The sequence below is a fragment of the Coloeus monedula genome (assembly GCF_965178545.1).
Source record: "Coloeus monedula genome assembly, chromosome: 14".
In the NCBI taxonomy this organism is placed as follows: domain Eukaryota; kingdom Metazoa; phylum Chordata; class Aves; order Passeriformes; family Corvidae; genus Coloeus; species Coloeus monedula.
In genome coordinates, this window is record NC_138794.1 from 13,922,709 (window position 1) to 14,189,065 (window position 266,357).

At 39.1% G+C, this 266,357-nt stretch overlaps 3 protein-coding genes across 8 annotated transcripts; 2 read left to right on the top strand and 1 right to left on the bottom strand.

Moving 5' to 3' along the window:
• The first annotated feature begins 830 nt into the window (after positions 1-830).
• Positions 831-56,206, top strand: CGNL1 (cingulin like 1). Of its 5 annotated transcripts, XM_082290408.1 has the most exons (20): positions 831-1,042; positions 15,366-16,046; positions 16,218-16,965; positions 17,490-17,584; positions 18,513-18,606; positions 19,512-19,613; positions 19,991-20,139; positions 20,633-20,768; positions 22,571-22,783; positions 37,438-37,644; positions 37,964-38,068; positions 41,288-41,440; positions 42,071-42,241; positions 44,003-44,164; positions 44,975-45,064; positions 50,686-50,769; positions 51,915-52,039; positions 52,586-52,694; positions 53,580-53,743; positions 54,087-56,206. In XM_082290408.1, the coding sequence occupies exons 2-20, from the start codon at positions 15,385-15,387 to the stop codon at positions 54,229-54,231; spliced, it is 3,714 nt and encodes a 1,237-aa protein (XP_082146534.1). In that variant the 5' UTR covers positions 831-1,042; positions 15,366-15,384; the 3' UTR covers positions 54,232-56,206. The 5 variants fall into 5 exon arrangements, 4 of the variants coding, with proteins under 4 accessions (XP_082146534.1, XP_082146531.1, XP_082146533.1 ...); XM_082290405.1 differs by having other exon boundaries at positions 15,366-16,965; XM_082290407.1 differs by having other exon boundaries at positions 15,366-16,965; positions 54,090-56,206.
• Positions 56,207-70,999: 14,793 nt separating this feature from the next.
• LOC309578215 (uncharacterized protein) lies at positions 71,000-124,018 on the top strand. The gene is made up of 18 exons (XM_082290638.1): positions 71,000-71,094; positions 76,863-76,952; positions 86,112-86,270; positions 88,601-88,693; positions 91,061-91,174; positions 92,020-92,172; positions 94,986-95,111; positions 95,969-96,097; positions 97,869-97,954; positions 100,088-100,193; positions 110,664-110,747; positions 111,169-111,269; positions 112,423-112,486; positions 116,499-116,720; positions 117,440-117,657; positions 118,468-119,157; positions 119,821-120,043; positions 120,769-124,018. Exons 1-18 carry the CDS (start codon positions 71,011-71,013, stop codon positions 120,904-120,906), a joined length of 2,880 nt encoding a protein of 959 aa, XP_082146764.1. The 5' UTR covers positions 71,000-71,010; the 3' UTR covers positions 120,907-124,018.
• An 84,165-nt stretch (positions 124,019-208,183) lies between these two features.
• On the bottom strand, positions 208,184-259,550 carry ALDH1A2 (aldehyde dehydrogenase 1 family member A2; the record flags this gene model as incomplete). 2 transcript variants are annotated; one of them, XM_082290835.1, is made up of 13 exons in its annotated part: positions 208,184-208,396; positions 212,214-212,288; positions 213,085-213,242; positions 213,663-213,827; positions 214,540-214,724; positions 217,183-217,285; positions 226,224-226,337; positions 226,468-226,596; positions 229,298-229,359; positions 234,382-234,511; positions 236,108-236,248; positions 236,481-236,585; positions 259,417-259,550. In XM_082290835.1, the coding sequence occupies 13 exons, from the start codon at positions 259,531-259,533 to the stop codon at positions 208,324-208,326; spliced, it is 1,557 nt and encodes a 518-aa protein (XP_082146961.1). In that variant the 3' UTR covers positions 208,184-208,323. The 2 variants fall into 2 exon arrangements, with proteins under 2 accessions (XP_082146961.1, XP_082146962.1); XM_082290836.1 differs by lacking the exon at positions 226,224-226,337 and having other exon boundaries at positions 259,417-259,533.
• Positions 259,551-266,357: the final 6,807 nt, after the last annotated feature.

The window sequence follows — 266,357 nt, forward strand, 5'->3', positions numbered from 1 at the left end:
GCCCAGCATTTTTCTATTGTAGACAAGGATGTATCACATTTTGCTGTGTTTTTTTCCCCCTGTAGATTCACTATAACCTTTCTTCTGACAATGATCCTTGGTTTATGTTGTTCAAACCTTGAGAAACTTGTAAGCATGGAAAAAACTGTCTGAGGCCCATTTCTTGTGACATGGTTGTAGACATTGGTTTTTGGGTTTTTTGGACGACACCTGTAAACTCCCAGTCTGTACCACCTACCTTTCCTTCACTGATGGATCAGGGAGAGAGACACGCCGCAGTATGGCTGGCAGCAGTTCAGTTCCCACTCTACGTGTAGAATATTCTGGAATCACCGTGTTGTGATATTTCTAGTCTAGCTGAAGACAGTGTGGAAATCACCCAAAGTGCCCGAGGCACCAAGGTGTGCCCAGAGGTGCTTGTGACGCTGCTCTGGGAGCAGCACGGACACGCTGCCTCGTTTGAGCGTTGCAGCCCCGCTCTCCGCGCTTCCCTCACCTCCTCCTCACGCCCAAGGGCGCGCCCGCCCTGCCCCATCCTTGTGCCGCCTCAGCCCTTCCCGCCGGGCGGGCGGCTCGCCAGCCGCCTCCACACGGCGAGGGAAAACAAACCCGACTGTCAGGCGGTCTCGAGCCGACAGCACCCGGGCCCAGGGCTGGGTTTCTTCTTCAGAGGGTTGTTGTGGCCACCCCGTTCCGTCCCGGCGCGGTTGGCCGCAGCCCGAGCTGAGGAGGAGCAGGGCGCCTTCCCCTCCGTTTGCGGCTGTAGGTGTCTGTCGGGGGGCTCCGGGCGCGCCGCGCGCTCCCTCAGGGAGACCAAAGGTCGCGGGCGCGCGGGCGGGAAAGCCGCGGAAAGTCTCGGGCTCACCTGCGGGAGCGCCCCCCGCCTGGCTCCTCCCCGGCCCGGCCGCGGCGCCCCCTCCCCCGCTGGAGGGGGCGGGCAGTGCGCGCTCGGCTCCGGCGGCGAGCTCGGCTGGTAGGGCGGCGGAGAGAGTGGCGCGGAGTTGGCGGGGATCCCCTGCGAGAGAGAAACGGCTCGGGACGGGTGAGGAGAGCGAAAACGGGCGGTCTGGGAGCTGAGGGGGGCACCGCGTTACCCGTTTTTCACTGCCGCGTTGGCTGGGGCCGGGTGGGCACAGGACTGTGGCGCGACCGGACAGAGCGCGCGGGCTCGGGGGACGTCGCCGTGCGCTGGAGCTCGCGGCTGTGGCGGTGGCTCCCGGCGCCGAGGCGCCCTGGGTCGCTGCTTTCCTCGGCTCCGTTAAACACGCGCCTTTCCAAAGGCCGAGGGCGCCGGGGCCTCCCGGGCGTGAGGAGAGACCACGGCGGCTCTCCCCGCACGACCGGCGGGTGACGCGCGGGGAACTGGCGGAGCGCCGACCGTGCCGGGGCAGCCCTTCCCCCGGGCGCTTCTCGGGGCTGCGCTGGCGAGCGGAGCGGGGCCGCCCCGGGGCGGGCGAACTCAGCGGCCGAGGGGAGAGGGAGCTGCCGGGAGAACAGACAGCGATAAGATCGGATTCCGTCTTCGGAGTCCTTCTTCGTAGTCTCTGGGGCTGTCAGGAGTGGGGGTTTTCCCCCCGAGCGGGGCCGGCCGTGGCTGCCCCGGAGCTGCGGCTGCGGTGCCGCAGCTGGAGGTGCTGCTGCCGGCCTTGGGTTCCAGGTGGGCGGGCGGGGCCTGGAGCCCCCGCGGGGCGCCGAGACCGCCTGCTCGCACGCATTCCTCCGGGGATTCCTGGCATTCCTGGGCAGAGGGCACTCTTGACTTCTTCATCTCCCTTTTATTCCGGGAATTAGCGTATTTTTTGCGAAAGGGTGTGTCCGCATTGTGTGTGTTCTTTTTCATGGGAAAAGTTTAGAATGGCAGTTCTGCCATTTGTTCTTCTTCCAATTAACTTTGCATCTGATATAATTTATATCCTTCCAATTTGATGACAGCTTTATGGGGAGATCAGTGCTGCGATAAAACTTCTGTGGTGAGTTTGCATTAGGTTTGCAGTTAACCGTTGTTGCAGCTTTTATCTTTCCCTTTTTTTTAGCATGCATACATTTTTAAAAAACTATTGCAGTGCAAGTCAAATGATTATCAAAATAGAAATAGTGGAGAACTCTTGTTCTATTTTTCTGAACATCTGCACTGTGTTTATCTTGTGTGGACTCCTAGAAGTGAGTTCTGTAGGTGAATTAGAAATCCCCATAGTGTATCCTGACTTGTATCCTTGACCATGGGAACACCCATGGGAACTTGATAGATTCAGTGTCTGACGCCTCTGCTGACAACTGTCATATGTCTCGTAGTTATGAATCTCTTTATAGAGCTGGTTTTAACACAACTTTAAGATTTCTATAAAAATATAATTAAAATGGCAAAACCAATCTACTGTTTGCTTTTTAAGGGTGGTTTGTAAGAACTTGTTTGACTAGCAATTATAATTTCTACAAGTGTCATAGTCATTGAATTGTCTTGGGGTTTTTTCTCATGTTAGACCCAGGAGAAATTTGCTTATGCTCACAGTGTGTTCTAAGCCAGATGTGGTTACTGATGATTAATATAAAAGTGTAACAAGTTGCTATGATTTTTTTTTTAAATAATTGGGAGTGTTAGTTTGAACTTCAGTCTTTGGAAAAAGATAATAAATTGAAATGAAAACTTTCATACATTATTGAAGCCTACGATTAACTGTGTAGTAAGCATTATGTTTTAGAAGTTTGTTATGTTGTGGAAGGCAATTATACTGAGACAGCTGCACTTTTAAAATGGAAAACTGTAAAATAGGAAAGCAATGCTTCTAATTTTTGTTAAAATTCTCTTAGGGTATTAAGATAATCTTTCACATAAGAGAAGATGATGGTTTTTAGCAGACAGTTTGTTGTTTAATATTAATGAGGTTTTTTAAAATTAATCTGAGATAAACAAAAATGCAGTGCTTCAAATGAAGTATCTTTTAAAGGGACTAATATTTTTACGTGTGTGTTTACAAGTTAGAGGTGTTTCTGAAATATGTCAATCATAGGAAAAGTATTCGTAGTTGGTTTACATATACCTTGAATTGCCACTAACATTAACTGTTTCTAAATGCCATCTAAATGCAAATACACACTACAAAGGTAACTAATGTTGTGACAGTACTAAAAAGGCCTTATATTGCTAACCCCTTGATTTCTGAATTTGTGGTGATATTTGGAAGAGCCTTCTACTCCAAGAGTGTATCATACAACTGTTTGGTGTTTTTTTGTTTTATTCTCATTATATGACTTAGTTGCATTTTACTTTTAAATCTAATGAATCTAGACTGCTTAGGCTGCCTGAATTGCCTCCAAGCAAGCCACCTTATTTTAATTTCTGTTAATTGCATTATTAGATCTCACTGTCATTACTAAAATGTCTGAGAATGCACTTAGGTTCCCCTGGCAGGGTTTCTATGGGAGATGTGGAATTTAATTCACTGTAGAAATAGTCTGTGGCATGTCATGTATAAGGAATTTTACCTCAATAAAAGGATGACAAAGTTGAAGAAAAGAATTGGTGACAGTTCCTTCTTCTGGTCTACATTGTGTAATAGGAAGTTGATCTTTCTAGGGGTATTGGTGAAACTGGTTTGTCTGGGTTCTGCAGTGTCATCTGAAATGTGCCGGTGAAATGACATGACCCCAAACGTGAGTTTTTAAATCTTTTGTCATGGAGCAATGCAAGATGAACATATGTGCTATGAGTTTATTCAGCCTGGATCATAGTGGGCAGGTTGTTATTTAAAAATAGCTACTGAAGTATTTTGAAGCCAAATAATTCTGCAGGTGTAAAAATTTAAAACAAAAGTAGACCATCACAGATTCATTCTGTAGTCTGCTGTTTTACTATTTCTGCTTTTTGAAGTCATAGTGATGATGATGATGATTATTATTATAGCCTTTTTACTATGGAGGTAACCTGAAATCTGTACATTAATATCGAGCACATAAACACAGAACAATGTTCAGCCTATGGTAGTATCTACATATGTTGATGGAAAGGAACTGGCAAGAATCTGGTCGACGTCACTGGTACTAATAGATTTCTGAGAAATGGCAACAAAAGCTAAAATAATGGGGCATTTCTTTCACTTCTGCACCCTCTCTATGCAACTCTGAATGGCAGCAGAAATGTTGTAGCTACCTACTGACCATGTGTTCAGATAAAACAGGCTTAAGAAATTTGTGTTTCTTTTATCTGTCCCACTTCTCCATCTTTTCTTAGGGGTAGGAGGAGGTTATCTTCTACCTGATCAGTTCAGTGATACCATTCAGAGGCAGGCTCTGCAAAGGATTAGATCCTTGCAATGTTGAGATTAACAAATGTTTTGAATGGCCAGGATGAGAAGAAGGTGTTAGAATTTCTCTGGTTTTGTTGCTAGGTCTCAACAAACTGTGTACAGAGGAAGGTGGTACAGACTTGATGCATCCTGAACTTAGGTTTGGTAATTCTGTTTTTAATGCATCTTGACTGTTGCGTTGGAAGGATATGCAAAAACACAAAAAATAGGTTGGTTTTGCTATTTCTGTTCTTAATTGGCAGAAGAATGGGGAATCCACTCACCGAGAATGCTACTTTACCAGATTATTGTATGAGGGAAAGTGTTTCACGTGCTTATGGAGTGTTTATGCCAGGCATGTTTATCTGGAAACATGAACACATTTCAGAAACTGCTTTGACCTTGACTCTGAATGGTGTTAAATCAAAATGGTAGTATTTTTCAGTATAGCCAAGTATGAAAATTTAATCTTAAACCCACAAAAATTGACATGTTAAGAATGCATGTGCTAAAGATTTAGTGGAGTGGTAGTCATGGAGTTGCTGTTGTTTGGGATTAGAGCTCACTGTATTTGTTCTGATCTTGTACCATCTCTGCCAACAGACCTGGCAGCCTCATTGGAGGATTTTATTCAAAGGTAGGTTTATAACCTTTCATTTTATGTGAAATAAAATGGATGACAAAATCCATAACCAGACATTTTAAGTATATAGTTTCATTTTTCCAAGAATGCCTCTAAATTTTTAGCCAAATGAAATGTTTTGATTTCTCTTGGTCCATCTTTTGTATTTATGAGTTTCATTAGTCAGGCTAACAGTATGAGATTTAAAATTAAGATTCTGTATTAGCTTTTCACATTCTTCTTGATTTTGGTAAAAATAGAGAGCGATGAAGAATAAATGTAATTGGAGAAATGTCTCAGAAAGCACTTAGACTGCAAAAAACCACCAGGGAGATTGGTAAAACTGGAAGATGCTTCAGTGATTACCACAGTGTCCTCTTTCTATGAGGGTCCCCAGGCAAGCCAGGAGTCATTACCACTCAGTAATGACTCTCAGTAGTCTGAGCATGACCATATTTTGACTCCAGGCATTTGCAGCAGTTTGTAATACTTTAGTTGCATGTGCATTGCACACACCTTTTAAAAGTAGCTAAAATGTGGATCTGGACGCTAAATACAGTGTGTAAAGGAGATACATTGTCCAGGCTGCCCCTGCTTATTTATTCATACCAGCATGTTTTTATGTGTTTGTGTGTGTGTATACATAAACTCTCCTACACACTTGCAGAAGCCTGAGAAGTAATTACCAGCCATTAGGAATGTTTTAACCCTATTTTAAATTCTATTGAAAGATACCTCTAAGACCTGTTGGAGTTTATTAGAATGGAAGATATATTTAATGTACATAAAGATACACAAAAGGGGGTAGTTATTTGCATTCTATTTCAACATAAGCATAATGCAGAAGTAGAGTAAAATTTAAACTTTTATATAGAGATGGGGGAGTGTTTTCACTGATGTAAATAAAGCTCAGAATATTTTGTAGGCCTTGTTGAAATTAGTTGGGGTATGCCTTCACACGTTTATTTGCACACTATTAGCTGTTATATGCAGGGAGCAATGTTCAGCAGTAGCAGCCTTTATTTACAAGAACAATTGGCATCTAATGTTGCATTATAATTCCACAAACACTTCGAGCTTCATAAGGAAGCAGCCCTGCCTCTCTCATTTCCCCCAGTAATTATGCTATCCCAGTGTGAAGGTGAGAAGTGTGGCAGCGTATGGGAGCTGGTTAAACCTGTGCTCGCAGAGCCCACACCAGGTCACTTTGGCTGCATAGGCCTTATAAGCCCTTTTAAGTGATTCAGTCCCGCGCACTATGAAGCTTCTTTCCTCTGTGGGGTTTTCTAACCTCTCTCTCCTGTACTCAGCTTATGTCTCTCAGACAGAGTGTGATGATATCATCTTGTTCTCTGGTGGGGCCTGGGCTCAGGGCCTGCAGTTCTGACTGCATATTTAAATTTGAAAACGCATGGCTGAGTTAGTTGAAAGAAACTAGATGGGTATGAAGCCAAGTATTTAAAGAACACAATGTAATTAAGACAAAGTTTAACAGTTGAAAAATGAGAGGCATAACTAGCTTGAATACACATGAAGCTGTGGCCTTACATTGGCTGTATAAATATGACTCCTACAGCCTATTTTACATGTAGCTTTTGTACTTAAATACTTGCATCTCCATAGAGATTAACTCTGCTCTGTGTCTATATAGGTGAGACATTGGTCTTCGCAAGCAGCTGTACTCATAGCTCATCATTAATTTTGTTCAGGAATAAGTTGTGCACATATAATCAAGGTTATGCAAGTTGCATCTGTCAGGTTGCTGTAAATGTAACTCTACATTGTAGACAAGATTATAGTTTTTTGGTGGGAATAATGAGAAGAAGGCCCAGTGAAATGTCACATTTAAAGTGAAGGAAAAATGTTTGGAGTATAGGAATCTTTTATTATTTAATTATGCTAGATAATTTTATAAATAAATGTGTTCCTGAAGCACTTGTAAAACTTTTTAACAAAGGTTGCCCTAGCTATGTCCCTTCCTTTGAGAAGGGCTTTCTAACAGACTTTTAACAAACCTGACATTTTTTGCTCAAGCCTCTAAAAATATGAACAGGATGCTCTCTTCTATTTAAACAATAATGATATCATTGGGATGTACTAAGATAATTTCCTTTGGAACAAAATACAGTTTCTAACACTGACAATTGGAGGAAAATGTAGTGAAACAACACATAATCTCTTGTGGAGTGAGTGTAATTATGTCAGATGTTTGGATGCAAACCAACGATTGTATTTGAAATCACAAACCTCTTTTAGAATCTGTAAGGATCCTTGTGTCCTCAGCCATCATTTCTCTCAACGCTTAACGCATATGAACATTAAGAATTTGATGAAGTAGAAGAGAGTATATATAATAACATTTCCTCTTGATGACACTATTTTTTTTTCCTTGTTTTTAACCTTCTTTGCAAGTTGGTAAGAAAAATGAGGGAAAATCGAGTGTGGTTGTATCATATGTATATAGTCAACTCTGAAGTAAGTATTTATAAGGTTCTGTTGTTTGCTTGCATTTTGTATTTAAAGTTTATAAATATTAATTGTAGTGCAGTAATGTCAGGATACTCACAAGATAACCCCAGTAATTGGATCCTGTTAGTGGCAAGACCCAACTTGTACAGGAGCTTGTATCTGAACCCGTATGATGAGATGAGACAGTAGCATGGCACAAATATACTTGGGCAGGTGTTTGTGTCCATATAGAGCTTGTACCACAGTAACCATGAATAAACAAGTGCAGCTCTCCATCTCCCTCCAGTGATTTAACTATCACATTCTGCAGGACCTGCGACTACTCACTGCAGATCACATGAATTAGTTTCTTGGAACTGTGTTTCAGATACAGGTAGATTTCTGCTTTAGTATACTTTTATTATGTTTGGTTTTGTTTCTGATTCCCTTTTATTTATGATTTGGGAAAATCAAAAACATTCCTTCAGTAAAGAAAAAGAGAAATTTTAAATAATGATGCGAAGTATATAATGCAGTGGTAATAGTTTAGAACATTACATGAGAAATTTGGGAGTTTCTTAGCATTTTCATCATAAACAAAATTAAGCCTTTACTTTGCACTCAGTAAGCGAAGTTATTAGGTCATGTGTTACTTCCTCTGGGGATAAATCCTGTAAAATTATGACCACATGAATTCATGCATAGCAGATAAAGAAAATTGGATATATATATATATTATGTCCTTGTTTTTAATAAAACTCTGAAAATTTATGAGACCTGACGATCTGCCAAAATGTGGTGGTGTTGTCTTACAGCCATTGAAGCAGATTTTCATTTGGAAAAAAAATAAAAAACAGCCAACAAATCAGCCAACAAAACCTGCTAGTTGTCACACAGCTCAAGCATTTGGCTGATATGTCACATACTTTCATAGGACTAACAAGATGTTCTACATTTCAAACATGGAGACTTCCTCACACACAACGTTTTTCAGCCAGAGGGAGTATGAACCAAGTTGTAAGCAAGTGAACAGTATCTTTTACTCTAATTGCTTTTAGTTGTTTCTTCTACTGACAGTCTTTATTAAATACAGCCTCTTCCTGTCCTTGGAAAGGTGACTACTAATATTCTGTTTTATTGGCTGGCTATCTGAGTAGGGTTGTGTAATACTTGAGGGGAACTGAAACTGAAATTCTCCTTTCTAAGGCAGCAAAACCAAAGATCATCCACTTTGCTCCGCTGCATTTTGGGAGAAATTGATAAAATAGTATCTGTAGTGCATACTAACCAAAGCATGGCTGTTGGCTTTCACTAACAGCTATGGAAGAAAAGAATTACTTGGAATTTTCATCCTGCAGAAGGAAGTTCTAACTTGTCATCTATAGGCTGCCATCTGAAATCAGAATAGAGAGTGGTATTTTTCACAGAATAAAAATGAAAGCAATTAATTCAGAAATGTTGACATACTTCCTATAAAAAAGTATTTCTCTGGGTCAGTGTTCCTGGCTGGACTTCATTTTTCATTATGCACCCAAAGCTATATGACTACCATATTTAATCACAGCTTGGTCAAAGATAAAAAAAACAACTCACGTTGCATTTATGAAAGGCACAGACCTACATGGCTTCTGGTGTGGAGGCTGGAATTACTGCTTTTGGAGGGAGGCTTGCATGGCCCACTTGCATTGTGGGTGTGTGGTCCTCCAGTATTTACTTTTCTCTGTGGGCACTGTGCACAGCTTGGACTGGCAGTGGGTGTGAATCTCACTGCAGGGAGCACTGCAGTGTTGGATGTACAGCTCTGGAACCACAGGGGATGAAGCAGGTCACACCTGGTCCTTTCCTCTTTACACTGCACCAGTTGCTAATACAGGTGCGTGGGGGGACTGGAGCTAAGGTGGTGCATGGCATCTAGTACTAAGTGCATTTAGATGGAGTGTTTTCTGAAGAATATAATTTGCTAGCTTTTTATGAAATATGTAAGGCTAACTCTGCCTATAGCGATAGGTCAGCCCTGTCTTGGATGCTGAAGATGCCTTGATTTGGTCTTGTGTCTGTGTGATACCAAGCATAAGTCCTTGCAGTCTAACACTGGTATATGGAATTTTGAAAAATACGTGCCATGTGGCTTAGGTTCACTGGAACTCCTGATTGTTTTCAAATATAGAACTTGTCACAGTATCTTTCCTTCCAACAAGTAGGAAGAAGAGGTGGGACATTAAGCTTTTTGGGCTGGTTTAAACGGGAATGAATATTTGAAAACTCAGTGGTTTGTTTTCCAGTTCTTCATTTATTGAAATTTTAGGTAGGTCTTTGATGCTAACATCAGAAAAGCTGACCAATAATAAAATAATCTCTGAGTAGTTTTTTTTTCCTCACTGATGCCTGCAGATATAGTATGACATGATATATTGTAAAAAGTCGTTTGTTATAGGCCTTTTGAAAGTTTTGAATTTTGACCACTAGACAGAGAGTGGCAGTTTACAGACAGTGCTGGGGAAAAACAAATGGTGGCAGTTTCATTGTATACTGTAACTATCATCATTTTCTTTCTAATAATTGGGGGGAATAACTGCCAGATGTGCTATAAATACAATTTTATATAGACAAAAAAACCTCAAGTAGGAAAAAATCTTAAATGGGGATAAGGAATCTGTTGGAAAGATAGCAAACTTGTTTCAGATGTCTTTCTGTCGCTGGATATTGTCAGTTTGCTCTTAAATGAGTTTTATTGTCTTTTTTTACAGTCCCATATATAGAATTTTAAAATTGCACTTTTCTCCCTTCTGCTCTCTGTAAGCAGTAGATGAAATAAACTTATCCTACCCCAGGGCTATCTTCCAGATGGACTTAAAAGGCGCAGCAGCCTAGGCCCATTTTTCTTTTGCAGAAGCAAATTGTAGATAGGGTTGACAATGATGAAGTTTCCCCTCGTACTTGCAATGTATGTTTGTGACAATGTTTTCCATCAAGTGTAAAAACATTACAGTTTTGCTCTTACCATGAATTATCCTGTCTGCTTCCTTTTCTTTACCCTCACAGAATGTAAGTTTTCCTTCCTCTTCTCTCCTAAAGTTATTTCCTGTCCTTTTTCCATAACGCTGTCATTTGTTATTGACCTAACACCCACTTTGTGTGATATTGCTGATACTTTCTGAATAGTCAGCTGCACAGAGAATCCATTATTTAGCTTGGAGAGCAAGCTCAATGTTATGTAAGGCTGGAGAACAAACTTTATAGTTCCTTCCTGGAATTTTGCTGTGCATGTGAAATATCTGGAGTAAACATCCATAAACTGTTACATCCTGCTTTTTCAAAAAAGACACTGATTAAACTATATGGGCCATGAGGAGTTTTTTTTTCTTACGGTAATAAAATCTGGAAATAAATTACGTGGAACCAAATGTCATTTGGTAATTTAGCCTCAAATAGCTAAACATTTTCAGAATTCCAAAATATTCAGAAGATAATGAGGTATGCCCTCATCTTCCTTTAATGAAAAATCTTCAGGTGATCCAGTCTGAGGAGACTCAGGATTGGGATATTGGATGTGGGGGAGTTTCTGTTTTTTTGACATTAAGGGAGCTAGGGAGGAGTCCTAGTGCCATAAGAACAATGAGATCTCTTTCATTCTTCCATATTCCCTCACTAGATGTATGCAAAAGGAGCATATGTGTAATGTGAAGCAGTACCTTTGAAGCATGTGTGGCTCTTTCAGGAGGCCAGGGAACATATCCATTGGTGGGATAGTGTGTCCCGCCACGCTGGTCACCATCTCTGCCTGGACTGTGTGTCCCGGCAGCCCTGTCTGTCTGTCCGTTCAAGGCATGTGGTTGGCTCAAAGGCTGGAGCACAAAGCCGGAGGTGCTTTGTAATGAGGGTGTGTGGGCAGGATACAGGAGAGCAAGATTCTCATGCAGAGTTTGGCATTTAACAGGATTGGGAAAGCAATTTTTGTGAATAAATCTGTCATGTAGATTTGGCTAAAGAAGAGCTGAAATGGGTAGTGGAGACAATTCCATGCCTTTGTAATGCTGTAATGTTAAGAAGGGAAGAGACCTGTCTGGCACAGGGGTATATTTCTCAAAGGCACTCTTTTCTGCTAATGTTGTCAGGGACAGCAGCCAGGGTTCCAAATGACAGAGGTTTTCTTTTTTGTCAGGCAGGTCTCACATAGCTCCTGTTAGCTAGCTAGAAAATAGCTGTGAAAGGAAATGTTTTTAAGGAATTTAAACAAAAAGTTTTTGACCTGTTAAACCTTCAGTGTTCATCTCCTGTGGTTCTTTGTAGAGTGTCATATCACCACCGAACAACAAACTGCTACAGAAGAGCATGCAGAGTATCGGATTTTCAGATATGAAAGCCTCTGCTGACAAGTTCTCTTTATAAACAAAAATGTCATAGTTTCTATTTTTGGCAAAAAGAAGTTGTTCCAAAGAATGAAACCATTTTTGAGTAATGATAAAATAATGGGACTTGCATACCCACTGAAGTCAGTAGTTAAAATGAGTGTTTAAACACCTTTATGATGTCTAATTTTAGAAAGAAGTCTCAAAAGTGAATGGCTTGAGCAGCTTTGAGTGCCCGTTTTGTTTGTTTGTTCATAGAAGTTTTTAAAGGTTGCTATCCCTGACAATGAATTTAAAACACAAATTCAGTTTGAAAGTTTCTGCTCACCTCAGGCAGTCCAAGGCCATGTTGCTGACAAAATAGGTGATCCCATCATTCCATGGTGCTTTACTGCTGACCTGATTGCAAGATGCTGATGGTTGTGTGTCATTGACTGTATTATCTGTTTTAGCAAGTAGAATATTTTCAAAATAAACTAATTTCTTGAAGCAGTCTTTTCTTATGTTCTGATTAATTTGTATATGATGTTGTAATGATACTTGTTTCACAGATATGAGATAGGAATTGATTTTATAATGTAATGATAGTCTTTCACCTAATTAAAACTTTAACAGTCATTGCTTCTGTTTTCTGAAAATTGTATTTTTAAACTCTGAGACAGCAATTAAAATTACTAGCAATTCCATATTGTTTAAAATTTAACGTAGTAGCTTGGTAGAAGACCTGGAATTTGGATTTATATCCCTCTCTATTTAAAAAAAAAAGCTTCTTTATTTTTTTAAGTAACTACAAGTATGTAACAAGGAGCTACACAAACAGGGAAATTGCCTTCCCAGCTGTCATTTAAATATCTAACCTCTTTTCATAAGCTGAAGAGTAAACAGACTGTTTTGTCATAGCATTTGAGGGCTTCAGCAGACTTACAGAAGATTAAAACTGGGCAGTTGTAGCTGTCAGGGCCCCCAGCTGTCAGCTCCTGCGCTGTATCAGATGTCAGGATTTCAGTCGGTCACAGCATGGAGCACAAGGCTGATTTCATTTACCTGAGTATGCCAATCTGCAGTTTTTCATGACTGAGGTATGTACTCAGCCATCAGAGTTTTCAGATGTTTTCATTTTTGACATGGTGACATCTGTCAGAGGAATAGGGCAAACAGATGGGAGAGGAACAGCTTCAGTCCTCTTATCCTCCTCTGTTGCTGTAACCCTGCCAGAGCCTGAGATGTGACTGTATGATGTGTGTGCAGGAGAATGACTGCAACTGTAATTAATCAATTAACATAGTTTCAGGATTTCCTCAGAAAGGCTGTGTGTGATGAAAGCCAGTAATGCTTTTTCTTTAATTTAAAAATGCTTACAAAATTGCAAACCCACTTTTTTTGTGTATTGTAAAACAGCTGTTTGATGTAATGTAGTTCATGTGAGTATTACCCAATGCAGCTTGACATCCTACAAAATAGAAATTCTAAGTAAAACCTTCAAATATTTGAATAGTAGAGTCATCTGTCTTTTTTCTTGTTGATGTCATGGGAATTTATATGTGTAATCTTTTTTTTTTCCACAGTTCCAGAAATATAAAATGTGTTATTTAAAAACCAGTTGGTTTAGCTCTTTTATTTCTACAAAGTTTTATCCTTTTGTACAATAAAATGTAGAGTTTTATTAGTACAATGCATGTGAAGAAGACAAATACACATACTTCTTTATGGTTTTAAAGACAAATTAAACATATTAATTTAAGGTAGATTATTCACCTAAATATTGCTTCCTCATATAGAGGAGAGTTGGTGTTTTGTGGTTATTTTTGAGGGGGTGGGGGTTGTTTGGTTGTATTTTTCTGGTTATTTAATATTTTTAGCAAGTTTGTAACAAGTTTGAAAGCACTGCTTTTGCCGTCACCCCTAATAGACATATTGTAATGTATTGCTTATCTGTTCCTTATACTGATTGATGTAATTTATGGTTTTTTAGCTTTTAGGTTATTTTTATTGACTCCTTTTTATATTTTTTAGTTGATACCATTATTGATAAATTCAGATAAACTTTACTCTCTTTATAGGTCTGCTAATACAGCTTGAAGGTGTAGTGTAAAGTTTCATATGCTAAGCAGTTTGTCTTAGTGACATCCATAATCTGGCTGGAATTGCCAGGTGTGGAGAGCCTTTTGTAACGATGTTCACATATTCATCCACTACAGATGAGTGCTACCAACTATGTGTAAGTCATGGGTTTCTCTCACTTGCACGGTCACATGCAAATGTGCCATGTGTGACTTTAACTTACAAGCCTGCTGTTGAGGAGGAGCTGGAGTTAGTTGGTTTTTAGAGAGAGAAAGTGGTTTTTGAGGGGAGCTATCCTGGTAGAACGAAGAATTGGATGGAAATTAGTATACTGTGAATATTGAGCCAAACTTTTTCATTCACTGTCAGGAAAAATGAGAACTCTGCTCTTGACTAGAATATCTGAGGGAGGTGGTTCCTGCTGAGATAGACAGGAGAGTGAAACTGGCTGCAGAGGTTTGTTTTTCCATGAGATACCCTGTTGTTTTGGTTTCCTCCTGCTGATTACCATCATTTAGTGATCTTGGGTTTGTCAGGCCTCAGTGATGACTCGACTCCCCAGCTCAGTTCAAAAGTTTATTCCCTCCAGGTTTTGTATCAGTCTCACAGTCTTGTGTTCCATTCTTTTGTAGACACAGCTCCTACTGTCCCTGCACTGCCTCTGCCTTTAGACAGTTGGCTCATAATCTGCCACAGACAGTAAAGTAAAACTGCCTGCAAACCCAGCTGTTAGAGAAAGAAAGAATGGCATTTAACATTAAAAACACAGGTAGGGTTGAATTTATTGTTTTCTAGATTGAAACAGTTTTGGCACGTATAGGCTGGAGTTAGCATTCCCATTGCTTCTGAAAAAGGCACTGTCAACCTTGGAAATACTAGCAGTGTTTTTCTATTTTTGTTGCTCAGTAAAGTATCTTGTTTTAAAATAGCAACTAGAGTTTTTTGGAACAAGTTTACATTTGGGAGATTGTTAAATTAATCTGTAGGAAAGTTTATTCTTAGGGGTGACAAGGAGATAATAAATGAATAAGTTTATTTTCAGATGTCATTAGAAACAAATGTTGAAACCCAAGTACCTAAAAACCACAACTCAGAGGAATGAGGATATTGAGCTTCCTTGCAGTGCTTTAGTTACCTGAAACTCATAAAACCTAAAACTGCTTGGTTGTGTTTTGCTCTCCTGGGCTTATATTTAAATGTTAATATGGCTGGTCCTAAATGCTGGCTTAAAAATGATCATTGGTTTGTGAAGGGTACAGTCTTTCAGTAAATATAGTGGAAATACCCAAAAGTCATGCTTCAATTCAAAAAATTATACCAGATTTGCTTATATTTGAAGTCATTTGATTCCAAAGCAATGAGCACCAACTGTGTGAAGGTAACATTCATAGAATAACATTACATTGATCCAGAATGTGTCAGTCTGGCATTTGTCTTTGTATCACAGCGTATTTGCTTGGGGCTTGGTAGAGCTTGGATATTGATTTCCCTGCATATTGCCATTAGTCTTCATAGTTACATTGAATGGTGGAATAAAGTAATTAATGAAATAATCTAACTTATTTAAAACAATGACAATTTTGTAATTTTTCTCCTTTTCAGGAATAATCCTCTGATAGACATGGAGCCGTATTTTGCTGGTTTTAAGCACATGCACCAGGACTATGAAGTCACTCTTGAACTGGCAAGTGAAGAGACTCAAAAAACTAAAAATGCGCAAAATTCTAGGGCGGGGTCTTATGGTGTCAGCATTAGAGTCCAAGGAATCGATGGACATCCTTACATAGTACTGAACAATACAGAAGGATGTTTGTCAGAAAATCCTCCTCCTCCTGGAAAAGAACAGCAGGTCATTCCTCAGACTGTAAACAAGCCAGCCACAGACTCCAGTACTGCTTTTAAGTTGGAGGACAAAATCAGTGAACATACAAAATTTGCTGGAACACAGCACATGCAACCGTCTATGCATAAAAAACTGAAGATAACCAATGTGGCTGAAAAGGAAAGTGGAATGCCAGATTTTAGAGATGAAATTATGAAATCTTCATATTTGTTGAATTTTCAAAGACATCCTGAACTTCTGCAGCCTTATGATCCTGAAAAAAATAACTTGAACTTGGATAATTACCAGTCTTCTGTGTGCAGTAAATCTAAGTCTTTTGCAGATGAAAAAACTGAAGCAAAGCCTTGGATTTCCTCATCTAAAGTAGCATCCCTACAGAAAACAAATAAGTACCTTGCAGAGCCAACCAAAGCAAATTCAAAAAAAATACATCTGAACAGGTCAGTAGAAGATTCAAATAAGCAGCTGCTGGATTGTCCCAGTAGCGCTATCAGCCCCAGTGACATGTGTGTTTCAGAGTCATTTTCACCTGCAGGAGGATCCCCGTGTGTTAGCCCCACTGCTTATCCTGAGACAAAAAAACCTAGACCAGATGTTCTTCCCTTCCGCAGGCAAGACTCAGCTGGGCCGGTATTGAATGACTCACGGAGATCATCGTCCTCATCCGCTACTCCCACTTCTGCAAATTCCTTATACAGGTTTTTACTGGATGACCAAGAGTATGCCATCTACGCAGACAATGTTAACCGGCATGAAAACAGGAGATACATTCCATTCTTGCCAGGAACTGGTCGTGATATTGACACTGGTTCGCTTCCAGGAGTAGATCAGCTAATTGAAAAGTTTGATAAGAAAGTTGATGCTCACAGAAGAGGCAGGTCAGGAAAAAGGAATAGAATTCATCCAGATGATCGTAAAAGATCAAGAAGTGTTGATAGTGCCTTGTCATTAGGACTCGATGTAAATTCTGATTCTGTAGGTGAATTCAGTAAAAGCTTGGGTAAGTCAACTGAGCACTTGCTGAGACCATCTAAAGTTTGCCTTCACAAGCAGTTATCCAGAGATCAAAAGTCACCTTCCAAAGAGATGAAGATTTCTGCTCGAAGTATTGGAAAATTGCAAATGCCCAATAAAGACACTCAGAGTGGCAGTTTCAGCTCTTTGCAACACCATAAACGTACTGGAGCTGATACCGAGAGCTTGACGGGTAGGTCAGCTACACTCCCAGGACAGAGTAAGAGAGAGGAAGTTAAAACAGTAACTTCCACTTTGTTGTTGCCAAACCCAATCACAAGTACACCTGAATCAGGAGCCAAGAAGATCTCTGTAAAAACATTTCCATCCGTCCCTAATATACAGGTAATTTTGAATTTGTTCTTTAAGCGGTCCTTTGCACTCTAGCATACGAAAGCTGCCATATTGTTAATTGTGTATTTTTCTGGTCTTCATTAGAACAAACTCCCATCATACTATACTTCCAAGTGGGACTGTTCTGGAGAAATGTAAATAAAAATTTTTTGTTGTTGTTGTAAGTATAGAAAACCTGATTTGTAACAAAACTGATTTTTGTATGGGTAAAGGAAGGTGGTGAGGCCAGACAGATTCTCGTAAATGATGTTATGATGATTCTTAAACATAGATGCACAAAAGTAGAATGTGAAAAGATATGTATGCGAAATCAAGTTGTTTTCTTTTTTCTTCTGGTGTGAAGTGTAGTTTCTTATTGCAGTAAGCCAAAATTCCAGTGGCTCTTTCAGAACTTGAGGTCCATAGTACATAAAAGTTTTCATTAATAGGATAGAATGGAGAAGTCCAGTCATACTGTTTGTATTTATAACTCTCACAGGATTGTTGTCTTTTGACATTTTACTTTTATCTTTTAGGCAACTCCTGATCTCTTAAAAGGCCAGCAAGATCTTGCACAGCAAACGAATGAAGAGACTGCTAAGCAGATACTTTACAATTACCTTAAGGAAGGGTCAGTAAACATATTTAACTTTTGGATAGGAGACTGTATTTTCTCGGTATTTATCTTCTATTACACTTAAAATGTGAAACAGTGAAGTGAAAGCTATAATTAAATTAAACATCTTTTTCACAATTCTGTATCTCAGCTGTGTCCTCTAAGGACTAATTATAGGATCCCCAAGTACCCAGGCTATCAAGACTTACATAAGGTATTGTACAGGATATGATTAAATGCCCTTGAAACTTGTGAATCAGATTATGGTTTGTCTTTTAAATACATCTGGAATTAAAGTTTGTATAATACAGAGGTTATTGGAGAATCCAGATCGTACCTTATGGAAGTCTAAGCGTTTGGGTTTTTTAAAAACAGCAACAACAACAAAGTGTTATTTCCTAAGGTTTGACAGAAACCCTCTTGTTGCTGTGCCTTTAATCCTTTGTGCACCTGTAACTCTTGGTATTTTCTACTGATAACTTACTGAAATATAAAGGAAGGTTTAATTAAAAATAGATGATACATTTAAATTTCTTTTCATTCCTGATATAGCAGGTTCTGGGGCCTGTTTAAGTGTTATTTTATGGTACAGTAGTCAGGGCTTGTAAAGCCTAGTACAACTACTTATTTTGGTCTGTTCGAATAATATACACGCTGAATATGTCTTTCCACAGCCACAGTCTTACAGAAGAGATTTACACTTCAAGAGTTCAGTGATCTTTTTTGTTTGGTTGCCTTTCTAGAAAACAGTTGGAATACAAATTTTTAACTCCTCCCTTTAAAGATTTTAATAAATCATAGTTAAGATAATTTCTGATTTGTTTGTATTATTTTGGGTGTTTTTGTGGAGATTGTAATTAGTTTGGACACTCCGAATTTGGTTTCATGTTAACAAAATAGTAACTTTGATCATATAATTGCTTATTTGTACTGTCTGTTTTAGAAGTCCTGATAATGATGATGCAACAAAGAGGAAAGTGAATTTGGTTTTTGAGAAAATTCAGACTTTAAAGTCAAGAGCTGCTGGAAAGACGCAGGTAAAGAATTCTTAATTTGCTTTGATGTGTTTCAATTGGTGCAGTATTCAGAGAGGGCTTGGAGAATCTGAATCCCCTTACTGACTTTAACTAAGCTATTAATGTAGTTCCTCAGGAGTATACCTTAATTTTGATGGCATGAGAAGGATTAAATGCTTATTGTTTATTATTTTATCCTCTATGAGAATTAAAAATGAAAATTTTTTTCCTCATATTCTTCTTAATCTAGATATACCTGTGCTTTTTCAGAAGATTTTAAATGTAGTTGCTGACAGCACAGTTAACCTTTTTAAGAAATCTCTACGTATTTGAGAAGGAGTTGGAGCAGTGAAGAAAAATGTTAGGCACATTCACATAAAATTTCTTGGGTAAAGATAAAATTTCTTAGCAGAGATAAATGTTAGTCTTTTGACTGCAGTGAGACAGACATGGAATGAGAGACTCATGTAGCTTTTGTTATTAATGACAGCATTATTTATTTGCAAAACACACCCTAGGAAATTACCTAAAAAAGGTATTTGAAAAATCTGTCTTAAGATAAGGACATGCTTTCCTTTGATGTCCATTTTGCATAATTAGTGATATCTCAGTACAATTGGCCCCAAATACACATGATTTGATTCATATGTTGCTTAATTTGAATTTTTCTTTATATTTGTATATTTTCTGTTCTACTGTCAACCTGCCTTGAGCAATTACCAAGAAGTTTTATGAAAATGAAATAATGGTTTCTTTGAAAATCTTAGCTTGGCCTGACCCAAATGAAAAATCCCTGGTGAGCTCAGGCAGTTGTTGGTACACTTTGTTAGTCTTGCTTGTAACTTCGCTTTAGATTAAAAAAAAAAGGAACTATTCTCAAGGAACATCTTGGCTTTGTGGGAATAAATGTCTATATTTAATTGTAGGTTTCGGATTCTTCGGCTGAAGTAAAAGCATTGGTGGAACAAAAAGCAGAACTTGAAAGGAAAGTGGAAGAGTTAGAGAAAAAACTGGATCTGGAAATTAGGGTACAGCACTTTGTTGTTATAAAGCTTCTGACTATTTCAAATACACTTTTAAAAATAAGTGACAACTGATCCTCCAGCTGAACCCCTTTTGCTTCATATTCTTCTTAATCCAGTTATACCTGTGCTTTTTCAGAAGGCTTTTTATTTAAAGTGTGGTTGGTCATAGCATTGTTACCCTTTGTAAAAAATCTCTTCTCAGTGTTTGAGAAGGAGTTAGGAGCAGTGACTAAAGCACATGCACAAAGAATTTCTTAGGTGTCTGCAGAGGTAAATGTTAATCTGTTGGTTGCAGCCAGACAGGCATGGACTGAGAGACAAACTATTACTCATGTAGCTGCTGTCTACTATTTTGCTTAACTTTTGGTTACAAAATTCAGAATCAGCAAAATTCCAAAGAAGAGAGAGAGGCTACACGAGCAAGCCTGAAAGATCTTCAGTTGCAGCTTGATCAAAGTATATGTGAAAAGGAAGCCTTAAAAAAGCAGCTGGAAGAAAACGAGAAGGAACTCAGGCAAAACCTGGAGGAGTGAGTTAATTCTAGAAAAGTTATCATTGAAATTTGTACCTTTTCTTAAACCTTTTAAATTAAAAGTACCTGTGTCTCCAGAATATGTTGATGGAACCAGATGAGTGACATCTGTTACTGTAGGAAGTGTGTCTACATTTAAAAGAGTTACGTCTTTAGAATATCTAGAAGGAAGAGAAAGATTGCTGAATTTATAGTCTTCTTCTTAGTGCAAATTGCTTTAATATTTCACAGTCAAAATATATAGTTCAAGTCTTTGAAATGTGGAAACATTTGAATGGCTTGAGTACCAGGTCTGAAATAAAATACAACTCCCCACTTAAATACCTACTTAGAAGATTTGTCATTTTTACCCCTCTGACATTTAATTTTTCTGCCTCATTATATCCCATTCTCTTGTGGGCAACATGGGAATGTGTGTCTTTTTAGTACTTGAATGAACAAATTAGTATTTCTACAAATTAAAAAATCCTGTCTGATTTTTACTGATGAGGCTTTTTCAAGTGAAGATGGAACAGGAGAAACACCAGACTGAGATCAGAGATCTTCAAGACCAGCTCTCTGAGATGCATGATGAACTGGATAATGCAAAACATACCGATGAAGGGGAGAAAGAGATTCTGATTGAGGTTAGTTACAAAGTACCAGAAGGAGGATCAGAAAATCAGAAAAATTGCATGAGAAGAGGGGATTAAGATACTGGTGGAAGAAATACATGCCTTTGCTTTTCCTATTCTATTAATCCAAACCAATGTACCATTATTAGGTGACCTAAGAAAGCATGTTACGATAGCTGCATTAACCCTAAAAGGAATACAAAGTGTAAGTACCATTGTTTTATGGAACAGGAGAACAGATATCTTAATGGTTGACACACAGGTGAGTTATCCACTATTATCAGATAATAATCTCAGTCAGTTTTAGCAATTAGGATTTGTGTCAGAACAGGGAAGATCAGTTCAAAGAAGATGTATATATTATCAAGGCCAGATGAGATTCAACTAAGAAAATTAAAAGAACTCAACAGAACAGTCTCTAGATTGTAGGCTTTCTATTAGTGGGACCAGGGAGAAAAGAGAAGGGGTAAGAGTCTGGAGAGGAGCAAAAGAGTTACAGGGTTTCTGTCGCCTTGGGATGAAAGAGGAATTGTCTGTAGCCGTGGTTATACTAATAAACTGATGATGAAATAGAAACACAGCGTATTAAATTTGTTGATAAGGATGTGTAAGAGTATCAGTGCAAGAATATTAAGGATGTTTGCACGCAAGATCTGCTGAGTAGAATTAACTACCTTGTTTTGTATGGGTGAGATTTGATTACTCTTAAATTACTCTCTTAAATCTCAGGCACTGTAATTGAAAGTTGGACAGAAGTAGGGGAATATCACAAATGATGGTGCTAGTACTGAAAAACATTACCTATGAAGAAAGACTTCAATCTGAATGGAGAAGTGAGGGAAGAGTCAAAAACACATCTTACAGAATGAAAGGTGATAGTGATCAATTTTTCTATGTTGTGTGGAGATAGAGTGAGAAATGAGAGACTTAGCTGCAGAGATTTAAAGAAAGTGTTAGAAAAAGTTTCTGATACTGATATTTAAACAGATACTGGTAATTAAACAGAGGAAGATACTCTCAGGGATGGTGGTAGGATTGCTTCCATTCTAGGCTTTTAACGGCAGAGTAGGTGATTCTGTCAGGAATGGTTTAGATGTACTGATCCTCCTTCAGTGCAGGGGAAGCCTACATTCTCTTTTGAAAGTACAGTTATTCACAGCTTGAGAAATACCGAATTAGACAATTCTTGAAGGGGTACATTTTTGACTGTTTCTGTTATTCTGTATTTTGTATGCATGCATGTCTTTAGTCTTCAGATTCACTATCCACTCCCTTCCCAGCAATTTGGAGAGGGGAAATGACCTCTAGGCTTTACCCTGGTGGGAGAAGGAAGGGTGTGAAGACATGGACTTGGTTGGGAAGCACTTGTTTTGTCTTCAGCACTTGAAGAAGCAACTTTATTTATTCTTTCCAGCAGAAAAGAAAGCAAAGAATTATTGCTGAGTTTGTTCATCTTGCAACTGGGGGGAAAATGCTTTGTCTTTGTTCTTATCTACCTTATTGCTACTGAAAGTAGGATGTAGGAGTGACTCCTGTATTATTTGCAGATGGCATAACATACACCATTAAAATCTCTTGATAATTTTGCAGCATCAGACATGTTGACCTATTGTATAAAACATCAGCTATATGTTATACTTCTAGTAATATTAGGGTTCAGTAAATTTTTAGCTTTCTATAAAAGCTGTAAAAAATGTCGGTCAGATGAAACGAAGTTGTCCTTGGGGAGCTTATGTGCTTTCTTTCTGTGAAACATAAACAGAACATTCACATGGGCTATTTGACACACAGCTGTGTTTAATTTTGGGCTTTAGGAGCTGATGCAAATGAAGCAGGATCTGCAAGAAGTATTAATAGCGAAAGATCAGCAAGAAGAGATTTTGAGAAAGAGAGAGAGAGAGCTCACAGCTTTGAAAGGAGCACTTAAAGAAGAGGTATCCAGCCATGACACAGAGATGGATAAACTTAAAGAGCAACACAATAAAGACTTGCTGGATCTACGACAGAGCCTGGAGAAAGCAACAGAGGTACGTAAGTGATAACAATTACCTCAACAGGGAAAGGTCGTACGTTTCTCAGATGCTGTATACCAGATGCTTTCAGGTACTACTATTTTCTTAGCAAAATAGGCGAAGATTTAGGCTAGGAGATTCTTGGCTGCTGAGAATAAGTTTTATTTCATACACACCTAATGTTTTGATTGTTTGTCACAGCTGAAGTTGTGGTCCTTTCTTCAAGCAGTTATTCGCTGCATTTGCTTAATTGCAAACTTTGAGGGAGAATATATGGGAGTATAGTGCAGAGGACCATTTGCGTGTCTTGGGTTAAACAGAATCACCAAAACCTTGAAGATGCCCTTAAAGAGCACCAGTGTGCTTTGCCAGTCATAGTGTTCATATAACTTCTACCAGTTCTCTGCAGTTCTTTGCGGCCCATTGTTCCTACATTCAGCTTCTTGTGTCACATCCTGTTCCCTGGTTGCATTGTCCCACCTTGTCCATTCAACTTCTTTTTGTGTTTTATTTTGTGTCCTTTTCATTTATTGAACATAGCTTGTTTACTGAATGGTCAAAGGAGTCCGAGCACAAGGAAACAGCAGGGTTTTGGGTGTTTTGAATCAGACAGGAAGAAGACAGAACTGAAGGAATTGCCTCTTCCAGCATCAGTAGGAAGTCTTTGTGAGAGGGAGAATAGGAACAAGTTTCAGATGTGCATATTTGTTACTGTTTTCCAAAAGATGTCCTTTGTGAAATTTTCTTTGTAGAGGCAGCAGGTAGGAATATATTGACAGATTTTTTTGAGATGGGGACAGTTCTCTTAAAGTTTTGAACATTGTTTTTACAGTGACAGCTTTTTGTGTCTTTTCTGTATTCCCTTGTTTTATTTCTCAAATGTTTGAGAAAATTTCTGAGGGCAAACCGTGCTTGACCAATGTCAGAGCTGTAGGCCCAGTTCTATGCTTAAAAATACCCATGCTAATATATGGGTTTTTTACCTACACTGGTCTTAGGTGAGTTGTAGTTACCCTGCTGGTTGTGACCTAAAACATAATAAAGAGCTGAGGGAAAATTAGGCTTGAAGCTCGAAAGAAGTTTCCAAAGCTTTATATGCTGTGAGCAAAGTAGGAGCTCGTGGAAGATGCTGGATAGATATTGTATGATTGAATTGTGACAAAAGATTATCCTTTTAAAGGATTGTTTTTAAATGTGCAATTTTCTTCAGAGGTTAGAAAATTTTATAAATGCTGGTTTGTTTATACAGCCTAGGACTTGTACTTGAGATTGTTGGGCTTTGCTTAAATGTGTTGTTTCTCTTTGTTTTACATCATCATGAAGATATTTGACTTGTCTGAGCTGCATGAACTGAATAAACTTTTTTCTTTGAGAGAAAAGCAGAACATTTAAATTATCATTTTTTATTACACAGTAATTGTAGTGACAGCTCAACCTCAATGAACCATCTTTCAAAGTTAGTGCATGGTAATTTACTGTATTTCAATTATGGAACTGTAATTACAACTGACAAGAAATGAAAGAGTAGTCTGTTTGGCATAACAATAACACAGTCTGGGAAATGGCTCTATGACTGGGTTGCTGTGGCTTAGAGATAGTTACAAATAGCATTTATTTACTTGCATGACATAGTCTATATAATGGTAAATTTAATAAGATGTTCAAAAGTGAAATTTATTTGGCGTTGGTCTACGTACCAGTTCTCTTCCCATTTGAGTTGAAATTTTTATTTGAAGTAAAACTTCTAATGTTTAATGGGAAGGTGGTGTTTTGTTTCGCTTCTGGTTTTTTTTTTTTTAATCTTGCTAGTATTTGTACTCAGTGATTTCTTGAAGCACAACATTATTTTTTTGCCTGCTGGCTGAGATTATTTGTTGAGTTTGATATATCATTTATCAGAAAAGTATAACCATTCTCTGCAGGAAGTTAGCTGACTGATCTGGTGTGGTCTTATATATATTGTTAATTCTTTGGATTATAATTAATCTGAAATACGCAGGAGACATATACAATTGAAGCTACTTGGCCTGCTAATTTTTTTTTTTTTTTTATATTATTGCAAGGTGGAAAGATTAATACCGGATGGCAGGACACAAGAAATCTACATCAAAGATTAGTGGAAAGGGTCATTCTGTTGTACTTGATGAGGAAAACAGGAGTGTAAATGCTGTAATAGTGGTTTGTCATACAGAAAATGTGGATACTGATGTTCGATAGATGAGGTTGTATCAGGATCTCTATGTACAAGAGTATTTGTACTTAAGTTGCTTCTAAATCATCCAGATTTGTACAATGAATAAAGGTGTTTCGTGATATATAGGCTGTTAAGGAAGTTTTTGCTGGGAGAAAGGAAGTAGTTTTTATGCCAGTGTTAAATCAACAGAATTTTTGTCTGCTGGAGGCCTCAGTTAGATTGGCAAGTAATGTACAGTGTATTTAGTCTGTGTGATTAGAATGCCACATAGATCTGTTTGGAAATAATGTTAGAAACATACTCAAGGTTATCTGGTAGAAGAACAGAGCAGGGTTGTTTGTCATTAGGATTCTGTTCTCATGTTCACTAATGTGGTGCTAGTTTGGGGGGTTTTTGTTGGGTTTTTATTGTTGTCATTATTTGGTTTCTGGTTTTTTTAATAGAGATTTTTATGTAAAGCCACAAATATCTTAATAGATATTATTTTTCTTTGCTACAGTTTACCTTTTTAACTTACTTTTGTGTTTTGTCTTTTGCTTGTGGTGGTCTTGAGATGGCTGTGACTATTCTTGATTTCATAGCTTGTTTATTGAAACTGAGAGCAGGCTATTTTCATTTAACAAGAGGAAGAGTTCTACTCTTCCATAACATACCTCTGTGGGATAATAACTGCCTTTAATTTAATAATAAATTTTAAAATTAATGTCTTTCTGTTTAAGAATAGATTCCTCCATAATTGCAAGATTAATATGAATTCCATTCCAGTTTTTCATGCCATAGAAGCATTTCTGTTATTTAATCTGACTCTACAACACAACAGTCCAGAATTGTACTACTTTAACCATGAGTGCTCTGTCACTGTACATGAAGTGCCACTGTTTGAGTAAAATTTGGGAATAGCTTTTGGAATGTAATACTGCAGGTAAAAGGTTGTAGCAGATTGCAGCTAGTACTGTTCAAATTCCACTGAAATTGTATCAGCTCAGGAGTGCAGTTGCAAACTGTTCAGCACTTCACATTTATGTCTGTATTTAGAGAAGCAGTCTGAACAAATGGTGTTGTTCAGAAAAAGCTGTAATCATCACGTTAGGAAGAGGCTTATCTAAACCTGACCTTGACCGATTTATTTGGCATGTCGTATGTCTGACCTTGTTCTCAGAATGTTAAAACAGACACTCAGAGTTTAGAGTTGATTAATTTATCAACACATTTAAGAATGCAGTGAAGCTGGTGATCATGTTACCATTAACTGACATGTATGTGTTACATATGATTATGTTATGATTAAAGAGAAGAAGGAATTTTACCAGAACAAATGTAGGAACAGTAAAAGACAGTGGTTGCTTTCTGCACATGTTACCGACTACAAGGGTACCCCTTCAAGATAAGAAAATTATATAAAGCTTTGGATATTATACATGAGAAGAAGCTTTGGTTTTAGCTTTTCTCCATCTTGTTAATTTAGGTGAATCTAGCACAAACTGTAAAGACCTTTGAAATGAAAAGTAACTGTTGAATCTTTTTCTACTTAACCTGATGATATGATGTTTCTTCCTCAAAGCTAATAAAAATCTCCCCCATAGAGCAGAAACTTAACAAAAACTAGCTTAAGCATTCCAAATGATACTGAGATATACTCTGTATGCCTTTCTTGTAGAAATGGCTTGGAATTCATAGTTGAAATGTAAAATGAAGCAAAACTAAATTTAGAATATTCTGAGAACCTATTTTGGAAAGTACTGTACAGTGAACAGTGGTTACCTAAGCTACTTGGGGAAAAGTGAAGGTATAAGTGTGGAACATTGCAGAGCCACTTTGGTACTTTTAAGTGATAGATTTAATGTATGTAACTGTAAAATTATGTTTGTATATATATATATGAAAAATCCCAGTAGGATCCTGCTACCTTGTTCCACTCTAAGGGAAATCTTGGGGTTGTAATTAATAATGCTAAAACCCATGGTCTTGATAGCAGCAAAAGAAGCAAATGATATAATGAGAATTACTCGGGCATGGAAACATCGTTATGCCCTCTTATGCATATCTGAATCTGGATCCTGAATGCTGTGTCTGAGGCTGGTTTGTTCACCTCAAGCAAGATACACAACAATTGGAAAAGATTTTAGAGAGGTGATCTAGGATTTGAAATGCCATGGATGGGTATTTTCTTTCCTCTGCCTGCCTGAGGCAGCTTTTGCCACGTTGAAATAACACTTCTTTGTTTCAATTACAGAAGCTGGTTGGTAACCGATCTAAACTGTGTACAGAGTCAAATAGTGGAGTGACTGGTCCAAGTCACTGTTTCATCTTTCATGACCTAGCCCCTCTCTCCCTTTCATTTTTTGCCCTCTTTCACCAGCCTTCTAAGCCTGGTAAGATTCTGATTGATTTTCAGTGCGATACAAACACAGATGGAGAGAGGGTACACAGACAGAAGTGTAATGGTGGAAGGAAAGCTGCAGGCACTCCTTTAATAGGCATCATTATTGGAAACATGTATTTTAGAACTGCATATGAAACATTTGGGAGACAGATTTGCTTTGTTTTGCCCAATGTGCCTGTTCTGTGTGTGGAAAGGAAGTTGGTATTTGCATCATGCATGTTTTTAGGACCCATTAAATGAAGTACCAAACAAAAAAATTATGGAATATTAGTGTTGTCAACAAGAAAATAAAATGTGCCTCTAAAGCACTCTGAATATGTAGCTTGGTGGCTGTGTCTTGAAGTTCCACCTCCTCTAGTCTTTCATTTCTGTGCAATTTACTCCTCCATTTATTTGGTGGGTACGTATGTGTGTTTGGGTGCAGGCAGTACCATGAAACTACAGCTTGAGTGGGTTTTATACTGTATGTAGAGTCAAGAATACCTCTGAGCAAAACTGTCCTGCAAAGTTCTGTTTGAGTTGAATTGGACCACATCTATAGGATAATAAAAATTAATTCTGTTTATCTGTAATAGTCACTTAACTATTGTGAACCTTCCTCTGCTAGGACTATTCCAGTAAGTCTGTGTTGGGAAGGGAGGTCGTTAGTGTGAATTTTTGTTTTTTCTGTTTCTGAACCTCGGCAAGAGCCAGGTACTTCTTTAATGCCATCAGGAGGATCTCTAATCCTTACTAGCAGAAGCCAGTTTATGTATTCAGGTGATTTGTCTCTGAAAGTATATGGTTGTGTGTGTATGTATGGGAAGTGTTTGACTCTGTCAAACAGGAGGGAACAATGTGAACACAGATAGTTAATATTTTACTCCAGTCTATCCAACAACTTCTGACCTTCAAAGGACTGTTAGTATAAGCCAGTCTGAGTATGTCATGATACATAGCCAGGGGGATAATATGACATTGATACAGGTACTGGTTAAGAGGTTAATACTTTCCTGGCCCTGCATTTTATAACTTATATAAATGTTAGGTCATGCCTAAATTGGAAAATTTTGTTTAATATGCTCTGTGTAAAAGAGGGCTGCATTCTCAGTCTTAAAATGTAGGTATTTTAATATTTCCTTACATCTAATAAATGGAAACCTGAATAGTTTTGGAAGTAATATTAAGGACATGGTACCATTTCAGTCAGTGAAAATGACCTTGTAAGAAAACAAATCTTTTCTCTAAACTGTCACCAGTGAATTTTTAATGAGTTAGTAGAATGGCTCTAGCTGAAATGAAATGAGAGACCAGTCTGGCTTGCTTGTAAATTTGTGCACTTGCTTACTGAATAATCTCTTGAAGTACAGCAGAGAATTTAAGCTGGTTGCAGTGTACCTCGCTAAGAGAGGGAAAAAACACTCACCCTTTTAATAGGTAACTAATAATAGTTAATTTCCAAAGGCATAGCCATGTGTTAAAGTTGGCTAGGCCTCATTTTGAGATGATGGGAAGAATTAATATAACCAGTGTCAGGTACAAAAACACCAAGTGCAGCCATTTAGGCTTTTTTCCAGAAGCTTTGTTGCTTTTGTTGTAACCTTTTTTTGGGGCATACGGAGGATGGGGTGGGTGGGTTGGTAGCCTAACATTCCATTTTTAAGGAGTTTTCGTACTCCTTTTGTAGACATATGAGATTTTATTATCCATGCTATCCGATGTTACTCTGTTATTCATCCTAAGGCTTCCAACTGCTTTAAAAAATAGTGTCTGGGGTTAGAACAATTGCCTAAAGGTACACGGTGGGTAAAAATGCCAGAATTACAAGCAGAGGTACAAACAGAAATAAAGACCTGTTATTTGCATACCTGAACTTTGAAAATTAGATGACTGTAGCTGAATAATACTGATTTCAAAGCTCTCTTTACAAAAGAGCTAATAGTAATGGCATTTAAAGCATTGTCACTGTGTGGAGACTCACTACGTTTGTCTTTTTTTCCCTCAGATTCAGTCTTTGGGTCTAGAATGGTTTGGGATTTTTTTTCTTTCGTTGGAAATCACCTTCATGTTACCTAAGGAAATCAGTGTCTAGTTGCTTTATTTAAACTATTTTGTTTATATAAAAAAGAAGAGGAAAAGACAATAGAAAGATATTTGATATCTCTATCACTGCTACCCCCTCTGGATCATCTGAGGGAGGTGGGTAGATATGAATCCCTGAAGCCACATGAAACTTCTTACATGTAGTTCAAGGAGTTAAACTAGTCGAGCATCAACCTAAAAAGGTGGCCCATGAGTCTTCAGAGCTGATGTCAGCAGCCAGTATGTTAATACCTGAAGTGTTCTACACCAGTGTTAGAATGAAGTGAGCAGCACCACCATTTCCTTTTTTCAGAAGATTTTGGAAGATTATTGTGTCATTTACTTAGATTCCACAATTATGAATATAAAAAAAAAATTGAAAATCTGTTACTTCCATTAAAAAGCTCCACTTTTTGCCCCAGCTCATTTTGAATGGAGATTTACTCTCCAAGTATGGCTGTTAAAGAACAAACAGTTAATTGGTTGAAATAGTTTTCACAGAATAACAGAATCAATTAGGTTGGAAGAGGCCTCTGAGATTACTGAGTCCAGTCTATGACTGAACACCACAATGTCAGCTAGACCATGGCACCAAGTGCCACCTCCAGTCTTTCCTTAAAAACCTTCAGGGACGGTGACTTCACCACCTCCCTGGGCAGTCTGTTCCAGTGTCTAATCACAGTTTCTGTGAAAAAATTCTTCTTAATGTCAAACCTAAACCTCCCCTACTGCAGCTTGAGGCCACGTCCTCTCGTCCTGGCGCTGTTCCCTGGGAGAAGAGACGGACCCCCACCTGGCTACACCCTCCTGTCAGAGAGTTGTGGAGAGTGATAAGGTCACCCCTGAGCCTCTTCTCCAGGCTGAGCCCTCCCAGCTCCCTCAGCTGCTTCTCACCAGACTTGTGCTCCAGACCTTTCCCCAGCTCCGCTGCTCTTCTCTGGACCTGCTCCAGCACCTCAATGTCCTTCCTGGATTGGGGAGCCCAGAACTGGACATGCAATTCCTGATACTCAGTTGAACTGGATTCTGAAAAGAAATGTAAAGGTTTTTAGAAAAATTTGCTGACTTTTGCCTGATAATCATTGGATTTAGCCAAAATTTAATGATTCTAATACGCGGTGAATGAGATACTAAACTTCCACACACTTCAGATCTTCCTTTATTTTGTAAAAGTACTCTAAGGATCCTGTAGTGTGTAGTCACTGCCAAAGGGGAGTTTCACCAGCCAAAACACTGAAGTCAGCCAAAACTATTTTTTAATGATCAGTTACACAACGTCTCTCATCTCTTTGCCAGTGTGCAGGGTGTGGTAAAAAAAAAGGTGTGGAGCCACAGAATATTTTCTGCATTCCTGTCCAAAAGTATTTTTTTCTGTATTCAGGTTGAAACTGAACATTTCATTTGCATCTCAAGGACCTTGTTTTTGTGTTCTGTCCAGTTTCTTTGGGTTTACACAATAATGAATGGTGGGAAAGATTTCGATGCCTTTTATACTACCTGTTCACTGCTTGCAACAAAGTTCAGAGTAGAATGCTACATAAATGTATTTGCTTTACTGAGATTTCTGCAACAAAGGTGGTGTAACAGTATTTATTATTTTGACTGGGTCTTGACCAAATTTAATATGTTTTAAAATACTTCGGACACATATATTATATAACTATATACAAGGACACAAAGCTGAGCTTTATTAGGTTAATTTATTGTTAGGCAGAACACCTGAGAAAGGAGCAGGATGGAAGATCAGGGAAATGTATTTTACTGCTGATTTTGCCTTATGTTCCATAGGCCTAAAGCTGAAAACCGAATGCCACATCCATATAAAGTCCAGCAGCTGTGACTATGTGGGCTCAGATAAGTAGACCTATGCTAGTTAAAACTTTATAGATCAGGTGTACATATCAAAACAAACAATACACATGTACATACATATATGTGTGTGTGTGAGTGTATGTGTGTATGTGTGCATGCATTCATTCGCTTCCTTCTCCACTGTTACGAGTTAAATGGAGCTTGTACACTATTAAAAACCTGTTCTAGAGAAAGAATTATAGAGATTTTTTCACAAACTTTTAATTCCTTTTCTCAACATAGCTGTCATCTTCTAAGTAATGTTATGCCCTGTAATAAGTATAGGAAAGGAAGAGGTAGAGAGATCAGTGTTGAGAGGAGCCTTTATTTGTGCATGTCCAAATTCAAGTGCCTCGGTTAACATTGTTAGCCATTACATAGTCCTTGATATAATCAGGGTACAATTTTTCCTGACTTCAGTCACAGCTGTGTACTCAAATCTATGGAAACCAAACCGAGTGTCTCAAACACCAAGGAAGTTAAGGAGCATGTAGTTAGTGATCCTCTGGAAATATTGGGCTGAGTGACTTGCCTCAGGAGGTCTTTGCCATAGACAAGAATAGACTCTGGATTCTCTAGGGCTGGTTTTGGGTAACCTAGCTGTGAAACTGTCATCTTTTTATTGCCTCACTCGTTTCTGCAGTAAACTCTTAACTTCTCAAGCTAATTGACTTTAAGCTTTAGTATTAAAATGTATGAGAACTATTAAAAAAAATCAGTAGTTAGAACACGGATTATTTTCTGCCACATATAATCTATTTTTGTGGTCAGAAATGTATTTTTTTCAATATATCTTTTTTTTAGGATTTGATAACTTGTTTTATTTGGTTCGAGTCCACTGCTGGGCTAATAAGTAAAGTTACTGTGTGTGTACTGTGGCACAATGACAACATCAGAATGCAGAAAGCTTATCTTCAGTCAGTCACAGAGGACTTTGTATTGTGGGATCTTCTCCATAGAGCTGCATTTTCTTTCTTCTAGGCAAGCTTCTTTTTCTTTATTCTCAGCTTTTTTCAGAAATTCACAACCCATTTCCAGCTCCTTTTACCTAATCTCTGTAGCTTAATTTTGCTGATAAGGCTTAAATCAGGAGTTTAAACATGATAAAATTTGAGAAAGTATAATAAAATATTTTGTGGATTCAAAGGTAATAAATAAGAAGGTGATATGAGTGTGGTTAAGAAGTCTTCAAATGATGTGGTTATTAAGAGAAAGGTATTGTTCCTTCAGAGATGGAGGAGATGAATATCTGAATGTAAAACAGGCTAAATGTAGGGACTAAGAAGGCACTGAGTGCCCTGGAAGACAGAGCAAGAACAGGCAAACTGAAAGGAAAGACAAAACAAATGCAAGCAAATAAGCACAATAAGCAAAATGCTATAGGGTATTTACTTACATAAAAATAATTCTGTAATACAATGCAGTAAATAGTAACAGTAAGAAGTTGGTTTACTGAAACATGCTGCCACAACTAGTAAATGGGACTAAAAAGAAAAAAGTGTGTTTTTTATATCATAGGGACGAAACTGCAAAATTGGAATTCAGATATGTTACTTTTAAGATCCAAAGATCCCACTTCAATGTTTGATAAAATTGCCCCCCTCTTCTGTTTTTCAAGGGGCTTGGATTTTTGCAGAGGTGTTTTGGTTTTTGTTTTTTCTTTTTCCTTTTGTATGGCAAATGCGTCTGAATATACAGGATTTCATTCCAGGTTGTGTTGTCAAGAATCTTGTTTAACCAGTTTTGTCTGTTTTGTGCTCTGTATGTTTATGTACATAAACTCCTTTAAACTTTCTGAAGAGACTGATCTACAATTCTGTGAACTAAAGTTCTTATATTAACAATGTTTGTTAATGTTTCGTATTCAACTTAAATCATTACTTTGTGACCTTCACCCAGTTCTGTTACTGTGGGTTAAATTATAGAAACTTAGTTAAAATAATTGCCAGAACTTTTCCAAAATCCCCAAATAAATAAATGTAAAGAATTTATGAATGGGCACCAACAGGAGTCATTAATTGGTGTCATGTCATTAAGCCTTAAGGACCGTTAGTTAACTCACACTGTAGTTAACTCACAGTGTTTATGTGCAGCACCATTACAAACAAGTCATGTCTGGACTGAGGGAAATGGATCCACAGCACAATCTCTTCCTGTCTGTCTTTTTCCTCATTTGTACTTACTAGCTCTTCAATGTTCAGTTTTCCTTCTTCTTTCATCCTCATCACTCTAACCCACTAACTGAATGCTTTTGCAAACAGCCTTCAACTCCTGTTTTTGAGTGTGTGAGCCAGTCCCTGAATTTTCAGTGAAAACATGGGACCCTGCTCATGCAGGCAGGACCGCAGAGATTGTCCCTGGCTGTTAGCAAATACTGTTGGACAGTTTAAGGTGTCCTTGTTGTTGCCACTTTCAGTTTTAGCCTATGAAGCACAGCAATTGCCATTCAGACTTTATCAACATACATGGTAATTTCACTGTCATTTCAATGCAGTGGTTTTCATATCTTCTACTGCCATGTTTTGTTAGGGAAATTCTATGCAGAATATAGTGAACCATCTCTAACGACAGTATTAATTGTACATGTGGTCTGTACATGAGTAATACTGCCTGCTGGCTGTGTGGGACTGCTGGAGCACACTGCCTGTGTGCGAGGGTTCCATAGGCAAAGGACACAACAATCCTTTGTGCGTCAGCAGTGGCCGTGTATGGTTTGATAGCTGCTGGCCTGAACCTTATGTAAGTGTTCAATATATGGACAGGGATCTTTCTCCCCTAATGGTGTTGCTACAAGGTCTGTCAGAACTGCTTGTATGCTTTGTGTATGCTCTCCAGTGATACCTAGGTTTTTTGCTGTCATGTTCACCTGCCTGTCCAAGAGCAGGCCTGGAGGGGAGGTAGAAGGTAATGTGGGGTGCCAGATAAGACTAACAGTGGAGAACACAAGAAGGCAAGAGCTATGGAGACTTTTGATACCCTAACTTTCTGTGGTAATGTGTTACAGGATATGGCATGTGTTGCCAAAAGCTCTTATAATCCAGAAACTTAATTTGTGCCAGTAAAGAGCTCTGCATGAAATTCTCAGTACTCTGGGGAAAAATGAATATAAGCTTTTTTCTGTCTAAACCCAGCTGTGTAATTTGACTGTTTTGGAGAGGTGATGCTGTGTGTGCTTTCTCTTACACAAAGAACATCTAAACTGTATTTGTATGGTTTGACTGTATTTAAACTTCACTATCAAATTGAAGATACTTTTGGGTTGTTTTGTCTAGTATCCTCCTGAATATCCTCAGGGTGATCTTCCATGCCTTATATGTGTAGTACAGTTGTGTAAGGTAAACTGGTAAGATAGATACTCCTGTGTTTCTTTCTGGTCTTGTCTGAAACAAGAAAAGATGAAAAAGATGTTGAAACAATAGTGTACAGTGAAACCGCATTGTGAAGAAAATTCCTGGTACTCTCCTCAGAATATAAGTAAGAAAAATGTTCAATCTCCAACTACAATACAGTGCAGCTCCCTATATATACGAAGAGAGTTTTCTACCATTTTGGAAAAGTATATGCATGTGAAAGAATTTTGTACTTAACATGTTAGAGAATTTCGTTGGGCAGGTGTAACCCTTGTAATGATGCCAAGGTCATTAGACCTGTGAAGATCTGCTGGCTAAGTGCTGGTCACTCAATCAGCTGGAACTTTAGGAAGGTTTTGTTTATATACCTAATTTATTTCCAAGATTTTAAATTAGGTTAATAAAGATAATACTCACAACCTACCCTTTATGCTTCTCTACATTTTACATATACTCACCTATCTTCTTGCTAACTTACTGAAATACATCGTGAAAATGAGAGCAAATAATAGTTTAGTTTAATTTTGAGTCTGTATCCTACGGTATGTACAACAAAAAGCAGGCTGGAGCAGATCTCTAGATAATGACTGCATCTATATAATCTGAACTTAATTTTGACCCTCTTAGGTTAAATCATATATATAGATAGATGTTACTTTTGTGTTTATTTATGTATGTAGATCTCTGGGGTGGGGTTGTTGCGTTGTTTGCTTTTGTGTATGTGTGCATCCACTTTTAAGTAAATACTGCTTCCTGTGTTGGGAAAGTAGAGCAAACCATGGTAGATGTGGTGGAATCTCCAGGTCTCATGTGGGTCTACTGCAGTCCTGTCTTACTGTGCAGCCCCGGGTAGGCAGTTGGATGAAAAAGAACAGACAAATCAGCATTCCTTTCCCTGAACTCCCCAGCATGCCTCAGCTGCTTTCACTCAGCTCCAGAAAGGAGAAATGAGACTAAAAGGAGCCACTGGTGGAGTGCTTGCTAATTAGTAAAACTTCGCTGCATGCAGAAAGCAAAAATTAAAGGAATATATACATGCTATTGAAATTTCAGTATGCAAAAGCCTAAAGAGTCAACAGAGATTTATTTCAGAGTGTTTAACTAGTAATGTACTTAGAAGAACAAGTTTTTTCAGTATTTTCAAAAGACCAGAACTTGTCAGCCTGCTTATGCTGCCAGTTTTTGTATAATAAGTTCATTGACCCTGTAGACAGTCTGAGTGTTTTCTGAGTTACCGCTTTATCTAATTTGCATGATTTTGAAGCTGTTGCTTGCTAGAAAACAGTCTAGTGAGGGCACTCTTTATAAACACCCTTTTATATAACTTTGCTTATTGCTTTTGGGTAAGAGGAGGGGAAGATCAAGAGCAACAATCAAAAATAGCATAAATGAAAAGTTATTTTCATGCTTTCATAAAATACTTCACAAAATATTTTCTGAGTAGTTTGATAGGATTTCTTTTGTTTTCACCTAGATAAATACAATTTCACATGCAAAAATGTTGTGTTTGGTAATTAATGTGTAATTACTTGTTGTTATCAGATAATGTAGAGGCCAAAAGGTATAAATGGATTTGAGAAGGATTAGAGAAATTAATGGCTGATACATTCATGGAAGAAAACCAGTGAGAGCTGAGAGTGTTATAATAAGGAAAGGCTTGCCCCATGATTGTTCTTCCTCTTTTTGCCTGTAAGCATCAGCCTTGGCTGTGAGAGAGAATCCTGGTCTAGATTGATTGCTATGTCTGTTCTGGTGTTCTTGCTATTGTTTAAGGTCTTGGTGTAGAAGGCAGTGGGGCTGCACTTGAGAACCAGATCTTTGTACAGAGTTCTGTTTTGTATCAGCCCCTGAATGCCCAGGGGCAAGAACCACCCATTATGTCTTGGGTTCTTTTATGTTCTTTAGAGGGGATTCTGAATGAGAAGTCAGTGAAGAGCAAAGATTAAATCCTTCCAGCTCTTTACAGAATTAAATGTTTATGAGTAGATACCTGGTCTGTGTTACAACAGTACAGATAGTATAACAATATAGACAGATACTTCCACTCATGGTTTTCACAGTAAATGGTAGGGTGTTTTAGAGGGTAAGTGGTAAGGTGATGATTAGCTCTGAAACATTATGTGCTGCAGCCAGTTGCCCTGCAAAAAAAATTCAGAAATCCACTGCCACAAGTTGTTATGCATAGTTCATTATAATTTGTGTGAGTGCTTTGTATTGATTTGAGTTTCTGAAAAAAAACCAAAACGGTATCTTTTTGAATACAAGATGAGCTCAGTATTTAATACAAGTTGAACCCCCACTGTTTTTTTAGTGTCAAGGTCTCTTTATATTATCTGTCATTTACTCTGCAGCCCCACAAATAGTTGCGTGGATGTAGTGTGTTGTATGTTAGTGCTTGGAATCATCAGTGGGGTGAGGCTGCCTAAATTTTGTGTTGCTGTGGAAGACACTCTTCATAAATATGTTCTTCCTTAAAGGTCCATATGGCTTTTCCTATGTGTTATATGCTTTAGTTTACTTGGAATTACCAATGGAACGGAATTAGCAATTACCATTAACAATGGGATTTGGTAACAAAATATTTTAGGGCAATAAGGAGGATGATGTTAAGGTGAAAATATGAGATGACAAGCATGAGACTGTTCAGCTATCATGTATTACTTTATCTGTAGATATGCCCAAGGAGAAAAAATGCTAAATGTTAGTATCTCTGTTGATATTTTAATGTTATATCCTAGCTGTATTTGCTGTGACACCTTATGAAACTCCTGTTGGAAAACAGCATCAATTCTTTTTTTTTTTTAAACATGACATAATTTGTTTCCACTAGAGTGCTGCTGTCCTTGCAAGTGAAAAAAATGCTGCACAGGAGGAGCGAAACAGTATAGAAAATCAAGTCAAAGAGCTGATTGAGGAAAATGAACAATTGAAGAGAAAAGTTACTGAGCTAGAGAGGAAAATTGAGGAGTTGCACAAACAAATTGATAATATGAAAGGAGAAGAAAATTCAGTAAAGGAAAAATTAAAGACATATGAGGTAAGTTAAGAAAACAAGCCCCTTAAGTAGTCTTCCTGTTTTCAATAGATTCATTGTAGAATAAAAACTGACTAAGAGGAGGATGGACAATGCCATAGGAAAGGGTAAGGAAAACTAGCAAGTTGCCAAGAAGCAGTATGCAGTTAACTGACATGTATAGGAAGGATTTTGCCATTGAAAACCAGAGTAAAACCAAATCACGCCTTGGGATTGAGGAAATCAGTGATAGGCCAGAGTGAACAGACTTTATAGCTCAGTTTACTTGTCAGATTAAAGGCCTGGCCACTGTTTCTGAATGTATCAAATTGCATCATTGCAGGAAGAGAAGCAACAATTTGAAGAAGCTTTGAAACATGCTGAAAAGGAGGGAAAAGAATTGTTAGTGTTAAAAGCAGCTTTGGAAAGCCAGCTAGAAGATATGCAGGTAAGAACAAGAAGAGTTTGGATAATTTAAATTTTAAATTTTCTGTTTACTTGAGTCACTATTGCTTTCTGTAGAGCTAGGTCTCATTCTTTTTGAGGTACACTTTGTTTTAAAGTTTAGACCTCACTTCTATGTTCAAATGTGTACTGAAACCATAGCATCATCAAATTAAAGTAGTTTTCTTTCTGAAGTTGTTTTTTTTTCTTTTTCCATGGATCTAGAAAAATTTCGGGGAAATTAATTGCCAAACAAGCTGCCTAAGGTTTCATATATCTGTTTTATTATTTTCAATGTTCATGCAATTCATGCAGGTATTTACATGTAAAGGAATGAAAAGCTGTACTAGGATATAAACAAAAATATTAATGGATAAATATCAGGATGTTTGCTTCTCTATTTTTATGAACCTGTCTTATTTGCAAATGTTGCATGGAACTGGAATATTTAATCACAAAACCAGAGATGTTTAACACATATCACTAGGATTTGCAGCCTCTTAAATTCTGAATGAAGTCCTCTTTCCACCTTGCTCCTTAGTCCACCCAGTGTTCAGGAAAGGATATGCTTTCTTTCAGATTAGCCCAGAAATTAAACCTGTTGAGAATGCATCTACTTCAGAGCAGTGGAGAGGGATGTTGGCAATGTTGTGTATGAGTCAAGATTGGGTGATTCAGATGGCATGAAAGTTCAGATCTATTTAGTAACAAGGGGAATGTCTGTAAATCTTGAAACTGTTCTCACTGACCTCATATTTTGTGTCTGCAAAAGCTACAAACCTAATTTTTCTTCTCTGATTCACCTTTTACATAAACCAAGGAAGCATTGATTTCAACAGTATCAGTTTAGAATTATCTTAGTTTTGCTTTTAGAAGCTGAGGTTTCAAGTGATTCTATCAAACAAGTCAGACTCAAAAGTGAGGACATGTAAATTGCTAGTGCCACTTCTTTGATTGAATAGATGTTTTCCCCTGTTGTCTTTAACATAAATTTTACTTTACTGTTCTGAAAATCTGAAAATGTAACTTGTCTCTAAGTGGATTAAAAAGCAAGGAAAGACTGTGTTAACTAGCATGTTTTCATGGTTCAGTTAATTATGGTAAAAAGAAAAAATAACAACAGCAAGAAAATAGTTCTATGTCTTTAAAATTGAATGTGCTTCAAGAATATAAGGTTTTAACAATATGGGTAAGTGAGTTTTGTTTCCACAAAATGATGTTTTTAAGCTGATGTTCCTTGTAACTACATGAATAAGTGTTCTGAAGCTTTTGGTCAGGCTTGGTTTTTGGTTGTCTTCTTTTATTCTTTTTTCCCATTTTAAATCTGTTTATCTGCTCTACCTCACTGATTCTCCTCGTTTGCTTGTCTATATCACTGATAGTCTACACAATCACTGCATTGCTCATCACTGCCTTGCATTTAGTACACTCCCCTAAGAACTCCCTTCTGTCACAGTCTGACTTGACCTTCCTGTGTAACATGGATCAATGCACCATACACATCTCCTGCATCTTGATTAGCTTTGGGTCAAGATGCTTGAAAAGTGTGGGGTTTTTTTTCTGTTTATGCATCCTTCAGGTCATCGTGCCAAATAAGGCTCCCTCCAAGCAGGGTCTCCAAATCAAAGCATTCTAGGGAAGGTGACAGGAGAGTCTGTCTTGACATTTTATTCACAACTTATGTCTAAATTCTGGCATGCTAAAATTAATCCTTTTTCTGATTCTACAATCTCATCCACTGGATATGAGCACTTACAGACCTCAGGATGTAATCAGTGGCCCTTTTGCTTAGAACAATTCAGCCTTTCTGTCTTTAGAGTAGTTCTAATGAATAATCTTGTGCAGTAGGTTGATTTGGCCTTGTGTTACCATTGACAATTTAGATGACAAACTCTGGCACTGTAATAATGTGTATTCCAGTGGAAATGTAATTCCTGACTGTCCTATCTTGCTTTTTTACATAACACAAATTACTTCTAATGGTGGACTAGCATAAGAAAGACAATGACAATACAAAGAGAACTGTAACAGTTACTGTAAACAGCCAAGTCTATTCCTCCTCCATTGGATTTCTAGTCAGAAAAGTTAAAGCTGGTATGCACTTAATTGTAATAGACAGTTTGCATTAGTGCATTCATCTAAAATCACCCTCAATATATATTGAAATTTTGTTTATGGATGGTCAAGTGAGGAGTACTTTTGTAGCATTTTGTGTTGTGTTCTAACCTCTGTTTTAGGGTAGCCACCTCAGGGAATGAAATACATCTCAACACTTTTGCACCATTGAGAAGGGAAATGACTTAATTATTATGCCCCTTAACTATAGCATATATGGTACTGTAATATCTTACAAAACAACAACTACACCAGCATTATGGATGGCAGCATCAAGTAATCCGTGCTTTTTAAATTAAACAATTAGAGCATGGGATCCTTTCATTGGGTGGAAAAATAGGAAGTTTATCTTTTCATTGTGGTAGATAATGGTAGGCACCTAGAATTAGCATTGCAGAGCATTGTAAGTTGAAATACATTCTTAATTTTCAGTTATCAGTTGAGATAAATGACTAATTTTGTATAGAGAACATTAACTGCTATTATTTGAAAAAATAGAGAAATATCAGAGTAATCTTTTAGGTTAGTGTGAAAACAAATGACTCCTTTTCATTTCCCCCATTTCATTCTCTTTTTATATAATAACACTTCAGCTTTACAAAGTAATTAATTGCCACTAACAATTGCCTTTAAATTGGCAACTGACAGGCTGTTTGCCTGACTTCTAGTTACACTGTGACAGGCCAGCCAATTCCACTGAGAAGTGCTCAAGGATTTTTGTACCTGAAGGGCACTCAAATTAGAGATTATATGTAAGTTGACCATTGAAGCTGTCCTATAGGGCATTCAAATTTCAAATACTGAAATTCACTATAGTGTACTGAAAGAGTAGACGCTGAGGAAACTGCAGTATTTGGGTAGTTGGTAACAACACTCCCATTGCATCATGGTTTTAATACCTGAGTTAAGAAAAGAGGTATAAATGGACATTCAGTTGTTTCTAGCATGACGTACCAGTGTTTGTCCTATTCTAGCTAGAGAACTGTAAGACCTGAAATTTTTCTTAATTTTACAGCAGCTTCTGATATTATTGTGTTAAGTAACATTCCTTTAAGGCATTAGAAAAGATGGTCTACATTTCATTATATGTATTTTTAATCTACTGCAGGAGAACACCCGTTGCATTTCACAGGAACGGCAGCAGTTAAGTCAGCAGTTAAAAGATGAAACTCAGCAGAAGGAGCAGTTAAAGCAGATAAAGAATGAAATGGAGAATGAACGATTGCAGCTGAGCAAGACTGTTGAGAAGTTACAGGAGGAGGTATGAATTCACCCCCAAGAGGCTGCAGGGATCTGAATATCTACCAGACAGAATTAAATGAACTGGCACATTGTAAAGAATTATATATTTTGAAATGTGTAAAAGAAAGTAAAATTCAAAGTTTAGTATTGATTTCTTTAACCTAGAGGCTCTTATTAAAAGCTTTCAGGGCTGGAACAGTGATTGGAACACCACTATCTCAAAATGGCATTGTAAACCAGTTCTGTATAAACCAGATCCCAGATCTGAGTTCAGCTCTCATGTACAGTACAGTGATATTTCAGAGTTTTATAGCTGATTCTCAAAATGCTTCTGCATCAGAGTTATTGTGCCATCTGTGTTTAAACTATACAGATAATGCTGACATACTGAAGTGTGACTGTGCTGTTCATTGTGTCACTCAGCTGGAAGAACTGCTGACAGACCAAAAGAGAAAAGTCTTGCCACACATACTATTAGAAATTACCCTTACTGTTTTGTGTTTTCCTACTTCTGCATAGAAATGAATTTATTTGGGAACATTGGATAAATCTTCTGTCTGAAAATACTGAGCTGAATACTGAACCTGGAGAAAAAACCTTTGTTTCATTAAGCACAATAGAACCTTTTGTATATGTACTTTTTGCCCAGATGTCTGAAATGGTAGAGATCTCAAGAACATCAACTCTGGAGCTTCAGAGCCAGTTTGATGAATACAAGGAGAAAAATCGCAGGGAATTTTCAGATCTGCAGAGGCAATTAAAGGAGAAAAGCATTGAAGTAGAAAAATCACGCCTGATGAACATAAGAATGCAAGATGAGGTAATGACTCATAAGTTCAGTGACAAATTCTCACCTTTGACCTAGAATTCAGTGGAGATAGTTTTCAAGATAGTGAATGTTTGCTATTACGCTTTTGTGTACTCTCATGTGCATCATGAGAGGCTGATCTCAGCATGCTTTTGAATTTTGTTATTCATGGTAGTGATCAGCCTGTTATTTCTGCTGGGGAAATAGGGTTTCCTATTTAGGACAGATAAATGCAGTGTTTGACAAATGAATGCACCTTAAGTGATATGACAAGGATTCCATTGATGATCTGCTGCTCTTTAATGCCTGCTACTGAAGGAATTGAAAATTTAGAAATATTTTTGATCAGGAAAAATCCTCCACCAGTTGTTTAGGAAAAACAAGCAAACAAACATATAGACATACATTCTCCTCTCCTTTTGTATGAGCCAAGTTGCAGATTTAAATGACAAACATGTCTGTGCAAGCAAGAATCAACCAGTCTTGAAGTGTCTGCCTCGCAGTATGTAAATTTTGCCATAAAGACAATCCAGTTTTTTAAAAATCTGCACATATTTGCTCTGCAGTTGGAAGAACTATGAGAATACATTGGTCACAGATATTTTCTCTATATGGAATATTTTAATAGTAGGATTTTTCCAGTTTAGAACTTCTCTTATATCACCCTCTTCCCTTAGAAAGTGTGTTTTAAATTCAATGAAAAACAGCAATAGAAGAAAGAGTACTTTCTGTATATTGTTATGTCTTTTTTCTGTATTTATTCCATTCAGGAGTGGAGAGCCTTTGTAAACAGTCTTGTGAGGCAATATAGGAGCTCTTCACTGCTGCATCTCTTCCAGGTTCTCTGTGGATACACAGAAGACACCCATCTTGAAAGCTGACAATTCAATGTCATTCTGAAACATTAAATGGATATGAAAGGCTATTAATGTACAGATCCCTGCACTTAACTAGCTGTTCACCAAGTCATGCAGCTGTCAGGACTTAGCAGTAGATAGCAAACTCTCTGAATATTTACTAATACATTATTTTAGCTTCATTACTAAAATGAGCACTTGAAACAGAGGAAGAATGTGGGAAAACTATTAAAGAAAAAACCCTCTCATCCTGTATTATATATGTGTTACAAGTTAATTTACAAGTGCAAGGAATGGTCATGATTTCACCTAAAACCCATCTCACTTATATATATTTTTAAAGTACCATGAAGGTTTTGGATAATATTATTGAGGACATGCAGTTGTTGAATAGGGAACATTTGTCCTCAGCAGACAGCCACACTGTACCTACTAATTATACACACACACACATATATGCAATTATGTAATGGGTAAAATGCTGTCATCAAAGTGCATCAGACATATAAACTATATAGTTATTTAAAAGCTAAAGTATTGGGAGTCTGACAAGGAAAGGAGTAATATTGTAAAAGTTCCAAACATTTTGAAACATTTAACCATTTTGAAAATTATCAAAATTTTGGCTTACTGTAACTTGGTAAAAAGAAGTAAATTTTAAGAACCTCACCGTGGATAATTGTCAGTGTAAAACATGTAGTATATATGAAGCATCTCATTATAGGTCACAATCAAAGTTTATTTTCTTGGTGCCATCTTGTGGATAAAACAAAAATTACTGTGAAAAGCCAGTAATTCAGTGGAATTCTTGTCATGCTTCCAGTTCTGTTGTGTTTGCAGTGAGTCCCCTTTACTGCTATTCCTTGTTTATAGGAAGTACAGCATGAAGTGTATTACCATGATCTTATTGCTTCAGATGCGTCTGATGGAAGAAAACCTGAGGGACCACCAGAGAGCTCAGGATGAGGCAATAACAAAAACTCAGTTACTGGAACAGACTGTGAAAAGCTTGGAGTATGAACTGGAAGCCAAAAACCACTTAAAAGATGATCGGGCAAGACAAATCAAACTAATGGAGGTAAAAGACATTCTTAAGGGTTTGTTACTTCTTTGAAGAGATGAAAATAATTTTGGTATTTCACATGGATTCTGCTTGGAAGGAATCAAAAAAGCTTCATGTTGTTGAAAATCCATGTAGTACTACTACAGGAATTATTCTGATATATGCTAAAGGTGATTTGTTAGCATATCTATTGTAACATGATTTGTTCTAAATTACAGTTTTCTCTCATCATTTTAGTTAACTTCTTTTTAATGAATTTTATCTAGAGCTTATAATGCAAATTTGCATTATTTTCATTTCTAGGCCCATCATTCAGAACTTCAAAAGTATTTAGAAATGTAAGTTCTGTTTAGCCTTTGATACCAGTTCATTTCAGGAGTCTGAATAACATTGTGACTCTAACTAACTTGTTGCAGGGCTTCATAACTGTTCAGTTCAACTAGGCTGTCATCTGACTTTCATAAATAAACATCTTTTATGTCATACTCAGATGAAAAGAAATTTGTCTTCCAAACGTATAATGTAATGCAGACATTCAAAAACAGTCTCTAGAAACATTATAGAATGTCTATTATTTTCTTGAAATAGTTGGCAGTGATTAAAAAAAGGAAACAAAATGTTTATTTTACTTCTATCAAATAAATTCACTCTAAAGGCTTATCTACCTGCCTTCTCTTTTGCTGGGTGTTTTAAGAGGCATTACAATTTTCAAGCTTAGTCTTTCAGACACCTTGAGTCCTTGAAGTTTAAGGAAGAATGCCCTGGTAGCAATCTGAAGAGGATTGAAAGTAGTATGTTGAGGTTGCTTTTCTTTGTTCCACTTAGGACAAGTTATCTCACCTGGAACTTGAGCTTGATGAAGAAAAGAATAACTCGGATTTGTTGTCTGAGAGGATCAGCAGGTGCAGAGAGCAGGTACTTGAACAAGTTTTCCAGCTTTTGCTTCATGATTCCATGAAAAAGTTTTATTAGGATCACAATCCATATTGATCAACTAAATAGTGATTAGCAATAGGATTTATATGCTATACTTAGGCAGAGCATGTAAATCCAAAAAACCCAAGGTTCACCAACATGCTTAAATATGCTCCCTCCACATCACCACAGACCAATTTTTTCCTGTTGTTCTAACTGGAAAACAGACACAGGATATAAAGACTGAAGACCAGTAAGCTTGTTGTGAAGAGTCTCTTATATTGAAAGATCACAATTTTAATCTTACTCATAATAGACAGCATAATAGACTCTTAATTTCAAAGAATGAGGAGGAGGAGCTTTAGGAAATCGTGGATTTAATTAAGGAAGTCAGCTGAACCAAGGATGCTAGCCAGTTTCAACAAAGAGGAAGCTTTATTTTCATTACAAGTGTAAAAACTGATTAAGATGCATCAAAGACAAGACAATTGGAAAGCATTTTCCACATAAAAACATCAGTCTTTTGTTCCAGAAGTGTAATATAAGTTGATAGCCCAGAAAGAGGGGAAGAAGGATTTATTAATGAGGTTGTGTCTCATGCGGCAGAAAATGTAAAGATAAAATGATACTTGCTGAGCTAAGTGAGACCTATCACAGTAACTCAAACAAGTAACAAAAAGGTTTTTGACTATATAAGTAGAGGAAAGAAGTTGTGGAGACTGTATAATGAGGCCTCAGTCAAGATAAAAAGTAATCCAGGTATGCCCTCTCAAATAAAGGAATACTTTACCTCTCTCTTCAATAAGGCTAGTGAAGGTACAGGTGGGGGGAAGTGGAGTGAATGTATTGGAAATGAGACCATTGAGTTGGAAATGACCAAGTCTTAAGAGAATTAGGAGTTCATTGGTTTGAAGACAGAGGCCTTTATAATATTATTCAAGTTTTCTGAAAGAACTGACGTAAGAAATTATAGGTCCTGTAACAAAGATTTATAATAAATCAGTAAAGTACAGTATAGGGCCTGATTACTGCAAAAGCAGCCAGACATCCATGGCTGAGTAGTCAGGTCATGCAAATATTGTATTAGTTCATGGAAAGAAATACAGTGATGTGGCTGTCTTGGAATATCATGGCTTAGATAATGTTCTTTGCCTTCTTTTTGCTTTCTGAAAGATGTGAAACTGATGCATAATTATGTGCTGTATCATTACAGCACATCTGCTACTGTAACGCCACATGAAGTACTACAGCTCATAGTAATTTCCTAGAAGTTCAGGGGACAATTAGCATTGAGGTACCCACAATAATCTGTTCTGTTCTCATTTTTCTTTCTTCAGAAAAAAAAAACCCACCTGCTGACATTCTTTTGAATAGCTGTAGCTTCAGAGGGAGAACAGAAAGTAAAATCTTAGTTTCTGTGTCTTTTCAATGAAATTGTGTATTCCACTGAGACAGCTGGAGAGTTTAGAGTGAGGTAGAGCTCAGCTTTCTCTCACGCATCCTTGAAGCACCAAGGCACCATTGCTACTTTGTTTGAACTCAGGTTACGGAGATTCTATTTGATTGTAATAAAGACTTTCTGCTGTTGTTCACTGATATTGTACAGACTCCGAGTCAGTGGGTGACATAGAATGTAAGGGACCCATAATAATGTGGGGTCATGCTATTGTTAAATCAGGAAGCCTTTAATACTGGAGTCTGTGCCTGTATTGTAAACCTGGGATAAAAGTACTATAGTCATAGCTGCACTAGCGGGTACTATAGTAAGTTAATTTGCTAACTGAATGGAAACCTGAAATACCATTTGGTGACTAAAATGTTATATAATGGGTAAAAGACGTGTTTATTTTGAGGTCTGGAATTTCTCATTTCACACATGAGTTATAAAGGTTGCTTTGTTTTGATTTTATGCCAGAATGACTAAGTAGTCAAATTACTAAAGAGTATTTCAGGGTCTGCTAAGCATTTATAATGACAAGTGAAATAATGGATTTGTTTTGGTAATATCTGTATTCTTCTACATTTTTAAAACTATTACTATAAATATGTTATTTTAACATACTGATAATGAATTATAATACTGAAATTTCCAGTAAAAACAAATTTAAACAACTGGTTCTATTTTACATAAAGCTGAATGTTTGAATAAACATTGGCAAGACTAATAGTTCACATTTCACTTGCCATGAAATGTTATTCTTTTTTAATTTAAACACGCTTTTGAATCTGAATGGCTGCATGACACACTGTTCTCTTCTCCTCTTGCCTTGTTCTCAAGAAGTACCACAGCAGAGTGGGAGCAGAAAAAAATTTTGGGGAAAAGTGGGTCATATCCTATTAGTTTTTAAATTATAAGGTTTTACTAACTCTAGAAAGACCAAAATGCTCAAACCACACCCACACCCACACACGGAAAGCTAGAGCATTCAGCTGCTCTTGGAGTCTAAAGTGAGCAGGGACAGGACATCTTTTAATATGTGATAGTTTTTTTCCTATGAACAAGTGAAATGAAGTATCTCTTGCCATATTGACTTTGTAAACATAATTGAAAAATCCTTAAGATACCCTCATCAATTCTTGTGTTCTGTGAAAATGTGAGCAGGAGTCTATTGACTTCAGAGTCGTTTCCAATAAGTGTGAAAAATGGACTTACTAGTTTTCATTATAATTTTAGAATAAATAGAGAAGGATAAAATTGCACTGTCTGCATCATTTGCTTCCTTTTGGTAAATGTTCCCAGTGGAGATCTGTATACCTGCTCTCTAGCTGTCACTGGCTGTGGAAAGCGAAGAAATAAAAATCTGGATATGAAAGTTGCTTTTCAATTTTGAAGTACCAGAGGGATTTGTTTAGCTTTAGTTTTCTTCTTTATTAATCAATGGGTTTTTTGGTCACTTGGAAATTGTCTAAGGCACACACGCACACACCCCCATTAGGAATTAACAAGAAACATAGGCTGCAAACCTGTAAGATGGTAAACAATACTGATGGCATCTAAGTTATTAGAAATCAAATTGCTTTCACTAGTATTGAACACAACAGCTGCTTTTAATCGTAAAGCTGGCACAAAATGATAAAGCTTTGTAAAATCTGATACAGTTGCTTTTCTCAATTCTTTGTTGTTAGCATTCTTCAAATCCAGCTGTGGTAAGTGTTGCCTTAAGCTGCAGAAATAGTTTATTCTTTTAACACAATTATAATATATTAGATGTAGGAAAGGTAGAACGTGGAACATGAAGTTCCATGTGGTACACACAGAGAGTATGGAGCATGAAACTGCTACATCTTACTGCTGTGAAATAAGTGGAACTTTGAGCACATTTTGGCAGACAACTGCTTTTCTCCTTTGTGCATGTTAATTATGTGTTTACTGTTGAAAATCACAAGATGATAAAACAGTTTATATCTCCTCCAGCAAGAAGTGTATCTGCTGCCCTTTTCTTTTTACAAGCTCTTGTATATATTTGCACATAGCTTTCTGATCCTAATCAGATACAGCACTTTTGCTCTACTCCTACTACTTTTCTGTGAGGTTGCTTTTATCAAGAGGTGTCCAACAACAGTAGCAGTCATCTTGGAAATATAATTAATCCTAATTAATTATATTAGTCCTCTAAATAATTCCTTAATTTGAGTCTTGGGAAGGCTGCAAAAATTTGTTACAGCCTCTGAGCACAGTAAGAGCACAGTGGAACCTCAGAGTGGTCCATTAAGCAAGTTTTTACATAAAACAAAACCCCATTCTTCAGTTAACAGCTACATTTTTAATTAGTCATTCATTTTACCACAAATTTAGCTTTATTTTTTCCTGTGTCTGTCTTGGTGCAGCAATTACAGCAGAATAAATTCTATGTAATCCCTCATATTATAAATTTTTTCATACATTTCATTACTAAATACAGCTATTGTACACATGTGATTCTAATTTGTGTCTATAAAATAATACTTTACTATATAATATTTTACTATATAACGTATAAAACATTGTTATTATTGGGCTTCCATGTGACAGTGAGAGCTTTTAAGAAGTTACCCAGCTGTTGAGAACACAGCCACGTGCTACCATTGGTATTCTAGTAGCTGTTATGACCTTAGTTTTCAGGAATGCCTTCTACTCTTCTGAAACCATACTGTGACATAACATATGCAACTGCATGCATTGCTGCCATTATTTGTATTCATATATCAATTTCCAAGCTCCAGAAACAGTGCAAATTACTTCCTTTAAACATGATTAACTAAAAATGTATCTTTTAATATTACGATGTGGTTAAAAAATAAGGCCAAGGGTAAATTTTCATCTGCTGTACTTGTTTAACCTTCACATTCTTAGCATTGCTTTTGGATTTTTTTATGCAAGAATTCCCAATGATTTTTGAAAGACCTTTACTGGGATAAATCTGTAACTGAGAGTTGCGTAACTGGGATGGTGTGTTTATGCAAGTTCATTTGTAACTGATGTAAAGCTGGGAGGAATGCTGTGGCCACTGAGATCTTTATCAGTCTTTTTTTTGCAGGTATAGTAATTGATATAGATATTCACTGTGTTCCCCAGATGATATCTATCATAGTAAGCCCTGTGCAGTGTAAACCACAAATGCTGTGGTAACATTTGCTGTGCCTGTAAAGGCATTGTTAAAGATTTGCAGGGAATCTCAGCAAGATTGGAAGCAAGAAAAGTATTTCAGTAGACTTAAAAACTTTGTCCTTTAGCACCAAAGTTTCAGTAGCAGTTGTTAGGCAGTTCAGAGTTTCTCTTTGAGCTGAGTTTTTTTTTCCAATCAAGTCCAATAGTGAGGTAAAACAAACTGATTCTGCATTCTTGTCTTGAGTTTGTATTGATCAGGTAGCCTTTTAACATCTTTATACATGGAGAATATAATCTTCCTTGTGGTTGTTGAATATGGAGTGGAAATATTAAGAGATACTGTAGAAAAAGACAAGCAAACACCACCCCCCCCCTCCAAATCTAGAAGTTGGTGCCCCTCCAGTACAACCAACAAATTGACTGGAGGAGGAGAGCTGTGTTTGTATCCATCATGAAGCAGTGTCTGTTGAAAAACAGCTTTTACCACTACTATACATAGAGAAAACCGCAATTGTCTGTGAAATGTTTCACTGAGCTCTAGGCATTTCTTGGTACCAGTCTGTGTTTAATAAAGTGAAACTTTACTTAGACTAGTCAGCAGCTTAAAGGTAAGGTGCTGTTTCAGAGGTTCAGACTTAAGTATGAAGGAAACAACTGGAAAAGATATTTGAAGATGGATGTGATGTTCCAGAACTCATGTCTTGCCACATGATATGTCTCTCATACAACAGCTTAGAGTTCAGTTCCTTGCTACAGAATGTATATGGTGAACATCAACAATATCCAGTGTGGGTGTGAAATGCCTAGAATGAGTACTGGGAATAACATGGACTTCCTGAAGCAGAAAATTTTGTCCAGGATTGTAGCTGTAAAGCTCATCTGAAATCATGTGTATGTCTTGAGTTCTAAGAAAGAACATAGTGCTTATTGCATAGGTATATGTAGTTTATATATATATATACACACATACATATCATATAGATAAATGTAAATTAAGACTCTTATTAAAATTTCTGTTATCTTTCTCTACTAGATTGAACAAATGAGGACAGAGCTACTTCAGGAAAGAGCTATCAAGCAAGACTTGGAGTGTGACAAAATTTCATTGGAAAGACAGGTAATTATGTCTGGTAGTAAATGCTTTGACTGCTTGGGAGGAGCTGTTCTGCCAAGGCTTAACAGTACTTCAGGAATGCTGTTGAAAATATAATTTCAAGTAATTGTGATTTTAGCTGAGAGTTTTCTTCTGTAGTAGTAAACAATTCTTCTGCAGTTCAGTGGTCTTTGAAAACAAGATTACTTATCATAGCCCTTAGCTGAGATCCAGAGGAAAGCTATCTTAACAAGTCATAGTATTATTTACAAACTCAAGAACATAAACCAGATTGTAATGGGAATTTAGAGAACATGTTTGTACAACACACCTAATTTGGTGCCTTAAGTTAGGTGACATTGATCTCAATTGTTTGAGAAAAAAGAATGCCACCTATTGGTATATACTGTGCACGTTCTTATACTTTAGTTCTCATTTTCCTGTCATAGTCCTTTTTTCTGTGTTTGAGACCTGAGATCATGCTTTGAATTTCTGTAATACAGACCTTTATTTTTCTGTTCCTCATGTAACTTGATTTGTTGGGGTTTTTTTTTCTGTCAACTCTTTCACTAGGTCCTCATTGAAAACCTAAATTACATAGCCTCAGAAAAATGAAACTGCAAATCTGAGCAAAAGTCTGCTTTTACAAATCTTTTTCAAACTATTTTTATAGCAGGAGTAGCATTGGATAGTTAAGAAAGGATGGGGGGGAAACCCCAGTAATACCTTTAATAAAGTGGCATTGGATGTAAATAATTTCTTTGTCTACTTGTTCTAGCCATACACCAGTGATTTCCAGGGGAAGAACAGAGAAGTTTACAAAAGAATTTTGTGGAGCATAAGACAGATCTGACAGAGTATTTGAACAAAAAAATTGGCATATTAAAAAGTACTGTGAGAAGGTGCTTGCACTATCTGAAGTTTAAGGGTCTATTTAATCCTAAAACTTTTAACTGAAGCTGAACAGTAAATTCTTTTCAATAAGGCACAGTAATAGAAAATTTGTTTGTAGTAAACTGTAAAATCTCAATGACTTTCCATGTTTACTAAATAATATACTGATCACTGTACACACTGGTATGTGTTTTCCTGGAGACACGAATTTGGTATTAAGGTGATATTTGTCAATCTGAATAAATGTGTATTAACCAAGTGTGTTCCAACTATAGAACAAGGACTTGAAGAGCCGAATCCTTCACCTGGAGAGTTCTTACCGATCCAATAAAGAGGGACTTGTTGCTCAGATGGAGGCACGGATCACAGAGCTGGAAGAACGACTTGAAAATGAGGAGAGGTAAAAGCAATTATTTTAAGATCAAAACATGCATGTTTATGTTTGTTATTATGGCCTCTTGCTAATATTAGGACTCTATTGCAATTAACTTTTCATCAAATTAAAATGGTTACTGTTTCATGAAAGTATTGCAGATTTTCTTTTTGACTGCGAGCACAATAGAAGTTTGTCTTAAAATTTAAAACTGGGCACAGTGCTAACATGGTTCCATAGCTCCTTATTTTATAAATACCTAATATCAGTAACAGGATTAGAAATATTAACTGTACTGTGAGACATCCAGTTTCATGTTCATTTTTTGTTTAATCTTGGAGGAGTATATTTTTGTTCCTAAATGTTGCTGTGGTGACAGAAGAAATTCTCCTCAGTCATTGCTGTTTTTGAACAAATTTCTCAATATGTTGCATGGAATCAGTAGTTCCAAGCATCAACCTTTAGTATTATTTAATTCTTAGAACATTGCTAAGGAACTGTATTATCAGGATTGGGAGTATTTCAGTTCCTCTTTTACAAACCTGTCTTTTGTTTGTTTTGGTTTTTTCCTAGGGATAGAGCTAATTTCCAACTAAGTAACCGCAGACTTGAGAGAAAAGTGAAGGAGTTAATGTTGCAAGTAGATGATGAACATCTGTCATTGACTGATCAGAAGGACCAGGTAGAGGGAAAGACTAATATGCAAATATCTGATATTAATCCTACTCGCATAAACCATCATGTATAAAAGATACGAGAAGAATGTAGGTAGATTCTGTTTACTCTGTAGTTTATGAACTCCCATTTAGTGGTATTTGCAGCTGCCATTGCATCATGTGCTTTTGTCTAGTACTAAATTGTTACTAATTTTGGAAATTATGAGAAGAAAGCAGTTCCAGAAGCAATGCTAATTCAAGAAATAAAGCAAATAACAGACAGTAATTCATCACACCAACAAGTAATATATTCTGTTTTGCCACCATAAAATTCTGTTTAAAAAAAGAAGCTGTTTACTGTTAAATATAGGCTGTAAGTATTAAGCATACACTGATGTTCTAATAGCAATGTGCTCTACCATTTACTGTGGTCTCTGTTGCTTCCTTGCTTAAAACATGGTTTCTTTCAGCATGTGAGCCAACAGCTAATATTCTGCCTGGAGAATGAACAGCATGTTTCAAATTGCAGACATCCATTACGGGAATGATCTTAAAAGATCCTCTGGGTTTTTGAAATGTATTTTATAGTATCTGTCTGTTAAAGTTGCTTAACTTAGACACATGTACAACTCTAGTCTGTCCTAATTGATAACCAGCTCTTGCTATCACATAATACTGCCTTACTGTACCAAAGCTCTCTTTGCTTGTTGCTGGTTTTTCTTTGTGAAAAAATCATACCACATTATTTTTCTTAAAGTCTAATGCTGACTTTCAAATATTTCTGAAGCAGAGGATTACAGTGTCACTACACTGGCAAAGTTTTGTTTTTATTCTCCCTCTCATAGATGCTGGAAGAATAAAATTCCTTTATTAAAATAGTCCTCTAATCAGATGACATGTAAATATTGCAGTTGAGTTTGCGTTTGAAAGCAATGAAACGTCAAGTTGAAGAAGCTGAAGAAGAAATAGACAGACTGGAAAATGCTAAAAAGAAACTTCAGAGAGAACTTGAAGAGCAACTAGACATCAATGAACAATTGCAAGGACAGCTTAACACTGCAAAAAAAGAGTTAAGGTAGGATGAGTTGTCAGACCTTTCGGTTCTGTATCACACCACTACTCACACGTTTGACCGCTTGCTCCTGTTTAGCCATCTGTGAACATTCCAGTGTGCAAACTTTACATTTTCCCCTCTCTGCCACTTTAGCTAGATGTGTTGGAAAATGTCATTGCTTGATCTTGTGCATGTTTCTTTCATGTAAGATGTAGTCTGTGATAAACTACCCCTGCTGGAGCACTTTGATGTCCTTCAAAAGTGTAAATCCTGCCTGTCAATGTTTTAAGCTTTGTATAAGTGTTCTGTGTGTATGAACACAGATGTGCTGTTTTAATAGCAAATATGTGCACTTTTGTTTTAGTAGACTGAAGAAGTCACCAAGTAAAGTGTTGGCTGATTCTGATGATGAGGACGACGACGATGATGATTTCAGCACGGATGGTGATAGTCTCTGTGAAGTACCTTTAGGAAATAACTTTTCAAAAGATGATGACACAAAAATCTAAATAAGTATGGATGCAATTCCTTGAAAGTACTGGAAGAATAACATAAATTATCAAGAAACTGGATATTCTAGAAGCCAAATGACATAAAGGGATTTAAGAGTTGGGAATATATTGTTTCCATCCGTACTGTGCCATTTGCTTATTTAGATCTCCACTGTTTATTATAGAAAACAGGATTTCATTATAAAACAGCTGTAAAACAAGATACATATATATATATAACTGCTATTGAAAACATGAGGATAATGTTTCACATTGGAGATGCCATTTTGCTAAAATTCTGTTCAAGTAAAAAGCCATCTAATAGTAATTCAAAATTAGTTTTTAGTTATTAAAAGCTTTTCCCTAAAATTAAAGAAACTATGGAAGATTATTTAATAATTGTAAGTAAGGGGAAATTATGTATAAAATGTAAATATTTTAAATTTGATCTTTTTATTGACTAGTACTATTTTGTAAAGTTTTGAATATTACATAAATCAGTTTGATATGTAAAATCTTTAAATTTATATCGAATGCTATGTTTGGGTTTTCACTAAGAGGAAAACAAATGAAAATTAATACATTTCATGCATTACAGAGCAGATTCATAGTTCCTGGGCCAGGAAGTACATTTTAAAACCAGTGTAAGTTTTATTGTATGTGTTCTGTATATTAGAGGTCAAATGTTAATCCTGCCTGTTGACTTTAAAAGGACTAGCACATCTGAATGATGAGAGGCTTGCCTTCCACTTCCTTGTAAACTTCATTTGGGAAGCTTTCTGTTTTTAGTAGGGAAGGGCGAGAGTGATGTCAGTTATTACCTGGTATCTTTCATTTCCTGAAAGGAATTCAGTTCTGCCAGAGGCAGAATGTTATAGGCCTGCTGATTTGAGGACATTGGGACAGTCTTATCTTGCAAGTTTCTAAAGAGTCCCACTCGTTCCAGTAAAATTACCTGTGGTCTTTGAATTAAGTACGTGCTTAAATCTGTTAATTGATACGAAAATTTTATGCTGCTGGCAAGCAATTGCACCAAGGAATCAGAAAGCATGTATCTCATTTTTCTTTCTAAGTTCTTCTTGACCGTCTTATGGTGATATATTGCAGTGTATGGTCATATGTGCATATATATATATATATATATATATATATATCAGTATTTCAGTTGACAGAAGTATCTGTATTTCGGGTTATCCATCTATTCAACAAACTTTGTGGGAAATTTAAAACAAAGAGCATTGAAGATTTTATTTAAAAAAAAATTTCTATTTTGTTGCTAAAAATATTTTTTGCCATTTATATTACACCAGACTGGTTTTACTCCTTTGCAAATCTAGAATTCTAAAGAAAGGGCATTACTACAAAATTTTGTTAATAAACCATACTTAGGTCCTGTCTGTTTATCAGTATTTGTCCTCAGTTACAGGTTAGCGAGCACTCCATCATTCCATTTGATCAAGTAATCATGAAATTGTAAAAAATATTGTGAACTGAAGTTGCTGGGAGCTTCCATTATTCCCACAAAGGAATCTGCTGAGGAGAACAAATTTAACAGCTCTGAAAGTGAGGCTGACAGATGTGGTTAAGGCAAAAGTCCTGACAACGGCAGTATCCATTTTCATACAGTTACATGAAATGAAACTCCTGCCTCTGCAAGGTCAGAAATATATTCATGCATAGCAGATCACAGACTCTTTGCTATGTAATTCCCTTCAACTTGCTTTTGATCATTTGAGTTATATGGGAAATAATAGGAACGGCATAGTTGTAATACTTTGTATCTGAATCTTGTATCTTTTCCAGTAGCATACACATGGAATTTTTTGCAGTATCAGCATTACTATTTTGACATCACAGAAACAGCCTTTCATCCAAGAAGACCTGTGCTACACTGTACTGACAATCATCATAGAAAGTGCTGTGATTTATTTGTTGTTTCATTTGCATGTTTATGTAGACAACTTCAAGCAACTGATTCCAGTCCCCAGTACTCTATCCTGTAATGTTCCTAGATGATTTATTTCAAACCACTGGAAAAAAATTACTCAATACTGCATCTACCTCCAGTTACACTAAACTGTAAAAGAAAAATTCACTTAAAATAAACAGCGCTCTCAGTTCTACTTTGTGCATATAGCTTGATATGAAAATTGCATGTTTAGAACATAAGAAGAAAATAATTATCTGGGAAATGCTGATGTTGAAAACAAATTTCTGCATTTTCTTCTCTTTGGATAGCTACTCTGTAACTTGTAAAGCAGGTGGCAGGTGTAGCATCTAGAAGATTCCTCATTTGATCTTGGAAGGAGGAAGACAATATTGTTGCAGACTCCTACTGGCAGTGGTTCTTCTTAGTAAACTTCCCTCCCCATCTGTGTTTTCAGAAAAAGCACTTGCCTTTAGTGCGTTCATTTGGACTTGCCAATGGCATTTCCTCTTTAGAGTTCTCAAATAATCTGACTAAAAGTCTTAAGACACGAAAAAGGATATTTCAATTAATTCACCAAGCAGTTGGTAGCTCTGTTTCTCGATACATGCTAGCTATGGTGATGGTAAAATAATCTTGATTGCCACAAACAAACTTTATAATAGTTTACGGTCATCCTATTTGTTCACTTCATCTCCTGTTTGCTTTGATCAAAGCTCATCTTAAGTCAAAGTTCAGTTTAGAAAAATTTTCCTGTTTTTTTTCATGTAATCTATTTTAAAATGAATTTCAGAACAAGCTCTTGACCCATAAAAGGAAGCAAGAGGGGGTTATATCTGAAGAAATGTGGTTACAAGACATTCAGTCCCTAGAAATTTGTATAAACATCAGAGTTTCTGGTGTATTATAGAGACATGGCTTGAATTCTGGGCTGTAGAGACCTTCAGTTTTCTTCCATGGTACTATAATATCTCTTAAACAAACAAACCCCAGCTAAATCATGTTTTCTATAAGCTTAACCTGACTTTTGTAGTGGATGCTTGTCTCTCAGTATAAGTACTCTATGGTGAACAGTGAACTTTTTGTCCTTTCTGAGATTATAATGGCCTTGGTTTTCTGAGTCTGTTTTTGTAGAGAGAAGACAAACTAACTTCTACAAGAGTTTTTTTATGTTTTAAATCACCAACATTTGGCAAGTGCTCCAAGATCTTTGCATGGCAGCTTCTATACAGTGCAAAATATGTAAATGTTAAACAAGTGAAGAAAATCCTCCTGTCCTCCATAGACTCCTCACTCACTAAGTAATGAAATTAAAGATACTCATCACAGTAATGCATTTTAATGCCCTTGAGTTTGGAAGGCATCCCTTTTCATAACAGCATTAAGATCTTTCAGGCATCGTATCTCTTGTTAGTGCCTGAAGAAATAAAAAGGAAAAGTTGTCATCTTCTTGCTGTCCCCTGTACCTGTTTTCCCTGCACTGCACTTTATTTAAGGAATCCTGTACTATGCAAATGCTTTGATTCATCACTGTGCTTTTTACTGTTCAATCACCAGGCACGTTTTCCCCCCACAACTCTTGGTGATGAGACTATAACTTGTTGATTAATCTGTGTATTCCTCTGATTTATCCTCTTTCTTCTCAACTTAATTATTCCCTTTTCCTGATTAAATAATCTCTTCTGATTTATAAATGATTTTCTAAACTATTCCAGAAGCCATGTGTTTTCCTCATTTTTTACAGACCAGCTGTGTGCTTTGCTGAGTGAGCTACACAGTGCAATAGCTTCGGCTTTTAAGCCTTTTCTGGATCACACAGCATATTTTAGTAATTAAATGTTGATTCTTTTAGCTTACTGGAGCTTCCTATCCTGTGAGTAGAGCTACACATTTCAGCTGCTTAATTTCTACGAACTGCAGTTATCAAGTAACATTGCAAAATGTTCAAAGACTTTGCTGAAAGAGCAACATTCGTTAGAAATTGCCAGGGTTTCTAACATATTTAATTTCTTCTTTTATTGCATAAGGTTCTGACTAGGTCACATGTTTAACCCCCTGACCCTACTATGTTATACTGAGGAAAATTTTGTTGTCATCTCAGGCTTTACTCATGAGTACTGGGCTATTGAGAAAAAGGTACAGAAATTAATAGAAAGGGTTTTTTCTATTACAGGTTTTTCTTTTAACATGTAAGAAAAGAAAGACTTAAGAAGAATGGGGATGAAGTTCAACAGACAAGGTCAAGTGCAGTAGTCAGTTTGCCTCAGTAGCAGCATGACAGCCCTTTAATGGTTGGTACCAGTGAACCTTATATGAGGTCAGCAGAGACTGTTTTATGTAAGCTGGAACATTTGACTTTTCTCCACTTCTAATAACAATTTACTGCTTTATTTAGATCCTGAAGCTTCATGCCATTAGCAGAAGTACAGGCAATAAAAAAAATTTACTTAAATTCAGAGCACAGGTGGATGATGAAAGTTTAAGCTCTTCAAGTTGTCAGTAAGAAAACCATAGGAACACTTCTATGTGAGTGCAGAGGAGGAGCTCATTACAGGTAACCTGAGTTTTGCTTTGCCTTCTGCTTCCTCAGCAGAATGGGCTTTCTGAACAATGCTTCATGTGTAAGGTTACAAAGCTGTTTTCACTAGTTTGGAGTACTCCTTTCATCTTGGTTGCATGCAAGCTGGCTAGGATGGACCCTACCAAAAGGCATAATGGGCAGTAAGGAAGAAAGACAGCAGAAAAGATTCAACTCAGGATCCATTTCTGATTAATTTGATTTTGATCTTCCCTTCAGTCTTGAGGTTCCTGGCACACATCTGACATTGAGGGTCTTGTGCTGGCTCTGCAGTAGCCAGCAGGCTCTGTGGAGTGTCTTTTCTGCAGAACAACTGCCTTAAGCATAGATTTCCTTGCTTTATGGGGGAGTTTCAAATCTGGTTTTCTTCAAAGAAATGGTTTATTGTGTAACAGGTAGAATGGCTATGAAAAGTGGAAAGAAAGAAGAATGAAGTCCAATAAAACTATGTAAAAGCTGTAAATCAGCCAACCAAAGAAAGGAAGCTTCCTGAATTAGGCTATGTGTACTTTAAATACAGCCCACTGTGCTTTGCTATTTCACTACATACTGTGTATGGTGTCCAGCTATTTTAGAGATAAGATCAAATTTGTAATTTAGCTCAGAATGTCCCTCCCAGCTGTGAACTTCTTAAGCATTACTGAGTCACAATGGAAAACTATGGTCTGTGTGGATATAACAAACCAACTCAAAAATGCTCACAAACTTGGAAATTTGGTTTTTTAAATTAAACAGGTTCTATTTAGAGACCCTGCTGGGCCAGCTGCTTACAACACAGCAGCCCTATAAAGGTGCAGGTAAGTGTCTCGGGACTACCAGTCTGTGCTGTGGCGTGGTGTGCTTTCTAACACAGTACCTGTCTGATGGTCTCTCTTGCCCTTCCCAGTAGTGGTTCTTTCTTCATAAGTGACAAGTGCAGACTCTGTTGGAAGACCCAATGTGTGGCTCAGATGCATCAGGCCAGAAAGGAAGTGAAGAGACCTGACCACCAGATGTCTGGGAAGCAGAGTTAACATTAGCTTATTCACAGCAAGTACAGGTTCCCAGGTGCTGACAGAAAGGTGTGGCTGTTTGAAAGGTGGCTGTTGGGATATTCTGCTTTTTTTGGCAAGTTTGGAGTTTTGGGGTATTTTGGTCAGAGGATAGGAAAGAAAAGAACCAACTAAAAAAACCAACCCTCTCCTGGTTGTACTCTCCAGGTGTCTGCTGGGTCTTCTCTTTCTTGTGGGTGAAATCTGTACTATATGCCTGGAATTTTATTTTACTTCACTTTTTGCTGACCATGTGTCCACAAGTACAGCGAGAGGCAGGCAGTGTCTGCGGTGTGCTGTGGTGACATTGCCCGCGTGGTAGCACAGGAAATGTCATGATGCACTGTGGCCATTGAACATTGAACACCTGTCTTTCAGCTTAATTTGAGCAAAATAAGGAGCTTTTTGTACTTGTACAATATCTGCTTACCTCATCTCTTGGTGAATGTTTGTATTCACCTGGTGGCTGTTACTGTAAAGCCTCACAATGCTTTTCTAGGGAATGCAGGTGCTTATGACTCAAAGCCAGATTAGCCAAGCCTCAGGAGGCTGTGTCTAAACTGCCGCATCCATCAGTGTCAATGTGCCATTAAATGACATGAGCAGCTGCAGCTGAAGGGCACTGCACGTGCAGAGAACTGGACACTGGGAAGCTCAGTGGGTGGTGCAGTTGGCTCAGGTCTGTTCTGTGGGGTGTCAAGCTTAGCACCAGTGCACAGGGTAACTCCTGCATTGAGTAGGTGTCCACACTGAGTAATTAAATAGTCCACACTGAGTAATTAAATAGTAATTAAAAACTCAGTCCACACCGAGTAATTAAATACCTCCTATGCCTGCCAAGCCTAGAGCACTAGATATCAGGTTAACTGAGTTTTGATTCCACAAACTTTTGTAAAGTCTTGTCATTTTAGCTTTTCTTTTCAAGTATATAAAAAACCAACCAGGGACAGAGGAACTGTGCCTTTTACCACAGTTGTGAGTGTGTCCAGCTGCCAGCTGTCAGCCCTGGAAGGATGCTCTGAGGATGAACTGAGTGCAGAGAGTCAGATACAAGCAACACGTTTTAACTTTGATTGGTACTTTATCTCGTCAGTGCAGTTTTTCTTATCACCACTATCATTTTTACGAATTAGAAGTAATATAGAGGGAAGATGGGATGTTAACACCCAATTAAATTTGCTGCTGCTCTGAAACTGTCCTGTGCTTAGCAGAGCTTGGCAGTTCTGTCTCTTGAGAAAAATGTCTCTTGAGAAAAATTACTGGTTTTCGCCGGAAAACGTTTGGAAATCTTAAACGTGGAAACTGCAGCAGAGACCAAGATGCCTCGGAGAAGTCGCGGGGGAGCGCGGCCCGCAGGAGGCAGCAGAGGGGCGGCTCTGGCCGCTTGGGCGGGAGTGGTTTGGTGCGTCCTCCATGGATATCAATTCTTCATTGAAATGCAAGACAGAACAGACGGGTTTCCCTTCAAGAAGTGGTCTGTTCAGAAAGTAACATGATGCTCCACAAAAATCCTTTTCAGTGTAGAACCACAAAGTAGCATTCAAGTTGCCAAGGTGCACAAGGTGACTGATGTGAAGAGGATGGTGCTTCCTGTAAAAATGCTGCTGCTGTAAGTACTCAGATACTATGGCATGACTCAGTAAGAGGACAGAAAATTGAGTGGTTCTGAGTCTGAAGAAATTAATTTATGAAGGACAGAAAAAGCTCAGAGTATCTAGTCTTGACTGTTCAGTGACACTGTAACAAGGTGACAGTCTCCAGAATAGAGCAGGGATAATAAAAATTGGTCCTTTTTTTATATGGCATGATTAGACACACTGGTATTGATGGTGATAAATTACCAAAAACTAGAAGTTCACAGCTGGTAAGAAACCCATTATTCATGAAAATTTGTTGGCTGGAGTTATGCCAGACAAAGACACGTACCATCTGTACGTGTGCTTGCGTGCCTTTCCTGCACTGCAAACATCCAGCCTAGAGATGTGGAAGTTTATGTCAGGTTCCCATCAGAGTCAGAACTTCTGCCAAATATGTTTCAAGTAATTGTTTTTCTAGATGCTTCTCTCCTCTCTGTTGTCAGAAAATCACCTTTAAACTGAAATGATTCCAAATGACAATTAGATCCTGCTTATGGTTATAGCAGATTTATGCAGAAAAGGCATCCTATTAAACAGGAAGACTTGTCTGTCTGGGTAGGATGCAGAAAGTGTTCTAGTTACACTCATCTGCCTTAGCAATTTACGCCCACGTTGGGCACTGTCCTTTGTATAAGCCAAGGAGAGGAAAACAATATTCTGTTGGGAAATCAACATTGTTTCCCTAAGGAGAGGAATAGAAGTGTTCAGCAGGAATACAATTATGGAGGGCACTTCAACATTTTTTGTCCAGTGTTAAATTCTATAGGAGTTTTTTGTCTAAGTATGTTCTCTTCTCTTGTTAATCCATCAAAATACTAAATGTGTGTATTAACAGAGAAGAACCCCAAAATTCATAGAGACTCTGTAAATCCAGTCATATGAGAACTGGGAAATGTACCAAAATGCCTCATTAAGAGCTTGCTAGCCTGTCTGCTGTCAGAATATTTTGGTGTACTTTTCATTCTAATCCTTTAGCAAAGTACACTGCATGTCATAGGACAGTGGATTACGATTTTGAAAGTGGTTTTTTTCCTCCAGATGGTTTACTAAAAACAAGCTAGAAAATGAACAACCAACAGGTGTTTTCAGTGTGTCCAGTGCACGCTATTAATATATTATAGCCTTTGTTCCACAGATGTAGAAATTACTGGGAATTTGGCTATTGATTTTAGAGGGAGGATGATTGGATCTTGTGTTACTATATTAACCATTGGGGAAATGTTTCTCTAAAAGGTAGGAATACAGAAATTTCCAGGGGCAGAGTGATGATCTAACATCCTGTTTTCACAGTGGCCAATTCCCAGGGCCCCATAGGAAGGCAAATGCTCTCCTTTCTTTCCTTCCATGTCAGTTGTGTCAGAGACTACTATCAGTCTCTCTCAGTTTGTCATTAGCCATGAGGTAAATGGCTGATAACTCAGGCTGATTTCATGCCAGGCAGCTCACCATTCTGCCTGACCCAAACCTGAGCCTGTAAAGCCACCCACAATCACGTGTGTATCAACCTCTTCCTTCAGTGCTTCTTCACTCCATGACCTGCGGCAGCAATGGATCTCCAGGTTACTTATAAAAACCTTTGTGCCACTTTAATTCTATTAACCCACATTAATATCCAGAGCGTCTCCGTTTACTTCTCAGTTATTATCAGACAGATGCTAGTAAAAAATGAGAGCACAAGTAGGGCAATTGTCTTTTCATGATTTTTGGTGTCTTTCTGTTCTTCTGCACCAGGGAGAATTGGTATTTCAGACAGGTCTTTTCTAAGCATTCATTGCTATCCATACCCCTCTTGTATGTTTTTTCTGCTTACATCTGAAGAACTGTCATGCATGTGACTGTGTATTTGTGAATTTAAAAAAGCTTTGTGAGTTCTTCTTAGACAAAGGTAATGGGAAAAGAATACCCCTTGCAGAAGCTGCATTTTGAAATAAATACAGCAGACCTATACTGTTTGCTTTCCATGCAAGGCTGCAACAGAGAAGAGTTCAAACACACCTCTTGATATGCCATTTCTGCATTACCCCCGCAAGGTGACAGAATTCTGCCCCAGCAAGAAATATACGAAAATGTGCCCTATTAGGCCAACTCAAGGAGGCTTAATAGAATTCCATGGGTTAGTCAGTCCAGCCACTCCGGTAGCTTTTCAGTCCTTCAGTAACTCCTCTCAAAGATTTCCTGAGGTGGGAATGGTGCCCTATTATCCTATAATAAAATTCTCAAAGAAGTAACTTGGGTAGGCCAGAAGTGCAGCAAAATGCCTAAGCATGGTAAGGTTATGAAAAAAGAATAGCAGCTAGTTGTTCAGGGAAATGGAATTTTCAAGTTAATGCTAATGACAGAAGTCTTTATCTCCTTCTGGGCTGTAGTGTCCTGAAGGATGACACACGGGAAATCTGGGGAGTGGCCATCCAGATTCACAGATACACTGTGTGACCAAATATACAAGTGGTTAGGTGTGTAAATCCATTTCCTTCCTTGGACCAACGTTAGAGGGGCAGTCCCCTAAGTAATATTTAGTCATTGTGGCTCAGCTGTTATTAAGTACCTTAACTATTTAGTTCTTCCTACATTCCTTCCTAATAACTTTACTCCAGTTAGACCCAACATTATCTTCTGTATTGATTATGACTTTCTTCTATTATTATGACTTAGGCACAGAGGAAATGAGACGGTTCTTGGTGACAGGATAAGAAAATTCCACTATACTGTAGATACAGATATATCTGCTAGAATGTTTTTGGAGCTGGAGGAACCAAAATCAGGTCCCCTGATTTCACGAGTCAGTATGACCTGATATTTTATGGCTAAAATACCTCCCCTTCCTCCTCTTCCACAATATGTTCTTTTTATTTGACTTCTAAGAAACATGTCTTTCAGTATGTAGAAAGGAAGTAAGTAATAGAACAAATAGAAGATCTTTCATTTACACTAAACAACTTTTATGGGCAGCTCCCTGTCCCAGCTGTGTCTGTGAACAGGCAGTGGGCTGTGAGAGTCCATTAAGAACTGCTAAATTCCCATGTACATCGTTCTGAGATGGGAGAACATGGAGGTCTTAAACCAAATCTGAAACAAGGGACAAGCCAAATAGCTGAGAACTTCTGTAGCACCTGTGCAGATGTTCTAGACAAATGCCTGGCTTCTTTGTTGTTTTGAAAAACTTTCCATCATCCTCTGCCCTGAAACAAGGCTCAAGTCAACCACTTGCTATTCTGGTCTTCTATCATAAAGTAAAGCTGAAGCAGAGTATTGTTTTTGCCCTTCTTACTCTTCTATGGTTCCTTTCCTGTGGAGAAACAAAGATAAAATGTCTCATCTTCCCTTTTGTAAACTAAAAGAAGTCAGTCAAATACATGTAGTGATTCCCTGTCCTTAATGCTCCCACTCCCTGAAATATGTACATTCCTCTCACTTATGGAAGAACTTGTACTCCACAATTTATTTCTGCCTCTAAAATTTCCTTATTTTCTGCCACAATGACAACGCTGGAACCAGAAGACATCTATAATTTGCTATTATCTCCAGGGAGTGGAATACGATTCTAAACACAGCTACCTGACAATATAACAGTGGTGCTAATGGTGGGGCGTGCCTGTTTTCTACTCTCCTACCTACCTTAACCAGTTCCATTGCGTGACCTGGCCAAGCCACACCCCTGTGTGAACAATGCTGCTGCTCCTGTGCTGCATTATTTTTATGTGACATCTATGCTGAACTGTCCTGCTTGCATGGACTGACTGAACCAAACCTACTGCTGGAGGATGAGTGACAGGCTTCCAGCATTTCACGTGCATCTTGAGCTACATTGCCGTGGGCTGTGACCCAGTTGTGAACGGAATGGGAGACCTACATGAAAAAGGAAGCAGTGAAGATGAATCAGGGGGTGGTAGTTTTTCTGCTGAATCAGAACTGTATTGATGCCATATATGCTTCAGCAACATCTGAAGTGATGCTATCTAAATCCCTAAGAATTTGTGACTGAAAAACTAGAGTGCTGTCTTTTCATTCAGATACAGACACATATGATAAATTAAACTGTCCTGTATTTGTCTCAGTGCATTTCATATTTCTCAGTTGATTTTAAATTCCAGGTTCTTTTTGTTTAACAAAATAAAAGCCATGGCTGTAGAAGTATAAAATTACGATTTATAGACATGCTTATTGAAAAGCCCTACCAAATAAAGGTAAAAATACCATTTATTGAAAAACATGCCCTTCTAGGGTTTTGCAGCCTTCTTTAAAATCTTAGCAGTAGTAATTTTTTTCTCTATTAACTGCTTTTAACAGTCTGGCTCTACAGATCACATCTGTCAGGTGTAATTCTCATTTTTCCCACTGCTCAGGATACAAACTGTGTGAAATGTAGTGACATGGATGCATAAAGGCACATGGCAGAATCCTGTTACTGTTGTCATTACCTGATTGGCTTCAATGGACTTGCTCTGTGTTCATGCCCAGATACAGCTTTTCCTGACTAACCCATTCCCTTTTGTCCTTTCTGTCTGTTCCAGGGGAAATTACTGTGCACGTGCCATTGTATTATTTCTTGAGCTATCTAGCATTTTTTTACTTTGTTGCTATATAGTTAAAAAGGACTTTGAGAACTCAACAGGAACATGGACTTTAAGTAGAAAGTAGGACAACAATTAAAAGCAGAAGGTACTAAAAGAAACATTTTCTGCAATTATAGTCTGTGACTACATTTTCAGTAAAGGTGGAAGCAAGGTCTTATTGCAGGTAACTCCAGGAATTTCATTTTTATTCAATTCAACCATAACTGAAATAATGACATAAAATACATACAGAGGGCTTTGCACAAATAAAATGTGTATTCTGCATTTCTAACTCCTTGTGTGGGAATGCCTAGTTATAGATCTGTGTGTGTGTGATTAACAGGAAGGGCTCTGAGTTTTTGTAGTAATCTTGTATTAGCCATGTACCGAGAGTGTTAAGTGAGAGCAAACAGTTGTATCAACAGGTCTGAGAAGTGATATGATGCTTGTAGCTAAACCGAGCTGGACATTCAGGTAGCCTTATGTGTTATGTCAATTCAGAAGGGTAACAGTAGCTGCAAATGCACCAAAGATGCATTTGCCAGTGAAAGACAAAATACTATTCAAGAGAAAAACTGCACAACATTATATATGGGTTTGTATGCGGCATATAAGAACACCTATGGCAACTGACTTTGGGGGCTCAGTTTCTGATATGCGTCAGGCTGTTTTATGACCACTAGCAGACTTAAAATTTTCACATGAGCTGTAATACCCAAAAAAGAGAGTCTGATGGTGCTGAGCTAAGTGTGTTTGTAGACTACAACAGTGAGAGCTGGCAGAAAAAAGAAACAGCTTTGAGAAAACATAGTTGATCAAGGCTCCAGTTCTTACTGTCTGGTACTGAAATATTCTACATTTTACATCTGTCCATTTGATAATCTCTGCTATAAATGGATTTCATTCCTTAGGGATGATGAAGGCAGAATAGATCTTAATCCCCCTGGAAAGTGAAGGCTATTAGAAGTTAATTATAACCCATTTTTGTAGCAATACAAATGGGACTTTATAACCTTAATGACCACAGGTGTGAGTTCTTGTACAATTTGTAACTGCAATTATTCCCAAATCTCATAGGATTAATATTCCAGTTGATCATATGTTACCAGAACTTTTCTTTTTCCTCTGGACTGTGTCAGCAGTTAGCCTGAAGATGGACAGGAGATTATAGTAAAACCAGGCTACCTGCTCCTGCTCTTCTAGGAGGGCAGACCTTCCTCCTCCATGTATTGCATGCTCTGTGTCCAAATTGTGATCAGAGGCTTTTCATAGAAAGGCCTGTTGATTCTGTCACATCCTGTTTCATTTTTTCCCACAGCATAATGGTCTTTGGGCCTCCAGGGAAATAAATATTTCAGTAATGCTGCTGATGGGAAACAGGGTAGTTACAAAAAAACCAAAGAAGGTGCCTACACTTTAAATTTCTTGCTGTTTCTATGTAATTATATTAACTATTTCACAATAACGATTGCTTTAGATATCCATGCTGTAGTGTCATCTTGTAGTTAACCTGCTGTGCGTTTGGACCATTGTAGTCACAGAGTGCTGGCAGGTTTTGAACTCAAAGCACAGCATGCTGGTCAGATTATGTTCTGCCACCATGTTGTGTATTGTCTATGAGCAGTCTCTATGATTATGTATACCTTTTGGGCAGTCTGTCCAGCTGTAAAAATCTGTAGAGTACTGTTATTTTGTCAAACTAGTTCCTAAGTAGTGATTTACTTTCTATTCCCCCATCTTTTTCAGTAAACTAGTGCCACGTCCCAAGCACAGTATGAAATGCTCACAACAGTGTACAATGACTCTTGCAGGAAAAAAAGATCTGTAAACTGTGGCAAATCTACTTCAGATATCAGAACCAAGGAGGTAAGGTCATGGGGCCTGGCAAACAGGGACATCCTGAAAGCGAGCAGATGCTTCTCCCTGAGGTCCCCGGGATCGAAAGAGGGACACTGTGGAGAAAGAGGGGAGTGACTGTGTTAAACCTCCACGGGGGATGAGAGAGAACGGCAAATGTGCAATAATGAGCTGCAGCCATGAATACATCCGGAGTGTGCCCAAGGCAAGCAACAGCTGAGCACGGGAGCACCTTTTCAAAGCAGAGGAGACAGGTTGCTTGCTAGAAGCCTGTCACATCTAATACTGTTGGTGGGGAATCAATCATGCCCAGGAGGACAAGGGAGTGGTCAGAGGTCCTTTGTCTGGGGAGCTATCAACAAAGCAAACCCACACTTCGGGGATCTCCTGAGTCAGTAGTTGTAGACATATCTTCATGTTTCATAGCCCTTGTAACTTGTTTGCCATGAGGTTACTCAGCTACTTTTTGGGAGCATTTATACTCTTCATGATCAGTGATTCTTCTGACATAATTTCACACGGAAATATGGTGCCTGGTTTTCTTCAAATCCACTGTTCTCAAGGGTAGGAAAAAATGAACAGCTATTCCCTGTTCAGTTCTGCATACCAGTCATGATCTTCTGTGCTTCTGTTGCCCACTCCCTGCCACTGTCTTTTGTCCAAGCCAAAGGTCACAAATCTGTTTATCCTTTCTTAATCCAAAAATAATTCTAGAGCTTTTTTTCAGCTCTGCTGTGTACATCTCATATTCCTTCAACAGCTTTTCTTGAGCTTTCTTTTTGCCACTTGGGGAGTACCAGGTATTCACTCCATACAAGTGGTTGGCTTCATAATCCCTGTAGTGTAGGCAGAGCTTTGGGGATGAAGAAAAAGTTGTTCCAAATGTTGCTTTCATGCAAAGAGGGGTCACACAGGCTACACAAGGGCTGAAGAGATTGCAAATGGTTGCACGGTCAGCTAGCAAGGCAGCAAAGAAATCACACTCATTACTATACCTGTGTATCTTGCTGCTGGGGGAAAGGAAGAAGATTCAGAGAGTATCCAAAAAAAAGGGGACTACTAACCTTGCATATAGGTTACTCCTTGGATGATATTAATTTGAGGATTAAATAGAAGATGCTCCTTTTCAAACAAATATTGGTAAATCAGGTAAATGTGTTCTGCTGCTATTTTCCAAGAAATGGGGAGAGCTGCTACTAAGATAGACATAACTGAGAAAACCATATTTTTATTGACTGTGTATTATCCATGGACAAGTCTTTTCCTCATCTGCATTTAGAAGATTTCCATCGAAATTAATAATATTCTCAAAGTTGATGCAGAACTTGCAAATATTCTCAGAGATCTGATTATCGTGCGATTATCGTGCCATACTCTTATCATATAGGAAGGGAGGTCCTTTTCCATAGTGTAGTACTCTGTGCCTGTTCTTAGAAAAGCAGTTGTGTTTGTGCATTGCAGTGACTCGGCAGACCCACGTACATGCCTTTTTCCAGAGGGAAATAAAGCCCAGAAGGCACAACTTGTAACTAACCAGGGCAATCTCACAGGTCTGTGAACTCCTTCTCAGCTGAAACCATAAAGGTCATCAGCTGTCTGCATACCAGAATTTAAATAGACATTTTGCTCACCAGAATGACCAGGAACAAGTGCTGAGGGATAGCCCTGTGGGTAGACAACATACTTGTGAAGGAACTTGTTTCTGTTGATGATGATACACCTATTATCCACCTGCAAACCCACAAAAGCAGCATTATAACCAGGACTTAAGACAGGGGGTGATTCATATGGAAATGTAATTGTTTGTAGGAACAAGACACCTTGCCACAAAAAGAATCGTGTAACACACAGCCAATCTTGCCTTGAGAGAAATCCAAATACAAGTGGATGTTCTAATTCATTTGCCTTGGGCTGTATTACCTTCCCTGGAAGGAGAAAAGAATAGGGAAAACAACAAAAATAACAAAAATGCAGACCCTTCATTCATTCCTCTGGGCTGGGCAATGATTTCTTCCTCTCTTCCTCAGATCCTTGTCAAGTCGATAGCTCAATATCCTGCCCTGGGGACAGAGCTGAGAGGCAGAAGAGAACAGAGGCATTGTACACAGAGAGGGTGAGGCACCCATAGTTCACTGCAGTTCCAGTTTTTCCAATGCAAATTTCCTCTCTTCGGCACCCTGGTCGTTAACATCTTAACGGGTAAGGACATTGCATAGCCATAACTCTGTTTTCTCGCGGTCTTAATTTAATTACATGGAGACAGGAGATAAATTATTTTAAAAATGCTGGTTAAGGTATTTGTTCTGCCATTTCTTTCAAACAAAAGCATCTCCTTTCCGTATAACTGCCTTGATTACTGGGGAGTGTAGTGCTCATGACAGATGCCCAAAGCTGCAGAGGAAGATGTGTGTGCCTAGGCCATGTAGGGTGGTGTAGAGTTACGGCGTTCCCTCAGCCCAGATCCGGAAGAGCTGAGCATCTGAAATGCTGAAGTCCACACCTGCAATCTGACTCGTGGCCAGCCGGCTTGGGCAGACCACACTCACCCTGTTGGACCTTTGGCACTGAGGCTGATGCTGTCATTCGTGCACTGAGCTGCCCCGGCTTTGTGCCTGTCAACCTCGAGGCTGGCTGGGGTCTCGGTGCTTTCTGATGAGCCTGGTACCCATTCCTGGAGCACGGATAACAACTGACAGACCTGGGTGGCTCACGAATTGCTGTGGGAAGAAGGGGAGGACAGCGTCCAGCTTTTACATAGCACTCTGCTTACAGTGCTCAGAGGTGGGTGCCGGAGAACGGGACTGAATGGCTGCCAGTGGCTCCTGCGAGCTCTAACCCCCGTTTTCCAGTTCCGGGAGGTGACTGTGTGACAGATGGACCTGTCTGGGTCTCCCTTCGAAGCCTCTCTCCCCAGGCTGCACCCCGACACCCAGTATTCCCGTGAGCGGAGGGCATGCCACCCTGCACTGGCACCTGAGCGTCCCACAGCAACTTTGCCGCGTATCACCCCACGCGAGGAAGTTGGGCACTTCAGCAGCCCGAGAGCCGGCGCGGGGCCGCGAGTTCCGCGGGGCGGAGAGGGAAGCGGAGCCCCGCGCAACCCCGGCCCGCCTCCGCCCGGCCCCTGCGGCCGCCCGCGGCCAAGTGCGCGGGGGCGGAGCGGCGGCGCCGGCCCGAGGAGCCGCAGAGAGCGCCGGCCCAGCGGCCCGCGGGGATGCTGCGCTACAGTTCGGGGCTCACGGTCACCGCCACCACCCCCCGGAGGCCGCCCGGCGACGGCGGCCGCTCCCGGCGGAAGGTGCGCGGGGTAGCGCGGGGGGCGGCGGGGAGATCCCGCGGGCGGGGTCGCGGGGCGAAGCGGAGGTTTGACTTCCCCCCTCGTGTAGTTACCTACGAGGTAACTCTCTTTCTCTCTCTGTCCCCCCCCCCCCCCCCCCCCCCCCCTTATTTTCGGTGTTCTCAGGTGAAGCTTGCGGTGTGCGAGAGCATCTTTTTGTGCGTTCGTTGTAGGTGTGGGGAAAGGAAGAGTTTTTGGGGAGTCCTGCAAGGCTTTTGTAGTTCTAGACCCTGGCTTGTTCTGTAAACCTGCGAGGAAGGTGTACTTGTGTTGGAGACTTACCCCGCATCCTTGAAATGTGTCTGGATATTTACAATTGAGAACTCGCCTATCCTAAAAAACTTGCCTATCGTGAGAAAGCTCACCGTAATGATTTAGGTGGCAATAGTGATTTAATTGTATAATCAGTTCCTCAAATGCAGATCTATAATTTGCTGATTTTTTAAAAATTTAATAAATGTGATAAATAGTAACCATGTATTAATCTGTTGGGCTTCTAAAAAGTTGGTTAAACTCAGACAGATATGACAGGAATGCTCTGCAGCTACCAAGCTTTAAATAGCCCTTTTATTGCTGCTGTAACTACACTCCTATCATTGTGAATGCTGATTCCACATATGAAGAAAAAAATCAAAATCAGTGACAAACTTGTCCTTACCAAAAATACATCCACACGATCATGATGTTTCATGAATTATGCAGTTATTGTTTTGATGCTTCAAAAATATGAGTTCATAATTGAAAAACTGAAGAATGTTGTGTTGCTCTGGTTTTACATGATAGCAAGGTCAGAATCGTCTTCCTGAGAAAAAGATCCCTGGTCTCTCTATATGCCTTCTGTGTTCCCCTTGAGTTTCCTTGTTTTAGTATTTCTTAAAGAAGTTACAGTAAGGGAAGTTCTGTTCAGGTGATAAACTTCTTATTTTCATCCCCATGATAGATTTCCTGGGAATGACGAACTGTGTTTGATACATTCTTCTAAGGAAACTAGTAAAAATTTAATTTGCAACTACAACCCACTGGGAAGCTCTTGTCCCTTATTTTAGTGAAATGCGACTCCCTTATTGTGAGTTGTCAGAAGAGGAGAGAAAGACAGTTAGAATAACTGCTGAATAAATGAAAGATCTGTGTCACATTCCTGTGTGCCTGTGGTCACAGGAAAAGTGCCCTTTAATTGTGTGTGGAATCTCATGGCAGAGATTTCATCAATGGAGAAGGCTAATCAACAGATAAATGACCAAAGAAAGTACCTTCTTCTTTGCTTTTTAGGACTGAAATTAAACATGCACTGTTGTTCTGCTTTTACCTTCAAAAGTCTAAAGCTAACACTGGACCTTAGGCAAATGGAGTGATTTTTGGCCATTGAGCTGATAGGGTAGTAGATAGTTCCTCAACAAACATGTTATTCCCATTTCTTCTTAAATTCTGGTGGTGTTGAACTCCAGAGTTGGTTTGAAGCTAGATCAGTATTGAGCCACATCTTTTTCCTGTGGTGTTCTTGTAAAAATCTTAGAGACTGGTTGCAAGTAGAATAGCCTGTATTTTTCTACTGCTGTACTAGTAACTTTGGTTATTCTGTAACACCGTTGCTCATATATTTAACAATTAATTTTAATGAAATAAGCTGTAATTATTTCAGCCCATAGTTAACTATGATTAATGCCTTTCTGGGTGCTTTGTTTTTTGGAAAGGGGGAAGCAGAGGCTGAAGAACATTACTCAAACTGAATCTGTCATCTGTGTTTAAGTAGCACCGTAGTGATTTGAGTAGGATGGTAAACATAAATGTGGATTGTGGATCTGGGCCATGAATTCTCAACATTTTAAACTAAGCTAGATTGGGGTTTTTTTTCCTTAACTGCCATATTGCAGTAGCTCTCCTCTATGCTATCGCACTAGCCTCTTAGAAATTTGGTAAAAAAGCATTATTTTCAGGGTTACTTTTCATTGCAGTCAGGAAACTTCTGCTGTTTGGTGTCGTGTTGGGGTGATCCTGTTAGTCTTTTGTTTACTTGTCTGTGTCTTTGTTTCACAAATGATATCAGATGAGCTTTGGAAATGCCACTCATGGGTTGTTGGTGTCAAAAAGCCAGGAGCGAACATAAAATGTCGTCACATTTAAGATTATTTATATTGTTGACTTGCCAAAGCTACAGATGCTGCAAATTAAACAAAAATCTGTCAGTCTTGTAGGACTTTTAGAAAGATACCTGTTTCTTCTTCTACCCAGTATTTATTTTTAAAAGTTATACTCACAAAGTAACAATGTCAGTGACATAAAGGTAAGCTGGAAGTTGTGTCTGTCCCTGTTTTTTCTCACTTGTTCTTACTGTCAATACGCAGATGAAGGAAATTGAATCGCAGCTCTTTCTCTCACTCTCCTCCCCACTTTCTCTCTGCATTACCCAGTTTGTTTCTGGAAATTGCTTTTTCATCCTCAGTTGCACGTTATCCTGCCACTGTTTGGCACTGAGTTGAGACTCTTCCTGTTGGGATTTCATTTCCATTTTAAGGCATCACTACAGCAGTGTTTGCTGTGGGAGGAGGGCTTGCTGTGATTTCCATGTGAGTCTGCTCATTGATTTGGTCAAGTAAACTCACCAACAAATGGCACAGTGTGTTGTTCCTTCAGGAAGCCCTGCGGAGCACTGTGCATGTACGCTGTTCAGAACTGCTTCTGGGGGCTGGAGGAAAAAGCAGTGCCTGTTGTTTTTCCTTTCCAATCTCCGCAGTGTTTCTGAATTTTACAAGATGGGTCTGTGGTTCTGTCCTTAGATAGAATGCATCATCTGGGGCCTAGGAGGAGCAGGACTGCATTGCTACTTCATACATTTGCTGCTGTTTCCCCAGAGATGCTGAGGAAGTCCTATTGTTGTAAACAATAGCAGAATACAGCCTGTGTAAGTTTGTTCTAGCAAGGAACTGGGTGGTATTTTGCCACTGCTGTACAAGCCTTGCTGGGCAACTTCAAGGCTGGAATCCTTATGGTTGCCAATTGGGGTGGGGTGGGGTGGGGTAAGTGCTTTGGGGGTAATAAATAAGGCGAAGTGAAAAGGGCAAGAAAAAATAGCTTAAATGATAACAACCTTTTGATTGTACAGAGGTTTTAGTCTCAACAAATGATTGTTGTTAATTTGTATTTCCAACCTAGTTGTTATGACTTGACTGCCATCTGTACTGGACTTCTGTGATTTCCTTCATAGTAGCCCTGTAACACCTGTGATATGAAGGGCAGTCGTGGTTCACTCACTCTACAGCTACAGGGATAATTACTTACAATCACTGCACTGTGAATCTGTGTTGGCTATAATTAGCCTCGTACTGATTAATAGGCAAGTTATTTGCTTCAGAGAATCATACACAACCCCATTTCTCCTAACTTTGAGTTGCCAGTTAATATCTATTTCTAGTTATTTCAGGCATTTTAAATGTTTTGTCCTAGCAATATGTTCATCCCATTCTGTCCAGTTTTCCTTTGTTTGAAATCAGTGTAAGAAAAAGTTTGCCTCATCTATCACTTCCTGCACAGCACAAATTCACTTCTATATCCTATTTATGGCTCTGGTCTTTGTTTGCCTACATGGAGGAATGCCAGTCTCTGTTTCCCTTCTTATTGTAAACATGTTTTAAGAGGAAAGAGCCATAATAAGCTAATGGGAGGAAAGGGCAGGGGGAAATAGATGAGAAAAGGGGATGTTAATTACCTTACGAATCAATGAGTTTCAAAGATGAGGAGTTTATTATTAATATATCTGGATAACTAATCTGTAAGTAGAAAGTATGACCAGCTTCTGTAATATATGAAGAGAATTTGTTGTTCTTAGAACAAACATAGCAGCCAATCAGTATCAAAAGCCAACATACCAAGTTTCGTAATTTTTAAATGCATTTCATTGTTTCAGTATTCTTTAGCAAATATGAAAGCATAAACTGCTTTTATACTAAGTTTTGGAGTCCTTACATCACTTTGTGGCTTCTTGTTCTAGATTTGCTAGCATATGGATGAATGATAAATTAACAGTGAGGCAGCCACTGCACAAAACATTGCTTTCACAGATACACCTAAAGAGTAGGTTATATTTCACCTTGATCTTCTTATAGACTTTTTTCCCTTCTTATTCTTTGTAGTACAGACACATCTCACGTATTTTATTAGAACTTTATCTATCTCAGGACATTGTTTCTTACTGGCCTTGCAGACCTGAAAGACCAAACTGAGAGGAAGATGGAAGGCAGTATGTAACATTTAAAACATACAGTTGACAAGTACAATACCAGTAGCCTAAATGTTAGTGAATTTTCCTCTCAACAGATTTAAAGAAACGCCAGAAGAAAAATAGCGAAGTTGTAGATAGTTCTTCCAATTGCTTTTGCTTGGGAAGAACAAAAAGTTAAAGCCTGTTTGAAAAGTTGAAAAAGGACTTTTGTCTGGAAACGGAAAATAGGGATCCTTGTTGTGATGCTGAACAGTCTTCTCTGAGGAAGTTCTATTGTAAAGAGACTTGAAAATGCAGTCAAGGCAGCTTAAATGATATATAAGACAGTTGGAAGAAATTAATTGAAAAATGGTAATGTGTGGGGTGTATGGGAAGGGCTTTGCTGCAGTGCTCTGAATGCAGTGAACAGAACATTATTGCCATTTTAAAGGCAAAAGGAGGTGCTGTAATGACCAAGATGTGAGCCTGAACAAGTGCAGTGGGAAGGTGGGTGTGAGAGAGAGACACACATTCAGCATGACTCCAGGGGAAACTGGAGAGATCTAGATGAAATGAGATGCTGGGCTGTGGAAGAACAGGGATGATGGCCCACAGTAATCATGAAAGAGATACTTCAGAGGTTTTGAGGAAGAGCTTTAAGAGCTCTCTTTGTTGCCAACAGACAGCTGGGATTTCACAGGAAGATATTGTGCAGCTTTGAATTCAGACAGCCAAATTTTTCATTTCATCATTTGCTATGCTCTGCTTAGGACTTAGTGTTGTTTTCCACAAAAATGTCTCGTGAATAGGACTAAGATTGAATGTTTTAACCAAGTTTCTTGTATGAAATGCACTGCTTTGAAAACACCATTAAAACAAAGATGTCTCAGCCCAAAGCAAGGCAAACTGCAACTGGGGACAGAAAGGTATCGTGCCTGTTGGCAAGAGAATAGCTGTTCTAAAATCAGTTAGGAAACAACACTTCTTAAATTTTTTCTGAAGCTTAAGTTCTGAAGCTTAGTATTTACACACCATTTGTATCTATCAGATTTCAATAATATTCTTATTCCACATTAAGTAGCCTTGCAGTACTGAGGTATCCTTGGATCAAATACTTGGCTATATGCTGAGCAGGAAAGAAGCATTTACTCTAAAATACACTCTGTGTTTCTAAATAATCCCTTTTGAAGAATAAAAGTATGCCAAATCAGCAAACAAAACCCAGAAAGCAGAAAATTATGTTCATTGTTCTGTTATCTCAGCTCTCAATGTCATTTATGAGAACCTAGGAACAAGTTGTTGATTGAAATGTTTTTTTGCTACTTCAGGTATGTTTGTAATTATGGGGATGCCCTTGAATTATTTTTTGCCAGCTAAAAACCCCTCTAGCCTTCAAAAATAATATCTCGTCATCTGTGTGGTAGAAAACAGAAAACAGTAAGTTCAAATTTGAATCTCAGTACAGTTCATTCTGTAGAGCAAATGATTAAAATAATTTTTGTGATTTTAACACCTAATCTTGTTCTTCTTTCAGATGAATGTGTGTAGGTTACGCTTAACAGTACCACCTGATGAAGTGTCACAGCCTGAACAGGGACCAAAGGAAACGGAGAGAAAGAAAAGTGTAAGTTTTAAGAATCAAGAGTTACATTCTCTATAAATAAGAAGTAAATATTGTCCTCCATAGATGTTGATATTTGTTGTTTTGGCAGCCCAAAGCCCAGTCATCTTAGAACATTTAAGAACATGTGGATGGTCATCAAGTTGGGTGTGAGCTTTGAGCCTTGGAGTTAGGGATGGCAAAACTGCATGTAAAATAGGACAGGGGTAGAGAAACAACAGAGATTGATGGTGATTTGTGACTGAGGTACATTTAAAACTTGATTATTTCATATTTATATATCAAAGAGCAGGAAACTGTTACCAGGAACAGTGTCCTGTATTAAACAGGATCTTGATCAGGATCCTCTTGATCCCAAAAGAAGGTTTTATGTTTCCTGTAGGCTTAACAGTGTGCAAGATTTGAGCATTAATGTAGGTGGTATGCGGGGTTTCTTGATGTCTTGTGTGTGTCAGCTAGTTTTGGTAAATGGTGACGTACAAATAAGAAATATAAAATAAAGAATTCAAGATTGTTCTGAAGTGAAAGCGATTTGAAGGTCATGTGCTTAGAAGGGTTCAGAAGGGCATTTTTTTGGCAGATGTGAGTAGTGTGTGCACAGAAAAAATTTTACAATCTGCTTTGGTGCAGAACTTGTTCTTTAAGAGCAGTTTCACAGCAAGAGAAGATGTTTCATTAGTCTTAAGGATGAAGACTAAAAGGGGAAGCTGAACAGCCTCCACAACTTTACCACATTTATACTTTGATAAACCAAAATCAAACAAGAAGTTGGTGAGGTTTGCCAGACTCAATATCTGAATAGCAGTATGACAACAGGAAGAGAAACAACAATAGGATTTACTAGAAATAATTTCTTAGTGATATTTAAAGGCAAAAGTAACTGTAAAATTACTGAGAAAGACTAACATTCTAAGAAATAAAAATAAATGCAAATTAAAATGCTCAAGATAAGGATTCCTTATCAGTTATTTTTTGTCCTGAAATCTTTTATACACTCAGGTTTTCACGCACAGGTCTGGCAGAGTAATTGGTTCTTCAGGATCTAGAAATGTTACTTACATGATAGATTAAATAGTCCTTAATGCAAACTGAATTTGGGCCACCATTGAAGAGTAATAATTCATTTTGTACAGAGGTGTTTGTTTGTAGCACTTAGAGTAGCTTCTCTGTCAGTCTCTTGTCAGCTTGTATCTGATTGCAGAAACCCTCGGACTGGCCTAAGTTTAAGGGCCTGTTGCCCTAAGAGGAATCTGAGTTTGCTTTTGAGGAGGATAGGTATTTACTCATACCTTACTCACTTTATGGTTCTGAGTAATGTGATAATGAGAAAGAATTGTTAATGATCAGGGTTGGACAATTTGTAGTGACTTTCTTACGTGACCAGTTTTTTTCTCTGTGGAACCTTGTTTCTAATGAGCTGTTACTTCCCCCATAATACAAGTAAAGGCAAGTGGGCTTTTTATCAGGGAATGTTGAGGAGAGGATAGGAAGATAATAAATACATTTTTTGGCTCAATGTACAAAACAGTGATGTTGAAGAGATGGGTCCTTATTAGTTGAGATCAGGAAAAACCGTATGCAATTTAAGTATTGTATGTTCTGAGTAGTTTCTAAAATTCAGTACTTTTAGACAATTTAAAGACTTTAAAAGGCTTCAGAGCTAGATGGGATCTACTCAGCCAATTTCATAGCAATTAAAAAATACAGAGGAATTGTGCCAACTACTTGTGTTTTATAGTTTCTGTGTAATTAAAAAAAATACCTCACAGATAGTATAGCCATAGTGTATGGAAGCAGCTACAAAGAAATCACTGCTCATGAACTGGTTTTTCCTCCTGTCTCGAAAGCCAGACAGCAGTGTATTACCTGTACATTTTTATTGTGTAATCAATTGCTTTATGTATTCAAATTAGTTACACAGTAATGTCCAGTGCACACATGTCTCATGACTAGTCATGCTGTGATGCTTTTACTGCACATTTAATTTTTAAAAAATCTAAAAGCAGTGCTCAGATGTCTCTGCTGATCACCCGTGTTCAGCTGACTTCATGTTAATGAAATCACTTCGAGAACAAGTTCTACAAATGTTAGATAATCCTCACACAGTCCTATGAGAACTGTGTCCCCTTTTTGGAAATAGGGATAATAGAAATTAGGGAACTGCTCTGTTTTCTACCTTGCACTTTATAATTTAAGGTCAAAAAATTCAGCTTCAGCAAGAATCAAATTTAACATGAGATCCCTTGTTGGAATCTGGAGTTCTGTGCTGACTTTAATTGCTGACTCCTAAGAAAATGGGAACTGAAAAATGCTTTTGGTATTTAAAATATATTAGTGTGACTTACAGAAACAAACTGTGGGGTTAATCTGTGGGATTGTACCATTTTTGCTGGAGTGCTCAACCAAGTCAGGCAGTCAGAGCCTGGCTGCAGGTGCTCTCCTGTTTGGGCAGGACAAGTGTCTGCCTCTGCTGCTGAGGGAGGAGAGCAAAGAGCTTGCAGTGTCAGAGGGAATGCCAGAAAACTATAAATACACCCTGGTGTGACATTTCATTGTAATCTCCTCTTTCAACTCTTTCATTAGAAGGACGTGATTTTGAGCTGCCCTAATGTGACACGGTGATGGCTCACTATGTTTGTTACTTTTCTGCATCTCTTGGGCTCAGTACCATTAAGAGGTGCTTCAGTTGCAGAATCAGCTAATGAACTGCACAGCAGCTCTTGCTAGTGCTGATCCTCCCAATAACTTGTTTTGCTGCTGGATGTCAGACCAGAAGTGATTCTTTATCAGAAGAAAGCTCTTTTGTTGGTAGCTCTTGGCTTAGCCTTTTTCTTTGGAGTCCAAACTTTGCAGGAAATTTATGCTGCATTTCATTCAATCTGTATCAGTGCAGTAAGTTTCTAGATGAACTTTTTTACTGCTATGCATCCATGAAATAAAAATGTACCAGTGTAAGATATTAAAATGAAGTGATGGATCTGGGTGGTTTTGTTGCAACAAAATTGCTACAGGCAGTACTGTACTAGGGTGGCCTCTCCCTGCCTTTTGTGAAAGGCTGGCAGATGGTGCAGAGTTAGAGACTGATCTCAAAAACTGAAGGGGGAGTGAGCTTGTGTCAGGTTGGATTTTTGTACTCATATTTAGGATATGATACCCTGAAAGAAGCATATGAGAACTTAACTCACAGGTAGAGGCTGGTTGGTTGGGTTGTTCAAATTGTTAGCACTTTAGATAGAGAGAACCACTAACTATTCTGATTTTGTTCCATTATTTCTGTCCATGATAGACAATGGATGACAGTAGTGTGAGGCTGTTTACTTCACCATGAAGTACAAAGGAATATTGTGCTTGGCAGATTGTATGCAAAATCTGCATGTTCTGAAGCCTGTCTTGTCTTGCATAATAAAGGGTTACCAGACAATTGTATTGTCCCTGTTTGAGACTGGGATTATTTTTATCCATCAGTCTCTTTCTTCACTGTCATGGCTAAATTTAGAAGTGTCATTGGAAGCTGCAGCTAAGCTTTTGAGGCCAGAATGTGGAGATACGTATCGACAGACATTTCTTTTTCATTTGGATACATGGACAAGAGAATGAAAATAAGATAACACTCTGGAAATTTGTGTCAATTTACTGTCTTTGTGGCTTTCAGCCAGGTTTGAGCAGTGTTTAGTTTTAAACTCAGCTTGGTACTTTGGCTGTATATATTCTCAAACACTTTAATTTTCTTATTTTTATTTTAAAGCATCACAGCTAAGAAGTGAAATTCTTTTTACTTCCTAAGCAAGAATATGGAAGCATAGCAAACATTTTTTTTCCCAGCAAAAAAAGTAAGCTGCAAAGAAGCCAGAAGGGGAATTTGCTTCTGTACGTCATGGTGAGAATCAAGCAGAAACTTGTGTCCGGCCTGGTTCAAGAATATGAGTGCAGTGAACGTGGGGTTGTGGTGCACATGGAATCTAGGACAGTGCTTATTTTCTCTGCTGCTGCCAGCCCACTCCTGTCAGCAGAGCAGAACTTGTGCCTGAACAAATGTGGTTCATCTGCTACAGGTGATGTTACTGTTTCTCACCCTCTCCAGCACTGATTGCTTGATTTTTGACGTGTACTAATTTAGCAACACCTTTGTTAAAAACCAGCACTACATGAAAAATACAGAAAGAATTCCACTGACTTCTGAGGTTACTGCTGTATTTGTTATACCTTAGTTTCCCAATGTGTAAAACATTGGCATTCTATCTACAGATTTCATGGGTTAGATGTGACTTTGTATAATGCCTGGCACTTCTCTTTTGAGATGGACCCTGAAATTCTACACCCAAGGAGCTTCAAAATTGGAATGTGTTCAGCGATGCATCTTGCATTCTTCACAAATTTAAGAACACTCATGTCTGTTGTGGCATATTTTCCCTATTGTAATACTGTTTTTATGTAAAACATTCTTAAGTGTAACATGGTTTTCATGGGCTGTAGAGGAATATGAAAAGACATAAAAACAGAGCTACCTTTTGTCAGAGCAGAGTAACTTTTCTTGGTGAGCTCAAAGTTATAAATGTGTCATTTTACTGAATAGAAAATATGTGACCTAAGTAACAGTGTGAATATTCTTGTTCCTTGTGTAATTAGGTAAAAGATAACTGGATATCTTAGAAATGTCTGGAATGTGGCTATTAAGGAAAAGATAAAGCCTCACTTAACTGATACAATTCTTGTTAAAAGTTTTTGATGGTGTAGGTAAACAGAAGATCATGAGTCAGGAATATTTTAAGGCCATGGAGTACTAAACACAGAACTGTGTTAAGCATAACATTAGATGTCCTTTTTTCTCAAGAAAGATGTCTTCTGTGCTTTTCTTTCAATTTTGGGGCAGGGAGAAGTAAAAATATGAGCCTATCTGACTTTCATTTAAAAAACTGATATATTAGGAAGCAAATCATACCTCAGCGTTATTTATATAATGCAAATAAAACCATGGGCCATAGAAAAAACAGTTAAAAACTTAAATTTAGGGTTCGGTTTTATAATGTCTTCACCTGTTTCATGCTACTCGTGCTGCCTCCTTGGACAGACATAAACAGGATGCAAGGTAATTATCAAGACTTTTGCAACCTTGGCGTGTAAGCTTCTGTTTTAAATATTTATTAGTTAAGTAAACACAAGTCTGTGTTTCTTTGGTACATTCTGTGTGATCACACCAAGCGCAGCTGTCTGTTGCTGCAACACAGACAGGACATGTTCCTGGAGGCTGATACAGGATGTGTGTGCATCCACATGATGTGTCCTTGCTGTCACCTTGGACTGCTCTAGAACTGACTATAGATGTAAAGAAATATTCACAAATTGATTAAGCTATCTCTGCCTTTTCAGATCATTAGCTCACATTAGAAGGTATTTGGCTGATATTTTGACCTTAAACAGCAATGGTTGATTAATCTAATGTACTCTTCCACCTTCAAGAACTATTCTGGTTAGCTTTACAGTATTTACTTGTTCCTAAATACTTGCATGTATTTACTTATGCTGTTATCTTCACTGAGATGCCTTACTGTACGTAAGAGTGGAGACCATTGAGGACTGATTCGAAAAATATCTGAGTTCTGAGAGTGGGTATGTATGGGACATAGTGGAAAATAATAGAAAGTGTTTGACTTTAAAAAACTGTTCTGTAGTTCTTGAGGATGTGGAAAATCCAGGATTTGTGAAAGAGGAGGCATGGAAGAGAGGATGTGTCAGAGGAAGAACAGAGTATAAGGCAGAAAAGGAAAAAGCAGTGAAGGGAGAAAAATAGACAAAAGTGGGTGGAAGTAGCTTAAGAGAGGAGGCAAACTGGCAGAAGTATACTCAATGCATGCTTAGTGATGCAGTTCTGTGGAGATCCTTGAGAACTGAGCTACTCAGCAAGGCCTCCTTTAGAGGCAAACCTGTATTGAAAAAGCAGTCAACAAACAAAGCAAGCCATCCACCTCTCAACCCTGCATTCAGAGGAGTTTTCTGATTGTAACCCTTTCCCTAAGAGGAGACTGCATCAGGTGAGCCCTTTTTTGGCTATTTATACAGAATCCTGAAACTAGTGGTCACTGAGTAGGAATTAAGAGTTACTAAACAGAAAAGGGTGAGTAGAAGATAAGCATGGCTGGAATAGAACAGCAATGAAAAAGGTTAGAGAAATATGAGAACAGTTATTTGTGTAGCTGTTGGCTCACACATCTTTAAAATAAGCAAGAACTGAAATTTTGACAGGCACTTGTCTGGGGATTGTGATATGAAGGAAGAATAAGGAGAGGGTAAAAACAATATCCTGTATTTTAAGTAGCGCATAGAACTGAAACAGTCAACAGACGATGGAAATTCTTTTAATCTTCTGAAAGAGGAGTAACAAAGGCATCTTAGGAGGCTTGTGCAAGTACAGATAACAGGCAAGTTTAGCATTGTTGCAAGAGACATGTAACCAGTCTGCCTTTGTGCATACCTAATCCTGCATGTACTATCCATTATAATGTAAATTTAAGTCTGTTCATCTCTGAAATACATATTTAAGTGCCATGGGTGATTCTCCAGCTGCAAAACCATTGGTCTGAATTTGTAGGTCTTTCTTAGAGAGGGGAAAAATCCTTCAAAGCATTCCTTAGGAATGTGTTCATAATATTCTAAAAATAAGGAACTTGGTCATAATTTTTATTCCAGAACTCTGCATACAGCACTTTAGACAATTCTGCTAATGTTTCAGATACCCAAAGGACCTTGGTATTGGTGATATTTAGCTGTTCACCTCATTAAAAATGAATGATCATGGGCAAAGGGTATGGATTTATGAATTCAATGTCTGGTGCCTTGGTAACCTCTAAACAGTCAAAGCGATTATTCATTCTGTTATCAGGAAGATGGAAACTTGTGTGTAATCCCTTTTTCCAGATGCAGGGGCGGAGCTGCAATGAACTGTGAAAGAAACTGTACAACCCTGGAAGCAAACAAACACAAAATAATTATGAGTCATGTCCCCATCTAGTTTCTGTATTTCTCTATTTCAAAGTATGAAGTGTGGAGCTTTTGTTTGTGCACATCCAAACAGCAAAACAAAATCCTCAGTAATACATAATTATGAAACATCTCAGTATGAGGATATGAAGCTTTGCATATAATATTTACAAAGTGCAAAATTATATCATGTATAGGTAGGGCTGGTTGCCCAATATTTTTTCATTAAATAGTTTTAAGGCTTTCTTTTCAAATGAAGGCTTACAGCTTTGTTGTTTTTTGCCTGAAATGTTCTCTGTCAGGTGTCTGCTCTGTGATTGTTCCTCTCCCAGCCCTGCACACACACACACACCCCCAGAGCTTCAGCAACATAGTTAAACTATTAATGATGTGGTAAAGAAGAGTGTGTAGGATACTGGGTTGAGGAAAATCTGTCAGTGCCATGTGGGAAGGACACAATGTGAAACAAATGTCTGTCTCTATCCATTTTTCTTAATACAAATAAATTTTCCTGTTCATTTTCCCCTTACCCAAAGAAGTATTTATTCTTATATTGCCAGCATAGTTGTGTTGGTTTGGCTCCTAAAAACTGAGAGTGCTGCTGCTTTAGACTGCAGATGGTGTTCTCTCTTCATGGTCATAGTAAGGACTGGAGATCTCTAGGATGCAGCTGCAGATGGATATAAGATTCTGAGCTTTGTTTCTTTCAGCCTCTGTTTGGTATTTAGACAATGCTTAGAACAAAAAAACCAAACCAAAACATGTTCTAAAGTCAATGTAGTAAATGTCCTCAAATGTACATATACTCTTGTATATCCAGCATAAGAAAGTAAGTTCAGTAAAATCACCTATACTTGATTTTTCTCTAGAACTGACCTTTCAAAAACAATGTGCAAAGCTTATCAGTAACAGCTGTGTTTCCAAACTTTTCATTCTAACTTTCCATTCAGAAATCACTGATTATTTTTAGGTTCCTAGTTGGCAAATATTTCAAGTTCGGTGAGAATATTTTCCTGTTTTTTAAAAAAAGTCTTAATGTGGATGTCTTTATCTGAGGTAGTTGTTTAAATACCTTGTAATCAAGAAGAGGAATGAGTAGTTCTGAGGACTGACTCATTTCAGATGCTTGCCACAGAAGGATGTTTCACTGGGTTGATTAGAAGGGAGGAGAGGTGAGTAGTCAGGTCAGGTGGTTGATCTGACCTTGCAGATATTTATTAACATGCTGAGGGAAATCATTCCTGCTGTTTGCATGAATATTTTTCTTACGAAGTGTACTGATGAGATGAACAAGAGGAGTCTGTTGCGAAGGGTGCCTTGAAGCAAGACATGCAATCATTATGAGTATGTTTCACAAATTTCTACAGATCATTAAAATAAAACATGTCAGCTCTTTAAAACAACCTCTATTTACATAGCAAGGCCTGATTTAGAAGGTTTATCCTTCTACAGTAGTTAATAATCCTGAAACACCGACATAAATGCTGTTTCATAGCTTTGCTTTAGCTCTTACAATGTCAGTTCTGCAACATCTGTAAAAGAAATGAAGATCCGAAATGAGTTTGATTACTTAAGTTCTTACTTAGCTTTAAATGCAAACTGAAATTCTACTTGGTTTATCTTCAAGAGAAAGAGGTATTTTCTTTTTTAAGGAACCCTGCCTAAAAGCTTTTAATTTCAGTTTCTTAGAAATTTCTATATTTTTTTGAGTAAATTTGTGAATTTTTGTTTCCTGCAGCAGGGAGTTTGGGAAGTGAGGGATAATTCTGTGGTTGGAAGAGTTTATAGGGAACTAGAGACCTGACAGTGCTCTGCAAGAATGCAGAAAAGTAGCATAGGGTGTTGAATGAAAATAAGCCAGGATAACCTTTTCTTACATGACTCTACCTCTCCTTGTACAAATCCAGCCTGTTGTCTCTAGCTGTGCCTGCATCACTTCTGTTGAAGGCAGTGGTAATTCGACATCTTTATATTCTTTATCGATTATAAGTTGGTCATTGTTCCTTCCAAAAACATGAAGGCTGACAGGTTGGCTCCAAAATGTTTGGGAGTTAGTGTTCGTATGTACTGTTGTGCTTTCACTATAATTGGTGTCTCTCCTGACCCTAAGTAACTATAGTTTTATTAGTGTCTTTTTTAAATTCTAGTACTGATTTTTTTTAATTTTTTTTTTTTTTTAATTTTTAGGAGCTCTACCATGTACCAAATGGGATGTCTCCAGGGAAGCTCTCTCATGGGATGGTGTATGGTGTTGTGCACCGAACTGACAACAACCATAAGAGAGAAATGGTGGTTTATGGCTGGTCAGCTGATCAGCTGAAAGAGGAGATGAATTACATTAAAGAAGTGAGTTACACTTTCACCTCAAAATTTGTTAAATACCATTTCCATATATCCATATAGAACTGTGAGTGTACAATCAGCTGACTGATTCAAACCTGAGTTTGAACTGGGAACCTACTCTGAAGCTAGAGGCTAGCCTTGTTAGTATTTGAGTTGGGAAAAAAGCATGCTCTGTGCCTGGGAACTGTGCTTGCTGATGGAAGAAACTATGTAAGCAGACAACTGAAAGGATAAAGTCTCTCTCTTTGTGTGCTTCCCCCATTCCCAACCCCCCCCCCCCCGCTTTGTAAATTAGGTGACATAGTAAAATCAGTTAGGTATATTTTGGGGCAGCCTTTAAATAGTCAGCCATTTTATAAGGATGTCTTTGTACTACTTTCTCTGTGCCTGCTCATTTATCACAGCTGGCAGAAGATCTCCTGAGAAACAAAAAATGCATTTCTGATCGTGCTTGAAATTTTTCTGTGCTTGAAACTCAACATCTCTTTCTCCATCAGTCTTTGGCTCTTAGTCTGTGGCAGTGACACCCTCATTACCTCAGGGCAAATAATCTGACCTTCCCTTTCCATCCATCTTCACCACCCAGCAGGCTGTTGGTCAGTGCTTATCATGTTACCCTGATTCAAGTGCAAACTGAGTTGATAGAAAAGGGAGGAACCCTGAATCAAGCAAGCAGTGTAAGGCAGTGTAATCATGTGTGCTCCTAACACCTGCCTGGTCTGTGGCTATCAGCACTTGCTTCTCTCCCATGGTACTCCCAGTTTGTCAGCTCTCAATGTTCACCACTCTCAAGCTGCTGAGTTTAGGGACTGGCAGGGTATGTCAGTGCTGCAGTGCTGACAAGGCACACAAGCTGCCTTGGCTGCTGTTTTCCTGCCTGGGTAGTTTCTCTGCCCAGCTGGGGTGGTGTCAAGGGACAGGTGAATTGGCACACAGCAGGGCCACCTCCCCAAACTGCACAGTCTGTGGTACCAAGATTGCTTGTGCTGGAACCATCTCCCTGCCCTTTTCTGTCCCTTATGGAGGGACACGTCAGATCAAGTGAACTGCATGTCTTGCTTATGCATTCAGGGTACTGATGCTTTCAGGAAAAAGTGGGAAAGACATGGGAAGAGACATACTGGCTCTTCTGTCTTCTGGAAGCTGTGTTTAGCTCTGCTAATTGTGATCTTTGGTCTGCCAGAGTAGTGTTGTCTTTAAAAGCAGAGTCTTAAACAAGAGTCCTCAGCTTCTGCCATGTATGTGCTGACTTAAATAGACCAAAAATGACGGGCCCCATCAGAGCTGCTGACAGCTCCCTCTGCCTGAGTCAGATCTGCATCTTGCAATAGGGTGTGTACGTGCCTGTGCTTGTGCCTGTGCGTGGGGAGGCACAGGGCGCGCGGTGCTTTCCTGAGGTGACGGGCAGGAGTCAGCTCCCTTCTCTCTTCCTCATCCCAAAGGGAGCACATGGGGAGGGAGTACTCCTTGCCTAGGTTTGGTGGCCAGTGCCCCTCCTTTCTGGGAGTCAGTGAGGGTATTCTGTGCAGAGCTGCTAAAAACATCCCCTGCTGAAGTTTTCCCCTCACCCCAGTGTGCAGGGACACAGTAAACTCACTCCCCTAAATGATGTGCAATCAGCCTGTGTTTGGTAGAAGTGAGGAAGGGAAAAAAAGAGGTTGAATTACATGGGCTGTAGGCAAACATGATTGCAGTGGTGTGTAAAGCCAAACTGGAAGCCAGCTTGGGGTTTTTTTGAGTTTGGTTTTTTTTCTAGAAAGGCAAGGAATAATTTGCATCCATAGTTCTTGAAATCAAATTGAGCTCTCCATTCTTCAGATTTGGAATTGCATTGGTAGATGTAAGCTAGATACAAGTCTAAAAGACTGAAATTAAAAGGGTTTATCTGCAGGATAAACCCTTTAAAAGAATACCAAGGGGAAACCAACCACTTTTAAAAGTATGCAAGTGTATTAAGTCCATGCCTTTTTTTCAGAAAGAAAACAATATATGGTCAAATTAATTTAAATTCATTTAGTAATTAGGTTAGAATGACTTATGGATAATTTAATTGAAATTATTTTTTAAAAATATTTATTTACTAGTGTTTAAGTGTGTACAGAGAAATTTAGAATTACTCATAGTGACAGTTATTTATATATTCCCTATGTAGACAAGTCTTGAGACTTAAGTTTTTATCTTCTTCTTGAGAGTAAATTGCTGTTATGCAGAGGTAGATTAACAATGGAAATTATGGAAAGTAACAATGAAGAATATAGAGAAAAAAATCATGTCCTGTTATAAAGAGTATAATCCAAAATTTTGATAAAGGCATTTGATTTTTCTGACACCAGGTGAGAGCAACTCTGGAAAAAGTAAGAAAGAAAATGTATGGTGAATATGATGAAATGAAACGAAAAATACAGCAGCTTACAAATGAACTGAAAGTAAGTATCCATTCATTTGTAGGGAAAGCATATGGGAATAACTGTCTCGGTGTTATCTAGAAACTTTTCTTTTGCTTTAGCAGAACAGAACTAATCTCCCAAAACACTCCAGTTCACTGTTTTATGTGATATCTGTAGTTTCCTTTCTTTATGTATTTTTCCATCCAGGAAGGTAAAGCAGTACAGGGGTGTTTTTGCATATGAAATTACTAATTGCCTGGAAATTCTTGGAAATAAAAGAATGATCTTGATACCATTGCTTGCGTGTATTGGTAATCAGTGGAGATGTATGTAACAGCTTCCAGTTGAATTGAATAAATAATATTCATGATTAGGGGAAACTGATAACTTGGTGTCATTTCAATACTTTGTTCTGTTTTACTGACTCTATTGCTTAAACACTAAATAAAAGAAGTAGCAATTTTCTTTAGTATTAAAGTGCTAAAAAATTACTTACCTTTTCATTTTTAATGGAACATTTCAATGGCCATTCAATGACCTGTCTTTCTTCTGACATGCTGCTTTAGCAATAAAAGCAGTTGTACTCTGTAAAAATAGCCTTCATATTAAACTGCTGAGTTGTTTGATCCAAAAAATCTCCCTGAAAACTTGCTTTGAATTTATGTTCAGCATTGATTTTCACAGCCCTGGTTCAGAGGAAGCTTTGGCAATTAAAGGTATTCTGACTTCAAGGGACTGGGACCTTGACTTGTGCCCTTCTGCCATCCTCGTTTGTAGGCTGTCAGTTCCTTGCATGCTGTATTAGGTACAAAATCAGAACTTGTTGTAAACTGGTACCTTTATTCTGTGCAACTGGTCTCAAAAAAAAGAGAAAAAAAAATCCCCCTAATTTGAGAGGAAGAGAGAAAACTCAATTTCTGCAAACTGTGTTAAATAGTCGTAATGCTGCCAGCAAGAGTCACTCTCCTCCCCAGTGTGCATGTAGGTAAATGCTGATTCAGGGTCAGCTTTGTTGTCTTTGCTGCTGATCTTTACTGAATAGCAGTGATGATATCCTGCACTTCCAGATCTTCTGTCAGACCAGTAGAAATACTGCATGAGTCAGAAATTCTTCCTTAATTAAGGGTTTCTGACCAGCTCTGACAGAGTATCTAGTTCTGCAGCAAATTAGCAGTTCATGAAGCTTCCTTCTGACAAAAATGGCACATTAGGAGACATCCTTCCCCTTTTTTAATACTCTAGACTGCCTGAAAGGAAGCACAAGTGTTGTTCTTCCTAATAAAATGAGTTTTTTGTTTGGTTGGTTATTTGGGGGTTGATTTTGGTTTTACACAACTGTTGTCTTTCATGCTGTTTGCGGATCCTGTTTAAAATCTTTTCTATACTCTTTGCTTCAGCTTTCAATCACTGTGCTTTTATCCTATCAATTTCCAGGACAACTTTTTGTTCATAAAGATTGTTTGAAATTTGCTCTTCCAATATCCTGCTCTGGGCTTCTTCACACAAGTTCTTATCTTGTAACTTTCTTAATCCATCCAAAGCATGTCTGCTTTTGTTTGTTTAACATGAACACACATTTATATAAAGTTAACAGAAACTACTTGGCCTCTACTCCCTATGCTGACCTAATCTGTGTGTGGCTTGGTTACTACACACTTGTCCTCTGTATCAGTCCCTGGTGTTCTTCTGTTTTTATCAAGAAACAAATCTGGTCCATCTAAGAATGGGAGCTGGGCTGGCCTCCATTAGTAACAGTCTTTCCCTCTTTATTACTGGATCATTCATAATTATTTACAGTGTTTGGGTTTTGGTCTCTTCTTGAATAATGTCATTTTGTGCCTTCTTCCCCCCCTTCAGTTTTTAAGTATGTGTGTGTGTACATAACACAAAATGACTAATTTTCACACAACAAAACTCTCTGGCTTCTCCTCCCTGCTTTGTACTGTTTCATCCTTACGTCTTCTTGATGTTGCTTCTTTATGTACCTGATTAGTCAGTTCCTTCTTAATTAAGGCTTTTCTACAATTCACAGTTCTAGATTTCCTTATTTCTTGCATTCTTCTGCTTTTTGCTCTGAATTTGTACAATCTGCCCACTCTATATATATAATCTTTCTGAATAGCTGCCAATTGTCCTCTTGTCCTTTCAAAAAAACCAGCTTATACAGTGATTGCAGATTAACAATAAACTCAGCTGCTCATGCCTTATTTCTGTTAGATTATTTGGATTTTAAATTTTGTTTGTTTGTTTGTGAGGTGCAAGAATATACTTTGCGGCCTGTATATTTTAAGCATCATAATATTGTGAAAATGACCTTGGGGTCTTTCTCTTCTGTAGCTCCCTTGGAAAGAATAGGTAAACTTGATCATTATTCTATATAAAACCTTTTTTTTTTTTCTTGCTCAGGTGACAAATGCTCATCAGGAATCCTTAGAGAATCATGTGCGAGTGCAGGCTGCAGCCTTAGATAGCTTTAGCGAAATGAACAGCTCCTTGACATCAGCATCAATAGACTTGCAGGTACATCTTCATAGCTGCTTCCCAGCTGCCAGCTGCCTTTTCTAGCATGGATATCAAAGCATACCGAAAACATGGATGACAGATACAGATTCTACCACTAAGCAAGACCATAAAGTACTGTCTTGGTTATCTAAAGCACCTAATTTAGGAAACAAAGAAAAAAGATCCAGAAGTTCCTGTGTTTAAAAAAAGCATTAAAAAATAGTGTACAATAAGGAGATATAAAGAGATATAGATATGCAGCAGACTAATACCACAAGTTACGTCTCTGTGAAGGATCTAAGGTGAAAATGTGATTTGGTCTGCATAGTGCAAAATGGTGCATCTCCTGACTTAGTTCTGCTGTCAGTTGGTAACAGAAATGGAAGTGGCATGTTTGGATGCCAGCCACTTGTGAGATTTTACATACCTGTGAAATGCAGGGGGAGGGACAAGGTGGGAATAAATTTTCTTTTTTAAAGACTTCTAAATTCCCATTTATTTGAGCTGAACAACTTAATGTCCCTTTCTTGTATGTTGCAGTTGTTTTTCAGCCCGCTGCATTTTATATGTATGGCATGGTCCTCAGAGACAAGGGAAGATTATCCATACTGAAATGTATCCGTGTTTCTTTTTTTGTTTTTAATAGTGTTCCAGGACTTGATTTCACTGAGTATACTTCTCATGGAAATACCTTCTAGCAACAACAAAAGCCATAATTTTAAATGTTAAAACTTGCAAAACTGTTCACACTGCATTAATACATCAGGAAGCTCTTTAAATATGCTGCTTCATAATCTCTTGACTATACTATTTCATCAGATTATTTCTGGTTTTTAATATGTGGTTTGCCTCTTTTTTTCTAGAAAACTCTAGTGGATGTTACATTGGAGAACACTGATATAAGGGAACAAATAAGGAATTTAAAATATACACACGAGCAATCTATGGAAAAGCTGAGAGAGAAGCAAAAGCAACTGGAAACAGCACAAATTGAAAATCAGTTACTGAAGTTAAAGGTGTGGTATATAAACTCCCCTAAAAATACTGCACAGTAAGGGCATTGGGTGAATGTTAAGTGAATTCCTTGGCCTTATTTGTAAAGGGTTCTTCATTCTTCATGCCCTCATCATGTCCTCAAGCTCACTTATTCCTGTGAATCAATACTGGTTTAATAACAAAGCATCTCAGCTGGCGACAGGCAGTCTTCCCATAACATGGGATGTAACATAAGAGTCAGGGGTGTTGACAGGTGAAAATTCAAACCATTAAATGGTTACTAGCGTCCATTCCTATTAAGTGAAGGAATATTACAGCTCTCTGCATTGCTACATTAATTTCTTGGTGTTGAGTTTCTTTGGTATTGCACCATTTTTAATAGGTAATCTGTTAAGTCTTATGTGTATGTGGTCAGCAGATATGTGGTGTAGCAGCAGGCATCTTCAAAAGAGAATTAAGCTATTTCTTTCAGAGAAATGCACGGGAATAAAACATGAAATGCAAGGTTTAATATGACAGAAAGCTTGACCATGTTCTCCCCTCATCTGCCAAATGTATTCTGGTAATCTCAAAAAAAAACAAGCCCACAAAAATCCCAAATAAAACAAACACCACCAGCCCCCCTTCTTCTGGGAAGCTTTGTCTCTCTTAAAATTGCTCAAAGTAGACTAATTTGGATATAGTACTGTATCAGAATTTGTCAGATTTTTTTTGGTTAAGTTTGTGAAATTAAGGTGACTGCAGCTGTATTCCTGTTTAATTTTGTCAGAGAAGGTGTTCCTTTTTGGCTGTTTTGCTAGTGACTGGCAGTCATGCTTAATGATGAATGGTTAAACAAGAAAACACAAGTGCATTTCATATTCTGCTTTCCTCTCACAGTGAAGCTTTGCAGGCTATAAAAGTAGCTGTATTTTGCACCTGCTGTTGTCAGCAGGAAATAAAAAGGGGGAAAAACCAAGTAACAGAAGCAAAAATGATGCAATTAGGATTTTAAACCAGAAATTTGGGCTTCACTATAATTTTAAGGACATGCCCCAGCAAGTCAGGGAAAGGTATGTCTGTTTCTAAGAACAGGGAACTGCAGCTTACATCTCAGTTCAACGGAATGCATAAGGATTTGTTTATCTTCAAGCACGTCAAGCTCTGCAGAATACATGCCCTGCATTTACACAGAAAAAGTGTAAATTTTGCCCTCAAACTTGCAGTTTTAGTACCAAATTAGTGAATAAAATACCTCATTACTGTCTTTGACAGTTAAACATAAAATGTGTCTCTAAGGTGCTAAGACATCTGGGAATTCATTCTAGGGGTGAATATAAGAGGATGGTCTGGAATCTGGGAGGTTAGTGTTGGAAAGCAGTAACTACTGTATACCATGATGACATTCTGGGTGCAGAACACACCTGTGGGGCTTATTAAAGAAGTTTGGTTTATTCATACATCAGTAACAACTTAGAGTGGAGATGTTGCTTAAGCATATTATAACAGATGCCCTGATACATCTACTTTTTTATGCTTGCTTTTACTGTCCTTATTGCTCAGTGTGTAAGGAAAGGAATGATGGAGATAAAAGGCCAGAGATCCTATTCCAGTTCAGTGTATTTTAAGGAATCTGGGGTTTGATAACTGGCTTTCTCTAAATGGTACAATTCTTTCAGGCTTCCTGAAATGTGGAAGGTTCATTTAACTCCACACCCTCTCATAAAGTGCACGCACTACCTGTGCCCCAGGGTTGGCCTAGGTGAGATGACAAAGGACACAATTGCAGTACAAGTGGAGTCCTTCAGAGCTCATCCCTTTTCAAAGAATAAAATGCAGTATGCTAAACAAGCTGGTTTCTACCATGCACGATGAACCCAAGGGTTTACTAAACCTTTCAGTCCTTGAAATAGAAAAAAAAATCCAACCCAAAACCTTAATCATCAGAACTGTCTACTCTCTATTTTGTGTTAAGTGTGGTGATCAGCAGCGAACACTTAATTCCTCCTCTTCCTGTCACTTTTGTAGCATCCACAGCATTTCACTATAACATGGGCTGATTCATAGCATCTCTAGGAAGAGAACTAAGTCCTGGACTAGCTGTTTTACTTCACTTTTATTGTGGTTTACATAGTAGATGGGCTTAAGCTGTGAATATCTTATCTGGTGTTTAATTGCTGAGGGTGTGGTTCAGTCAGTGTTTTCAGCCAACAGCAGGAAATCCTGTCTCTGAATTACCATTCTGCCCTCTTCCCTGTAGTTCTAGTAAAGTTTCTGGTTCTGTTGTTAAAAATTAACCCTTCCACACACCTGAGAATGTTGATTTTAAGTTTGATTGCTTTGTTGCATGGTTATCCTTGTTCTTATGCCTACACAAAGAGCAGAATGTGAAAAACCAAGAGAGAGCAGGGAGGGAACTGCAATAAAGTGTTGCTTTGAGTGTTCATGGTCATTTAGAAACAGGAGTTGAAGATAGTCCATCTCTAGTCTATGCTTCAGTAGAATGGGGGGAGATAACATTTCAATGGGGAAATAAACCAAGTGACTTGGAGGCTGTTATGGAAAGGTTCAGTAAAGAGGCATGGCCTGGTCTTGGATAAGCAATGACTAAATGAGCTGAATTCAGACAACATGGAACTTGATGGAACAGTAACTTCTACAGATTCAAATTATGTGAATACTGGCAGAATGCTGTAAATGGTCTTGATGGAAATGGAAATCTACTTTTGCAATGTCAGATTTATAACAAGGCGGAGCTAAACTTCAAACTCATATTTTCTCATCATGTGAACTCTCTGTCTCCTGCTGCCAGCAATACTGTACTTACTGATGGGTCAACCTTCCTCTCTCATAGGTGGAATCATCACAGGAAGCCAATGCTGAAGTCATGAGAGAGATGACAAGAAAGCTGTATAGTCAGTATGAGGAAAAAATGCGAGAAGAGGAACAGAAACATAAGGCTGAGAAAGAAATGCTCCTAGTATGTATAGCCAGTCTGTAAGAGTGGTGCTTAGCTTGGGTGTCATTCCTCAATCGCTTCATACTCCGGAGTTGATGCGTATTCCTTCACTTCTGTCTCTGTGACTAGTTGTGCCATAGTTACTAAGCTTTCCAAACTTTTGGGGTTGTAGGACTAAGAAAAATATGTATTCAGACATAGTAATGTCAGATAATAATGTAGATTTAAAAATCTGAAATAGAGTAAGTGGGTTTTTTTAACTTCTGATTCTCTAAAAAAGGAAAATACAATGTCCAATTTTAAGTGACAGTTTAAGAAGAAGAAAGGGAACAACTTCACTGGATACTACTGGAGCAAGAACTCTCCTGTCCCCCAATTCACCTCCACCCCCAAGTTTAACCTTTCTATGAACAGTCAGTTATTGCATTTTTTAAAATGCTAGAGTCAGATAATGATGGAGATTAAAGATAGATGCTCCTTTTTATTCATATTGCTTTACATGTGAGGAAAGTACAAAGCTGAACATGGCTAACTGTGGTGTTTGAAAAGCTGTCTTTTGCAGCAGCATATTTTTCTTATGCTGTTACTTAACAGCATCCTCAGAAGGGAAATTAGCTATCTAAGAAACGGGTAAAAGTTTCTCTTGGATTGTCATAATGACTCTTTACTAATATCGGTGTATTTCAAAGTACCCCAAACCCTTTGCTCTATGTAATTCACATTTAGGGTCACAGGTCTTCCAGATTTCTGAGTAGGTGTAGTGAGAAGCTTTGAGCTCTTTAAGAGCCCTTAGCCGGGCTCTGTAGCCAAAAAGAGAAATAAATATTCCTCATTAATATATTAGATGCCAATGTGACTGTAAATGTTCTTACTTGTAGGAGGAAACAAATCGTCTTCTGAAGGCTATTGAAGAGGCAAATAAGAAGATGCAGATTACAGAAACAAGCATACAGGAGAAAGACCAGAGGATTGGTGAGCTGGACCGGCTGATCGAACGCATGGAAGAGGTATGAGAGCTGATTGCTGCCTTGAAAGGAAACGCACAAGTGCATGGAGGATATTTCACTTCTTGTTGTTCTGCTGCTCAGTTGACTGCTCAGTGACATGCCATTGCTGTTTGGATCTTAGTTACTGTATTTGTATCAGTAAATGCACCTGGACTGCCATTGAGACAACTGTGATTAGGAGGTGGTTCTGGCTTTCTGGTGGTCCTTACAGGGCTAAGGTGTCAGCATTTATTTAGGAAGTGAGTCATTATTTTAAAGAGAGAATTTGAAAACCATTCAGTGTCCCTTCACAGTCTAATCAAGTAATAATCATAAATGACCCAGAGTCTCTTAGAAATGTTGTTGTGGTAGGTCTGTGGAGTGCACAGAGCTCCATCTGGGGATAAGTGAGAAGCTGATGGAGAACCTGTAGGTCAGGATTAAAGGGAGGGCAGGGACAGGTGACATTAGAGTGGGGGACACTCAGCCAGGAATACCAAAAGGATTAGACCCTTTACAGACTATGGGAGCAGCCTCTTGTTCACAAGAGGTCCTCATGGGGATTTTCAACTACCCTGACATCATTTGGAGGGACAACACTGAAGAGCATAAGTAATCCAGGTTCCTGGAATGTGTTGATGATAACTTCCTTCTCCAGTTGCTAGAGGAGCCAGTGAGGAGAAGTGCTGTTCTGGACCTTGTTCTCACCAACAAGGAGGAGTTCCTGGGGAATGTGAAGCTCAAGAGCAGCCTTGGCTGCCGTAGCTATGAAATGGTCTTGGATGTACTTTGGCATTTCTCATTTCATTCAATAGCGGGCATCTCATTATCTTTAAAGATTCGTGCCTCACTATCTCAAATACAGGAGCAGAGAGTGTTTTAGTCAGTGGAGGGAATAAAATCTTCTGCTCTTACAAATGAAGTGGTTTTTTTCACCAATTTTACTTTAGTGTAGTACATATTTAATATCAGTGTCTACTGAGAAATAGGTTTTTATAAGTCAGTCTTGCTGGCTTGACTGGTTAGTCTAATGTGCATTGAGTCCCTTTTATCTAATGCTTGAAAATCCATTAGTAGAATTAGTGATTACACTGAAATTACTCAGCTTAATATGCCCCTGTAGTGGCTCCATTAACTTCATCTGGGCTTCAGCCTACAACTTTTAAGTATTATGCAGTGAATGTAGGATTCCAGTATAGTTCACAAGTACAGATGAGTTCCTTCACATTAGTTATTTAGTCTGCTCTTATCTGGCTGATATTCGCCCAGTGAGACTGAATGGCTCTTAAATTCCTATTAAAGTGGATAACACACTTCCTTCTCTGCTAACTTGTTTTGACTCAGTCCCCAAGTCCTCATACATCTTCACAAGCACTGTGCTGGTGGCACTTAAAAATAAACAGGAATACTCTGGGTGAAGAAAATGCAGCAATACCTTTTATCTCAGCCTTGGATTGGGAGATCTTTTTGGAGTGATAACATGGACAATTTGACATTTATGTAGTTAAAGATTTTGATGACTCATCTTTTTATTGAAAAAAATTCAGTTTCAAGTACAGCCATATATCTTCAAATAGAAAATTGAAAAGTGATCTTATTTCCATGCATAGCTGGGAAATTGATTTTATTATTAGGTATTCTGTGCTCCTTGGCAATAGGAAATGCATGAATTTTGTTTAATCAGTTTCTATTTTAATTTCACAAATGATGCTTTGAATTGCAATGACATATGGTTTGTGAAGCCTTTACATTTTGATACATGGAGAATTGAAAGATAACTTTTCTTGTTTAGGAACGTCACCAGCTGCAAAAACAACTTGAATTAAATGAACTACAAATATCTGGAGCAAAATCTGAAAACAACTCCGACAGTGAAAGGTGAGATATGACTTGTCTGTGGAACTTTTAGTATTGCTAGGAAACTTTAGGGGTTTCTTTGTTTTTGAAGACATCTGAATTTTGCCTTTTCTGACTTTAAAACTGCAGTCTGGTAGGGATTGTCCATCTGAATGTAGGTTTATTTATGTGTAAAATATCAAGACAATTAATTTTTGTGACAAAGACCACCTTCATGCATCTTTTCTGAAAAGTTTGCAAATGTGTAGAGTCCATTGTAGATGGAACAAGCTGTGACATATCTGTGGCTTGCATTTTTCTTAAATCTGTATTTTCAAATTTAGAGGACTATAATCCTGACTATGAATACTTTCACTATCTAAACTCAAAGGTTTATATGACACTGCTTGAGTGGGTAAAGATGAATTATAACCAGAGACTGAATAATTGTACTTGATTACTACTTACGGTTCTGTGGCACCCAGAAATTCAGTTTTAAGGCTTTGGGCATCCTGCTGTTCTTTGGGAAGCATAAACATAAAAGGAGGTCCCTGCTGAGAGCTTCTCAGTGCCTTGTATTGATCAGTGACCAGCTTCTCTGGTTCCAGGATAAGAATGGCTTTTTGCAGCAGCCTGTTAAAATAATAGCTTAAAGTGAACAGATGTCACTTGCATACAACATAGAATATGGAGATGAAAGATAATTGCTGGTTTTCTTTACCTCTGAATAACACAGACCCTTCTCGCTTCAGTGAATCCTTTTCAGTGTGAGAAGTTACACTGCAGTAAAAAGGGTAAAGGCAATGTTCAGGCAGTAATTCGTGCAATGCAAGCAAGCTCACAGTTGCAATCTATGCTGTGCAAGCAATGAATCTGTGTTCAGATGATGCTGGTTTGTTCTTAAGTTGTCTTTACCTGTCCGTACCTTATCAGACACTTGTGCTCCACCTTAGAAAGGATGTCTGTTCTGTTTCTCTATTGCTATAAATGCTTAAGATCCTGAATCTTCCAATGAGATACAAAATATGTGCTATAATTGCAATCACAATATAAATTAAAGTTTTGTGAGACCTTAATATGCACAATTGAAAAACCAGCAGCAGTGCCTTGAATTTTTTGAGTCCTTGTCAAAGTGCTGCAGTTACATTTCTGCAGAGAACTTCACAGTTTATAATAGAGACTCTTTTGGGGGTGAAAGAGCATACAATTCAGTCATTCACTGGAATCATGTCTTACAGTTTGCCATCTGCTGCTTTGTCTTAGAATTGTTTTTCTCTTTTCTCTTTCTTCTTTTTTTTCTGCTGTGCACAGGTCAAGATGAAAAAAGCCTTTTTGTTTTTGATTCCCCTCTTCCCGTTCTCAAATTCTGTCCATTCCTGAACCTAAGAGTACAGCAGTTTATTTTGTAAGCAAGTAATTGCTTTCTTTGACAAATTTTAAGAATTGGACATTCAGATAAAAATGGAGACTCCCATGGCCAAAGAGACAAAAACTTACGGAAAAGCTTCACTCCTGTTTCCTTGTATATTCTAAAGCTACTTTTCTGACAAGCTGAAAACCAACTTGTGGCAGGAGTTCTGTGGGTGTTCACTTTCTGTATTAAACAGATCTGAAGAAATGCAGAATCTATCTGAAGAGTTGTATGCACAAACTTAAACCATTTATAGCATTCTTGCTGACTGTTGAGGAGTTAATACTATTCCAGTTAGCATTGTGCTGCTGTTGGCAGCTCTGCCACATTCTTGACTCAAGGCTCCCCTGCAGTAAGACAGCTTTGAAAGCTTCCTGGCTTTTGTTTAGCATACATTTCCAAAATATTTGCAGGTAGTAGTAAGTCAGGCTAAATGTGTCTCTCTGAAGCTAAAGATCTAGTTGTCTACAAGCCTTTCACTTAAAGGAAAACACATCTTGAGATGAGTTTTGTCACATTGTTTAATTGTCAGCATTTCAGGCTCTGACTAAGCATGTCAGTATGCAAGACAAAGGTGAGTTGAGTTGGGTGGAGACGGCCACTTAGACTAAGACCACATTAAAATGTACTTTGGACAATTTGACATCTGTCAGTGCAATTTGACTTGCCTGCCCTGATTTATGGTGGATTATGGGGGTTGTTCTTGTTCTGCTTACACTGCATAGCTCCCCACTTACAGGTTTGGTTCTTGCCTGTTTTGCCAGGTCGCAGCATTTGGAGGAGGTAGCAGCCAGCCTGAGAGAGCGGATCAAGCATCTGGATGACATGGTCCACTGCCAACAGAAGAAAGTCAAGCATATGGTTGAGGAGGTGAGGTGTAGTAAAACGTCTTTGAGGAACACTGATTCTTTTAGTACATAATCCAAAGAGAACTGTGTTCTTTGTGCAATTGCCTTATGCCACCTTAGTTACAGTGGAAGTTGAGTTAAGCATCTGGAGCCAGCAAAACAGTAGATGAAAGCAGTTTAATCCAGTGGTATGGGTTTTATACTTTTATATAAGTATAAAGATCACTTTTATATACATGATCTTTAGGCTGACACTAATTCTTTACTTCTTCAAGGGTGTTCAGGAAATGCAACATACAACTTCTGGCTCAATTTGAACTATTCAGAGGGTACCTGCTGACACAATGCAGTCTAGTCATGAAGGGTCTCCCTCCTGTACAGAAGTGGAAGGCAAAAACTGACCTTTATTGTTCTGTTGTTTTAGTTTGGGGGGGGATTTTGTTTGGGTTTTTTTGTTTCTTTTAATGTGATTCCTCACAGAAATAGGTGGGTAAGCACAGTTTTTCACTGCTCATCTCTTCTTACCCTGGTCTGGGGACACCATCTTAGCGGATACCATTTCCTGCAAAATTTTAAGTGGAATTTTGCTGGATAGATGCTTTAGGTTACAGGCTACTTATGTGTCAGGAAACTTTTGCAGTCAGAAGGCTGTAATTGCAAACATTTCTGTTTCTCCAAGTGGAAAGAATGACGTGGGAAATAGATAAGTTTAAATTGGAGCTTTACAAAGCAGACTGACAGCTCTGTTAGATGAGCCTTCCTACTGCATAGAGGATAGGCATTCATGAGATATCTTTGATTTGTATCTGGACATCATATATTCAAAATATCAAATATTTAGAAACCACTCAAATCTAAGGCATTCTTTCTGCATTCACAATGTGCTATTGCAGGATTTCTGATTAGACATGGAGCTGTTCCATTTTTGTCAAGTATGTATTTATAAGATTCTGATGTAGTCCTTCTGTATGATCAGATGTGTGATACTAAGTGTTTTTTACACAGAAGGATTAAAGTCATAACAGACACGTCAAGTCTTGAGGTTTTGGTTTTAGTTTAGTTTGCCATTATCACTGTTTTCAAGCATCATAGCTGGTCTAAAACTGAACTAACAGTTTTTATTCCATGATAGTCTATTAAGGAAAATTTCTTCAGTCTAATAATCCAATCCATCTAATTAATGGATTATGGTGTGGCGGTGCAAGTGGCACAAAACCCCCTCATTATGGGAACAGTTATTTAATCTGTTTTGTATCTGTGTTCACCAGACATTGTATTATGAGGTTCTTTCTGTCTGTTCTAAACAAAAGTTCTAAAGGATTTGTTATACATGTGGCACCCTGAATGATTCTAGTAATATATGAGGATGGTGGCCTAAATTTTGCCCTTTATTACTAAACGTGTTTTAAACTGCTAGTTGACCTCTAGTGGGCTGCATTGGTATAACAAATCCTTTCCACTCCATGTTTTGTTTTGGAATAAAACCACATACAAAGCCTGAGCCAATGATTATGATATCATAAATATTAGATTTAATGGGTGAGTTTAGCTTGCTGATTCCTTGTAATGAATCTCTGTTGGTGCCTTCATATACACAGAAAGCCCTTCTAGATCATCTGGTTATCCTATTTAACGAGTGTTAGGTGACCACGTCACTACTTAACTGTCAAACATGTCTGCTTCTAACTGCTGTCTGACTGCCTGCTCTTCAGATTCAGTTAAACCTCTATCAGTCCTTGACTGCCACATAACCATAGGGTAAATATTTTTGCTCTCTCCTTTAGTCCTTGTGTGAATTTTTAATTCAGCTTCCTTGAGAACAGCATGAACATCTGTAGCTACATCTGTATTTTCACTAGTGAGGTAGCTAAAGACTCCTGTACCAGAGGTTTGATCAGGTTAGGTGGTATCAAGTACATCAGGCATTTAATGTTTGGGGCTTTGCTTTTTAATTTCATGCTATTTGTTGCTGTGTTTGTACTGTGTTCAAGAAAATACCCACAATATAGTTGGCATGCGCTATTTTAAACTGGACTCTTAATTAAAGGCCTAAAAATAGCAGCTTTAATAATGTAGAGAAGAGTAGCTGTTCACCATGGGGCAAGAGAAAAAGCATTGTAGATATGTATGCCCTCAACTATCCAAGCATGTGGTGCTTTTCATGATTTTGTGCTCTTCTCTACGTAACATTAGATAAGTATTTTTTGGCTCATTTTAAGCAAGCACTCACTAACTATGCCATAGAAGCTGAGAAACTGGCAATGAAAATATTGAAAAGCAAAGCTATCTGAAAAGTCTATTCTGAAGTTAGGTTAAAAACTAGTGAGCAGCAGCACTAAAAATATCTGCTAGAGTAAATAGGGAAGATTGCACTACTATTTAAGTCCCGGAAGACATGTTCATCAGGGTATATTTAAACACACATCCTCCCTACACTAAATTTAACTGATTGCAGAATTTAATGGCAAGGAATAGCAAGAAAAGTGCAATGAAAACCTGTCATGTTACTCATTATTGCAGTATTTTCATGGCTGGTATCTGTAAAATAACATGCCATCTTAGGGTTTATGAGGGTATTATAATGATATTGATAACTTGCATTTAAATAATTGAGAAAGAATAATCAAGTAATTCAAAAGCTAGAAATCTTTCTTTCTGAAACTCTTAGCTTCTCTGTGGCATGACAGCAGAGTGAGAACAGGCTAACCTGGTGTCGTGGTTTTGACATGTGGTTTTGAAACTCAGGAGAGAAGTGGAAGGAAAATAAGTAGTCAAAATTATCAGCAGTGCTTTTGTTGGAAGCTGGAACAGAGCTACTCTATGAGCTGCTAGGTGAGAAAGCCTATCCTTGCTTGACTGCAGGATGAGATTTATTTAGTATTAATAATCATGTATTGGACACAGATCTGAAGTATAAGTAAGGGGTTTATTCTTCCAGTGTAAATCACAACGAGTTTATGCTGTTACAATCTCCAATTCAGAGAAATTGGAGAAATTAACATCACTTCAAAGGGATGCTGAACAAACAAGATATACTGCTTCAAACTCATATGGAGAATTGTCAAAGTTGGACAAGTACTGAGATGAATCTCCTGGCTGAAAAAAATCCCAAAATACATTGCTCTTAAGCCCTTCTTGGGAAAGATGATGGATCATTTGCAAGTGACAGATGCAAGACATTCTATAAAAGAACAGCAAGCAGTCAGGACGAAGTGAAAGAGAAACTTTATAGTGGAGTTTTGTGATGCAGCAGGCAGCTCTAACACCTCTGATGCTGTTTTGATGGCATTTAAAAAAGTGTTAGGAGGTGGTGGTCAATCCTAACTTAGGCATAAAAGGGGATGCTGGCAGAGAAGCACCAAATGTAGGAGGCCATGGAGGGAAAGAGTATTAACACCTTCCTCTTCATAGGTCTCATCATGTTGGCACTGAATGCAGTGTTTATATGATCTAGGGAATTGAGCCCAGGCAGAGAAGGACACTCACAATTCAGTGTGCTTATACTCCTTAGCAAAGAAATAATTTGCTTCTAATTTTTTTCCTCTTAAAAGAAATCCTTCCATCTCAGGTATTAATAGAACCTTTTCCAACTTGATCTAGTTAAACCAGTCATAAATTAAACAGGAGCACAGAAAATAACTTTCAGAAGAAAAATAAATTGAAGAAATAAAATGGAAGTTTGCTGGAGTCAGACTTTCAATATCTCTGTGTGTTAGCTCTCATGCACACACATTTTTCATCCTCATAGGGATACTTTTCTATGAGAGCAAAAAATTGCTGCCCATTAGTGCACCAGCTGAGCAGAAACTTATCCTGCATAGTCTTAAAGCCTCATGTTCTCATTAAAGAGAGACTGCAGATGATTTATGGCTGACAGATTCATCCATGTGCTGAACTTGTTTGTTATTCAAATCTATTTGCTCACTGCTTAGTGTAGTACATTGGATATGAAACGCTGGCAGTTAAAAGTGCAGGACTTGTATCTGGCAGGTGTTTAGAAACCCAGCCCTTTTCTCATGCTATTTGTACACTGCAGGCTTTCAAAAAACAAGTGAGGAGAGACAGATGGCCAGAGTGGGTCACCCAAAGCTCAGAGATTTTTTAGCCTTTGCCTTTGATGCTATCTCAAAGTATGGCTGGGCAGAGAGAGACTTGCAAAGACAATCCAGGAAAAAGACAGTTTGATGAGAGGAAGAATTTGCAGGGAAATTCAGGTGAAAGGCAGAGGCACACAAACTTCAGGCCCTTCCACTAAGGACTTTCCCCTGCAGAGATGGGACTGGGCAGGCAGATGCAGGCACAGAGGCACCACAGCAGGGCATGGGAAGCTGCTACCACATTGTTTCCTTCAGGGTTGAAATTGCTCTTGTTCTGTGAGAGGGGTAAAAGCTTCTCTTCTGAGTATCTATCTGATAGGGTCAACCAGTTCATCCTGTTGACCTGCCAGGGTAGGAAATGAAACTGTCATGTAAGATAAATGAAATACAAAACAAATACAAAAAAATTTGATTTTAAATTAACAAAATAATTATTTTGTGGCTTGATCTCAATTTCAAACCTGGAGAGATTTAAGACAGGTTTAGTTCTGAGATTTGTGCAATTCACTTTGAAATGGATGCAATTTCATTGCACAATAAGCTAATTTTATATGTAATGTTTCATTGTTGAGAAGCAGGAGAGGGAAGGAAATAAGCATTTACATTTTGTAAGCAAGGCAAGGGGGTTGATGCAGATATAGGAAGCTGTTCTGAAGGGGTCTGAAGAAAAAAGGATATTTGATTTCATGCCAAGAAATTATCTACAAAACTCAGATTTCACGTGAAATTCCCCTAACTACTGAATTGAACTGTCTCTAGGTCATGGCCCATGAGCTGTTCTCCAGCTTTAGTCTCAGATTCGTTGGATAATAAATGGTGAGCAGACACCAGGGAGAAGCTGTCTCCTGTTCTGTCGGGGAAGACACTTGCATGAAAGGAAAAAGTGCTAATGAGCAAATGATATCCCAAATGCAGAAGATATTTTGTATTGCACAAATGGGGTATAAAAGAAGAAATTTTTCCACAGAAGACTTGACCATCTGAAAACATCTGTATCAAGACAGTCCAACTTCAGATATACAGAGAATTTTCCCTCTTTGAATATGGAAGAACAGTTTCAAGGTCAAGTAAAAGAAGCCACACAGAAGCACAGAGGAGGACAAGATGCAATTACCAACAACAGATGCCAAACTTTTATTAACCAAAATCTGCACTGCATAGTATCTACCATAAAAACAAAACAACAACAAAAATGCAGAACGAGAAATGTAGAAAGAGAAACCCACCTTAGGAGATTTGAGGAAGAAGATAAAGGACAGAACATGAATAACTTGCCACACCCTCCTCCACCCCTCCCCAATACAAGCGTTTGGCATTCCTCAGTGGACTTAAGCAAGCAGTACATTGCTTATCTATTGGTAGAGGTAGAAGCACTGCTGGTGTTTGGTGAGAGTGTTTATATATGCATAACATCAGCACTTTCAGCTGGGAATTGCCAGGCCAAGTCATTAATTAGAAAACTTGCCCATTACTAAGGTAGTGCTTAACGAGGTGGGTTGATGTGCAGACAATGAGCCAATGTCTGTAATTCATTAGGATATGCCAGCCCCTTCTTTAGCCATATGTGGACATCAACCACTGGCATAATGCATTCATAGAGCTCATTCATTTAGGAAGGTCTCTATGGTGGTGCATTAACCTAAATCAATCAGTTGTTACTTTTTCTGTAAGTGCAATGTGAATTTTAAAATACAAAAAGTATTGATAAGTTGCTCACATGATTTAAGGAGGATTAAAAGGCAAAGGTGCTCATTCCTATTTACTGTATTATTCTCCCTGAAAAAAATTCAACACTTGTCTAGCCTCTCATAAATACCAGTTAAGGTCCAGTGAAATACTGGACTGGGGAAAATCTTGTTTTCCTTGTACAGCAATTACCTCTGAGAGTTCAGGCTGATGTTACAATGTGTCATCTGTCTTGTTTCGTGCATGCTGTGTAGCATGTGTTTGTCCTGTGTAGTCATATTTATGACCAATTTGTTCATGTCTCTGTATTGGTGTTACTGATGCCCAATCCATTAATGGTAGATGAATAAGGAAAATATAAGCATACTTGAGTAATGTGATACATATATTAAAACTACGTCCTGATAAATATTTTAAACTAATGGATAATACTATCAAGTGGTAAATGTTGACTGTGTTTACCTAATAGCTGGGTCTGTTCCAATCCAGGAGATCACTGTGTAGTTTAATGCCTCCAAATCTGTGTCTGAGTTACACAGCATAAAATAAAGTTTCCTATTTCAGGCTTTCTTTATAAAGGCTCTACATTTAAACACAATTTTAGTTTTTTCTCAAGATGCTTTTTCTTTCTGCTTTAGTAGCTTAGTAATTCTGTTGACTTTTCATTCTAATACCACTACTCACATATCCAGCATTTCTTTAGAGACTCTTCCTTTTAGGTCTTGAATTCTCCAATTCTCTTCCTGACTGTTCTTCTTAGGTATTCTGTCCACAAGATCAGTTTAATGCTGTTGACTCTTATATCTCACTTTCCATCTTAGTGAAGCAAAGTTTAGTTGCTTGATGGTGCAGGAGAAAGTCAGAAGTGCAGCTCCTCCTAGAAAGTATTTACACAGCCCATTCAAGTACTGTGACAATTGTTTGGTATTTGGAGACTATATAAGGTGCAGCAGTGAGAAAGAAAGAGATCTTCATTGATGGGATGGACAAGAAGAATTGAATTTTCTGGGAGATGCAGCAAGATAAAGTGACAGTGGGAAAATTGAAGCAGTTTGAGAAATGACCTCAAAGTTTCAGAAGGAGGCAAAAGCATAGAGGTGGTAACAGTAGTAGGGTGGAAAAAAGGATGCGAGAGAAAAAGAAGTGCATGACCATATTAATCCTGAGTCAATGGATAAATTCAGGATGATTCACATTCCATGTTGGACTGATTCAGATCATTAGAAATTGCAGTGGGTATGTGAAATGCAAGCTGTACATCCAGCACCATTGGCAGGGAACTTCATGGATTGTGCCAGGATGGGGAGAGATCAGTTGCCCTTTCTCTGCCCGACAGGGCAATGCTGGGGATTGAGGTGGGGTGGCTGAAGGGCTGAGAGCACGTGATGCCCCTCAGTTGCTGGCACACCAGATAGATTACAAACTGTAGCTTGGGCCTTGTAGCTTTTCTCTTCACAGTTTTGGAATAGACAGATATCTCCCAACAGGAGAAGGGAAAGCAGGAACAATGGATACAGTGGGTTGGGGGAGGTAAGAGAGAATGAAGTGGTAAGAAAAAGGGTGACTGTGGCCCAGGGTTGCTAAAGTGACATTACTACTGTTAGTACAACTGTTTTGAAATTAATTAATGTAACTGATATTTCTAAGTACGTTGCCAGTTTTGTTTGAGTGCTTAATGATAACATGATATAACATGAAGGTTATAGAAGTACAGGTAGAAATGTGGAGTCTTAACAATGTAAGTCAGGTCAAGAATTAAGTGCTAGGGGAAGTCTGTCTGGACATTTCTAGAGAAGGTTGGAAGAGTGAACCTGAAGGATGTACCTGAATAGTGCTTGTAGAAAATTATGAAGAAATCTGAGAGGGTAGTTGTGCAAAAGCCAGGTTTGGGAGCAAGTTGCTGAGTTCAGTGAGCTGAAATGCTGAAGTCTGCAGACAGCAAGGATGAGGTGGATTATACTCCGTGGGCATCGACCAAAGAAAACATAGGAACATCTTGATGATAATTTTATCCTGGAGTCAGTCCAGAAATTACTTGGATACAAGAGTCAGTCCATGGAATTTGAGAGTCTTTGGTTTGCACTGATTTGTTTCTGACCATTCTGACCAGTCTATTCTGGCCACCACTCAGGCCCGGAGTTCAGTATTGTGTTTGACCCATCTTGCTTCTTCTCTCCTCCTCTTTACATTGTATTCAACCCAGAGTTAAAGTCTATTGCTCTGTCACCTGCTAGTTGTTCTCTTGCTTTATGAAGCTTCTAGAAACAAAGAAATTCTCAAGACTTGGATTTGTGGGTTTTGGGGTTTTTAAAATTTAATATAGTAATATATTAATATAATCTCATAGAGTTATTCCTGTTTTTCCTGGTTTCCTGTGACATACCCTCTCAAGGATTAATCAAATCAGGTTTTTCATTCCTGGGGCTAATGGCATAAGATGATGTGTACCCAAGTCCTTATTCAGTAAATAAACTTATTTTTATAGTAAGTTACTCTGCTGGGATGTGTCATCTGTGTCAGGCCACTTGTTTCAGCCCTTGGACTGCAGTAGCTGCTGAGGCAGCTGTTTGGCCATGTGTCTGGGGATGCAGCATTCCTGCTCCATTCTCATCCTGCTTTCCTTCTGCAGTGGCCTCACAGGGTGCTCTGTTGCATCCAGGGAGCAGGACTGCTGGACATTTTTCCTGGTGCTGAAACAGCCTCTCATTTTAGCCACTGTTGCATTTATTTCTCCTGAAATGTATTTGGGGTGTGTGGCTGTGTCTGAGTTCCAAATGTTTAAAGATCCACCAAAAGGTTTTATATAAGTTTATGTAATTTACACAATTCACAGCCTGATCATTCTGTAACCAGCATGGTCTAACCACACCATTCTGTTTGACTGCTAGACTGAGACACTGAGCATGGGATTGTGTAGGACCATATTCTCTGCAGAAAAGAAGGCATATTTAAAAATCTGGTGTGATTCTGGGGCAAGGGCATGGTTTTAATGGGTTCTGACTGGTACTCTGTTACAGAGAGGCTGGCGGTACTGTTGTGTATGCTTCAGTCTGCTGCTCCCTAGAGCATCCTCACCAAACTACAAAATGTCTTTTTGGAGTTCAGTTCTGTGTTTGGGAAGGGGAGGAAGCTGTTTGTCAAAATCTTCCTTTTTGTATTCTCCATTAGATTTTAAGGTGTCCATGCTCATCTTTGCCTTCAGACTATTCTAATTAAAGCAACTCAAAAACATCCTTAGGGAGTTTGTCTTTCTGTAGCCAATGTGAAGAATAAACGGAACTTTAATTTTAACTTACACAAAATCTATTTGTACATGATACTGGTGAACGTAATGGTTACTGTCAGTGTATTTCATGTCTTAGGATCTTTCTATCACAGAATGAATATAAGTTAAGGTACATGCCGGTGAAGCACAAGAGTTTGGTATTGCTTTTGGATGACAGATAATTTGATCACTTATTTGGAAACAGAAATATTTTGTGTTTGATGTAAAAACCAGCCTAGGTAGCTGATAGAGTTGATTACTCTCAATAACAAGCAAGAATGGCTGTGTGTCAGTGTGATCACACAGCGGTGCTTGGCTTTGGGCTTCTTTGGCACTGATTATTGATGTTAGTATTATTTCCTTATATGCACAGTAGGAGAACAGAATATTAATAGAAAAGATCCACTTGAAAGTCCTAAGAGAACAGTTTATCTTTTTAAAGTGGAGTTTATTGGCAGGACTGAAGCTATTGAACCAGTGAAGACATAGCTGACTTCATTCAGGCATACTATTAAACAAAGTAGTAATTAAATATAAAGATCAAGGTATGTTCTAAGATTTTCTGAAAATGCTACAAGCTTTGTGTTTCTGTGAGTTGAAAACTGAAATGATAATAGCTTTAGATGACATGGGTGGTTTTTACATGGACTTTAAAAGAGAAAAAAAGGAAATACCAGATTTTGAGAAAGATGGATGATGATAGCACTCCTGTATTCTGCAAACACTGTATGGCATTTATGTTTTAGCTTTTCCAAGTAACAGCTGATCATTGTGTCAGTGAGATGTGATACCTGAATGTCATGGAGACTAAATTAAAGTTCAGTTGGTGTTATAACTTTTCATTTTTCAGATCAATATATGTATTTGTTTTGCTTAATTTCTTTCATAGTTCTGTATGTTTTTTTAAAATATTTTATAATTTTCTAGCAGTAAATTTTTGGGAGGGTGGTAGTACTGCTGTTGTTTTCATTATTGTGCCTTGAGTGTTTTATCTTTCTCTTTTAGCAAGATGGGAATATTTCTATTAATCCCTGTTTCCAGATATGCTGAAAAATTTTACACTGGTGGTTTTGAAAGGGATGTTAGTGTTTTTTCACAGCACTGATTTTAAGCTACAGTGTTTAAAAGTGACTGGCGAGAATGCATGGAAAATTTGATGCAAGTATTCAGAAATGGTCATTCTTGCAATGACTGCCATAAAAAAATGAATGTATTCTGAGTGTTCCTTGATTTCAGTTTAGCTGTCCTACAGAATGAATTCTCTTTAGTAAAAGTCCACTAAATTTGGTAGCTAATCCAGTGATTAAAGCAGTTTGTGAATACTTACAGGTATTCAGTTACTGCTGAACAATAATATTAAACATGTTTTCTTCCTGTGATACCTAGATCCTTTTCTTCCTTTTCCCATCCCCATCAGACTAAATGTCTTTGTTTTTCTTCATAGATTGAAATGCTAAGGAAGAAAGTAAAAGAAAAGGAATTATTTATAATACAGCTTTTAGAAAAAATCTCTTTCTTAGAATGTGAGGTAAGGCATTACCTTTTAAGTTTGCATTATTGTGATTATTTTATGAAACCAAATTAAGTTTGAACAAATGTCATCCAGTGTTATCTGGATGTATAATTACTATATGTATTTGCTGTTCTCAAATGGAAATTAAACTTACAACACCAGTCATACAGTCAGGAATGTATGTAATAAAGTCTCAATATTCACGCTAAGTTTCTTAACTTACAATTTTAAAATGGTTTTATAATGACTTAAACCAGAAGCTTCTGAATAAAACTGTTGGTTTAATTTATATTCTTTCCAGAATTAAGGATTCCTTTATTTTCTCAATAAATACTTATACACTATTTCTTGTGGGGAGAGTGCAATGTGCAATTTTATTTCCTTGTTTAATTAACATAAATGAAATAAACTTGTGATGAAAATTACTGATTCCCAGAATAAAGAATTACAAGATAAACTGGACTACTTTATGGAAAACCAACAAAAGACCAATATAGAAACCAGAGATACTGCCGTAGAATGTGATCTTCCATACAGGTATTTATTTTTCTGCTTGTTTGTAGGAAAATTCCTCATAATGTCCCTTATCAGTGCTGTATTAGTAAACCATTTTGCTAATAAACTATTTGAGTGGATTGTGGAGTTTAAAAGGGCACTTCACTCCTAGGTGCAGTTTACTTCGGTGATCTATGGTTTAGGATTTATTGTTTTCTTAAAGATGCAAACATACTGCAAACCCTTGGGGAGTAGTTATTGCCAATAATGTGATTTAAGTCAAGAGTAAAGCTGAATTCAGAGAGGGGACCGTGAGGTATGAGAAGTATTGGTGCAGAGTGGCTGCTGGCAGCCCAGCCACAGACACTGCACAGCTCTGCCCGAGGCTGCTCAGCGCTGGCTCCAGGCACAGTCTACCCTGTGTGCCCGGAGGTGTGACCAGGAGCATGGGGAGAGCAGGTAACACCAACAGTGGAGGGCTGCAGTAAGGCCTGGAGATCTCCTGGCCCAAGGTGGAGGATTGCCAGGTGAACAGTGCCGTGACAACGCGACATCTGCACAGGAACGCTGTTGCTGCTCTGTGGGGCCAGTGGCTCTGGAGCCTGGTTTGTAAAGACCGGGTGTGGTGCCTCCCCTTCTCCTCAGCTCTCTCTGCCCTGAGCCTGCAGCAGGGCACTGAGCGCTGGGAGCAGGACTCTGCACTGGCATTTCAGTCTTCGCCACAAGTCACCACAGGGAAGGGCTAAACAGGAAGAAACCAGTAAGATAACGAGGACCACTTCACATTACTTTTATTACCAACAAGTAAACTTGTTCATTGTAACTGCCCTGCAAACTGAATCATTTCGTTTGAGGAATGTAAATTAGTAGATGAAATCAGTAAGCAAACTAAAATTTCCTTCATAATTTAAAAATACACTCATTTCGGAGTTCAGCCTAGAGCATATTTTAATGGCATGTGTTTTGAAACCTTAAATACAGTTTTTCACTCAGATTGTCAACAGAAACTTATCTTTGTTGCTCTCTCTCGGGCCCCTCTGTATGTAAGCACAGCCCCTACTTATCTGATATTTTCTTATTTTTGAGATTTATCTCTGTGCAGGAATGCACTTCTGTGCAGTTTAGATTTCATAGAATTACTCTCAATGATTAATTGTGTTCTTAAATGCAATATTGCTATCTTTTTTTGTTGCAGGATCCTTAGTCCTAATAACTTTATTGCTGGACATTCTACTATGAGCTCCAGCAAATGCCAGCCTGTAAATCTGACAGTATCTGCCACAGTTTTTATCAAATGTTCTTTGTGGCATTATAGAAAAGAAATACGGAACATACCAAATACACTGACTAGTTTAATTTTAGCCTGACACTATCAACACAAGGGCACAAGTTCATTGCCATGGCATTGTGAGCCCAGCTGTGTGATACTCTAACCTTAACTCTGTAAGATTTCTCTTGTCTCCTGAACAGCACAAGCACTGAGAACAGATCCCCTGAAAGTCCAAGGCCGGTGAGGACATACACCCCGTTCAAGAGAGTGCTGGAATTTAGCACAAAACCCAGTACATCCTGAGCATTCAACTCATCGAGCTTTCTAAATAGGAGCAGGTATCTTGCGCCTTCGCAGCTTAGTTAGATGAATTTTTATGCATTCATAGAGAAGAACAGCAGCATGGAGTCTTGCTAAATTTATCCTGAAAGCAGCTCTTTAGTAACTTCATACCTGAAGTTACTACGATGTTACCTGTGAGGGAATAGGGAAGCAGCAGGCTGAGTGAAGCAGCAGTCAGGCAATACTGCTTCTTTAGAAGCTGTCTAATGCAATAGTCATTTCAAATGCCTGTAAGAAGGACTTGTATAGCTGTACAGTTGGTTTTTTTCTTCAATTGTGTTGTAATTTGGTTGTGTACCAAAGCTTTAATATATTCTGTTGTCACTACTACTGGAAGCAGTATCTGAAGCTGTGCTGGCAGAGGGAATTAGTGTGGAAGCTCTGAATCTGTTCAGACTGGGGTGGATCACACCTGTCACAGAGACCTGGTACAGTTGAGGGCTTTCTTCACCTGGGAGTAACTCTCTTGTACCCAGCACTGTTTGGTTGGGAGGGAGAGATGAAGTGGGCTGTTTGAAACAATTCCCTCAGCACATGCAGATGAATATAGTGTTTGCTGCTCAAAATAGTAAGGCACAGAGCAGATTATAATGGAATTTGCTTTGTTGGACTGAGGCCCTGGTTTGCACTTTCTCAGTCGTGGGATAGAGCGACCATGGGTGATACATTCAGTAGTAACTGTGTGGGAACATCCCTGACACTTTATTTATTTACTTTTCCATTTGAGGAAGGAGTTTTCATTAAACAAAATTTTGCCTACTGCAACCTGCAGCAGTCCTTGAAATTCCAACAGCAATAGCAATCCTGAATCAGGATTTTGGGGTTTGAGTACTATTTTTTTGTCCAAAGCACTTAAAATCTTATTTTTGGCTTCAAAGTAGCAGCAGGATTGATTGTATCTAGTACTGAACTAATTTAAATATACATATACGGTATTATTTACATCTTGTTTTGATCTTCCACTCTTAGTGAACTTAAAATTAATCAGGAATATTTTATTGTAATTCTGTTAACATGGATGAAGGACCTTTTTGTATTAATTAACTGCAACAGAAAACAAACAACTTAGGTTTTGTATCATCAGTATTGTTCTTGCATGCAGTGTCAATCCCAGGAGGTTCACAAACGGGGCTTTTATCTCCAGCCTAATGCAATTCAGTCCTTTCTATTCAAATCAAGTACACATAACTAAAGTTGTATTTTAAATAATAATATTTACCTCATATTGAACCCACAAGATGAGTAACGACTCAATCTGATTTCAAGGATAAGCTTTGTACCTGTGAAATCTTATCTCCATCTAGTGGCTGACAACAGCAAATATTAAACAGACAGTATCTGTTTTGGAAGAGAAAGACACTAAAAACTAATCCCCACAGGTATATTAATGTCCATTAGGGATACAGCTTTAGGTCTTACAGAATGTCTTTTAGCATTTTTGTGCCCAAATAGTCCCTCTGTAATTCAGGACTTGAATTCTGCGGCATGGTTTGTGAAAATTACCTTTAAACTTAAGATAAATGGATGAAGGTGGTATTTTTAGATAAAAGGAAATGCATGTTGTTGTAAAAGACATTGACTGGCAAGATTAAATAAGGGAAAATCCCTCATCCCTCTGATTTTGGCCAGAATTCAGAAAACAAAACCTGATGACTGTGAAGTGCTCAATGAATGGTAGGAGTGGGCAGGATAAGTATCAAAATGTTGTTTTGACACAGACTCAAAGGAAGTTCTCTCTACTTTTAATATGCTCCTGAGGATCTCCTGAAAATGCTGCAAGCTGTTTTAACTCTGAGACTTGCAACATTTTGATAATCTGCTCAAGCCTTTACCAGGAATGCAGCAAGGCCTTAAGTTTTCACTGTAAAGGTTTTTTGTGTAAATTCTGTCTTGACTGTTTAATGAAATATGGTATTTTTTAAAAAACCAAGTAAGGACTGAAGTCTAAGCTGTATTTTAAGCGAATTTTGACATGCAGTGAGCTGGATGACCATCATTTGATTTGACTACTGCTTTAAATTTGGTAACTGTGAAGACTAGGAAAAGAACTGTATGTATGTAATGGTGTTACATGAAAATGTAGAGCTTTCCAGTCAAATGAGCAGTAATGTAAATTAGCACAGATAATAAAAAATCTGACTGAAAAGACTGTAACACTTCTGTACAAATTTTCTCAATTTGAGACTGAGTAATTAGTACTATAACATTAGAAACTAGTAAAATTTCTGTAAACAGCAATAAAAGCCATATAGAAAGGTCCCAGAAAGTACTAAATGTAAGTCAATTGTATGACTACATTTGTACCATGACAAGTATTTTTTGTGATTTATTCCAGATACTCTGGAAAGTATTTTGGGATACACTTTTCATATATGCCGTATAAATAATGTATTACATTGTATGCTTTTAATACATCTGGTATGTAGGACATGAAAAGGATAAACTGCAATAAATACTGTATTTAAACTTGTTGTTCTGTTGCGTCAACAGTCATTTAGAAATAAACCTACCTTAAAACGTTGCAAGCTCATACTGTTCACAACCTTGTTTGTTCAAAACATGTGGGAATGGAAGGCGGCTCCTGTGGAGGCCCGATGTTCTCGTCGGTGTTTCCTTTGGCAGACGGGCTCTTGAGAACAGGAAGGCACTCCCTTGCTAAAGACCTTCTCAAAGCCAAGTAACAAAAGTAGATGAACTCTTTCATGAAAAAAAAACCTATTCAGTTGCACAGGATAAACAAGAACTGGGCAGCACAGCTCTTACAAAAATCCCCAACAGCTTCAGATCCTCCAGATAACATCTGAATCCATCTGGGATGATGTTCTCCACGCTTCAGCGGGATGAGACTGGGATGGCTGTGGCCCATCTTTATTTACAGTTTATATCCACTTATTGATAATAGAGATTAATTTTTAAGACTATAACAATAAAGCAATCTACATGTCAATTAAAGAAGAGGTCATGCAAACATGACAATCACAGTGTTACAGGTTTGCAATGCTCAGAGGAAGAATGTCAAGTTTTTTACTCAAATCATGCTTCCCTATATATGTGTATTCAGTTCAGATTGTCAACAAGCCCTGATACAATCTTGTTGAGATCAGCAGTGCTTGGTGCTGAACCTACAACATGGGATTTTGGGAGCTGGATATTGATGCTTTTCAGATAGCTTTAAATATTTGACATCTGAAAAGTTTTACATATGGAAAGATGAGAAGTAAGTTCTCCGTGCATTAAATCAGTAATTCTGCACAGGAAATCCCTGCTCCACAGAATGGAGATGTACATGCTGGGAGTTTCATCCCACTTATATTTTATTTCATTCCTGTTCAGCACCTGGGGCTATTTGCATGTATAAAAGAAAAGTGCTTGAGAGACCAGAGCCCTTCCAGCCCTACCTTAAGCACAACATGGAAGGAGCACAAGAAAAGAAGGACACAGGAGCCGTTTACAACTCAAAGTATGTGAATATTTTCAAAAGAAAAGTTGGAGATCATTTCCCTGTCTGTTATGCACTACCTGGATCATCTGTGGAAAATCCCTTGGGGAGTTTTGCCTAAAAGTTCAGGGAAGAGGAAATCCCTTTTCTCACCCTGACTGTGGTATTTTTTCCATGGGTAGCTGCCTACTTGATTGATCTCATTTCCCCTGGCCCGCAGCCTTTCCTTCGGTCATCCAGCTGTGCAAGCAAAGGGGCAGTGGACATTTCAGAGCACTTCCTTCGCCAGTCCCTCCGGCTTGGCCCTGCCTCCGTCCTGCTCATAGAACAACGGCTTCAACAGTCCCTGAGAAATGTGCCTCTCACTACTGCTCAGATCGAGAAACCTCCACTGGCATCAACTTTAAAAAGCTGCCAGCTACCCCCGGGCAACCACCATTCAGTAATGACCGCACTGCTGCCACACGGAGAGGCTCACTGAGGGTGCGTGTGCCAGTTCAGGTGGTCTGGAGCCAGTGCTATGCCACAGTCCGCAGTTCTGAATTGTTTCTGGGATGCTGTGGCCTTTGTGGAGCCCCATGCAGCCGGACCTGCCTGCAGTGACACGAACGGGCAGCGCGTCAGGCAAGTGTGACCCTGCAGTAAAGTTTTGCTAACGATCCACTTAAAAATGTGGCTGGAGCATATCCACTGAAAGATTCGTATTTCACAAGATAAAGTACCTAAATTTTAAAATAAAATATAGTAAATGTAGCATAACACAGGCAAGGAAAGATGAACCCCCTGTATGTTAAAGTTGTGCATTGACCAAAAATGATAGCAGAAATTTCCAGAATTTTGAGAAAAAAAATTGGGTTTAGACTTTGCTTAATAATTTCCACAGACAAAAGATGTCGAAAAACTTTGATAGAATACCAAATTGGTGTCTGGGGAGGGGGAACAGTCAGAGTCTGCTGTGGTGCTGCCCCAAAAAGTTGCTAAAAGGTGTAAAATTGGTCCCAAACGCACAGCCTTTCAGCTGCTACTCCGTACGTGTCACACGTGCCATACAGAACACAAAACGTAGCTTTCCCAGCTGTTGTTGCAATTCTCGTAGGATCAGGCCGAGTGCCCAGCGCGGGGGTGAGTGGCCCCCGCTCCCACACGCCGGCCGCCCCTTAGGGCTCTGCCGCCGCCGCTCGGCGGACGGGCTGCAGGATCCTTTTCGGCGTTCGCGTTCCGAGCAAGTCCGGCCCTGCCGCCGTGCCGTCGCTTCCGGCAAGATGGCGGCCCGCGGGGCGCTGCCGGGTGCCCATGGCGGCGGCTCCGGGGCTGCGCGGGCGGGCGCTGCCCGAGCTCCGCGAGATGCTGAGGCGGCAGGAGCGGCTGCTGGCTGACCGGTGAGGGCTGCCGGAGCGCGGGCGCAGAGGAGCGGGCCGGGCTTACCGCCGGCTTCGCCCGTCCCCGCGCAGGCGGCAGAGGACGAATCGCTTGCTGTCGTTCAGCGCCTGCGGGGGCCGGCGAGGCCGCGGGTACCCCCGGAGCTCCAGCGGGGATGCGGGGCAGCGCTCAGCAGCCGTGTGGCTCTGCAGTCTGTGGGCACAGGGATGGACACCTGTCCTGTGAGGAAGGGCTGAGAGAATTGGGATTGTTCAGCCTGGAAAGGAGAAGGCTTTGGGGTAACCTAATTGCGGCCTTCCAGAACTTGAGGGGAACTTACAGGAAAGATGGGGCAAAACTATTTACAAGAGCATGTAGTGGCGGACAAGGAGGGATTGGGTTCAAATTGAAAGAGAGTAGGTTTAGATTAGATACAGAAGGAAGGAATTTTTCCCTGTGAGAATGGTGAGGCACTGGAACAGAAGCTGTGGCTGCCCCTCCCTGGAAGTGTTCAGGGTTGGATGGGCTCTGAGCAACCTGGTCTGGTGGAAGGTGTCCCTGCCCATGGCAGGGAGTGGAACGAGATGATCTCTAAGGTCCCTTCCCACCCAAACCATTTCATGACTTGTATATTTCACTGACAACACATAGTTACTGCTGTGCTGCAAGTGCTTTGCATCTTGCCGTGTTTCAGAAGTTTAGTATGTAAATAAGAAGCTGATGTTACAATGTGAAAGCGGCTCCATTAGCTATTCTAATAAAACACTTCTGTATCTCAGATTGAAATAAGATTGTTTATAATAATTTTGTTTGTTTTTTGTTTGTTTCAGGAAATTCATTGCTAGGCTTCCAGATAAGGGTAAGAAGATTTCTGATTTTGCTGAAAAGCTGAAGCTTGCCATTTTCCAAGAGGAAGAGCTTGCCAGGACAGCTGAGTTGTTATCTGCTGTCAGGTTGGAGTTTCAGGCAAAACAGGAGGAGATTAGTACAAACAAACAGGAAGTTGTCCTAAATGAGGACACAGTGAACAGTGCAGATTCCTCAGTCTTTAATGAAAACTCTAATATTAAAGATATTTCTGATGTTTCTGCTGAAAGGGAGGAGGCAGAATGTATTGAGGAAGATGCCACAAATACAGCTTTGGAAAATCAAAGGACTCAGAGTGATAAAGTAAAGACTATTACAAAGGATCAGAATTGTTTTTGTGAAGTTGTCTCCAAGCCAGCCACAAGCAGTCATCTGAACAATGATCAGCAGGTCTCTCAGAGCAATACTGAGGATGATACAGAAAGTACAACTGCTTTGGACAGTAGTAAAGATGCCTTGGTTGATGCCTTTCAAAGAGTTACAATTGCAGATGGGGAAAACAGTGAAAAAATATTGGAAAAAGAGCAGGACGTGGCAAAACATAAATGCAATGTATTTGGAAACCAGCATCCCAAGACACCACATTATATTGAAGTTCTAGAGGCTAGAGCCAAGAATCCAGTCATAAAAAAACCCAAATTTAAAACAAATGTGTAAGTATTATGAAATAGAAAAACCTTTTGTGAGATACTTGAAGTGCATAAAATTGGAAATGGTACAGAGCAAGCATGATGGCTTTATGTTCTAGTGATGATTAAAGAGATTTAAAGTCTCATGACACACGAGGTTCATATGTTGGCTCTTTAGTTTTAAATGCCACAGAATCGCAGTACTGAGCAGTGGTCTCATACTACCCATTAAAACAATTGTCATGAATCTTCATAGAATTTCATAGCTTAAGGTGCAAAACTACTAAACAATTGGCAAAAATTTTGGATCAGTTCTAAAACATGTAGAACTTTAACAGCTGGCAGCCTTTTGCTTTTTCTACACTTTTAGGAAAATTACAGTTCACATTGTTCTGGTAGCAGTAGCAGTTTGTACCTTGTGTGACCCCCAAAGCATTGCTACTTCAGTTTGCTAATAAATCAGCAAACCAGCTTGGTTCACTGTCAGGAGGAGCTTGTGATATTGTCTCTCTGCAGAGAAATAGTTCTAGTTTTTCTGAGTGCTGCTTACTTTTTATTTGTCTGTGTTTTTGTAGCACTTCAGATTTATTTTCCACTCTTACGTGTTAAAAGTAAGTTTTGGAACTGGAGTTGTTCAACCTTGTGATGCAAATTTGGGTCACAACTTAGGTGTTTTATGTCTCCCAGATTATCAGGAGAGCAGAGTGTATCATCTCATGGTTCCTCATCCAGTCAATCACCTGGGGGATTTGGCTCTCTAGTTCCTCCAGAAGAAAGACGACTCAGAGATAAGAAACATTTGGATGACATCACAGCAGCTCGACTGCCACCACTTCACCACTCCCCCGCTAAGCTGTTATCCATAGAGGAATCCATAGCAATTCAGATACAGCAAAAAGAAGCTTATGAGGTATGAATTTACAGTTTGGTCTGAAAATTATATAATCAGGATCACTCCTAAAAAAGAAAACATAAAGGGATCTTTTCATGATGGTGATTTGAGATGGGCAGACTTTGAGGAAAGGCACTTCGTCTTGTATTTGATTCTTTTAATGATATAATTAAAGAATGTATTATTGGCCTCTGAAAGTATTAGTTCTACATTAAACAAAATCTGTGTGTGTTGATATGCTGAACTTATTGCACTTTCTTCACTCTTCATTAAAGAGTTTTTGTGCCTTGCATAAATGAAGGCCTAGCAGTATTTGTTATGTTAAAATATGCAAGTATCTGCATTTGCCTTTATTTCTGCTGTGTCTGAAGAATCCAAGTTCTGAGGTTCTTCAAAATCTCTTGTAATGGATTTTGACTTTCCAGGTAGTGTCAGGCTAATGTTTAAATTAGACACTATTGTAGAAGTGTTCTGTTAAAACTGACATTAGTGTATCATGGGTGGGGGCTGCTACAGGGGGAATTTCAACTCTTACTAAAAAGAATCAAATATTAATAGCATAATTATGTGTAAGTGTGAAAAGAAACCTGAAATTTCTTTGCTAGTTACTAAAACTTTTAATTAAGCCCTCTTTAGAATTACTGGTAGTATGATGTCCAGTTTATACTTTAGTATATTAGTTTATTCATGAAAATGACAAATGAACACTTTTTTTAACCTGTGTCCTTTTTTTCCTTACATAGGAAATGCAAGCCAAGCTTGCAGCACAGAAGCTTGCAGAGAGACTGAATATAAAAATGCTCAGGTTTGAACCAGAGGGGGAGGCCTCAATGCAGTACAGAGAAGTGAGAGATGAAGATTATTTTTCAGCAGAAGACTGAATACATGAAAGGGTATCTGAGGATGAGCCATGTGACTGATCTTTATGCAGTACTTCTTAAAACCCAAACCCGAATATTGAGAATGCTTGATCTAGTCAGTTTTTTCTTAAAATTTTCACATGACAGCTCCAGGAAGGGTTCAGTGTAGACATCATAAATATACATGTGACATATATTTATCAGTCTTATTTGGGGACTGTTCTTTGAGCACTTGGGGCAGCCAGTCCTTGTGGAATGCCCCACAGTTCTCAGCTTTAATAAAGTGAGCTCTTTAATACACTTTTACAGGCTATGATGGGTCAGCTACAAGAGAAGGTTTCTTCTGTGCAGTAATGTGATTGCAAAGGGCTTTGGCACAAAACGTGTCCATAAAGTAAGCTGAGGTTCCTGTGAACTGTTCACATGTATGACAGCTCTTGTCTTGTATAAATGTGAGATACTTCTTTTACCTATTTAATATTACCTTGCTTTTACCATATGGTGAAAATACCTGCTCAGAAATTTACAATAAATATCTGATCTTTAGGCTGTAAAGTAGCTTCTTACCACATGAGAACTTGTTTCTGAGCCTGCACCTTAAAATAACACTTGCTGCCCTTATGTTGTAAATAGGGAAGAATTTAAAGTTATTTTGTAACTCAAATTCCATTTGGGCTTTAAGGGACTGCTGTTTGATTTTTGGTTATTATGGCAAAGCACATCAAGAGATCAAGTTAATCTGAAGACTTTACTATTTTTATTAAAGATTTTTATGTTTTTCCTTATTTTTGTACACTGCTTTCATACTTTGGAGTACTATTTTTTCATAGTCCAGTACTGTAAATTAAGAGATCCACCCTCTGGTTTTCTCAGAGAAAGTGTTCTGTGTATTTTTAAGTTTTGGCTGTTAACTTGAAGACAAAAAGCAACCTTCCTTACAAGACCATGAATAATAGTATGAATTTGGAAAGATAAGGAACACACCTGGCAAGTATCTCACAATGATATTTCACTGTGGACTAGGATTTTCCAAGCCTAGTTTGAATTCAGTTCTTAAAAACAAACCTCAGAGATTCCTTGTATAGCCTGGCAACACCTGTTTTGCAAGATGTTGCCACAGCTGTCCCTGGTTGTGTACATGTTCCTGCAGGAATGATGTCTTTGGAAACCAAGGCTTCTCCAGCTGCAAGTCATTTAAAAAGCTGCACGGGATGAAAATGGGGGAGGAAGCTCTCTGCCACTTCTTGAGTGCATGTAGCACCTTCCTAGCAGGCAGTAACTCTCTCCCAAATGCTCCACAAGCCCTCCTGGGCAGTCCCTGTGGCACAGTCCATACCCTGGCCCTGCAGTTGGACAGGTGGAACTGCTGCTAAGCTAATTGTGATATTTTTTGACTAGGTCATCTCTTGCTCTTTCCTGTACCCTTTCCTCTTGCAGCCTTCTTGTTCTCATTGTTCATTGGCTTCTCATCAGCTCTTCCCTTTTCTGTATTAGGTTTACTTGCTGTCACTAAACCAAATCCATATTCTGCCTCCCTGTACCCCCATTCCCTTTCATATGACACGTTGCTCTGTGTGTGTGTGTGTCTAACTCCTGCCCTGTGTCATGCATCCTCCTGCCACTGCTATCTTATCTTGCTCTCTGGAGCTCCATCTAAATACCAGCTGTACACCTGGCACCTCTTATGTGCCTCAGTCCCTTGAATATCTCAGAGACCTCAACATCTTTGTGTCTTTGCCATGACAGCTCTCCTGAGGCTTTCCTTATTTCCTGTTTTGGTTTCAGACTCTGCAGATGTTTGTCATTTCCAGGCCTTCTCACCTTTCCACCTTCTTTTCATACTTGGGGATTTTTTACCTCCTCTCTTGTCTATGCTCCTTCTTCATCCTCCCAGCTTCTCACCATCACTTGCCTTTGTCAGCACAATTCTTTGGCTTGTTTTCAGCCATTCACATTCATCCCTCAGCATCCATGCTGACAACCCAGTTGATCTCAGTTGATTCTATTTCTGTTCAGTGTGTGGCTCTGACTCACAGGCCAGAGGAGTGATCTCCTCTTGTGGATGCAGCTCATCTCTCAGATCAATGCTTTCCATGCTACCACCTGCTTGTCCAGCTGCATCTCGTCACCAGCCCTCCCATTATTGCAGTCTGTGCTGCTCAAGGACAAGCAGCCTCAGAATTGTATTGCCTTTCCCTTTGCTGTTTCATGAAACATAAATTACCACTTCCAGGCTGTTTGCATCTCTTCCCCTGGTTAGGATCATTGCCCTTATCCTTACTGACTCTGCTGTCACACTTCTGTAAGATGCTGTGTGTGTTTTCTCCATGCTGGCTTTTCTGTGCTAAAGGCTTACACAAAGCTTCACAGTTAGGGATTTGTTTTCTAGAGTACTTAAATTTACCTCTACCTAGGCTTCTGCTGACCACCCACTTCTGCTAACTAAACCAACTCTTTCCTTGTGCTATTAACACATAATTTTGCTCTCTAAACTCTGTAAAGCAGAGGCAGTTTTCTTGATCTTTATTTTGATAGCATTCAACATGTTGGGCCTTTGCCAAAATAATCCCTAAAATGGGTAAACTTCACCTTTAAAAGGAGATAAGGTGGGGTGGAAATCACTGTGGTAACAGGTGAAATGCATTACGTATTTGTTAAACAATTAGCAGCTGTTCAGTGCAGTTTTGGGGAGTTCTTGTGGAGGAGAGTCTTGTGTGAATACAAAACTAAGCTAAAGGTATGAATTTTAAGTTATTTTAAAGTTTGTAAAATCTAGAAGCTTTCGTGGGGGCTGTTGCTTCTGAGCACAGGTAGGCACTTTGAATTAGGATTCTGTGGATGATAAGAAAGCAAAGTCAGGTTTAAAAAGAATCCTGTGTTAAGGTGGATGTGCAATCCAGAAGTTTGTGAAAGGTTAGAGTACAAGAGGATCACGAAAGGATTTGTTAGATAATAAAAGGATTAATCATTAAATAGTATAGTCATACTGAAAAAGTTTCTGATTATGGTGTTGCTGTTGTGTATTTCACTGTTCCCCAGTTCCAGATCATTTCAAAATGTATATTGAGAGTTGAGGAGCTTGGTCTCTGTTCTGAGAATGGACTGTTATATTGGAATGGGCTGTTAACACAGTAAAAATAAAGAATGGATAATATATTTTTGAAGTTGCTCGTGTGAATAATGTTTTGTTTTGACCATGTAAAATTTAGAGGAAAATTGGATCTCTTTTGCTTCAGTGCTTCACAAGGAAAACACGGAGATGGAGCTAGGAAACAATGGCTATATTGGGTAAGAAAACTAGGAATGCAAATGGTGAGAAAAGACCTGTGAGACCTAAAGCTGGCCAATCTTGCAGGTCTGAGAGATGGCACAGAGACAGAGCTTAAATGTGTCCTGTGAGTCAGAGAGCTATAGTATGTGAGGCAGAGATCTGTGCAGCACCAGCTGTAGTCCCTTGATTTCTGCATTGCTGGAAGTACCTGATGCCCAAACTGCACAGAAGAAAAGCCCTGTAACAGATTTTCTGTGCAGCAGCTTTAACTTTTCCTGAGGGAGAGAACATGCAGTCTGGTTTGCCAGCTATGGTGATAACATCATCTAGAGGATTTAGCCACCTAAAAATTTATGCTAAGTATTTAGGAACTATTTGAAAGAAGAAAAGCCTAAATGCTGCTGTACTCCAATTATTTTTGTCAGACTTTAAGAATAACTAAGAGTAGAAAAGACACAGAAGCCTTTCCTGTATTTCAGAGTTAGTAGTTTTCTGTCTGATGGTTTGTGGACTACTAAGGGCCACGTGATCAGAAAAAAGTCGGTGACAGTAAGCTGTGAGCTCCTGTGTGGAGGAAATGGGAGTGGCAAATGGAGAGAATGTGTAAACTGTGGCTCTGTGCTGTGGAATTTCTGAATCTGCCACAGGGATACAGTATCAGGAGTCGGGGAAAACCATACCCAGGTGCTACTGATTGATGAATCAAAAGCTGAGTGGGAAGCCACGGCAAAAGCTGGTCATGGTCCATGAGCAGCCCCAGGCAATAGTTTCGGGGTTTCTGTGTGGAACTCGCAGACACACCACAAGCTGGCAGCCTTTAGCAGCCTCCCGGAGGTCAGTCCTGAGCAGCCCGAATTGGAGGTGTGGATGTGGCTGCTGGTTTGTTTCTTTGCACGGCTCCATTGCAGGGCCAGCTCTCTGGATCCAGGAGCCTGGAACCTCAGTCATGTGCCATGCTGGGTTTTGCCAGTGAAAATTATCTGTAGTAGGACCCAGTTCAGAACATTTCTGGCATAGTTTGGGTGGTGTCTGGCTCATTCTCTGCCTATAGCAAATTAGTGCCTGCAAGGAATGTCCTTGGGCCAGGGGGATTGCAACCAGCCTTTTATCACAAATGAAAATGAAAGGCATAAAGAGGACAAGCTGAGAGAGTCCTGTGTTGGAAGAAAGTGTGCCCTACCCTGGGGACTCTACTGTAGGAAAAGGTAGCTTTTCTCAGCTCTCCCAGCCCTGCTTCTTTTTCAGAGCAGTATAAGAAAGAAGCATAATTTCTCCAAACTATTTTGTAAGCGCAAATTTTTCCGGGTATAGGTGTTGCATGTTGTGGCCTTGTATTTTCCCTTAGTTTGTGGTTTACAGGTTTTTTCGCAAATTCACTGCTTTTAGGGTGGTATGTGTGGAGATGACCATTGAGATTTCCTGGTCTCCTAATGTTTGGGTTTAGGTTGTGAACTCCCACGTTCTGGGAGGGAAAGGGAAGTAGAAAACACAGCTGTGTGAAAACATTTATTTTGTTGTGGTATTTTTTTCTTTTTCAGTCAGCTAATGATTGTGTTTTATTCTCATTCTCTGCAGTGCTAGGTCACTGCTGCCACTGTTGTGGGCAAACGTTAGCTGACTGCAGCCCAAACATTTTACAATCACACTCACTTTTCATGGGATATGAATGCACAACTGCATTTGACTCCTTTGTAAATCCATGCTGTAATTATTATTACGTATGCAAAGCTTTAGAAGCATTTAGTCATCTCTTGTTTAAAGCAACTGTTCTGATCATTTGGTTATTAAGCTTTTACTAAATTGCCCGTTGATTTGGTGAAGCATGAAAGCTTCACTGTAATACTGAATTGAAGTCAAAGTTGGATTCCTCTAGGAACATTTATTTGCAAGTGCTGTTGAACTGGGATATCGGCTCTGTGTTTTGTTTAATCTGTGTGCAAGGGAATTTGTGAATAAGAGCTGTGAATCAGTTACTGGATGTGAGGAGACACAAATGAGCACAGTGAAATGTGTGTGGGAAGCAAATTGATTTTCAACTTGCTAGAATCATTGAGATAAGCGTTTCACTTCTAATCACCTAAACATGAGTGTATGTGTCCTCCAGCAGTAAGTTTAAGAGATTTCTTGACAGGAAAATTTGTAAGAATTTGTATTGACACCCTCATTGCTTTTCTTTCAGGTTTGATATTGGGGACCATAATTGTGTCATGCATGAATTGGCAGATCTCCACTGAAATCATGACTGATATGAGTGGAGCCATAATGCTTAATGAACATATTCCTATTTCCTGCCTCTCTCCACACAGCTGGTATTAATGTACTTGCTTATTAGATCAAGACAGTGATATAAATGTGGCAAGTGGTTGCAGTCCAAGGTTTGCCAAGTCTCCGAAGCTGAGCACTTGATAGGAAATACTCTTTGTACACTTGTGAATAGAAATTTCAGTTGTAACATTTCTGTATTTTTTCATTTTTTTTTCCTGAAAAATGTTTTCTCACTTGTTATTTGATTGCAGTAACATATACATTAAATTTACTCAGCGAGTAGTCAGACAGTGGTGGGAGTACTGCAGCTCTGGCTGTAACAGCACGAGATCTCCTGCACCCATCTCTGAATTGAAGCTGTCATCTACACTGCCCAACTTGTGCTGCACTGGGCACAAATACTGTGACAAAGCTTGCCCTGCAGAATCACAACTGAATCTGGAGGTGCAATGACACCATTTGTAGGAGATCTTAGTGAGGGAGAATGACTCTCTGCAAGGCTGAATGCTCAGCTATTAGGGCTTTGCCTGGTAGGTGGATACACCTTCCCAAACTGACAGTGTAGGGAGAGTAAATTACATAGTCAATGAGCGTTACATTTCCAAGTTATTTAGGCACTTTTCCATTGAAGTTGCAAGGTGCCTGTCTCTTACAGATCAATGAGAACTAAAATTCCTCACCAAGAGAGGAACCTGGTGTTAGTACCTGGGTACTAACTTGAAAACATGAAATAGCATTGGCCCTCTTCTTCAGTCATCTTATGGCTCTACTTCCACTTATATTGAATTAATGTTTATTTTCTTCTGTTTTCTTACAAATCTTTGAAAATGAATCTTCCAGAATTTGCCTACAGCAAAATGAACCCCCTGATTTTGGGTAACAGATAACCTAGCTCATGTTTATATATATATATATATAACCTGGCTATTATTTGTATTTGAATGTATGAAACCTTCAGCGACTGTGATAAGCTCTTTCTGTTTAAGTCACTGTTACGAGTGGTCTGTGTTGTCTCCTGGTTACTATAAAAGTCTTGATGTAATTCTGGTTTCCAGAGTTACAGATCCATCAATTCCATTTGTAATTATGTGTGAAATTACTTTGTCATTGACTTTCCCCCTGCTTTTGCCTTATGGGAAAAAAAACAAAACCCAACCCAAGCCACACGGATTCACAAAACTTTTCTTATATGTAATAATATTTTCTTTACTGACACAGGTTTTTTCATATTGATTAGAAGTTCCTGTTCCTTGGTTTCACATGTCTTTCTCAGAACTGCTTTAAGTTGGCATTGTACTGATTATAGTACTGCTTAAATGATAGCTGATGATAAATATTATCCTTGCACAGACATTGGGCATCTTCATGTGTCATGTCTGCAGACCAGTTTTTTTGCCTGCACGGCAGATTTTTGTGGCTGTGAGCCAGGAATTTTAATGAAAGAAAACATCAAAGATGCAGAAGAAATGAGAATATTAGTCAAGGAAGATACACAGTGATGCTCTCTGATAACCCCTAGTAATTGACATTAGAACTATGTGGGAGCAACTTAAATAAACATCTGGACACTGAGTTTAGACATTTCCAGTGACAAAACCCAGACAGATCTTCTGGACTTGCAATAATAAATATTTCAGCGCAGTCCACATGAATCAACTTAGAATTCTGTTTTCAATTATTCTAGTTTTATAAATATATCATAGTTAATTATTCAGGGATACAGTTTCTTTTGAAGATTAAGGAATTTGATGTTTGCTTCATTCACGTAAAGTTCCATTTTTTATTTGTATCAAACTTACTTCTGTTTGTACAAAAACAATAGTGCAAGCTTGCCAGAAGCCATTAAAGTAGAATGCAACTGAACTTTTCCTGGGGTGGAAGGGCCTTTTCTGAAATTCCTGGCAGTGCACTGTACTTCATTCCAGCTATGATAACATTTAAATTGTGCTGAAAAGAAAATGATAAATAATAATTTTTAAAAGTTATTCTCAATATTTGAAAGATGCTTTCTTTATCTTTTTTACTTTTGGTAATGTGATAGTGCTAAGAATGTGGTATCCCTTACAAACAGTGAAGAGGTATTTTTATCCACCGAAGTATTTTAAAAAGGTAGCAATGAAGCGACAAGACTGAATGAAATACTGTTTGTAGTCCAGATCTGATCCTGGTATTACAACTGTGATGAGTCAATGGCTAGCAAAAGCATGCTCAGTTTTTGGTTTTTCTCTATATTCCTTAGAGAAGCCTCTACTGTGGGCTATAATTGCAAAACCACTTACTTTGGGAGGAGTGAATCATGTCTCTGAGGTTGAACAGTTATTTCCACATATTATTAAAACTACTCCATTCATGCAGTGAAAAAAAAAAAAAATTTTTTTGAGATGATCTGTACCTTTGTTGCTGGGTGCCCTGGACAAAATGAAGAATTCTTCTATAGCGTATTCAGGATTTAGTAATCTTCAATTTCCACTTTCAGTTTAATTTATGCTTCCCCACAGCCCAGCCTGTCAACATCAGCACATTTCTGCAGTTCCCTACCCTGGCTGTCACTAGCAGGAGCACAAGTGTAAGCTGGCTGCCAACATTATTGAGTCACTGGCTGAGTTGTGCTATACCACTGGATTAAGAAAGTTTTAGGGGACTACTGTGCTAGTCTGAACTACAGGTCATCATCCCTTTCAGAGGTGGGAGAGGCAGACATGTTGAGTACAATTCAGAAAGTCTCTCTTGTGCTAGCTGACAAAGTTGTTCCTGCATCAGACTGGGCTCGTGTGGCAGTTCAGGTTAGAAGGGACCTCAGGAGAGCTCCTGGCCAGGCTTCTGCACAAAGCAGTCAGTTCTGAGGCCAGATGATATTGCTCAGGGCCTTAATCCAGACTGGTTTTGGAAACCTCCAAGGATGGAGACCATGCAATCTCTCAGGATAATCTGTTTCCAAGTATGACTGTCCTCCTGTGAGGCTGGGAACAAAGCCTCTCTTGTTTCAGCTTATGCCTGGCTCTCTCTTTTGATGATGACCATGTAGGTACTGGAGGAAGCTGTTCAATCCCCTTGAGGTCTCCCCTTCTCCAAGCTGAACAGGTACACTGCTGGCTCAAGCAGCTTGCTCTTTACCAAGACCCTCAGAGCCCTTTCAGCAGGGCTACTCCACAGCTTGTCATTTCTGGGCAAATCATAGGCATGTTAGAAAGTTGTGGGCTGACAAGTGTATTGTATTTGGTTCTGTTACAGCTCTCCCAAATTAATAAAATATGTTTTCTGCTTTCATATTTTGAAAACAAAAAAAGTAACCTAGACTCAGATCAGGGTAGCCATGCTATCCAAAATTTCACTGTTAATTAAAACAAGGCAATTTGTGCTATGTAACCCTTTCTACACACTATAAACGTGATGGATAAGGAAGCACAGTGAAAGCCATAAATCAACCTTGAGTTTGATAATCTAATAAGAGCATCTCTTTGGCAGTTTCACCTCTTGCTCATTGATCTATAGCTTAGTAGTTAATTTTCCTTAATTTTATCCTTGTATTTATTAGAATACCTAATTCTTTATTGCTAAAACTATGCACCAGAAATTTGTAGTGTTATAGTTCAGAAAGTGCAATCTACTCATTGTTACAGGAACACAGAGGAGGAAGACAAATTATTTAGAGGTTTATAACTCAGAGAGGTGCACTTGAGGAAGGACAGGGAATAAAGTGGAATGGATAAATCTAAGGGGAAAATGTAGGTTGTGAATATTAAGCAGATCTTGTAACAGAGGAATTATCTGTTGAATGATCTCCCATGGGAAAGTGTTCAGTTCTCATCTGCAGGTGCTCACAGAGCACTGACTGCAGAAAACAGCTCTGCACTGAAGGGGTAAATGGATAATTGTGATGTGGGGATGTGCTGCTGCTGTGTGTGTGCTGCCCATGCCATGACTGCAGCATTCCCCTCTTACAGGGCAGCCACTCTTTGCAGTTGTATTCATAGTTAAAACCTGAGGGTGTGGTTTGGACATCTTAACTCTCATGGAATTTAAGGGAAATTGCTCATCAGATCTTGAATCTGAAATACACTGACAGTTCTGAATTCTTCCTCCGGTTTTGTTTTCTGATCTTGCTAAAAGGATGGGGCAGTATGGGTAAATGCTTTGCTTATCAGCTCTGCCCTGTTCCAACACTGATTACTTATTCCCAATAATGAAAAACGCTGATAAAAAACAGTAATAAAATTAGCTTCAAATCATTTGTAGCAGATGAAAATTCTCTTTATGCATTCTTTTGGTGCTTTGTCTACAGGTGAAAGAGTTCAAGCTCTGTCTTGACCCTTCATTTAACTCAAACTACCATACGGTAGAGAGGAAATGAAGTTTATAGGTTTGTACTTAATGGCTGTTGAGACACTTGACACGTACATTTAGAATGCTAACTCATTTATCTATTTAGGTATTTTTATTTCCTAAATCATTCTTAAGTTTTGTAGATATCCAAAGATAAAAAACTTCTAGGTAGTACATACATTACAAGCTGACTTTTGTGCTCATGTGCCACATACTTATATGCAGAGAAATTTTTTAAATTAAAAGAAAGCAAGATGTAGAAAAAGTAAATATTTCATTAGATGGTAAAGTTATCACTTACTACTTTATAAATAGCACTTTGTTTAAAACAAGCAATCAAACCCCACAACCGAAACCAAAACCAACCCAGCAAAGAGCATATGTTGTTATAAGGTTATCAGAATCTTCCTGAAAAAAGAGTACAAGTCAGGTATATTAGCCAGATGTTGAGAAGAGCTCTGTTCTCTATCTTGCAAGCAGTTCTCAGGGTTATCAATTGTGTTTGGCTTTTAGCATAAAGGTAATTGGTGAAGCACCATGTCATATTTCATCCATTATGCCTGTCTTATGAGGTATCACACACTTCTTCCTAGAATAGGGGCTCCCTCTCCTCAGAGATCAGACTGTGCTTTTCCTAGTGGAATGGGTCTGTGGGATACTGTCACCTGAACTGCACTTTTCCTATCTTTAAAAACAGGGAGATAAGAGATAAAGTTTCATAGGTCTGGAGAGAGCAGCAGTTTGTATTTCAGTCTGTGTCACATCTGTCTAACTTGTGTATGTTGTCCATAACTCTGCCACAGCTTTGAAGGGAAGTGCTCCAAAGGACTTGGTGTGCTCTTTTTTGTGCATTAGTGTGTAAGAAAGGATAGCTCCAAAATATTTGGAGGCTCTAAGAATCAGTGATGTAGAGCTTAGGATAAAAACCCAAGACACCTTTTCCAGATGTGTAAGGAAGGACAGCATGGCACTCATTCTTAAACCTAGCCTATACTTATGTTCCTTGCTAAACTGATGTCTAAGTAAATAGCTTTACTAGTGGAGTAGAGGAGACATGAGAGTCGGATTACACTTTATCACAAAACTTGATATGAAATCCATACTTTGTTGCCTGGACAGTGCAGTGAGATGGATATCTGTGGTAGTAGTATAAGAGGATGTTTGTAGGAGTGCTATATGTCACAGGACTCCCCTGGATCAAATAGCATTTAAATACATTGTACACGGGCTTTGATCAAGGACCATGGGGCCATGTCTAGCCCATGGAGAGCCAGGAGACCTCCTTACAGCCTATCACTGCAGCAGGAAATGTTTTGCTAGGTTATGGTTTTCTATTATTAATACATGTGCTGTATAATACAGGATCACCCAACAGTACTAGTTAAACCAGGATACTGTGTGGATACACAACTTACTCCTGTTTTCGATTTAGCTGGAGCAGCCCCAGAGTGATGGTTATGCTGCCTTTATGATTCTTTGCCACCTGTGTAAGGACAATACTCAACCTGGCACACAGCCTGTCAGGAGAGCAGTGTTTTTCCGAACAGCTGGAACAACTGAGACTCATGTGATCAGTCTGAATCAGTGTTGCCATTTGTTTCACCTGTCCAGTAGTGCTTTGTTTGTGGTTGGACTAGGTGCTTCAACCCAGATGATGATTGATTGAGCTATGTCCTCAGGAAAGTCTCAATCTGTGCTTCTGTCTGAAGAGCTGATGTCCCCTCTGTGACCACCCTGTTCCCCATTGCAGAGCTGTGCCATACAAGGCATTTTGTGGCTTTTGTCGTTGTGCCAATGTTTCAAGGCTGCCATTTAAACCCTAAGGTAGAGAGAAACTAATTTTTCTTTTTTTCCTGCCCACAAAAATGGCCTTGTTTGGGACTTGTTTTAGGGTTTGAAAATTATAACTAGTGTTTTCTATAATTAGTGCACTCCTACTGTAATGCCATGAGATACCAGTGTGGCAGCAGGCAGCACCCTAGAACCCTGCCTGGCTTGACAGGGCAATCGTAGCAATGGAATCTCATTAGTGCAAGCTCTGCTTGGGTTAATGAAGACCTGCTAATGAGCAATGTGCTAGGTAGTGTAACCTCATGTCAGTAGAGTAACCAAGCATGATAACGTTTGAAAACTAAGAGGTTTGAAAACATCTTTTGAGATTTTTATTGACAGCCTTGCCTGATCCTGTATCTGTTCCCATTGCTTGAGGAATACAGTTGGCCTGTTTGTAGCTTCTGACTAACAGCTTAACTCCAACTCTAACACAATTTTCTGTGGATCTATGATGTTCTGTCAAGCTGATATCATCATGTAATTAAATATCTAGTTTTGTCATGATACTTTAATTAAATATCAGACCTCCTTACGGAGCTTCAGAAGACGGGAAGCACACAAAGTGGGAGTTGCGCCCTGCAAGTCACCCCGGACTGGGGCTGTGGAGAGGACCTCAGCTCGGGGATTGTCTGTGAGGGGCGGCACAGCCCGGGGTGACGGGAACCGGAGCGGCGGCCGGGCTGGCGGCGGGTCCGGGGCTGCTCCACGCGGGAGGAGATGGCGTGGCCTCCCCCTGAGCTGCGAGAAGTTCGGTGAGAGCTGAGGAAAAACTTTAAATGGGCCATAGCCTGGAGATATTGTACTCTCCCTGGCTGACAGCCTGGGCCTGGAGCGCAGCCAGGGAGGGCGGAATGGGGCCCTGGGGGTCTGCAGATATGAACAAAATAAATAACCCCGCGCAGCGCCTCTTGCGCGCCCGAGCGGCCACGCGGAGCCGGCAGCGCCCTCCTCTGCGCGGCCTCCTGAGGGCACCGGGCAGCCACGTCTGCTTTCTATTATTAAAAGAGGGAAATGAAGGGGGGGGGGGGGGGGGGGGGGGGGAAGGACCCGCAATGTAAACACTCTTACAATTGCTGCGGAAACTGGATATAACCAGGTTATTCAAAGGGAAAAAAAAATTAAGTCGTCTGTACATGCCAAGTTTGCCTTCACATCTGTTAATTGTAAGGGGATGATGAAAAAAAAAGAGAAGAAGAAATCGTGTTTTAGAGCCTAGTTCGGCAAAGGCTGTGAATGTGTACTCTCGAAAAGAGGGTTAAATCTGCTCGTGTTCCATGAAGTCCTCACACATGCCGGTGGCCGTGGAAATACACCGTGTTTTCCTGGGCTGTGCGGCGGGAGCAGCGCCGGCCCGGCCTCCATGGCCTGGGGTTCCACAGCCGAGCGCTGAGGGCGCCCGGCCCACCCTTGGCCGGGAAGGCGTTATTGTTGTATTGTCAGCACTGTGTTGCTATTATCCTGTCAGCAATGTACGGTAAGAAGAAATGAGCCCTGTTTTGAAAAATTTAAAGGACAGAAAATGCCAGTGTTGTTGCTACTATTACATTTTAGGAGTGTATTGTCTTACTATAACATTATTACGTTACTGTTATATCATCCACAACATGACATTTCTGAGTTCAGCACAGTATTTTTAACAACAAATAGTAAATCGTTTATCTCAGAAAATCTTTAGTTGAGTTTAGCATGGAGACACGTTTAAACGTCAAGACAAATCTGGTTTAGGCTCTGCATGCTCACATGTGGGCTTATCTTTGGTGGCCTGTCTTAGAGAGCCATGATCCACTTCTTACTGAAATTCTGATTTCAGTAGGAAAATTTAAAAAGTCAGAATCGTTAGTTCAAACTGCAGTGTTCTGGTTTCTTGACTGTTACTTGAAAATGTCATCCCATTAGAACCACAATGGTGTCGATGCCCATTATTTTACTGGGAACATTAAAATATTCAATAGGGTTTGGGGGCAGTTTTGTTTGTTTTGTTGTTGTTGCTTTTTTCTTTAACACTCTATCACCTGAATCAATCATACATGAAAATCTTGGGTTCAGTTGTGTAAGCTGAGTTTCTATGCCTGAAATCTGGGACATCAGCCCTAAAGGTAAATTATTTTTAAAATTCTGTCACTTAGAAAGAATCCAATGCTTCCTATGTTTACAAATAAATAAATAAATCAGCCAGTTCCCATGATTTTCTGTTTGGAAATTGGCTTAATTTTTACTGTTTAGAATTGTTAATACTGAAAATAAATAGAGCAGAGGAAGAAAGCATATTCTGTGCCTGCTCAAATGAACTCTTAAGATATTTTGGTTTTCTAAGTGGTCTTTTAATTTTAAACAACATCCTATTCTTCTACAAAGATTCCTTTCATTATGTTGTTTAGATGTTTTTCTAAAAGGATTTTTTTTGCTAAACTTTATTTGTCAGTAGAATAATAATTAAAATGTAAATAAATGAATACTCAATAACTGGAAAACCTTGCACACACACACCAAAAATGGTTTAAATAACATCCTGTAAAAAGTAGTCTTTACTGCATTATTGAACTGTTAAAGTTTTAAGATACAAAGCCATTATCAAATTATGACACTATCCTCCTTTCTAACATCTTTAAAGGTACATATTTTATAAGTAAGTTTACATACATATATGATACTTGGAAGCATTTGAACAAGATGCATTAATGTAATCTTTCAATGAGGTTTTGTGCATATTGCCTTGCAGAGTACTTGGGGAGCATGAGTATTTTCGAAGATATCTGTGACATCTGTTCTTAATATTCTAACATCTTTCTTCCGTGTATGTTTGATAGACAACATATTTTTGGCAGTCTTTGTTATTAGGATTGCCAAAATGTTGATATTGAGTGCCTTGGTTTTCCGTGAGTGCAAGCCAGAGTGAGCCTTTTCAGAGGCTCATCTCTGGAACCAAGTTTTTTCTAGAAAGTCATGTGTTTCAACATTCTTTTTAGGTAATCAGAAATAGATTTGTAATAGAATAAGTAAATTATTTCTGTTAAGGAACAGTTGTTCGAATATGTTCTGCTCCCTCATCTTTATTCCTGATCTGTGTATTTTTAAACATAACAGTGTGTTAGAATTCCGTCCAAGTACCAGGCCATGGGATTTTGCTTCAGTAGATCCTTAACTCTCCTAAATGCCCATTGTAAATGCATTGATATGAGTGTATAAATGGCATTTAATTGAGGGATTTTCTGAGACTGAGATGTAACAGTGTTGAGCACTGTGCTGTGCAGTTTTTAGAGCTCTGAGTACAGCATGAAAGGCACAGCCATGAGTTAAGTGCCAGGGCTTCCTATAAAATATGTGAGAAGCCCCCTCTGAAAGATCCATGTAAAGTCCAGGTCACACCAGAAAGCAGAAAGAGAAACAGTAAGGGGTACTCTGGATTAGCAATCTGACAGGAAATAAGGTTCCTGGGTATTTCTTTTCAGAAGTTAAGTGACTTTCATTTCTCTGAAATCACACCATCAAATAATTAGGTGTCTGTAGAATTCAGCTGGGATTAAATCCTCTTATTGCAGAGCCTGTTCCCTTCTGTTTGTTGAATGTCTCAGAAAAATTCATTAGCCAGGGGCCTGCAAACTGCTCTCTACTGGTGTAGGTTTATGTCCTCAGGGAAAGCTGTTACCCAGTTTAGCAAACCTCAGGGAAAGGGAGAACATGGGTTTAAACCTATCTGATGTGTTGAAGAGAGAGATTAGTTTCCAGTTGCTCTTCAAAGCATTATTTTGGTGAAGAAGCAGTATAACTCACCTTTTCCTACTCTAGGAAGACACACAAGGCTGCAGCTACTTTTTCTGAGGAGGCCAGTGTGAGAAATAGGAACGTATTCTGGATTAGGCATGAGTGATGACTACATGAATCCTGCTGGTAAGTGCTGAACTGTATAGTCCTCCCATGTGGCATGTCAGAATGTATGTAGAAGCCAAGCTTTAGGTATGAAGAAAAATTCAAGGTGATAACTGAGGCATAGATCCTTCTATTAGAGAACAGTCAGGAGAGGGTTTCCAATCCTGTCCTGCAGTTTTTAACCTATGTGTGATTTTCAAAGCAGAACCTAAGTGGGAGCTGTGTGTGTATCAGCTTTATCAATTGGACCTACTCACCTAAAAATGTTGGAACTTAGTCCTGTGTGTCCAAAAATTAGTGATGGAGATATTTTATACAACAGATACATGAGCCAAAGGTCTCCTGTTTACATCTGTTTCAGAATCTGTAGAAAACAACTGTGAAAAGCTCTTGCAGACACTGAAATCCTGGCCCTGTCAAGGTCATGGGGGCATTTCATAACAACTCAGATCAAATCTTGTAATGTGATATTTAATTTTGACTGTGAAGGTTTCGCTTATAGAAATAAAATTAATTAAGCTGCTTTATTGTGTTGCTCTATGTTACAAATATTTATTTGCCAAATTAGTTTTTATTTATAATCCTGTAAAGTCAATGTAACATCAGTGATGAGAACATTGCCCCAGAAGTGGAGAAACAAGTGCCCACTCAATCATTATCACCCTGACTCACTCCAACTTTATTAGAAGGTTATGTTGTTTCTTCCCCCACGCCCCCCAAACTGCTGTTACTCAAACTGAGATAGACACACCTTTCCTGCTGTAGAATGAAATCCTTAGACATGACACCTGTAGTAATGGTTATTGTTCTATGGCTCTATGGATGGCTATGAATTCTTCTTTGTTCAGCATGGGGAAAGAACGTGCTTTTTAATGCACAAGATACCAGCAAAAATTTTTCTTGAATTGCTTGAATAGTGTCACTGCCATGTGTCCCTGTGACAACAGAAACACACATCAGAAAGTATTTCTGACTTGGTTTTTTTTGTGTACAATTCTCATAGTTGTGATATTTTTATTCCTGCCATAGTTTAGCTAAATGTTTTGTTTCCTATAGGAAACAAATGATACTACATTTTCAATATTACTTTTGGAGCACGGTTTCTTAAATCCAGTGTTTTGTACTATGTGGATTTTGGCTTCAGCTGCCACAATTTGAGGGGTTTATGTGCAGTCAGTATGAACTAGAAGTGCATCCTGATACACCTGATCCTGTGTGTCAATCTGAGCTTTCAGATTTGCAGCTGTAAGAACAAGTCTGCAGCATTTATGTAAGGGATAAAGCCATCTCCTGAAGGCCCCTTTTATCTCCTCCCTGACGTTTCCTATAATATAACTATTGACTCACTGACCTTAAATGAAGCAAGTGAATATTGATACAAGATAATAAATATGCAAGCAGGCATGAAATGCGTCTGAAAAGCAGAAGAGCAAACAACAAATAAGGGCCAAAGGAGGCTCATCCCTTTGCAAAGATGTGCAATTTGGCTTTCTCTCAGTAGATGTCAGCAGCACTACAAACTTGCCCAGTTCACCGCTTCGAGAGGCCTTCTGTTTACAATTTTTATTAGTTCACAATTTCAGATTTGCAAAGGAATATCCCATCTAAACCAGTGGAAACTATTGCCCTCCAAAGTGGGTTCAGAGACTTCTGTTCATCATCTTAGAATAATATTGTATTCTCAGTAATGCATTTTTTTCACAGAGAACTTAGAAGGGGCTTATTGCTACATTTTTAGAATTTTCTGAACATTTACCTCACATTTGCCCTCCGGGCAAATGTGAAGTAATATAAGATGTCTAATATTTTGCTTCTTTCTGTGAAGTAAATCAAAACCGTGGGAATGTTTTCATATAATTTGATTTACTCCTGTCTCCTACAATACATCTTCAACTCTGTTCAATTAACTCTCTGCCTGCTATAAGAAAAGGGTGCAATTGTATTTTGACTGAAAGCAATGGCAAGTGTTCTGTTGGATCTGCTGGGAGTTGTCAGCCCCAGAGGAGTTCACAACCACAAAGGAAGGATGTGGAAGGAAGTTTCTTGTGTGTAGAATTTTGTGTGTGTTTGGCAGGGAGAAAAAGGGTTGTTTATTTCAGTGTGTAAGGAACATTCATTTTGCTGCATATTATAAAATAAACAGAAATATTTCAAAATCACCATGTACATGAAATGGGGACAAGAAGATAAACAATCCAGTGTTTATTTGGTTAGAAATGAAGAAACTTCATTATCTTCTGATTCTCACAGGAGGGGTCTTTTCCTTCATCTGATCTCCTGCAGGAATCTTTAAAATTTTTTTGGTTTACTGGGTACTTGTCAAGTGTGGCAGAGTTGTACTTTTGGAAGTTAAGATCATACTCTGAGACAGAATCAGCCCAGAAAGCAGCATTGACCACTTTTCCACATGTCTGTCACCATCTTATTTGCAAGAGCACCAAAATGAGCAGCCCTAAGAATAAGACGCCAGTTCAGCCCCAAGCAGTGCTGGGGACATTTTGTGTGGCATTTTCTTGTCTGTAGGAAAATAGGCTGTGACTGTTTTATCTTGACTGCAGGGCGTGCCTACACATGTTGTAGCCAGATAGAGCTGGCCAACTCCAGGGCCAACTTTCTCTAACCAGAGATGTTTATTTCCACACCTCCACCACCCCTCCCCAAATCTGGAGGGGAATCAGGTGGAATGATTTTAACCTAGTGAAGGGAGATAAAGAGCTGTGCTCCCCAACCTGTGTTGACTACTGTCAACAACACTATGCAATTATCACACTCTTGGCAACATTGTAATTTATTTTCCATGCTTCAGAACCTTTTCCATGTCTTCAGAACCTTTTCATTTCCTGTGTCACAAGCAACTTTACTGTGTGTTGCTTCAATCTATAGGTTGGGGGCCGCTAGTATGTTGTACTATTTCTTTTATATTTGTTCCCCAAATTCTTTATCCTTCCCTGTGATCTGTTCCTTTTGGTGTTCTTTCTTTTAATGACCTGTCCCACTTCACAATCATCTGTTCCTGACCTTTTCAAGTGAGCTTTGGTCATTTCCTGCTTGTCAGTTTACCCATTCTGTATCAATCCTTTTCTTAACTGCACTTTTTTCATGACTCCACTGGAGTGGGCTGGGAGATGCTCTCTGACAGACCAGCACTGCCAAAGGAATAATTACTAGTTCTAGGGATGGATCCAAAACACAGGGGAGCCAGCCCCCCACATGAGCCCTTTGATGTCTGGATCTCAGCTTGGGTAGATGAACGAGACAAGGAGAAGCAGTTTGCCAAACTGAACATGGGGTACATGGCTCCAGGGTGATGAGGCAGCAGCAATGCAAAGCAAATTTTCCCTCAAGGCATCTGTTAGCAGCAATTTGGGAACTAAACCAAATGACCCCAGTGTAATGCTGCTCTGCTCTCTCCATTGTTCTGGGGTTCTGTCTTACTTGCATAGCCAGCAGGAGCAAGCTGGTGGCTTTGGCTCTCTCTCTGACTCCTTTGGCTCTCCTTGCTGAATGGATCTGTTTCTGCCTTTGTTGTTCAGCTGTTCAGCAAGTCTCTTTCTTAGGTTTTGGCTTGCTCTACAGGGTATGAAGTAGGGAATGCTGAAGCTGCTGCTGCTGCTTTGCAGACATTGGATTTGGAGGGTCAGTCTTTGCCACTTCAGACTGAAACTGGAAGAAAGAAAAATTGTGTCTAGTGTCTGCATGAATGTTGTGCAAAAATGTCTTCCTAGCCCTTACTGGGGTTACTGTATTGTTAATTATGTTCTGAATTTGCATCCGAGAATATCAGAGGGTCATGAGCTAAACACATACCTGTGGGAAGTTAGGCAAGAATTGTCTCTATGTTACAGGGATTGAAATCAAGGTGCAAAAATAATACAAGTTAGCTCAGAGTTTATACAAAGGCTCAAGCAATTTGGCAGCAGAGTGACAGGAAATCTCCCCATCTTCAGATGGGGATAATAATGACAGAGCCAGAAGTACTAAAAAAAGTGTAGTGCCAAACACTGGGTTAGTTTTCATTGTCTTCATGTAGGTCTCCTAGGAAACTTCTAAGAAACGAACTTTTGCAAAGAGATTGGGCATACAGCAATACTGCTGGGTATTTTGGGATTGTAAATAATTGGTATTTAAGTCATAGAGTAAAAAAATGAATGTTCCTAACTTCATACATGCTGCAGCATGAAAGAAGAGATGCTGACTTAGTTTAACATCATTCTTGTGACAACTTTTTCAAGTCATGATTGCTTCACTGGTGGACTGGTTTAGTTGAAAAGGGAGGTGGTGGCAGGTCTGAGTTTTCATTTAAATATGACTTGACTGGAAGAGCCAGCATAATTTTTTTTTAATACTAACAGTGCTGAACATAACATTAAAGCAAGGTTTAACTGTTATACAGTTGTATACCTATTGTGAAAAATAAGACCTTTCTGCATGTGCACAATTTCCTGACACTGATTTTGAGGCCTTATGTGCATCAACAATAATGGACCAATCCAGCCAAAATTTGCTTCCACAGCTGCTGGTCTTAGGAAGTTCCCTGGACCTCCTGTGCTCTGCAGCTGTGGAGGCTATTCCCTGCTCTGAACCAAAGAATCTCCCCTCTCCTGTGACTGCAAATGCTGAATGAGACATCCTGTAACACCCTGTTCAGAGGGGCAGAGCTGACAGCTGAAGGTCATCCTTGGCATTTTAGTCTTTGTAGATAATGACAGCTGGTGCATAGCCACGAGCAAGGAACCCCTTAGTCCTAAAATAGGGGAAGAGATTTTGGGGGAATTATTATAAAAGTTCATTGCCCAAAGGTCTTAGGGCTGGTTCTGCTCCAGAGAGAGTGAGGAGGAGAGATTTTTAAGTAGCAGTTTAAAGAAAAAGTTGTCTGGCATATTAGAGTATTGCAGCATCTTAGGTGAGTGTAAAGGGCCCATTTCTGCACATACAGTAAGAACAAAGCCAGGAGAACTGCTATGTGAAGTGTTTCTTAGAGAGCCACGCAAAGCTTGCCTACTTTCATTCAGCTATAAAACTGTCGGTTGCAATTTTCTCATGAATTCCTTAATTTGCGCCTTTGAAATGTTGAAGCCCACTTACAGTTTTGTAAGTGAAACCTAATGGTTTCAAGTGAGTTTCAATTTGAGCTTTTGACGTACTTGTTTGAACCTGAAACTCAAAGTGAAATTTAGGAGTCACAAAAGCACACATAGAATATAGACAAATTGCAGGAAAAATTCACAAGAACCTGAGCAAACCAAACTTGCAAAATTTCCCATAGCTCAGGCTCTATCTGTTTTTGAAAATTATCTTAGTCTCCTCTTTGTTATGTGGCTGTGGAGGCTCTGAAGGTAGAGAGACTGTGATGGTGGAAGCCGTCAGGAGCAGCACTGTCAAAGAACTGCAGCGTCTTTCCATGGTCAAGTGCTTCCTCACATGGAGACAACAATTCATCCAAATCCAAGTTTGTCTTCAGATTTCATACATGTATTAGAAAGGCAAGAACAGTTTAAGCTCTGTGGATAATGTGTAACTGAAGCTAAAGAGACATGGTTTGAAGCCTGTTTTGAAGCAGGGAAGTTTTAGTAACTGATCTGCCATAAATGGGCAATTAAAAAGAGCTAGGTGGTGGAAAACCAGATTAATTATGACGTTTTATCTAATTTCCAGCCCTGCAGCACTTTTGGTTGGAAAACAGACAGTAACCATGCTATGTTATTGCCTTAAGTAAATAAAACAAACCCAGAATGCTGTGGTAGCTTCTTGATCTGTAAAGTATACAAAGCTGAAACCACCACATGCAAAAATGATCACAAGAAGAGTGAGTGCAAGCTGAAAGGTTGGTGATACTAGCTCTCTGCAATGCACACAGCTAACAGATCTCAGCACTGAGAACTCAGCTGACCTCTGGGGAATTGATAGGAAGTCCTGGCTCTGCTTGAGTCAATGGGAATTTTGCTGTGGACTTCAGGGAACTTCACAGAGTAGTCATTGTTGGGCAATATATTGTTCCTGACTCTTAAAACCTTGCAAAATCTCATAGTTGGGCAAATAGGCATTTTTAAGTGCTCTGGATCTTCTGTCTAGCACAAATGGGAAATTAAAGGCAACCCATGTTAACTAAATCTGGCTAGGCTTCTGGTGGTGATAGGCTATTTTACCCATGGAAATGAAATACAGAATGTAGAAGTGCTGTAACTGGAAGTAGTCATGTGTTGCTCATTCTTTTTATTTGTATGTTCTGTCACCTTCCTTTGCCTGTGCTGTCACCTTAACTGCTTCAGTGCACACAGGCTTTGGCAGTACATGGAGGAAGGACTATCTTGTTTGGTCTTTAGGCATTAAGGTCCACATCTTAGCTCCCATGTGGGCCTCAAGTTGTGGATAATTGATATTCAGTTATATTACTCAGATAATTTAAAGTCTGTTAAGTAAACTGGTATCTCTGAATGTAACATTAGTAACAGGGAAATGCTGTGTTCAGCAAGCAAATAAGGATTAATTTTAGGGCCCTGTTCCTGGATGTCCTTAGATGTGTGTCACCATCCCTACAGAAGATACAAGAATTTTTCTCTCTTAAGAATATCCTTTTGTCAGCTTTGAATGCGTAGGCTGTCAATATTGTTACAAAAATTTTTATTCTTTTCATTCTGTTTGTTGAGTTCTTCCTGCTAAGTCAGCCAAAAATTTATTTTCACTGTATTTGAAAGGTCTGACTGTTTTCAGTAGATTATGTTTGGGGGAAGGTAAAATTTAATTTATTGACCACTTAAAAGCTGTGCATTCATAACCAAAATGGCTGGGGTTCCTTGTGTCTCCTTCCCTTGTGTCTCTTATCTCTGCAAAGCTTTGGTACAAGGATGAGATCTAGAGTCCTTTGGAGGACTTAAAAATAGAAAAGGAACATACGGTGTTTATTTCATTTAAGTAAGTCTACCTAAATAAATGTACAGATGAAATGGCAAAAGGCTGGCAATAAAATGGCATGAAGCCTGAGGTACGTATTTCTTGTATAGTGTGTTGGTAGGGGCCCTAAAACAGGTCCCTGTGTTCTTTACAGCCAAAGCTGTAGGTAAGTCGGAACTTAGGACTAAACTAACAGCATTAGTACCTTCCAGTTATATGTTCCTGTGGTGGGAAGGGCCTTTCTGAGGAAAAAACAACACTTAATTTAACAGGAGTTTGAAAATCACTTCAGCAAAACACAGCATTCTTAAGGTGATGTGCCAGGGTGAATTGACCTTATAAGGTCCATGTAAGGAAATATAATGGTATTATTTCCTAATATTTTTAACTGTAGCTTTTTCCTATAGAAGCTCCAAAAAGTTTTAACATCTGTAGAGGAAGCAGCTGGGATCTTGGATGTAGGGACAGTTTGCTACACTAGTCAATAGATACCCAAATTAAGATGCCACATCAAGAACCTTTCCCTTCAGGAAAAAACAAACAAAATAAAATGTGAGATTTATTTCTGTAGTGCCTCACCTGGAAAAACTCTCTGATGATTGTATTGTGTTCATAAGTTTGACACAAAATCAGCAGAGTGTTGCTAATGGTGTAGGATTTAGAACATTAATTTAAGACACAAAAGTAAGCAGGAAGAGAATTGATTGCCAAGGGTGTAGGATTTGCTTTGCCAGTGTTGTAACCAGCATGTGAGTGCTCTGTCTGTAGCCTGCAAAGTGGGCACATAATATAGCTACCCACAGACTATGGGTTAAATGCCAGCTGTGGTTGGTTCTTTTTTTTTGTTTCCCCCAAGTATAGCTGAATAAGGAAAATTATATTTAAGCTTGTTTTAGTTAGGAATATGACACATAAAAAAATTGCCAGCTTATTTTCCCAGCCTTGCTTTCTGCAAAAGCCCAAATAACTTTAGTTGCCTCGTAAATCCACAGTGATTACAGTGTATTTATTTATTATTATCTATGCAGACACAAAATGACCTCAGCAAAGAAGCCAAAACAATTCCTTGATTTTGGGAGAAAAATCGTTCAGCCCCCAACTCTCTTCCACCCACAGGCTCCTTCTGAGGGCTGTGACTTTGTCTTGTGCTTCAGCAGGTAACATATTTTTGGCTGAGATTGAACTCTCTGGAGTGTGGGGATCTTACAGGTATGCCATCAAATGGAGTTTGTATTGAACACGAGGTGCTTCACTTGAGTGCTCCCTGTAAAATTACCTTTGTGATTTTCAATATGTGACTAGTTAGTTATGTTTTATTATTACACAATTTCAAATAATATAAAATTTAAAGGGATAAAATACTTTCTGAGCTGTGTAAGGGGAGCATGGGACCATGTTTACTCCAGCAGAGAGCTGAGTAAATTGTTGAGAGGCATGATAAAATAGGATTGTACAGCCTTGGAATTCTGTGTGCATTGATGAATGGAATACAGAAATATGTTCCATTAATTTCTAAGGGATATTAACTATGTATTGATGAAAGGGCCTCAGTTCTGTTCAGTGTCATGGATGATATAATCGGAGATCATTAAATGAATTAGTTGTGTTAGGTATTCCACCCAATCATGTTTTGCAGTGAAAATCCCAGTGTCAGAGCAGATGCTCATTTAAGGAAGTACCAACAGTGGCCATTTCTTATAAGGTTAGGCATAGACCCTCTCAAATTTTGGAAATTGGCAGCTTAAGAATATCTTGTGCTGGGTTATTGTGGCATACCACTTTCACAAACTGATCAAATCCCTTCCACAGGACACTCTCACTTTTAAGTCCACATTATTTTGTTTGTTTGTTTCATTTTACATGGTACTCCTACTTTATTCTTTTATTCTGAAAGATAATGGCTAGTCATTCCCTGTTACACAGTATTTCTTTCCAAGTTACCTCATTTCAACTGAAATGTTATTTTATTTTGTTTTCCACTGCACAGAAGCTTTTTCACATCTGTCATCTCTTTCTAGCAAATATTTCAATCAAATTATCTAGAGTTAGAAAGTACCAAACAATCTCTGTGTAATACACTCTGTCCTCCACTCCATTGGCAGAAAAGCAATGAGTGGATATAATGTGCTTTCAAGGCTTAAGAACAAGTGTTTAAGACAAAATATAATTACAGATTGAGATAAAAAAAAGTGACATGTGAGATGTGCTTGCCAAATTTAGATCACAGCCTAGTAAAGTGATATTTAAAACAATAGTGTATCTAGAAAAGGGATTTCTGTTCTAGATATTTTGCAGCGGAACATTTGGTCAGGATCAACAGGGAACTCCCAGTTTTAGGTTGCAGGAGGTGGGGATTTGTATGAGCAGGGTGGGTAGGACGTGCCTCAAAGAGGAGAGTGGGTGCTGTTGAGAGGGGATTTACTGGGCAGGCAGGTTCCAGAGTTCTGTGGTGATCAGTCAGGGTACCACATAAATTTCAGACTTTTATTAGTGACTTTGGCATAAGAAGATGATGTTGAGGAAATTCATTGATGATACATACAGTTGGTACCTATTGCTAATGCAGAAAGGGAGGGAATTACTTACAGGGAGAAATGGATGACCTCGAAGTTTGGACTGATAGGACTAGGCTGAAAGTTAATGGAATGAAGTGCAAGATCATGCACTTTGGGATCACTGACAGATTCTGATGTAAACTGGAGCTTATTGTTTGGAAACAGTGGAAGAAGGGACATATCTAAGTATTAGGAGGTCACTGGATAGCTAGTAGCCAGCAGTATGTTTCAGGCACAAAAGGCAAATGGAATGTGAGATTGACAGAATCTTTCCAGTTGAAATCAGTAAGTATTTTTGCCTGAAAAGGCATGATGAAGCTGTATCTGAATACCATGTATGACTCTGATTTTCCTTGTTGAAAAAAAGGGGAAATCAAGATTCAACAAGTCTACAGAAGAGTTACTGGGATCATGGGAATGATAAGCTTATCTGTAAGAAGAAACTAAATTGGCAACGGTTTATTTAGCATAGCAAAATGAAATTTGAGCTGTGATTTATATCCATGGGAGAAAATATCAGAAAAGAAGTGCTATTTAAAAGACAACAGTTAAAAACAAATTGATATAAACTGGTCTTGAGGAAATATGAGCTGCAGTTTAGGTTTCTAAGTAATAGAAGAGCCAGATTCTGGAACAAACATAATGACATGGAATAAGAACAACTAACAGGTGTTACTATGGAGCACTATGCATTTATTAGAGGAATGATGCACTTTCCTGAAGCTGAAGCTGACCCAAAAGTCTTATGGAGAAGCTTCATAATTTTTTGCTTGTTCCTGAGTTATTCCTCTTTGATTAGTGCTTGAATGGCAGTGTTGTAAGGAGTGTGTAGAAACTGCATCAGATTTTATTTTTGATTGTGATTAAATTGGTAATGCCTTAAAGTATTTTCACTGTAGTAGGTCAAGTCTTCATGCTGTGGGGAAACTACCCTTTCTGGAAAGCCACAAAATTTAACAAATACTTACAGTTTTGGAAGTGAAGGCATTAATGCTGCATTAAAGGTCATCTGTCATTACCCTGCTGAAAGACTAGCAAATCGGTGTGCAGAGCTAGAAGCTGCTTTACAGTGCCATCATGTATTTCAAATTTCATGGTTATAATTTATCTTTCTAGAATGCTAATTTCCCCACCAATTAATAGTACAAATGGCATTCTTATTCCACTTAATGCATTTAGATGGATAAGAGGTTTTTACTTTCCAATAAAAATATTTCACATTCCCAGTTTAACTCGTGTTTATAACTTGCTTAAAAATACATTTGTTAAAGGCCCTTCTCTGCTTCCATCTCTGAATACCCACGGACAGAAGATATTGTGAAGCCAGAATAATTTTCTGTGCATAAAAAAACTCTCTTAACTTATACACAGACAAAATCTTGTTGATAAACTTGTTAACATATTCGTGGTCTAATCTGAATGACGTAGTATTCAAAGAAGAATCTTTTGTAAGTATTTCCCATTCATAACAATAGAATGCAGCAGTGTATGAAAATAAATACGCTGCATGGAAATTCATGTAGATGTCAATCAGTGGTTTATGTTCTCTGATCAAGTGGTACCTTTGAAATCCTCTAAAAGCTGCTGTAATACTCCTATTTCAGAAGAAAAACAATTGTCCCCCTGCCAGGATTAAGCCCATGACAGTTCTCTCCTTACCTCTTTTTTCTCTTGGTGTGTGTGTCACCATAGGTTTGTATATGTAAGGTTTTTAAAGCCCAGGAATGCCAAAACTTCTCTCCTTTTAGCCAGATGTTTCATTTTAGAAACATCTTTTTCAATGAAAGTAAAGTAGATTCAACCTTCCGAAAGTGGATTGCCATAAAATAGATATCTGAGTAGTTGCAACTGAAATTTAAGTTCTGACTGAAACAAAAAATTACACCAAAGGGGCTTTTAAATTATTATTTATGTGCTAATTGGGTAAAATTCTTTTTCATGCACTAACGTTTGTGCAGCTGTGTTTGTAATATATCTTGAAAAGTTCAAGACGTGTTACTTTAGATGCTATGCTCCTCGTGGTTTTAGGAGAACTTCTCTTGAAAGAAGGGCTTTTGTACAGGGAACTTGCTATCCTCATTACTCACAGGAAGGATGGTTCTCTTAATGTTTGTCTCAAAAAAAAAAAAATCATAGAACCCTCAATCTTAAAGTTGCGTCCTGCTTTGACACAGTAACGGTTTTCCACATGAAGCACTTATTTTCTATGACTTCTGCAGTTGGGACAATTCTTGAATTGTGAAAAACTTTCTGTATATGTACCAATGTACCGTAGTCCAGATAAATGAGTGACACTCTTGGTCAGATCTTCCAAATGAAATGCATAATCACTGGGTTTTTTTACTTTTGCAATTCTACTCTGTATGGAATATGGGTTAATGCATTCTGACGTGTTCACACATCTCTCCTCTACCATCTTAATCTGACTGCATGTTTCACAAATAATCTGACCTGTTTGCAGCTGTCTTGAAGTTTTTGGCACATAGGTCATGTAACACTTCCTTAGTGAATAGTTAAAGCAAATGACTGTTTCTTAAGGTCATCTACATAAGGAGAAATGCCTTACTGGATCACAGGAGCTCTGTGGCTCCAGCCCTTCCCACAGGAGACACCCTATAGTGAGTGCACAGGAGCCAAGACATTTGGTGTGGTGTGTTGTCCTTACACTCCCCCACACCTGAAGTTGTTATATTTGGATATTGGTATGCAGACTGCCAGTAATTGTTGGATATTCACTTACAGACCTATTGTCCATGAATTTGTATAGTCTCTTTCTGAACCTATGGGTACACTCTGACCTTACCATCTCCTGTGGTGGTAAGGTCAGGGATTGTATTGCCCACTGTCTAAGTACTTTATCTGTTTTGTATTACGTGTTCATTTAGTGCCTCCTAATGGCCTGAAAATGGCAGCATTTTTGTGAATAAAATTTCTACATTCATTTTTCACAGTTCTTTCATAATCTTGGGAATCCTGATTGTATTTCCCCTTGATCTTCTGTCCAGATTGATAAATCCTAGACTTTTTGGTCTCTGGTTGTAAGTCAACAGCTGCAAAATATTGATCACTTTAACTGCTCTCTCTCTATGTCCTCTAATTCTACTATTTATTGTTCAAGGTGCAAAGACCAGAACCCGTATAAGTTCTCATGTTGAGTTAAAATCTGATGTTGCTGATTTCCCTAAGGTTGTATTTCATCCTCTGATGGGCTTAATAGCATCTCATCTTTGGTGCTTAAAGGTAATGGTAAAATCACTAAATTTCAATTCTCTAAGAAAATGGACAGTGCAGTAGAAGGATTAAAAGTAAGTAGCATAGGTGCTGACAAAATAAAACCAGAGAGCTAAATATATAGTTGCTTAGGCTTCTCAGAACGAATCAAGTTTGACTGGATATGGAACTAAATTATCTGAACCTGATAAAATAGGAGAGTGGAATCTAGATATGTGAAAATGGAGGGTTTGGTAAAACTGGCTATATCTTTAAAACTTATTTTTAAATTAACACAAGTAGATTGTATCTTAATGAGAAAGCTGCAGCCATCTATATGATACATGGAAATAACTGGATTATTTTTCATGGCTTGATAAGGCAATTGCAGACTAGCTCACAAAATTGCTCTTCTAGTGCCATAATCTTATGACATGAAAAGGTGATAAAAATGTAGCAGTTTTGAATGTGACCTCATCATTGTAACAGTTCATATTTTTCCACTTTTCTCTCATACTTACTTTCTTCTTTCCCTAACCTTTTCTCCTGACATAGGTGGTGTTGTCTCTTATTTCGGAATGGTCTTACAAAACAATATAAGGAAACATAGCTTTATCTTCAGTTTGGCAGGTGCTGGTCTTCACATACTTAAAAACAGTTGGGTAAAAAATTAGGTACAAATGAAAAGGAACCCACCATCTGTAAGGTATGCTGAGTTAACTGCGTTTGTCGCTCCTCAGGTTCTGCCATACGACGAACTTCATGATGCAGCTACAGATAGAGAAGTGAAGGCCAAGTCAGGCAGTTAACTTGCACAGGTGTATAAGAGCACCTGCAGAAGTAGTTACCATAGAGTGACAGACATATGAGAGGTACATGTCACTACAGGTGACATGGTAGTCTGTGAGGAATGCAGGTACCTTTCAGTTTGACTGATGTAATCCACCTCTGGTTGCCAAACTGATTGCAGCAATGTAGAGAGTGCCCTCCCTGGGCAAGTGCTGAAGGCTGTGCCTGTGACTGACATAGGGTCATCATCCTGGAAGGAAGTTTGAGGCTAGAAGGAAGCAGAGTCACTGTGGCTGCGTAGTGGGGGCCATGGGCGAAGCAAGATGTTCCACTGGAAGGGAGAACCAAACCTAACTGTAATTTTTGGTTTTGCTCAAGAGAAGGAAAAAGTAATCTTGGGCATACACTGGAGGTAATAAAGGCAGAATGAGAAATGCTGCCTATAGTTGTGACTTGTTTCTTTTCATTATTTTAAAGACAGAGCAGTGTTTGGTCTACAGCTATGCCTTGCACTGATGAACCTATGCGGGCAGCTTCTCTGCCCCGTCTCCTTCAGGTTTCAGGTATCATCTCCTCTGCTGACATATGCTTCATTCCTTCCTTCTCCCATGACTTGTTTGTCTTCAAAGCCACAGGTAAACTGATTGTATTTCTCTAGCCAAGCCTAAAAAAGTGGAAAACAAATGAGCATATTCTGCCTCTATAGAGAAAGAATGAAGGGAAATAAAGAAAAATAACAAATACAGAGCAAAAATGTAGGTTTTCCTTTCTCCATATTTTCCTATTCATTTTTGACGTGTAGGAATAACTAATTTCTCATTTCCACCACTAATAAGTTCTGATAGCACTTTGAAGTCAAAACCACATATCCCATGGTTCCCCAGGGCATTTCCCAGGAATACAAAGGAAGAGCTCTGAGATTTTGTGAAGGCTGTGTCCTAAGGGAAGTTGTGCAGAGGTAGGACTCTTCAGTCTTGCCTTTTTGTTCTGCAGTAAATGTAAGATAATGCCCTTGGCAGATAAAATTGAGGTGAGCTGAGCTAAAACTTCAAAAAAATCTGTTACCTTTCCACCTCTCTGACACCATAGCAATGTATGTGTTTCACTCCAAGCTATTGTTAGCCTTTACTGTACCCCTATCTTACAATGTGAGGCTGGAGGGACAGCTGATATTTCTGATTCTGTGTTCTAAGTACTGAAATATAGAATATAGGGCTGCTCATATATCTACTGGTTGAAAACCTTGATGCTGTGATGGTAGGCTAGTGCCTACAAACACATTCCTGCAGTGCATTGTCCTGGGGTAAGAGTACTGCTGTTCAGCAGCTGGAATTAAGTTCTCTCTGATTTACTCATGTGGGCTGTGTGATCTGATACAGAGCTATAATCTGCATAAGGACGTGTATTATTAATGGTAATATACTTACCTAGTTCTCTTTCTGTTACTGCCAAAACATTATTTGTATCAGTAACTTTCACTTCCAAGGTGTATGAGGAAATGTTTCCTTTTCTTAGTTGTAAACTTACCTAAATGAAACTGGGCTCTAAATATGTGTATATAACTCTTGACCTTGCATTCTGAGAAGTGGAGCAGGTCCTCTTTTTACTTCAAAAGATCTTCACTTGATTAAGAAGTTTTCATTGCCTAAGTTCTGCTAGTCACATCACATATAACACAAATAAACACACCAGCTGATGAATGAAGGACAAGTTACAAAGCTGGGGGGGGTGGGTTGTCACCTACATCTGCACAGGAAAATGAAGATTTATTCTTGCTTTGTTTTTCTGTGTGGTATGTTTCTTGCAGCCAAGTTAAACTTCTGCATTTAAACACATAAATTGTGTATATTCATAATTTTAAGTACAAGGATAATCCCATTATTTACTTAATTGTAAGATTTGTAAGAGTTAATTTGTAAGACTTTGCTGAGTCAAAGCTTTAATCGCATAGATTTTTTTTAAATCCTGCAACACTTCAAACAGTGATCCAGGAACAGGATCTTTGCACTGGCCTCCTAATGTATCAGATCAGCATTTGAAAATATTATTTTACTTAACAGATTTGAAAACTAATGAAATTAAAAGTAGCTGTGAATTGTTTTCAACAGATGTCTAACATTTCCAATTAGAGTAAGCATCATTATTGTCCCTTTACACCTGAGGGAAAGGAAACATATAGAAGTTAAAAGCTTGCAAGAGTATTACAGCTAAGGAAACTTAGGGAAGTCTTGTTAGTTCATCCTCTGAATCCAGGCCAGAGCCATAGCTAGAGGTCCAGACTGTTTTGAAATTCTGACTAAATATACTTTCATATTTTTCATAATTCTTACTCCTCAATCAAATTTGATATAAGAATTAGAGGCTCAGCTTGAAGCTTAAGAATGTCTTGTCTTGAGTTTGCAGGGGCTAAGAGTGAGCCTTCAGTTCTCAGAAGTCATCTGTCACTTACTGTGTTTTCCTTGTATCAGGTGTGTTCTATTTCCCAAGCCTATTTCTATGGACCTATGAAAGAGAAATAATTATACTATTTAACAGTTTGATTAGAAGGAGGTTAAGCCAGGAGGGTATAATTTATTTAGTACTGCCTCTTTTTAGTCAGTCATTGATTTTTTTTTTGTGATTATCTGGAAGCATAACTATTTCTTCATTTATCACTAGTTTAAATATTTAGAAGGAAAACACAGACTAGCAGTGAAACCAAAAATTAGCAACATGTCTAATTTAACAAAACCAGTTTATGAATGGAAACAAAAAAATACCAATGTTTGTTGGCCCTACATGTATTTGAATCATTCAGTTGAAAGGATTTGAAAGCCAGGCTTGTATTCTTGTATTGAGACACAGTAGTGACAGAAAATGATTGCACTTTATCTACGTATTTCTTCAAGTTACCCAAAGGCATAATATTTGCAACCCCTACTTAAATACCTGATGAAATTAATTTAATTGTAAGGAAGCTATTTTGTATTGTTATAGCACTGTATGTTTTCACATTTGACAAGTACTGGCATTTAGCCTTTTAATTGAAAATTACTTTGGGGATTCTGCCAGAAACTGCAGACTGCAAACACTAACCCCCATCCCTGCCTCATGTAACACAATAGGTACAAAGTCAGAGGTCCTTGATGGGCACACTCTGGCTCTGTGTGGGTGGGAAGTTCTGAGCCCTTCCAGAATTAACTTCCTTCTGCTACAAAGCCTGGTTATACAATTTAAGGATTGTTTCAGTATTTTTCTATGCAGATACATACAGAAGATAAATAGATATTCCCCCTTACAGAAGTGCTTTTAGTGGGTATTGTTTAAGGTAGGAGCAGTCCTTTAAGGGGATGAAAAGTGTATTATTTTATGATGTCTGAATTTTTGAATATGTGGATTTTTATACAGGGCTGTGGCAGGAAGGGAGTCAGGGAGGAGAAGTATTCCTTTACATCTTCCAAAATAATTGGAGTTGGAAGCTGCAAGAAGGCATGGAATTAGTGAAAATATCTAGTAGTACTGGCCCTGCACAGCTTGGGTCATGCAGCCATGGTAATGCCTACGAGAGGATGAGTGCAGCTCCAGCCCATGCCACAAGGACTGTAAGTTTCTTAGTTCAAGGCTGCTCACTCACTGTGTTTTGTGAGCTCTGCTAGATACAGGTCGATTTATGAGACCACATACATGAGTGCTGAAAAATCGTTAGTGTGAGAATGTGAGCCATGGTTTGGTCAAACCAGAATGCTTCCAAACTGATCCCATGTAAATTCACTTGAGGAAGTGTGCAGTGGTATAAACCTTTTCCAGAAGAGACACTCAAGAGAAATGAAGAATTATAGCTACATTGTTCTGCAGCCTGGTAGTGGGGCTGGGCTGCAGCTTTAGGTGACTTGTGTTGGTAACTTTTCCTGGCCAGGTTTCACAGAGTGCCATAGATGTTGGGTCATTATATATAAAGGTTGGAATTTTAGTTTCTAAATACAGTCAAATCCAGCATAGTATTTAACTGGAAATATAAAACATTAAAAAAAATAATCTTGCCAAGTAAGGAAGAATTTTGTCTGTTAATAAACTGAGCATGTGTAAGTACCCTGAGGATGGGAAGTAATAAGTGATGTTATGTAAAAGTAGGGGTTAAACTGTGATTATAGGAGTAGGGGGGAATATACAAAACTTGGTTCAGTGAGTGTGTACTGCAGAAATACACATGACAAACTAAAGGAATGTAGAGCCTCTGGAATTATATCTGGAAATAACCTGTAATTACTGTTACCTGCAGAGGCCTATTTTGTGCATGTCATATGCAGATAAATTTTCTGAAAGGATCTACTTACATAAACATTTTGTTGTGCAAGTAACTTTCGTTGATGCTGCATTCTCAGTCAGGTCGCTCATGTAAGGAAGCAGAATTAGGCCACAAGCTAGGGCCATTCAGTTTCTCTATTTAAATCTTTGTGTGGTGGTCTTGTGGCCAAAATGAAAATGCAGTGCTTCCCACCACCCTAGCTTTACTGCAAATTTTGGTTTTGTGAAAGGTCAGCACATGCATGTGTCTTGTAACATTACACGTTGCCTTTACTCAAAAATTCACATGCACAGGAAAACTGACAAAACAGTTTATTTTGGAAAATGAGTAAATCCAAATGATGGATAACATGTGTCAAAATAATCCTTAGTGCACGTGCTTGCATTTTCACTTGGACATTTTTGAAAATTATACTGTGGAAACAAGAGAATCAGTTTGCCAGGGAGCAGGTTTAAGCCACTTTTCAATACTGACTGCAAGATGTGGTCTCTTTTACTAAACATAGAGGTCAGAGCGCTTCCCTCTTTACTTTAGGCCTTTGCTGTTGGTCTCCAGAGATGCCAGACAAGATCTAATGGACCGGTTAGTGAAGTTAGATAGAGGGGCATTAAGACTTAAATTTCAGACTAAGATGTGAGAATACCTGAATGGCTTTAGGATTCATTTCACATCCGTAGGACACTTTAAAAACTTCGTCCTTAGTTGAAGCTGGTTCAGTTTTAGAGCTAGTGGAGAGAGATGAGCATCTTCAGAAGGAGATTGTTTGATGTTCATACATTCCAGAAGGGAAGAGGTGATGAAGAATGTTATATATAGCACTGCTTAAAGAAGAGAATAGTCTTTTATCTGCTTGCTTTAAAGCCTCAGGTAAATCTCATGTGAAGCAATTACTTTTACCTTGGTCACATGTGAATGGAGGATGATTTGGGGGATGTGGAGACTGTGCTGCTGTGTTTGATTAAATTTCACTGGTGTTTTAAGGACAGACTTGCATTTGTACTTTTTTTCCCCCCCTAGTAGCCCAAATATGAAAGTCCATGTAAGCTCTTTGCTGAACCTATCCTACCTATTTACCTATCCAACGTAGACACATAGCAAATCTTGAAGTGGAAAATGCTGCAGTGTCCCGAGTTTCAGGACATCGAAGTTTCCTGGCAATCTAGAAGGACATGGGCTTGTTTTGGTTACTTAAGTGTTTTGAATACAGTTAGTGGAACATTTCTACACATATGTTGCCAAGTACTTTGAAGTAGTAGCAGTTTGCTTCACCTGCACAATATTCTACATGTGAGAATATGTATGGAAGGAAAGTTAAAATCTCTTTGGTAAAAAGGCCTTACCCTGATTTTATTTTGGTTCTGGTTAATATTTGCTCAGTGAGCTGGGAAATGGAAAATTCACTTCTGAAAACATCGTGTTAGTGTCATACTGACAACCAAAATCTCTTTTGTGGAGACTTAAAATTGCTCAAACATTTAAAAAGTTGGTAGATTTGCGTTTTCAGTCCTCTTCCTAAAGTAGAAACAGACTTACTACTGTCAGTCTACACTGTTGCCATGAGAACAAGGCATTGCCTGCCATTTTCCCTCTTATATACGTTGTAAAAAAGATGCTGGAACTGTAAAATAAATTACTGTTTTGTAATTTAGCTTTAAGCAAAAGGAATATTTCAATGGTGACAGTTCTGGAAATGCTTTAACTTTTAAATGCTGACACCAAATAATAAGTAAAACCTTGTGATTAATGTTTCCAGAAGGGACTATTAACATTATCCTACATCTGTTCATGATATAATCTCTAAATGAAAAACACTCACTTTGCAAAAAAAAAAAAAAGAAGAAAGAAAAAAGAAAACCTAAAGAAGTATATGTTTATGTAGCATTTCAGTGCAGACTTAACTCTAATGTGTGGACATCCTTGGTAAGACTTAACCAACTAATTTTTCATCTGATCATTATTTAGTCAAAACTCTATGGTATTCCTGAGGTTGCTTAAATTTCATTGACAACATGTCATTTCATTTGCTGAAAAATATGGTCATTTTAAATTATACTACATGAAAGAGCTTTTTTATTACTTACAGTAAAATTAGCCATCATATTTGATGAAAATAATAATAGATGAGGCATAGAGTTCTGTGAAGTATCATTCCATAATTAGCTCTTGCTGATTTAAATATTTGAGATTGTATAGAAAGGGGTTTTTTTGTTACTAGGAAGACTTTGCAGTAGTCCATCCGTCTTTTAGGAAACATTCAGGAATACTGAAGCAGAATTTGTAGAGCATACGGCAGTAACTCATCCAAAAAATAATTATCTGTATTGATTGGGCAAAATTTGCCCATTTAAGACAAAACCCTAAACTATGTCACCAAGATAGTTGTATTAATTTTAATCTGTATGCCTCTATCTCAAATTTATTCGCGTAATGAATTAAATTTTATGGAATTCATGTGCTCTATGAGGATGTATGCTGAAAAGTTACCCTTTTTTTGTGCCAAGTGGTGGTTTTGCTGGTATTAAACTGTGGTTTGTGCCATGCAAAATATTTTCTAAAATGTATAAATTGGCATTTCTGGTAGCTTTTTTTAGATACCTGTTGGGTAGTCATTTTGATCTCTGTTGAGTGCTAGTTGCCATGAACAACTAACTGAGTTTTTCAGTTTCCTTGCTTTAGCTGGCATAAGAAATCCATGATAACAGTTACAGGCAGTATCTATACAGGCCATTTTATGATGCATTTTTTAATTGATGCTGTTTCCTGCTACCGTTCTTAAGTTTCACCAAGCAGCTCTGTTGGGTGTGGGAACTGAAGTGAGGTGCAAAGTGTGGGCCATGGAATGCAGGGTACACCTTGCTCGGGTCTTATGCAGATTTAGCACCTCATGTGGTAGAGATAACACACTGTCACAGGTGCTGTGAGTGCCATCCATGAAAGAAATGCATGTATCTCCCAAATGAACAGTAGAAAAGGAGCAGCAGGTTGATTAGGCATCTCAAAAGCCCGATTCAAGTGTTTGAAGTTAATGCCTTTTTGCTCTGCTTTGGTGGCCATGCTTCAGGCTAATCTCTGCTAGAAACAAAGCAAATTCCCTTTAAAATAAATTGAGTTGAAGGCTGTTCCATAATTTATCTTGGAACACCACTGTTCTAATCTCTATAGAGAGATCAAGATGTATTCTGAATTATTTTTAAGAAACAAAATCCAGACAACTCTGGGCACAAGACTGTCCAACATACTTAAGCTACCTGAAATGACTTTCATGACATTGATAGTATTTTAATTATGAAATCTAAACTTCTAATCAGTAAATAATCTGTTTAATCAACTGCTTATAAGACATGCAAGATTTTAAAATTTATATCTCTTTACACATATACCGACACAACTTGCATATATATGTATATAGTATGCATGCGGGTCAATTAGAACTGATGAGATTACTTGTCTCTCAAGGAAAGTATATGTAATACACTTAATCTATGTAAAAAAGAAAAGTTAAAACACCTTTGGGATTTACTCATAATTTTCACATCATTTCTATCCTCAGTTATTGGATTAGAACAAAACAAGGATATTGCCATTCAGGGAAATATATTTCTTTATATATATTCATAAAACTGTATAGAAGAAAAGCTTCAGGTTATTTCACTCCGGTTACAAAGTAGTACCTCACATACATCACTTGAGCTTTGTGGGAAACAATGGGCACCTCTGATCAGAGGGGGTCACATTCAAGGTATTGGGTTGGTCATCCCTAGACCTGTTCTCCATATGTTCTGACCACACCATTTGCCATGCAGTGTGGCTCAGGTTGTCACCTTCTAAGCTGTAGCTCTGGAATTTTGCACTGTTTTCCTTGCATCACTCACCTGTTCTATTTAGCAAAAAACTTGATGATCTCAGAGGATCTAATACAGACTTTTCTATATTTTCCTATAACAATGAAAATGAGCCAGAGCAAGAAAGAATTTTAGCAAAATAAATCTTTATGACTGCCTCTCCTGGCACAAAGGTATAATTTATCATTTTGTGTTCAGCCCTTTAATACATTTGTTTCTACACATTTCTTTGTGTTAGAGGCTTGTCTACTATGTCAGATTGTAAAGTGTCGTATTTTGCAGTTACGTTTCCTTGTATTTCCTTGTATGGGATTGTATAACAACTTTCCTCCTAGCACAAGTGTTTGGGCATAACTGACTCCTTTCCGTTGTCTAATTATTCTGTTTTGATTTTTTTTTTTTTCTGTGAGCTCTGGTAATGTGTGTATGACATTTACCTGGCAGAAGTGGCCCTTTTTGTTCCTCTCAATGTTGTCATGTTAAACCTGTTTCTGAAACCAGTCACCTAAGTACAGACAAAACATCATTCAACACGTGCAACACAAACAACTGCCAAACTTCAGACTTGAATGTTCGTCAGACTTGCTAGCCAGCAATACTGAAACAGCTGTGTGTGCTAGGCTTCTTTATACCCCTGATTACTGAATGAATTTGGAAAGAGTGAGTAGGGGGAAGGGAGACTCCAGTGAATATATACAGCAAGATTTTTGGCTTGGTGGTTATAAAAATGATTCTGACAATCATTTTTCAGTTTCTCTCAACCTGCAAAGGGCCTCATAAGTTCATCATCAACAGAATTTATTTGAATGTCCTTCATGGAAAAGAGGAACATCCCTCATGAGCAACAGAAATTGTGATTATCACGTTTTCCTACAAAATATTTCTACAGCCAAGGTGGAAAGAATATTGTTGATGTATTTTTAGACTTAACACTACGTACATTGCTTAAACTTCAGAGGGACTTAAAACATAATTGTTGCAGAGGACATTCAGATTTTCCCCTTCCCCCCCCCCCCCCCAATTAGCTTAAGCAAAACTATTTAGATATTTTTTAAAAACATTTATTCATAGCTCTTTCTGCCAATCTGGAGACAATGAAGACTTTAAAGCTGTAAAGTATAAAGAGGGGTTTTTTTGGTTTTTTTTTTTAATAGAGAGGATCTAGAACAGCATTAGTAAAAGCCAGATATAGAGAACAGAACATCTTTCAGGCAAGCTCTGAGGAAATATTCTGGAGCTGAAAAAGTCTGCTTTCCAGCCTAGGTAGGGTCTTGTTCTCTCATGTCTTATGCTTAATCTCTCTGCATGGATTCCCTGAGTACTGGTACAGGTGTAGGTTTTTATTGATATAAGTGAGAACAGAATTTGGCTTTTCACTGCGGTTTAATTGGTGGAAACCCTGAACTCTGTTGTTATTAGTGTTTAGGAGAATTGCTTGAGGTTGACTTCAGAATAATAAAAGTAAGTAGAGTTTGATTCGAAGTGTGGTAGCTGGTTTGTACTTCTGTGATGTGGATGAAAGGCCAATAAGGGTTAAGAAGATAGAAGTCCCAAATTCTTCTTCATTTTACCTCAGATAAATCTGAGCCCAGGCCTCCAGAGGTGAAAGGCTAGCACATTAACTAGGACCTTAAATGTGTGCTTCAGCACACAAACCTGCAGTATCTTTTGAAATCTATGCAGGTTTCTCCTGCCTGCTGTGCGTAATTTCAGAATACGCTGTCACCATTAAAGAAAAAAAACAAGTTTGCTCTTTCATCTGTGCACCCCACGGCACCGATTGGGGGAATCAGTCCCCAGGCTCCCCTAAAATTTGTGATCTTTGGCTCCTGCTGTAAATTGATTCCGTGCTGTGCCTCCTGACATGTGAACTGGGTAAAATCCATTTTGAAGTCTTTTAAAACCTGGCATTAACCCTGTGGCATCCTCTTAAGTGCTGATGTTTTCTCATTATATTATTTACTGGGAAGAGTTTGCCTTTAAAACTCCAGCAGCATTGCAAGCTAACTTGTTAAAATCTCAGTATTAAATACTATAGTGTGCTTTGAATTTCTCCTGAGACCTGATGTTGGGAAAAGTGAGTTCAATTAGTCATGAGTGAGGTGAGTGCCTCACTACTGTGCAAATTGCTTTGGGACCATTTGGCCCATGTCTGCTCATGATCCTCCCCCCCATAAATGCAGATGTGTAAAGTAGTCAATATTTTGTTTAAGCTTATCTTGGACTGATTATCTGAAATGCTCAAAAATTTTTTTTTGCTTCAGTGTCATGTAATAAAAAGGCTATTAAATTTTTCAGATTTTTCCCTCTCTTATAGGGAAAGTAATAATGTCTTTTGTACACATATGTGTTTCTCTTTACATCTATGCTGTATGACTTGGTTCACTGCCCATTGAAAAGAAGTGGCCTTTGGGATTAAAACATAGTAATGTTTTACTCAAGAGTTTGGGACAGGAAGTCAAAGTGAATAAGTATTTGAAAACTTTAGGGATTTTTAAGTACCCAGAACTTAATTCCAAAGAGAACACAGCTTTGGACAAAATAGCAAAAACAATACAAATTCTTTAATGATAGAAATGAGCTGCAACCCCAGTGTTAGATCTTAAAACAACAGTATTGGTGGTGGAGTACCCATGTACTATGAAATCATAATAAAAGGGATTTATTTGAACTGATGGTCTTGAATGCTGGCAGATACTGCTTGCTTTTGTGCAGAGGACTAATGGTGAAAATGGCCTCTCGGTTCTTGAAGCACTCGCTTTGGTTCTGTTTTTAAATGAAGACCTGAGCTTCCCTTCAAGGAAGCCATGCTCAAACCAACTGGACCCTCACCAGCGGAAGATTTTGAGAACTTGCCTAAGTTCCATGTTTTCTTCTCCCATCTCCACACTGATGTTTATGTAGATATCTGGCATACAGTTTAGTTGGTAGGAACTGATAAGGTATAATACTGTTTGTTGTTGTATACTAAAAGGGAGGTGAAACTATATTTCACTTTTCCTTTGAGTAAAAGACTGGTAATGCAGGACTTGTCAAGACCCTTTCCTGTGTTTGATAGCTTTATCACAGCCCCAGCTCGAAAGGTTAGATGTTTTGGATTACACAGAATGTACATTATATGGAGGGCTTACTATAAATCAACAAGGCAGGTATGTTAAACACAGAAAAATATCTACAGCTGTTCTCTTACTCATCCTGCTTGTTATTTAACGCCGTCTCTACCCAAAGGAATATTTTTAGTTGTACTGTCAACAGTTTCAAAACAAAGAAGCAACTACAACTGGCAAATGAGGAACCCAGCTGGTGCTGTGTTTAGGCTCCCAATGAATATACTCTAATCCTGACACCTGCAAGCTATTTAATCAGGATTTACAATTGAACATGAAGGATGAGAGGTCCAGAGGGCTGTGTTCTTGGTGTTTTGATTGCAAATGATGGAGAAAAACTTTGTTATCGGATGTTGTAGTTATTTGAAGTTTGGTGCCCTCTAACCCATGGGGGACCAAGAATCATTTATCACTTCACAGCAAAAGCCAAAAAAAAGCCACTATGACTTACACACTAGCATTCTGCTTTAGCTTTTCCTGTATTCCAGTGTAAACATTCCTTGGATTTACGAACAATGAAAAACAATTTCCAGCAGGCACACAGAAAGGAGAGGTTATAAGGAAAGTATGCATTATCCATCCCATGTCAAACTGAAAAGATCCCTTTATTTGCCTTAGCACCCGTAATGTACATAATAATGAAATGTATCATAAAAATGAGCAGAAGGAATGTGAAGGAAATTGAATAAAACAAGTTACGGTTTGGGTTTTATTGTTTCTTAAGAAAAGACCCTTTTCCACAGTGCAATTTTGAATCTCAGAGTGGCATTGTCATGGGTGAATGACTGCCTTCTTAAAGGTCTTCATTACTCCTTCTAAAACCCTCTCTTTCCCTGAAAACATGACATAACATAAAGAAATTTAAAATTTCACTATACCATCTTGTAACAAGCTCAGATGTGCCATTATGTGGCTATGCCTATTTATTTATTTACTGAAGGCTTCGAAGTACTTGTAGCTGAGTTCATGACAATCATCATTCTGGCAGTAGCATTAGTGTATGTACATGGGGTGTATATGTGGGGGGCAGTTTGCTTTTCTCTTTCTGTGTTGTACTGTCAACAGCATAGTTCTGAACAAGCAGGGTGTGGTGTAATTGACACCCTACAAAAAGTGGTTAATCAGCTGTCTGAAGTTGTTAGGTAACAATGCTGTTGCCTTTGGGTCTGATCAGATGATGTAATGCCTCTAAGTTATTTTTTGTTGATTGAGGCTATTGTGTAACTAAATATCCCACAGAGGGTTTGTATGGTTACAGTCACAGAATGTTAGAATTTATTTCTAACTTGCTTATGCTGTTTTATTTTATTCTTAATTTAAAAGGGGAGAAAAAGTATTTGTTACTTTTCAAGGGAAATAATTAATGAGGACAGCAAAGAAAAAGGGCTCAAAGCAGTCATCATGGATTCTTTAATCAGCTGGAGGCAGACTGGAGCAGAGAGCTTTCCTCCAGAGCATCTTTTATTCTGGGCTGCTAGAGGTAGTGCTGGCCAGGATGATCCAATAAAGGTTCTTGTGCTGTATGACCCCTCTCCAGCAGACCTGTCCTGCACTGCCCAGCAGGTGGTCATTTGGGCTTTCAAGTTTTACTTCACAGTATTGACTATACAGAGGAACTTAATCTGGGGTCTCTTTCAACTTCTAGTTATAACTGCAGAAAGAAATGCTTTGTTTCTAGATCAGATGCTGTCATCCCTTGGCATCTGGATGGATGATACCACTTATACACACTAATGATACAGGATCTTCAGTACTTGTTGAGCTGTTGCACTGAAAAGAAAACTGCTCCCTGAATTCTTCCTCAGCTTTATTTATGTGCTTAAGCTTTGCAGTTTCTTTATTCCTACATTTCTTTGAACAAAAAGCTGTTTTCTATAGAAGTAGTAGTCTTCCTTCTTTCTCAACATATTCCTTCTAGTCCAGAAAATCAGACGTTGGTGGCATCAACCAAATATTTATTGTGGTGGACCCTCTCATTACAAGAAGTGCATCTTTCCTGAGGACCTAATAGCTTTGCAGACTTGCACGAAGTTCTTCTCCTAAGGAATTACCAGCTGCTGCCAGACTCATGCCAGCTCAGTTCTCTCTGGAGAATCTCCATTACAATCCCCCTGGTGTCCTTTGATACCTACTACAACTGGACCTTGTCTGTCACATCCACTTCCTTCATTATGTACGTTGCGTGCATCCATTGTGCTTTTCTGTTGTTTCCACAATTTAATTGCTACCCCCAACCCTGTCAGATACGTACAATACTGTCAAGCAACTTCTGCAAATAACTTTTTCATGTGGAGTTATGCATGCCATTGTTTCTATGGATAAAGGAAACAATGCTTAGTTCTGTCTAGGGAACCATAATGTGAAGATACAATAAAGTCACACATTGTCTTCGGGTTGCAGCTTTGCAGGGTGAGCAGGTTACTGCCCAGGGGCTCTCTTCTGTTTCTTTTCCCACTCTCTAGAGATCTGCCACAATAATTGTGTGCTCTATAGGCTGTCTGAGAAAACAATTATGCATATATTGTTAAACAGTTTAACCTAACCATTTAATTGGACTAGATTAGGAAGCAAGTAGTGGTGCAGTGATCTTGGATATGCTGTGAAGCAGCTGGTACCAGTAACCTCTTCACTTGAATCAGCGGCAGCCAGAACAAGACTGCTGACTTCTGTATCTCTTGGCACTGGCATAATAGCACTCGTTCTGACTTTTTGCACCCTTGAACTTTCATCTTGTTCATCATGTCTGTGAGATCAGATACAAAATGTCTTTCAAGGCCATTTGAGTAAAGAATAGTTTTCTTATTGCTAAAACTGCATTTCTGTAGTTGCATTGCCTTGCTGGGAGGAGAAAGCAATGTTGTTTCCTACAGTTCTGCTTCTTTGAGGAAGCATGAGGAATACTATTCATGCCAAGAAGATGCCACACAGGTCAGTGAAGACACATGGAAAAAAATGAATGGAGAAGTGAGAAAAGAGTGGTTAATCACACGGAAAGCATGGGGAAATACCAGAACTGAAACACATCTGACAAATAAGGAGCCTAAATGACACACACTTTACCAAGAGGTTGAAACTTTCTTACTTCAAATATTTGCCTTAGATGCTCCTTTTTGGTAAAATAGCAAATTTCTTGAGTCATCTTTTCAGTAGATAAAAGGGATGTTTAGTTCCACTGGCCTCTGCAGACAAATATCACTGAGACTGTCAGATACCGCATCAATAGATTGACCTTCATGCTTGAAATCTTGTCTGTCCTTCACAGCTGTATTATTCCATCTGATAAAGGGTATCACTTCACTCCAGGAGTGTTGTCTTGCTTACTACAGTTAACAGAAACATTTGATGGTGTTTAAGATCTTTCTTGCTGGCTGGAGTATTCCCGTACATACTACTCAAAAAAGGTACTTTGGGAGTAATTTGTGTTAGTTCTTGGGCAAACATACCAGAAAAACTGTGCCTGCTTACAAAGGCACAGTTAAACTATTAACTTAAACTATTCTATTTCCCAGGGGGTCTACTGTTAGGCTGCTGGAAGGCTTGATACAATGATCGTTACTTCTGGGCTCAGGTGTGGAGATGCAAGGATGTTATGCTGTTGCTTTCTCAACACCTAGTTAGGAGGGGAAGTCTTTGCTGTTTGACTTAGTTGATGTGCTACAGTAGTGCATAAAATGACAACGTCTATTAAAGGCTCAGCAAAACACTGGGTTTATCAATTGTGTTCTCCACTGTAATAACTTGGCTGCTTTGGTATGTAGATATACCTTTCCTTTTTGAATAACGCTTTGGAAAATATTAATAGTGGTGGTAAAATGTGTTTCACACCACACCCTGCTTAAAGGCATAACATCTGTTTTAATGTGGAGTTTTGGATTTAGCATTATGGACAGAGACATCAGTTCATTTTTTTAGTTGCTCAAATATATTGACAAGGAAATTGACAAGTAAGGAATAAGCACCATTCTGTTTATCTAAGGGTTGTTAGTGTCTGCCTGTTTCAGCATATGAGAATGAACTTGGCTTTCTCTTTTGAACTCTGTCTTTAGAAGTTCAGGGAGGGAAAGTACAGTGTTTATTCAAGAAAGCTGTGATTCTATGTACCTCAGCCAGATTATCACTTTGCAACATTGACAGGTAGTTAACAAAACAAATGGCTTAGACAGCAAGGCATGAGCTGGGTTCTGCAGTTTCTTCTTCATTACCAGACCTGTCTAGTGATAGAATCTGTTAGTGTTGTGGAAGAGGTGCCTTTGTTCTTCAGATTTTTTTTTCAGATGTGAAATATGGATGATACTTGAGGTATCAAATGTTCAATTGGGTGACTTTAATAAATGAGTTGAGGTCTTTTACTCACAAGTATTCCTTGTTGATAAGTGTCTCTCTGGACAGAAGCTGTTCTGTTTTGTATATATCTGAGGAAGATTTTGAAAGATTAGGTCCAAATTACTGATGAGAAAAATAAGCCTAAGGAAACTGTTTTCTAGTGGCACATAAAAAAATATAAGGCAGAGTTGCTCCTAGACAAAAAACCTCATGACAGATCAAGCAGCTGGGACAAATTCAAATACTTGTAGTCTTATGAGGAATACTTTTATGAAGGGACTGTAATGTTTAAGTATTACTCAACATACAATTTCTCATGGCAATGACATAGCAATGCTCATGATCATGAGTTGTATAGAGCCACAATTGCCTTTATTTACTTCCTAATCCTAACAGGAAGTGAGATATCAGTATAAGTTACTTTGGGAGTAAAATTTCTCAAGCAATGTTAAAATTGCATGTGGGTACTAGATAGTTTCATATTTCAGAAAGTAAAGTGCATGAAGTAGCAGAGAGGACTGGGATATTTGGGTCTAGAATTAGTCTGTTCTGGAAGCTCCCAAACCAGATGAAAATTGGTACCTCCTCAGAGACTGGGCAAATCTAGTCAGCTGAATATGACACTGGCCAAACCATAAGCTGTTGCCTTCACAAAGTACCATAACCATACTCTATTTCATTGCAGTGCTAATGAAATAAAATAAATCCAGGCAGAACTTCCATTTGTATTAGTTAGGTACAAGGTTATAATTCAGTCAACAAACAAATAGATACAGTCATCACATCGGATAAGTATTTGCATAGCCAATATAAAGTACAAGTGTTTTGGCTAGCGATTTTCCATCCTCAGACAACTGGACATTTAAAGTGTAACTGTTAGGACAGGTGTGTGCATACACACCTCTCTCACTGTCTTTTTTAGTGAATTCCATGTAGGTATTTTCTCTGCATTAGAACAATACCAACAGGAAAAAGCATTTTCTACATTTTGTCCTCCCTGCCTTTCTCTTCCTTTTTTTTCCAAGATGAGAAGAGAAAGGAAAGAGAGAAATAGGAGTATAAAACCCATATGTAAGAATAATTCTTAATACAAATTTTAAATTAATTATTAAAAAGAAATTAACCATTTTCTTTGACACCAAAAGGATTTTGAAAATTTCAAAATCCATTCAAAGCATTTTTTATGTTTTCTTTCAATCCATTCTTTAACTGGTCTTTATATATGTCCTTTAAAACCTTTTCAAGCTGCAAGTGATTAGAATGAGTATCAAGTTATTCTATGTTCTCCTACCATTCCACATCAGATGGGATAACTCACAGTCAGGCCTTCCAGAAATTATTATGGCTTTCTGTGCTTCAGATCTTGGGTGACTATTTTGAAGTATCTTGCAGGGTCCTACTTTTTAGAAAATGTATAATACACATTTCCTAAGAATCCTGTTTGTTTTTGTGATTGTGGTTGAAAACTTGACCTGAAGATACATTTTGATCAAAACATGAACTCCTCCTACTGGAGTTTTATTGATGTTATTTCTCAGTATATTTGAAATGCCTGAAGTTAATCCATACTTTCCACTTACAAGCCATGTAAATTACAATGGAAAACAATAATTTGATTCAAAGGCCTTTTCTCTTTCAAGATATTTTTGATTAAAAGTTGTTGTAGTTTAGTGGATCACTGGCAGATCCAAAGACAACACACTTTCCACAAGTACTGATACCTGTAAAACCTGCTTGTAGCACAAACATCCTGATAACAGCCTCAATAGCACTGAGGTATTTTTGGAGACTGAATGATTTGAGTTGGATCACACAGAGAATGCAAAAGAAAAACAAAAGTTTCATAAAAAGCACTTAGTATGTATGGATAGAATTCATGCAGGTGCAGGTATACAGGCAAAATTCAAATAGAGGGTAGGAAAACACTGCTGTTTAGCCTGTAGGAGGTTGGATTGCAGATCCCAGCTGCAGTTTACATGGGTTTCTTTTTTTGTTAAAATTGCAATGGTAATAGATAACTTCTGCTACATCATGGAGCTAGTATTCTGATGGACAAATGAGGAAGAATCTCTAGTAGATTGCATCTCTACACTCCAAAAATACTTATGGATATGAAATGGCAAAGAGAAAAAAATTGTACATGAGTATTTTCTAATGGTTAACTTGGATAAAATGGATACAAGGAATCCAGAAGACCAAGTACATTTGGTTTTAACTTTTACTAATATGTGGTTGGATGACATTTTGTATGTTTGTTCATATGTTGCTTGACTACATTCTGGACTATCAATAAGGAGTCAGTTTTTTAAAATTTTCATTATGACATCAGATGTAAAAAGCTGAAGAAAAATGTGAGCTAGTTTCCAAAATGGCTGAGCCTATATCTTTTAAGTAACTGTACTCAATACAGCTTGTCCTGTTTTGATATGATGCCTTGCAAGTAAGTAGTCTCCGATTACTGGGATTCAACAGATTTCTTTAAGTTTGGGGGATTTTTTTTTTTTCTTTAAACACTTTTAAAGGATTATTTATTACCTAAGCTATTAGGACATGGGAAAAAACCCAGGGTGAATAAGCTATTTGTTAATCATCTCAATAGCATGGGAATTTAAACAAATGTTACATACGCTTGCAAGCAAATGGTCAGTGTCTGAACCATGTGTTTCGCTAGTGAACGTCTGGGTCTCTGGTGATATTCTTTCATGTGCCTGCCGAGGACATGACTATGCCAGCATTTCTTTTAAACATGTTAACTTAAAAGCAGCATGATGCTGAAGAGAAGTTGTCAACACTGCAATCGAAACTATTCTTCATTATTCTAATGACATTAAAAAAATAACTTCTTTCATGAGAAGAAATGAAAGTGTTAGACCATATCGATCCGCACCATGTATTTCATGGCGTTGTTCCCACAGAACCTGAGTTTCACAGAAAGTGCTGTTCAGCTGCATCACAGCTTTAAAGAGAACTCTTTGTGCTTCTGGTTTTGCATCCTGTTATGAAATGAACACCAGCCTTTGAATTGGGGGAGTCAACTAAGGTTGGCTTGTTGCGTTACTTCTTATAATGCAATTAGAATGTGCAGTGCCATATCTCAGTGTGTTAGGGAAGGGCTGGGGAGTTGGGTTCTGAAACACTTTGCTCCCAGCTGTGAGCAATAGTAGCTGCAGTGCCAGCAGAAGAGCTTTTACAATGCAGCAATCAGCAGCAGTTTCTGTCATTCATTTTTTGGTGTATCTTTCCCTGTCATTGCAATGTTCCCCCAAGAAGATACAATCTGTCATAGCCAATAGCATGAACTGAAGCTCTATGAAAATTCCAGCCCAGTCTGAGAAAGCTTGTGCAATGCTCTGGGCCCCCAGCTAGAACTGAGCTGCTGGTTGTCTTCTCATGGTTTCCCTGCTGATGTGCCAGACTGGTTTGATTCGATCTGCTCTTGGCAAGTTTCTGCAGACTGCAGTCACACACTGCTGTTGTAAGGCAGACATGTCATGGGTGGGACAGTATGAAAAGGAAACCAGAGTGATCTTGAAATCCAGCAGTGGCTGTATGAATACCTATGTGCCCTTTGACCTCAAACATAGCTAATAAATGACTGCAAAACTGTTTCAAAGATTTATGTGAATAACAGGGTAGGGAGTCTTTCCACAGATAAAAATAATATTATCAGGTTTTATGTTAAAAATGCTTGAAAAAGATTGTAAGTGCTTGATGTCAAAGAACAGTTACCAGAACTGTAACTGTGGTAAAGACTGGAAAGCAGGGCCATGTCTATCACCAAAATGAGAAATGAAAGTAGAAAATGGTATGACTGATATTTCTAATCCTTCTAAATCCTGGATTTCCCATTTCTTTCTGAACAGCCTTTAGTATAGGATAGGAGTAAAATGTGTGCATTTCTCTAAAAAAGCTCTTGAAAACCTACACACATACTAAAGAATGACAGGTCAAACCTCATTTCTCCTTGTAGGTTTTGTATTTTTTTTGGTGGATAGTCTAGGTGGAATATTACTAGTATCAAGTTCACAGGATAGCTGAAGAGCAGCAAACGAATACAATAAGATTTCCTACGGTGTTGTATAGAACTTCTCCCATAAGCTTCTTTTTTTTTGGTGTTTATCCCACTTAAAGTAAATAGCATACCTGGAGGGCAATGCTGAGATGACGTGTGCTTGGGTTGCTGGCTACACCAAACACAGATGTTGGTGTTTGCAGACAACTTGGCCCCACACCTCTAATCAGCATGTAGTCTGGAGGTGATGAGAAACTGCTGAGATCCCTGCTGTGGGACAGAAGAAAAGAAGCATCTTCCCCTTCACAGCTTTTATCTAAAAACAAGTTAATCAATATGCTAAACACTGATAGCAAAATACACTCACTTAGACTGATGGTCTGAGGAGGTCTGGAAGGCACCGTTTGTCCACGGCAAAGCTTTGTCAAGGGAAAAATTATCTGTGGAAGGGATGGAAGGAACAAGAAGCCAAAAATATATCTTTGCTTGAGGGGTAGGAGACACAAAATAGTGATGACTGCAGAAAAGCACATCCCCACTGACAGTTTCATATATCTCTACCACAGTTCAGTAAAATAAGCAGACAAGAATGTCTAGAGAAACTGTTCTTCATTTTTGCATTGAAATGATGATAGGAATTATCCTATTTTGGAACACAGTAAAATGAATCCAATTATTCTACCAGTTGTTTTTTTCATAATACTTTGTGATCTGAATGGCTTAATAAACTTAGAAATTTGTGCAGTAGCTCTCATTTGGAGTAAAATTGTTACTGTAAACTTTGCAGGGACTGTATTTGCCACAAGTTACAGTGTTGTGCCTAAAAGGAGAAAGTGGTAGAACAGTCAAAGCTGTTATTTTGCCAGCATGGATAATCTCCATCATTACAGACCAATTCTTTCTTTCTCTGTCATAATCTTTTGTCTTCATAAGAATAAGTTAATGCACATTTTTACTCTAATCTGTTTAACTACTTAATAATCGTTCTCAAGATTGTCCATTTAGACTGCACATGTAATACTTTGAGATATGATTGATTCTTTTTTATTCTCACTTTTGTTCCTGATGACCAATCCATTTTTAAAAATTCTTATTGAGCATTGAGTTGGTATGAACAGGTTTTGAAAAACAGTGACTGAGAGGCAATAACTATTATGGATGCTATTTATTAACATGCACAATTAAGGTTGGGTTTAATTTTTCTGCATTGCCTTGCACTTACCCACACTGAATTTCTCCTGGTATTTTGTTTTCTCATTCAGTGTCATGTCGCAAATGGTTTTTACAGCTCTTCATAGTTATTTTGTTTAGGCTGAATTCTGCCCTTCTATGCATCATTTGGGAATAAGTTGAATGGTACTGGTGCCAGCTGTCTGGGACCAGCTTCTGCTGCAACTTGTGGTGCAAAATGACCATTTAATATGTACTTTTTGCATTCTCCCTTTTAAAGGAAAGGATTTTTTTTTTTTTTTTACATGACAGCCAAGAGTCCTGAGGAGTATTTTCTAGTGCCTTGTGAAAAGTTCTTGGTTTCATTTCTATTTACAAGAGTCAGCTTGTTCTCCTTTCTGTCATTTTTGTCTGTCCATACCATTCTGTTGCCTCTTAGAGTGTCAAATCCCCTCCTCAGTATGAAGAAAGGTCTGCTAATCTGTAGCTATTCAGATTTATCATCTACCTCTTTAAAGCTGACCAACAATACCACTTTATTCCCTGGTGAGATGTCTCTCCGTCACGTGTCCTCTCCTGAAGAGAATCTGTGCAAAGGTGACTTTCAGCATAGGTAAAAAAAGGCAGGATGGAAATAGTTAAATGTGAAGCAGTTTGTCTGATCCTACTGGAAAGGAATCTCTGGGGTTTCCTTTTCCTGTGGGATCCAGTGTGTTCAGTTGAGTTCCATATACTTAAAGCCAACCTAAATGCATTAGTGATGGTAGTAGCTCTTGAGGAGCCTATGCTCTTAATTTACTTCTATGTTCATTAGTTTGAGACTGCTTATTTATACTTGAGTTACATCTATGCCCATCTGTATTATATATATTTGTGTCATCAAATGAGGGTGTGTGAATGGGAGTTATTAGAGAAAGAAGTTAAGGGACTGTCAGACCTTCATACCTGGGACAAGAAACTGCCATTGCTTTTCTTCTGCTCCTGAGGTAACCCTTGTGATTATGAATTGGGTAGAAAATTACTTAATTTGCAGGACAAAGCTCTCCAACCATCCTTTTTCATGTGGTAGCTTTACAGGGCTACTTTTCACATAGAAACTTCAATTGTGACCTGATGGGGTTTTTAAGGTGGGAAGCTGATTTAAGTTATTTGTCTTGCTAGCTCTGCATTTCCCTCCTGCCTCCCCCTGCCACAAGCTGCCTCCTCAGTCAGTCCTGCATGCATTTGTTATGGGCATGTTAAACAAAAGTTGAAGTTACTCTCTCATGTAGGTGCTCTTCATTGTTCCTCAGGGGAAAGAGGTTCTTTCTGCAACTTAGTGAGACTTGTTCCTTATTAACAAGTCTTCTTCACAGCAGAGGCACTGAAGAGATTTTGAGATCTGAGGAAAAAAATATTTTGTATGGGTTCCTGTTCTCCAAATCAGTTTCAGGCTTAACTGAGAGATTTTTAGCACAGGCCCAGCACTACACTACCATGGATTTGGAAAACATGGTCATGAACCCAGGTTTCATTTACACAGGAAGTTATTTCAATATTAAAGCCTTTGGTCTGCTGCTTCTGTGCATTCCATTATGATCCTCTAAGCAATTAAAAATTACAAACCCAAGTCTCTTTAAACCTGAAGTATGTTTCAAACCCCCTGCTGAAGAAAGCAGAATCCTTGTTAGAAATTTCAGTCACTAGGATATAAAATGGAAGTCAGTGGATGCTAACATTCCCTCCATGTAAAGACGCATCAGTGGTTTTGTGGGTTCATGTTCTATCTGTTGGCTATTGCATTGCCCAAAAAATAATTTGCTTTGCACTCGACTGCAGCAGTGTGACAGGAGTCTGTGTTTTCACTTGGATGTTTGTGTTTCAAGTAAAGATGGAATATGAAGCAGTCAATGTTTGCAGTATATTTGTGTCATAGTGTCAGCACTGGAGAGAAATGTCCCTCCCCAGCTGCTGTATCACAAAATTCTGCGTATGATTTGCTGCTACATATTTTAAAACCTCTGGAGTTCCCACCTCTGGGGTGCACAGCTCACCCTTCAACTCCCTGGAACACCCACTGTGTTAATACATTTTCTTGACCAGGGCATTCACACACTCTCAGATCTAACCAGATGCTAACTGGGCAAGTCACCACATCAACTGATCCTGCTCCGGCACCAGCAGCTGCCCAGGAGTAAAGGTGGAATAAAAGAACACGCAGCACAAAAGCGCACAATCGCTGACTGTTTCACAGAAAGGGAAGGCTTTAAGAAAGGGAAGACTTTAATCAGTAGTATCAGGAAAGTATCAGGGAAAATTATGAAATGGTTGAGTAGTCTCCCTAGCGAGCTGATGAAGCATCTATTTGATCTGTCTGGTTTACCCAAACAATTAGTAAGTTTGCTACTGGAGGCAAACATGCAATGGCAGACTGATAGATGCTGTGATCAAATAGATCTTGTTTCTCTTTTTTCCTTGGCCACCAGCTTTTAAAAGGAACAGTGTTTGTGAGTGTTTGACTAGAAATTGGGCTTTTCCTCATCATCATAAACTTCCAGGTCTTTGTTTGATACCTCCCTTTATTGAATAAGATTCTTGCATGCTGAAAAACAGTTGAGAATTCACTGAAGATCTTAAAGTATATTATTTGGCCAGGCAGTTTAAAGAACTTCTTCTGTGATAAAATTACTATAGAATGCTTATCAGATACTAGAGGAATGCAGCTGAGTGGGTTTAGTTTGCCCTATTACTATGGATATGCCATTTGTATGACATAGAACCACTTTACTGGTGAATACTTGCTCTTAGCAAGCAAGGCATATAGAGGAACCCTGATTATGAGAGCACCACAATCTAATCTGTCTCCTTTCCCTAAGTTTGTGGTTAAAATCTGTTGGCATATGGCCCAAAATATATTGCCTCTCTTACAGCAGAGCAAAAATATGCAGAAGTATTTCCTCTAACAATCAAAGCTTCAGTGCAAAAGTAGTGACCCAAATTAACTGTTTGGAAGAAAAAGGTTAAAGGTGTTTTAAAAAAGCATTCCTGACCAAACTGAAATAAATCAGCAAACTTCACCCACACATCCTCCAAACCTGCAATCAGCAATAATTTCATAGAAATAAAACAAATGGATTGCCACATTCCTTCATGTCTATTACACTTCTGTCTTCATTGCAGAAATTACTCAGAAATGAAAAGTTGGAAGGAAACTTGGCTGTTGGTAGTAGTTTTATCACTTGTATTACAGCAAACGTACTCTCTACAGAAATTTCTGGGATGGGCTGTTTCTGATTCTACTAAGCATTCTGAAATTCTTCATATAAAAACTCTAAAGCATTTTCTGTACATACCAGTAATGAATGAGTCCTTTGGATAAGTGTATTTAGAGCTACAATTCAGTTACACCTATAAATTTTAGCCCCCGTTCTAGAAAGGAACTTCTTTAATAGAAGCACTTTAACATGTATGTAAACTATGTTTTATTTAAAGTTAAGGTGCTCTCTGGAACTGGGATTTACCTTTAAGATAGATTTCTGAATGGCCTATTTTGATGAAAAAACCAGTGTTTAGCTACAAAACAACCAGGAAATGGAAAAAAAAAAGACCACCACGTTTAGTTGTTAGTGTTGTAAGATATCAGATGGGTAATAAGTGGAGTAAAAATTATAGCAGAATTAGATATGACAATTCTCGCTTTTATTTAGGAAAAGGATGAAGTCAGCAATTTCTAATTAAAATCAAAAAGAAAACAGTACCTTTTCTTCACAATTATTAGCTAAGAAGAGAAAAGAACTACTTGAGACCTGTCAAAAAGCAGGGTTGTGAAATTGAAGTCAGTTGGACTATGCTAAGGTTTGTGTTTTAATAAAAGATGTATGTGAAATGGGAGATTATTTCTGAAGTGTTTTGTGTGAGATTTTGTTGTACTTTAACTTTTTTTGCTAGGGAAGATATCTGGCTCTGAGGAAACTGCATTGGAAACTCTCTAGCCTGTAGCAGTGGCTTGTCAGTTTTGACAGTGGACAGTTGGTAGCTGGTGGATCATGTGGTAAACACCAGGGAGAAATTAGATGCTGAGAATGTATAACAGGAGAGGTGACATTTATTAGGAAGAAACCATGTTGTGAACAATCAGTTCTTTCATAATAAAAGGATTATTATGTGTTATAGGAAATACTGAAATCAAGAAATAGAAAGAGCTTGGAAGGCATTGTTGGAGAGTTTATTGTGGTCTGAGAACTGGAGAACATGGGAAAGAGCCTTTTCCCATGCAGGACTCCTCAATAAACCTCTTTCCCCCCCTAACATTGTGATATGAAATGGGAAATGCTTTAGAGTAAACTATTGGATGGAGTACACCAATGTTTTTATTTTTGAAGCAAATAAAAGCATTTATTAATTTGGGAAGAGACATTGTGACACATTCTTCTCTCTCATAAAAAGCACAAGCTTCATTATACTGGTTGAAAACACAGACAATGGCAATGTAAATACACTAGAAATGCAACATTTCAGCTTGACACCTTAGAGACAGTTTGACACTTCAGCAGCTTTGTGTTCTGTGCCACTGCTACATTCCTATAAATAATTTCTCTGAGCAGCAAATTGTTAACATCGTCTTTTGGCTCCTAGGGCAGAAATAATGGCTGAGACTGACCCACAGATTAATGTAGTGATTCCTGATAGAAGCAGAACCAAAGAAAAGTGTTTACTCGGTGCTGATTCAGTGATAGTTGTGTTGCGCACAGCCAGGTGCTGTGCTCTGTGAGGCCCAAGACTGGTGATGCTCAGCAAAGTGAAGCCCCATTTTGTCTCTGCTGTCTCTGCCCAAGAGATCACAGCTCCATGCTCTGGCAATGGGAAGATGATAGAAGTGGGAAGTAGATTCTGTCCCCTTTTCCCCACTTCTCATGATCCTGTGCATCCCTCTTCTTTTCAAAGGCTCGGGGTGGGATAAGGTGCTGCTCACATGAGGCCAGCTGATAGCAGAGAGTGATAATCTGCAGGTAATGCCCCAGAAAAGAGTATGAGAGAAGGGAAGATGAGCAGGCCAACATCCTGGGGGCACTACCAGGAAAAGGCCCCAAGGGAAGGTCCAATCTTTTAGTAAGGCAAGATTGGCTGGGAGAAGCATTTCTGACAGAACAGAAATCCTGCTCTTTCATGCCCGCTAATGTTTTTCTATATTGGTTATTAGCATTGATATTCATTGTAACACCATGATCTTTCCTTTTATGAAAATCGTAGATGCATCAGATGGTACAAGCATCAAATAGCATCATGGAGTCTATACAAAGATATTCACTTCCTTAAATTGAAACCCCATGTATGTTGCAGTAAGGAAAGAATTTGATTATTAATAATTTTACTACTTTAGTATCTGGGTCCTCCTGAGGGAAACTTAACTCTCAGTTACATTTCAATTTGATATAAATAACTTGTGAGAAAAAGTTATTATTTGAAAAGTTGCTAAAAGGAGTCCTCAGAATTGATGATAACTCTTTTTTATCAAACATATCCATATCCCTGGTATAAATTGCTTAAATATATACTGACAAGTATTGCTTAGTATGTTAGCCATACTTAGAATATCGAGCAATGTGGTAATGTGGTGCTATTTGACACTGTGACCTTTACTCTGTAATAAATGCACGTGGCATAATGGGTATCAGCTTTTACATGCCACAATTAAGACTATTTTAATTGTTTCCCTAGGTTCTTCTACATATAAAAACTTAACAGTAGATTAAAATGTGGTTTCCCCCTCATTCCCTCATCTCCCAGCCACATATAATGCAGAACACAGAGCTTAAAAACTCCAGCAGTTTATATTCTGAAAATAGTCAGAAAAAAAACAGTCAGAAGACAGCAGGGATTTGGCATTTCTGTTTTATTAATATACCTTTTATAGGGAGGAAGAGCAGCTGTAAATCAAAAAAAGCCCACATGAAATATAAATGATAAGAAATATAAATGATAGGTGGCAACACTAAAGAGATAGAGGTGGAACAACTGGAGGAAGCACATGCAACCAAACAACATCCCTTTAGGTATTCTTCACTTTCACCAGCCTTTTTCTTACTGTCTTCCCTACGTTTCCCCAAGATTCCATTGGTATTGTTGGCATTAAGCCAACAGTGTTAAAAACCATCCCTTTCCCTCCCCAAAATAAAAGCAAAATTCACAACAGGTGTAGTGACACAAAGGTAGCATTCTCGATTGAAGTACCTGAAGCTTTGGCTGTAAAATATAAACATAACCAAAATAATTCTGGAATGCAATTGTGAAATGGGGTGATACCCAAGCTCATAAATTAATATCCTTTAGATTCATATCCTTTAGATAATTTTAATCTATGTGGATAAAAAGAAGAGTCAGTGTGGATGTGCTCTGCTTTTAGTGCTTATTTTAGGCAGTCAATGTCAATGCAGTAACAAGGACGAAAAATGCTGTACTATATTAATTAATTAATGCTGAAAGTATCTTGCATTGCAACAGAGGTCATATCTAGCCATGATGGAAACAAAACTCCAGTAAAAGGCTGTTTCATAAGTATGATGTGATTGTAACATAAAATAAGTCTGTCTGACTCCCAGCGTTCTTGAACAATGCTGTCTTACGTTTTGCACTGTAGTAATTGTTCCAAGTCAAACCAAACCTACGTTGGAACCATTTATATCTTTATTAAAGCTATTGAAAATTTCTATCCCAAGATTTTCACATAATTCTGCCTTCTATGGCTGCCTTATAGGTGAGAACACCAAAACATGACCAGAGTTATTAGCTGCAGTCTTTCACATCGAGAGGATCTAGGTACTCATGATACTGGAAACTGATTGTCTGGGCTAGAATTACAGTGACTTTTCAAGTATTGTAGTCAGCTGTAGTTAAAAGAATCATTTGAGATTCAGCCATCCTTTATTTTTATGATGCATCAGTGGTGTTTATATTCTTGTGAATCAGTGCATTGCTGTTGCTGGTTCACTCCTATCACAAATCTGCATGCTGTTACACAGAGGTGAGTCAAATCTTGAGTATCCATTTTCTTTAGTGACTTTATCATACCTACACTATATCAACTAAACTTACCTATGAAGATACATGCAGAATATGTCCTTTTTCATGGACTGATTCTTTTGGTAGGGTGAATTTCTTGATGCTTAGACTAGGTAGGAGTAATCTCCTCTTCTCCCTTCCATCATAATAGTTCTGCACAGTTCTGCCCATCCACAGATCTCAAAGCAGAGAAATTTTTGCTTTTTCCTAGTTGTTTGTTCCTTCTTGGATTGTCTCACTTTTCTGAGACTCCAAACTCTCTTTTAATCTGACCTTTCTCTTAGCTCAAAAGTAGGAAAGAGAAGAAACACCTAAGCCTTTACAGCTGTCAGTTTTGTCCCATAATGGGATTTAAACTCCCCCTCCAAACTTACACATTGGCATAGACCTTCTTCTTGTGAGCTGCCTTCTGCTGGTGGTAGGAAAAAGTTGAAATCATAGGAACAGTTTATGACCAATACCTTTAGACTGTGATGTTTATTCCCCTCAATAAGATAAGTTGAGGCGTTATAGACGTACATAAGAACTTTAATTCCATTAAATGTGCTGTGTGCTCATGGTAGAGGTGAGTGCAGTGGAAAATGTAAAAATGGTGATCCTTCAAAATCTAACAGTTTTTTCTACTTGTCCCTTGGATGAGATGTAACGTCAGGCTTTATCCCCTTTACAGAATTACTTCATCCAAACTGTTTAGGGAGTTATTTTTATTTAAGTTTATAATCAGCCTATTTTGTGCAACAGGGTGTTTCAAATACATGCAATATTCATCATTATACCTTCTGATCTTATTGTGCGGTGTTGCTGTGCAGTAGTTCCACAAAAACTGTGCTTCTGCCCCAGGTGGTTTCCTTCATCTCTGAATGGGATGAATCTTAATGTATGGCCCAAGTCTGGAAGTCTTAAAGCAGCAAACTTTTGATCAGTGATTGGTATTCCTATTGGCTGATTTAACTTAGATATGGCTACAGTGCACTGCAGCCACTGTAAGATATCTTGCGGCCATCAAGCTATTAGGTCCTATCAATGTCAAAACAATTATGCACTGCAGTCTGGAAGAGCACTTGCTATCCTGTGATTGTCCCCTAAACTACTTGTTTGGAGGTTGCTTCACGAGGTATTGTGCAGTCTCACTGTTAATTTTTTCAGCATACCATCATAAAGCTTCTCATTCATACAGGGAATTATTATCACAATTTAAGTATATTATATTTTTATCTCTTTGATCCAGATATATAGCTATGTTGTTTTCCTTATATAGCAGTATTCTTACACTATGTTTGTCTACTGCTAGCAGGATAATCACCTTGTACAAGATAAAGAATGACTGTTACTAAATAAAGAAGAAGGGTAGAAGAAATGCGACCAACAATAGAGGTGGTATAGAAATTGTTACCATAGCAATCTCTTCAGATGAGCTAGAGAGTGTTTAATTGCCCAGCCCATCATGGTATGGTTTATAACTTGATTACTCAACTCGCAGAGGGGAAGTAGTCATGGGGCATGCCTTAGAAATCTTATTCTCATCTGGACTCCAAATGTGAATGGCCAGATTCAGCTTGATATGATTAGGAATAGCAGAGATGTTTTTGTCTAGAATGCAAACTCCCTGGGATAGGAACCAGGATCTTTATTATTTGTCTATAAACCACCTATTTTGGGTGGTGTCCCTGAGAATGGAGCATAAATAATGACATGGAGATAATGAAAACTTACCCAACATAAATCTGTGCATTGGTGACCGAAAAATTGCAGTTTATTTAGCGTGCTTTGCAGGCCAAGGACGTTGTACTGGCATACTGTCCTCATTGACTATGTGGTGTTTTCTTCCCTCTGTTTCTGTCACCCATAGTCTTGCACTGTTAGATCCACTCAGAGTGCTGCTGTGGGGTTTCTTTATTATCCTTCAGGTAATCCAGGACGTGCATCCATCTCATACTTCATTTTCACAGTCTCTTGCAGCCTAGCCTTTCTGTATCCAGTGGATTCTGTCTCTGGTATCTAGATCTTTAATAGCATAACCTGTTGAATATATTCCGGTGCTGCCTTCTACACTTGGCAAGCACTCCATAACATAACATCCACAATAATGTCTCATTCTATCCCTTCTACACCCTCTCTAGTATTTTCCGTTGCTTATATGTCTACAGAGAACATGGCCATTGCAATCCTATCCAGGTGATATTATGGTCTCAGTTTCCAAGAGCATTTTGTCTCTTCATATCCAGGGGACTTGTCTTTCAGTGTACATACTTTTGGGGCACAGATTATCCTTGTTTATACTGGTGCAGATTGGTTTGACACCTAGCACAGAGAGGGCCTAAATGGTGCATGTATTTTGGGAGTAGGTGTTATATAATGACAGAGAAGTGCAAATAACGTTCAGCCTTCATGTAAAATTTCAGAAAGTCTGTTCTACATGACAGTGAAGACTTGTTAAATTTATTTAGATGCAGTCTGAAAAGTTAATTGGAATGAGGCTGGTTGGCCCAACTTGCTGACAAAGTCAAATCAGTCTTCCCATATCTACCACAATAGAACAGTAAAGAAGAGCCTAATTCTCCAGTGTCAGGTGATTAATATGCAGCCAAAACATGGTAATTGTGATTATCTGTGTGGTGGTATGAGGCAGAAACAATCTCTGCAACTGATGCACATTATGCACATCCCACAAAGTGTGAAGTACTACACCCTCTAGGGTTTCTGTACTTGAGCATCTCCATTGCTGGCCACTTTGGGTTTTTGTAGTTTCAGTTTTAAAAAATCCCTGTTTGCTCTGCTTGCTAGATTTTCTAAAATCTCAACAATCAAAGTGCACCACCATAATGGAAACTGTTTTTTACATTTTTAATTCACTTTTTACATTACATTTCTATCTTCTGGACTCTTCTTTTGTTACGTCAGTGAGTGCAAAATTCACTGTAGCACTGGGAGCAAGTCCCACCTGTGCTAAGAGCACATCTGCTCCATACCAGTTTACTGCTTTCACCACCTGCATTCATGTTACAGAGGAACATCTGGATACTATTACAATTATAGAAGGTGCAGGTTTTATTCTTGGTGCAGGATTGGACTCTGATTTCACAACCTTCCTCGAATAGTGAAGCTCATGTAAATACATCCTGTCCCATTTATAATCAACATACAATTAACATCAATAAAACATAATGGATCTTTATACTGATTATATCTTCATCATCATCATCAAACATAATTGAGGTAGTATTAATGATGTTAAAGAGTAAAGGCTGTGAATTCAGCCCTCATCATCTGGGAGAGAATTGTGCTCCTTATGTCCTTTCCTCTTTTCAAGTAGCAAATTGGTTGTGGATTTCTTTATCTCACAGAGAGAGAAGAGATGGAAAGCATAAGGCTAACTGGTTCTTGCTGACTTGAGATCTGTCACACAGACAGAAGTAGACACTATTTATAATCCTTGAGAATTGTTTATAGAATATATTCCTACTCGTCCCACCCAACAAACTGTAGGAAAATGTCACTGTCCTTGATTTGAATATGAGAGTGAGTGTTTGCATGTGCAGCATGGTATAAATCTGTTCCACAGCCGTGGCCAGATAAAGAAACAGACCTCAAGATGAATAAGTGAAAGAGGACATGGAATCGAAAAGGGAAAAGGCAAAAGTGATTTAACAAATTCCAACTGGGAAAGAATATGAAGCTTTACCTGATACATGTGCTTCCTGCGTCTTTATGGCAGTATTTTCGAAATGTGAGAGACTGTTACTTTGCCAGATTAGACAAGGAAGCATAAATGTAACCACAGTGTGTAATCCTTGAGGCATTTTACCTCGTTTACAAATGTGTTCACACCATTTTATCAGTCAGGCATTGCTAAACAGGTGTGACCATTTCCTCCTGACATGTTTTCCCTCTTTCCTCCTCGTATGAGGAAACTCAGACTTTTTACTTCTGGCTGTAGTTATTTTAGCACATAGAGGAGACACAAGCAGTTTGTGCACTTGCTGAGTAATGGATTACTAAACCCAGCATATTATGTGTAGGCAGAAGCTAGGTTTTATATTACTTCTTGAAAGACTATATTTCCAAAATAGTTTATCACAGCACCAGATGATCAATTCAGCAATATTCTATATGTGATATTGTATCACTGCAGAGAGAGAACACCTTTGGAAGTAGCATTTTATGGATATAAGGATCAAACCTGGAGCTTCAGAGATGTTTGTACTCAGCTGGAGAAATACATTATAGTTTGGCACAGATCTTCTTTTTATCATCCATAATTTTCAACAAAGGATTTTGTTATATGGAAGGTAATGGCAGTGCATATATTCTGCTTTCAAATATGTTCACCCCTCTGAACTGTTTCAGCTGTCCCCCCCCTTCCAAGGTTTTATGTACATTATCCAGACAGCTGTCTTCCCTTCTAGTCTGTATGTAATAGCAATACTTTTTGCTAAGGTATGTACCTTTATGTAGTCTAGGCCTCTGTCTTTTCCACTATTTTCTCGGACATCTTAACTTTAGTTATTACAAAATATAGTTTCTGTTGTATTTGTATGGAATGAGAAGAGGGAATTCTCTATTTGAAAGGCTTTATTTCTCAATTGCATCAATAAGGTCTACATCATTTATATATAATAAAAGATGCTATCCCTTCCTGTGAACTGTGTCTTACGTTGTCATTGTTTTCATCCTAATCAGGTTCAACTGTAAATCTGTTCAGAGCCTTCACTAAATACCTTTTGGCTAATTTTTTCAGCTAAATATCTTGCAAAAGCAGAGCAACTTCCTTAACGTGACTCTGTATCATCTGCCTTCCTTCTCTGCTCAGATCTTTTGATTACTTCCCCTACCTTGAAATTCAGCCTTCTGCTTGAACACTGAATAATTCCTCCTCACCACATCAATCATACCTCTAAAACACCAAACATGTATGTCAGGGTTTGGATTTGCTTTAGCTATAATCCTCTCTGTGGTTGGTTTTGTCTCTCCACCTTTCCTAATGCAGTTTCTTTCTTTGTGGCTTTCCCTCCTCCAGGTTCTAGCTTATACAGAGCAGTGCTGCCTAGAGTCTTTCATATGCAAGAGACCATAACCAAACTATCCACATCCTCAAACAACTCAAATGGTTCCTCACTCACCTCACAGACTGCTTCAAAAAAAGCACTGCTTGATTTTAAAACTGCTTGGGTTTATCTTTGTCTCCTTTCATCTCTTCAACTAATAGAGGTCCATTACCTGCTCTTACACTCTTCTATATTTGCCTTTTCCTTACTTCATTTCTCTGGATCATGGATTTCCACCAATTTTCAAAAAGTCTTTCAGCACTGATGCAAATAAAGTGACATTAATTTGCACCATTTTTTTCCCAGCTTTGCCTCATATTTTCTCTAGTGGTTTTACATTTCTGAAGCCTTGGTATTTTCACAGTAACACCTATTGTTGTGAAGCACCATCTGGGATACAACTCTAATGAAAAAGGAGATACAAAATAACTTGGGTTTGGAGATATGCTGGTGAGAAACATTTGCTCAACCATATGGAAATCGCATTTCTTTAGAGTGCAGACCTAAAGCTGAAACAGTAGGGATGTCAAGGCAACTCCCCAGAAAATTCTTAAGAACTCGCACAATATCTCTTAAAGAGTCTGTCACTTTCCTTTTTTAATGAAGAAGTTCATTATTAAGTTAATGAGAAATGACACTTTAAACATGTTCTGCTGTAGCTTTGCTATGCTCCCATGTAAGGCCTTAGTAAACTGTGTAACTGTGAGAAGTGTTGTGCCAATATTGTTGTTTTTGATAAGTCCACTTTATAAATCCAGGGTAATCATAATATAAATCATTGCTACTCTTTGTGAATTAGATGGAATATATAAATTGTGTGCATAAATGTTTCTGTTTCAGATCAAGATTTGTGAAATCCTAATCAGAGAAAGTTTGAATGAATTAAAAAAAAAAAAAAAAGGCAGCTCTTTATTAGGTAGGATGTAGGAACTGAGTTGGTTTGCTTTGGTAGATTTTTGGGGTAGGAAGGGATGTGGGTTTGTTTGTAAATAGAATTTAACTTCATGCACCAGAGGTAGAATTATGCAATTAAACTTTTAGAAAAGCTTCTGGCACAAGGATATTGCAGCACTGTAAAAAAGAGAAAGGACATTTCACACCCAGAAATTATCCATATGGCCACTGACCACATGTTTGGTAGAGATGTGAACAATATGTCATTGGTATTTACAATTCCAGGTAGTTTTCTTGTATGCCATAAAAAGTAAATACTTAAGCAACAGTCTTTGCTGTGTAGATCTTTAATGGGTGTGGGAAATTCTCTTTATTTAGCAAGGAATGCCCATCATTTGCTGTCTTGGGAGATGTGTTGGCAACAGATGGGATCTCAAGAGCATTGTTTCGCTGTTATTCTGATTGTTAAAATGCAGTTCATTTCATTCCTTTCTTTTTTTTTCTTTCTTTCCTGCAGGGGTGAGAGGGACTGTGAAAAATAGAGGGGGAAAGTAAAGAAAGCTAGAGAGTAAAAGAGAAAAGAAAATGAAATTTGAAAGAAACAATGGGATGAGAATCGCAAGAGAAGTGTTGAAAAGCATGGGTGAATTGAGAGCACTAAGTTTGGGCAGAGAATCCTGGCAGATATTCAGCACATACAGGGTATGGTAATGGCAAGAAGGGAAGAAATAAGTAAACCTTAACTGCTCTGAGTTCTGTGGTGTTTTTTCCCCCATTTTCTTCTCCTTTGACTAATGTGCTAGGGTACAGTAGACATGGGATTGTGGAAAATCTACTGTGGGACCATGTAAATGGGACTAAATGCAATAGCGCAATACATGGCACTGCCAGAAAATGGCAGCTGACTTAGTCTTCCTTGCAAGTGGACAGATACGGCACCATGTCCAGCTTAGCAAAAGAAATTTTGGGTTAAAAAACTTTGATTTCATTCTTCTTTGAGAATTTTATTTAAGCATGTCCTGGGAGGATGCTTGGAGATTCTATTGTTGTTCAGAATATGGCATGCTGCCCACATCTGTGTGAGGTTTTTCAGCAGAACCTTAACACTTCCAAACAGATGTTTCAAAAAAAAAAAAAAAAAAAAAAAAAAAAAAAGACTTTTCTGAAATGCAATATGCACAGGTTTGACTGTATTTTTGTTACAAAAGTCAAACAGATTGACATGTTGAACAAGGAAGATAATGTTTTGAACCTAACACAAGAGGTAATCAAGAGCATTAGTTTAAAATGTCAACCTCTTTTTCTTGTTTTTGCCCATAAACCTTGCAGGGAGAGCCCTTACCCTATCTTCTCCACAGGAAAAATCAAGAGTATTTTTGCATCAGGTAACATGAAAAGAGATAGTACCTGAGGTAATATGAAAGTGCCCTCAGTATTTGAAAACTGTGTCAGTTGCACAGAAAATTACGGCTGTAATTTCTCAATATGGGAAGATTTGAGGACACTCCCAAATGCATTCTATCCTTCACAGCTGAATTTATTTTCTGTGTTTTAGACTCCAGTTTACCATTCAAGACATGTTGATAGCTTCCCTTTTTCGCTCTGCCAAACCCGTTCTTTAACATGAATGTCTGACAACTGGGGCATTTGAATATGAGCATTACCAGAAGTCTGGTGATATTTCCCTGTCTAGAGAAGCGAATTCTATTCCAGGTGACCAATTGCAATGAAAAATGTGAAAAACCATTATGCTGAACAAACATCCAGTCTGTCTCCTTGCCCAAAGAAGTGATGCAGTCTACGTCATTCCCAATGCAGTCATTCCCAATAAGTATTTGTTTAACTATTCTTAAAGGGGTCCAGTGATGAAGACAGCACAGTTTTTCTGGTGATCTAGTCCAGTATAATATTTAACATTAAAAATGCTTTTCCTGGTGCTTAATCTGAACTTTCATTGCCACAGTTTAAATTTATGGAGGTCAGACTCTTCCAGTCCTTTTTGTATAGCCTTTTACACGTTCAGAGGTTGTTAGTGTTCGAAACCTGCCCACCCCCTGTCACTTTCTAGAGTGTTTTCATGAGGTTGCATACCTCTAGCTCATTGAATCTTCCGGTGAACATGCTGTCAGAATCCCTGGTCAGCCTCATTATTTTAACTTCACCATCTCCAACCTACAACTGGACTCTGTCTTCTTGCTTGTGCTTCTGTTTCTGTTCTCCTGTGTTTACATTTTTTTGCAACAGCATGACATGGCTGACTTCTATTCAGTGTGTGATCCACAATAAACCATAGATAATTTTCTGTAAGTTTCTACTTCTCTGGTGTGGCCACATCTGCTTAACTATGCCATATTTTGAACACCATATGAGGTAGCGGTTCCATTGTGATATTTTCAACATTTTTTCAAAAGCTTAGAAAGTAATAATGAAGTATTTTTACGGTCAGGCATATTTAGATTCATATCTGAGTCCTTTTCTGTCTTTCCCCCTCTATCTTTTGTGTCCTGAGACCACCAGTGCTTAATGATCACAAATGAAGTTAAAAGTATTTGGAACAGAACCTCCTTATTAAGTACATTGAATTTGATCATTCAGGGATTTTATGCTGACATGCCTGAGGACTACTGAGAATAAAGGACCACCTCTAAGTGCTTTAAATAGGCCACAGTGTTTAATCTACTCTGTGTTGTCTTAATTGTTTTCTCAGCTGATTGCTGCTGAGTATTCTTGGGTTTGGATCTTTATATGCTGGACCCATATAGTTTTGAAATAGGTCCTCAGGAATATGCCATTCTGAGAGAGGCACACTTGATGAAAGTACCTCCTCTTGTGTGTTTCTCTCAGGATTTCAGACTCTCCTCATTCCCCGTGTTAGGGTTTTGTAACTTATTGTTTCATTTCTAGTTGGCCATCTTAAACCATTCAACAGCTTTTGATAAACATGCTACTTTGGTTTATACTTTGGAGACAGGAGTCAAATCAATGCTGCAGTAACTGCCAGTCATTTCTAACCAGTTAATAGGATTTCAGGGGAAATCATGAGGACAAGGACTAATGGGTTCTCTGCTGTAGTCACAGGTCTTCTGCTTGGAGCTTGTGTGGTGCTTGGAAGGCGCTGTGACTGGCACTGGCAGCTGGTCAGCTCAGGGGTTCTTCTCTCTGATCTTGAGGGGGAAAAGTGTTTTTAGTAGGGAAAGGTATCACTAACAGGTAATAGCTTGCTTACTTTTCTCTATTATTTAGAGGAAAATGTTTCTTTGATAGTAGTGAGCCATGCTGAAAGTCTTTTCAATACTTATGAGTTCAGTGTACAGGCATCTCTCAAACATGGTGTCCTGTTGACCCAGTGTCAACAAACTTTATGGTTCATTGTCTTATGAGTGTCTTGCAACATTAACAGCCACTCTGCATCCATTCTGAAGTCTTGGGAGGAGCTACTGTTACAGGACTAGTCCAGGATTTGTTCTACATTTTTTTAAGGTCTGAAGTTCTGAAAAACATGGATGATGGTGAGTGATAGGCAGTACTTCTTTCAAGAGCCCCATCCTGGTATGTCTGCAATTGGCAGTAAGGGACATCTCTGCACTATGTTGTATTAGCAAGTTGTAGCACTTCAGCAAAACGTTTCTGAAGATTTTGAAACCCTGGGGAGGGTTTTAGCAGACTCTTTACAGTAGTATTTGGAGAATGTGAATTTGAAGCAGAGATGACCACAGAGTCCAAGGAGCTCTTAAGTCTTACTACTGATTGAGGTCACCTGTTCTGTAACAGCATGGCAACTCTGGCAGCTCCTGAGACTGTGAGAGCTTAACTAAAGCCAGCACTGAAACTGAAGGGAAGAAGGAAGAGAGCTGGACAAGACAAAGATATTTTATATTAGCTGAACATATTGTGGTCTCATCACCATGCACACGACCTGTAAATGGCAGTGAGTACCATGTATGTTCATCATGGTGAGATGCTATGGTGGGCATGTGACGGACCAGCCGAACAAACACGATCTAAATTTTATCTGCACATACAGAGGAGGCTTCCATCACGAAGGATGGAAGAGCCTGAGGAATTCTTACCTTTCTAAACAATAATCATAATAGTATACACAATATTCCCAATTTCTTCCTATTCAGCTCCTTGAAACTCTAAAAGATGGGATAGAGGCTCTCAGACTGACCTGTTGTGACTCAGTTTGAGACATTTCACTTCTCATTATCTCTGTTTTTCCTAAACTTGCTCATCTCATCCATTAAGATTTAGGTTTTTAAAACAGGAACTTTCTCTTCCTGTGCATATTTATCTTGTGTCTAACACAATAGCCTTGATCTTGGTTGAGGCCTCTTGGTGATACCAGAATACAAATAACAATAGCAGGCGCAGCAAAAACAATAACAAAGCAGGTTGGTTAACCTTTGATGGTCCTTTCCTGAGACATCTCTAGGTATTAAAATACAGTCACTTGTCCATTTATTTATTTTTCTCTCTGTGGTGACTTTGAGTTGGCATATTGTCATATTCATGACAAGTCACCACACTCCATGCACTGACTAGCTTTTTCAGTCAGTGATCATTTTTTATTCCATGTAATTGCCTTTTGTTTGCAGTTGTTATTTTAGACGTGACCCCTAACCCAGCTCAGGGAAAGAAATAATGGGTAGATTGAGGTCTGAGGCTTTCTTAGGATTACTAGTCAGAACAAGTGAATATTAGCAAGGGCTGGTACTGCTGCTCATCTGCACCTGCATGAAAGAAAAACTTGAAGGCTGGGGTGTGGTGGTGGTGGGTGTATTTTTTTTCCTGCACTTCCCCCCCACCCTTCTCCAGCTGGTCCCTCATCTTGCTTCTCTCTTGTATTTCAGTTTCTCCTGTTCTCATTTCTGTTGTGTGGAATTTGAGGTTTCTCAGTACACATTCCCTGCCCCCAGCCTGCACACTCCCCATGGACCCAGCTTCCTCTCGCACATTCCACACTGGAGCATACCACTCTGGAGGCAAAGTGGGCTCAGGGAAGAGTCCATCTGAAGCCTCTCTGTCCCAGGCCTGCTCCGTCGTCATCCTCATCATCTTCACCATGCTGAGAGCACTTTCACCAGTGAAAATGCAAAGATAATGGTTCTCATGGCACTGAGAATTACAAATTCCTGAAATATTTCCAACATCAACCAGCAGAAAAGCAGGGTGATAGAAAACAAATGGTGACAGGAAGGCAACAGGGAAATAGGAAAGAGAAATTTAGGGCTGTATAGGCTAAGACAAAAAAAGAGAGAGAGACAATAAAGCCAGGAGACAGGGGAAAAAAAAGCAGAAAGAGATGAAAAGCTGAGAAAATGTGAGGGCAAATCAAAGAAGGAACAAATGAACCAGGCAGGCTGTAAAATGAAAGAGAATGAAATTAAGTGCATGGAACAAATATTCGGATAGTGATCAAGGATAGAGAGCAGATGCTGAATATGAGTGAGAGCCAAAACACAACAGGGATTAAAAAAATCTGTCAGAAGATTTGGGTAAATTCTCATTGAGTTTGTATTTGGTTTGATTTGAGTAACTCATCCCTCATTTTCATTTCAGCTTGTCTGCTAGGAGTCTGGTATATCCAGAGCAGATTATTTTCAAGGGCTGTTGCTGGTGTTTTTCTTTGTACTGGTTTTTAAACCAGTACTAATTGGGCCTGTCACCTGGGTAGGCCCAGGATATAAGTGTTGTGACCTTTGTGGGAGAAGGTTTCTTCTATCACTTAATGTGTTTATGTTTGAAACACATGCTCAAACACACGGTCATCCAAACCTGCCTGCATCTCGGAGCACTCTGTTTCTGGGAAGTCTTGTGTTGCTCACTGTTGTACTGGCACTCCCTATATCCACCCTGGAGAGGGGAAGCCCACAGGAAGAAGGATCAGTGTGCTGATGTGTGACTTGTGCATTAGAAACAGTTGTCATGTAGCAGTTCAGAGCAGCACAAGGAGCCACAAAAAGAATCAGGCAGAAAGGAACTGAGCCAAATACAAACATTTCTCCCTCATAAAATATTGAAGACAGGTACCATATAAAGCTTCATTTATGAGCTGCTCCCAGTTACAAACCATCTCTAGCCTGGCAGCAGCACCTTTACCATACTGCTTTTAATAGAAGCTGTCTTCCTTTGGTACTGTACTTTTCCATACAAGCTTGAGGGGAAAGTAATTTAGTTTAATAGCAGCCACCCTCATTTTGAAGCAGGCCTTGATTTAAAGCCGGAAGTAATTAAATGTAATGAAGCCCTAGGCTTCTGCACTAGGATCAGAGCTGGGTTATTCACAGCCATACATACACGTCCCTGTTGCTAATGTGTCACTACTCTGTTTTTTTCAATCACCGTGGCCTGAGTTTTTAATTCCTGCTGGGCAGACCGTGGTACAGTATCTGTGAAGGTTAACAGCTTTACAGTAGTGGTATGAAAACAGAAAGAAGGCTCATCTCGGGTTTGGGTTGTTTATGAGATTTCTGTGTATGATCTAAATATGGCTTTTTGTGCTTTATTTCTTCTATTGCTTTATGTGACAGTGGTTTGTCAATTCCTAACTCTAAACAAAGGCCTTTAAGGGAATAATTCCCACATTTCCCTTTTGACAGCAAAATTTAAAGTAAAGCTTGCTGTTTAAAGGCACTTGTATACTGCTGACTATTCTTTCTCCTTCCCCCCCCTCAATAATTTAATCAGATTTCTCTGGATGTTCCCTGGGTGTTCTTTAGGTGTCCCTTGCTCAGCTTGGTATCTCTATGGCTCCTTCTGTTTGGCTTGTTAGCACTTTGGGACAGAGAGTTTGGAAACTTCCTGAAGTCATTGGGAATCATGCCATTGACTAGAACAGGGACAGACTTTTTAACCTTGTGTTAACTCACTGGTAACAGAAACCAAACAGACCTCTCAGTGTCCCTTTCAAGTTACCAAGATCCAAATATCAGATGTAATGTGTGACAGAATCCCAAAAAGAGGGTCATCAAAACAATCAAATCATACAGGAATGCTGTGGGATCCACCCGCCAGTGTAAATAACTCTGTGACCTCAGTTTCATTATTCTTCCTTTCTGATGTCAATAACTTCCCACCATAAAAGTGTACCATGAAATAGAAGATATTTGAGAAGTCTGCCTACCAGCATGGCTCTCATATTCAGAAGTTAAGGAAAAATATATCTTTCACTAATATGCATGTGTCTGCATTTATATGCAGTGAGGCTGCTTACTGTTTTTTAAAACTGTTATTTTTAATATGTTATAATGGTCAATTAAAAGCTGGATCATACAAAGGTTTTTAATGCAGAGGCTCAGGAGAGCAACTTCAGCTATCTCCCCCTTCTTTCACCTAACAGATTGTGACTAGTCAGTCCTAGGAAAGGATTTTTTTCCATATTGTAATCATTAATAAGGCTGAAATATAACAGTGCCACAAACTCTAATCTCATTGCTCCTCTAAATTGACTCTGTTCATTAGTTTGCCCTTACCAGACGATCCTCTAAAAAGCCCTAAGATTTTCATCATGCAATTACTAGAAATGTCCCAATATTTTTAACAAGCAACTTAACTAATATTACTCCAACTAGGTTGTGGAACTGGCTTAACAATACTGAACAGCATTTTATGAGTGGCAAGTTTGTTATTTTGGTGTCCAAACTGGGTATTCTACAGTTAGGGGTGAAGTATGCAAGTAGATCAGAGCTAATGACAGCAACTTTCTTCTGGCAAAGCAGCATTTCCCGTTTCCTGTTGATTTCCAGATGGGCTGGCTGATGGGTGGTATGGCCATTCCTTGTGTGGTTGAACTCGGTGGAAGCAGCTACTTCCTATGGATACCTCTTTTCAGCTTTTGTAACCCTCAGCTCTCAGCCACACACTAGCCCTCCTACACAGTATTCATCCATGTGCTGAATTTTCTTGGCCATAAGTGCCGTGGATTACTTATCCCTGTTTTTCTTCAAGTAATTACTTTTGCATGCTAATGTGTGAACAGTGTGCATATTCTAGTGTTCTGTTTGGAAACAGTGAATTTTCAGAGCACTATTAATGTGGGTTGACATTTTTGTAGACTGCTATACCGCAGGCTATTTTAGTAGTCTCCTTGCTGCCATCCTAGATTTCTTTACCTTATTCCTTCACCTAGACATCCAGCCTCTTTATTTGCCATGCTAGAGCAAAGCTGTTCAAATGGCACTTACTTGTTTAGATGGTAGAGGATAGCCAAGATGAGGCCTTTCACAGTGCCAAGGTCGTAGAGCCAGTTGTAGGCCAAAAAAGCTGTAATCATTGCACCATGGGCCACACTTAAATGGGCTTTTCTCATTTACTCAGTGCACTTAGTCCCCGCTTGAGATTGCAGCGTTCATATAATGTGGGACTGAAAAATAACTCTGCAAAGGCATACATTGCTCATACTTATATCTTTTGCCCCACTCTCTCCCCTTTTTTTTTTTTTTTCTGGCACAGGCCATACACTTTAGAGTCCAAACTTTCAGCAGAAAATTCATGAAAGTATATAGAGTTAATAAGGCATCCATGAAGTAAGAACATTCTTGGTTTCCAGGTTTGGAATGATCCTTGAAAGACCTTGTTTATTTCCCAGCAGACTTGTATATCTTCTGCATGTATGCAGAACAATTACATATCAAGGAAATTGCTCTGTTGTGGCCTTGTTACTTAAGAGATCTTATTGTTTATATCCACCTTATGCAAAGATGCCTTTCCAATTCAGTAGATCTTGAAAGATCATTGGGAGGAATAACATCAAAGCATACCTTGCATAGCAGTGGAGACCCTTGTCTTTGAGATATACTTTGCATCTCCTAAGAAGTGTCAGCTCTGCTCTTCACAAGAACACAGGTAATTTCTTATTTGACCTCCTGTAAACAACACGTCACCCCAACAGGCCCTTTCTGCCCTCACGAAATACAGAAAGGCCCTGCCAGCCAGGCCACAGCAATGGTCCCTGGGCAGATCTGACTGCTGGAGCCCTGTTCCTGGCAAGGCCCAGCAGACACCTACGTGTTCACTACACACGTGGCCTGGAAGCCCCTCCGTCTTTCTGATTTCACAGTAGACCAGTGCTGTGACTTTGTGAACAGTGTGAATGGGAATTATGAAGCAACAAATAACTCTCTCAGCGGCAGGGTTTAGGAACCTGCCCGACCTGTCAGGGAAAGCTGTGGTTTCTGGCCCACCTTAGCAGCCCTCAGATGGGCAGCAGCCCAGCCCCAGCCTGAAGTGCAGCCTGCACACCAGAGGCATATGCATTCACAGCTTTTAAGTTTGGGGGTAATGCTGAGCTTTCAACACAGTGTGCAAACTTCCACTGCTCTTATTAATTGCTTCTTCTTAAGTTTCCATATTTTATTTTATTATGTTAAAATTTCTATAGGACAGTATGTTTTTTAAGCCCTTATGGATTTTTACATATTTAAACCCCTATGGATTACATACAATACAGTGATACAGCATTTGTCAAGGTACAGGTCTAGTAGTATATTCCTAAAATCTGCCATGAGATCCATATGTTTTCATGAAGTATATATGGCTAAACATAACAGCATATTTAGTCATATCTTGTCTCACCTGATAAAAACCCTCAACTTTAAATAAAAAATGGTGTTTATTTGAAAGTGATGCAAATTTTCATGAAACCGCTTTATGCTTTCCGTGAGATTAAGTTGCAATATGCACTAAGTTTCACAGCAATATTTGTGATATTATAAACTAGTTGTTATACTCATGACATTATTAGCTGCAATTTATTAAACAAAGCACTAACAAATGGCAGTCACAATTTAGTCGGATGAAATTAACCTTACTATATATAAAAACAGTTCTTAAAAATGAATGTAGTGTCATATTTCACAGTTACCATGACCAACTCTCTTTACTCCTCCAAACTGGAAGGCAGACATGCAATCCAAACTAAGTAAGGGAAGATAAAACCTGTTCTCAAAGTAGCAACACAAAACACCTAAAAATACTGTTCCATATGAGCATATTTTCTCAGTTTGGAAAAAAATCTTCCTCTCTCCTCATAACACATGCAGAGGTCTCTGCACTTCTCGCTTACTGCACAGCTTTTCACTGGCTGCTATAAACTGAGGGAGGTAGTTTTGGCTGCTTTATCTCAAAAAAGCAATGGATTTAGTTGAAGTCTTTCCCACAAGGGCACCGTTCAGCTGCTTGGGCAGAGCTGCTGTGCAGGCTGTGAGAGGAGGGCAGGGCTACCAAGGGTTTGTGCTGCCACAGTGAGGGCACAAGGATGGGTAAGGGCTCTTGGTGCCACTGACAGTGAGGGTGTGAGTGGTGAGCCCACAGTGCTGGCCCACCACGTACTCCTGTGGGCCTGGGGACAAGGACCAGTGCCTGGCAGTGCCCCAGCATTGTGGCTGGGGACATCTTCCAGCCAACTTGGCTTCTCTTCATGCACTGTGTCCAGACCTGGCTCAGGTGAACCTGCCTGTGACCCATCCTGTGTCCTGTCTGTGCTGGAGCATCATCCACGCCCGGGATGCTGTGGTGTGGGGCTCACATGTGGGGTCTGATGCAGTGCCGTGGGGGCAGGAGGCATGGGTGGAGAGGAACATAGCAAGGGGTCAGCACACCCTTTGCAGCCTGGCCCAACTAAAACAACCACTTTGCAGCTCTCCAGGCCCTTTAGTTGGCCTGGAGCACGTGTGGCCTCGGGGGTAGCTGCTGTGACAGAGGTTCTGCCAGGCTGGGTGCAGGTGGCTGATCTTTGTCTGGCAGCATGTGGGTGGTAGCCCCCAAAACCTGGGAGTGGTGTGTGGGTTGGCTACTGAGAGGGAGCTTAAAGTGGAATCTGCCTTTAGGTCAGTTTGTCTTGTTCCAAAGTAAGTGTGTGGGCTACAACCAGAGTGGTATTATAGCAGGGGAGAACAGCATGTGTTTGATAACACGTTTAAGAGTACAAGAAAAGGGGGGTGTGTATAGAATAACTGGAGTGCAGGACAGAAAGGTGGTGTTTGCTTCAGCTGGGGAATTCTTGATTTGGAAGTGCCACAGCTGCAGCAGCGTCCTGGGTCAGGCGGGCTGAGCAGGTGGCTGACACCTGAGCACTCACAGGGGCTCCAGGAGGCACACAGTGACAGCAGTGGTGATCTGTTCCAGCATGTTCCAAAAAACCTAGTAGAACATGTATTCTCTGCATACATTTTCTGAAAGCAAGACAAATCATCTTATATCTGGGTCTGCTTTAGCTTTTTGAAGGAATGTACTGAGTGGTTGAATGCCTTAATGGCAACTATGTGCAACCTGACAGCTGATATTTTCATGATGATACAAAGCTGTTAGACCTATTAAAAAGTCCAATAATCTAATCCCCTTAATAAGCTGTATTAAAATCATGTAAGTACATCATGCAAACATTGTAGTTGTTTTCCCTCTTTATAGCAGTCTTACAGCTGTTGCTTTGCTGGGATTAATTTGTCTCTAAGGGGTTTCAACACTATCCTCCCCGGTGCATTATGAGAGCCTGTAATGTCATGTAATCGGGGCCATATTATTTTTGTCGAAATCTCTGGGAGTGATGTAAGAGGAAAAAGGAAACTAGCTAACTCCCAACAATTTGACCAAAGGTTAAATTAGTCTTGGCCTTCTCCCAGCCAGACCTGAAGCTTCTCAGTCAAACATTTGTTCTGCCCTGCTCAGAAATATGTGATGTCGTCTTGTCTTTTCTCCCTCCCATGTTTGTTTTGTTTTGCTTTGTTTTTCTTTACCGATGTCATGTTATCTTTAGTGTTATGCACTTATTTGTTGTGGAACACCTCAGTGGGACAACAGATGTTACCCACTGGAAGATCATACCTTTGGTTCATGATTCTTTTAGATGCTACGGAATGCTATGGGCATGAAGACTACATTTTAAGTGAGTCATATTACCCTGTGCAAGAAAACCTTTATTTATTGAGTGCAGTAGATGCACAATTTCTGTCCAATCCAGTCCAAATTGGGCCAAGCATGGCCCTTTGTAACACTCCAGAAGCTGTTTATCGGCTTGAAAGAAGCTAGAAAATCTTGCAGCAGCAGTGGTTGGTAGGTGGTATGAGAGTCTCCCTGCAGACTGTTCCAGCCCATGCACAGTCGAGAACCTCCTGGTAGTACCGAATAACAAGCATCTGTCATGTGTGTGTTCTCATGTCCATTCCCATGTGCAATGATGGATTCTGGTTTGGTTTTTTTTTTCTTAGATATATGTGTACACATTTAAGGCAAAAGATGATGAGGTTTTTGAGGTTCTTTAGATTGTTAGGTAAGAATATTGATTGAATTGCAAAGGGCTGATATTGTTCTGTTCTATGTGATGGGCTAGGAATGTCTGAAAAAATAAAAAAAATATTGGTCTGGCCTTTAAGAATTCTGGTTGCTTATCACTATTCTTTGGTGTGAGAATGGGATGGGCTGCCACAAGAAGAGATTTCTAACCAGAGTCAGCTGAATTGAGACTGTCATGACAAGAAAAAATTGTCTGGTGCACTGAATTATGAAAAACACTCTGAATGGGAATGAAGCAGGGGAATGAACAGGACAGCAGGTATACTTGGGTATTAAGCCCTGAGGAGAGTTCAGAGATGTTCAACATTTTGCAAAAGTCCAAGTATTTCTTAATGCATCTGACTTTGTCTTCTTGTATATGCTTTTCTGCTCATGTCTAGTTATATATTTGAAAAACTGCCAGAAGTCCAAATGCCAGTAGGGGCCAATTCAGAGATATGTATTTTGGCTGCTTAAAGCATAAAATCTTAATAAAAAATGCTATTTATATTCATCAGAATAACAATTGTAGATTTTAAGTGATCAAACAATGATGGTTGTATAAAGAAAACTGATTAATAACTAAATAATTGTTATAGTTCTAATCCCATCAATCCCTTTGTTATGCTAATTAATATATTCTAGTGTTCTCTATTTCCACAGTGCTTTAAACAGCAAATAGTATGAAGTTGAACTCTGTTTAGATTGTGTTGTTTTTCTTTTAGTTAAAACATTTTCTCAATGATAGATTTGTATGGAAATCGCCCTCAACTGTTAGAGAAACATTAAGAATATAATTGAGGCTTGTGCATTTGGAATTTATACTAGGCTTAGATGTTTCCATCTAATTTGAGCTTCCGAATAAAGTCACAAGAATTTGTTAATAGTCATGTGCCCTTTCAGGTTATTTAGGAGAATCTTTCAATCCTTGCAAGTGAAGCTGCAATTAATTAGTGTTATGTATTGCTCTTTGCGAGTTCATGTACACTGTACATGAGCAAGGATAGTTCAAAGGTTAATTTTCTTTTCCCTTAGCTCTGCTGGGTGGACTGTGGTCACCCCATGGGAAGTAAGGGTTCAAAAGTGACCTTGTAGGTTATTCTTCTTGGGAAGAAACAAGTTGAGAGTCTGGTTGGGGAATGCTCTCCACCCTTGGGAAGAACACAGCTTGCATTGCATCACTTGTTTGCACTGGCTTGAGCGTATTATTGTAGTTGTGAAGGCAGCTGAATTGTCCGTAGTAGTTGGTACCTTCTAGGAGGGTATTGCACTGTAATTGCACTGTAAAAAGAAAATACCAGGAGCTTAGAGCAAGGAGCTACTGTGACTATATGCTGTTTGTTCAGTATTAGACAGCAAAAAAGAGTACCGAGACTAGTAATAATGGAGTAGAGGAAAATAACACACAGCCCTGCATAAATAACACTATGTAAATGCTTAGGTGCTTAAGGAACCAAAAAATTAAGTGGCAAGAGTTTAAGAAAAAGTGTATCAACATGAATTACCTGATCAGTTTACAAAATCATTAGCATTTAGGATGGTGATTGTCAAGAAATCAGAATGAACGTCTACTAGTTTGTGTTTTTCCTCTATATATGTTTTTATAAAATTATAGGGTTTTTTTACTTAAAAGCATACGCTTTCTTTTTAATTTTTATTTTTTACATTCTCAAGTCATTAATGTACCTGTGTTACAGTGCAGTTATTTATTGGCACCTTAGTGTTTTCAGTCCTCAGGATTTAACAACAGTTAGTAAGAGGCTCTAAACAGGGTTCCCTGAGGGTGACCCAGCTCGTTGCATACGTAGTTACGTAGCTTTGCCATCAGTTATCAATAGCTGTGAGTTCAAAACATACAGCATTGAATATAATTTGAATTAATCAGGGTAAGATTAAAATAAAATTCCCAAATTAGGAACCTGGACAAGATGAATCTTACTCTAAACTGATATGTCTGTGTTGGAGGTGCTGACACCTGCTTTGTGTGTCTGATCTCCCACTGCTGTCTTAAAGGATCCAGTCAACAGAGTCACCTCAGTGTAGAGCTCTCACCTGAAAGCCACTGCCTGTGCTGGCTGGATCTCAGTTAGGAATCTCAGGTAGGAGTCCATATCTAGACTCAGCTTTTCAAAGATTTTTAGTCAGGTAGCAATTAATTAATGTTAAGCACAGCCAGCCCTACCTGATCCCCTAATTGCTTCCTTGAGTTAATGCCTCACAGATACCCAAATACCTGTATATGCTATGTTTTTATAGGTGCTGAACACAGTCAGTTCCCAGTGAACTCAGCAGGGATGAACAGTGCTTAGGTCCTCTGCAAAATCACCTTCTGTCGTGGGTAGCAACTGTAAGAATGGGGAGAGAAAGAGAAAGGGAATGCAAGGGATTGAATTGTGTGCATCCGAATAAAAAAACTTGCAGCCTGAACACGTGTGTGGAAAAATAAATAAACAAAGAAATAAATAGATCACAGGTGTATCCAAGATGGAGCTTGCCATGTGGCTATGGAGAAGCAAGAAACAACACACCAAACCTGCAGGAGACTGATACAAGTGCTGAAAAGCTCATTTGTGTATGGTGAAGCCATGGTGAAAACTGATGGTACTATTTATTAGCTGAGAGATTCTGCACTGAGTCTAAATATGTAGAAGTGAGTGGCTGGTATGGCTATGTGTAACAAGGAAAATCAGACCCCACTACATAAAGCCTTGAAAGATCATTCGTTCCAAAGAATTTCAAGGGCTTTCCTTGGCTCAGTTTGTCAGAAATATAAATTCTACTTCTACAGATCTATAGACAAACGGAATTCCTCTGCAAGAGTCTCATCATCTCTGTGTATGTGTTTGCATGTATTAATTTTTCCTTTGCAATAACATAAGTAATAAGCCAAGTCACTGTTCTCGGAGCAGGTCACTGTTCTCGGAGCCAGGAGATCTGTGCTTAGTCCTAGCCTTTGCAGCAGATTGTCCTCTGTAATCTTGGGACGAGTTACTCCATTTTTTTCCCAATCACCCCCTTGTCTCTAAATTAATAATAATAATAATAATAATTTTCTTCATAGATTTTCATTTTACTTTTAAAACCTTCAAGGCCTGTACCAAATCTAGAATGTTTGTAGAGGATGGTGAGGCCATGGTTTTGATCAACTGCACACAAATAATCAACTTTTCCTTTTTTTGTGCCATGAAGGAGGATTGACAAAGATATTGCAAAAGAAAGCAAATATTGTTGTCCCTGCAGGCCATTGCAGCTGAAATAACTTGATTTTATTAGAACAGTTTCAAAATGGATGCTTACCTTGTAACTGGAATTCCCACAGTTCTTGTAACTTTGGTTTGTAGATCATTCAAAGCCTATTTATGCTGTAAATGTATTCCATAGGAAGTGATGATATCTACAGTCTCATGAAGAGAGGACAAGTTGCTTTCCAGGTCTGAAACTCTTGAAAATCCCTGACATAAATAAGCAGCTGAAGCAAATGCATGGGTTTGGACTTTATATGGATTCTGGAAATTCTGAATATTGTATGAGGTTTATGTAACTAGATGTCTTATATGCAGAGGAATGTTTTTATTTAAATTTCTAAAATAATACCACTTAAAGGACAGTTGTAGAGGAGGAGCTGTGCAGGAGATGTGATCAAGCGCATGACTGGGAGTGGGGCATGAGGCTGTACGAGGTGTGCTAAGGACTGTGGGGAAAAGAGGAAGTGAAAACCCATTTAAACCTCCCATTCCCCATTCCTGTCTGTAAATTTTGTTCTCGTTTATCAATTTTTCTCTCTGCTCAGCAGCATCTACAGTTGCTCAGATACTAATTTGCCTGTGGTTGCAATGGGAGATAGTTTGCAACTCAAGCTAAAGTATTCAAGCATTGAATAACAGAGGTTTAATAACATTCAAAGCAGGGAAATACTTAAAAACCTAGCAAGTTTACTTTTATTTTTAAGGTTATAAAACATGTTTGAACAATGAGTTCTGAACATACAGTATGTTTGCTGCTGCTTAGTTGCCCGGTAAAAGTAGATTACAAAATTATTTGCTGTAAAGGTTGATAACTATAGCCAGGGAGAAGGTGTGTTGGGCTGGTGAGGATGGTTAAGATAGGCTCATGCAGATGTGATTGATGACTTACCAAACACTGGATGCTGTGCCTGAGTCCAGAAAACTCAGTGATGTTTGCTGCCTTGATTCTGCAGTCTGAATCACACAGGAACACAGTCTAATGAGAAGCTACTACCTGGCCTTCCCAGTGTTTAATTGCAAAGCTGGAAAATACCAGCAGAGACTATGTGCACATTCAGGGCTTTGCCTCAGCCCAAACCTTCAGAGAGGCACCATTTACTCCACAAGAAGAGGAATTAAGAAGGGAGAAAAAAGTCCAATAGGAAGAATAAGTAAGAAAAGTTGCTTGTCCTCGAACTTTGTGTGAAACTAAGACAAATTGGAAGAAGCCCATCAGTTTGATTTCCTTTCTCAGGCAGAATCTGCTGGTGGCTCAACACAATGCTCTGTGCAACATGGTTCTTGCCGCTGAACACAACTTCCACAACCAATGCATGAAATTTACCTTTGTTCTTCTGTGCTTTGTCAGCAAAACAGCTGAGAACACTATTGCCAGTGGCATTGGTTTGGTGACTGTATTACTACCCCAAAGAGACAAATGGTAAAACTGAGGAAAGTATGGGATTTTTTCCATTCAATTTTTCAAAATTCTAAAAGCATCATGAAATCTCTTGGCCAGTGCATAATCCTAGAGCTTTTAGAAACTTTCAGCAAAATGCCTCCACCCAGACAAATTCTGCAGACTGTAGTATGAATTTTTCCTGAAAAGGAATGGGGCCCCACTCTTTTCATGTTTGAAACTGCATGCTAGAAGGTTAGCTGGTAATTAGTCTTCCCAGAGAGGACATTGTAAAAACAAATCATGGAGTCATTTGTTGCTGTTCTACCTAAGAACACAGTTACTTAAAAGAGCCTCTTTGCCAAAACCTTGAGAAAGAGTTCAGGATGCTCGATGTGATTTTACAACAGAAATCAACCAGCAACCCTGTCTTTTAGCATTGCACCAGCCCTTCTATAATACACATGCAGTTCACTACAGGGAAGAAAACAGGCTTGGTATTTTCATAGGAAAGATCTACAAGGTGATTCTGAACACTGAGAAACAGTTTCTGCAGTGATTTTTGTCATTGTAGTTTTTATGTCTCTATAGTGGAATATGAAATTAACAAAACATTTGTCTCAGAGACTTGACTATGAAATTGCGACAGATACAGGAGATATGTGCATTTTTCTGTGTTTTTTTGAAAGGCATTGGGCAGCTGAAGCTTACCATCATTTTCCCACTAGAGTGATCTGAAATACTGTCATCAGAAAGGTTCACAAAAGGGAATCGAATGGGATTTGTGGAGTGTCAGATGTTCCCTAAGGAAACTCCTGTAAGAGTCTGTTTTACCAGTGGTATTTCCTGGGCATTTTTCCCCATAAATGTATTTGTCCTTGGGAGGCAAATGCTGCAAGGGGAAGACTGCTGGAGAGGCTGGGCTGCAGCAAAGACAGAGTAGGAATTGCTCTGTGTTTTGCTGCAGTCTCAGTTACGGGAGTAGGTGGTTCTGTATATATTGGTGTGTTCAGAGACCTGGCCAATTTAGCAGCCCCCAGGAGCAGTGTAGCAATGGCTTCCTGTGGCTTAAGGTGTGCAGTGTGCACTGTAGAGAAACATGGGAGAAATTCTCAAGAAAGGGTCTTGATCCAGTTTAGTTTCATGCCAGGACAGAAGGGGCGTGGTACTCTCAGCAGCCTCCCATACACCAGGCATGGCAACCCTGGGGCAATGCAGCATCGAAGTGTGGGAGCTTTTCTGGTACTGCTCAGGAGCTTCAGGCTACTCAGGAACAACAGACTGGTAGCTCTGTCAATGCCCATTTCTTTGGCAACAATATGTTTTTATCCTTGATTTCACCGGCAGATTGTATTTAAAATAGAATATATATGCACATGATGTTGGAGGGATAAGGCTGAAGAGTATTTGGTGACTTCTCTGGACTTCTTGGAATACTTGATTTGAGTAGAGTCTGGCTGCTTAGTCCCCACAGCTGTACAGCCTGGCATAGGGCATCTCACCAGCCAGCTCTGAGAGAGAGCCACAATCTTCTCTGGTGAATGAGCAAGCTTTAAGTTCTCACCTAGTGGTGTCAGATGCCACTAGGCATCCCTAGTGGGGACTGCTTTAGCCAAAATCCCTAATCTTCAACTTCTTGGTGGGAGCAAAGAGTGCCTTTCCCTTCAGCATCCTTCCCAGAAACCCGAGTGTTTGCGATGTTCAAAATTAAAAACTAAAAGGAGGCCTCTCTTGCCAGGTACTGACTGTGCTTTGAGATTAGATGTCAAGTGCCAAAGACTGTGGGAGAGGTTTTGGACCAATAGAAAACAGAAAACAGCAGAAATTTCTCAGGAGATCCTGCTCTATGTCCCATTTCTGTGGTATGGTGAGAGTATGGAGAGAGAGAGAAAAGCAGTGGACCATGAGCTGCAGCCCTTTTGCAATGGCAAACAGTAGAAACACATTTTCTTTTTGTTTGGCAGCAGGAGCGGGGTGCACACAAACATCTTGCTAATTATGCTGCTATAGGAAATAGGAACTCAGCCAGGCATACACAGAGCAGAGAAAACACCCCAAATTAAGTGAGTTAATATGAGCACCAGCCTCACCATGAGGAACCATAAGGGAGAAGGAGGGGGGCTAAGCAAGGTCACAAAAAATGATCAAATTCTGTGAGAGTGCATATACACAAGCGTATGAAGACTTCGACAAAAGCTAGTGGTGGATTGTTGAGAGGCCAATGCAGTTAAGTTCCTGCTCTGTTACACAGATAAATTGCCAAAGGAAACATTATCCAAACAGTTCCACTTCAAAGGCAAAACGACAAGCTTGGGGAACTTGTGGTACTTTCAATCTGGCCAATAACCAAGTGTAAAGTGTAAAATATACATGTTTAGGAAGTAGGACACATGCCGTTCAAGACGGGCCTTTCCCATGCTCTCAGACCAGTGCAGCTTCATTTGATGTGCAAATGCATGATGTGTGATCTGTCCTGGCAATGTGCTGCCTGCCAGCAGCACAAACATTTCACAAGCACCCTTTTGGGTTACTCCAGCCTGCTGTGTGCACAGCCTCCTTGGCAATCTCTGCAGCTGGAGCTTTTCTTACAGTCTATTGCTGCTGTGGTTGCACAATCCAGGTTTATGTAGTGTGTCTCATCAAGAGACTCCAGGCAGTTCAAAACACCTTGAAAGCATCCTGGAATTGCAGGATTTGATGTTAGATACTAGGATTAAATGACAATGCACGGAATGGTTACAGCAATGCACCAGGGAACATATCAGTAATGTAGACTCAGTTGATCCTTAAGTCAAATTGTCCCAGCAGATGTCCCAGCCTTCCTGGGCATTGGTGACTTCAGAGTATTAGAAAGGCAAAGGCCTTCCTTTGTATTTATAAATGTATTCCTTCCTAATGTATTTATAAATTTCACATGAAATCAGGTAAAAAATTTGTTCCCTGGAGTGCACTGCAGGCACAGCCAAGAATACATGTGCTGTGCAGTACATGTACTGTGCACAGTACAAGACAGCCTCTGTTATTTGATGCAACTCATCCTATAAACCCATGAAAAGTAACAGTGCAAATGCTCACCATAAAGAAGCAGTGGATTGCAGGCGCAGTCTCTCTTCAGTACTGCCTTGAGTAGATCTAAATTTATGATATCAGAAAAAAATATTTGTGGTCTTTATGGTGCAACTGAGCTCTAGAATAGGATGAGGCTGGCTTTTAGTGAGGGTTCAGGATGTAAACTCTGCTGGCAGAACTGTTTCAGAATCAACCATTCTTAGGAACCAGGGGCATGCAGATGTGCTTTTTCTCCCTCTAAGCTAAGGGGCTTAGGTAGGGACATTGTGCAACAGCTGTGGTGACTTATCCCAGTTGTACCAAGAGGCAAGTCAGCCTTGTGCCTCTACTCATTGTCTTTGGGATGGATTCTCAGTCCTGTGTGTATGTGCAGCCTCTAGGCCTAAGGTATAGATAACCAGGCACTTGGTGCTGAGCACTACCCAGGTTAGCACCTGTTGCTACACAGAAAACTTAACCTGCTCTGCACCACTGAAATGCCTGAACTTGTGCTGTAGCCAGCTGTAATCGTCTGTTACTTGTGTTAACCTTGAATTGCAGTGTGTCAGTTCCGGTCCTCTGAGAAAAATTAGGAAAGTGCTTATTGAAACCAGCATCCCAGCACTCTACACTGTGCTGGGTGGAAGAGGAAAGTGGGACCTTAAGCCTTAGTAGTAGCATATTCTAGCCACACTTTAGTAACGTGAGATTATATCACTATTCTCACTTTAGGCTAATATATCCTTATAACTGGCCCAACTTCATGCTAGAGTTCCTCACTTGCTTCAGGAGTTCCTGAGCTTTCTGGCAGAGCCACACATGGTTCCCTGATACCTGTGCACTGTCAGTGGACACAGAAGATACAGTGAAGATACAGAAAGAATTATAGACTGTGTGTTTAACAAGGACGAGGGAGAAGGATGGGTTTTATGCAGCTGTAGTCTAATGTGCTGAGAGAAATCTGTTTGAATGGGTTGGGAATGCTGATGGCATCTAATAGCCACAGAGGCTTTTCCTGCTTCCTGATAGATATAGCACTGTGAATATCAGTCATTGTGGTATGAAGTTGTTATGAGAAAAATAACTTCCTGTGTTGATGGACTTAGCATGCAGTAAATGGAGACGTATGGATGCAAATGTAAGGTGGTAAATGTAGCTCTCCAGAGCTCTAGGTGTAACCATGCAGAGTCATAAGTGAAAAGTACAGTGTATTGCTTGCCCCTCTAGCTCAACTGGTGCCCTGATTTCAGTGTTATTATGGCTCTCTTTTTCCAGGACAGAACTGAGAAATAAGAGGGTGCTGTGACACACAATGCCACTGCATATGCAAGGCAAGATTTTTCATCGTGGCCTCTGTGGGGAGAAAAAGCATTCTCTGTAACAGGGCACCAGTAAACTTGTGAATGCTATGCAAGTAGTATCAACATCCACTGCTTTGTCTAAAGGCCACAAAATTGAAACTTTTTTGCCTTTCTTCACATCCTTTTGTAGAAGAAATGCACAATTAGTTCCAAACTCTCCCCTTACTACACCTTTTTATTGATACAGTCACTTTCCCTGGCTGGAGCGCCACAGAGCATTTATTTACTATGGACAAAACTTTGATCATTTCACTAGAAGACAACACTCCTTGTTTTCAGTGTGTTCCAGAACAACCTCCTTTCCTTTGTTTTGATTTCAGGAAAGGTTCTTGTGCCTGTGTGACTGCTTGGAGTGGTGAGACAGGTTTCAAGTGGGTCAGAGAGGTGGGGAATATGGAAAGTGCTAAGTCCCACGACAGAGCTGTCCATGCCACTAGTTAAACAGAAATGATACTCTGGAATATCAGGTATATATTAAGCAGACTTTCAGGAACAGTACTCCTTCCTATGAATGCAATTTCCTTCCTGTTACTGAGTTTTAGTCTCTTTTATCCCATCTATTCTAGTCAAATTACTTTATTGTGATTGCCCATCGAGTGTTGATTAAACCAACAGTATTATTCTGTGACGCTGAGGCATGACCACTGCTTGCCATACAATGAAGGAGCTTGGCTGTATAAACTGAGGAGTTACTTTACCTAAATAGGCACCATTTCAAAAAGGAATGCAGTTCCTGGCAATGAAAGTAACCTGGAATAAAGGCATTGCTTGAGGAACAGTTGTATAGTACCTGGCCATATGAATTCAGTCTGTCCTTGTCCCATTTCAGCATCTTGAAACCAAAGATAAGTATACTATCACTCCATAAAACATCTGAGTGTTAATTTAATAATCTCTGTGAAACATCTACTGGAGAAAGAAAAGGCATCATGATTTTTTAAAACATTATCCAAAAATCAAGCTGTGATGCAGCAGTTTGCAGGGGTGCCCCACTGATTTTGATGACTTCAGACCTGCCCCAATAGCTAAACTTTATGACTAGAAGGGTGAGGATGAACTTTGACTATGACCTAGATCTGCAATTCACAAGTGTTTTCATACAGCTGCAATAATATTCCAGAAAATGTAATTGGCCTTTTACTTCATTCACTTTTGCAAATGAAAATAAAGCTACTGTGAGAACAGATCTTTTGCTAAGAAAATATTTTTTTTAATATTTTTATAGCTCTGTCAACAATAAAGGAGTCTCACAGTCTAAAGTCTTTCTCTAAACCTTTTTAATGGAAAAAACTTCATAGAAAATATCCTTTTACTTTTTTAATAACATATAACTATATACATGATTAAAAACTGTAACAAAAAGCTGCAGGGACTGGAAAAATGTTTTGTTGGATCCATGCAGATGGTACATCTAAAAAAGGATTTCACAAATCCATGTACATCAAATGGAGCTGCAGTGACAGGGTTGGAAAAAATGGCCACTCTATATTATTTACCTGAATGTATTGGGAATAAAGCACAGACATACAAAATACACGAAAAGAATACAAAAGAGTACATGGTGTAAATGCTGTAAGCACAGGAAGTTTCTTTTTTAAGTAAATAGGAGAAAAGAAGGAAAATCTCCTTTTTCACATTTTATATTGCAGTTTAAAAGAGAACTAATCTCTTACTTGCTGTATTTTGTTTTTCTTCACTCTGACACACTACAGTGGAAGTATATGGCATTTAAATTTAACAACTCAGGAATACTTTGATTTATCTCCATGTCTGTGAATGTACTATCAGATCTGAATAACGACATGTATACGTATTGCTTTAAAAACACATACACAGTTTGGCATGAGTTACAAAATATTGAGGGCCACCACACTACAAAGTGCTGGAGACTCTTGTCCTGATCTAGCAGTGTGGTGAAGGACACATACAACTTCAGATCTAAGAGGAGTTCCTCAGAGAGTAAAGGAAAGTAAGAACATGCAGAAGTTAGTTGCTGATCAGGTCTGGAGTTTTCAACAGTTCATAGCACAGACTCTGCAGCTAGGAAAACTTACACCTGAGGCTGTAATTCTGTCACCCCAGATCATGTAGCTACACTGTGTGGATGATTTACTGTACTTCTAAAATAGATTTTCTTAATTCTAAGTTAAGCATAAAATGAAACCTCTTTTTAAAAAACTGTGGAAAATGATGAGCTCTGCAGCTGGAAAGAAGAAAAAGATAGTGTTTAGTTTGTCAGTGATAGATTGGAAGAGATTCTGTAGGCAGCAGGTAATAATGTGTCAGGCTTTAAACACCTCACTTCTGAAAGAACTTGCTCATATTTTTGTTCTGGGCCAAAAAAACCCAAATATAATTGAAAACTCAGTACCAGCCAGTAACATCACCTGAGGTGCACAAGCATGGTGAGGATGGCAAGACATTATTTAGTAAAAGCTGTAACAAGTACTGTATGATTACCAGTGTAATCACAGGCAGTTTAATAGCAGACAAATAAATGGAGCATGTGCGTGCATATATTCATTTTAAAAAAGAAAAAAGGTGAAAGCAACAACAGTAGCAACAACAACAACAACAAAACTAGACAAGCAGTGAAAGCTGAAGTATTCTGTGAAGCCTTGGAATCTGTTCCTGTTCTCGTTAACACCCACCCACCCTGTCTGGCCTTGCTCTTTTGGCAGGCAGGTAAATCCGTTCAAGTTCCTGTAAGTGAAGGAGGACTTTTCGCTTATAGCAAGATATCAAGTAATTATGAAAATGAGCTTTGAAATCCAAATTGCTGTGGGCCATGAAAGCCAAATCTCACTGATAAGTATTTGGCTTTCATTGTCTGTGAAGCAGATTGATTCCCTCCCCGGTCTGACCTCTTTATGTGGGCATGCTAATTGGAAAGTTGCCACTATACCAGGTTTGGGGCCATTACTGTTCAGAGTCTTTTATTTTTTAAGAACATCAATGCTACTTGTTTGTGTTGTTCATTACTAGTGTTTTGGGTAAAATCTGGCTTGTAGAGCCCTGATTGAAATGACAATGTCAGTACAATGCAGGTCTGTTTGAGAAGGCAACCTGAAAGCAGTAAGACTTATTTTGTTTATTTAAAGAAGAGATAAATGTGTATGTGCATGCACTTGCATTTAACAGTTTTATAGCTGGAACCGTTATTAAATGATGCCCAGTAGCAATTTTATCTCGTTATGATTTGTTTTATAAAGACGTAATGATTCTCAGAAGAGTTTTATGAAAACATGCAGAGTTGGTTTGCATTACGTACGCAGTTATGTGCCCAGTATATTTGTTGCAACTTAATTTCTTAAATATATATTGCGTAACACTTTTTATTCCTGAGTGCTGGTCTCCATAAGGAATAGAGAAAGTGGCATCATGTGCTCTTCTGCACAACACGGTCCTTTGTCATTTTAGGAGTTCTTCTGAGGGATCTTTATTGTCACAGTTTTAACTTCAGAATATTCTCTCAATCCACATTCACCCCTAAAAAACAAATTGCAGCATCAGTTTATACCAGGTATTGTTTATCAAGCAAAAATCTGCTAAGTGATTTCTTGATAAAGTTAAGATATAACCCTAAATTGCAGTTCAGTTTAGTCAAAAGAACAATGGATGGCTCCAGAATTTGATAAGGAGATACAGAACATTAAACCCAGAAATACTCACTATGTGCTGATGGAGCTTTTGGGAGTGAATTGATGTCCTCTGTCCTTTCTAGACCTTGAAAATGTCCAAACACCAAGACCTACCCCACTTACCCCAGTGAAATTACTGCTTATATTTGCAATCGAGAAAGGGAAGGTCCACACTGAGTACAATGAGAAATGAACTACTCACAACTGTGGGTAAAGATCAAATTGACTCCTAACCTGCTGATCTTTTCTCCCTAAGAAAATATCCAGAAGTAGAAATCACCATTTGCAAATAATGTGGAAGAGGGTTCAGTTTGCTCAGATTCCCTTCAACGACTCCCTGTAGAATTCCTAATTTTGTCCTGGCACAGGACCTTATATAAGATCCTCCATACTGCTAGAAACCAGGCACTTACTAGGTCCCGGTCATCTGACACATGGCTCTGAGGGGCACATGTTCTGCTTTGGATAGATTATGCTTAAGAAGTGGGTGGTTTTGAATGCTGTTAACACTTTGGTTTAGTCATCTGTAGCCTGGCTCATCTCTTTGGCCACTCTGCTGAGGTTTAGAGTGGATGTTGCATGGCTTCTTGGGACTTAATGCTTGTCTTCTCTGAAGTACAGATATTTCCATCTTCCCGTGCCTATTTTGAGTAATGAAGTCTCTTTATGTCATTAGTTAAGTTATAATATGTCTTCTAGATGCTGTGTATGTAAAGCAAACACTGTCCCCACCTCAGAACAGGTGCAGTCCAAGTCTGGAAGTAGAGTATCTTTTCCATATTAACTTAATGAGGATTTTTTTGCAGAAACTCTTCCAGATATTTGTTTCTTGGTTGAATTTTTATCCCCACCTCTAAAACACACACAGTATTGCTTTATTACTTATATTAAAATTTAGAACATGCTGGCATGGATAAGATGTTAACATGTTTACTATTTGATACTGCCTCCCCTCTGGATTCTCCTGTGCAGGACTTAATGCCAAGTGAACCATAAAGAGTATTTCAGAGGAATTCCTCAGAGCCTCCTTCTAATACGTGTTTCACAATGGAGTGAGAGGCCACTGTTCAAGGCAATTAAACCCCTCTGGAGGCCTCCGGTGTTGCATAACTGATTTTGTATTTACTGCTACACTTCGAATTTTACACAAAATGTAACATTGGGGTGAAACTGCTGTAACCTTCCTTGGAAAGTTAATTCATTTGAGCAGAAGTACGAGCCCATGTTACTTCATCTGCAGTTTTGAAAGCTGATGTGCCTGTTGGCTTGGTAAGCCTTGTATGTGATATACTGGTTAGTATTTAAGGGATACATCAGACTGGTGATTCAGTAGGCATTTTTAAGATTTACCAGAGTCTAAGTACCTGCAAGCAAATATTAGTGAAGACTTTTTTACATGTGAAAGATTCCTGTTGATCTGTACCACGCCACCCCCAGCTTTCAGTAGAAAGTGGTGGATTTGTCTCCAAAGAATGACCAAAAACTTCAGCTATTTATCAGAAGCATTTCCTTAGGGCTCAGTGGAAGCTGTCACCAGGAGCTGCCTGGAGCCCAGAAACTAATGCTAATAAGCGTCTGTGTGGAAGTTTCTGGATTCAGCAGGGCTGCTGTGTAGCTCCAGACACCCATTGGACACATTTTTGCAAGTCAAATGCAAAATGGCCACATGTGGCTATCTGGGGTGAATCATGCAATTTTTAGTTACAGGAGTTAAATTTTACATCTCCCAGGTAGTGATAAGAAGCTTTAAAGAAACATGAATGAAAGAAATCCAAACCCATGTCTTTTAGACCCCTTCAAGAATACAAGAATATTTTAAGTAGTCTTAATGCAAACATAAAACACCTGTATTGTGTACATGAGTTTTGGTTCTCTACCAGGATGCACATACTCTGCTACATTTTGTGGGAGTGTAAAATAACAGATCTCAACTTCGTGTTGATTTTCTGCCCATGTGTGATGAAAAACTGTGAATTTAAATGCAGGACCAAAACAAGTCCCAGATAATGCAGTGCTGGCACAGGCAGCACAGTGGCCCAGTTATGATCTGGCTGCAACACAGTGTCACCTTAGCAATGACACACTTTTGTATAGACACTTTTTTTTCTTTAACTGCCCAACTCAACATTATTTATGCTGTAAAATGTATCCCTTAAAAACAAGAATCTAGGAAACTGGCATTTTAATAAAAAGTATGGTGGTACTAATGCAAGGTGGAGGAGGTAAATTAGAAGGTGATATCTGATCAAAGAGGTTCTGAAAGGAGTAGAATAATTACTCATAGGTAGATTTTCAGGCATCTTTGTGAGATGGAGATTATTGCCATTCCAAACTTTTATTGTTTATGATGAATACTTTCAAAGCTGTAGTGGGAATCAAGTGTGCAATTACCACAGAGTTTTCCACGAGAGCTGGGGTGCTGCCTGGGTTTCCCCCCACTTTCAAGAACTCTACAACATCGATATGTGAATATTTTGCTTGCACAGTTTAACCTCTCTGGAGTCAGTGGGGTCACCCCTGGGTGTCAAGTTACTCATGTGCTCTATGAGCTTAGTAGTTTCAGAATATTTTCACAATGATAAGAGTTAGATGACCTGACACATTTATGCCAGTGTGAGATCACCTCATAACTCATGAATGTGAATAGTATGAATGTGTTATTCAAAGCACTCCTTAACGAGGGAAAATACTTCAGACTACATAGAGCTTATTTTATAGATCAAGTTGTATACTTCAACATATTTAAAGTTTTAAAGAGTTTGACCTTACTTTAGTTTTACTGCTGAGTTTGCCATTAGCCATAAGCTATTTTGAAAGCTTAGGTGAGACATATCTGGTACACATGCCTCCTGCACAGAAATTAATTGAATCCTTGGTATGTAACCAATCTGGGGCTGATGCAATTGCTAAGCGTCTTTGTGATTGTAATGAGAATGAGAAACTGGTCAGACTTTAAATTAGGTACATGGGACAGTATTTGAGCGTGGAGCTCCATTTCAAAATATTTGGCACTTAGTGATAAATGGAATAAGAAAGACAGAAAGCTTTATAGTGGCAAGTGATTTGTTTTCAAAGGGACGTAAACACATTTGTTTCCTTCTCTAGGCCTGATTGAATGTAATATTATTTAAAAATCTGCAAGCTGGTAATTTTTTTATAAAATTCAAATGCACCTATATTTATAAATATAGTGAAAACTGAAGAAAGGAAAGGAAAAACTAGCAAGAGAGTTTTGGCAAAACAACTCTAAAACAATTACACCAAACCAGTCAGCAAGCACTCAGCAGCACCAAAGAGAGTGTCTTTCTGAAAAGTGATGGTTAATATGGCTAAAAAAACCTGCCAGAAAACACAGGTTACAAGTTCAGAAAAATACTCAGAAATTTTCAGTTCCTTTCAGGATAAGAAGAGAATTCCAGTAAGTTAGTTTGCAATGTTAAAAAAAAAAAAAAAAGAAGAAGAAGAAATAAAGAAAAAGAAAAAAAGTGGTCTTACCATGCAAATCAATTGCATTTAGAATTGACAGTGATTAAAGGTCACCTTATATTATGCCCTGAGTCTCAGGCTGGAATATTTCTGGATCTTAATTTGCATGGAAGGATTCACTATTGTTTATTAAGTTGTAGAGCTGAAAACCATTTAGAAAACAGCAGTGTAATACTTACATCTCTCTCCCATTGCCAGACATTTTGAATCCTCCAAAAGGACTTTGGGCATTTAAGGCATTGTAGCAATTTATCCTGTAACAGGAAGAGGCATTAAGTCCAGCTGCACTGCCAGAGAGACCTTTGGATAACTCAGAGAGAGGCTAAAACTTGTGGAGCTACAGACACTCTATACCTCTTAGTAATAACACACTTGTTTCATGTTGAAAAGAAATGAAGGATTTATGCTACAAAAACAACATTCTGCTTCTTACTCCTAAGGAGAATTGGATTTGACCTGTGAGGGCCAAAGGCGAGCACCATACCCTTGGACACAGCTTCAGTAATGAACTCTTAATCTGCTGCCAAACCTCAGTGCCAGTTTTTAACAAAGAGCTGTTAGATTTGAATTTTCCCTTTTTCTCCCTAATGTCTTGCAGATCCTTAGTTTACCTAGGTTTAACATACTAAATTGCAAGCTACTAAACTCTAGAGTTGGCATTATCTATTCCTAAAGACTGGAGAGGAGGTGTCCCCTCAGTTCCTTAATGCTGTAGAAAGTACACAATTCTTTGTGCCTTTAGCAGACTCCTCCCAGGATTCCTGTGCTCACCAGAAAGGATCGTTTATCCTGTTTGTTTTCAGCAAAGCCACTCAGCAGTGGCTGCCGTGCTCCTGGGAAGCAAGGTGCTTTCCAGCTGCACCAGCATTCCCCAGCAGTGAGCAGCCACAGCACCTCCCCACTGCTGTTCCATGGCTTGGCTAGTGATCCACCATGAAGGATGGGCTGCATAAATAGTCTTAACAAAGGGTGCAAAACTGAAGTGAAATGACGATAGCGAGTCAAACTCTTTTTATCTTCAAGAGTGGGAGTGGGATAACTTCTGCTTACCACACTGTCCCAGCCTGCATTGCTGAAGAGACTGTCAGGGCCTTGTTTATGTCGTTTGTAAATACAGCAGCTACCAGGCCAAAATCAGAATTGTTGGCTCTCTCTATAACTTCATCCATGGTTTTAAATCTCAGTATTTCTTGAACAGGCCCAAAAATCTGCAACAAAGATTAATAATTAATAAACCAGCCCCCTCAGAGGCATGTTATTAATGTTTTATTCTGCTTTTTAAATTATCTTCTCTCTCCTAATTATACTCTTTAAAATTTTCCCCAGCAAAATTTAGTGATAAATAGTGATAATATCTGTCTGTAAAACTGCATGATTCCCAAAGCAGTTCTCAGTGGAACCTCGTCCATTCTATCTCTGTCTCCTCTTTGATGTCTGAGACCTTACAGTCAATGAGCTTCATTACCCAACTGATGTTACTTGCTGTGTGCATAAGGAGTTCTGAAAAGATTTAGTTTTTTTAATATAGTGGTAATTTTCACTCTGAAACTTTTGTCTTAGGAATTAAACAAAAGAAAAAAGTAAAATTTAGGACATTCTAAAAGGATCTTGCCCACATGTGTGAATACCTCTTCCTTGGCAATCCGCATGTCATCTGTTACATTGGAAAACACCGTAGGTTCAATGAAGAATCCCTTTCTTCCCAGCCCTTTTCCCCCACATTCAAGTTTTGCTCCTTCAGTAATGCCACTTTGAATCAGTTCCAAGATCTTGTTGTATTGTTTTTTATCAATCTGAAAGAGAGAAGAAGCTGTTTGATGTGCAGACCATGTACTTGACCATATAGTCCAAATGGGTGTTTTTAGGCAAGTCATGTTCCAGTGAGTTGGTTCCTGCTTCCATTCACTGCTCTTTGAGCTGCAGATGCCAAAGTTCTACAAGCAGGTGCTGGTTGTAACCTTAGGCTCAGACTTCTTAAGGATATGTCACCTTATGTTTGTGGCTTAACACACTTGCTGAACAATCTAGTTTATAAGCACAAAAAAAGGAGATCATTAATTTTTGTCCCTGGTTAACTTCCTGAAAATGTTATAAGCCCAGCTGGTTATTAGTGGCAGGAACATTTTCTAAAGACTTATTTCTGATTATGCCCATCTTTTGCCTAGAGTTCCTGGATCTCCAAGCATAGTCATGGTTGTAGACAGTTCTTGAAAGTAAGTGCTCACAGAGACTTTTGAGAGCTTCTCGCAGCTTACAGCTGTATTTTGGGGGCTGAAGATCCAAGTCTTGCTCTTAAAACTGGGAGGCAAACATTGAGATTTTTTTATTTAACATGTCACAGCTGTACAGATTATTTACTCCTTTAGAATTCTAATCTTGAAAACATGTATTGTGTCAGCTACCCTGGACCCTGAGCGAGGGTGCACTGACTGACCTCTGCCTTAGTGGAGTTCAAACGACTCCAGGCACCTCCTGGGCTGTAGAGCCGAAGTCCTACTCCTTTACCTGTGGACCTTGTTCTGTAGTTGGGTCAAAAGGACTTCCCACAACTCTCCTTTTTGCACGTTCTACACTTCTTCTAACAAACTCTTCATAGATTGATTCTTCCACATAAATCCGTGAGCCTGCAGTACAGCATTGACCTTGATTGAAGAAGACCCCTTGGTGAGCTTGTTCCACAGCATAGTCCACTGAAAAACCAAGACAGCGCCTGTTGCACTGGAACACCGTAGGCAAATCTGCCTTTGCACCAGTGTTGTGTGTATTACACATTCATGAATCTTCAGAAGCAGGATTTGGTTAAATAAAACTAAATCAAAACATCCTATAGTTGTGTCAGGTCATAAATGAGGATGGTTTCCCTTAAGACAGTGCTTTAGCAGTCAATAGGTGTAGGGTATGCAAGAACAACTTCACCAGTGTCTTATATCCAGCAACATGTCATTCACCAAGTAAAACTCTTAAGGGAAGCAGGATGTGCCCCACATAAAGACATCTGACTGGATCTTTATAGGAGGGGAAAATTTGTCTGTGATCCCAAGCTGGGTTTAATACTTCATGTATGAGAATTGCAGCAAACCAAATACTTGGGAGAATTTTACTTTGATAGTGGCAATACCTGTCCTTCCCCAAAAGCCAGATTCTTTTCCTGCAACATGGAAGCTTCCTGTTGGTCCATGCAGATGACTGGGTAAGGCTTTAAAATTATAGGTCTGTTATAGACCTATATTATAAACCCTTGATTTCTACTCTGACTTCCTTGGAGGTACAACTAACACATTCTGTCCAAGCAGGAGAGAGGATCCAGTAATATTTAGACATTCAAGGCCACATTCTTACATTGGGTGTAATAACTGACTAGACAAGAATAATGAATTCATCCCTAAACAGTGATGCCCTGCAGCACTGTAATACCTCTGTTACCAGCTGTAGCACTTTGGAACATTGCTTAAAATATAATCTTTTATGGACTAAACAAAGCAACAGTGCTTTACTTTCAGCACATTCTAGACAACTGTGTCTAAAAGAAATGTCCTTTTCTGCCCTCAGTGTGGTCTTTAGAAAAATTATATGGGGTGTTCCCTGGACCACATTCAAATTTTCCCTGGCAGCTCCATGGAGATTGAAAGCACTAGTGGATAGCTGTGATTAACTAATGTTTCTTCCTCTATTGTTAAGAGTTTTTCACCATGAGGGGCTCTAACCATTCTTCTCTGGTTTTTTGGTGCACTAAACCTTCAACAGCTTTATCATGCTTTCTGCTAACTTTTGGCACACAGTGTTCCTCAAGCAGAACAAACAGCTCCTTTGGAATGGTGAGCCAATTGCTGTTTTTAAATAATCAGAGCTTTGAAGTCTTCATCTTAGGCCAAGTGCTGGAGGTTGTAATTGTGGGAAGACCAGAGAGCAGTTGTCCTTCCCCCGCGGAAGGTCATAATACAGACCTGCCCCTGGCACGTGTCACTCTGCTAGAAATGTTTAGGTGATCAAGTCGGAGTTAGTAGGTGAGGGACATTTGAGGTGTGGTGATATCTAGTGGGAGGTGGAGATGAGTAACTGAGGTAGAAGACTGTAATATCTGTGTCTGGCTCCAGCTGACAAGAGCTTTTTTAGCTTACCAGGATGACTGTGACTGAAATTTCAATCCTCGACTTGGTAAAGCATTTCTACGTAGAAAAGCTGCTGGAAGTTGTCAAGCTTTCCCTAGTTTTTCAGATATTGATAAGTTTTGAAAATGGATACAGGATTGTAACCATCTCTTGTAATTCATGCTATTCAAAACCATTCTATTCACTTCCCCCTTTTAAATTAGAAGACCAAATCCTTATGTGTCTATTTATTGGGGTTGCAAAGTTCTCAGAAAAGGCATTGAGTACAATGTGCCTGCATACAGCCTGAAACAAGAGCTCAGAGCAAGGTGTGAACCATCTCATTCATCTTAACGGGGTGTTAACTTCAAAACCTCCTGCTGACAATTTAGATATCAACATTTTAACTGTTTAATTGCTGATCATTTAAGCAGAAACTTCCAGTTTGTGTTTATATCCTATCCTAAACAGCTGTCCTGTACCTTCTCAGGTGCCAAAAATCTCAGCTGCACAACATCATACATCTGCCAAAATTTTCAACTCCCTGCTAACAGTGGCAGTGAGCATATTTCAATACACAATTCTTCAGTTGTGAAAATTTTAAAAATTGAATAATCTCCCTTTATAGCTATTTAACAAAGGAATACTGCACTGATTAGATTAGCAAGTCAAGTGTACATAAAAGCCCTCCCTTTTTATAATTGCTGTGAAACAAAAAAATCACAGAATTTCCGGATTTAAAGCACTAAATCACCTTGCTGCAGAGCACAGGATGGCAAATGTGTGTGGGACTATGACTGTGAAAAATGCCATGTCTGTATGCTTGGTTATAACCTTTTTTCTGCTTCCTTGTTGACTATGAATCTGTGGGTTCAAACGTTGTATTTTTATAAAAGATATCACACCTTAGGTTGCTTCTGTAAGATTGAAAAGTGCCATTAGATACAGCTGTATTGCTTCACTTCACTTTGTATGAAAGATAAAATTAGTTAAAAAAAAAAAAAGGAAAAAGACATCATGCAAACATGTTTTTAAGAAAAATATGGAAGTGCTGACTTACAATCAGCATCTGCGAAAATAATGTTTGGGCTTTTCCCACCCAGCTCCAGTGTGACTCTCTTCAAATTACTCCTTCCAGCTGCTTCTTGGATCAGCTTCCCAACCTGAAAGGAAATGGAGACATTTTACAGGGAATGTAGTCATACAGTTCATTTTAACAGCCAGCGTTGGCTATCAGTAGAGCAGAGCTTTAAATAATCCAGCAGGTTCTTCGTTCCAAACATATTCTCATCAGTAGTGGACAGCTTTCCATTTTTTTCCCCTAGAAATTGAGAGGGGATAAGGCACAGCACAAAGTTTGTGTACCATTCACCCATATGTAGCTATGTTAAAATGGCTTGGGGCTTTCTTTTAGGGCATTTTAGGAGGGCTGAATTAGAAATTTGAAAGGGATGTAACTAGAATTACTTCCATCCAAACCACTGACATGTTCACAAGGCTTAATATGTCAAATTCTGATGAAATCATCCTCCTCCTCTGCAGGATTAACAGAACAGAGCAGAATAGCAAGTAGGGCAAGAAGTTACAAAAGCATCATCCCACACCTGACCCGCAGCTGCACTACAGATAATCTTAATATGGGTTGAGGAGGTCAAAATCACCTCCAAAATGTCTTTGTAGATTGTGGGGTCATCTGGAGCAGCCACAAATTGCAGATCTCACCAATGAACATGAGAGTAGATTAAATGGAGTAGCAATCTGACAGCTACAGATTTGACGTGCTTCCACATCAGTACAGTTGGAGGGGCAGCTGTGCTCCCTGGAAATTCTCCTCTCCCTGGATCAACAAATCCAAAATAGATCAAATTTTATACAATTGCAGTGTAACTGTGTCCATTTTGCAGCTAAGGAAGTAATCACAAGTAGAGTTAGGCTCCTACATGTTAAAACACAGGATTAAAAAAGTACCTATTGAATATTGAGAAGCCTAAGAACCTAGGTAAGTGCTTTATTTTAACTGGGACATGTTTTAATGTCACACAGAAAGTTAGAGGTGAAGTGAGATGGGAGTGAGTCCAGAGCTGAGCTTTTTTCTCCATGTAGTACTCTGGTCTCTCTATCTGTTTTCTATTTCTAAGGTTATGTGAGTGAGATTCCCTGCAACAAGGGGTTAATGGATGAGAAGCTGAACCTCTTAGAGAACTGAAGGCAGTCTGCTAGAGAAAGTTAAGTCAGCACTGGAGTAATCAGAAAGCAAATGAAACAGAAACCAGGGCCCCCAAAGAAAAAAAAAAACAAAGGAAAACCCCCACAGGATAATGAAGGAATTGTGAACCACTTCATGTACCTTTGTGATTAACTGTTTATCTGGTGATACCATAGTTGAGTGTGACTGAGGTTTTTTCTTTAAAAAAAAAAGAAAAAGCTTTTTTTCTTTACCCCTGTATTGATGGAATGGAGTGTTGACATTATCATGAAATTCCTTGCATATCCCCTTAATTGGAGCTGATTTTATTGCTATGTTTGACTGACAGCCAGAAGTGAACCTGAAAAAAAAAGATCCTTTCTGCCTTCCACCCCCACCACATACATCGAGCACATCATCTGGAAATTCCAGCCTCTCAAACTGTGCTGAAAATATACACTGGAAACCAGAGTGCTGTGTTTATAGCCAGTGCCAGCCAATGCCATTCACACCCTCACTGCCTTGAACTTCCTTCTTTCAAAGAACAACAACCAGCTATTTCCCCTCAAAAATTCACAAAGAGCAGGACAGATCAAGGAAGCCAGAGCTCATCTCTCTTCCTTCCATTCTACTTTAATGTCAAAACACTTTTGTACATGTAAGTAAAGATTTTGAAAGGATTCCATGCAAACAAGTGATTGACAAGTATGCAAGTCCAAGTACAGTATATCTGGCAAATATTAAAGTACAAAGGGCTTTGAGACAGTGGTGTTAATTTGGAAAAGCGTAGTCTGAAGTATTTTTAATACAGGAAAGTTGTTAAGTGTCCAAGTAAAAACTTAATAGAAAGCTTCACTGTGTCTTTCCTGTTAGAGATCAGTGTAGACATCAGGATGGTGGGGCTCATGCTGCTCAGCATTTTTGTTCACTGTGCTCCCATTGTGCCCTGTGCGCTTACAAGTTGAGAAAAGTCTTAGGGAAGGCACCAGCACCGCGGTTATTTAGTGACAAAGGCGGCCTTTTGTGACTGACCCTCTCTTTATGGAGAAAGACAGCATGAAAAGGATAAGTGATAGTGTTGCAATCTGCATGGGCTTTCAGGACGCGCTTCCCGCGGTGTCTCTCAGCTCTATCCCTGAGCTCCCAATAGGCAGCACAGCCTGGAGAGGGAACGCTGGAAGAGAGGACTCCCCCACAGATAATGGAGCTGTGTGATTATTCAGCAAGAATGTTGGCAGAGAAAGCCCTGACTCCCCATCCTTGTTTTGAATAGGCTTCAAGATTGATATCAGGAGTATCCCTGGATAGTTTGTGAAGCACCATAACCTTATAAGCTGCATGGAGGGTGAGGCAGATGTAATTTGGTCCATCTCAAAGAAAACAATTTGTTAGGCAGACCAATAACATCAAAGATTAAAAAAGGATTTTGAGGCACCCCTGTATAACAAAGCTATTTGAAGGATAGTCCTGGAAGGGTCTGTTTCTGGACTGTGAATGGTGTGGCATTGGGCAGTGAGAATGTATCATGATCTAAAACATTTAATTGTTGTTTATGCATTCTCTGTATGGAAGTTTAATGTTTCTTTCAAGAAGAGGCTTAAGCAGTCACATTTTAAATACCTCATGCAGAAATTTTAAAGTTTGTTGCCTTTCATGTTCTCTTAATTTTCTGTTTTCAGACAGAAACCTGTATTTCTAAAGCATACAGGTGGGTTTGCCTGTTACTGTTAAAGCACTGAAAGTCTCAGGAGTCAAAAGCAAACCTCCAAGGTTTGTGGTACTTTCTCTTTAGCTCTGTCATTTGGAATGTCTGGGTTCTCCTTTGCTCTGAACCTTCCTTTGCTCACAGATAAACAGTAAGTCATCAGAGAACACCTGAATGCAGGGGAACTGCAGTCTAGCTGAACAGCAGGTGATTTTCTTAACACTGCCACAGACAAGACAGTGAAGGGAAGAACTGCACAAGGAGATGTATAGATTAAAAGATTCCATGAATGCTGCACAATTTGACAGAGGAGAGATACACATCATCAGTTAGTTAGGCATTTGAAACAATACCCCGTATACCTTTATTGGGATATTAAGACAATATCTGAAGAAGAGTAAGTGGTTAAAGTTACAAGAGATTGATTAAGTTTTGGGGAGATGGTGTGGCCAAACAGAAATGTTCAGTGTTTTCTGGAAGTACAGTTTTCTCTCTCCAGCTATTGTGGTACTGGATGTCAGTGTTTTGGCAAAACCCTCAAACCCATGCTGCTGTTGCTCAGTCTGCCTTATTTTTTAAGAATTCTAGATTATATGCAAAATCTTTCTGAGAAGCATTTTAGAATCTCATGATGTGTTCAGGGTGTGTCTCTTGCAAGGACAAGTAAATTTGAAATACTGGCACAAAGAAGAGCAGCTTTATTCGACTGTGCAATGCCCTGTGTGAGGAGCAGCCCTGCAAAGAGCATACTGAATAGTGCAGCACAAGTGAAAAGGCAATCCCAAACACAAATTCCTGGAGAGAATCCTAAGCTATAAATGGGTCATTTGTTAGATCCTGGCCCCATGGAAGTCTGTGGCTAAACTCTTGTTAACGTTGATAGGACTGATACACCATCCTATTTGTATTGGGTTTAAGAAGGTGATTCCTTTTGACATACATCTTCCATAAGCAAAGAGGCAGAACAGTTGCCCAGGAACAGCTTTCTAAATGCTACCAAAAACACAAAAGAAGGAAAAGAGTAACAACTTCTTCTCATTCAGGAGGCAGAAGCTGTCCAAGATATGATCCAAAAGATTCCACAGAAGCAGGAATGAATGCTAATGTAGCCTCCCTAAATCCTTACAGAGGGCATGTGTGTAACACCATTAGCTCACAGACTTCTCTAAACAGGTTAAATCACCTTTAGGATTCTTATTGCTAAAGTAGAAAATGCCAGATTGCAATTCTTCATGAAGCCTAAAACCAGCAAGTGATTGTGTGATCCAGGAGAGCTCACACAGCTCAGTGCCTGTGCAGTAGGAAGACATTCTGTCTACATCATGCATTGGGACAGTCATCTCACTTCGGAAATGAAAGGAGAATCCTGCTGAGTAAATTAGAATCAGTGGTAATACAGCTGTTAGCTACAAACATTTGTTTGGCATGAATCAATCTCAACTCTCCTGTAGTTTGCTTTGATGGTCTCTCTAGTATCTTGTTGACTAATGATGAGATCATGGTTTGTTAATCTAAGTGCATAAAGAAAACATTCTGCCAAGCAAAATGCAGACTCTTTTGCTGGGGTTTATTGCAGTTGTTTATAGACATTTTGTTTACACAGGCATCCAAAACAATTTGTTGGATATTTATTTGGGTTACTCTACTAAACTGCCTGAACACAGACCTGAATCCTATCTTAAATCTGTCTGCATTTTAATGGCTCATAGTTTGAACAAAGTGGAAACCAGCCACTTAGGATATATTTCTTGTTGGCCAGAACTTCAAATGTTTTGTGTGCTATCTGTAATTCCCATCTTGAGAGCATTTAACTGTAGGGAGCTGTAAACCACTCTGATTTGGAGGTTACACAATTGGTTTTAAACAGAAGTTATTAGAACTCATTAAACTTTTGCAACAATTAAAATACAATTTTTATCCCAGGCAGGGCTTTAAATCTGCATTTTAAAAAATTTATAACTTCTTACTCTCCATAATCATCTCTAATTTTAAACCCAGAGCATACTGCCCTCAACTGTTCCCTGTGCACCAGGAACTTACAGATACACCATCCTCACACACAGTCCCAGTTCAGATGGAGCACACAGGTACTGGCTTGGGCAGACAGCTCGCAGTGGTAGAATGGCTGTATTTACAAAGCCTTAACTGAGCTCACAGATTTGAATGGAAATAAAGGCAAATGAAGAGTAAACCTGCTTCTGATGGCTACTTTTCTCTGATATTTGAAGGCCTGTCACCTTTTTTGCATAGCAAAAGTTCTTTTAGCAAATAAGAAGGTAATATGAAGAAACTCTCTGCCTTTCTGGTATGTGCAAAAATTGTCCCCTCATCAGCATTTGTCTTGAAATTACATAAAGCCCAGTGTTATTTCACTGGGGACGAGACTTGTAGAACGTCTGCTGTACTTCTGAGCTTTGGAGCCTAACAGCAGACACATGGGAATGCCAGACATCCTGAGTTTGGATCTGTTCTTAAACTCAGAAATTGTAAAATACTATTTAATTAAATTGTTGCTAGTAATTTTTTTAAAGGAACTTAGTGAAGAAGCTGAGGCAGAGAGGGGCAGTGCAAAAGGAAAAGGCATGTACAGTAAACAACAGGGATAGTGGGACACAGCTGAGCTTTACAGTACCTCTCCCATGGTCCCAGTGAGTTTCACCCTGCAGTTTAGATCAAGGAGAAATTCAGTAAGATGTAATGAGATATGTAAATTGATTATGGACTTTCAAGGGAAGGTAGGAAAAGGATAAGAGCAACTGTTAACATGGTCATATTGGCTGGAAAAAAGTTTGGTTATGGCAGTTTAAATTTCATCTGATTGTGGAAGATGAGGGAAAAAAGTGTCAGTGAAGCCTGAGAGGAGATTGCTGTAATTAAGGAGGATCATGGATTAGTCCTGGTTCACTAAAACCAACACAGTAAAAATAAACATTTTGGTTCAAATGCCTATACCAAACAGGCTGCTGAAGAGTGCACCGAAGCAAGCAGAGAAGCCAGGAAAGCTACTGGAATCAAAGGAGACACGGTGTTTTTAGGTGGGCTTTCACACTCAGTATGATTTTATTTCTTTCAGTGTGACAGTTGTCAGAGTGAAATCCATAGCCTGCCAGGTGTTTGCAGAACCCTTCCCCTTCCTAGTGAGCTGTGGAGGGAAGAGTTTTGAGATCCGTGCACTACGGGATTGGGAGAAGGAGGTGATCCACATGAGAGTGTTTCATAAGAAGCAGGTAGGTTGAGGGATGAAAGAGTTGGCAGACTATTTTCTTCAATGTGTGTAGCTAACCCATAAAAGGAGGGGCAGCAGGAAAGAGGGAGAGAAGTGAAATCAAACAGTAATGGTACCACAGAAAAAGAGCTCTTCAGGATTTTTAACATATTATTTTGGGGGGCAGTGTGTGAAAAGTAAAAATCAGTATTAAAAAAAAATTCAGAGCACCTGAGAATCTAAAAACCAGAGAAGAGAGTGCACACTGGATAGCTCTAAACTAGAAATCAGAAGCAGAAGATTGAAATAATTTCTGTGTTGTCACTGCATGGGCACAGGCTTGACGTGTCCCAGTCATAAGTGTCAAGAGGTACTGGACTAATGCACGGGTGACAAGGCCATTGGCACATGGAATACAAGTGTCCACATGCACCTCTGGGCTCAAGAACTCTGTGAGTTGATTGTCAGAAGTTGTGAGGCTGCAGCAAGGAAAGGATCACTCTACACATGCTCTCTTCTTCTGTGAGCATCTGTTACTGGTCGTGTTGCAAGATAAGGTGCGAGGCTGGAGGGCTCTGTGGTGTGGCTGTGTCAGGCTTTATTGAGGTGAGGTCATGAACTTGGCCTTTTGGCTCATATTTCTATGGATTGGGTTCTACAAATTTTGGAAAACATTAGCATTCAATTTTTTTTTTTTTTTTTTTTTTTTTTTTTTGTAGTAGGAGCAGCCTGTTTTCTGCCTTTCAAGAATCCTGCAGGAAAAAGATAGTAATAGCCCAGTTTTGTGATTTTTACAGGCAAATGGGGAGTTTTCAGTAGCTATAAGTATACTTCAAAGGTAAAGAACTTATATAAAAGAACCTCATGGTGAAAATTTGAGAAAAACCTGTGCTTCAGAATCTCAGTTTGAAGATCTTTGTGTTTGTACTGACAGGTTTTATCATTACCTTGCCCATCATTAACTGCCTTAACTAAGACATGGATGGAATGGAGGAATGGAGTTAATACATGATGTTTATACACCTAATGGCTATCAGAAATCCCCATCACTGGAGTGTACAGTTGACATGCTTCAGACAAGTACCAGAGAGACAAAATATTTCCATTATTATTCCACTAGAAATTGAAATCTGTTTTGGAGAAATCAGAGACTATATTCCGGCCCATATCAGAACGTAGTGTTTAAAATGTTACAATGTTGACTTGCTGTTACAAAAATTCAGTGTTACAGGAAATCAGAAACAATATGGAATAGTTTACACTAACTCTGCATTAAAACGATCCATCTGTTCTTGCTTTAGGTTCTTAGAGAATTGCTTTTTCATCTCTGTAATGCTTTTCACTTCCTATTAGTAAGGCTTTTAAAGGTAGGTACTGAGTTAGTATAAAACCCACAGCTTTTGAGTTTAAACGCCTATTAAAACTAAAGCTGTCTGGAACTACAATAAAAATTTATTTTGGCTACAAGAGACAACTTTGAAACCTAACCCATCTGTATTTTTCCTCTTCCAAACAGTGCAACATCCTGTATAATAGAATATTTATCTTAAACAGAGACCACATATCTTTATGAAAACAATTGTTTCAACTTAATTTATGGGGGGTAATCAGCTCATATTAAAATTTTCAATATTCCAGGATGCTAATCTTAATTGGATACAGGAGATGTAATGACTAGAGTAATTCCATGGAATAATCTGAAATCTGATGTAGCCCTTGACTTAGAATGTAACCTGTGTATATTAGAATCTGAAGTTGTCATTAAAAAATCATGTACAGGCAGATAGTAATTGCAAAACAACTGTGTGTGCAAATTAAGCATACGACTGCAGCTACATTTCACTGGTAATTTAGGCTTGTGTGTGACTTGCAAACTCAATTACAGAATAATTCCACCAGAATGATTCATTTGAAATATTGAGCTGGTCTCTGCAATCCTTGAGCCCACCAGGGAGATACCCACATTGTATCTAGCAGGGCTGCATGGTCAGTGAATTTATCAACACAAGTTAAAAAGCAAATTGCCTCACTGTGAAGAGCAGTATCCCTGTATAAAGCAGGGATGCATAAAGCCTTCCACTGCCACGAGTGGGAGTCAAACATATCAAAGAGAGACTAGATCCCTGGGGTTTAGCTCCCTCCATACAATAGTTTGTCAGATTTTGAATTGAAAAGGGCTGGGTTTAGCACTCTCTAAATATAACCAGCCCTGAAACTCCCACAGAGATTCCTTTCTGTCTGCCTTCAGACGATGAGATAAGGCCCCTTCTCCTGTGACTTCAGTCTGGAGTACCTCTGTCATCCCCACCCCAACCCTGATAACAGCCAGCTTGGCACATATTTGAGAGCAAGATGTGATGAGAGTTTTGGGGGTTAGTCTTGCTGTAGACTGCAGCCTTCATCTTCAGAGTGAGACTCCTGTCTAACATCTGCAGCATAGTCTCATAGCAAGACATTTTGGCATCCAGGAGACAACTGACTCCTTTCATCCTCTGGCCAGCTTCTTTCCATCATTTTGGGAACAGACACCTTGGACAATCTCCTTTTCTCCCTGCATTCTTTCCTTTTTAGGCCTCCTCCTCATCCTCAATATACTTGAATGCAGCATCAAAGTTGAAGTATATTTGCACAATTTGCTCCCTTCCTCTCCCTTTTCCCCAAGTGCAGCAGGATACACAAATTATGGATGTTAAAGCAGCACTTATGTGTGCTATGATATACACGGGATGTTCTGCCTACTTGCATGTGATTCACATCCTCATAAGCCCACAGGAAATCCCAGCAATATTTTTCCAGGCATATCTCCTGTGCTGAGGTGCCGAGCACAGCAGGGGCTGGAGGAAAGGAGCCATTTGTGCTTGGGAAGTCCTGTGGTACATAAGTTTAGCTGGGAAGGACAGACCACTGTTATTTAGATGGAGCTCTTTTACTCAGTAACAGTAAGAAATGTAGTATAAGGGCTGAAGCATTTATTCACATTTTACAGTAATGTGTTAATCCTCTTACCTCAGTGGATCCCGTGAAAGCAATTTTATCAATGCCAACATGAGAGGCTATGGCTGCACCAACAATTGGACCAAATCCTGGCAAAATATTGACAACTCCTGGTGGAAAGCCAGCCTGTCAAAATAGGAATGAATAAAGGTAAACATGACTTATGAAAACCGATAGAGCATGTTAAACCAGGCATGTGCTGGTACTTCCTTCCCTCCAAGGATAGACAGACATCACTCCCCTCAATTATTCTTACCTCCTTGATGAGGGCACCCATATAGAGAGCACTGAGTGGTGTTTGTTCTGCTGGTTTAATAACTACTGTATTGCCACAGCACAGAGCTGGAGCAATCTTCCATGCAAACATCAGCAGGGGGAAGTTCCACTGTAGGGAAAAAAAAAGTTGATAGATGGAAAAATATTGCCGTGGTGTTTTGTTTTCAAGATGTCAAGCTGATACCTCACTTATTTCTCAGGCTGATCCTCAGCATAAATCTTTCCCAGCACAAAGCACGGATTTTTTTAAATTACTGCCATTAAGAAAGCAGCAACAGTGACTTTTTAGTTCTTTCTCTCTTGTTCAAAGAAATACAACCTCCACCTGCAATCTCCATTAAGAAAATATTATGTTATCTGTCGATTTTTTTAAGTCACAATTTTTTTATTTAATTTACTGTTTTGCTATTGGCACTTTTAATTCCCCCATGAAAATAGTTCTTGCTTCTGATACATTTGGATGTTTGTTCATTTTTGGATGTAAATTTCATATCCCTGAATACATCTTAAGATATAAAATTTATACTCAAAATGATATAATCCTTAATTGAAGGAATTACAATAAAAAGTCCATAAATGTCAATGGTCAGTCAAAGCATTTAATTTTTTTGAAGACTTCCTACTGAGAAATTTATATGGAAGATGTTAAAAGAACAGTAAAAAAAAAGTTGAGAAATTCTTTGCTGATACAAAATTTTGTATTGTTATTCATTACAACTTCATTTAACTGCAGCAGATGCTGTAGTGAATTATATTAGTTTGATGCACAAACATGCTGTGGATAAAGATAAAAGTAATGAGCCTTTTGCACAAAGGCCTGGTCCTAGCAGGTTAAGTGGATAGTCCTGCTGATTTTAGTGAAAATGTCACAGCAATAAAATAACTGTGTTTGCACAATCATTCTCACAAATGCATACAACAGTCTCTTTTAGAAGGAGAATAGAAAATATCAGTCACAGAGTCAGCCACTGGCCAGAATGTGTTGCTGCCTGATGCATATCAGCTGCCACTCTCACAGACATCTCTTTAGCCCCTGGCTAGCTTGAAAAAATACACAACTGTCTTTCCTTCACCGAACACCCAATTTTTTACTCCCTCTGTTGTTTATAAACTCCGGAGACAAAGTGATGTTTTAATTCCATCTCCAGTACATAAACCTGGGAGGGGAGCTGTAGGGCCAGCAGTGTGCTAACAGCCTGCAGTTCTAATGGCATTGCAAGGAGAGCTCACAGCAGTTTTATAGGGCACTATATAGCCCTGTTTATGCTACAGCACTGCCAAAGAGCACATGTTTTGATGGAAGCTGGGATGTGAAAGAGGATGAGGAGTTCAGTGTTAGACTTGCTGTTTAATTTTATTTTTGAATAATGTATTTGCTCATGGAATGGCCAAGCACATGCAGTGGCCTGGGCTGTCTGCTGGAGCTGGTAGCATGGAGGAAATACAGAACAGATCAGCAGTGGTGTTAGGATAGATGGATATGACAGCCATCTTCAGGCTTTGGAGGACAAAAGTGAGGGAAGAACGAACATATATCGTAGATGGCTGGGTACCCTGAACAAAGTTTTACACATCTAAACTAAATGAATCCTGCTTTTGGCCTGTGGCCAAGTTTCTTCAGCAGATCTGTCAGTTAAGCTCAATGAAACAAGCATAAGAGATGTCCAGCAACACTGGGGTTAGGTGTTGGGGTTGTTATTTAGTAAATGCTTATCCATGTGCCTGGCTGAGAAATGGGGACAGAGCTGTGGAATCTTTCATTCATAAGGACCAAGTTAGGAGAGTGCGTAGGTGTTTGCAGGACGGCTGTAGCCACAGACTCTCTGAGTCATTGCATGTTTCTGTGGGTTTCTGCCGAGTGCCAAACACAAAAGCCACCCCTTAACAAAGACATGAAATAACAACAAATCTAAATAGGGAAAAAGGGCTTAACATTGTTAAAGTAATCTTTTCTGGCTGCTCCTCTTGTAATAGAATTGCTCCGTGTTTCTGTTTAGTGGCTTTGTGGTAACATGAACAAAATAAAAAATCGACATCAACAAAAATTTCTGAGAATGGCCTGATCAGTCCCCCAGTGTTTTGTCAAACAAAAAAGCTTCCATGCAATATTTTAATAGCTATATGTAAGCCTCCCACTGAAATTTCTGCCAAAGCTGGTTAACTGGCTCTTCTGAAAAAGTTATCCTCTCAGTGCAATTCCCATGCAATGTTCAGCAAGATTTTATTATGAGGGTGTCTGTTGGGGTGTAGGGGGGAGTATTGGATTTGATGAAATGATGTGTTTCTCTCTCACAACAAATAAAACAAACATTTCATGTCTTCTATTAGCTACACAATGTTAATTGCAATGATATGTCTCCTGGAGTTTCCTTTACTCCTCCAGCCTTGTAAAAGAAATAGCAGGAAAGAATGGAATTAAAATACATCACAATCTCCCAGGAACTGAGGAGCCTGTTAAATCACAGTAAAAACTAAATAAATAAAGAGACTACCACAGCAAAGCATCAATTTTCCATAAGTTGTGTGAACATCCATAACCACTGACAGCATATTAACACTGTGTTTTGCTTTGCTTGTTTTAATCATGTGAATTCTATGACTTGAGAATTTAACTCCTAATAACAGAGCCTAAACCCTATTAGCATGTTCAAATAAGCATTTGCAGGGAGGCTGTTAAAGATATGTCAACAATATGAGCTCAGCTTTTTTCGTAATGGAAAACACACATAGCTGAAGACCATGTTTTATGTGTCTTTAAAGAGAGCTGGTTCAAATGAAAATAAATAGAAAGCACTAGTAGAGATACTCACAGGGATGATCTGTCCACACACTCCAATGGGTTCATGTCTTGTAAATGTAAAATAATCTCCATCTGAAACAGATGAGCATGGTTACTCTCAAGTGCAGTTTGACTTGGCAGAACAAAAAAAAAAAATTGAAATAAAGGGGAGAAAAAACCTCTAAGGATCAGCCTTTGATGGCAGTAAAAGAAATAAAGAAGTCATGGAAGTGGTTTTTTGTGAGCCAGCATGGGAAACCTAGGTTCAGGAGCAACCTAATTGTTCTTTCTGTAGAACAAAGGAATCAGACTTCCCATCAGAAAGTAACCTGCTTTGTTCCTTGGGAAAGAGCTGTACTGCACAAAAAATTGCAGTAGCATGGAAGCCTCAGCTGATTTAAGGGTGAGAGAAGTGAAGAAAAAGTCACAAAGGCAATTTCCTGAAATGCATGAGTGGAACACAGCAATATAAAGGTGTATCTACAACCCGCTGTGGGCTTATAGAGTAATATTCAGTGGACTCATCTGCCATTGAGGACACAGGCAGTGTGAAGTGATGGAATGATGTACCACAACCTGTAGATGTGGAATGAAGAGGGAAAGTTTGTGACTTGTGTCACTGAGCATCATTTACTTCTGTGGTCTGGGTGCACATGCTGAGGTTACACATGCAGGTTTCTTCCCAGTTTACAAAGAGCCAGAAAGGGACCTGGTGTGTGGGGACCAGCTAAAGGATCTGTTAAGGTACTGTCTAACCAGTAGCTTTGTTAGCGTGTTTGGCCTGCATCTGTGCAAAATAGATTTACTGCACCTTTGTACCTCAATGAATTTAGGTCAGATTGTTTTCAGTGAGGCTACAGCTGAGGGAAAGGCTATGCTAAAGGCATGAGCTGAATGTGCCCCTTGGCCTGTAGTGCTTGGTCATCTAGAAAAACTCAAATCTCTTAACTTGGGAAAATAATTTCAGCTAAGTATGTGAGAATGATGAGAAGGTTACCTAGGCTTAATGGCAGGAGATGATTTACCAGGATAAGAAAAGGTCAGACAGCGGAAGGGAGTAAGAGGAGGAGGAGAGATTACAGGGCTTTTGCTCCCATTGTTCTGTCTGACACAGGGTATGTGCTTTCCCTCCCAGGCTGGGCTGGGAAGTGGCAGCCCCGGCCTCTCCCCCGTTCAGTCCAAAGCTGCAGCTACCCTTGTGCGATATTGGGGAAGGGCCTAACTTCACAATAGAGAGTGTGTTTTGGGAACCTGCTGCAATGTCCTCTAAGATATATCTGGTAACAATAAACAGGTTAATCCTTAAAATTTCTTGGATTTAAGAGAAGACTTCAACTTGAATTTGATTAGGAATAACTTATTTTCAGGTCTGCTTATTTCTATCCATCTACTTTACAGGATTTGCTTAGTAGAAACCTGAGCTAGAGTAGATAATATGTCAGCTGGGGGCCAGATACAGAATAATTATGAGAAAGGTAACAATAGTTTGCAACCAAGCCAAGGGTCAGAGCAGAGAAAATAAAGGAGGAAGGGAAAGAGAGAAAAAAGATTCACATCAGGAAAAGTCAGAAGAAAATAGTTTATCAGTTTGTTTGCACTGCATTGACAAAACATCGTTGCAACGTTTTGATCTCCAGGTGTTTAAGAACTCCCCAGTGGAGATGAGAATATTTGTGTCACAGACTGGGATGATCAGTTTGGTTTTCCAGGTTATCTTTCACAGATTATAGCAGTGGTTCACAGACCATAGGAAGATTCATCAGATCAGACAGGAGCGAAGTAGAAATCAAAATACAGAGAAGTACATACAAGCAAAACTAAGTGCTCAAGAGAAACACAGAGGAGTCGGCTAAAAATACCAGCTTGTACTTGGTAGTACTGTGAGAGGTGTGTTCTCAGCCAGAAGGATGGTGGCAACATAACAGTAACACAGTTACATTAGCACTGTCTGACTTTAGATCGTCACTGCATAATCACTGCCACATGTCTGCGTGCTTCATCACACAGTTATAGATAACCTGAACCTCTTGCCAAGGCAGACAAATGGTGGTTAATTCTGCCCAGTGTAGGCAGAACGTTTTTTCCGCAGAGCGGTGCCTCCCATGCAGAGCTGCTCTCCCTGCTGTCTCCCACTAGACTCTAGACAGCTGCCCCTTTTGACACCTACTTCCAAAGTTCATCATCCACAGACTTTCTGTCAAGATGGGATTTTTGAGGTTGCTTTCTAACAATATCTTTGGGAACATATGTGACTTGAAGTTATTCAGAAGCCTTGGATGTCTCTGGACGGGCCAAAGATGGATCTAAGAGCCACCTTGTCCATAATGTAGAACAAGCTGTTACCATGGCAAAATAGCTCAACAATTAAGTGAGCTTAATTCTGTTATTCTAAACAGTGAGCATAGAAACTCCCTTGTGCTTAGAAATTATACAGGACACTCTTAAAATGTTTGAGAGTTTTAAGTCATGCTAATGACACTTATTCTAAGATGCTGTGGCTGATGATTGTTACTCTTATCCTTTACTAGCTGGCTTACAGAAGAACACTGCCTGAGAGGCATCTGACACTGATCTCACATCCAATCTAAAATTTTGTCTTAAAGGGATATTTTTAATATACTCAGCTGAAGTAAACTGTCATTCTGAGTCCTCACTGATATTAATATAGAGCAAGATCAATTTGCAGCTGCTTAGCACCTGGCCCAAAGACTTTCATTTTTTAATCAGAAAGCAAGTCCCATTTATCCAGGGATCTCACTTTGGGACAGCAATATCTTCCACAGATGTGTTTGCTCAGATTTCCATCAGGAGTCTCCATCCTGGATATTTTATTTGCGTAACAACCATAATAGAGTTCTATGCCTCATATAGCAGGACACAGCAAACAAGGGGGTGAGGAGAGCTGAGTTGGTTCTTTAAAATATGTAATACCATATATTGCTTTAAAGATACATCTCTGCTTGCATTCAGTTTATTAGTTTAACAGTTTCTGGTCTAGCTTCATTCTGTTTTAATTTAAATCATCAAGGCTTTACACATGGGAGCAAGCAAAGGGCAGTCTGAAGGTTTTGTAGCTCTGGGACCAAAAGGAATGTGACTGTAAAATGTACTGTTCTACTTGTCTATTAATTGCCTATTTTTATTTTAGTTATAAAAGAAAACTTCAAAAACAACAACAACAACAAAAGATTGGGAGGTTTCAGATTTATTAGCATATTGAATAGAAAGAGAAGATTTAATAGGGGGGTTTTTTTGGTTTTGTTGTTTGTTTACCTTTGGTGAGCTGATGGTAAGTGAACGTAAAGAGCACCATTGTTTAACACCAGCTTTGCCCTAAAATAGCCTCATGAGAATGACAAATTTATGGTGTGAAAGTAGAGGAATAAAGAGAAGTGTTAAACGAAGAACTAGTTGATACCCTGAAGATATGTGAATGGACTTACGATTCTACAGTACTGAAAACTGTGTTAGCACAAAGTTTGCATTGAGGAAGGCATACTGAAAATGTGCCTTCCTTTTGCCCAGCATAGCCCACCTCACTGAAAAAAAATCAGGTTTTATCCCATAAGGTACTTGAAACCAAGAATAAACAGAGAATATTTATTCTCCTTAATCTGGTAATGCCTTTTGGTGGCTGACCTAATTTCTGTGTACCTGTGGGGCTAAAGAGTGAGAAGGAGGCATTCACTGACCAGAGAGAAAGAGATTAGGGAACAGGAAATTTGCTGAATACACGAATTTATGGTGCGGTCTGCACTTCTGTATGATTAAACATGAAGTACAAGCAGCAAAACTGGGATTTATCAATCTCAGCCTAAATGACTGTGGAAAACTTTGAGTCCTTGCAGGAATGTCTACACCTGAAATATTAGTATTGTCATTTCTTTGGTGAAAATAAGATCGTGAAGATAAACACCAGTCAGTGCACCCTGCAATTTTAATAAGATGAAACACAAAGAGGAGTAACACTGTAATAAGATGTTTCCCTTCTGAAAATTTTGGAGGCACATTTTCAATTTATCTGCTTGCCTCACTTGGATAGTTTTGTGCTTTGCTGTAGAGAGGCGAGTGCACTGCAGATAGTGTGCCACACAGTGAAACACGAGGGAAATAACTGGGCTATAGCAAAGGGCATTTACCTCTGAGTGTGCCCTCCTGGCCTTATTGGGTAAAGAGGAATAAACATGCATGTGCAAGGGACATGTGCACCATGAAGCCAAAAAGAATCCACATAATGAATGTTCGTTTTCCTTAATGTTTTTCCAGAGATTTATTTTATGCAGGTGAAAGATTCGTACATTTATCTTAATGACTGCACCTACATAAAGTCATTTTCTGCTATTTTGCCATGTTGTGTAATCCTAGCATTTGGTACATCTAGTCCAGACTGTAAATGAATATATTCGCATCAGAAAATGCAGCCTATATTTGTTAAACAGCTGGGAGGGAGGGGCAGGAGGAAGAGACTTGTTAAATAAAAATAATGGTAAGGATTTTTTTGTATCTCTTTAGTAAAAGAGTAAGAACATAATAATTTCCATAATTTCCATGCATGAAGGTTTATCTCATATATATAATATCAAATTCATCCCACTGAATAATCTGAAGAAGCATCTATAGCAAAATATATCTCATATGTGTGTAGTTCTCTACAGTAACATTAAGAGCACTCTCAAAGTATAAATTAAGTTAGATCCAGTGTCAGTCGCAAGTAAAATTATTTGCATAAGCAATGAGAAGATATATAGAAACAAGATCTATACATAATGGTACTGTTTCTTAAACAGGCACCCAACACTATTTTCATGAGTTCCAAGGTGTTTTTCAGGCTTATATGTTGTGCATTTTTATACATGTATCAGTATTTAAGTGTAGGTATTGAGCTATCTCCTTCTCAGATGGACACATGAAACCAAGCCCTCCTCACTTGTGCATATGGGGCAGAACAAGAGCAGGGCCCCCAGTGCTGAATTTCAAACATCTGCTTCAGCAACACAATACACACTGTAAGAGCAACCCAGACTTCTCCTCTGCTTTCCATGAAGCTGTAAGCTACTAAGCCTTAGTCTGGCCATGAAAGGTTTAGGTGCATAGCTGTGCTTTAATTCCCCTTACCTACAGGAATGGTCATTCCGTGGATTTTGTCTGCCCAACCGGCATAATACCTCAGGGTTTTTATGACTCCCTGGAGATCTACATAGAAAGCTTGGAGGAATGGTTTGCCACTGTTCAGTGATTCCATAGTCTGCAGGACAAGAAAAAGTTAAGAGATGTAAGTATAGTAACATTTTTGAACTATCATACTTAAGTATTCACCATTTTAACAGCTCTTGAATTGTGACAAAGATTTTAATGAAGACCAATCAGTTGCACCTTGGTGTAGTTTTAACCCAGAAGGTTCAGAACAATTATCCGGTCCCCTTTATAACTTCTTTTCGCAAATGTGAACAAAAAGTATTTTCCTTAAAAAAAAACCAAACTGGTTTCTCCTGGAGTATTCTGGAATGGCTGTGATTTTAAGAACATATGTGTGTGTTTGTGTGTGTTTGTCTGTCTGTCTTGTGGGTTTGTGTGTGTAGCCACATGCATGTACATGTGCCTTTGTGTACTTTGAACCTAATAGCCACTGTGTTTGGTCCAGATCTATAAATGCTGAATTGCTTTAATCAGGAGCCAAGATAAAAATGCCTGTCAAACTGGGTTCTGTTATGTTAATGATAACAGTTGAGAAGGGGCTCCTTGTAACCCTGTATTAATGATCTGAATCCATAAAGAGAAGAATGGACACATCCCTCTTTATATAATTGATGTGAATATAAAAATTTCTCTATATGGTTGCCAAGACTCCTGCTGAGGTCTGAGATATCTATACTGTACAGCCAGTTTATTTATTGCCATTAAATAAACAAACTTTCCTCTAGGGAAGCTCATAAATTAACAAGCTAATGTCTTTACTTTTTAGTTAATATTCCTATTTTTAAAATTATCTTATAAGCTATCCTCTTAGGGGTTCCTAAGATCATTTAGCAAAAAAAATCCAATAAAATATCCTAAGATGTTGAGTAGCTTAACTCATTCTCAATAGCTGTCTAATAGAAATCATTAAGAATGGGCAAAGGATGCTTGCGTGTAACACACCAACCATCAAATGAGTTTCTATAGAAAAGAATGGAGGCCTAATTCTGCACTGACTTATATCCCCAAGAGCAATTAACATCACTGCCTGCAGTGCAACTCAGTAAAGAACTCGGCTCTAGAAATAAAAATTAAATGACAGGCAGAGTAAACTTGATTTGCTGTGCACTTCCTTCTCCCCATGGTGATTTTACAGTATCCGCTGGTGGTAAGATGATTTAAGTGTTGACAAAGCTGGAATTAAGATGTTCACAGGCTTAGTTCAAAGCACTTGACATGCGGAAAACAACATTAACAATGCCACCATTGCGATGGCTTCATCCAAGAGTGAAACGGTGCCACACTCGGAATTTGTGTCACCAGCTGAGTGTCCCTAAGCATCTCACCTGCCCTTCCCTTCCCATCTGCACAAACCATTCCAACCTGCCATTTCTTATTCTAGAAGAGTTGCAGGTGTGCATGCCAGGCACACACATGAGTGCACACCCCTGCTTTTGTGTGATGTCCAATTTAAAGCTGATCTGAGCCCATTGGAAGGCTCTTGTTGATTTTTATGGGTTTTGCATCACGTCGTAAGTGGACAGACCCATTTCAGCCAGGAAGCCATTTCACATACAATTCGTATCAACCCATTCATGAGCTAATTGGCTCTCAGAATGTAAAACCTGACAACTGATTTAACTGTTGATTTTTATGCGCTACTTACAGCAAGAATTGCCCTGTCCCTTTCGACCAAGTCTGCTAACTTATCCAAAAGATGGCCTCTTTCCGATGCATCCATTCTCCTCCAAACGGAACCAAGGGAAAAAGCCAGCCGAGCTGCCCTCACTGCTTTGTCCGTATCAACCTGTGAAAAGGAAGAAACAAATTGAAGACACAGGTAAATAACACAACCAGGTTTATGGAATGGGCTGTTATACAAACTTAGTCACGTGATGGGTTTTGAAACAATGATTAATAAAAGAACTGTCCAACAGTGCTGTTCTGGACTAGTTGCTTTGATCTATTTATACATTTCTATTACCTGTTATACATTTAATTTATACATTAAACATATAGCCATTCATAGGATACATTACCTTGTCAGCCTCTTGAATCTCACAGATCTGTTCTCCTGTTGCTGGATTATATACTGGGAATATCCTTCCACTTTCAGAATTCTGCCACTCATTATTGATGAAAATCTAGAAAAGGAAGAAAAGTCATCAGGTCTCCTGCATGAACAAACAGTAATGTATGTAACAACAAACTCCTGAAAAAAGCTGCAGATTCTAATACAAAAGGACTGAAAATTATTTTTTCATGTGAAAATCACAGTTTTCAGGAGTTCAGGCTGAGGTCAGCCCAAGATGTCTTTCTGTATTCTATAGTAGTGTCATTATAGAAGCAACATAAAAGTCTAAACATTGGTTGATGTTCAGATTTGGTTCAAAAACTGTAACAAACTAAAATAAGAAATACCTGTATCAGAGAAAAAGCCTCGAAACTGCTGGAGACAAGACAAGGATTTGGAATAATCATTCAGTTCAGTAAGTAAACATTTAGTCACTGATACATCCCAGTCAAGGCTGAATAATCTCAAACATCACAGTTCTTCAATACACAGTTAATTATGGCTACAGTGATGGCTTGCAGCACAAAACTAACTTGCTTATCTGCTAGGAACAATGGAAATTGTTAAATTCTCTCAGTGCTGATATCATTTTAATTGTCAGGGGCAAAACAAATTTAAATGGTAATGGTGCTGACAAGAGCTGTCTTGAGAAAGGTAATGACAAATGAGTTTATTTAAAGTAGATTTTTACTGGTAGCTGCATACATGTCAGTTATTTTCTGCTGAATGACTTTCAAGAATAGGATGTAATTATTTATTAGCAAATATTAAAGAAGTCACTACATGAAAATGACTTGAGCGAGAAGTTTTCCAGGTACTCAGACTCTTCCTGTCTTTTAAATCTTTCTAAGAATGAAAGTTTTCAAAAATTCCAGGCACCATTTGGGTTCCTGGGAGTCCAGATATCAATGTACTTTCATTGGATTCCATGAAATACAACTTTAAAGGTGTAAGAGGATGTCCTGGCCTCGTTGAAATACACAGGAACTTTACCCCTGACTTCACTGAAGGCAGGAGTTCATGCATAGAGAGAAGGAATGTTCACCACCTGGGGGTTTTTTTGCATACAGGGCTTTGTTTATGGAGACAGGGACCCTTTGAAAGCTTGAGGAGTCTCAGTTCCAGTCAGAGATACACAGGTGAGAGAAACTGGCCCATCTTTATACACACGAAGGAAAAAATACATCTGTAGAGTTTTCAGTTACCAGACATGAGCTTGCTCAACCTATTCTCCAAGCCAAATGGAAGTCCTGTAGCTGTGTTCCTCTCAGCAGGGCTTATTAGCTCAGGCTCGGTGCCACTGTAACTGCAGTGACACAGCTCCTGCTTCAGAGCTCACTTGTGCCCAGCTCACTGCAGCTGTGTGTGGGAGGAACCTGTGCCTGCCTGGAAAATGCCCTGGTGGTAGAATAACTGTACATGGAAACCAACAATTACATGTGCTTTTGCTATTACGGATGCATTTCTGTTGTGTTTCCTCATCTTCCCTATGCCTCAAACTTCAGCCTCTTTGCTGTGTGCCCCTCCATCCATTCCAGATTCTGTCCTTTGTTTAACTCCCCCTTGCCCCTTTTGTTTAGGTTTTCAGAGGTTGCTGAACCCAGGACCTACCACACCACTACCATTGCTTTCTTTGCATGCTCTAATTTATCCTGAACCTGTTTGTGTCCTTGGACTGTGAGCTCCTCAGACCGTGCTGGTGCCTTCCTGATCAGTGATTACACTGTTTGGCAAACCCAGGTACTGGTCCCTGTTAGGACACTCTGAAGCTAACCCAAAATGAGAGAGTGAAAGAATCACCAGTATGATCTCTAGTGACTAATACCATAAGCCAAAATCCTCTGGTGTATCATTGTCACTTTCAGACTGTAAGTGAAGCAAAGAACTCTGAGGTCTGTGGCCTGTGTGGAAGAAGGAATTTATTTGGTGCTTTCCACTGAGTTTTCTCAGAGTTAACTCTGCACCCAGCGTGTGTGTGTTGAGGGTGCTGAGGAGGGAGGGGAAGGGAGAAAAACTTCCAGCTTCAGGAGCAGATGGCCAGAGAAGATGTAAGCATGTTTGTTTAAGGTGACAGGATGTACGTAAACACATGGGCTTCTTGTGTGAGCTGCATTGAAAGAATAAAGCAGTTTGGTTGAGTACAAGAACCTGAGAAATCGTGGCAGCCACAATTCAATACACTTCCCTTAGAGAAGTGGTCTGTTCTTTTTAAAATAGATTAAAAAATGTTAACTCCATTCTGCTGGGATTAACACGTATCATCAGGTTTGCTAGTACACAGGACATATATTTGTTCTTGAAATGCATTTCACAATGGGAATGAGAAATAGAGCCTTGGAATTACAAAAGAGTGCTGCAATTCAAGCTGACTGGAAGGAAAAGCTGTATGATTTTATTGAATGCTCCATTTATCCCACAGATTTAGAAAAAGAAAAGTAATAGTAAATATTTCAGATAGGACATGGAAAGGATCTATTTGGCATAAAGTTAGAGCTGAAAGCAAGAGAAATTGCTACTGTTAATGGTTAATGTTAGTTTCTTCCTGTTCCACTTTCTATAAACAAGGTATTGCCTATACAAGCTCATTACTGTAAACTGAGCACATTTAAATTGGCAGTAAATTCAGAGTATTTACTCTAGTGCACAAATAAAGTACCTAGTCCCATGTTTTGGAACAGTTTCAAGTCTTGAAATCCAGCAGCTGGCGGCTTTACTAGCAAAGCCTTACACTTAAATAATTCACTTTTGAAAGTTTTAGGTGTTCTGTGTCAGGTAGTACCATTCAGCAGATATTCCTACCACTGAGACGCAGATTCTTTTGCAATAAATTTGCATTCACAGGGGCTTTTATAACTCTTCCAGCACTACTGACTCCAATGGCTGTTGATTAAACGTATATATCCTGTACATTTAATCTGACTTTCATTATGGCCACTTCGTAAAAATGCCATGAAATGGAGAAGTGATGACACATTGCAAGAACAAGGAATCCCTGCAAAGCCTCAAATTGGGTTTTTTTCTCCCTTATTTATAGTGACCATGGTAAAGGCTAACTCTAAATCAGGGAGAATATTTGACAGCAAATGTTCCTATCTATGGATTATATATAACCCATCCTAAACACCAGATAAAAAAGGGGTAACCCTAGAAAAAGAAGGGCTTGCTTCCATGTAAATCATGCTACAAATTGGACAACACCCAGTGAGTTCATTGTTCAACCTCAATTGTGAAGGCTATTCACATTTACTATTCCCCTGGAATCAATGTTAATTAAGGCTGACTGGGGCTATAAATCAGCCTTTGGTTTTTACAACTTAATTCAGCATTAAGCATATATATGTAAATAAAAGGTAACTGATTAACCACTTGAGTTTTCCAGGAGTTACTGAGGTAATTTATTTTTGTTTGAGTCCTGGTGTTACCTTTGTGATATGCAGCAGGGAGAAGAAAAAGTCTATAGTGTGTCATGCATTTGCTATGTGGTATTGTGGTAGTTAAATAATCTGGTCTGTTGGGTGCTATCAATAGCATTGTGCCAAAAGGCAAAGGGAAGAAGGGAGCACTTGAAAAATCTTGGAATACACAAACATTTTGTTTGCCATTTACTCTCAGCAGAGCCAGTAATGGCAGTCACGTCAGAGCAAGAAGATAAAAGGCAAACTTTGCTGCTGTACTGAGGTGTCCTTGTCAGTGCAGCGGTTTAGCCAAGAACAAACCCAAAGGCAAAGCACACAATGCTTGCTGTAAGTGAAGAGTCTGGCTGCAGCTGGTGTGCAGTGGGCTAAGGAGGAAACCAAGTAAGTTTGTTCCCCAGTGACGCCAAAGGGGCCAGCAGAGCAGGGCAGAAGGAGAGCTGGGGGTGCTGGGGAGCTGGGAGTGCAGGTGCTGGGGTACGTGAAGTTGGGGGGAATGGGAGGGGCCGTTCCAAACAGTGCAATGTGACAGGCCTGGGGGGAGTTCCTAGTTGCCCCTGTGAACATGATGCCCCTGGGAGTGGCATCATTCTCATGAGATCTCATCACATAGGTCTCTGGCCAATTTCTTTTCCTTTCCAAAGGAAAGATGGAAAGGGCATGGATTTTCCTGAAAATAACAGCCCTCCTGGTACTGACAATAACCTCTTGTTCACATACACGTGATCTCATAGATCTTTTGCTAGAACTTTGCAAAATAATGGTCCCACCATGTTTTCACTAGGTTCAAATCCTGCCTGTGGTTAATTACATATATCCTCTGTTGACAGAGTTCCACAGCGCTGATCAAGAAAGCAATCTGACTCATCCTACAGGTCAAGTGACTGTTCAGAGCCTTGAAGATACCACATCATACCAACAAGTATACAAAGGAAAAGTAAACTCCAAAGTTACAATGTAAAAATTCCAAGTTACTTTGAGACTGCTGACATGTAGTTGGAAGAAAATCATACATGGCATTTTGCACAAGACCTGCATTTCACAAGCATTACACACTGAGTTCAATAGCATTTTGGATGCTCATCAGTTTTGAAATCAAGCCGAGTAAATGTTTTTAGCATGACACAAAGCAAATTTAGCTTTGCAAATAAAACAACTACAATCTCTTGTTTCAGTAGCCATCTGTCCCAGCTGGCTTAGTAATAATTAGCAACTTAATGTTCATTTCAAACCATGCAGGTAATTGGAGTGATAAGTATTCAAAGAAGAAGGGATGTGTACAATGCCAGGCTGGACATTCTAATCTTCAGTGCAGTAGTAGCAAAATTTAGACCAGGGAGAAAATGTGTTTTGTGTTTTTGTTACTATGTACCACCAAGGAAGTACTAAACAACTATCTTTATGAGTGTGTGTATAAATATAATTAATTAAGATACAGCACAGAACTAATACCTCTTTTGCAGCTCGTAGTTGAAGGAATTTTGGTTTCATGGCACTACAAATTCTCTCTGCTGTTAAGCCAGGGGCTAGCCCTGGATTTGGGAAATGGAACTGATTTTTACATTCACTGGGGATTCCTGCATGCTCACTGCCTCTTTTTTTATATTGTCTTTCCTTAAAACATATAGGAAAAAAAAAGTAATTTGGGCTCTCTTAATTCATAAGAGTAATCAACACAGGTGGCAACAATGTAACTTTTCATTTCCTTCTTGAAAATGTTCTCAAATGATGTGTGAGTGAAATGATGATCTACATTCTTAATTTGATATTGCTTAGTGATGATGTCATCAGACATTTCCTTCAGGCTCCCCAGCTGTTTCACTAAGAACTTCAGGCAGTGGACAGACAGTGGCCTAGCATTCAGCTCTTTGGAGGTGGAATTATTTTCCCATGGATTTAATAAACAAGGTTTTTGTGCTGTTGCAGCTCCAGAAATGTTTTTTGGTACAGGAAGAGGATTTTAACATCCAAATAATAATGGCTTCCCACAGGAGATTTGGTTCTGGATGAATGGAGGAAGGAATGGGAATTTCCTAACTCAATTGATTTAGTAGCTGGTTATAGTTCATTCCATCAAAGATGTTTTTTTCATATGTGGCTTTTTCCTTAGAGAGCTTTTGACACTAAATCTGCAGGGATGGGGGAGGGGGCATCAGATGCCAAAGTACTTTATAAGAGAATCACAGCTGCTTGGCCCTCAGCATCTTCTCAGAGCTGGAGGCATTATGAAATGCATAATGGCACTTCTTTTTCAAGGGGGGATGGACAACAATTTTAGAGGCATGCAAAAAATCCAGCAGCAGCATTTCCCTTGGTAAATACTGCATAACATCCCAGATACCAGGCACCTGTGCCTCAGTCTGGTCAGGAAATTTCATATCCTTTCCCATCTCAGAAACTTCATTTCCTCTCCTTGGGAAACATTGCAAGAGTCCTAATGATTAGTACGATTGTAAGGGAATGAACTAGGTGGGATTGCCAATCAGAGGTGCAGCTTGTTTATTTTCACAAGCCTTGTTTTCCTTCACTTTTATGGCTGTCTTGATACAGCAGATCTCTCACATTCTAGAGTGTGTTGTGAGGCACTCCTGGGAGTGACTAGAAGCCAACAGCTGGCTATGGAATCAGTGAAAACCTGGTTTAGAAGAAGGCACTCGGGAAAGCAAAAGCCAATGCCAGCAGTCCGATGGCTGAATGACCAGTGATAGATCAGCAGTGCCATTTTATTTTATTTTTAAGGTGATTGTTCAGGTGACCAGCAAGAGTCACTGCTTCTTGCTGGCAGTTCACAAGAGGTGAGTAATAGGGTTCAAGGCCAACCTCCCCAAGCGCTGTCAGTGCAGAATCCTGCTTCTGAGCCATGAATGGGCAGTGCCAGTGGTTGCAGTGCTTTCAGTGGATACCCCTGCACAAGCCAAGGCAGCCTGGCTGGACCAGCACCCAAGCACAGGTGGTTCTCATGTTGTTAATGACCCCAGAGCAAAATCATCCTCAGAAATTGCCCAGATTTGGGTTCTTTAGTGAGATGCCTTTCAGCTGTGGAGGAACTGTAATTGTATGAGAGTAACAGTGAACTGTACAGGAACAACTTTGCACCAAATTTAATTCTGGCAAGCAAGCTCCTGTGGGCATAGCTGGTTTTCAGCTACAAGAGGTCCAGAGTACAACAAAAGGAAAATCCAGCTGGTTTCAGTGGGAGCTGAATCAGGCCCCAGCTGAGGAAAAGGAATCAGTGGCAACAGCCTCCAGAGGGATGTTTGTACCAGGAAACAAAGCTGTTTCACTGGAAACTTGACACATGCTCTAGAGTCTGTAAGATCTGAAAAGCCAAACAAAACCAGAATATGTTGATTTTTCTTTTTCCTCTTTGGCTGCTGGGTTGTCCTCCTCTCTCCTTACTCACACCCCCCACACCGTTTAAAAAAAAAAATTGGAAAGAAAAAAGAGCTCTGTTTTAAAGCTCTGTGTGTTGTGGGGTGCTTGTTCTTTTTTAAAATCTCATTTGTACCTCAGAGCCTGAAGGATAATGTCATGGCTTTTGGATGTGGTGTACCATAAATGGGGCTTTCCTTCATAAACTCGAGCTTGAAATTTCACTCAAGAGCCCAAACTTGTGAGTGTACTGAGAGGGTTGGAGAATTTTAAACCTTTACAAACATACTACAACATACAGAGGATCAAAAAAGTGGGATCGGAAATAAAATGCCCAAGAAGTGAGTGGGGCTGCTCTGGTTTTGCTGTCAGTGCAGCAGTGTGGCCAGCTCTGGTACAATTATGCTTGTGCAAGCCCAGTCCTGTGCCAAGGGCAGGTGTCTGATGAGCAGACTAGGGTACCTTCTCTGGTAAATCCCAAATAGCAAGGCCTGAGTCAACTCTACCAAAATCAAAGCCAGAACTTCATACAAGTGGACTTTGGATCAAAAGCCAGGTATTTAAAAGAGGTGAATACATCAAGGTTCAGCGACATGTCAGCCTGTGTAAATGAAGTCAGGCTTCAGTGTGGCTGACATGACCTGGAGGAGGATTCCCATGATTGAGCCCTAATGGTGGCAGGAGCTCGGTCCCTTTTCAGTCCCAGAGGGGTGGGAGAAGAGGGCAAAGCAGGACCTGTCTGCAGGGGCTGCTGCCCTGTTCTGCTCACCTGGATGTTTTGTTCAGGTGCTTAAAGGCAGATAGGGCAAGTCCCCCACTGAGCCAGCTCACAGATAGAATAGGTTTAGGGAATGGTATCCTAGGAAAGGGGTGTGATAGGAGGAGAAACCAGAGGAATCCAGGGTCTCTGAGCAGCAAATGGAATCGGAGGAAGGGCTTGAAGCCTCCCATCAGTCTGCTGTGAAAGTGGAATGTAACATGATTTTTTCTCCCCTATGTCCCACATCTCTCACACCAAATGTTTGACCTGCCTGTCTTCCTGTCTTAATTAGTCTTCTGTCTTTCTGGGAGTTGGGACTGTTCTTCTGCAAATGGCAGCACATCAGACAGGGGAAACCTGTCATGTTTGTTTTCTAAGCTGTAGGGGGCACACATTTGAAAAAACTCCCAGCTTATCTAAACATTTTTGTTTGTATGATTTTGAATTAGGAAGTGTGAGTAATTAGTTAAGAAGATTAAATAAGTCTTAACAACATGCAGTAGCGTGCTTACTTTCCTCCTCCCCCCAAGTATTTCCTGCACAAAACCCTGGCTGCCAAACTGTGATGATACCCTTTCCTATTTTAGTTTCTCACTGTGCCACATGCTGATACAGCATCCGTTATTTCAATTCAGTCTCATTAAAGGGATTATTTTGCGCCTGGTTGTTCAAGAAAATTAATCTAAAGAGAAGAAACTTCAGATTATATTGTCTGTTGAACTATGCCCACCACAAACATTTTACTCCTTTTGGCTGCCTTATTAAACCTGTGGGAAGAAACTTTGCTTGCAGCACATAAAAGGCTTTCCTCAAAGTAATTTTTACTTTTTTCAGTTAATGAAGAATTTATCTGCTGTTAGTAGAACAATACAGGAGCAATAACATAGGTAATATTTCATGTATTCCTAAGAAACTAAGCTCCAAAGCTTTACTTATCCTTTCATCAGCGGGACTGTTTAATTGCTGGAGAAGAACATTCATTCTCTAACTGCATCAGAAAACATTGCTTGTGAAACCAGGATGACTAAAAAATTAAGTATTCTCTCCATTTTCACTAGTAACAAAGACAAGCCATCAGTGGATGAGTTGGGTAAGGATGGCAGTGGTTTTTAAGGAGTATGATCCTTGATGTCACTTATTGCACCTTAAAAAATGAAATAATGAAAGATTTTTAAAAATCCACTGCATCAAGAGTGGAGAGGAGGGAGTATTTGTTTACAGAATCAATTATTGGGCTGTCACTGGGCTTTAATGAAGTTGTGGCTATTAAGAACTTGATCCTGGAAACCCTTCCACAAGCACTCATTTGAAATGGTGGGAATGAGGAGGGGTTTGTACAAACAAGACTCATATTACTCTGTGTAGTTCTGCTGTTTTTTGCATTGTTTGTGTATTGCAAGTCCTGTGTGCTCCTTATGTGTGACAGAAAACAGTGTGAGCTTTTTATCTGTACATAGGAAACATGCTCTGCCACTTGGAAGGACTTAATCTCCCTTGTAGGTAACTGCCATTTTAAATGTTCATCACCAAGAGCAAGTTCTTACTTAGAAATTAGCTGTGCTGCATAAATAAATATTCCTCCTAGGATTTCAGACATTATAGTCAACATAGAAAAATACAATGAGCAAATTTATTTTGACTTAAAAGCTCTGCCTGAGAAAATTACCTTATAACTACACATGAGAAATTGCTGGAATGTCAGCTTCATTTGCAGTGGCCCCTTATGGCCTGATCACCCTCCCTGGCACGATAAATCACTGGCAAGATCCTTACCTTAACACGTTTGATCTCAGCTCAGCAAGACTTGGTTTTGATGTGAAGAACTCCAGATCTGTTAGGTCAGAGACAAATAGCAGAGCCACTGACCTGCAAAGTGCTAAGTCTATATTAGACCCAAGTGAGCAGCCTTAAGCTCCTGAAAAGTTTGCCTTCGCTTCTACTTTGCATCCTGAAGCTTTTCAAATATTACTGTTAGCATGGTTTGTTAAATGATTCCAGAGACATTTCCTTTTGTGCCATTCTGCATGTACAGAATCCACAAAAAGCATGTGGTGTGAGAAGCTTTGTCTTGGATAAACTGTTAGAATTATCTGCACTTTAAAGAGACATGAAATAAAACTCATTATTTGTCAGTTTCTTTACTTAATTTACACAAATGGCTTGCACTGGCCTTTTTCTTACTAGACCATGGCTAATGATTTCATAAATAATGATATTCACCAGTATACCCATTAAGATGATGCAAAGTGCCTGTCTGTCTCTACATACAGAAATTCAAACTACTCCTAAAAAAGAAAATAGCTTACGACATTTGCATTCAAAATCTGAACTTTCACAAAGAACAGTTTTGTGGCCACTCAGTTTTGCAGCCTTGGCTTGAAAGTATTCCTTATTGTCCTGGTTAAACAGTCACTTATCTCTACGATAGTAAGCAGGAGTGTTAGTCTACCAGAAAATTGGATGTTCTTAATGGGCTTTGGGGGAGAATAGCTTTGCATCATCAGCATTAAGTTAAATCACATTAAGTACCCACTTACAACATAGGGATTACCACTTATGACATCTTTGGTGAAAGCCTTTAAAACAAATTGTTGTGTTTGTTAGAAGAAGCTGTGAGATAACAATTCCCAGAAGTCTGATTTATAAATTCTTTTTTGCTCTTCAAGAAGATGCAAAGGAACCCAACATTTCTCATTCAATGCTGCAATGAAATCTCTCAAGCTGGAAATTATTTTCAATAAAAAGTCATGGAAAAATACTGATTTATTTAGAATATTCTTCTGGAGAGAAGAAACTGTTAGACTCCCTTTCGTCTGAGTTCAGCTCTGATTTATCCTCCAGTTCTTTCTGTTGATTAAGTCATTGCCTTTACATATACAAAATTGGAATAGGCCATTCTGCTTTTTATTATTCATAAGGTTGATAGGGGAGAACTGGGTTTAAACTGTCAAAGTATCCTGCTGTGCTTGCATACCTGACAGATTTACACCTCAAAGTACACTGTGATGTTAAGGCTAAAATTGGATGTGGAGTGTTCCTGCAAGAGCTGATTACAGTCTCAGTCAAATAGAACACTTGAGGATATACCAAAATTATGCCAATGATTGATAGAATTTAACATTTATATATATATGACCGGCAAGCTATTCTGTATAGAGATGAAGCCCTGCATGAAAAATGAGCTCTTCTATTTACCTTTAAATAGAAACAGACTAGTAACTTTGAGTATGTAAATGAAAAACATGACCCTAAACTTTTGCCAAACATGCAGTATTAAAAACATGGACTAGGGCAAACCCAAAACCTGGTTATACTGAGCTTTCCTTAAATGAGCAAGGTGTGCTGTAAGTCTTGTCAATAAAGAGCCTTCCTTAAAAAACTTGAATATTCATACATACAGTCCCAAGATCCCCTTCTCCCCATTTCCTTTAAAATTCATGTTTCTTTTCCCCTTTCTAACCAAACTCCATTTTTCTCTGCTGGAGTGCCTTGTAATGATGCCAGAATATGTTTCCCTGCTGTTTACATGACAGGATTTATGCCTGTAGTGAACACAATGACACATGATTGCTAAATGGCTAAAATCACTATCAAGACTTTAATCTGAGAAATTTTTCACCCAGACATTGCAAGTACTATTGGTATGTAAAGGTATGGAGGCCAGTATTAATTACAGCAAACGTGTCACCCCCTTCTGCAAGGAGCACACCAGTGACAGCTGTTTGTGAAGGTTCATGGCAATGCAACCTTTGGCAGGTACCTGGTATAAGGTATGTTGCCAATCCAATCCAGTGAGTAATAACTAAATTCCCATGGGACCCGGCTGAAGTCAAATGTTGCTATTGCTGGTTCGCTGCTTTTAGTCTCCCCAAAGACCATTTAGGCAAACAGCTGGAGGAGCTGACTACAAAGGTTCCCAGTCATAGGAACCACTCTGGGAAAGCAGGTAAAGGCTTCTAACCAGGAAATAAATTATCAAAGGATTTGTCCTGTTGCTTCCTCAAGGAAAGAAATGAACTGAGACAGAGAGCAAGAGCATGAACACATTTGTGTTTTATGCAGAATCCAAACATTAAAAGCAATTGTCTTGGCTGCAGGGAGGAAGAGCTGTGCTGCACCAGTCAGTGAGCATGTTCTGCACTGGGCTTCTGCTTGGCATCTAAATAGAAGGGTCTTCCTTCTCCCTCGATGCTGGAGTGCCTTACTAAAACAAAACCTTTGAGATGTGAATAGAAACAATCCCAGAACTAGAGTTCCAGTACTGTCACCACTTTGCACTTATGGAGTATTCCTCCTCCTAAAGAGAAGTATGGAAGGGAGCAACATCACCAGCTCCAGCTTCATCTGAACTCATTATGCAGATCTTGCAGTAAGGAGGGCACTGCCTCCCTTACAATGCTCAGAGGAACAACAACAGAGAGAACTTCTCATAAAGTGACACAGAAAGAGAGCAAAGAGCACAAAGAAAGGGGTCTTTTCATCTATACCATGTGTGCATGTATAGGTGAGCACACAGAGAAGCATGCAATTAATAACATACAGAAATGCAGACATGCATCCACAGGTAAACATTGGCTCTGAAATTCATCTGTATTGCCATTTCCCAGAATACCATGTACAAAAATAGAGGCTTGATCTCCTTGTAGTCTGGCTGGTTTAGCAAGAGATCCTGCCTCTGACACTGACCTACTGTCTGAGTTAGTCATGGTTACACTCCCACAAATTTAAACTCCCCCATCTGTGAAGGAACCTTGTCACAGTTTTACAGTGAGGCTGAATCAATTAATGCCTTCTGAAGGATGTGATGGAGCAGAATATTAACACTTGCAGTTGAGTGACGCCAGCTAAAAACATCTTTAGTAATGTAACAAATGGATTTAAAAATCACTATCAAAGGGTTGGACCACCAAGACTCCTAGGCCCTCATCAGCATAGCTATAGCACATTTAGTGTTAGTCTTATATCACAATTTCAAATGGATTGTGAAAAAGCAGAGCTTGATTCACACCTTTCAGGAAAACAGCATCCAGTAAACATCACAAAAGAGAAGAGGCCGTTAAGTAGCTGTGGTAAAGAAAGTGTGATAAGGACAAAAAGAGGAAGACTAACAAAACATCAAGCACTGATGGAAAAGGGGGTAAAGGCTTAGCAATATGTCCTGAAAAACAACTGTGCTTGTTTCTCAAGGTCCATGCAGGCCATTCCATACAGGACTGCTGCAACAGCATGTCACAACTGAAGCAACTGGAAAAAATAAAGTAAGTCCCTTGATTTGGAAGGAAGGTGGTAATTTCTTACTAGTTTTGAACAACTCAAGAATAAAACTATTTCTGTTACAGCTGAAAAGAAACATAAGCAAATGTAAAATGCATATGTTATGGTAAGCTTTGAAAATATCCAGTGGAATCGGGACACTGCTTTTATGTCTGGGTGCAAAGAATGTTTAAAATATACTCCAAATATGTTTCAGACAACAAAATGAAGTGTTCCTTAAAATAAAAAGAAATCTATGTATCCACCTGTCAGTTACATAAATTCTAAAATCAATTTGACAATATAAAGAAGTATTAAACCCAGTTTAAAATTAAATTCTATTTTAAGGACATTTTACACTAGCAGAGTGGTAAATAAAAGTGAGGTTCAGTGTCATGGGAAGTGCTTTTGCGATTGAGCTGAAAAGACTACGGGGTTTTTCAACTAACTAGATCACAATTTTCATTTAGGTCATCTTATAGGTGGGAAAGAAAAGCACAAGTGCCTATAAACCAGCCTAAGAAAGCTGAGTGTGAAAATGGGTGATCTGGACTGTATCATGGAGGGGAAAAAAACGAGCATTTTTTGAGCATAAGGGGATGAGAATTATCAGAGGCATACCACACTTTTTATGTGTAAGCTGTGTAGGGAGGACAAGTCGGGCTGCAGAGTGGGGAGCAGCTCTGTGTGCAACGCATTGCGTGGGCACTGCTTGGAGGAGAAGAATAACACAAAATGCAGACCCACAGATATAGAAGCAGTGTAGATCGTGAAGGATAATAGCAGGAGTGAGGTACCAACTTCTAAATAAGAGCAACTGAAGTGACACTGAAGAGGTATCAAAGAGGAAAAAGAGTATGAAGGCTGGTGCCAAAATAACTCCGTATTAGTTCAGTGAGAGCTGCACTGAAATAGTGTGTAGAGAACAGACTTTTCTGTATCCTAATGTAAACAACATTTGACATAGTCCTGTCAAGGACTAAAAATTGTGTCTGAACCCTTGAGAAATGGTTACCATGTAAATAATTCTAGCTTCATTGCAGGAGAGAAACACATGAAGAAGCCCTACTCTCTGGGATACTAAACTTCAAGAAGCAGATTTTTTTTAAAGAGGAAGTAACTTAGAAACTCCCTGCTTGAAGCTCGGAAATTAAAATCCAGAGAATCAGCATGGAGGCTTAAGAATGTGAAAGAGTCAAAGATGATTTGCATTCCCAAGGCTAGAAACGGGAAGCACAAGCAAGAAAATAAATGGGGTGGCAAAGAAAGAATATATGAGAGGAAAAGAAGGCTGGAAAACACAGAGACTGTAAACACACACACAAAAAAATTATACTAAATATACTGAATATTTTGAAGACAATTACCAAAAAGGTAACACAAATAAAACAGCCAAGAGAAGCCTAAATTAAGTAAATAAGCAGATATGGGCTGTGGGAGAGTCACTGGATTCTGAAAACAACCTGGCTATGGAAGGGACACTGAAAATAGTTCCAGAGGTGGCTGCTCATTTGGGGAGATCCTTATTTGGCTATCCCAAAGTAGATTATATTTCTGGTCAAAAATTAGAAAAGCAGAGCCACTAGTTGGAACACTAGAAAAGGACAGATAAAATAATTGTTCTGGGGAATCATGTTTACTAAAAATCTAACCGCAGTAGTATACCAAAAATCATTTAAGGGCTGTGCCCAGGATAGGCCCAGTGCTTCACTCCCAATTGTGCTACAAGGAGTTGAAATAAAGTTCCTGAAATAAAAAGAAATCCTGAATGCTAATGCATCTCAGTTCTTCCAGTTTTCAAAAGCTAAGGCATCAGGAATTGCTTAAAAGCCACTAAGAGTGTACCAGGGTGATGGTGGGGTGATGAGGAGGATGATGATGATGTATGAAGTGGTGGTTTTTCCCAGTGAAGCATGAGAAAACAATGCCACAGCACACACCTGGAAGAATCTTCCAGTTGGAGAGATCTATTTCAGATGAAATGTACACCTGAGGTTCTAACCAGCTCTAATCACTTGGGGCCAAATTTAAAGCATGCTGACCTATTCACAAGACTATAAAATCAGCCTTTATAAGACAGTCTAAAAATACCTATATTTACCCAAAACTGTAAAGCACTCTGCTTTGGAAATAAATCAGTCTCACTTTAGAGGTAAGACCTTACCTGTGTAAATACATGTGTTTGGAATTTCTGTATGGAAAGGCACTTTCTGATAGTTTCTGAGTAAAGCCTGAGAGATTTAATGTAATCATTGCCACCAGAGCATGGTAAGAGGACAGTGTCCCCCTGGCATCCTCTTTCCAAGTTCAGCAAAGGGGCTGCAGCCTGTTTTACCATGCAACACTTCTGGTATCTTCATGACTTTCCAAATGGATTTTTTTGTAACTCACTTATTTTAAATTAGGGCATAGTATAAATCCACATGGAAATTAGCAAGCATATCCTTTCTGTAACCACACCGCCTGCTGTAGGCCCCTCACAGCTGTCCCATAGCATCCCCTTAGATTTTGAGTTCAATTCAAAGTCTTCATTACCTATGAATCCCTCACAGATTAAGGTCTATATACCCTAGTAGTCAGTGTGGTCCTTGTGTTTTAGCCTCCAGCTGAGGCAAATTGAGATTGAGCTGACCTTAAACATTTTCACTTGGGTCACAGAATGTGATGTGGATGGTTCTCTGCAGTATTTTCCCACTTCAGTCCAACAAAGCTGGAATGCATTATGTTTCAAGTCATAGATAAAAATATCGTTCACTAGGCTCTCTGTGAAAGGCACTGACTCCAAGTAATCAAGGATTAGGTCCTTTTTTTCTTCTGTCATTTGGAAGACTATTGCAGCAATGCTATTGCAGCAACACTTTGATGTGGCTTCACATATCACACTTTTAGTAATGAAGTGCTCCTAAAACTTAGTTCACCATGTGACTTAGCATTGATGTGTTGCATTCATGTCACAAAGGTAGATGACTATTTACAGAAAAGACTGATGAATAGAAATATGTTTTTTGAAAAATTCTGAAATAGGGAACTTGTGTTTTGGAGAAAACCAGATAGGAATATTCACTTTGAACAGGAATTCATTTGAGTAAACACAACAGTAATGAATGATTGAGCCTTTGGATGGCAATAAATTTTTAGACTTTATCATTCTCTGCATAATACTTAGTAGTAAATCTTCACACAGCTATTCATGCACTTACTGTGCTTTAAGTAGGGATGCCAGCCCTTGTCTGAGGATTCCTCACTAGAGAACAGCATAGAACTGCAACTTTCTGAAGATTTTTTAAACCTCTACACATCTGTGCTTATATTACATTTACACATAGCTTCCTAATGATCTTGTCTTTGTTTAAATGTGGTTTTTGTCTGTCATTTCTTTCAGCTGAACTAGATTTCATATATTGGTTACTTGTTTCAGGGAATGAGTTCTACTCCTAAAAAAACCCAAACAGGTAAAAAGCTGTGGGGTTTTTTTAGAATTGGGGAGAATTAAAGAATTTTCAAAAAATAATGAATGTTACAGTCCAGCCTTACAAAAGATAGCTACAAAACTGTAAAAGAAGAAATATGACTTTATGCAAGACCTGACAAAGAATTTATGATACGGACCACTGAACTCATCTTTTGTCATTTATCTCTGTAAATGTGTGAGATTTCTTGGAAGATAGTTAGTCAAATGAGGAGCCGAGATGAATCAGTGGATATAATTTATTTAGACTTTAAAAAGGCTTTTGATGATAAAGTCCTTAGCAAGAGGCTATTAAGGAAAGTTAGTAACCATATGGTGAAAGATAAAGTCCTGCCGTGGATTAAAAAGTGGTTAAGAGATAAGATAAAAAGACTGGAAATAAGCGGGTAATTCTCCCTGGAAAGAGGTTAATAGCAAGGTGCCCCTTCATTACTGTGACTGGCAATCGACATCTTGGCTCACCTGCCTTTGCAGATCATTAATAGTAAGGTACAGTGTTTGTAGATAAAAATGTTCAGGCTAATCAGAGTATTGTAGAAAATATTACGGGGGCTGAAGTGAAATGACATTTGGGCAACTCAAAGGAGATGAAATTTGCCAAAGGCAGGAAATACAAAGCCAAGCCTCTTGGAAGGAAGGGTTCAGACAACTTCTAGATGCTGATCTGTTCCCACTGGTTTGCAATGTCCATGAACAGCTCAGTGAAGGGAACTGTTCATGTGCACTGTAAAGAAAGGAGGACAACTGGATCCAGTGGTTCCATGGGGTGGTCCTCCCAGGCAGTTTATGGCAGTGAATAATTTCAAACTGGCAGAACCCATTAAGATCTGCCAAGAACAATTTTGCATAGACAGGGAGATGGACAAACTGCATCAAGAATTTTTGGACTGTGGGATTTATCAGAAAACGCAGATCTACAAGATAGAAATGTAATATGGAAATGCACTGGAATTGGTGAACTTCTGTGGGAAATGTTTCTGAAGGGCAAATTAAAATGGAGAATTAATGAGGGGTTGTCTTTTTTTTTGTCAGAATGAAAGAGTGAGAGTGTGAGAGCATGTGTTATTCTCTGCTCTGTCCAACAGCATGATTATTTTTGGAGCAAAAACCTGAATGCTACTTTTCCTTCTAAGTGTCCTGCCTACTGGGCTATCAAGCTGATGTCTCTGAGACCTCATAAATACTTAGAAGTGAATTATCCAACAGCAGATAACATGAAATTATTTCCAAAGACAGCCAAAGTTGGCAAAATTTGGACATATTCCCCATCAGAAATTAGGGATTCATACTAAAGTTTCTGCTCTGTTGGCTTCAGAGCAGGGGTATGAATTTGTCTGCCTTTCAACTCAGGCAAGTGCTCTGATTATTACAAGCCTTCTGGTTTTGGTATGCAAATAAATACATGGATCTTTTGCATTTGAATACTTTAAATGTTAAACATTTTTTGCAATGAGAAAAGCAATGAGGAGGTCTTTCAGTGCATCATCTGATCCTACCAACTGGACAGAGCCAGCAATATATTATTATACAGCTTGATGTATTAAACAAGGGTGCATTTTCCCCTAAAGATCCTGCCTCCCCCTGCAGATTCAGCACAGTGAGAGGTCACTGCTACCATAGTTACCCCCTCAGTAACACAGTAGTCTGCGGTAGTTTTCTAGCTGGGGCTAGTTCAGCCCAGTGTTTTCTGGGTTTTTAAGGCTCGTGGCTGTAGTGGCTGTACTGGAATAAGGAAAGGCAGGAACTGGATACACGTACAGCTATGCTTGTTTCTTGTTCCCTCATGCAAAACTTGGGTAAATTGGGTTTGTGCAGAAGACCATAAAAGTTTGGGAGGAAAGAATAATCCCATATTCAGGCTGCTAACTGGAAAGGAGTGCATAAATATTTTGCAATCACCATCTGAATTGATGGATTGTAATACTAAACACAATGAATACACTAGAAGAGAATTCAAACTGCAGATTTAAACAACAGTAAATCTGCATACAATATGTACACTAAAACATCAAATGTGATGATACAGAGTGGACTCCCTAGTGTCAGCATCAGATGCTGAAGTGTTCCACAAAGTAAAAGTAAAGTAGCTGTTCTATTTGTCTACTCTTCATGCAAACATCTCTAATTTTCTGTGCCCCATCTTTTGCAAGAGGACTGTGCTCACCTAGGTGACCCAAAAGCCAAGCTGTTTTTTTCAAGCATCACTCAGTGGATATGAATTCAAAAGGCACTAAAGTAGCTAATTCAGGGAAAGACAGATGGGAAAGTACATGTATTCATCTCTTACCTGAGTTTTGCCAATGCTTGTCTTCTGTTCAAAAAATAACAAAGATCCTGCATATTCATCTAAATAAAATAGATTTCCTGCCTCCTATCGTAATGTCAGTCACGAATTTTATCTGGAAAACACGTGCTGGAAATTTTAATGAAAAAGGTAATGCCAAGGAAGCGCAATGGGAATGAAAATACTGAAACCTAGCAATAAAGTACTTCAAACCCAGATGCTTATCATATGGCAATTTGAGATGTATTTGTTAGCTTCTACCCAGAAGCAGTTTGCCTACACTTCACACGAACTCCTCTATATAACTTTCTGTTGCAGTCCTGGGTAGCTTACCTGGCCTGTGTGTAGAAACTGGACAGATTTTAGCCTGTGGTGTAAGGGTAGAGTCAAACCCTTTTACACAGGACAAAGAAGATATGGTTGTCAGCTAAATCATAGGCTGTTAATACAGAAATGTTTCATGTACCTCCCTACTGCCACTGCGCTGTAACTTCATCCCTTTAGGGCACCTCTTTATAAAAAGCTCTCAAAACCACAATTCTTCAGCTTTTCCTTATGCTAAAGTTGTTCAGCTCTTGCTCAGACTTAAACCAGTTGGCAAGCAACAAACAAAACCTAAAACATCCATCTGGATTAGTGTGCCCAACATGGTGCAAACTGAGAATGTTTATTCACTCAGCTACCTGACATAGTGACAGAGCTGTGACAGGACAGAGTCCTGGGGTCCTCGTTCTGTACCAAGCTGTCCTTTAAAGAGTCAACATGACTTACTAAAACCACAAAGAAAATACTTTGTAAAGCAGATGTGATTATGCCATAACAAAGGAAGGACAGCCACATCCTGCAGAAACACCTTTAGCCCCTCAAATGGAGACAGCAGGAGGGAAATGCTGCAAAGCGCTTAATCCACTGGGCTGATTCCATATCTACTGTCAGATACTTGGGAAACAGTCTCAGAAGGGAAAATGGAGTTTCGTAAAACCTAAAAAGAGAGGCATCAGTGTAACAGTGCGAACCCTCTGACCACCCTCAAAAGCTGTCAGGTTCTCTGGGCTGTGCTCCCTATACCAAACATGCTAATGACATGTCCTTAGCAGACATCATGCTACTGCTTCTCTCACACATCTGATATTTCTGGAACAGCCCATTCTGGGAGAGTTTCTGGCACAAAGTTGACTTTTGTAGAAGCGTGACTTCTTCCCAGGGGGAGGGCTGGATCCCCTTCCTACCTACGTGCCCCCTTACATATGGAGCAGAACTGCCAGCACGCTCCTGACAAGCCTGAAGAGGGCTTGCTGTGCCACAGGGCTGTGGAGCAACCTAATTCCGTGCAATATTCCAAGATGTCCTATTCTGCAGATGCAATCCTTCCCCAAATGTTAATGTTAAAAAGTAAAGAGTTAAGGAGACATCACAGTGAAAAGAGAGATAACCCTGAATGTAGCAGTTCTAGAACTTGCCAGCCACACAAAAAAACTTAACCATGTGTGCTTGAACACTCACCTGCATGTCTGGTTCACATCCTGCTCACCAGTTCTTATTACACACATCTAAAATGCTTTCTTTTTCACAGACCGTGCCAAGGTATTAAAAAGTGGGAAAAATATTTCTAATGACTGTTTTTTTAAAGCAGCACAGGCTGATTTCCAATACTGAAGTCCCAATAGCTACTGCTGCACATCTTACATAAAACCATGGCATTGAGTAATTTCCATCACTAAATCATATTTTTTCTGACCTATCCAAACCTACATTGCCTCTGGGCTTTCTGTCAGGTGGACAGATGAGAAGGACTTCACATACAGTTTTCTGCTCATTTCAATAAACTTACCAAAGTAATATTTCACAAGTTTCAATAATTCTGTTAAATAATCAAATAAATGAGAATTACACAGGTGATATTTGTTTTATCTATGTAGGTGGAAGGAGCTTTCATATCAACCCCAAGGGTAATGCAGTTATTAAATGATTAATGAATAATTTTCTTTTTTCCAGTACATGTTTCAAATCTTTAACAAAAGTCACTTAGAGAATCCTGGAATTTTAAGATGTTCTAAAGAGCCTGTCTATTTACCAACTTTAGAATTACAGAAATATAATTTAATCGGCAAAATATATTTAAAATTTTTTCACAAAGTTTAAGTGTTCATAGATATCTCTATTTTCATAAAGAATTAACACCCAAATGTTTAAGTTTTTACATTCATAGACAGCTGTAATAAAGAATTCAAGAATTCTGTGTCCTGGTTGTGTATTTAAAATTCCCAGCTAACAAGCAGGAGGGAGACTGCTAGGAATGCTTACAGATGTCTGATTTTACAGGGTCTGGGGTTGTTGTTTTCTTTTTTTTCCTTGCCAAAGTGCTTTGGTCTAATGTTATTTATTGTTTATGGAAGTTGTTTGTCATTTAGGACATGAAGTGACCACTCCCCCAAAAGAAAGAATCAAGTTACAATCCATTATTTCATTTTTGATTGTTTTTCTTTGTAATAGGTGGGAAAGTGGATCCTGGATAAAAGTCCTGCCCAAGACAAAACTCCAAGCTGAAGACTCCCGTTATCTATAAATCACTTGAATTTCCTGCAGAGAAAGAGAAAAAGGAGGAAAGAGCGAGACAGACAGACAAACAGAGACAGGGGACATGCCAAGTGAAACATTTGGTACCTGTCCTAAACCAAAATTTTCTCAAAAGCAACCAGGAGTTACCTGATATCTCAAACTCAAGCTTAGAAGAAACATATTGCTGTTGTTTTTGGCTTAATATTTAAGTGAAATAACTTTCTTTTAATTGTTCCATTAGTATAAAATGTGTAACGTAGATCTGAGATGATGGCACTATGTATTGATTTATTAAAGATCACTATACATTCTCACAGAAAAAAAGCTATGATTGCTGATGACTGCTGTATTTCTCAAAGATTTTTAGAACCAATTCTCCAGTTTTAGAACAGACAAATGCAAGTACATTTATAATGCAAATTGGCTGTGGTACTACTCTCAAGTATTTCCCACCAAACACTCCTGAAGCACAGTTTACACTGAAACCAGCAGTGAACAAAATTCATGCCAAATACTATTTGCACACTATGATTGCTCCTGAGGTGTAGCAATACACAGCATCCAATAACTGCATTCCTTACTTATTTCAACTATTTAAAAAGAAATTATGAGCAAGAAACTATATGCATTTTAAAATTTGCATATTGCAGTTTGCATTAAAATGTAATGAAATTTAAAATAGTTGACTTTCCTCTGAAACATTCTTCTAGAACAAGGAATTGCTGTAACAAATTAGAAGACAAATTAGTTTTGGCACCCACTAAAAAAAACAGAAAAGATGAAAAGCTTTTAAAGTGATGATATAGAGGAAAAATTACAGTACATCAGCCAAAATGAGTCTCCTATCAGCATTAAAGCTCCTGAAGTTGTATTTCCAGTAGATAAAAATGTTATCACCTTTTTCCAGTGCTGATGTGCTTATTTTCCTATTAAGTTACTTAGTAATTAGAAACAAAGTCTGACACATTGTAATCTGTTTATGCAATAGATTTGAAACCTCTCCAACAGAAATTAAAACATTCTTTAAAGATACTGAAGATACAAAGAATAAAAATATATAAACGAATTTAAAAATGCAAAATGCATTTACAAACAAATGACTGTTCTTAATGCCCATTTTAATCGACAAAACCAATATAGTCTCGTAAGACACCCCAGAAAACCAGCAGCTTTTTCTACATTGACCCAGTGGGTTTGTTCTTAACCCTCTCTTTATGAAAATTAGTCTTAAAGATCAGTAGGGAAAACATGCCCTCTTGCAATATTGTTCAAGGGTATATTCAAGATTCATGGAAGTTAGTAAAGACCTGTTCCAGTGCTGTAACAACCTGATAGTATTAAGAGTCCTCCAGGAATTGTAAAAGAGTCCCTTGGGCATACAGGGTAATTCAAGAAAGAAAACATTTTTATTTTCTGATTGAGATACACAGGTACAGTAATGTTCTCTGAAGTACATCAAAAGCAACTAAAACATATTCGAGAACTACTGATTTTGCACTGAAAATAAACCCCAACAGCTCAGTAGAAAACAGTACATTTAAAGAGAAGTGGCAAAGCCAGTCCCAGCAGATCGAATTTGCTTTTCTATTATCCCGTGTTTTTTCAGATGATTACAGGGCAAAAAATCGGTTTCTTTTATTACAGATTCAAGGCAGTCTTTTAGCAGTTTTGCTTTTTTTTAATCTCTACACTCAGGTTGGGTAGGGCAAAATGAAACTGATTTTAAGCAAAATCTCTCCTTCGGAGAGAAAACCATGAATTTCTCTGCCAGAACAAATGAACACAACTTACCTTGGTGTATTTGATTTCAAGGTTGAGAGTGGGAGAAGGCAGCAGATGCAGAGATGCCATCAGAGCTGCAGGATCTGCCTTCACCTCCCCTGGCATCTCAATTTTACTGGAAGTCATAGTCTTGGGGGGGTTTTATAATACCACCGAGCCCCCCAGTCTGCCCTGATGCTGTGTTGTGTTTTGGGTTGGTCCCCCCCCTCCAAAGCCCAGCGCTGAAGATGTTGCTCTCCTCCTCTGTATATAGGCAGGTGTCAAGCCGGGTCTCTTCTTATTGGACATGGGGGCAGAGGCAGGGGGGCAGGTCCATCCTACCTAGGGCGAGAGCGGCGCAGCCCCGCTCACTGCGGCGCAGCCTCCTCAGGTCCCCCCGGCCCCGCGCCCCATCCCGTCCCGGGGATTCCCGGCACCCCGCGGGAGCACGGAGCTCCCGGGCGCGGGTCGCTGCCTGCCGCCCGAGGAGCGGCACCGGAGAACGGCCGCGGGGAGCGAGGTCACCGGGACCGTCGTGTTCCCCCTCGGCTCCCCGGTGCCAGGCGGGGGCCGGCGGGGAGGCGCCGCGGCCGGGAGAGGCCAGTCCCGGCTCCGGCCCCGCCCGGGGCATCCCGCGGGGAGCCCAAGCAGCCCCAGCTCGACACAGGCTGGGGAGCCCCTGCCGCGGCGGGCGTAGCGGCGTAAGGGGAGAGACCGGGCTGCACTGGGGAAGCCGTGTGTCGGGCCGGGGTGACCGGGTCACGGTGCTCCGCCAGCGGCGCTGCCTGGCAGCGCGGCCCCGGGCGGGCGGCTGCGCTCGGGCGCGGGGCCGACGGGGCAGGGCGGGCGGGCCCTCGCGGGTCCCGGGTCGAGGCGCGGAGAGGGCACGGACAGGGAGCAGCCTGAGCGGCAGCGTGTCCGTATCCGTGCCCGCTTCCCGGCCGGCCACCGCCGCCCGCTGCTGTCCCGGGCTGCTCACCCGGCGGCCGCGCGCTCGACGTGCCCCGCTCCCGCCCCCGGGCGCTCCCCGAGCGTCCCCGCCAGCCGTGTCCGCAGCGCGGCCACTGCTGCCCGGGCCGCCCCGCTTTTCCTTTGGCGGCGGTGCCGCCGGAGCGGCCGCGCCCCGACCCTCGGCGCTGCCGACCCGCCGTGCCCCGGTGCCGAGCGGCCCCGCGCGGGCCCCACCTGCCGCCGCCACAGCGCCATCGCCGGCCGCCTGCTGCCCCCTGCCGGCCGCGCCCGCCGCCCTGCGCGCGCTCGGCTCCGCTGAGGGCACGGGGGAGCCGCGCCTCACGGCCAGGGCGGGCCCCCGCTCGCGCATTTCCTGAAAGTTCTCTGCAAATGGAAGAGACTTAAAGGGCAGAATAATTTTTTCAAGCAACAGCCACCTGATGCCAGCTATTATTTTTTGGAGGCTCTCTTCCCGGGAGGCCACGTCATGCAATGGAAGAGGCTGGGCAATGCCGTACAGCAGGTCACTGGGAAGGCAGTGGCCAAATGGAGCCAGATCCACGAGCTGGCAGGCGTCAGAAATTTATTGTCAAAGCCCTACACTCTCCCTGGTCAAAACCTATGTTTTCTTCTAGGCAGAAAACATAGGAAGCCTAGGCCGTTTTCATTACTTTAGGCAAAATAGTGAAGTTCTGCTTACTGATGCAAACACTCCCAATGTTTTGAACCCGATCAGATGTCATGTTTTGAAGTTATCACATACCAGATAGATGAACAAAGAAAGGACACCAAAGCTACAGCTGTCTAAAGTTGGAAAAACAAAGCAACAAAAAATATACCACATGACCTTTTCATTGACATAGTCAAGAATAAACAATGGGATCTGGCCATGTTTTGATTTCGTTACAATATTTGTTTGTTGATTCCCTTTATATTCCTCGCTCCATGTTTGTCAAGTTTGCAGACAATGGAAAAGATTGTCCCAGCGTCCTCTTAGTGTTTGTACAGGAGCATGGGACAACGGTTGCTTCTGCACAGACAGACAAGACAAGGTACAGAGTGTCAGTTAAGTAATTTCAGGGTTAACATGCATATTTCTGTAAATTTCCATCTAACTAATGAAGGAGACTGCAGATTTTGCTTTCTCTCATTTTTAGTCTTTTTTTTTTTTTTGACCTGACAGAGGAAATGGATTCATAATACTCTGCTGTAATGTGACATGCAGAGCTGTCAAACTGTGACACTTGGGATGAGTGAGACATTTAAACGTCAGAAATTCAATTTTTAATGGCACACTGGCAACACAGAACTAACACTTCATCACAAGGATGACACCTTCTAAAAGCCATTTTAAAATAAATCAGAGTGGGGATGTGCTCCTTTGGAAAAAAAAAAAGCATTTAAACAAGTTTCAGGAATGAGGAAATTGTATGACAGTTTCATTATTAAATCAATAAAATTCAAGAGATTTTGGCAAGAAGGGATGGCAGTGCATGTGGAGATGCAGCTCCAACCCACATAATCTGGACCTGCTTAAGTGACCTTCATCAACTACTTGTACAAACCACATTCCTCTTACATCTAAAAGCAATTCAGTTTGCAAAAGCCCTTGGAGACCTTTAGACCAATGGCTTGTTGGCATTCCCAGATGGAGAACGGCACTGCACTTACCAGTCTGCAGGCTCCTGGTGTGCAGCCACCCTCGGAGAGCTCCTCAGAAGACTTGGCACACATGTCCTGTTGCTCTTCCGGACAGTGAGGGACCAGCTGGAGTTCCTCTTCCACCAGCTGGGAAGACACCGATGCTTCAGCCCTTGGTGCCCAGGCCAAAGTGGGCTCTCACCAAGGACGAGAGCAGCTCTGTCAAGCAAGAGGGAGGAACGAAGTCTTAGAGATTTTGGGGACACTGATGGACCCAGCCTGGGGAGCTGATCCAGGGTTCAGCACCACACTGGCTACTTTATGACAGCAAATCGAGTCATGGCTTCAAATCTTACAAGTGAATGTTTAATATGTAATTTACTGTGGAAGGGATTGCCTTGGACATTAGGACAATATCTCGGTAAAAACAATGAATACAGAAGGAAACTAATTAATTTGTGAAAGAAAAAGTGAGTTGAAGAAAAGAAAATAAAGAACAGAGACAATACTTGGGGTTCAGTCCAATGGTCCCTAAACACCTCCATGCAGCAGAAAAACTACTTATTGCAGTGCTGTAGCTTCTGGTTTGTTTGGACTTTTGTTGCCAGTTTGCAACTGTCAGTTAAGTCAGACTGGCTTATTTTCTCTCACATGAATGGGTTGTAATTAAACTTGTACTTAGACAGCAAATATGTTGTTTCAGATTGCAATGACAAAGTCTTCACACTTTGTGATTAAATGGTTGTCAATAAAATGAAGAACAATCAAGTGACTCTGTTTCTTGCTTCAGTTTTAGAATTTAGGATAGTATACAGCCAACATCAAAATCATTCCTGGAGGGGTTTCTTTTTATATTTAGAGCAATCTGAATGTATAATTTGAAGATCTACCTTTGTTACATTTAGATGCCTCAATTTCTCCACCCACCCCCAGCAGCTGGTATTATTTATAGATAAGGATATAGACCTGGCTTGTACAAACACCATCTGGTGGGAACAGGGTGGTAGCCAGACAGGGAGCAAAAGACAAAGTTGCAATGTTGAAGACAATACAGATGTAATTAAGGCATTCGTGGATTTCTCAGTCGAAGTACTAATATTTTTCCGCCCTACAGTACTGTGCACCTTTTGCCTAAAGGAAGTCATAAAACTAGAGGATGAGGTGAAACTCTTTGTATCTCAAAACCTCTTTTGGGCAGATTAGCTGTGCCAAAGCACATATAGATACACCACTGAAATGGGCAGTGGATGCAGCAACTCCAACAACACTCCAAGCAAGAGCTCTTCATTCTCGCTACTTCTGATCCACAAATATTTCTTATGCTCCTGAGTGAGCTTCAGAAAGCACTGTCACACACAGGAAGGAACTGAGTCACTCTATCAGACACTTCCAATGATTCCTTTCAAGATCAACTGCAAAATCTACCCCAAAATTATTTCAATATGACCCATAAGCTCTTTTATATATAACATTTTCTCTCAGCTGTTCCATTACCATTTAGCGAGGATATTCCTGGTTCCTCATACAAATTCAGTATTGATTGAGAGATCCCACTCCTCTGTACCCTTTGCCTCCTGCTTCAGTAAATGTCTCTTCCTATTTCTTGTGTGCTTTATAAATTACTTCTGGAAGAAAAATAGAGATTGAATAAAAACTTCCCCTAAGTTATTTTTCAGCTCAGACTTCCACTTAGGAAATCTGAACTTCATTTTCTGATATATACATTAAAGCTTCAACCTCAGGTGTTCTATTTTAATTGCCTGCTATTTTCATTATTGACCATGAGGGCAGCAAATGCTCTTCAGGAGATACTTGTATTTTAATTTATCTGCAAACATAAATCACACATTATAGCACTTTTTTCCTCTAGGTTAATTGAATCAATTCTCTAAATGTCTCTATGCCTGACCATTGAAAGAGGCTCACTGTTTGAAATCTCTTTAAGAATTATGACCCTTGAGCTGTGTGCAGGATGGTAGCAGTCCTTGCTTCAGACAAAGCTATTTTATACATATAAAGTAAAAAGGTGTTATTATACACCTAAGCAATATGATCTGTGAAGCAACACCCATGATACTGGGAGGATCCTCTAAGATATTATTTCAGAATTTTTTCATATATCTCAGTGACTCAATTGTTTTAAAATTATAAATCTTATTAATAATTGTTTGAGTCTGGATATATCTTAAATGAACAGAATAAAATCTACTTTTACTTTCCTTATTTCTACATTACCTTTAACATCAAAAAAAAATGCTGATATCACGAACAAACATTTTATTACTGAATATTCACAAATGCCTAATGGAGAAAACTTGATTTAACAGGTTTTTTTACTAAAAATTAGTCAAATGGATAATTTTTAGTAAAATGAGTCAAACAGATCCGCTTTCTTACCTGTGATATTGGCCATTTTATACCCAGTAGAACTGTTAATTGCTGGCAAATTAACAGTTGGTAAATTTACAAAATTTGCAAAAGGAAGAGGCCTGAAGGGCAGAATAATTTGTTCAAGCAACAGGGATCCGGATACAGTTGGTAAATTTACCAGTTGTTGGTAAATTTATGGTAAATTTAGTCCAAAACTGAAATGCAAATTGAAAGGATTTAAGCAGGCTTCAAATAATTCAGTGAGTGATAAAGCAGAAAATGCTTGAAAAAGCTCCATGTTTGACTTTATGACTGGGTCAGTTTCAAAAATCAGCATTCTAGTTTAAGCCAGCAGCTGAAATGTCACCTGTCCCTCACTGGATGGAATGACCTCAGGAATGCGTGTGCTGGTAACTCTGGGAATGTGCTCTTGGGTGTAGGGATTTTATTCTGAATTTAAATATATAAAAAAACTTTCTGTTTTGAATGTCTCTTCGGTTTACCTGTTGGAATTTATTATTTGTAAAACACATCAAGCCTCAAATAGATTGACCTTCTGCTAATGTATATCACCTAATGAATGGATGCAATTAACTAATTCATATTGGAATATTGCACTTTCCAGCTCACATTCATCATCACTAAATGTGTGATCTAGTTTGCAAGTTTAAATTTTTTATTATTACCCTTTAAACTAAAGAAATAAGTCTTGTATTTAATTACCTGAACTTACATATTCAATTAATAGCTTCATTACCTTAATGAACATAGATACCGTGCAGAAGTAACAAAAGATTGCTGCTGGGTCTGCTCCCAAATATGCTCTTATAAAGAGTCAGCAATGTACATTAGAACACTTTTTTTTTTCTTAAAAAGTCTTGATTGTGGAATTTCAAAGGAATTGGGCCTAGCAATCTAATATTCTTATACAGGAGCCTGAGATAAATTTATCATGTATGTTCTAAATATTTAACATGTAAAGGAATCCCAGAAACAAAACTTGTTTCTGGAAAGACAGAGGATTTGAACAATCAAATGTGAATAATTCTGAGTGAAAGGGAATTAAAAGAATGAAAATCAGGCAGACTGCCAACTCACCTACTAAAGGGTGAGGGATGAGTGGAACATGGTGTTGAAGCAACCAAATGCACTTGCTGTGGGAGAGAGGGGACAAAGCACCAGGAACAGCAGCTCTTACAGAATATTCTTCTCCAACAGAGGATCAGATTGTGGCTGCATGGCACCCCTGGAGGGCCAAGTAGAGTGGGAGACAGGTGAAAGTAGGTGGGTTGGTGAGTCAGATACAAGAAACACTGTCACTTCCCCAATGGAAATTAGGTTTTAGAACCATGAATCAACTGTCCTAGTTAGCTCCATCTATTTGCCAAACACGTAACTTTGCTTATGTGTGTCAGTAGAGTCAAATCTGTTATTATCTTTGGCTTTCATGTTACATTCCTTTTATCAGTTAGGTAGGCTCAGATCTCTTCCTCTTCACAACCCTACAAGTAGCCTTAATAAGTCTCCAGGTTGCTACAGGGAACCTGTGCACTGTAGAACGATGAAAGGTTTTGATAACATATCCCATTTGGGTTAAGAAAACACAGGGTTTAGATCCCTGCAAAGTCCCCTGGATATACTTCGAAGTTTTCTTCATGCTGCATTAATATATTTACCAAGATGTCCTTTGTTTTTAATGGCAAAGCTATTTGAGAAAAGGGAATATGCAGAAAGAAAGAGCAGGGAATTGGCTAAAACAAAGCACTTGTCTGTACTAAGTTGATCTGTGCCTTAAAAGCAAAATTCTTCTTATACCAAAACAGTCTTTTGCTGGATGCATTCAGAAAGTGAGACTTGCCCATACCATAACCTACCCGATAAGCTCCTCCTAGGGCCATTCCCAGCACACTGAGGGCAGCACAGCCCAGTGCAGCTGATAACCATGGTGCACGCAAGCATCTGTCCAGCATTGCCCTGACACTTCCACGTGCTGCCAGCACTGACAGCCC

What these genes read in the sequence shown, in the direction of transcription:
- CGNL1 (XM_082290405.1), top strand. Translation starts at nt 15,385, where the DNA reads ATGGAGCCGTATTTTGCTGGTTTTAAGCACATGCACCAGGACTATGAA. An exon ending in GCCAGCTAGAAGATATGCAG is followed by an intron (nt 38,069 to 41,287) that starts GTAAGAACAAGA and finishes AATCTACTGCAG; the next exon opens with GAGAACACCCGTTGCATTTC. An exon ending in TGACTGATCAGAAGGACCAG is followed by an intron (nt 52,695 to 53,579) that starts GTAGAGGGAAAG and finishes TAAATATTGCAG; the next exon opens with TTGAGTTTGCGTTTGAAAGC.
- LOC309578215 (XM_082290638.1), top strand. Translation starts at nt 71,011, where the DNA reads ATGCTGCGCTACAGTTCGGGGCTCACGGTCACCGCCACCACCCCCCGG. An exon ending in CAGCATCAATAGACTTGCAG is followed by an intron (nt 91,175 to 92,019) that starts GTACATCTTCAT and finishes CTTTTTTTCTAG; the next exon opens with AAAACTCTAGTGGATGTTAC. An exon ending in CCCCGGGCAACCACCATTCA is followed by an intron (nt 116,721 to 117,439) that starts GTAATGACCGCA and finishes GCCGCCCCTTAG; the next exon opens with GGCTCTGCCGCCGCCGCTCG.